Source organism: Somniosus microcephalus, chromosome 28 (genome assembly GCF_052327205.1).
Source record: "Somniosus microcephalus isolate GS21.2 chromosome 28, FLI_Smic_1.0, whole genome shotgun sequence".
In the NCBI taxonomy this organism is placed as follows: domain Eukaryota; kingdom Metazoa; phylum Chordata; class Chondrichthyes; order Squaliformes; family Somniosidae; genus Somniosus; species Somniosus microcephalus.
The window spans coordinates 44,621,420-44,834,456 of record NC_141014.1 but is presented as its reverse complement, the minus strand read 5'-3'; the positions used below and the strand labels follow the sequence as shown (position 1 = coordinate 44,834,456).

Here is a 213,037-nt window from a genome sequence, read left to right as displayed (position 1 = left end):
CCCTAACCCCAACCCCAAACCTAACACTAACCCTAACCCTAGCCCTAACTCTAGCCCTAGCCCCTAAACCCTAACCCTAAATGCACCCTAACCCTAAATGCACCCTAACCCTAACCCTACTAACCCTACCCCTAACCCCAGCCCTTAACCCAACCCCTAACCCTAACCTACTAACCCACTAATCCTCCCCCTCCCCTCTCCCCCCTCCCCTCCCCCCACCCCGCCCCTGCATTCAGAATCGGGGGAATTTATAATGGGGAACAAAGAAATGGCAGACCAACGAAATACATATTTTGGTTCTGTCTTCACAAAGGAGGACACAAATAACATCCCAGAGATGCCGGGGAACATAGGGCCTGATGAAAGGGTGGAACTGAAAGAAATCAGTATTTGTAGGGAAATGGTGTTAGGAAAACTGATGGGACTGAAGGCCGATAAACCCCAGGGCCTGATAATCTACATCCCAGGGTACTTAAGGAAGTGGCCCTAGAAATAGTAGATGCATTGCTGGTCATCTTCCAGAACTCGATAGACTCTGGAACGGTACCCATGGATTGGAGGGTAGCTAATGTTACCCCACTATTCAAAAAAGGTGGTAGAGAAAAGGCGGGGAATTATACACCGGTAAGCTTGACATCGGTAGTGGGGATAATGCTAGAGTCCATTATAAAAGATGTAATAGCAGAGCACTTGGAAAGCAGTGACTGGATCGGACAAAGTCAACATGGATTTACAAAAGGTAAATCATGCTTGACTAATCGACTGGAATTTTTTGAGGATGTAACTGGTAAAATAGATAAGGGAGAACCAGTGGATGTGGTGTATTTGGACTTTCAGAAGGCTTTCGATAAGGTCCCGCATAGGAGATCAGCGTGCAAAATTAAGGCACATGGGATTGGGGGCAAGGTATTGACTTGGATAGAGAACTGGTTGGTGGACAGAAAGCAAAGAGTTGGAATAAATGGGTCATTTTCCGAGTGGCAGGCAGTGACTAGTGGAGTACCGCAAGGATCGGTCCTAGGACCCCAGCTGTTCACAATATATATTAATGATCTGGACGAGGGAATTGGATGTAATATCTCCAAATTTGCGGACGACACAAAGCTGGGGGGGAGGGTATGCTGTGAGGAGGATGTCGTGAAACTCCAGCACAATTTGGACAGGTTGCGTGATTGGGCAGAAACATGGCAAATGCACTATAATGTGGATAAATGTGAGGTTATCCACTTTGGTGGCAAAAACAGGAAGGCAGATTATTATTTGAATGGTAAAATTGGGAGAAGGGGGAGTGCAAAGAGACCTGGGTGTTCCTGTACACCAGTCGCTGAAGGTAAGCATGCAGGTGCAGCAGGCGGTTAAGAAGGCAAATGGTATGTTGGCCTTTGTAGCAAGAGGGTTCGAGTACAAGAACAAGGATGTCTTGCTGCAGTTGTACAGGGCCTTGGTGAGACCACACCTTGAGTATTGTGTGCAGTTTTGGTCGCCTTACCTGAGGAAGGACGTTCTTGCCATGGAAGGAGTGCAGCGAAGATTCACCAGGCTGATACCTGGGATGGCAGGAATGACGTATGAGGAGAGATTGTGTCGATTGGGCTTATACTCACTGGAGTTTAGAAGATTGAGGGGGGATCTCATCGAAACCTATAAAATTCTGTCAGGCCTGGACAGACTAGATGCAGGAAGGATGCTTCTGATGGCCGGGGAGTCCAGAACCAGGGGTCATAGTCTAAGGATAAGGGGTAAGCCATTTAGGACTGAAATGAGGAGGAATTTCTTCACCCAGAGAGTGGTGAACCTGTGGAATTCTCTGCCACAGAGGGGGGTGGAGGCCAGTTCATTAAGTATATTCAAGAAAGAGTTGGATATATTTCTTAAGGCTAAAGGGATCAAGGGATATGGGGAGAAGGCAGGGACCAGGTACTGAATTTGGATGATCAGCCATCATCTCATTGAATGGCGGAGCAGGCTCGAAGGGCCGAATGGCCTACTCCTGCTCCTATCTTTTATGTATCTATGTAACAGGGAGTGAGGGGAGGGGTCAAACTAATGGAGGGGAGGGTCAAACTAACAGGGAGTGAGGGGAGGGTCAAATTAACAGGGAGTGAGGGGAGGGTCAAACTAACGGAGTGAGGGGAGGGTCAAACTAAGAGGGAGTGAGGGGAGAGTCAAACTAACAGGGAGTGAGGGGAGGGGTCAAACTAACAGAGCGAGGGGAGGGGTCAAACTAACAGAGTGAGGGTAAAGTGGGATGTGGAGGAGGAGGTTGACAATGCAGAGTGCTGGTGATGAGAGAAGGGGAGCAGAAGGAGGGTCAAGCGGAAGGTATACTCACTTTGCCTGATCTTACAAGGTTATTGAGCCTTTTACCGCACTGCATCCATGTTCTGCTGCACATCGATCTGGAGGTGATCTCCCTTGCCAGCTGTAGCCAGACAGCCTTGGTTTCTTTGGGAGGCCTCTTTCTCCCAGATGAGGGGAAGAGCACCTCCCTGCTGGCTCTCGCCCCCTCAACCAGCATTCCCAGCACCTCATCGGAGAACCTCGAGGAGGCCCTTGCCTTGGAGTTGGCCATTGTTGAAGCAGAAAAAATGTTGGAGGTGGTGCACCATCGACCAAAAACCAGTGGAATGAGCCAAGGCAGCAAGCAGCCCTTAAATTAAGCTGGGTAAGTGATGTCAGCAGAGGCTTCAGTCCCAAAACACTAATTGGCCCAGGGGAACCCACACCTCTGAAATCAACTGGCCAATTAGGTGAAAATTGCAATTTTTTTCCCACACAAACTGAAACCCGCCTCCAATGGGAAAATCGCCCCCTTGTCTTTAATGAAAGGGGGTTGGAGCCGGCTGTTGGGCCGAGCGTGTGGGAGGAACTCCCAGCTGTTGCTCTACAATTGTGAACTTTATAAAGAAAATTTACAGTTATATTAAAATGTACAAAACTACATATTTATTCAGAAATCTCTTCAAATAGGAACAAGACAGTCACCATGGTTACCAGAATATCACAGATCAACACTCTGAACTTATCCAGGTCCCACTGTTCAGTGAAAGAAAGACTTGCATTTCTGTAGCCCCTTTCACGACCTCAGGGCGTCCCAAAGAACTTTACAGCCAATGAAGTACTTTTTGAACTGTAGTCACGTTGTAATGTAGAAAACACTGCAGCCAATTTGCACAAAGAAAGATCCCACAAACAGCAATCAGATAATGACCAGATGTTTTAGTGATGTTAGTTGAGGGATAAATATTGGCCAGTATACTGGGGTGAACTCCCCATCTCTTCTTCGAATAGTGCCGTGGGATCTTTTACGTCCACCTGAGAGAGCAGACAGGGCCTCAGTTTAACGTCTCATCTGAAAGACAGCACTTCCGACAGTGCAGCACTGGAGTGTTAGCCTAGATCTTGTGCTTAAGTCTCCAGAGGCGAGAGTGCGACACACTACTCCATGGCTGAAAGTGAAGCTTCATCAATACTGTTGTATCCATGTGTTAATGGAGACACGGAATGCAGGAGTTGGTTTAACAGGTGTTTACTGAACAAAGTCTGGAAGTGAACTAAAAGATACAAGACGCTATACAGGCTTATATACCCGAGTGGTCACTACCGGTATTACAGTACACAGGGGCTCATAAAGGTACATACACTACAAATACCACTGTGAGACAGCAACTTAGGACAGTGTCCACTATTAAAGCAACACAGCAACACAGGCAGGGAGACAAAGTCCTATTAGAGGTGTATGATAAACTTAGCACTAATACATTTAGAATAATAACATCCTAGTGCCCATTGCTTAGGTATAAATATATTTCAGGGGTTATAAAGGTATTACTTGTATTACATTCATAATTTTGCAAACACTACCATCTGATCTCCATGGATAAGAAGTGAGCGAAAGAGAAAGGATGAGATAAAGGGAAATGGGATACTCACTACAGTAAAGAATAAAAAAGAAAAGGGAGAGATAAGGAGAAGATGTAGAGCAGATCAGTCACCGTAATATCTCCAGAACTCTACCTGAGGTTATATTTGTAACATTGGCTATATGATTTGTTGCAATAAATTCTGAACTATAAAACTCAAACTAAATGCCGAGGCTCAGAAAGGTAATAATTTAGTGGTTTCTGGGCTAAACACAATCTGTAGACCTGTTATGAAACGTTGCTGTTCTTAGTAAGGTTTGTTTCATACCAAAAGGAAATTTCAATAATTAAAGTTCACCCCAAACTCTTAGGGGTCGATTTTCATTAAGCTGTCGGGAAGGAGGCGGGACTACAACTTTCGGGTTTTAGTCCCGCCTACATCGACGTCCGGCCAATCCACGCGATTTTCCCTTGATTGACCTTGTTGAGCCCGCCCAGCGGGCTCAGCAGGCCAATTAAGGGCCACCCGGCAACAGGTGACGTCACAGACTGAAATTTCATCTGTCAAGAGGTCTTGACAGATGAAATATCAGTGTTTCACAGCTGTTTGAAGCTGTCAAACACTGACAGTCTGACTTCTAACCTGAGTCCTTCTACACAGACTCAGTTAGAACTCTCACCGGCAATGAAAGCTGAAGGCTGTCACTTTTGACAGCTCGCAGCCATTTTGCTTTCAGTGCCGGCTGAGTGATGGACTCCCGAAACCTCGAGGAAGAAAGGCTGTTAAGGTAAGTACAGGTAATTTAAACTTCTTTACACACTTTAGACACACCAAACACACTTACCTTTGCACTCATGCACCCATAACTCACCTGAACACTGACATCACGACCCCTCCAAGTCCTTCAACCCGACGGCCCACCTGCTCTAACCTGGCGTGGTTTGGAGCCGTCGGGAATCCCACATGACACCCCTCAAAATAGGGATTAGGCTAAAAACTGCCTGTTAACTACCTGTTAACAGGCAGTTAATTGGCACTAATCCCTTCCCGCCTCGGGTCGGCGGGTCCTAGTGCGGGGCGGGTACCCGCCTCCTGTGAAACTTACGTGGAGGCGGGTTTTGGGCGGGATGGTGTCGGGACCCCCGAATTCGGGATTTCCCGCCCCCCCCCCCACACGCCTGAAACCCCGCCTAACGGCTCCAGGAAAATCGACCCCTTAGACTTTACGATGAGGCTTGTGTTGTGCTTACATGTTTGAGGGCTTTCTGGGGCAATATTTTACTACTGCGCAAACATTCCATACCAAAGACAAGACCAATTTGCATTTAAATAACATCTTTTCATATCTCTCAGAAATGCTCCAGTACAATTAATTACTTTACTACAGTCATTGTTATGTAACCAATGCATGAGCCATTTCTGCACAGCATGATCCCACAAGCAGCAATGAATAGCCAATCAGTTTTTGGTGGTGATAATTGAGGGAAAAACGCTGGTCTTGACACCAGGAGAACTCCCTGCTTTTTGAACAGTGCCATGGAATCGTTAATTGAACAGGCAGGCAGGTCTCAGTTTTATGTTGCATCAAAAGGATGGCATCTGACAATGCAGCACTCCTGCAGTACTGCACTGGATTGTCAGCATATATATGACCTCAAGTCCTTCTGAGTCAGGAGTTCGACCAACTGAGCCAAGCTGACACTTCTGGTTAGAATTTCCATGTTGGTTTTCCTGGTCTCCCACCATAACTTTGATGGATGATTTGCAGAAACCACAGAAAAGTGGCTGAATGGAAGTTTACACCATTTTTCTATCAATTCCACCAATTGGGAGATCAGGAGAAAAATGGAAATTTGCTTGAATTTTATGGATACTGATTCAGCCAATTAGCAGTCACCTCTTTATAACATCTAATAGTGCATTATATTTTTAAACTTTATTTTCAGCATGTGGTAAGGCCGGCATTTATTGCCCTTCCCTAGCTGGTGGTTTTTCTTCTTGAACCGTTGCAGCCCCTGTGCTTTAAAAGTTTCCAGAAAGAGGGAGCCAGTGCCCCAAGACAGCATCAGGCTGATTTGCCTGTGGCTATCACAGTGCCACCATGAACTTTGGTTTCTTGAACATTTTTTTCTTTGCGTTCTTCAGCCGAAAAATCACATTGGCGATGTCATCTGTGAAAGACTGAGGACACAACAAAAAGGTGCACATTATCAATACAATGCTTGAGCACTTGGATTACACATTTAGTAGCATAGTGGTAATGTTACTGGACTAGTAATCCAGATGCCTGGACTAATGATCTGATAGACGCGAGTTCAAATCCTACCACGGCAGTTGGAGAATTTAAATTCAGTTAACTAAATAAATCTGGAATAAAAAGCTAGTATCAGTAATGGTGAACATGAAACTACCAGATTGTCAAAAAAAAACATCTGGTTCACTAATGTCCTTTAGGGAAGGAAACATAGAAGATAGGGGCAGGAGTAGGCCATTCGGCCCCTCGAGCCTGCTCTGCCATTCAATGAGATCATGGCTGATCATCCAAATTCAGTACCCTGTCCCTGCCTTCTCTCCATACCCCTTGATCCCTTTAGCTTTAAGAAATATATCCAACTCCTTCTTGAATATAATTAATGAATTGGCCTCCACTGCCTTCTGTGGTAGAGAATTCCACAGGTTCACCACTCTCTGGGTGAAGAAATTCCTCCTCATCTCTGTCCTAAATGGCCTGCCCCTTATCCTTAGACTGTGACCCCTGGTTCTGGACTCGCCAGCCATCAGGAACATCCAGTCTGTTCAGTCCTGTTAGAATTTTATAAGTTTCAATGAGAGCCCCTCTCATTCTTCTAAACTCCAGCGAGTACAAGCCCAATCAACCCAATCTCTGCTCATATGTCATTCCTGCCATCCCAGGTATCAGTCTGGTGAATCTTCGCTGCACTCCCTCCATGACAAGAACATCCTTCCTCAGATAAGGCGACCAAAACTGCACACAATACTCAAGGTGTGGTCTCACCAAGGCCCTGTACAACTGCAGCAAGACATCCTTGTTCTTGTACTCGAACCCTCGAAATCTGCTGTCCTTACCTGGTTTGGCCTATATGTGACTCCAGACCCACAGCAATGTGGTTGATTCTTAACTGCCCTCTGAAATGGTCTAGCAAGCCACTCAGTTGTAACAAACCACTACAAAACACAATAATACGAATGAAACCGGACGGACCAACTACGGACACGGCAACGGCACACCCACTCGACCCTGCAAAGTCCTCCTCACCAACTTCTGGGGGCGTGTGCCAAAATTGGGAGAGTTGTCCTCCAGACTAGTCAAGTAACAGCCTGACAAAGTCATACTTACAGAATCAAACCTTTCAGCCAATGTCCCGAACTCCTCCATCACCATCCATGGGTATGACCTGTCCCACTGGCAGCACAGTGGTATACAGTCGGGAAGGAACGGCCCTGGGAGTCCTCAACATTGACTTTGGACCCCATGTCTCATGGCTTCAGGTCAAGCATGGGCAAGGAAACCTCCTGCTGATTACCAACTACCGCCCTCCCTCAGCTGATGAATCAGTACTCCTCCATGTTGAACACTACTTGGAAGTAGCACTAAGAGTAGCAAGGGCACAGAATGTACTCTGGGTGGGGGACTTCTATGTCCATCACCAAGAGTGGCTCGGTAGCACCACTACTGACCGAGCTCTGAAGGACATAGCTGCCAGTCTGGGTCTGCGACAAGTGGTGAGAACCAACACGAGGGAAAAACCTACTTGACCTCGTCCTCACCAATCTACCTGTCGCAGATGCATCTGTTCATGACAGCATTGGTAGCAGTGACCACCACACAGTCATTGTGGAGACAAAGTCCCATCTTCACACTGAGGTCACCCTCCATCTTGTTGTGTGACACTACCACCGTGCTAAATGGGATAGATTCAGAACAGATCTAGCAGCTCAAAACTGGGCATCCATGAGGCACTATGGGCCATCAGCAGCAGAATTGTATTCCAGCACAACATGTAGCCTCATGGCCCGGCATATCCCTCACTCTACCATTACCATCAAGCCAGGGGACCAACCCTGGTGCAATAAGGAGTGTAGAAGATCATGACAGGAGCAGCACCAGGCGTACCTAATAATGTAGTGCCAACCTGGGGAAGCTGCAACACAGGACTACATGTATGTTAAAATGCGGAAGCAGCATGCTATAGACAGAGCTAAGTGATTCCACAATCAATGGATCAGATCAAAGCTCTGCAGTCCTGCCACATCCAGTCGTGAATGGTGGTGGACCATTAAACAACTAACGGGAGGAGGAGGCTCCATGAATATCCCCATCCTCAATGATGGTGGAGCCCAGCACGTGAGTGCAAAAGACAAAGCTGAAGCGTTTGCAACCATCTTCAGCCAGAAGTGCCAAGTGGATGATCCATATCGGTCTCCACCACCACAGAAGCCAGTCTTCAGCCAATTCGATTCACTCCATGTGATATCAAGAAGCGGCTGAGCACACTGGATACCGACTGCAAAGGCTGTGGGCCCAGACAACATCCCGGCTGTTGTGCTGAAGACTTGCGCCTCTAGCCAAGCTGTTCCAGTACAGCTATAACACTGGCATCTATCTGACAATGTGGAAAACTGCCTAGATATATCCAGTCCACAAAAAGCAGGACAAATCCAATCCGCCAATTACCGCCCCATCAGTCTACTCTCAATCATCCGCAAAGTGATGGAAGGTGTTGTCGACACTGCTATCAAGCAGCCCTTACTAATAAGCTGCTCATTGATGCCCAGTTTGGGTTCTGCCAAGACCACTCGGCTCCAGACTGTAGTGTCCGCGTATCAATAACACACGGACTGCAGGAGAACGGTAATAAGAGGTGTTTACTGAACAGAGGGTATGCTGGAACTGAAAGTACAGAAGCCTGCTACTGCTTTATATACAGGTGTGGTCACTGCCGGTACTACAGTATAAAGCAATTCTCTCTTAAAGGTACATACACAACAATTCCTCCCCTTTTAGATAAACAGTACATAACATTCATTTAACAACTGAATAATAACTAATTACAATTACAATTTTCTTTGTACTATATACATCAGCTGAAAGTAATCATTTATAAATTCAGTCTTTGAGGAGGCTTCCTGATCCTGTCTGGATAGCGCCTTTCTCGAGTATCCTGTTCTTGCGGCGGAGTCGATTCTGGCTCATTGTCATTGGTTGGTTCGTCAGCTTCCAATACCACTGATTCTGAGGTAGACGCAATCTGTACTTCGGGTTCATCACCAGGTGCGCATGCTCGTGGTATGGGTTTGACTTGTTCCTGTGACTCTAGAATCTGGTCAGCATGGCGTCTCACGATGCCCTCTTCAACGTCCACTGTGTACATTAGTGGTCCCTGCCGTGTGCATATCGTTCCTGGCTGCCATTTTTCTGTTCGGTAGTCACGGGCCAAGACTGGTTGCCCTATCTTGAAGCTCCTGGTTGGCTTTTCGTTGATGTGCTGGAATTGCTTATTCTCAACATCTCATCTTATGTTTGGTTTGATCAAGTCCAGGCGACATCTTAACCCGCGGTTAAAGAACACCATGGCTGGAGCTTGGTTGGTGACTGCATATGTCGCATTTCGGTAAGCGAACAAGAAATTATCCACCTTGTGTTGCAGTGGTATGTTGTCGTTATACATCGCCTTTATTGCTTTTTTAAAGGTTTGAACAAACCTCTCAGCCAATCCATTTGTGGCTGGATGATATGGGGCGGATATGTAATGCTTTACCCCATTATTCCTCAAAAACCTCTGGAAATCCTCGGACACAAACTGTGGTCCATTGTCGGAGCAAATCTGTTCTGGCAAGCCATTCCTGGCGAAGATAGTCCGTAGGACTGCAATAGTTTTCTCCGTGGTGGTGCAGGACATTTTGATGACCTCTGGCCATTTCGAATGTGCATCCACGGCGAATAAAAACTTTGGCCTAGAAATTCAGTCGCATTTGCGCCCACTTATGGGCTATAGAGTGGTTTGCGCCGGAAGTTTATTCGCGCCCAAAATTCAGTTGGTCCGTAACATCGACGTTAGCCGGTAGCGCTGCGCCGGCACCGATGACGTCATCGGTGTGCGCAGCGCCCCGGTTCCAATGCAATTCCGGTCCGACCGCCAAATTCAGTTGCGGCCGCCTCTCCCGTGGCGGCCGCAAACAGCGTTTGCAAAATGGTGCCTTGCAGCTCCGAGAGGCCGGCGCATAAAGATGGAGGGGCGGCCGGCCGCTTTCCCGGTGGCCGCCTGGCCGCACCTCCCCGGACTCCTGCACCACCCCCCCGCGACATTGGTGTGTCACTCCCGCGAGCCCGGCACTTCTCCGTGGTGCCGGGCTCATTTGCCGGGGGAATCCAGCGGCGATCTCACGGCTGCAGGCAGCTCCTCCTTAAGAGAAGGAGGAGGCCTGCAGTACCCCAGCCTGCCGCACCGCATCGGGTGCCGCAGCGGCAGCTGGACGCCTGAAACTGACATTCTTCACCCCAAACGAGGCGGCCAAACCCTCCAATAGCGCCCGCCTCCGTGTTGGGGCGGCGCAACTGCATTTCAGGCGGGCGCTACGGGAATCCGGCCGAGCGCTAAATTTCGGGCGCTAAAGACCTGGCGGGGCTATACCTAATTTCTAGGCCATTGAGTCCATAAATGGACCAGCAAAATCAATGTGTACCCGTTGCCATGGAGATGAGGGCCACTCCCATGGGTGTAGCGCGGCCTGTGGTGGAGCGTTTTGGACTTTCTGGCATCCTGTGCATCTCTTGGTCATTTCCTCGATTTCTTTATCGATTCCCAGCCACCACACAAACGCCCTGGCTAGGCTCTTCATTTTTACCCCTCCCAGATGACCCTCATGAAGCTCATTGAGCACTCTTTCTCTCAACTTGGGTGGAATTACCACTCGGGATCCACACATCAAGGTCCCCCGGCACACTGACAGCTGTTCTCTCCTTGACGAGAATGCTGGCAACAGTGAGTCGCCATGTGCTGGCCATCCCTTCACCGTCAAATCATAGACCCGAGAGAGTGTCGGGTCATTTCGGGTTTCCTTCTCTATACTTGAGTTTGTAACAGGTAGACATTCGACTATGGTTGAATAGAATATCTCAACAGGGTCCACTGCAGGTGCTTCCCCCACCGTAGGCAGCGGCAGGCACGACAGCCCATCAGCGTTTCCATGCTGTTTCGTGCCCTTATACTCTATGTCGTATTGATGTGCCCCTAGAAAAAGGGACCATCTTTGCAGCCGTTGCGCCGTCATCACCGGAACGCCCTTCTTTGGGTTAAAAATGGAGACAAGAGGCCGGTGATCAGTCAGTAAGGTGAATTTCTGCCCGTGCAGATAGTGATTGAACTTCTTCACCCCCCACACCAGGCTGAGGGCCTCCCTGTCAATCTGGGCGTAGTTACGCTCGGCTGATGTTAACGAGCGTGACGCAAAGGCTATTGGCCTCTCTGAACCGTCAAGGAATTTGTGCAACAGCACCGCTCCAATGCCGTAGGGAGACGCATCACATGCCAACCGAATCGGTAGTGATGGATTGCAGTGAGCCAATACTTCTTTTGAAGTGATTAGGCATTTACATTTCTGAAAGGCACGCTTACACTCATCACTCCATTTCCATGCTACTCCAGTTTGCAGCAGGGCGTTCAGCGGGTGCAGAATTGTAGACAAATTTGGCAAGAACTTATGGTAGTAGTTCACCAACCCGAGGGACGACCTCAGTTGTGACACATTTTCCGGTGCTGGAGCCTTGACTACTGCCTCAATCTTGTCTGGGGACTTATGTAACCCCTCTTCAGCAATCACGTGGCCACAATACGAGATTTGTTGCCTGAAAAACTCGCATTTGGGGCGGTTGGCTCGTAGTCCATATTCTTGTAATCTAGTGAGCACCTGCTCCAGGTTGGCAAGGTGTTCACTGTCATTTCTGCCCGTAACCAGGATGTCGTCCAAGTAACACTGGGTCCCCGAGATCCCTTGCAGGACTTGTTCCATCGCCCTCTGCCAAATAGCCAGAGCTGATGCTACCCCGAATACCAGTCGGTTGTACTGGTAAAGACCTTTGCGAGTGTTTATCGTGAGGTATTTTCTAGATGATTCATCTACCTCCATTTGTAGATACGCTTGGGCCAGATCAATCTTCGTAAAGCATTTCCCTCCAGATAGTGAGGCGAAAATATCTTCTCTCCGCGGAAGTGGATATTGTACTGTGTGAAGGACTGGGTTCACAGTTACCTTAAAGTCCCCACAGATGCGAACCTTCTTCGGTTCCCCAGGCGTGCTGCTCAATGATTTCTTCATTACAGGAACGATGGGTGTGGCCCACTCGCTCCAGTCCACCTTGGACAGCACACCCAAATGCTCCAGACTCTCCAGCTCTGCTTCGACGGCTGGGCGGATCGCATACGGTACCGGTCTGGCCTTAAAAAATTTTGGGTTTGAGTTATCTTCAATTTTTATCATTGCCATTTCTCCTTTTAGAGTCCCAAGTCCTTGCTGGAACACCTCTTTCGCGTCAGTTAGAATTTTTGACAGTCGTCCAGGTGTGGCGTCGTCATCTTTTTTGTCAGCCACAGTTAGCGCCTGAATGGAATGCCAATCTAATTGTATTTTTCAGATCCATTCATGTCCCAATAATGGTGGTCCTCCATCTTGTAGTATATATAGATACAGTTCCTGTGTTTCCTTGCCGTTGTATTTAACGGGCACCCTTATTTTTCCTCTGGGGTAGACTTTTTGCCCCGTATATGTCTTCAAGACAATGGACGTATCCTTCAAGGGAATGTGTGAGAATAGCCGCTCGTAGTCTCGTCGATTCATGACTGTTAGGGCTGATCCTGTGTCCGATTCCATCTTTACTTGGGACCCTGCTATCATGAGGGTGACCCAAATGGTTCGGTGATCCTCCTTTGCGATCACGTTGTGTAGCTTTAGACAACTTAGTCCCCTGCTCCCGGAGTCATTATCATTCTTCTGGTCTTCTGAACTACTGTCCGTCATCTTTTGTACTTTCTTGTACTTTTCCTTAATAGTTCTTTTAGTGTTGGTTTTCTTTCCCGACCTGCAGACTCGTGCTATGTGTCCCATTTTTCCACATTGCCTGCATACTTTGTCCTTAGCCCAGCAATCCTTCTGGTCATGGGTTGTTCTGCCGCAGCGATAGCACTTTTCTGCTCCATATGCCATTTCATTGGTGCTATATTCTTGCGGTTTCTGTTGTATTTCCGCAGCTCCCCGTGCTGCTGCTTCGTAGGATACTGCAACGCTGAAAGCCTTTTCTAGCGTAAGGTCCTTTTCCGAAAGTAGTCGTTTCTGGGTTCCTTCACTCTGGAGCCCGCAGACAAACTTATCCCTTAAGGTATCTGCCAGTCCTGCTCTGAACTGGCAGTGTGTTGATAACTTGCGTAGTTCCGTAAGATAGTCAGCATTACTCACGTCTTTGTGCTGCTTTCGTTTATGGAACTTGAATCTTTCTGCTATCAGCAGCGGTGTAGGGTTTAGATGTTCCTGTAAGATATTGACAATCTCTTCAAAACTTTTCTCCATTGGTTTAGCTGGGGTAATTAAATTTCGCAATAGGCCGTACGTTCTCGCGCCCATCAAATTTAATAATACCGACGCCTTCTTTTCAGCGGCCATCTCATTTGCCCTGCAGTGCACTTCAATTCTTTCCACATACGTGGTCCAGTCTTCTATTTCATTATCGAAAACAGTGATGCTGCCACTCTTCGGCATCTTGGGTGGTTTAAAATGGCGCCTCCCGTGCTTTTCCTTCTTCCCCAATGGATTAAAATGGCGCCTCCCGCGCTTTTCCTTCTTCCCCCTGCTGCCAATGCTGCTCCTCGCGTTCTAACAGGTAATGGCGGCGCCCCGCGGCTTTCTGCGCGTCTCTTTCCTTCCCCTTTTTTCTTTTGTTTTTCCAATGCTGCCCGACTCTTGAGCACCGGCCGCGCCCTGTGCGCTCCACCCTCTCTCTCTCTTTTTCTTCCCGACGACGCTGCTCGGCCCCCTTACAGAGCCGCTCGCTCGAGCTCTAGCCCGCCGCAGTCCGGGAAGGGTCAGCGCACTACCTGCTACCAGCCCGATTTGCTGGGACACCTTGACTGGAGAACCAGGCCCAGCTCTCCACAGCTTCCCCTGCGATTCTCTGGACTCCGATGGATCACTGGGCGGTTGCCCACGGTCGACGCCCGTTGCTATGGCTTTGACCTCCAAGAAGCTTCTTCCCAGGGGTGGATCCCCTTGAGGTGATGCAGTACTGCAGGTGAGTTCAAACCTGCTCGTCGCCACTGTAGAGTCCACGTATCAATAACACACGGACTGCAGGAGAACGGTAATAAGAGGTGTTTACTGAACAGAGGGTATGCTGGAACTGAAAGTACAGAAGCCTGCTACTGCTTTATATACAGGTGTGGTCACTGCCGGTACAACAGTATAAAGCAGTTCTCTCTTAAAGGTACATACACAACACAGACCTCATTACAGCCTTGGTCCAAACATGGACAAAAGAGCTGAATTCCAGAGGTGAGGTGAGAGTGACTGTCCTTGACATCAAGGCAGCATTTGACCGAGTGTGGCATCAAGGAGCCCTAGTAAAAATGGGAATCGGGGGGAGGGTTCTAAAAGAGGTGGTTGAAGAGATAGTGGATGCATTGGTTTTGATCTTACAAACTTCCCTAGATTCTAGAACGGGCCCAGTGGATTGGAAGGTCACAAATGTAACACCGCCATTCAAGAAAGGAGGGAGAGAGAACACAGGGAACTACAGGCCAGTGAGCCTGACATTAGTCGTCGGGAAAATGCTGGAATCCATTGTTAAGGAAGTGGTATCAGGGCACTTAGGAAATCATAACATGATTAGGCAGAGTCAACATGGTTTTATGAAAGGGAATAATGTTTGACAAATTTATTAGAGTTTTTTGAGGATGTAACTAGCAGGGTAGATAAAGGGGAACCAGTGGATGTAATATATTTGGATTTCCAAAAGGCATTCGATAAGGTGCCACATAAAAGGCTATTACACAAGATCATGTGATTGGGGGTAATATAGTAGCATGGACGGAGGATTGGTTAACGGACAGAGAACAGAGAGTAGGGATAAACGGATCTTTTTCAGATTGGCAGGCTGTAACTAGTGGGGTGCCGCAAGGATCAGTGTTGGGGCCTCAGCTATTTACAATCTACATCAATGACCGAGCTGAAGGGACCAAGTGTAATGTATCCAAGTTCGCTGATGATACAAAGCTAGGTGGGACAGTAAACAGTGAGGAGAACACAAAGAGTCTCCAAAGGGATATAGATAGACTAAGTGAGTGGGCAGTAAGGTGGCAGATGGAGTATAATGTAGGGAAATGTGAGGTTACTCACTTTGGTAGGAAGAAGAGAAAAACAGAATATTTTTTAAATGGTGAGAATCTTTCAAATGTTGGTGTTCAGAGAGATTTGGGTGTCCTCGTGCAAGAAACACAGAGTTAGCATGCAGGTACAGCAAGCAATAAGGTAGGCAAATGGCATGTTGTCCTTTATTGTAAGGGGGTTGGAGTATAAGAGTAAGGAAGTCTTGCTACAATTGTACAGGGCCTTGGTGAGACCACACCTGGAGTACTGGGCACAGTTTTGGTCTCCTTATCTAAGGAAGGATATACTTGCCTTGGAGGCGGTGCAACGAAGGTTCACTAGATTGATCCCCGAGATGAGAGGGCTGTCCTATGAGGAGAGTTTGAGTGGATTGGGCCTATACTCTCTGGAGTTTAGAAGAATGAGAGGTGATCTCATTGAAACATACAAGATTCTGAAGGGGATTGACAGGGTAGATGCTGAGAGGTTGTTTCCCCTGGCTGGAGTGTCTAGAACTAGGGAGTCACAGTCTCAGGATAAGGGGTAGGCCATTTAAGACTGAGATGAAGAGGAATTTCTTCACTCAGAGGGTTGTGAATCTTTGGAATTCTCTGCCCCAGAGGGCTGTGAATGCTAAATCTTTGAGTATATTCAAGGCTGAGATAGATTTTTGGACTCTAGGGGAATCAAGCGATCTGGAGATCGGGCGGGAAAGTGGGGTTGAGGCTGATAATAAGAACATAAGAACATAAGAAATAGGAGCAGGAGTAGGCCAATCGACCCCTCGAGCCTGCTCCGCCATTCAATAAGATCATGGCTGATCTGATCCTAACCGCCAATCCACTATCACAGAACCATCTCCTGAATCTAACAGAATTAGACACACGAAATAGGAGCAGGATCAGGCTACACGGCCCCTGGGCCCGCTCCGCTACCCACAGGGCCATGACCGATCCGAACCTAGACTCATGTCCAAATTCCTGCCCGCTCCCCGTAACCCTTAATTCCCTTTACTTCTAGGAAACTGTCTATTTCTGTTTTAAATTTATGTAATGATGTAGCTTCTACAGCTTTTTGGGGCAGCATATTCCATGGACCTACCACCCTCTGAGTGAAGTAGTTCCTCCTCATCTCAGTTTTGAAAGAGCAGCCCCTTATTCTAAGACTATGCCCCCTAGTTCTAGTTTCACCCATCATCGGGAACATCCTCCGCACATCCACCCGATCCAAACCCTTCACAATCTTATATGTTCAATAAGATCGCCTCTCATTCTTCTGAACTCCAATGAGTAGAGTCCCAATCTACTCAACCTCTCCTCATATGTCCATCCCCTCATCCCCGGGATTAACCGAGTGAACCTTCTTTGTACTGACTCGAGAGCAAGTATGTCTTTTCTTAAGAATGGTACCAAAACTGTATGCAGTATTCCAGGTGCGGTCTCACCAATACCTTGTACAACTGAAGCAATACCTCCCTATTTTTATATTCTATCCCCCTAGCAATGAAAGCCAACATTCCATTGGCCTTCTTAATCACTTGCTGCACCTGCATACTAACCTTTTGAGTTTCGTGCACCAGGACCCCCAGTTCCCTTTGTACTTCAGTACTTTCCAGTTTCTTGCCATTAAGATAATAACTTGCTCTACGATTTTTCCTGCCAAAGTGCATAACCTCACACTTTCCAGTATTGTATTCCATCTGCCAAATCTCTGCCCACTTACTTAGCCTGTCTATGTCCCCTTGCAGGTTTTTTATGTCCTCCTCACTCACTACTTTCCCTCCCATCTTAGTATCATCTGCAAACTTTGATATGTTACACTCGGTCCCCTCCTCCAAATCGTTAATATATATTGTAAAGAGTTGGGGACCCAGCACTGACCCCTGCAGAACACCACTAGTTACTGATTGCCAGTCTGAGAATGAACCATTTATCCCAACTCTCTGCCTTCTGTTAGATAACCAATCCTCTATCCATGCCAGAATATTACCCCCAATCCCGTGATTTTTTATCTTAAGCAATAATCTTTTGTGTGGCACCTTGTCAAATGCCTTTTGGAAGTCTAAATACACTACGTCCACTGGTTCCCCTTTATCCACCCTATATGTTACTTCCTCAAAGAACTCCAGCAAATTTGTCAAACATGACTTCCCCTTCATAAAACCATGCTGACTTTGTCCTATTAAATTATGATTATCCAAATGTCCTGTTACTGTCTCCTTAATAATGGACTCCAATATTTTACCTACCATAGATGTTAGGCTAACCGGTCTATAGTTTCCAGCCTTCTGTCTACTGCCCTTTTTAAATAAGGGCGTTACATTAGCAGTTTTCCAGTCTGCCGGGACCTTTGCTGAGTCCAGGGAGTTTTGGAAAATTATTACCAATGCATCCACAATCCCTACCGCCACTTCCCTCAAGACCCTAGGATGTAAGCCATCAGGTCCAGGTGATTTATCCACCTTGAGTCCCATTATTTTACCGAGTACCACTTCCTTAGTGATTTCAACCACTTTCAAATATGTTTTGTGACACTTAGTTCCTGCTTTTGCCCTTTTTATTACTTTACCTTTTACTCCATACCTTCTGCCCCTTCCCGACACGCTCTGGTTTTTAATTTCCCCACTGCTACCTAAGTCTATCACCTTCTCTGTTGTCATTTTTATTATTTGCTCTCTAGGAACCTCCCCCCGACTAGTTAGTTTAAAGCCCTCTCTACAGCCCTAGTTATATGATCCGCCAGGACTCTAGTCCCAGCACTGGCCAAGTGAAGCCCGTCCCAATGGAACAGCTCCCTCCTGCCCCAGTACTGGTGCCAGTGTCCCAGGAAGCAAAACCCATTTCTCCCACACCAGTCTTTGAGCCACGCATTTAACACTCTAATTTTATTTGTCCTAGCCAAATTCGCTCGTGGCTCAGGTAATGATCCAGAGATTATTACCCTTGAGGTTCTGTTTTTTTAATTTGACCCCTAGCTGCTCATACTCCTTTAACAGAACCGGCTTCCTAGTCCTATCTACGTCGTTTGTACCAACATGGACCACGACAACTGGATCCACCCCCTCCCACTGCAAGTTTCTTTCCAGCCCAGAGGAGATGTCCTTAACCCTGGCACCGGGTAGGCAACACAGCCTTCGGGACTCTCGCTCTCGGCTGCAGAGAACTCTATCTATCCCCCTAATAATACTATCCCCTACCACTATAACATTTCTATTTACTCCCCCCTCTTGAATGGCCCCCTGTTCCATGGTGCTGTGGCCAGGTTGCTCATCCTCCCTGCAGTCCCTGCTCCTGTCCCCACAAGGAGTAAGAACCTCGAACCTGTTGGACAAGAGCAAGGGCTGCGGCTCCTCCAGCTCTACCTCCTGGATCCCCGTACCTGCCTCACTCATAGTCACACCGTCCTGTCCCTGACCATGGGCTACATCTGAATTAATTAACTTCATAGGTGTGACCACCTCCTGATACACAGAGTCCAGGTACTTCTCCCCCTCCCTGATGTGTTGCAGTGCCTGAAGCTCAGACTCCAGCTCATCAACACGGAGCTGGAGTTCCTGTAGCAGCAGACACTTGTCACAGACGTAATCACCGTGAGCCTCAATGGGGTTCACCGGCTCCCACGTCTCGCAACAGTAACACATCACCTGCTCCATTCTATGTAATTAATTAAATTTTTTATTGTTAGTTATGGACACCCTCTGCCCGATTTTAGATGCTAGTATCCCCTTTAATTAATTGGATTTAAATTAAATCAATCCCTCTAGTTACACCAGTTAAATGGTTTACCAACAGTCACTCTGCACCAGAAAGGCCTTATTAACTACAACCCACAGAGTTAAAGTTTGAAAAGAGCACCTAACACCCCACTTACCCTAACTCACAGCACTCTTTGATGACTCGCACTCTGTCTGCACCTGACTGGGCAGCAATATAAATTACATGTAAATATTTGTTAGCTGACTCCGCAGATTTCCTCTGATCCTGTACTGAATGCAGATCAGAAGCAGACACACCCCATAAAAGTGCTGCTACTTCCTGATTAACTGCTTTCAGAGTTAAAGTGACAGGCTTGTATTCTTGGGAATGGGCATTACCTTCGGCTGTTTGATTAAAAATGGTTGAGAGTTTGCTGCTGAATGCTACTAGTCTAGTACGCTTTGTGATGGAGGCAGTTAAAGAGAAATAACCACCAGCCCCCTCCACAGCCTGGCCCCCCTCTTGAGCCACTAACAATGTTTCTCGACCCCAAACCAAAGTTCCTCACTCCCCCTGACCATACACCTGCTCCATGCAAAGCACGCTCTCCTCCTAGTGCTGCACCCTCATTCTTCACACCCACACTGTCCCTGTCCTCCATCTACTGCCATGGTGCTGCCCTTTTATTAACTTCCCACAGGGAGAGCCCAGGCCTGGCTGCCTTCCTGGGATTGTCACAGCAACATGTGTTACTTTCACAGGGGCGATACATTTAAATAAATGATAAGCTGCAGATATGCAAATACCACCTGCTAGACATTGCTCTATATCCATTCAAAGCCACAACAATCAATGATACTTTGATGGGGCTTCTATTGTGCCTGCCCCGCTATCTTTAAGCCCCAGGAAGTACCAGACTTTCTGTTACCTTCCTATCTGTGGCCAGTAGTTGGCTCTCACTACGTGCGCCTCCATTGTTCCAATTAGGCCCCGGAGTAAGTTATGAAGTCATGGAGGGGATGTGATCAGTATAGAGGAGTGGCGAGCAGGAGAGGGGGGCAGAGCGGGAGAGGGGGCAGAGCAGGAGAGCAGCAGCAATCAGACAGCTAAAATTGTTGGGGAGGTCTGTGAATTGGCAAGTTGGTTCTGGGTCATTCACTTATCAGGTGAAAACACTAAATTGGGGTTAAAACACCTGATAAACAGGAAGAAAGTATCTGAGAATCAGGGAAAATAAAATGGCATCTGGTGTTGGGAGCCACATTGAGAGGCTCACAACATATTGTCCACTAGTGGCCGAAACTGGCAACTGCAATGTGACATATAAGTGTTTACATGCAGGATTCCCATTATAAAATGTTTAGATAGCAAAATACTGCAGATGCTGGAAATCCAAAATAACAACAGAAAATGCTGGAAAAACTCAGCAGGCCAGGCAACATCCGTGGAGAGAAATTAGAGTCAACGTTTCGGGTCAAAACCCTTTATCAAGTCTTGATAAAGGGTTTTGACCCGAAATATTGACTCTAATTTCTCTCCACGGATGTTGTCTGGCCTGCTGAGTTTTTCCAGCATTTTCTGTTATTATAAAATGTTTAGATGTGGATTTGTATTGTGGGGGACTATGGTCTCCCGCGTAAAGAAATAGGCAACACAGCGAGCTACAAGAAATAGGTCTTTACTCCAACTCTCACAATACGGTACTGAATTCGTGAAGCCCGCGAACCTGTGATGACTCACGGATTGGTCACCTGCTGGAACCTGATTGGTTTTCCTTCTAACAGCAGCAGGCAAGTCTGAACGTGCCTTATTCCTCTCAGCTTGCAACTGTCTTGCGGGGGGAGGGGAATACAGCAGTTAAAAGGGGATTATACAGGTTTATCTACAAACACACAGTGTTTCCCCAATGTGGCAATGCCACAGTGTTATAAATATTTACATAAGAGGTTGTCATTCTAAAAAGCATTACAGGAAGTAATGATATAGACCCAAAGCGCATGCCATACTCAAGGCTTTTAATATTATGCAGATAGGCCAAAAAAAAGACCAGGGGGCATAAATTAAAATTAGCAAAACTTAAATTTATAAAGATTTTTTGCAAAAACAAGTTTAATTGAACAATGAGAAACATTGGAATAATCTGCCTTACTGTGCAGTAGAAACAAAAATCATTAGGAACATTTAAAATGCAGTTTGATTTTGGCGTGAGAGAGTTGAGGTACTACAGAGTTGAATTGCAACTGGACAAATAACATCTCTCTGTAATAATTGCCTTGAAAGAATTACACCAAAAACTGCTGCAGCAATGCTGCTTCTGCTCTAACTCTGGCTTTTAAACAAGCCAGTGCAGTGAGCAGTCTGTAACAATGCAGCATTACATAGACATATCCCTACTGTCAGCACATGCATGAATTGGTCCTTACCTTAGCATCTCTCTTGGTGCCCAGTGCCTCATACACAGGCTGTGCTGTTGCTGCATCCTGAAAGAGAAGTCAGGACACTTTTGAAACATGTTTTGTTTATTATCTTTATATTATAATTTATTTCCTACTCTTCACTCCTCTTCGGTGCCAAACCCACAGCTGAAAAGAAGAGCAGACAGCTGCTCCCAGCGGGTGTGCAAGGGCAGACAGCTGCTCCCAGCGGGTGTGCAAGGGCAGACAGCTGCTCCCAGCGGGTGTGCAAGGGCAGACAGCTGCTCCCAGCGGGTGTGCAAGGGCAGACAGCTGCTCCCAGCGGGTATGCAAGGGCAGACAGCTGCTCCCAGCGGGTGTGCAAGGGCAGACAGCTGCTCCCCCTTGTTTCTGCTGCCATGTTCTGAACTTTTGCTGAGTTATGTCTTGCCTTCCGGAACATCAAACAAGTTTCATGTGTGGGCCCAGAAAGTAACCGTTGGCTGGCTATTTGACTGTAGAAAGCCTCACCCATGATCCCAGCATGCACCTCACAGCAGAGGTCATTGGATAGTGATCAGCAACAAGAACTCTGGCTGATTTACTCCATCTCAGATTATAGCACCATTGACTTAGTATGCTCCGGGTGTACATGGTCCAGTACTCTGGCTCTGGACATCACATGGGAGGAGCTGTAGAATATGATTTGTCTCCTTTCATCTGGGATTCAATTCACTGATCATTCTTATTTTGGTTGAACAGGTTAGTAATTTTCAGTTAGCCGTAAATATTCATTTTAAAGGTAGTTGCACAGTGGCTCCCGTGACCTCACCATGAAACATAAAAAATAAACCCACAGTGAGTTTTCATCGTAGTGTATGGGAAACGTGAGTGTGATTGCAACATGAATCAAACTCCAGTCTCTTCACTCATTTAAGTTCAAGTGTGAATGCTGATTACTGGCATGGGTCAGAGACACTGAGTGACACAAAGCTCCCCATCCTCCCAAGGTCCCACCTGCTCACAGACTTCTGCAAAGAGGGCAGATCAATAAGTTGTGAATGCACTGGTTGCCTGGACAGATGCTGTCCTGTCTGCATGAGCTGTCCAGACTGATCCAGGATTAGTGAAAGATGCTCATAGATCTGAGCTGCTGTGGTCGCACTGCGGGAAAACTGAGGAAATGTAAAGAAAGAAATGGTTTGGTTACCTGTGTTTTGTTACTGAGACCTCTGCAAATAGGGGACATGGATTGGACCCAACTCTCGTAAATCGCTTCCTGCTCCACATCTTTCTTTCTGGCTCTGTGGAAAAGAGACATTTCAATGCTTCTTGGGCTGAATCGCTTCCTCATTACTTTCTATCTGTATTCTGCTCCACTCCTGCACCTCTCCAAAAAGCTTTGCTAAGGTTATTTTCTTAACAGTTTCTTTTTGATCAACAGATATAGCTGAAGAAGCTGGGTCTTCACACCAAGGGGGAGAAATTCGGTATCACCCCGTTTGGGACACAATTATCGGCCGCGCGCAAAGTTTAGCGCCTGGTGCTAATTATCGCCTCCGACTGCAAACTTGGCTTCTATCGTCCCTGGAGGTGATTGGAGCGCTAAATCAGGCGCTACACACCTCTCTTAAGTGCTGCTCAGTACCCAAAACTCCTTCACATAGCGTTAAATCGCTCCAGAAGTCTCTCTCTCTCTCTCTCAAAATGCATGGTGCAAAAATGTCGCCGACAAAAAAGGGCAGGAAGCGGTCGCCTTTAAGTAGCGCTCCCCCAGTCCCTTCCTGACTGCAAAACGCTCCCCTCAACCTGTCGTTGCTAGCAGCAGGCGGTAAGGCAGGGGGCGCCACTCAATATTCGGTCCGGGGCGTTGCACGCTTGACTGATGTCACGATCTGCCGGCACAGGAGATCGTGGCGGTAGTGTTTAGCACCGTCACAAAATGTCTGGTCAATTTTGCGAGCGGTGCAAACATTGCCGCGCCTGGGCGCTAGTTGCTTTGCGCCCCATTAGTGCCCTCTTAGGGCACTAACGGGAGACGCAAAGCAACCAAATTCTCCCCCCCGCCCCCCAAGTCTCCTAGCACTTCATCCGGAACGCACTTCATCCGGAACGCGTCATTGCAGCTTGAGCACAGTCACCTAATGTGGTAAACCACTTTTATCGTTCACTACCGTTACACTATGGTTATCACTGTTATATCGTTACACTATGGTTATCACTGTTTACACTGTTGTATCACTACACGAGGTCGCCTCTTGCCACGCTGTTATACCTGGGCTGACCAATGCTGACTCCGCCCATAGCTCCGCCTACTTGCCCAGGTATAAAGGTGGTCGACTGGCTGGTATTCCTCCTTGTTGGATCCGATCACCCACGAGGGTGGGCTCTGTTATTTAGCCAATAAAAACCTATAGTTACTTTCTTAACTCATCACTTTTCATTGGATGAATTGATAGGTATATCAATTTTATTGGCTAAATAACAGGGCCCCGGAGAAGTCAGCCAAGTTGGCAGTGTGGTTCCCGTAGTCGATTTCCTGGGGAAAACAAACATTCGTTCATGGGGGGTCGCTTTTATGTTTAATAACAAGCTGAGGGGCAAAATCAAGAACGACAAGATCTTGAGGTGGAGAATCGAGCTCTCCACCTATGATTATGATATCTTGTACCGGCCTGGTAAACTGAACGAACCCCCAGATGCTCTATCACGAAGTACATGCGCCAACGTGCAAACTGATAGACTGCAGACCCTCCACAACGACCTCTGCCACCCCGGGGTCACCAGACTTTACCACTTCATTAAGGCCCGCAACCTGCCATACTCCATCGAGGAGGTCAGGACCATGACCAGGAACTGCCAAACCTGTGCCGAATGCAAACCGCATTTCTTTAGGCCGGACAGAGCAAGCCTGATCAAGGCCACCCGCCCCTTCGAGCGCTTGAGCATCGATTTTAAGGGGCCCCTCCCGTCCTCTGACCGTAATGTGTATTTCCTCAACATCATTGATGAGTACTCCCGTTTCCCCTTTGCCTTCCCCTGCCCAGACATGACCAGTACCACGGTCATTAAATGCCTGAACGACCTCTTCGCCTTGTTCGGGTTCCCGAACTATATACATAGCGACCGGGGCTCCTCCTTCATGAGCGAGGAACTTCGCCAGTTCCTATTAGCGAGAGGTATCGCTGCAAGCAGGACCACCAGCTACAACCCCCGAGGGAACGGCCAGGTGGAAAGAGAGAACGCGACTGTCTGGAAGGCCGTTCTCTTAGCCTTAAAGTCTAAGGGCCTCCCAACCTCTCACTGGCAGGAAGTCCTCCCGGCAGCGCTGCATTCCATCCGGTCACTGCTTTGCACTGCCATTAACGCCACCCCCCATGAACGAATGTTTGTTTTCCCCAGGAAATCGACTACGGGAACCACGCTGCCAACTTGGCTGACTTCTCCGGGGCCCGTCTTACTGCGAAAGCATGTGAGGGCCCATAAAACGGACCCCCTGGTCGAGAGGGTGGTCCTCCTGCACGCCAGCCCCCAGTACGCCTACGTGGCATACCCAGACGGGCGGGAGGACACAGTCTCCTTACGAGACCTTGCACCCTCGGGCACCCCTGAGACACCACCGTTACCCCCCACCACCCCCCCAAATCCAGCCCAGGTAGACGGCATGCCGGAACCCCACGAGCCTTCGTCAACCACGCAGACACCAGCATTAACACCGGAGACTGGAACACCGCCGCCGCTGCTGCGCCGATCAGAAAGACTTACGAGGCCTCTGGACAGACTGACATACCCGAACTGGTAGTACACTTCACCCCGCCGGACTCAAATCTAAACAAGGGGTGAATGTGGTAAACCACTTTTATCGTTCACTACCGTTACACTATGGTTATCACTGTTTACACTGTTGTATCACTACACGAGGTCGCCTCTTGCCACGCTGTTATACCTGGGCTGACCGCTGCTGACTCCGCCCATAGCTCCGCCTACTTGCCCAGGTATAAAGGTGGTCGACTGGCTGGTATTCCTCCTTGTTGGATCCGATCACCCACGAGGGTGGGCTCTGTTATTTAGCCAATAAAAACCTATAGTTACTTTCTTAACTCGTCGCTTTTCATTGGATGAATTGATAGGTATATCACCTAGCTCAGTGATTTCAATAGTGAGGTGGAGCGCAGTCTATTGGGTGACGCACAGATGAGGGACAAGGAGCAGGGAGCACTGTAGCAGAAGACTGAGACCACCCATTCTCATCTCTCCCACCCAGCCAGTAAAATGATGATTACTGAGCAGAAAGATTGGTTGGAATCATTGGGAAACATATATAGAAATATAGAAGATAGGAGCAGAAGTAGGCCATTCGGCCCCTCGAGCCTGTTCCGCCATTTAATGAGATCATGGCTGATCATCCAAATTCAGTACCCTGTCCCTGCTTTCTCCCCATATCCCTTGATCCCTTTAGCCTTAAGAAATATATCTAACTCCTTCTTGAATATATTTAATGAATTGGCCTCAACTGCCTGGTGTGGTAGAGAATTCCACAGGTTCACCACTCTCTGGGTGAAGAAATTCCTCCTCATCTCAGTCCTAAATGGCTTACCCCTTATCCTTAGACTGTGACCCCTGGTTCTGGACTCCCCCGCCATTGGGAACATCCTTCCTGCATGTAGTCTGTCTAGTCCTGTTAGAATTTTGTAAGTTTCAATGAGATCCCCTCTCATTCTTCTAAACTCTAGCGAATATAAACCTAATCGACCCAATCTCTCCTCATACGTCATTCCTGCCATCCCAGGTATCAGTCTGGTGAATCTTCGCTGCACTCCCTCCATGGCAAGAACATCCTTCCTCAGATAAGGTGACCAAAACTGCACACATTACTCAAGGTATGGTCTCACTAAAGAACGTGCTTAGCAGCTGCTGACACAACAACAACTTGCATTTATAGAGCGCCTTTAACATAGCAAGTCAACACATGCAACTAATGTGAAGGAGTCAATGATCTGCATGTGGGGCACTCATAAAAGTCATCAAATGCTGGCAGGCAGCCTTAGGATGAGTGACAGCAGAGACCATTCCCTCAAGCTCAAACTGCTGCCACATAAAGCTGAAATATTGGTCCAGAAATTCCATTTCACTGAAAGTGATGCACATGTGGGTGAAGGGACCTCATTATCAAGGGTCATGCTGCTGCATTAGGAAAGTTCATTGTTGTCGAAACGCCGAGCTAGAACCACACGTCCTGCCTTTTTCTACAAGTCCCAGCCCTCAGGGCCCAGGCTCTCCGATGCTGCTTTGGAGGCCCTGGTCTAGGCAGTCGGCAGAAGGAAGATCCTGTTCCCCCCCCCTCCACCCCATGGTTGGGCAGGAGGGAGATCCCGTTCCTCCCTGGGTTGGACAGGAGGGAGATCCCATTCCCCTGGGTTGGGTAGGAGGGAGATCCCATTCCCCCCAGGGGAGAGCAGGAGGGAGATCCCGTTCCTCCCTGGGTAGAGCAGGAGGGAGATCCTGTTCCCCCCCGGGGGAGAGCAGGAGGGAGATCCCGTTCCTCCCTGGGTTGGACAGGAGGGAGATCCCATTCCCCCTGGGTTGGGCAGGAGGGAGATCCCGTTATCCCCGGGGGAGAGCAGGAGGGAGAACCCGTTCCTCCCTGGGTTGGACAGGAGGGAGATCCCGTTCCCCCGGGGTAGAGCAGGAGGGAGATCCCATTCCTCCCTGGGTTGGACAGGAGGGAGATCCTGTTCCCCCTGGGTTGGGCAGGAAGGAGATCCCGTTCCCCCTGGGTTGGGCAGGAAGGAGATCCCGTTCCCCCCGGGGGAGAGCAGGAGGGAGATCCCGTTCCCCCCGGGGGAGAGCAGGAGGGAGATCCCATTCCTCCCTGGGTTGGACAGGAGGGAGATCCTGTTCCCCCTGGGTTGGGCAGGAAGGAGATCCCGTTCCCCCTGGGTTGGGCAGGAAGGAGATCCCGTTCCCCCGGGGTGGACAGGAGGGAGATCCCATTCCCCTGGGTTGGGCAGGAGGGAGATCACATTCCCCTGGGGTTGGGCAGGAGGGAGATCACATTCCCCTGGGGTTGGGCAGGAGGGACATCCCGTTCCCCCGGGGGAGAGCAGGAGGGAGATCCCATTCCCCCGGGGGTGGACAGGAGGGAGATCCCGTTCCCCCGGGGGTGGACAGGAGGGAGATCCCGTTCCCCTGGGTTGGGCAGGAGGGAGATCCCGTTCCCCCGGGGGTGGACAGGAGGGAGATCCCGTTCCCCCGGGGGTGGACAGGACGGAGATCCCGTTCCCCCGGGGGTGGACAGGAGGGAGATCCCGTTCCCCTGGGTTGGGCAGGAGGGAGATCCCGTTCCCTGGGGTAGAGCAGGAGGGAGATCCCGGTCCCCCGGGGGTGGACAGGAGGGAGATCCCGTTCCCCCGGGGGTGGACAGGAGGGAGATCCCGTTCCCCCGGGGTTGGGCAGGAGGGACATCCCGTTCCCCCGGGGGAGAGCAGGAGGGAGATCCCGTTCCCCCGGGGGTGGACAGGACGGAGATCCCGTTCCCCCGGGGTTGGGCAGGAGGGACATCCCGTTCCCCCGGGGGAGAGCAGGAGGGAGATCCCGTTCCCCCGGGGGTGGACAGGACGGAGATCCCGTTCCCCCGGGGGTGGACAGGAGGGAGATCCCGTTCCCCTGGGGTAGAGCAGGAGGGAGATCCCGGTCCCCCCAGGGTAGAGCAGGACGGAGATCCCGTTCCCCCGGGGGTGGACAGGACGGAGATCCCGTTCCCCCGGGGTTGGGCAGGAGGGACATCCCGTTCCCCCGGGGGAGAGCAGGAGGGAGATCCCATTCCTCCCTGGGTTGGGCAGGAGGGAGATCCCGTCCCCCCTGGGTCGGGCAGGAGGGAGATCCCATTCCCCTGGGGTGGACAGGACGGAGATCCCGTTCCCCCGGGGGTGGACAGGACGGAGATCCCGTTCCCCCGGGGGTGGACAGGAGGGAGATCCCGTTCCCCTGGGTTGGGCAGGAGGGAGATCCCGTTCCCCTGGGGTGGACAGGATGGAGATCCCGTTCCCCCGGGGGTGGACAGGATGGAGATCCCGTCCCCTGGGGTGGACAGGAGGGAGATCCCATCCCCCGGGGTGGACAGGAGGGAGATCCCATTCCCCGGGGGTGGACAGGAGGGAGATCCCATCCCCTGGGGTGGACAGGAGGGAGATCCCATCCCCCGGGGTGGACAGGAGGGAGATCCCATTCCCCGGGGGTGGACAGGAGGGAGATCCAGTTCCCCCAGGGTAGAGCAGGAGGGAGATCCCGTCCCCCGGGGTAGAGCAGGAGGGAGATCCCGTTCCCCCGGGGTGGACAGGAGGGAGATCCCATTCCCCGGGGTGGACAGGAGGGAGATCCCATTCCCCGGGGGTGGACAGGAGGGAGATCCCGTTCCCCCAGGGTAGAGCAGGAGGGAGATCCCGTCCCCCGGGGTAGAGCAGGAGGGAGATCCCGTTCCCCCGGGGTGGACAGGAGGGAGATCCCATTCCCCGGGGGTGGACAGGAGGGAGATCCCGGTCCCCCGGGGTGGACAGGAGGGAGATCCCATTCCCCGGGGGTGGACAGGACGGAGATCCCGTTCCCCCGGGGGTGGACAGGAGGGAGATCCCGTTCCCCTGGGTTGGGCAGGAGGGAGATCCCGTTCCCCTGGGGTGGACAGGACGGAGATCCCGTTCCCCCGGGGGTGGACAGGACGGAGATCCCGTTCCCCCGGGGGTGGACAGGACGGAGATCCCGTTCCCCCGGGGGTGGACAGGACGGAGATCCCGTTCCCCCGGGGGTGGACAGGACGGAGATCCCGTTCCCCCGGGGGTGGACAGGACGGAGATCCCGTTCCCCCGGGGGTGGACAGGAGGGAGATCCCATCCCCCGGGGTGGACAGGAGGGAGATCCCATTCCCCGGGGGTGGACAGGAGGGAGATCCCGTTCCCCCAGGGTAGAGCAGGAGGGAGATCCCGTCCCCCGGGGTAGAGCAGGAGGGAGATCCCGTTCCCCCGGGGTGGACAGGAGGGAGATCCCATTCCCCGGGGGTGGACAGGAGGGAGATCCCGTCCCCCGGGGTGGACAGGAGGGAGATCCCATTCCCCGGGGTGGACAGGAGGGAGATCCCGTCCCCCGGGGTGGACAGGAGGGAGATCCCATTCCCCGGGGGTGGACAGGACGGAGATCCCGTTCCCCCGGGGGTGGACAGGAGGGAGATCCCATTCCCCGGGGGTGGACAGGACGGAGATCCCGTTCCCCCGGGGTGGACAGGAGGGAGATCCCGTCCCCCGGGGTGGACAGGAGGGAGATCCCATTCCCCGGGGGTGGACAGGACGGAGATCCCGTTCCCCCGGGGGTGGACAGGACGGAGATCCCATTCCCCCAGGGTAGAGCAGGAGGGAGATCCCGTCCCCCGGGGTAGAGCAGGAGGGAGATCCCGTCCCCCGGGGTAGAGCAGGAGGGAGATCCCGTTCCCCCGGGGTGGACAGGAGGGAGATCCCATTCCCCGGGGGTGGACAGGAGGGAGATCCCGGTCCCCCGGGGTGGACAGGAGGGAGATCCCATTCCCCGGGGGTGGACAGGAGGGAGATCCCGTCCCCCGGGGTGGACAGGAGGGAGATCCCGTCCCCCGGGGTAGACAGGAGGGAGATCCCGTCCCCCGGGGTGGACAGGAGGGAGATCCCATTCCCCGGGGGTGGACAGGAGGGAGATCCCATTCCCCGGGGGTGGACAGGAGGGAGATCCCATTCCCCGGGGGTGGACAGGAGGGAGATCCCGTCCCCCGGGGTGGACAGGAGGGAGATCCCGTCCCCCGGGGTGGACAGGAGGGAGATCCCATTCCCCGGGGGTGGACAGGAGGGAGATCCCGTCCCCCGGGGTGGACAGGAGGGAGATCCCATTCCCCGGGGGTGGACAGGAGGGAGATCCCGGTCCCTCTGGGGGTGAACCGGCAGGCATCACTGCCCTGCTGGTGGGAACCGGTCGCACAGGTGGACAATGCCAGGAGCATAACTGTCAGGACAAGTCAAGGTAAGAATCTTTCCCATCACCTCAATTACTCTCTCCTCACACCTGCACCAACTGTAGCCTCACTACTCACCCCTTCCCCACTTACCTTCGCTCTCCTACACGTCCCCCCATCTCTTCTACTCACATACTCTGCACTTCCTGCTCTCACCACTACTGCAACCTTCACTTCCCCACAACTGACAAGCTATTCATCCATGAATATCTCAAGAGTGTCACTAACACAGTCCCAGAGGGGGTACAACATGAGGAAGGAGGCAGTGAATGGAGGAGACCGACACCCTCTCCCTCCGACCCTCCCCATCTCTCTCCTCCATCCCCCACCCCCACAATACAGCAGGAGGGTTGTAGTTGTTCTACTCACAGTATTTCTTCTATGAGTTCCTTCTGAGCCAGGGCCTCCTTCCGAGCATCGTGCATCCTGCCCTCCATTGCTAAGCGAGCACTGATCTGTGCAGTGTGAATCTGTAGAACGCTGAGGTTTATATGGCTCTTAACAATGGCACTAGAAATAAAAAAACAAACTCATCATCTCACTCAGCTACATTGGCAGGAGTAATGCAGGAACAGGACCACGCAGGAACACTGACAGGTACAGGAACACGCGGGTACACGGACAGGAACACGCGGGTACACGGACAGGAACACGCGAGTACACGGACAGGAACACGCGGGTACACGGACAGGAACACGCGAGTACACGGACAGGAACACGCAGGTACACGGACAGGAACACGCGGGTACACGGACAGGAACACGCGGGTACACGGACAGGAACACGCGGGTACACGGACAGGAACACGCGGGTACACGGACAGGAACACGCGGGTACACGGACAGGAACACGCGGGTACACGGACAGGAACACGCGGGTACACGGACAGGAACACGCGGGTGCACGGACAGGAACACTGACAAGAGCCTGGTGCTATTTCATTGTTGTATTGGGGTACCGTTTCCGCCTTGGACACAATTGGCAATCCGAGCGCAAACTGTGCTGAAAATTGCACTCGTTTTTGCAAATGAATTTTTTGTTCAAGTTTCCGCTCAAATTCATTTGCCTATCGCCAAACGTAAACTCGCCGGTGAACCAGTGAATCAGGCATTAAAAATATTCCTTGATATATTTAAGAGTGGTAGCTTGGTACAGTTTTAATGCAGCTGAAAATGGGTTTATCACAAAAACTAAGCATTTTAATCAGTGTCTCGTCCACTACCTGTGAGTAGCTAGATTTTAAAACTTTACAGAACCATTTAATAGCTTCATTGCATACAGTGGTCAGTTTCTTAGTAAATTCAGTATTTTTTAATATTTAAAAGTTTATAAAATCTGCCTATTAGTGTCCTTGCACCTAATAAACCAGCTTAATTTTAAGAACCTCCTCAAAAGCCCGCAAACGGGCGCAATTAGCGGAAACCCGCTAGGGTAATTAATTCAATCTGGGCCAGTTTTGTGGGTGGGGCTGGCTTCTAGCGCGATGTTTTTAAGCAAGTACAAAAGATCACAGGAACTTGATTTGCATTGGATGTAACTTGCGCTTGAAATTCTGCGATGTTTTCTGCTGGTTTGGCTCATTTCGGGCAAGTTGTGCTGGAGTGGAAACTCCAGGCCCTAGTCTGCAGCCAGCTTATCCAATGGAATACAGTGTTATCATCCCATTTATGAAGCATGCACAGAGCATTCAGGCGTCTAGCTAATGGCTACCATGGCAGTTATGAGTCTCAAAGTAAATGAGCAGCAGCATTGATGGCGCGGGACAAGCAACAGTACAAGAAGAGGTTAGCAAAACAGCAAGTTCTGTTTCCAAAGTCGTCTTCTTAGGCAGTCCCTCTGAACCGAGGATGACTTGCTTCCACATTAAAAATGAGTTCGCAGGTGACTGAGAGTCCAATGCGGGACCTACAGTCTCTGTCACAGGTGGGGCAGACGGTGGTTGAAGGGGCAGGTGGGTGGGGTGCTTCGGTTGACGTGCGCTCCCTGCGCTGCCTGCGCTTGGCTTCCGCTTGCTCCCAGTGAAGAGACTCGAGGGGCTGGATTTTAATTCAGGGGCGGGTTGGGGTCGTGTAATCCGCATTTTGTGTTATCCACACGAATCTAATTCGATGTGGGAGATTGATGCCAATTTAACTTGGCCAATTGAGTTCCAGCGTGTGGGAATCCATGGCAAATGAGTTTTTCCAGTCTGAAAGTCGCCTCCGATGACGTCATCATTGCTGCTGCATTTAAGGTCTGCAACAAGCCTTGCTTCTCCTGCAGACTGCCACCCTTTTGGCCTTTGCTGCTACAGGGACCGGGAGTCATATTGGCCAATGAATGACCGAGGTCTGCTCCAAGATTTGACGACGTTGCCCTGTAGGCTTTAGTGGAGGGAGCAAGAGCTTATAAGGTGCTCTTCCCTTCTTCCGGGAGGAAGAAGCCTCCCCAGCAGACCAAGGCTGTGTGGCTGCAAGTGGCAGAGGAGGTCAACTCCTTATCGGTAACCCGCAGCACTGGAAAAGTGAGTATGAATTTCCCATCACCCTCAATCTGATCCCCATTGCCTCTCCTCACCAGCACTCAGCTTTAGTAATCTCTTCCTCCACATCCCACTTGACACTGATATCCATGCACCCTTACCCATTCCCTCTCTCTCTATGGTCACATTCACCTAACTATTCGACTATGCAGCCCTCACACTCCCTATCACTGTGATGCTATGAAAACAACTGACAACACACAGGAAGGGCCCTTGGTCTTGCCACCTCACTCCATCTTTGTCTCCTTCTAAGTATCTATGCTATGGAATCTCTACACTTACCCCTTCATTCTCACTCAATCTCCACTTGTCTCCCTCATTGCAGGAAAAGAGAGCTCACAATACGAGAGAAAGAGTGTGGACAGGAGGAGGGCCACCCTCACTAGCCCACCTCACCCCCTGGAAGGAGGCGGTCCTGGAGATCGTAAGAGTGGAGGAAGATGCGCAAGTGGGGGACGGACAGAGGGGTGCATCACAGCAAGCTGGTGACAGAATAGTTTTCCATCTCTCTCATTGACATTGCATGAGTCGCTGATAATGATTCTGAAGCTCTAACAGATGTACTAATGATCATCTGCAATATGCAATGTGCATGTAACCTTGGCATCACAGCTCTGATTCTTTCCTTTACTCCCCCACAGGACCATCGCAAGCACCCATCCCCACTAGCCAGGAGGCTGAACATCAAGACTCCTCAGAGGAAGCTGCAACCTCTGAGGGCGCAGCGTCAGCAGAATTAAGCACACCCAGCACCAGCGCAGACACTCACACCTCGGTGGGACCTTCGGGACATAGCGTAGTGTTGTCACCTGGTGTATCACAGCTCACAAGTGAGCATCAGCAGATTGTGGAGACAGGGACAGCAGTGGAGAGTCCTAGTCGGAGGGCGCAGGACATTGCCAGCTCGGCTCAGCTGCATGTCGACTCTCTGCCTCTGGGTCCATCCACAAGATCAGCGGTGCTGGAACTCCAGGAACAGATGCAGGAGTCTCTGGCAGGTTTTGTCTCCAGGATCGCTGCGAGTGTGGAGCGAATGGAGGAGTCCATAGCGAACACGAGCAGAGGCTTTGTGGAGTCATTGGCGCATGAACGCATCACCATGGAAAGGATGGCAACCTCCATGGAGGTGATAAGTCGCCAGAGTGCAGAAAACATGGTAAGTGTTCTGAATAGAATGACATCTCTGGAGGAGCGATGGTCATCTATTGAACAGAGAAACCAGACCTTCATGGAAGTCCTTCTGAGTAGGACTGCCAGTGCAGATATGGGTCCCCATGGCCCCCCTGATGTGCAGCAAGGTGCTCTCAAGCCACTTGCAAGTGCTGAGGGGGACCTGACCCATGAGAGGGAAGTTGGTGGCAGACATCAAGGAAGTGGGGGCTCCTCTCCAAGCGCTCACACTTCCATGCCACTGCAGAGCCCTCGGTCAGAGCCCCACCAGAGTCCACACCCAACTGAGATCGGCATCTCAACCCCTGCACAGCCGCAGGATCAGCAGACTGTTGACGTGCCCTCACAGGTTCGCCACTCCAGAGGACACCCGCCAAATGTGTCGAGACAGGAGCAGCAGGAAAGTGAGCAAGGGGCCTCCACATCTGCAGAAGCCACAGGGGAAGCACCACGTAGGAGCAGGCGTAAGAGAAAGATACTGCACAAATAGTCACAAGGGTAGTCACTTGGGTGAAGTTTTATGTTTTATGTGGAAAAGCCATCAGATGAATAATGTAAATAAAAAATCTGATGGCTACTGCTGTAGTTGTGGCATGTGTCATTTCGCGAATGGGACTTCCACATTGAGGGCTTAGGATTACTTGCAATTGTCAGTATGGTGGTCAAATTGCTAGGAATCAGCTGGTACTTGGCCATTGTCGATGCTCAGGTAAGAAGCTGCGAGGCAAAAGTGCTTGAGTGGCTAGGCTAAGCGAATCTGGCCAAGAGGCGTGCGTTCCTTGCATCCTGGGCAGCTATGTTCTCGTGTACTGCTGCCGCTGGTTGATGGGCCTCTGCAAGATGTTCGTTTTCGCTCTCCTCCTCCTCCTCATCTGAGGAGGATATGTGAAGAGCCACTTGGTCCTCAGGAATCTGCAAGCCACGACGTGTGCCATGTTGTGCAGTGCACAGCAAACCACGACGATTCTGGAGACCCTGGCTGCTGAGTACTGCAGGGCTCCACCTGATCTATCCAGGCATCTGAAGCGCATCTTCAGCAAACCGATGGTTTGCTTGATTATGGTTCTGGTGGACATGTGGCTGGAGTTGTAGCTCTCCTCAGCTTCGTTGGATGGCCTCCTCAACAGCATCATTAGCCACGTCCTCAGGGGATAGCCCTTGTCTCCAAGTAGCCATCCTTTAAGTTGGTCTGGAGGACTGAATAGCGGAGGCACACTAGACTGGTGCAGTATGAAGGAGTCATGGCAATTGCCAGGGTACTTGGCACAAACATGCAAAATTTCCTTCCTGTGGTCACACACCAGCTGAACGTTGAGGGAGTGGAAGCCCTTGCGGTTGACAAAAATACCTGGATTGCGATGGGGTGCCCTAAGGGCCACATGTGCGCAGTCAACGACGCCCTGCACCCTTGGAAAGCCTGCCTGATTAGCAAATCCAATCGCACGCGCCGTGACACTTGCTTGATCCTTGGTGAAATGGATGTGATTGTGCGCGATGGCAAAGAGGGCATCGGTTACCTGCGTAATGCATTTGTGTGCGGCCGCCTGGGAGATGCCGCTGATGTCTGCTGCTGATCCCTGGGAAGGAGCCAGAGGCAAAAAAGTTGAGTGTGGTGGTGACTTTGACGGCCACTGGTAAGGGGTGTCCACCTGGTCCTCTGGGCTGCAGGTATTGTTGTAGCATTGCGCAGATGTCACCCACTACCACTCGCGAAAGTCGGAGCCGCCATTGGCACTGCTGCTCAGACATGTTGAGGTAACTGACATGTCTGTAGACCCTGTTTGGGGGGGTATCTCCTGCGCCGACGGGCTTCCAGGCGCTGGCCCCTTCTGGCCTGTGCATCTTTAGGTGGGTGAGCAGCAGCTTGGCGCTCTTGCTGGTGCTGCTGTTGTTGGTGCTGCTGTTGTTCATGGTTCTGCTGGTGCCGCAGCTGGTCTTCGTCCTCATCTAATGCCCAGAAGGGAAGGAAATAAATGGCTCCCATGCTTCTGGTATATGCCTCAGTTGAGGAAGCGCTCAGTGAAGGTGGTGAGAAGGGTTTCCCAGGAGGTCACACTGGAGATGGGTGTCAGGCTCCAAACTTCCACAGCTGTGGTTATGCCTGCTAAAAGTTCCCCCGACCTGAGACTACAAAGTCCTGCCACCTGCAAATGATGGCTGATCAAATCTACTATTTAATGGTTGACCTGCAGCTGAGAGTCAGCAATCCAATTGTGCTCCTGCCAGGTTTCACCGTCATGTTTCAAAACAGGCGTGTTTCATGTGGGAAACGGGTTAAAATCGCAAAGGCATATCAAATTGGCATTATAGAGGCAATTTAGTGCTTGTTAAGGGCCTTAACGGCCTATCCTGCCTCTTGGAGACGGGACCACTAGACACGAATTATTTAAAATTGCTTGGAGGCGGGATGGAGGTGGGGTTGGGCCCGCCCACCAGTTTAACCCCCCACACGCCTCCAATCCCGCCTCCATGGCCCAATGAAAATCCTGTCTGGGGTGTTCGGCGCCTTCCCGGATGCTTCTCCTCCACTTTATGCAGTCTTGGGCTAGGGATTCCCAGGTGTCGATGGGGATGTTACACTTTTTCAAGGAGACTTTGAGGGTGTCCTTGAAGCATTTCCTCTGCCCACCTGGGGCTCTCTTGCCGTGCCGGAGCTCCGAGTAGAGCGCTTGTTTTGGGAGTCTCGTATCGGGCATGCGGACAATGTGACCCGTTTATCGGAGCTGATTGAGCGTGGTCAAAGCGTCGATGCTGGGGATGTTGGCCTGAGCAAGAACACTGATGTTGGTGTGCCTATCCTGCCAATGAATTTGCAGGATTCTGCGGAGGCACCGTTGGTGGTACCTCTCCAGTGCTTTGAGGTGCCTGCTGTACATGTTTGTATCAGCTTCTTGAGTGTTATTGGAGTTGCACTCATCCAGGTAAGTGGAGAGTATTCCATCACACTCCTGACTTGTGCCTTGTAGATAGTGGAAAGGCTTTGGGGAATCAGGAGGTGAGACACTCGCCGCAGAATACCTAGCCTCTGACCTGCTCTTGTTGCCACTGTATTTATGTGGCTGGTTCAGTTAAGTTTCTGGTCAATGGTGACCCCCTAGGATGTTGATGGTGGGGGATTCGGCGATGGTAATGCCATTGAATATCAAGCGGAGGGGGTTAGACTCTCGCTTGTTGGAGATAGTCATTGCCTGGCACTTCTGTGGCACGAATGTTACCTGCCACTTATCAGCCCAAGCCTGAACGTCGTCCAGGTCTTGTTGCATGCGGGCATGGACTGCTTCATTATCTGAGGAGTTGTGAATGGCGCTGAACACTGTGCAGTGATCAGCGAACATCCCCATTTCTGACCGTATGTTGGAGGGAAGATCATTGATGAAGCAGCTAAAGATGGTTGGGCCTAGGACACTGCCCTGAGGAACTCCTGCAGCGATGTCCTGGGGCTGTGCTAATTGACCTTCAACCACCACAACCATCTTCCTTTGTGCTAGGTATGACTCCAGCCTGTGGAGCATTCCCCCCCCACCCGATTCCCATTGACTTCAGTTTTACTAGGGCTCCATGTTTGGACCAAGGCTGTAATGAGGTCGGGAGCCGAGTGGTCTTGGCGGAACCCAAACTAGGCATCAGTGAGCAGGTTATTGGTGAGTAAGTGCCGCTTGATAGCACTGTCGATGACACCTTTCTTCACTTTGTTGATGATTGAGAGTAGACTGATGGGGCAGTAATTGGCCGGGTTGGATTTGTCCTGCTTTTTGTGGACAGGACATACCTGGGCAGTTTTCCACATTGTCAGGTAGATGCCAGTGTTGTAGCTGTACTGGAACAGCTTGGCTAGAGGCACGGCTAGTTCTGGAGCACAAGTCATCAGCACGATAGCCAGGATGTTGTCGGGGCCCATTGCCTTTACTGTATCCAGTGCGCTCAGCCGTTTCTTGATATCACATGGAGTGAATTGAATTGGCTAAAGACTAGCTTCTTTGATGGTGGGTCCTCGGGAGGAAGCTGAGATGGATCATCCACTCGGCACTTCTGGCTGAAGATGGTTGCAAACGCTTCAGCCTTGTCTTTTGCACTCACATGCTGGGCTCCACCATCATTGAGGATGGGGATATTCATGAAGCCTCCTCTTTCCGTTAGTTGTTTAATGGTGCACCACCATTCATGACTGGATGTGGCAGGACTGCAGAGCTTTGATCTGATCTGTTGATTGTGGGATCGCTTAGCCCAGTCTATAACATGCTGCTTCTGCTTTTTAGCATGCATGTGGTCGTGGGTTGCAGCTTCCCCAGGTTGGCACCTCATTTTTAGGTACGCCTGGTGCTGCTCCCGGCATGCTCTTCTACACTCCTTATTGAACCAGCGTTGGTCCCCTGGCTTGACAGTAATAGTAGAGTGAGGGATATGCTGGGCCATGAGGTTACAGATTGTGGTAGAATACAATTCTGCTGCTGCTGATGGCCCACAGTGCCTCATGGATGCCCAGTATTGAGGTGCTAGATCTGTTCTAAATCTATCCCATTTAGCATGGTGGTAGTGCCACACAACACGATGGAGGGTGTCCTCAGTATGAAGACGGTCACTGCGACCAATACTGTCATGGACAGATGCATCTGCGACAGGTAGATTGGTGAGGATGAGGTCAAGTAGGTTTTTCCCTCGTGTTGGTTCACTTACCACCTGTCGCAGGCCCAGACTGGCAGTTCTGTCCTTCAGTCAGTAGTGGTGCTACCGAGCCACTCTTGGTGATGGACATTGAAGTCCTCCATCCAGAGTACATTCTGTGCCCTTGCTACTCTCAGTGCTTCTTCCAAGTGGTGTTCAACATGGAGGAGTACTGATTCATCAGCTGAGGGAGGGCGTAATCAGCAGGAGGTTTCGTTGCCCATGCTTGACCTGAAACATAGAAACAATGAAGATAGGAGCAGGAGTAGGCCATTCGGTCCCTCGAGCCTGCTCCACCATTCAATGAGATCATGGCTGATCATCCAAATTCAGTACCCTGTCCCTGCCTTCTCACCATACCCCTTGATCCCTTTAGCCTTAAGAAATATATCCAACTCCTTCTTGAATATATTTAATGAACTGGCCTCCACCGCCCTCTGTGGCAGAGAATTCCACAGGTTCACCACTCTCTGGGTGAAGAAATTACTCCTCATTTCAGTCCTAAATGGCTTACCCTGAAGCCATGAGACTTCATGGAGTCAATGTTGAGGATTCCAAGGGCCACTCCTTCCCAACTGTATACCACTGTGCTGCCACCCCTGGTGGGTCTGTCCTGCCGGTGGGACAAGATATACCCAGGGATGGTGATGGAGGAGTTTGGGACATTGGCTGAAAGGTATGATTCTGTGAGTATGACTATGTCAGGCTGTTGGCACAAGTCCCCAGATGTTGGTGAGGAGGACTTTGCAGGGTCGACTGGGCTGGGTGTGCCATTGCCGTGTCCATAGCCATTGCCGAGGTCGATGCCAGGTGGTCCGTCTGGTTTTATTCTTATTATTGTGTTTCTTGTAGCGGTTTGTTACAACTGAGTGGCTTGCTGGGCCATTTCAGAGGGTAGTTAAGAGTCAACCACATTGCTGTGGGTCTGGAATCACATTATAGGCCAGACCAGGTAAGGACGGCAGATTTCCTTCCCTAAAGGCTATTAGTGAACTAGATGGGTTTTTACGACAATCCGATAGTTTCATGGTTACCATTACTGATACTGATCCAGAATTTAAATTCCCCAGTTGCCGTGGTGGGATTTGAACTCTCGTCTCTGGATCATTAGTCTAGGCCTCTGGATTACAAGCCCAGTTACATTACCACTACACTACCGTTCTACCTGCTCCAGGACAACCAGCACCTCTCCAGTAAGGGTTTCTCTTCCTGCCACAATATGGATTCATCAAATATGCCTAAGCTCCATCAATAGCCCCTGACATTTCCTTGTCTACATGCTGTCCTGGTGATATCATTCATAGGCATCGGATCACTGTCCAGGTATAATCTGACAGCACCGAGCTTTTACATCTCTGCCACCACTCTGGACTCCTCAATCAGCACTGTGCTGTCTGACTGCACACCCAATATTAAGCTCCAGATCGTAGAATCATACCATGGAAGGAGGCCATTCAGCCCATCGTGCCTGTGCTGGCTCTTTGGTAGAGCTATCCAATGAATCCCACTCCCCTGCTCTTTCCCCACAGCCCTGCAAATTATTCCTTTTCAAATATTTATCCAATTCTCTTTTGAAGGTTACTATTGAATCTGCTTCCACCACCCTTTCAGGCAGCGCATTCCAGATCATAACAACTCGCTGTGTAAAAAAATTCTCCTCATCTCCCCTCTGGTTCTTTAGTCAATCATCTTAAATCGGTGTCCTCTGGTTACCGATTCTCCTGCCAGTGGAAATTACTGCCTTTGCCATTAATCATCTTTATCACATTTGACACTTTGGCCTGCATTGTGATTTAATAGCAGCTTCTGAGGCTACATTCTCATTGATATAGAAGCTGTCTGAATGGTTTGAATGTTCTTTAATCCAGGATGAAGGGAATGGAGAAGGATGTAACAAGGGCTGTTAAGCAGAGGAGCGCTGTGTACACTGAGGTCAGGGGAATGAGCAGGTCACTGGAATCGCTGAGCAATTAACTGATACCTCACTATATGTTGATACTGCAGGACGTTGAGATGGCTCTCCTGCTGCTTCCTTGCCTTCCTTATTGTCTTCCTCGACTGATGAGGACTCCTGCTCCTCTGCCTCCTCCAAATGCAGGTCTCTCTGTATGGCAAGGTTGCGCAGTATGGGAGACTCTGTGGGCAATATTGTAGGGAGCCCCCAGACCTGCCGATACACCTGAACCTCCGCTTCAGCATCCCTATGATGTGCTCAGTAATGATCTTGGTGGTTCCCTGGCTTTGATATACCCATGTTGCTAAGGCTTTGTGGGGTTGCGCAAGAGTATCCTGAGCCACATCTGTAGCAGATATCCCTTGATCCCCAGAGGCCATCCTGCCATGCTCCTGGTAGGGCTGAATTTTGTAGACTGCTGCAGGATATCTGTGGCTGCTGTAGGCCAATGGCATAGAAGTTAAGGGCTGTAGTGATTTTCACAGCCATTGGCAAAGCATGACCCCCTGGTCCATTAAGCAGCAGATCCTGTTCCAGAGGCTGCAGAGGTCTACGACAGAATGCCAAGAGAAGCGCAGATCCTGAGCCACTCCTCTTCAGATAGATCCAAAAAAATGACTCTTGGCCTCTACACTGTGTGCTGGGTATGACCTCCTACGAGCAGACCCCCTCACCTGCTGTCTTCTGATACACCCAGCTGCCGCTATTCCTCCAATTGTTCCTCCATCCAGATGAAACCAGCAGTAATAGCACCCATTATAAGCAGATAAAGCTTCCTCAGGGTGATAAGGCAAAAAAAGAAATGATCTAGAAGCCAGAAACTCCCCTGGAACTTGAAATAGCAGAACAATGCTGTGATCCAAATAGTTGCATGTGAGTACCCCTCTAGTTACTGCTCCAGTGGCTCTGAAACACCACTGCTGCCAGGGTTTACTGGTGGGTTCAGCACTGGACGGGACTGCTGCGATTTATGGTTAAAATTGTGTAAGGGTCCTAATTGCGCCTCTGAAAAGTGCGCGGTTAAAATGGCGGTGGGCAGGAGTGTCGGGTTCACAGCAGTATGTTGCTATCACTATTTTAATCACCCATTCCTGTCAGCCGGGCAGGTTTAAAACTGGTCTTATATTTCAGCGCTGTGTTGAGTGTGTCTGAAGACTGAAGAGTGGGCAATGCAACAAATTTAAAAAAGGGAGACCCAAAGATTTCTTGTGTGGCCCTGGAAAGCATTCCTGGCCCTCAAGGAATCCTCAGAAAAGGTCAATAAAAATATTTCCTGTGGTCTCTTCTGGGCACTCTGCTGACTGCCGAGTCCATCAGGGTTAAAATCCACGCTGTAGAAATACATAGAAACTGCATTTGCTCCAATCAGTTCCAACTGATGGAATTCAGTGTCAGTGAGGGCGAGGTGATATATATTGATGAAGACCAGCAGCAATTATACACTGAATGGAGGTATACTCAGTCTGTGAAAGAGCAGAGGGATTTGGAGGGGTGGGGGGGCAGGTTCACAGGATATTAAAAGCAGTCGTTGATAAGGCCGTCACAAAAAAACGAATGCAAATTTAATCACAAGAGGTACAAAATATAAATGGCAAGAGGTAATGATGAGTGTACATAAAACCTCAATAAAGATTCAATTAGAGCACTGCATGCAGCTTTGGGCTCTGCACTAAAGGAAGGATATTGATGCTTCAGGGGCAGTCAGTGCAGATTCACAGTGGTGTCACTGGTTTGAGCAAATACAGATACAAAGAAAGACTTGAAAAATTGTGGCTTATTTTGTTAGAACAAAGCATATTATGGGTGGTGTGATAGAAGTGTTTTAAATTAAGGAAGGATGGGGCAGGGTAGAGAGAAGCAGGTTGTTTCCAGTAGTTGAGGAGCCACGGATACAAGATTAAATGTGAGAGACTTAGAACAGAGAGCAGGAGAAACTTCTTCACACAGCTGTGAGGCTGTGGGATTCACTCCAGGGTTAGTGGTTGGGGCAGAAACTGTCAACATTCAAGGTTAGATTGGAGAGGGAGATGAAGGAAAATGGGATAAAGCGATATGGAATTGGGCGGGTAAATATGACTAGGACTATTTGTTCACATGGAGGATAAAAGCTAACATGGACTGGTTGGGCCGAATGGCCTGTTTCTGTATTTGAGCTGTGTCACAATAGCAACTGCTTGAGCCTGCTGTCAATCAGCATTATGGCTGTCTATGTCCAGCCTTCTGTTTAAGGTGAACTATTGACGGTCAGCCTCTGTGCTCAGCTCCAGTTACCTGTGGTTGGTTGTAGGCTTCTCCTGGGTGAGGATTCTGTAGCCACATCTACCATCTGGCAACCTGAAGCCAATTTGAAGTTGAAACGGAAGTGCTGTCTTCTTCTGAATTTCTGCAGAAGAGGAAAGATGATTGAAGAACTTCAAATTAGAGCGTTCTAGAATTGTCACACTGGCTGGAATTTGCTGCTTTTATTTCAGTTGAAGTTCAGACAATGGCTGCTGATTGGTTTATTGGTTCAATTGGCTGAAGACTGTTTCTGTGTAAATGGCAGGATTTACTAGTTCTAAACAAGCTAAGTGTTCTTACATTGTGTCTTGTATATTAAGTAACTTCACATCAGAAATAGATGTTCCCAAGGGGTAAGAGGAAGGGGAGGAGGAGATGGGGCAGAGGGGTAAGAGGAGTGTGAATTCTATCCCGCGCCCTATTTATATACGGAACCTGAGCAAGCCTGTTCCTCCTAGAGGCAGATTTAACTTTTCATTACAGTTCAATGCCTTTTCTGCATATAGCTTTATAATCTTAATTCCTAAATATCTATCGATATTCCTTTAAACACTACAGTTAGCTTTGTACCTTTGGCTTGAGTGCGTGTTTCATGCTCTCAAGAACTTTTCCCCAAATTGATCTTTAGCCGACTTCATTCAAATTCTAAGATTATGGCCATAAAGTTTCTGGGATTGGAAAGGGTGCAAAGCCACAACCATCTCCCCACTCCTCTTACCCCTCCCTCCATCCCTCCCTCCCTCCTTTTACTCCTCCCTCCGTCCGTCCCCCCTCCTCCTCTTACCCCTCCCTCTGTCCGTCCCTCCCTCCTCTTACCCCTTCCTCCGTCTCTCCCTCCCTCCTCTTACCCCTCCTTCTGTCCCTCCCTCCCTCCTCCTCCTCTTACCCCTCCCTCCGTCCCTCCTTCTCCTCTTACCCCTCCCTCCGTCCCTCCCTCCCCTCCTCTTACCCCTCCCTCCATCCCTCCCTCCCCTCCTCCTCCTCTTACCCCTCCCCTCCATCTTCTCCCCACCTTACCCCCTCCTCCCACTGATCTCCTCTTCACTCCAATAGAGAGCAGCTAAAGCTTTTTTATAAAGATTCTCCAATACAGAATCACCGCCCACACTGCAGTGATAGAGGATCTTTCCATTCAGCACACTGAGCCGCCACGATCCAATCCTGCCAGGGTCCCCGAGCAATGTTGCTGACCTCTGGAAAGCAGTCGTTAAAATTGCTTCGGGGCCAGATTGTATCACAGCACCCCGGATTGCGTCACATTATCACTTTGGTGAAGCGCACTCTTTTTAAACATATCTCCTCACAAAACCCTCATATGATCTATGTTGCTTGTATATTCTATGGGAGGGAGTAATATCTGGTGGGGTGCACCCTACGGAAATAATGCTTGATTGTTCTTTGCTCCATCCTGTGGGATTGGGCCCTGAAGGGTGTGTAAATGTGTGGGTTCGGGTGTATAAATGTGTGGGTTCGGGTGTGTAAATGTGTGGGTTCGGGTGTGTAAATGTGCGGGTTCGGGTGTGTAAATGTGTGGGTTCGAAGCACCAGCTTCAGATGCTATAGCGAGCAACATTGTAACATACACAAAATGGCTGCTTGACCCTTTCAGCTGCTCCTGCTCAGAGGCCGGACTTGCAGGTGGGGGTAATAGTACCACCATAAATACATAGAGGGTGCAATAAGAAAAACTGGGCTGGTTTTCAGAGGAGTGACACCGATAGGCAGAAGTGCAGTTTTGGTGCAATTGATGCAGTAAGTACACCGCTGAGGATAACCTGTCCCAATAGCTTTACTGCAGTGCAGACCCAGCAACCCACCATCCCATCATTCCAACTGATAGAGGTAGATAACAAGATCTTCCACAAAGAACATTGCAACTCTTGCTGGTAAAGGCCCCAACACTGCTGAACCCATAATGACTCCACATATCTGTTGAACAACAGATTAACATGAGTACTTACGCTCTAGCTTTGATTCTTTTATTCCAAATTCAAAGGTGATCTCCATGTCTTTGACCACGTTTCCAACGTGTTTCACATATTTGCTGCTGATGTCATCTTCATATTTAAAGTACCTTCAAGGAAAGGATAGTTAAGGTCAGGATAGGGTCAATTAGAAATGAAAAAGGCAATCTTATGCAGAAATGAAGGAATGAGGTAGATAATAAATTAACAATTGAATAGGATATCTGTAGGTAATGAATTGCTACAAAAAAATGATGGAAATAAAAGTGGAAAAGACCCGAATAGCATTACATCCAGGAATGCTGAAGGCAGTCACAAGGTCTGACCACAATCTTACATTGATAGGGAGAAAAAGATAAACTAGGTAATTTAGACTAATCATCCTAACATGGCTAGTGAATACGCTTCTAGAGGCCATAATACAGGATAAAGTCAGTACTCACCTAGGAAGACATGGATTAATTAAAGACAACCAGCACGGATTTGTAAAAGGTAAGTTCTGTCTGTCAGACACAGTGTATTGATGAAGGAAATGCAGTGGATGTTGTTTACATGGAATTTCAAAAGGAATTTGATAAGGCTTGTTGATAAAATTAAAACGCACTGTAATAAATGGATAGGAAGTTGGTTCAAGGACAGAAGTACTGGTTAATAGATGGCCCTTGGACTGCAGGGATTTAAACAGTGATGTCCTACAGGGGTCGGTGTTGAAACCCTTGCTCTACTATATATATAGGTCCAAAGCGGATGACCCACTTGCCCAGATTAAACTCCATCTGCCACAGTTTTGTCTACTCATTAATCGGTCATCTGAAGTCGAAAGGCTGCCTCCAATTCCATGCCCTTCTCATTTTTGCCAATAATCTTTTGTGTGCAGCTTTATCGAATGCCTTCTGGAAGTCCATATGGACAACATCCAGACACTCTCTTGTGACCTCTATTACTATTAGTGACCTCCTCAAAAAATTCAACTAGATTAGTCAGACATGATTTACCTTTAACAAAGCCAAGCTGGCTCTTTCTGATCATATGTTTTCAAGTGCTTAGTCACCCTGTCCTTAATGACAGATTCTAGTACTGTAACTTGCCTACAATTTACATTCTCCTCCTCTTTACTGACCATACCCACATGGTGAAGGTAGATCGCAATGTTGCTGAGTCACAAAAGCTCAATTTCTAGCAACGGAATTCATGGCATTCAGCAAACTGATTGAGAATTCAATCTTGGTTTCGTATGCAGAGAGTATTTTTCTAGCCACAGTGACCCTTGAAAAGCTTGATAACTACAGCGCCCACGGCTGAACCTTAGAAGATTGACAAGTTCCACATTCAATAGGCCAGACATTTCAGGATGTACAGGGCAGTTATCCATAATGATTAACACACCTACCCTCTGCTCGAAACCTCTGTCCAGAGATTGAATGTACTTCTCAAAAATCGTAGAAGTAATTCAAGATCTTCACTGAAACAGTAAGAAATAAAAGAAATGGCTCTGGGTAGGTGTTGAACATTTTTGAATAGAAACATAGAAGATAGGAGCAGGAGTAGGCCATTCAGCCCTTCGAGCCTGCTCCGCCATTCAATGAGATGATGGCTGATCATCCAAATTCAGTACCCTGTCCCTGCCTTCTCCCCATATCCCTTGATCCCTTTAGCCTTAAGAAATATATCCAACTCTTTTTTGAATATATTTAATGAACTGGCCTCCACCGCCCTCTGTGGCAGAGAATTCCACAGGTTCACCACTCTCTGGGTGAAGAAATTCCTCCTCATTTCAGTCCTAAATGGCTTACCCCTTATCCTTAGACTATGACCCCTGGTTCTGGACACCCCGGCCATCAGAAACATCCTTCCTGCATCTAGTCTGTCCAGGCCTGACAGAATTTTATAAGTTTCGATGAGATCCCCTCTCAATCTTCTAAACTCCAGTGAGTATAAGCCCAATCGACACAATCTCTCCTCATACGTCATTCCTGCCATCCCAGGTATCAGCCTGGTGAACCTTCGCTGCACTCCTTCCATGGCAAGAACGTCCTTCCTCGGGTAAGGCGACCAAAACTGCACACAATACTCAAGGTGCGGTCTCACCAAGGCCCTGTACAACTGCAGCAAGACATCCTTGTTCCTGTACTCGAACCCTCTTGCTACAAAGGCCAACATACCATTTGCCTTCTTAACCGCCTGCTGCACCTGCATGCTTACCTTCAGCGACTGGTGCACAAGAACACCCAGGTCTCTTTGCACTTCCCCTCTTCCCCTTCTCCCAATCTATTGCCATTCAAATAATAATCTGCCTTCCTGTTTTTGCCACCAAAGTGGATAACCTCACATTTATCCACATTATAGTGCATTTGCCATGTTTCTGCCCAATCACCCAACCTGTCCAAATCGTACTGGAGTTTCACGACATCCTCCTCACAGCTTACCCTCCTTTGCCACTTGCTTTTACTGATGAACAGAATAGTCACATGCTCCTTGTTCCGTTTCCCACCAATGCACTCCCTGCCGCAAAAGGTGTGAGCCCCTGGTAGAAGCTATGAGAAAACCTGCTTCATCAAGGCTGACCATCACCAGGCTGGCACTTTTGAAGTAATGCAGGCAGGTTTCAGGAAATCCATTTGCATTTCATTTCATTTCATTGGCTTCTCCCACCAGTTTCTTGAATTATGGCATCAACGTTTCCCATCCATTGATTCATCCCAAGTTGACTTTAGAGAGATGCTAAACCAGATTTCTTCTGCATGTAGTCCTGTGTTGTAGCTTCACCAGGTTGGCACTTCATTTTCAGGCATGCCTGGTGCTGCTCCTGACATGTGGCTTTAAACAACCACTGCTGCTGCTACTGGTCTCTACAGCTGGGACCAGCAGTTGGATTTCTACCCCACTCCCAGGCACAAGGCCCTGCCAAAAGGATGTCCTGACTAATTCGGCTCACAGTTAATGACCTGAACTCGCAAATATGGGCCAGTTCAGGTCAGGTGTACCACACTTCAAGTCTGCTCCATCTGACTTGTGCAAAAGAGGGGAAATTTCCCTATAGATTATCAATAAAAACATGACTGAAACATCCCATTTATTACTAAAACTTACAGGCCATCATCAACAATGAAGGTGGCGGTGACATTCGTAGCAATGATGTCATCTTCCAAAATTAGCTGAAATTCATTGTATAAACTGGCTGGGTTGGTGATGTTCACCTGTGAGGAAATAGTGAAAAGGGAAACAATTAAATTATGTCTCAATTTTCAAACATCCTTTCTCATTTTATCCTTCCCATTATAATACCTCAAACATCTCCTTCCTCCAGCACCAGACTGAGGACCAGGCTACTGTCGCTTGATTTCCCCTCTCTCCTTTGTGAGGTCACCTAGAAACTTGAAACTTGGGGGTAATCATAGATGCAAAACCACCTTCCTCTGTGCACAGCACCACTCTTGGATCATCTCACTGCCCCAAGTTACCTTCAGTCCCTATCCCTGAACTGCAGTCCCCAGTGCCAATTCCCATCCCTAGGGCCCCACCCCAGCCTCCAGTCCTTAGCTTCTACTTTCAAGCCTTGTCTCATCTCTCGCCCCCAGTTAATCTCACCTTTCCTCCGGTTTTATCTGCTAGCTGTCCCAGTTCTGGTAATCCGCAGTCAGTGCCTTCGATAGTCAACACAGAGACGACCACCCTACAAGGGAAGATTAAACTGAGTTATTGTTAACGTCTCCTCAGGATTGTGAGACATTGCATCGTACAGTCCAGGAACAAGCTCTCCAGAAACTACCACATCAGTTGTTTGACTGCCCCAGGATTCTATCATGTTTTATTTTGGGCAGGGTGGGGGTGGGGAGGAGACCTAGCTCATTATTTTTCGATCCTGGGACCATTCCCTGATAGAGAGGGAGCACAGGTTGAATACTATTTCAAATCCTGCTAGAAGCTGGACCTGATATTAGTAGGAACCCTCATTGATTCCCCTCTCCTAACTCGGACATTATGGTCCATTTTGGCATTCCCCATCACCACCAGGAATCTGGGCACTCCTGGTCGAGTGGACTCAGCTACTGAGTCATAGAGTCATAGAGTTATACAGCACAGAAAGAGGCCCTTCGGCCCATCGTGTCTGCGCCGACCATCAATCCCTGTCCAGTCTAATCCCATTTTCCAGCATTTGGTCCATAGCCTTGTATGCAATGGCATTTCAAGTGCTCATCCAAATGCTTCTTGAATGTTATGAGGGTTCCTGCCTCTACCACCCTTTCAGGCAGTGAGTTCCAGATTCCAACCACCCTCTGGGTGAAAAAGTTCCTCCTCAAATCCCCTCCAAACCTCCTGCCCCTTACCTTGAATCTATGCCCCCTTGTTATTGACCCCCCTACTAAGGGGAAAAGTTCCTCTTTATCTACCCTATCTATGCCCCTCATCATTTTGTACACCTCAATCAGGTCCCCCCTCAGCCTTCTTTGCTCCAAGGAAAACAACCCCAGCCTGTTTAGTCTTTCTTCATAGCTGAGGCACTCCATCCCAGGTAACATCCTGGTGAATCTTCTCTGCACCCTCTCCAAAGCAATCACATCCTTCCTATAGTGAGGCGACCAGAACTGCACACAGTACTCCAGCTGTGGCCTCACCAGCGTTTTGTACAGCTCCATCATAACCTCCCTGCTCTTATATTCTATGCCTCGGCTAATGAAGGCAAGTATCCCATATGCCTTTTTAACCACCTTATCTACCTGTTCCGCTGCCTTCAGGGATCTATGTACATGTACACCAAGGTCCCTCTGACCCTCTGTACTTCCTAGGGTCCTACCACTCATTGTGTATTCCCTTGCCTTATTTGTCCGTCCAAAATGCATCACCTCGCGCATTTCAGGGTTAAATTCCATTTGCCACTTTTCCGCCCATCTGACCAACCCGTTTATATCGTCCTGTAGCCTGAGGCTTTCCTCCTCGCAATTTACCACCCCACCAATTTTCGTGTCATCTGCAAACTTACTGATCATACCTTTTACATTCTCATCCAAATCATTTATGTAGATCACAAACAGCAAGGGTCCCAGCACCGATCCCTGAGGTACCCGACTGGACACAGGCTTCCAGTCACAAAAACAACCTTCGACCATCACCCTCTGCCTCCTGCCACTCAGCCAGTTTAGGATCCAACGCGCCAAGGCACCCTGGAACCCATGGGCTCTTACCTTCTTGACCAGTCTCCTATGCGGGACTTTGTCAAAAGCTTTACTGAAATCCATGTAAACCACATCCACAGCATTTCCCTCATCCACACACCTAGTCACCCCCTCGAAAAATTCAATCAGATTGGTCAGACATGATTTACCCTTGACAAAGCTATGCTGACTATCCCCGATTAATCCTTGCCTCTCCAAGTGGAGACTAATTTTGTCCCTCAGAATTTTTTCCAATAATTTCCCTACCACAGATGTTAGCCTCACTGGCCTGTAATTTCCTGGTTTATCCCTGCTACCCTTCTTGAATAATGGTACTACGTTAGCTGTTCTCCAGTCCACTGGTACATCCCCTGTGGCCAGAGAGGTTCTGAAAATTTGTGTCAGAGCCCCTGCAATCTCCTCCTTTGCCTCACACAACAGCCTGGGATACATCTCGTCCGGGCCTGGGGATTTATCCACTTTTTGGCCTGCTAAAACCGCTAGTACCTCCTCCCTCTCGATGCTAATATGTTCAAGTATGTCACAGTCCCCTTGCCCGATTTCTATGTCTGCATCGTCTTTCTCCATAGTGAACACAGATGCAAAAAATTCATTTAAAACCCTGCCTACATCATCTGGCTCTACACACAGATTGCCACTTTGGTCCCTAATGGGCCCTACCCTTTCCCTGGTTATCCTCTTGCCCTTAATATACTTATAAAACATCTTAGGATTTTCCTTTATTTTGCTCGCCAGTGTTATTTCATGACCCCTCCTCGCCCTCCTAATTTCTTTTTTAAGTATGCCCCTGCACTTTTTATACTCCTCTAGGGCTTCCTCCGTCTTTAGTCTTTTGTAACTGCCAAAAGCCCCCCTTTTTTTCCTAATGCATTTTTGTATATCCCTTGTCATCCAAGGTTCCCTTTGCTTGTTGGTCCCACCCTTGACCTTTACAGGAACATGTTGGCGTTGTACTCTCTCTATTTCCCTTCTGAAAGTCTCCCACTGCTTTGATGTGGATTTTCCTATAAGTAGCTGCTCCCAGTCCACTTTGGCCAGATCCTGCCTTATCATATTAAAATCGTCCTTTCCCCAATTTAGAACCCTTATTTCCGGGCCATCTTTGTCTTTTTCCATGACCACCTTAAATCTTACCGAATTATGGTCACTGTCGCCAAAATGCTCTCCGACTGACACTTCCACCACTTGCCCGGCTACATTCCCTAGAATTAGGTCCAGTACCGCCCCCTCTCTTGTCGGACTTTCTACATGTTGGCTCAAAAAGCTCTCCTGGATGCACTTTAAGAATTCTGCACCCTCTAAGCCTTTCACACTCTGACTATCCCAATTAATATTGGGGAAGTTGAAATCCCCCACTATTATTACCCTATTATTTTCGCACTTCTCTGAGATTTGCCTACATATCTGTTCCTCTATCTCCCCCTGACTGTTTGGGGGCCTATAGTACACTCCCAGCAAAGTGCTTGCCCCCTTTTTGTTTTTAAGTTCTACCCATATGGCCTCATTAGAGGAACCCGCTAATATATCATCCCTCCTTACAGCAGTAATTGATTCCTTAATTAATATTGCAACACCCCCTCCCCTTTTACACCCCCCTCTGTCTCGCCTGAAGATTCTATACCCCGGAATATTGAGCTGCCAGTCCTGACCCTCCCTCAACCATGTCTCCGTGATAGCAACAATATCGTACTCCCATGTGTTCAGCAACAACTTCAGTTCATCCACCTTATTTGCAAGACTCCTTGCATTAAAATAAATGCCTTCCAGCCTTGCCATATTCCCTTTTGCCTTCATGTATTTGCTCTGCCTTCCCAGCTGACTTGTTTTTTCCTCCGTATTTGGCTGTAAATCACCCCCTACTATAGTTCCACTCTGTATCCCATCCCCCTGCCAAGTTAGTTTAAACCCCCCCCAACAGTGCTAGCAAACCTTCCCGCAAGGATATTGGTCCCCCTCTGGTTCAGGTGTAAACCGTCCGACTTGTACAAGTCCCACCTTTCCCAGAAGCAGACCCAGTGATCCAGGAAACTAAAGCCCTCCCTCCTGCACCATCCCTTTAGCCACGCATTCATCTGTTCTATCTTCCTATTCCTATACTCACTAGCACGTGGCACCGGGAGTAATCCAGAGATTGCAACCTTTGAGGTCCTGCTCTTTAATCTTCCACCTAGCTCCTTAAATTCTTGCTGCAGGAACTCATCCCTCTTTTTACCTATGTCGTTGGTACCAATGTGGACCACGACCTCTGGCTGTTCACCCTCCCCCTCCAGAATGCCCTGCAGCCGCTCAGTGACATCCTTGACCCTGGCACCAGGGAGGCAACAAACCATCCTGGATTCACGTCTACGGCCACAGAAACGCCTATCTGTTCCCCTTACTATAGAATCCCCTACCACTATTGCTCTCCCACTCTTTTTCCTCCCTTCCTGGGCAGCAGGAGCACCCCCAGTGCCAGGAAGTTGGCTGCTGCTGCCTTCCCCTGGTGAGTCATCCCCCTCAACAGTATCCAAAGCGGTATACTTGTTTGAGAGGGGAATGGTCACAGGGGTCTCCTGCACTACCTGCCTGCTTCTATTGCTCCACCTGGTGGTCACCCATTTCCTTTCTTCCTGTGCAGCCCTACCCTGCGGTGTGACCAATTCACTAAACGTGTTATCCACGACCCTCTCAGCATCGTGAATGCTCAACAACCCATCCACCCGCAGCTCCAGTGCCTCAATGCGGTCTGCTAGTAGCTGCAGATGGATGCATCTCTGGCACACGTGGTCATCAGGGGCACCGGCAGTGTCCCTGAATTCCCACATAGAGCAAGAGGAGCATATCACGGGGCTGGGCTCTCCTGGCATGACCTTCCCTTTAATTACTTTAAATTAATTTACTATCACCAATTAAAGATATCTCTAAGGCACTTGTATAGTCTACCAACAGTCCCTGCTATACCAGAAAATACCCTAGTAACTATAAACTACAGAGTTAAAGTTTAAAAAAGAGAAATACTCACCAACCAATCACTTACTGGATAAACCTACCGAGTCATCAATTACTTTCTAACTTTCAACTCCCCCATTGGTTAGTTTCTTACCAGTGTTTAGTGACTCTCCGTGACAGCAGCTGAGGTGAAGATTTCATCAGGAGTGCATGAACCTGAAGTCCGCCACACTCTGATGAGGTCCATTGCTGCAGTATGTTATCAGGCATACTGTGACTGGCACTTACCCCTGCATCACTGCATATTCAGCAAGGTGACTGTAGAAAAGCTTTGAGGACTGATACATCTCTTCTTCCTTAATGCCCTCCAGATTTCCCAGGATGGTGTTAGCTCGCCCATCTGTACAGATTATAACCTGAAAAATGCACAAAGTCACTAAAACTGTTGTTGAATTTCTCTGTAAATCACTTTAAAATGAGTTGCTAATACCACATAAAACCAATATCAGGGAAGCTCCACATCACTGCAAAGGGAGCAGAAAATCTCACACATTAGTTTCCTCATCTTTCCCCATAGGAAAGACACAGGCGATACTCCTACAATTCCTTGGGGGCTAAATTCGATAACCCTCAAAAACTGACGCAGGAATCGTGATGCGCGATTAACCCGCGCTCGTTCAATGTGATGTAGGCAGCACACACCAACTGATTAACATGATTGCAGCCAGTGCTAACCGTGCCATTGATTGGCTGCATGCATCAGCAGGGGGCCCAAAATCATGCTGTGCTAGCACTACTTAAAGCTGCGGAGGAAGAGGCGCTGGAGATCAGTAGAGTTTCGGCGTCCCTGGCCGTCGGAGATGGGGAGGCAGGGACCTCCTAGCCGCCTGGTGACACAATTAAATATCAGCGATCCACATGTCATACAATACTCAGTCATGTTGACTTGATTCTAGCAACGAATGAAATATGATCACCTTAATAATGCTAAGTTATAACATACTTACCTTGCCAGTACTAATTCACATCTTTACTCTCTGCCAGGGCCTTCACGTGTTTAGTAGCAGTCGGTGGACCTCCCGAATGCCGAATCCTCAGCGGAGCTGATTCCTTCTGAGGGTGAATCATTGCAGGACTCATGCTTACCATGCACCAGCTCAGATACTCGTACTTCAGTGGATCAATGAAAAGGATAATAGTTGAGGGGCAGCAGAGAATGTGCAATGTACTGACAGGCCTTCCAAGCACACTGTCCACGATTGTATATACAGTGGAGGGGTCCCCCTCAAGCAGGAGTGGGTTAATGTCGCAGGGCATTGCAAGGATGTCTTCTTCCATGGATAGATTGGCCAACTCCGTGGAACAACAATCGTGGCAATCAAGTGAGTCCATGTACACCTTGACTGCGGCTGTGCAGACTCTGGATGCCAACATGTCTGGTGCCTTAAATAGGATGACAGACACCTAATCTGTGGCCTTAGAGCGGGTCACTGATCTGCACCAAAGTGCTCTCCAGCAGAATGCTAGCAGTGACGTGCGGCTGGGCCATGAGAGAGATGATGGCAAAAGGCAAAATGGAAGTGGGGACTCCACTCAAAGTGCTTCCACTTCTCACCTGTTGCCTCCCCCTCAGTCAGTGTCCCACATGCTGCCTCGTTTCCCAATGGGTGAGTTTGCCCCTGCACAGGTTCAGGTGGAGCAGTCTTTGGCGGGATCCTCACGGGCTCCAAAACTCAAAGGACGTCGGCCAAGAGCATCTCAGCAGTCAGAGCAGCGTTCGAGCAACCTGCCTCTACCTTTGCGGAAGTCACGCAGGTTGCACCAGGTAGGAGTTGTGCAGAGCGAAGCACACCACGATCATGCTGGAGACCTTGGCTGGGGAGTTCTGAAGGGCGTATCCAGACCTGTCTAGACACCTGAAGTGCATCTTGAGCATGCTGATGGCTTGTTCTGGTGGTCATATGGCTGTTGTTTTACCGCTCAATGGTCAGGTTTCTCACAGTGTCATTGGCTAAGTTTGAACTGGGTATCCCTTGTCTCCTAGCAGCCATCTCTTAAGTCTGTTTGCAGGTCCAGATAGGTCACGGAGTTTGGACTGCCCTAGGACAAAAGCATCATGACAGCTCCCTGGGAATCTGGCGCACACCTGCAGAAATATCTTTTTGTTGTTGCACACCAGCTGAATATTGATAAAGTGGATGCTTTCTCTTTCTGGAAGGAGGAGAGCATGCCAGGGGATCTCAGCGACACCGTAATTGTGACCATCTTCAAGAAAGGTGACAAGTCCGGTTGCGGTAATTACAGAGGAGTTTCCCTACTGTCTGCCACAGGGAAAGTCATCACAAGAATCCTCCTCAATCGCCTTCTCCCAGTAGGCGAAGAGCTCCTCCCAGAGTCACAATGCGGATTCCGCCCACTAAGGGGCACAATGGACATGATCTTCACCGCACGTCAATTACAAGAGAAATGCAGGGAACAACACCAACCGCTGTACATGACCTTCTTTGACCTCACAAAGGCCTTCGACACTGTCAACCGTGAGGGATTATGGAGTGTCCTCCTCAAATTCGGCTGCCCTCAAAAGTTTGTCACTATCCTCCGCCTGCTTCACGATGACATGCAAGCCGTGATCCTGACCAACAGTTCCACCACAGACCCAATTCACGTACGAACCGGGGTCAAGCAAGGCACCAACGCTCTTCTCGATCTTCCTTGCTGCAATGCTCCATCTTACCCTCAGTAAGCTCCCCACTGGAGTGAAGCTAATTTACAGAACAAACGGGAAATTGTTCTACCTCCATCATCTCCAGTCCAGATCCAAGGTTGTCCCATCCTCTGCCGTCGAATTACAGTATGCAGACGACGCTTGCGTCTGCGTTCACTCGGAGGTCGAACTCCAAACCATCGCCAAACCTCAGGAAGCGTACGAGAGCATGGGCCTTACACTAAACATCCATAAGACAAAGGTCCTCTACCAACCTGCCCCCGCCACACAGTACTGCCCGATTATCAAAATCCACGACAAGGCCTTGGACAACGTGGACCACTTTTCATACCTCGGGAGCCTACTGTCAACAAATGCAGACGTCGATGACGAAGTCCAACACCGCCTTCAGTGTGCCAGTGCAGCCTTCAGTTGCCTGAGGAAGAGAGTGTTTGAAGACCAGGACCTCAAACCCGGCACTAAGCTCATGGTCTACAGAGCAGCAGTGATACCCGCCCTGCTGTATGCCTCAGAGACATGGACCACGTACAGCAGGCACCTCAAAGCACTGGAGAAGTACCACCAACGCTGCCTCCGCAAGATCCTGCAAATCCATTGGCAGGATAGGCACACCAACATCAGTGTTCTCACTCAGGCCAACATCCCCAGCATCGAAGCTTTGACCATGCTCGATCAGCTCCGATGGACGGGTCGCATTGTCTGCATGCCCAATACGAGACTCCCAAAACAAGCACTCTACTCGGAGCTCCGACACGGCAAGAGAGCCCCAGGTGGGCAGAGGAAACGCTTCAAGGACACCCTCAAAGCCTCCTTGAAAAAGTGCAACATCCCCGCCGACACCTGGGAATCCCTGGCCCAAGACCGCACAAAGTGGAGGAGAAGCATCCAGGAAGGCGCTGAACACCTCGAGTCTCTTTGCCGGGAGCAAGCGGAAGCCAAGCGCAGGCAGCGTACGTCAACCCAAACACCCCACCCACCCGCCCCTTCAACCACCGTCTGCCCCACCTGTGACAGAGACTGTGGGTCCCGCATTGGACTCATCAGTCACCTGTGAACTCATTTTTAATGTGGAAGCAAGTCATCCTCGGCTCCAAGGGACTGCCAAAGAAGAAAAAGATTGATAGAGTGGAAGCCCTTGCGGTTTACGAATACTCCTGGTTAATCTGGGGGTGCCCGGCTTGCCATGTGTGTGCAGTCGACGATGCCCTGCACCTGTGGGAAGCCAGAGACGCAAACCCGAATGCCTGCTCATTCTGACTGGCGTCATCACAAGCGAAGTTCACGTAACTGCCAGCCTTGACAAACAACCCATCATTGACCTGCCTTTTGCATTTGTGGGCCACCGACTGGGAGATCCTGGATATGTGTCTGGTAACGACCAGTAAGGATCTGGAGGTGAAAAGTTGAGGGCGGTGGTGACTCTGACTGGCAATAGTAATGTGTAGCCACCAGGTCCAGCAGGGGGCAGGTCTTCTTCTGCCACCACCTGATGTGACAATCACAGCCTCTGGAAGCATTACTTTTCCAAGAGGTCAAGGAAAATCAGCCTCTGCCTGTCGACCCTGTGTCTCGGGCAGTGCCTCCTACGAGCGCGACCTCTCTGCCGCTCCCCACAGCAGGCTGTTGCTGCTGCTAATGGTCACCTTGCTCCTCGTCTGTGGTCCAATCTAAGGCAGCCACAATACCATTCCTGATCTTGAATCTCAATACCTCCAAAGTGCACAGATTATCCTCTCAATCGAAGTTGTCTAAACGTAATAACAACAGAAAATGCTGGAAAAACTCAGCAGGCCAGGCAACATCCGTGGAGAGAGAAATAGTCAACGTTTCAGGTCGAAACCCTTTGTCAAGACTGAAAAAGCACAGGAAATGAAACAAATTAAAAGGCCAGTTTGGGGGCTGGGAGAGAACAAAAGAGAAGTGAAGAGACATTAAGAGGTATTGAAAACGAGGCGAGATGGTGATAGGACGAGTGGAGACAAAAGGCGGCTCTAGATTGGGTGTGAAATGCGCTGGTAGAGTGGGAGGGAGGAAATGAGTGGAGTTAAAGGAGAAGTTGTTCAATGTGAGAACAAGTTGACTCTGTTTCTCTCTCCACCGATGTTGCCTGGCCTGCTGAGTTTTTCCAGCATTTTCTGTTGTTATTTCAGATTTCCAGCATCTGCAGTATTTTGCTATTGGCTAAACGTACCCTTTCCAAGTGGGAGGTACGAAAGCTGCTGTGAGCACTGAGTATTTGTTGATGACTTTGAGTGAGCCCCATGAACTGCTGTTTAATCCTCTCACCTTGGTTTCGATGGCAGCTTTCGGGAACTCGTGCACTAAGTGGCAGTCAAAATCTCATCAAAAGTGGCTCATTTCATTATTAGAAGCCGCAACCTGCCCTTCCGGTGGGGGTTACGCACACACATTGAAACGCGCCCGAGTTAAACCTGGACATCTGTGCGTTGGAGCCGGCTTCTGGATGTATTGACATTTTCGCGCGCTTTACTATTAAAATTCCCCAGTGTCTGTAAAACCTCCCCACCATTAGGCTGACTGGCCTGTAGGTGCCGGGTTAGTCCCTCTGCCCTATTTTGAAGTCTTGGTTGCACTGTGAGGAGGTTCTGGACTCGTGTCCGGGAGCTTTGCTCAAATGCCCTTAGGAATCAGAGAGGAATTTCCTCTTGCATTTTGCTTTCCCTAGGATTATGTGGTGGGGAGGAGTCAATGGTGAGTTTGGTTCCATTCCACTTATCTTTCCTCCTCTATTCCTCTTATAGCACACTAACCCTATCGGCTCATTTTGCATTACATTTCTTCAATCTATTTTCATGATGATTTCTATTTGCTCCGAATTCATCACGACTTACAACTCACCTATATTTTCGTAATTCGGTACTGCCTCAGTTCTTATATATTTAGACCATTCATCATACTCCTTAGTTAACGTTCCCTATTTTTTTTCCAGACCTGCCCCCTACATTACCAGTTTAAAGCCTTTCCCACTGTCCTAATCTATAGGCTGGTGTAGAGTGAAAGTCTTCCCATCATTCATCCTTCCCGTCCCCTGGAAGTAGCCCCAATGCTTGAGGAATATGAAACCCTTCTTCTGACATCAAGCTGTATGTTGATCTGCCTTACCTCTCCTTCCCTAACTGTTCCAGCTTCTGTAGCTTTAGAAAGCACTGACAGGGCAATCAGGCAGCGGCCCAAGGAGATCAAAAAATCACTCTTTTCAACAGTGCGAACAAAACCAAATGTTTGCATGGAGCAGGAAAGGTGGATTAAAAGTAGAGAAATGCAAAAGATGGCATAGGCCAGGAATACGTTTGGGGAACAGTTTAACAACTAGGAGAGGGATACCATCAGGGTCAGAGGTCAGATTCCAGAGACATGGCGGGGATAAAATGTGACGTTAACTGAAGATATTACAGATTGATTAAGATGCCAGGTATAACGGGCAGCGAGAGACAGAATGTTGGACTGAGGTGTGGTACCAGATTTAACACAGGGTGCAAATTGAGGAAGGAAACCTCTTGTGCAACAAGAATAAAATCCCTGACACAGGCTCAAACGTGAAAGCAGCAGTTGAATCAGAGAATGGTAACAAAAAATTTGCAACAATTTTGCCAGACTTTAGATGATAATATGACAAGAACAAAAGAAATAGGACCAGGAGTAGGCCATTTGGCCCTTCCAGCCTGCTCCAGCAATTGATAAAATCATGAAAGCCAGAAGGAAAAATTTAATGAGTCAATCAATTTGAAATCGGAGAATCCGACCGCTAAGTTGTCTTCTGGGTTTCATGCACGCAATTCTGCCCCCGCTTGAAATACACCTTCACATTGATAGTGGGGCCTCTGTATTTATAACTCACAGCCCATGTCGCTTTCTCATTCCATGTCTCTTTAGCAGCTTTTATTCCAGAGTTCATTTTGTTCAGAATCCCAGATATCCGTGATCTCGCTCGCACATGTTCAATATAATATCTGACCCTATTACCCAGTGGCAGCATTGTAGACCCAGATTCCGTGGAGTTAGATTTCACGCTAGAATGGTTTTTCTCAAGTTGTGCGTTATTTGATGGAAAGAGGAAAAACATAAGAACATAAGAATTAGGAGCATGAGTCGGCCATTCGAGCCTGCTCCGCCATTCAACAAGATCATGGTTGATCTTCTACCTCACCTCCACTTTCCTGCACTATCCCCATATCCCTTGATTCCCTTAATATCTAAAAATCTATCGATCTCTGTCTTAAATATACTCAACGACTGAGCCTCCACAGCCCTCTGGGGTAGAGAATTCCAAAGATTCACCACCCTTTGAGTGAAGAAATTTCTCCTCATCTCAGTCCTAAATGGCCGACCCCTTATTCGGAGACTGTGACCCCTGGTTCTAGACTCCCCAGCCAGGGGAAACATCCTCCCTGCATTTATCCTGTCAAGCCCTGTATGAATTTTGTATGTTTCAATGAGATCACCTCTCATTCTTCTAAACTCTAGAGAATATAGGCCAAGTCTACTCAATCTCTCCTCATAGGACAATCCCCCCATCCCAGGAACCAGTCTAGTGAACATTTGTTGCACTCCCTCTATGGCAAGTATATCCTTCCTTAGGTAAGGAGACCAAAACTGTACACAATACTCCAGGTGTGGTCTCACCAGGGCCCTATATAATTGCAGTAAGACATCTTTACTCTTATACTCAAATCCTCTTGTAATAAAGGCCAACATACTATTTGATTTCCTAATTACTTGCTGTACCTGCATGTTAACTTTCAGTGAGTCATGTACAAGGACATCCAGGTCCCTCTGAACACCAACATTTCCCAATCTCTCACTATTTAAAAAATACTCAGATTTTCCATTTTTCCTACCAAAGTGGATAACTTCACATTTCTCCACATTATATTCCATTTGCCATGTTCTTACCCATTCACTTAGCCTGTCTATATCCCCTTGAAGCCTCTTTGCATCCTCCCCACAACTTACATTCCCACCCAGCTTTGTATCATCAGCAAACTTGGATATGTTACATTTGGTCCCCTCATCCAAATCATTGATGTAGATTGTGAATAGCTGAGGCCCAAGCACTGATCCTTGCGGTACCCCACTAGTTACAGCCTGCCAACCTGAAAATGACCCGTTTATTCCTACTCTCTGTTTTCTGTCCATTAACCAATCCTCAATCCATGCTAGTATATTAACCCCCAATCCCATGAGCCCTAATTTTGTTTAATAATCTTTTGTGTGGCATCTTATCAAATACCTTCTGAAAATCCAAATACACCACATCCACTGGTTCCCCCTTATCTATTCTGCGAGTTACAACCTCAAAAAACTTTAACAGATTCATCAAACACGATTTCCCTTTCATAAATCCGCGTTGACTCTGCCCAATCCTATTATTATTTTCTAAGTGCCCTGTTACCACGTGCTTAATAATAGATTCTAGCATTTTCCCTACTACTGATGTCAGGCTAACTGGTCTGGAGTTCCCAGTTTGCTCTCTCCCTCCTTTCTTAAATAGTGGGGGTACATTTGTTACCTTTCAATCCGCAGGAACCATTCTAGAATCTATGGAATTTTGGAAAATGACAACCAATGCATTCATTATCTCCATAGCCACCTCTTTCAAAACCCTAGGATGTAGGCCATCAGATCCAGGGGATTTATCGGCTTTCAGTCCCATTAATTTCTCCAGTATTATTTTTTTACCAATACTAATTTCTTTCAGTTCCTCATTCTCACTAGACCCTTGGTTCTCCACTATTTCCAGGAAGTTTATTGCGACTTCTTCCGTGAAGACAGACACAAAGGACTCGATTTTCAGTGTGCCGTGGAGTCGGGTTTGGAGGTATGCGGGGGGTTAAATTCCCGAAATCGGGGGTCCCAACCCCATCCCGCCCCCAACCCGCCTCCACGCCAATTTCAAAGGAGGCGGGTACCCGCCCCGCACTGGGACCCGCCTACCCGAGGCGGGAAGGGATTAGTGCCAATTAACTGCCTGTTAACAGGTAGTTAACGGGCAGTTTTTAGCCTAATCCCTATTTTTAAGCTTGAACTGTGGGAATCCCGACGGCTCCAAACCACGCCAAGTTGGAGGAGTCGGGTCGTTGGGTTGAAGGGCTTGGAGGGGCGAGATGTCGGTGTTCAGGTGATGTGTGCATGAGTGCAAAGGTAAGTGTGTTTGGTGTGTCTAAAGTGATTAAATAAGTTTTACATACCTTTTCTTACTTTTTCAGCCTTCCTTCCTTTAGGTTCGAGGAGTCCCTCATCTCGCCGGCACAGAAAGCAGAATGGCTGCGATCTGTCAAAAGTGACAGCCTGCAGCTTTCTGTGCAGGAGAGATTTCTAATTGAGTCTGTGGAGAAGGACTCAGGTTAGAAGTAAGACTGTCAGTGTTTGTGAAACGCTGATATTTCATCTGTCAAAACGTCTTGACAGATGAAATTTCAGTCTGTGATGTCACCTGTTGCCAGGTGGCCCTTCATTGGCCTGCTGAGCCCACTGGGCGGGCTCAACAAGGTCAATCAAGTTAAAATTGCGTGGATTGGCCGCATCTCGATGGAGGCGGGACTACAACCCCGAAAGTTGTAGTCCCGCCTCCAACCCGACTTCTGAATGAAAATCCAGCCCAAAGTATTTGTTTAATTTCTCTGCCGTTTCCTTATTCCCCGTTACAATAACGCGCTGTGCCAGTACAGGATTATTGTGCCAAATAAGGTAGGACTGATTTACAGAGTGATTTATTGGAAAGTATTCTGTCAAAGACAGTGCACACGCAAAAAACAAATCATCACTTCCAACTGACCTTGGAGCCTGGTTTCTGGGAGGCCATCGCTATGGATACTAGTGCTGCTGGACCCAGTGCTGTAGCACCACACTCTTGCAACCTGAAGATACATGGGAGGGCATGAACAATGCATGCACAAGTCATATATTTCCCAATACTACAAAGAAATACATTATTAAGTTCTTGTTAAAGTAAAGCACTGTTTGTTTTCACCAATTCTCCCTGTTTCCCTCCGCAGACACGGACTCTCAATGGGCTACAGGTTCCACAGGCACTGACTCTCACTGGGGAACAGGTTCCACAGGCACTGACTCTCACTGGGGAACAGGTTCCACAGGCACTGACTCTCACTGGGGAACAGGTTCCACAGGCACTGACCCTCACTGGGGAACAGGTTCCACAGGCACTGACCCTCACTGGGGTACAGGTTCCACAGGCACTGACCCTCACTGGGTTACAGGTTCCACAGGCACTGACCCTCACTGGGGAACAGGTTCCACAGGCACTGACCCTCACTGGGGAACAGGTTCCACAGGCACTGACTCTCACTGGGGTACAGGTTCCACAGACACGGACTCTCAATGGGCTACAGGTTCCACAGGCACTGACTCTCACTGGGGAACAGGTTCCACAGGCACTGACTCTCACTGGGGAACAGGTTCCACAGGCACTGACTCTCACTGGGGAACAGGTTCCACAGGCACTGACCCTCACTGGGGAACAGGTTCCACAGGCACTGACCCTCACTGGGGTACAGGTTCCACAGGCACTGACCCTCACTGGGTTACAGGTTCCACAGGCACTGACCCTCACTGGGGAACAGGTTCCACAGGCACTGACCCTCACTGGGGAACAGGTTCCACAGGCACTGACTCTCACTGGGGTACAGGTTCCACAGACACGGACTCTCAATGGGCTACAGGTTCCACAGGCACTGACTCTCACTGGGGAACAGGTTCCACAGGCACTGACTCTCACTGGGGAACAGGTTCCACAGGCACTGACTCTCACTGGGGAACAGGTTCCACAGGCACTGACCCTCACTGGGGAACAGGTTCCACAGGCACTGACCCTCACTGGGGTACAGGTTCCACAGGCACTGACCCTCACTGGGTTACAGGTTCCACAGGCACTGACCCTCACTGGGGAACAGGTTCCACAGGCACTGACCCTCACTGGGGAACAGGTTCCACAGGCACTGACTCTCACTGGGGTACAGGTTCCACAGGCACTGACTCTCAATGGGCTACAGGTTCCACAGGCACTGACCCTCACTGGGTTACAGGTTCCACAGGCACTGACTCTCAATGGGCTACAGGTTCCACAGGCACTGACTCTCACTGGGGTACAGGTTCCACAGGCACTGACTCTCAATGGGCTACAGGTTCCACAGGCACTGACTCTCACTGGGGTACAGGTTCCACAGGCACTGACTCTCAATGGGCTACAGGTTCCACAGGCACTGACCCTCACTGGGTTACAGGTTCCACAGGCACTGACCCTCACTGGGGAACAGGTTCCACAGGCACTGACTCTCACTGGGCTACAGGTTCCACAGGCACTGACCCTCACTGGGCTACAGGTTCCACAGGCACTGACTCTCACTGGGTTACAGGTTCCACAGGCACTGACCCTCACTGGGTTACAGGTTCCACAGGCACTAACTCTCACTGGGTTACAGGTTCCACAGGCACTGACTCTCACTGGGGTACAGGTTCCACAGGCACTGACCCTCACTGGGTTACAGGTTCCACAGGCACTAACTCTCACTGGGGTACAGGTTCCACAGGCACTGACCCTCACTGGGGAACAGGTTCCACAGGCACTAACTCTCACTGGGTTACAGGTTCCACAGGCACTGACCCTCACTGGGTTACAGGTTCCACAGGCACTGACCCTCACTGGGGAACAGGTTCCACAGGCACTAACTCTCACTGGGTTACAGGTTCCACAGGCACTGACCCTCACTGGGTTACAGGTTCCACAGGCACTGACCCTCACTGGGGAACAGGTTCCACAGGCACTGACCCTCACTGGGGAACAGGTTCCACAGGCACTAACTCTCACTGGGTTACAGGTTCCACAGGCACTGACTCTCACTGGGTTACAGGTTCCACAGGCACTGACCCTCACTGGGTTACAGGTTCCACAGGCACTGACCCTCACTGGGTTACAGGTTCCACAGGTACTGACTCTCAATGGGCTACAGGTTCCGCAGACACGGACTCTCAATGGGCTACAGGTTCCACAGGCACTGACTCTCACTGGGGTACAGGTTCCACAGGCACTGACCCTCACTGGGGAACAGGTTCCACAGGCACTAACTCTCACTGGGTTACAGGTTCCACAGGCACTGACCCTCACTGGGTTACAGGTTCCACAGGCACTGACCCTCACTGGGGTATGGGTCCCACAGACACTGATCCTCATGGGGTATGGGTCCCACAGACACTGACCCTTATGGGGTACAGTTCCACAGACGCTGACTCTCACTGGGGTACAGTTCCACAGACGCTGACTCTCACTGGGGTACAGTTCCACAGACACTGACTCTCGCTGGGGTACAATTCCACAGGCACTGACTCTCAATGGGGAACAGTTCCAAAGTCTCTGACTTTTGCTGGTGTACTGATGAAAGCTGGACTATGCCAAAAACTACAAAGAGGTCGAGGAGGACAATGAGGGTTAGTGCACGATGGTCACGGCCACAGAGGATGTAATTTGTAACTCATTAGAATCGTTTCAGTGATGTAGCAGGGATGGAAACTCGATCAGAGGAATTCAAACATGGAGTCATGGGAAAGCTGGACATGAATTTAGTAAGGAACAACACATTCGAAGACTTTGGAGAAGAAGGGGAGATTGGAGATAGGGCAGTAGTTTGCAAGGACCAGTCGAGGATGATAGTGGCGGTTTTGAAAGGGAGGGGGACATTTACTGAGGAGAGGGAACCATTGATTCTATCACCTAGCATGGAGACCAGGATGAGAAGTTAGAATGGGAATCACGGGAGCAGGAGCTGGGTCCCAAGGATGAGGTGAGCTTGGAGGGCATGAGGGACAGAAGAGAAAAACGAGAGAAATATATGGGTTCAGGACTAGGATGAGGAGAGCTGGTGGGCAGTACATTTCATTAGAGTGTTATCTGTGAAACCAATCCAATTTTTAAAATAAACAAATACAAATTTGAGAGAATTCAGATATAATTTAACATTGCAATTTTGTTGATGCTTCCAGTCTACATTCATCAACTTCCTTCACATCATCATTTTAAGATTGAGCTGCAGCAGAATAACTTTGTAACTGCTTCCTTGGTGAAGAGTCGGCAGTGAAGGTAGATTTTCTGCCTCGGTCTGTTCCTGGGGCAAGTGTGGGTAGGGGTAGATTACCTCAGGTGTAAAGCACATCTGCCTCCCATCCTTCCTTAGATTCTCTTTTTCCTCATCCAACTCGCCAAATGCCAGATGGATACACTAAGGAAATCCCAGTCTGCAGTGGTTGCTGCAGAAAACCAGTAGGCTGAGAAAAGGAGGGTATCAAAAGAACAAAAACATGCAAAAAGGTCTGATCAAAAGCAAAAAACAATGAAAATGTAGCAAAATTACTTCAAAAGGTTGTAATAAATGAACTGCTAATGGAACAGTAAAAGTAGTGCAACTGGGTCAGATTTTCCAGAGGTCCTCCCAATCTCTGCCGTACATGTGGTGGAGGTTTGGCAGATACCTCAGAGAAACATCATGACAATTTCTCTAGAAATTTCACTGATTTTCTGCTGAAGTTCTGGCAGGAGAGCAGGAGCAAGCCCATGGAAATTCCAGGCACTCATCTTTAGGAATCCAACTGTCAAAGACCTGGCCATTGCTGCCTCCAGCAGCTGTTCTATATGAATCCACAATGCTGTCAGTGCACTCTGGTGGAAAGCACAGGAATTAATTTATGACAGCTGTCGAAATAAATTGATGAGATTCTCCCTTTTAGTTTGCCTCGCACACATTCAGCAAGCAAGATTCAACCCCAAGTCCTACTAATCCAATTTCCTGCACTCTGTTTATTGTGCACCTGCGTAAAGGGTGTTTCTCATTGGAATGTTTACCCGGTAGAGACAGTGAAAAATATACAAGTAGCGAGAGAACGAGGCAGTTGGAGAGAAAGGTTAACATTTTGGTTTAAACCCTTCATCAGAGTTGGGTTCCACCTGAAACATTAACTTGTCTCTTTCAGATGTTGACGGACGCAAAGCAGATTTCAGGCATTTTCTGTCATTATTTCCAACATTTCTGGTTTTTCTTTTTACTTCTACCAGAACACAGACGTAACTCACAGGTTTATGTGGCAACGTAGTGCGTCCCTGCTCTCCAAAATACAATGTGGCAGCGCCGCCTGGGCACCCTGCGTCTTCAGGTAATTTTGATCAATTAACTCAAAGTCTTGCAGAGTCCGCGGGGAGGTCAGTCCATCTCCATAGATTGTTACCTGTGAAATCAATCAAATTCACGAGAGTTCTAATATAGTTTAACATTGTAATTTTGCTAATGATTAAATTTAAAGTACGGCAAACTTCAACGAGATGAGAAATGAATTGACTGCAGTAAACTGAGCTGAGATATCAATGGGTGAACACGCAAACTGTGGGATGCATTCGAATTACTTAGTACAAACCAATACATAACCCTAAAAAGCAATGTCCTGGAGATTCGGTACAGCCCTTGCACCTGAATGGTGAGACCCAAGGGGTCCCCAATATTAGCCCTCAGGCCTCAGTTATAATGGAGCCGGCAAACCCGAACAGCCCACCGGTAAATGGCTCGGGGTTCAGGCCAGGGATCGTGGGATAGGATAGGGAGAGGAGGCCAGTGTCAGGAGAGCCATAATCTAACTGAATGCCCTCTTCCCTAATTAGTTAAGTTTAATCTTTTACTACAGGGACAGCAGTTTCCAGAATCTCCTTATGAGTGGCAGGTGATCAGCACACTTCACCACAATGTGGGAACGCATGAACACTCGTATCCTGACCACTGCATGACTGCACACCAGAGGACATAGCAAGTCTTTGCAACCAATCACGGTGAAGAGTTTGGCCATTCAGCTCCTCCTCATCTACCTCATCGTTGAAGGTAACCAAGGCGACTCTTGTCCGAGGTGACGTTTGAAAAAGATAGTCGAGCGACTGGATCACAGCCTCTTGTACAGCCTGTAACAAAGCAACACAACAGACCAGGTTAGGAGCGACTGACTCATTTCAGATTTAGCCTGCCCATTTAAGGGAAGGTCATCCATTTTTTTTTTGTTTCAGGCACTTTCTGTCAGTTGTGCTATTCATCTATGAGGTTGCCCAACACGGAGTGCCTTGTGCATTGAGTGGTGCTGGAGTTTTGCTAAGTGGGAGAGTTCGGATAAGTGGGAGGTGAGGGTGTGTTTTTTGCTCTGTTTTGTTCCCCACTCCCAGGCTTGGACAACACTGTGGAGGCGGAGCAGTGAGACGAGTCAACCAAACAGGCCCCACAGACAGTATTCAAGGAGGAGGTTGGTGATCAGCTGGTTGGTTGGTTTTCTTCCTTCTCTTCTCTTTTATACCTTTAAGTTGGTAAGTCCTTTGAATAGTGGTGTGACATTATCATCTATATCCGGGCAGGATCTTCATAACTAATAATAACAAATTTAATTAATTATATAGAATGGAGCAGGTGATGTGTTACTGTTGCGAGATGTGGGAGCCGGTGGTCCCCATTGAGGCTCATGGTGATTACATCTGCGACAAGTGTTTGCTGCTAGAGGAACTCAAGTTCCATGTTATGGAGCTTGAGACCGAGCTTCAGACACTGCGACACATCAGGGAGGGGGAGAAGTTCCTGGACTCTATGTTTCAGGAGATGATCACACCTATGAAGTTAATTACTGCAGATGTAGTCCGTGGTCAGGGACAGGACAGTGTGACTACGAGTGAGGAAGGTACAGGGATCCAGGATATAGTGTTGAAGGAGACGCAGCCCTTGTTCTTGTCCAGCAGGATCGAGGTTCTTACTCCCTGTGAGGGCGGGAGCGGGGACTGCAGGGAGGATGAGCAACCTGGCCACAGCACCGTGGTACAGGGGGCCATTCAAGTGGAGGGAGTAAAAAGAAATGTTGTAGTGGTAGGGGATAGTATCATTAGGGGGATAGATAGGGTTCTCTGCAGTCAAGAGCGGGAGTCCCGAAGGCTGTGTTGCCTGCCCGGTGCAAGGGTTAAGGACATCTCTTCTGGGCTGGAAAGAAACTTGGAGTGGGAGGGGGAGGATCCAGTTGTCGTGGTCCATGTTGGTACAAACGACGTAGATAGGACAAGGAAGACGGTTCTGTTAAAGGAGTATGAGCAGCTAGGGGTCAAATTAAAAAACAGAACCTCAAGGGTAATAATCTCTGGGTTATTACCTGAGCCACGAGCGAATATGGCTAGGATAAATAAAATTAAAGAGTTAAATGCGTGGCTCAAAGACTGGTGTGGGAGAAATGGGCTTTGCTTCTTGGGACACTGGCACCAATACTGGGACAGGAGGGAGCTGTTCCATTGGGACGGACTCCACTTGGACAGTGCTGGGACTAGAGTCCTGGCGAATCATATAACTAGGGCTGTAGAGAGGGCTTTAAACTAATTAGTGGGGGGGAGGTTTCTAGAGAGCAAATAATAGAAATGACAACAGAGAAGGTCATAGACTTAGGTAGCAGTGGGGGAATTAAAAAACAGAATGTGTCAGGAAGAGACAGAAGGTATGGAGCAAAAAGTAAAGTACTAAAAAGGGAAAAAACAGGAACTAAGTGTTACAAAACATATTTGAAAGTTCTTTATCTGAATGCACGTAGCATTCGTAACAAAATGAATGAGTTAACGGCACAAATAACGACATATGTGTATGATCTTGTGGCCATTACAGAAACATGGCTGCAGGGTGACCATGACTGGGAATTAAACATACCAGGTTATTTAACAATCAGGAAGGACAGGCAGGAAGGGAGAGGAGGTGGGGTGGCTATGTTAATAAAGGAAGGAATCACTATAATACAGAGAAATGATATTGGGTCAAAGGAGCAGGATAGTGAAACAGTTTGTGTGGAGATAAGGAATAATAATGAGAAAAAAACACTAGTGGGTGTAGTCTATAGGCCTCCGAACAGTTGCAACTCTGTTGGACGGAGTATTAATCAAGAAATAGTTGAGGCTTGTAATAAGGGAACAGCTATAATTATGGGGGATTTTAATTATCATATTAACTGGACAAATCAAATTGGGCAGAGCAGCCTTGAGGATGAGTTCATTGAGTGTATTAGGGATGGGTTTCTTGAGCAGTATGTAACTGAACCGACCAGGGGGCAAGCAACCTTAGATTTGGTCCTGTGTAATGAGACAGGATTAATTAAAAATGTCCCGGTGAAGGATCCCCTTGGAATGAGTGACCATGGCATGGTTGAGTTCCATATTCAATTGGAGGGTGAGAGGGTTGGATCTCAAACAAGCGTGCTGAGCTTGAATAAAGGAGACTATGAAGGTATGAGAGCGGAATTGATTAGAGTGGACTGGGAAAATAGATTAAAGGGTAAGACGGTACATGATCAGTGGTGTACATTTAAGGAGTTATTTTACAACTTCCAAAAAATATATATTCCACTGAGGAAAAAAGGCTGTAAAAGAAAAGATAGCCATCCGTGGCTAAGTAAAGTAATTAAGGATAGTATCCAACTAAAAACAAGGGCATATAAGGTAGCCAAATCTAGTGGCAGGATGGAAGATTGGGAAGTCTTTAAAAGACAGCAAAAAATAACTAAAAGATTGATTAAGAAAGGGAAGATAGATTATGAAAGTAAATTAGCAAAAAATATAAAAACAGACAGTAAAAGTTTCTATAGTTATATAAAAAGAAAAAGGGTGGCTAAAGTGAATGTTGGTCCCTTAGAGGATGGGACCGGGAAATTAATGGTGGGAAACATGGAGATGGCAAAAACACTGAACAATTATTTTGTATCAGTCTTTACAGTAGAGGACACTAAGAATATCCCAACACTGGACAAACAGGGGGCTCTGGGGGGGGAGGAACTAAATACGATTAAAATCACTAAGGAAGTGGTACTTGGTAAAATAATGGGACTCAAGGCGGATAAATCCCCTGGACCTGATGGCTTGCATCCTAGGGTCTTGAGGGAAGTAGCGGTAGGGATTGTGGATGCATTGGTAATAATTTTCCAAAACTCCCTGGACTCAGCAAAGGTCCCGGCAGATTGGAAAACTGCTAATGTAACACCCTTATTTAAAAAGGGTAGTAGGCAGAAGGCTGGAAACTATAGGCCTGTTAGCCTAACATCTGTGGTTGGTAAAATGTTAGAGTCCATTATTAAGGAGACAGTAACGGGACATTTGGATAAACATAATTTAGTAGGACAAACTCAGCATGGTTTCTGTGGTGTATGTGCCTTTAAGAGCCCCAGGTGTGCGTAATGCCGGTAATTGCCACTTGGGCTATATAAGCCTGTGTATTGTGTATATCCTTTAGAAACCCCCCCCCCCAGACTTGCTTAGTAAATACCTATGAACCAACTCCTGTCTTCAGTGTCTTTATCTACACACGGACACTACAGTGGCGACGAAGTGGAAACGGACTTACCTGCAATTCGGCAGCACCTCAAGGACATCGATTCCTCCAGCGTCCAGAAGACTCAAGGAAGTAAGAGAAACTGTGGTTTCACCAGCTGGCCAAGCTGGTGACAGGTACTGCGCTAATCCTTCCTGGGCGTCAGGCTGGAGCTCCAGCGGCGGGCTCTACAGCTGAGACAGGCAGCGAAATCGGAGGCAAGCAATAACGGACTGGGAGGGTGCACTCGAGAGACGGCCGGCGCGGCAAGCAGGTCAGCGTTTAGACCTCCGTCGGGAACGAGTCTCCAACAGTGAATAAACGGAAACCACAGTAAAACAGCGTTGTTATCGGTAGCAGCGGCGGGAAAGCGCGGGAAGCGCCATATCGTTGCTACAGAGAGAAAAAAAAAAGCACGGGAAGCGCCATATCTTTTCTGAAATGCCTAAATCTGGTAATATTGAGGCTTTTGATGGCGAAATAGAAGATTGGACCACATACGTGGAAAGAGTAGAGGTTTATTGCACTGCAAATGGAATAACAGATGAAAAAAAAGCTTCAGTACTTCTGAACTTAATGGGCGCGAAGACATACGGGCTGTTACGAAATTTAATCACTCCAGCCAAACCAAAGGACAAGACTTTTAAAGAAATTGTTGATACCCTGCAGGAGCATTTAAACCCAACACCGCTGCTGATAGCAGAACGATTCAAGTTCTTCAAGAGAAATCAACACAAGAATGAAAGTAACGCTGATTACCTAACCGAATTAAGAAAGCTATCAAAGTACTGCCAATTCGGAGCAGGACTATCAGATTATCTTCGAGACAAATTTGTTTGCGGTCTCTTAAGTGAAGGAACACAAAAAAGACTGCTTTCTGAAAAAGATTTAACATTGGACAAAGCTTTCAGTATGTCTGTATCATACGAAGCAGCAACAAAAGGAGCTGCAGAGATACAACAAGAGACACAGGACTTCGGCACCCATAAAATGACACAGGAGTTCGGAAGATGTTATCGCTGCGGCAGATCCACCCATAACCAGAGGGACTGCTGGTTCAAGGGCAAAGCATGCAGGCAATGTGGTAAGATTGGACACATTGCACGGGTATGCCAATCTGGACAAAATAAATCCACTGACAGAAAACAAAAAATCAATAAAGAAAAGTACAGGAAGGTACAAATGATGACGGACAATAGCTCCGAAGACCAGAATAGCGATAGCGACTCCGGAAACAAGAGACTAAGCTGTCTCAAATTACATAATGTACTTGCCAAAGAGGATTACCAAACCATTTGGGTTACCCTCACAATAGCAGGGTCCCCAGTTAAAATGGAGCTAGATACAGGATCAGCTCTAACCGTAATAAATCGACGAGATTACGAGAGGCTATTTTCGCATATACCTCTAAAAGACACATCCATTATCTCACAAACATATACGGGACAGAAAGTCTACCCCAAAGGAAAAATAAGGGTGCCTGTGGTATACAACGGCAAAGAAATACAAAAGTTGTATTTATACATTCTACAAGATGGTGGTCCACCGTTGTTGGGACGTGAATGGATAAGGAAGATACGTTTAGACTGGCACTCCATTCAGGCACTGACGGTGACCAGTAAGGAAAAAAACAATGATGACATCATACCTGAACGATTAAAAGACATCTTGGCCAACGCCAAAGAAGTGTTTCAAGAGAAACTAGGAACCTTGAAAGGCATCACCGCCTCAATAAAAGTGGAAGATACAGCAATTCCAAAAAATTTTAAGGCAAGACCGGTGCCATACGCAATACGTCCAGCAGTCGAGGCAGAGCTGAAGAATTTGGAAAAGGCAGGCGTATTATCCAAAATAGATTGGAGCGAATGGGCAACACCCATCGTTCCAGTCATGAAAAAAACATTGAAAAATAACTCTGAGGAACAGAAAAAAATTCGCATCTGTGGGGACTTTAAGGTGACTGTAAACCCGGTCCTTCACACGGTACAGTATCCTCTTCCGAGGATAGAAGATATTTTCGCCTCACTATCCGGAGGGAAACATTTCACAAAAATTGACTTGGCACAGGCATATCTACAGATGGAGGTTGAGGAGACCTCTAAAAAGTATCTCACAATAAACACACACAAAGGCCTGTACCAGTACAATCGACTGGTTTTTGGAATAGCATCAGCTCCAGCTATCTGGCAAAGAGCTATGGAGCAAGTCCTGCAAGGGATTCTGGGGACTCAATGCTACCTAGACGACATCCTTATAACAGGAGAAAACGACAACGAGCACCTTGCCAATTTGGAGCAGGTGCTCACTAGGCTGAAAGAACGGGGCCTACGAGCAAATCGCCCCAAGTGCGAATTTTTCCAAAATCAGATATCATATTGTGGCCACATAATTAATAAGGAAGGGTTGCATAATGTGGTAAACCACTTTTATCGTTCACTATCGTTACACTATAGTTATCACTGTTATATCATTATCACTGTTCACACTGTTGTATCACTATACGAGGTCGCCTCTTGTCACGCTGTTATACCTGGGCTGACCACTGCTGACTCCGCCCATGGCTCCACCTACCTGCCCAGGTATAAAGGTGGTCGACTGGCTGGTATTCCTCCTTGTTGGATCCGATCACCCACGAGGGTGGGCTCTGTTATTTAGCCAATAAAAACCTATAGTTACTTTCTTAACTCGTCGCTTTTCATTGGATGAATTGATAGGTATATCAATTTTATTGGCTAAATTTTAAAATGTCGACACCTGGACAGTCAAACGACCAGCCAAGCGACCAGCCAGACGCCCAGCTACAACAGCCACAGCAGCCTGCCTGGCTGCGAGCCCTCAGACCACCGTACCTGGATCTAAATCCACAGGCAGCAAACTCAGCCCTCGACTTTGAACACTGGCTGAGCTGCTTCGAAGCCTACCTGGGAGAATCCGGCGTGCCTCAGAAATCCATGCTAAGAGTTCTGAACGCCCAAGTGAGCCCTAAAGTATTCGCACTCATCCGGGACCTCAAAACATACGAGGACGCCATCAACCGGCTGAAAAGACAGTACCAAACCCTGGTAAATTCCATGTATGCCAGACACCTCCTAAGATCCCGCCCGCAACAGCCAGGAGAGCCCGTGGAGGAATTTTTACGGGTGCTACAAGCACTCGGCAGAGACTGTAACTTTAAAGCGGTAACGGCGGCAGAAAATACTGAAGACAATGTCCGCGATGCCTTCGTGAAAGGCCTGCGGTCCGACTACTCACGGCAAAGACTACTGGAAGCAAGGGACCTCGACCTGGACAAAGCTGCAGCCCTCGCTCTCTCTCTACAAGTGGCCCATCGGGACCTCGAGGCCTACTCAAGGTACTGTAACTCGCGACCCTGGGACTTGGGACCGACCCCGACCGCGATACCCCCCGCAGCACCCCCCCTGGGACCTACCTCAGCGTCGGCGTCCCGGACCCGATCGAGACCGCCACCCCCGGTACCAGCTCCGACATCGGACCCCCGCGATCGGGCCGCCGGCTGCTTCTTCTGTGGCCAGGCGAAACACCCGAGGTCGCGCTGCCCAGCCAGGAACTCTACCTGCTCAAACTGTACGAAGAAAGGCCACTTCGCTAAGACCTGCAGAGGTGGATCATCAGAGGCCAGCAGTGCCTCATGCGAGCTGTGGGGGCGGCCATCTTCCTTCAAGGCAACAGAGGCCAGCATCCCCACATGTGACTCATGGGGGTGGCCATCTTTGATACAGGCAACCGACACCAGCAGTGCCTCATGTGAGTTACGGGGGCTGCCATCTTCTCCGCCATTTTGTCCAACCTCTTGGGAGACGCCATTTTACCCACCACGCTCGACCGCCACCGTGCCTCTAGACCCGACTACCGCCTCACCCGCAGACTACAACGACTCGCTCAGCTATACACTAGCCTCCGTCTCACTGGACCAAGCCCGCCCGCATCACCTGTCCAAGTCAATGATGGACATCAGAGTAAACGGCCACGCCACGACCTGCCTGTTCGACAGCGGAAGCACGGAGAGTTTCATCCACCCAGACACGGTGAGCCACTACTCCCTCCCTGTCCTGCCAACGCACAACCGGATCTCGATGGCATCGAGATCCCACGCCACAGACATCAGCGGCTACTGTGTTGTGACCCTACCGGTTAAGGGTACGGAGTATAAAAATGTTAAACTCCTCATCCTTCCCCAGCTATGCACCGCCGTCCTACTAGGGCTAGACTTCCAATCCCACCTCCAAAACGTCACGCTAGCATACGGCGGACCCCTCCCCCCACTCACAGTCGACAACCAACAGATTTTAAACCGCCCACCGCGTAACACCTGCGGCCTATCCACCCTCAAGGTCCCGCCACCTTCCCTGTTTGCTAACCTCACCCCCAACTGCAAACCCGTCGCGACCAAGAGCAGGCGGTACAGCGCCGGGGACAGAGCTTTCATTAGCTCTGAGGTGCAGCGTCTCCTGAAGGAGGGCATCATCGAGGGGAGCACCAGCCCCTGGCGTGCCCAGGTCGTGGTCGTTAAGACTGGCAATAAAAACCGCCTGGTCATCGACTACAGCCAGACCATAAACAGATACACCCAGCTGGACGCATACCCCCTTCCCCGCATATCTGATATGGTCAATCAGATTGCGCAGTACCGGGTATTCTCCACCATCGACCTTAAGTCAGCCTATCACCAACTCCCCATCCGCCCTGAGGACCGCCAGTATACAGCCTTCGAGGTGAACGGCCGCCTCTACCACTTCCTTAGGGTTCCCTTCGGCGTCACCAACGGGGTTTCGGTCTTCCAAAGGGAGATGGACCGAATGGTTGACCAGAACGGGCTGCATGCCACGTTCCCCTACCTAGATAACGTCACCATCTGCGGCCGCGACCGGCAGGACCATGACGTTAATCTGGAGAGATTCCTCCGTACGGCCCAACGGCTGAACCTCACCTACAATAAGGAGAAATGTGTGTTTAACACCTCGCGCCTTGCCATCCTCGGCTGTGTAGTAGAGAACGGAGTCATCGGCCCCGACCCCGAAAGAATGCGCCCCCTCATGGAGCTACCCCTCCCCCACTGTCCAAAGGCACTGAAGAGAACCCTGGGGCTCTTCGCCTACTATGCCCAATGGGTGCCCAATTATGCAGACAAAGCCAGACCCCTCATGAAGTCCACATCCTTCCCCCTTACGGAGGAAGCGTGCGCAGCCTTCTCCCTCATTAAGGGAGACATCGCCAAGGCCACAATGCACGCAGTGGACGAGTCCATCCCCTTCCAAGTGGAGAGCGATGCATTCGACTTCGCCCTAGCCGCTACCCTTAACCAGGAGGGGAGACCAGTGGCCTTCTTCTCAAGGACCCTACAGGGCCCCGAGATCCGACACTCGTCGGTCGAGAAGGAGGCCCAAGCGATTGTGGAGGCGGTACGACGCTGGAGGCATTACCTGGCAGGCAAACGATTTACCCTCCTCAGCGACCAGCCTTCGGTCGCTTTTATGTTTAATAACAAGCTGAGGGGCAAAATCAAGAATGACAAGATATTGAGGTGGAGAATCGAACTATCCACCTATGATTATGATATCTTGTACCGGCCAGGTAAGCTGAACGATCCCCCTGATGCTCTGTCATGAATTACATGCGCCAGCGCGCAAAGTGATAGACTTCAGACCCTCCACAACGACCTCTGCCACCCCGGGGTCACCAGACTTTACCACTTCATTAAGGCCCGCAACCTGCCATACTCCATCGAGGAGGTCAGGACCATGACCAGGAACTGCCAGACCTGTGCCGAGTGCAAACCGCACTTCTTTAGGCCGGACAGAGCAAGCCTGATCAAGGCCACCCGCCCCTTCGAGCGCCTGAGCATTGACTTTAAGGGGCCCCTCCCGTCCTCTGACCGTAATGTGTACTTCCTCAACATCGTTGATGAGTACTCCCGTTTCCCCTTTGCCTTCCCCTGCCCAGACATGACCAGTACCACGGTCATCAAATGCCTGAACGACCTCTTCGCCTTGTTCGGGTTCCCAAACTATATACATAGTGACCGGGGCTCCTCCTTCATGAGCGAGGAACTCCGTCAGTTCCTACTAGCGAGAGGTATTGCTGCAAGCAGGACCACCAACTACAACCCCCGAGCGAACGGCCAGGTAGAAACAGAGAACGCGACGGTATGGAAGGCCGTCCTCTTAGCCTTAAAGTCTAAGGGCCTCCCAACCTCCCGCTGGCAGGAAGTCCTCCCGGCAGCCCTGCACTCCATCCGGTCACTACTTTGCACTGCCATTAACGCCACCCCCCATGAACGAATGTTTGTTTTCCCCAGGAAGTCGACTACGGGGACCACACTACCAACCTGGCTGACCTCCCCGGGGCCCGTCCTGCTGCGAAAGCACGTGAGGACCCATAAAACAGACCCCCTGGTCGAGAAGGTGAACCTCCTGCACGCCAACCCCCAGTACGCCTATGTGGCTTACCCGGACGGGCGGGAGGACACAGTTTCCTTGCGAGACCTCGCACCCTCGGGCATTCCGGAGACACCACCTTTACCCCCCGCCACCACCCCCCCCAATTCCAGCTCAGGTAGACGGCATGCCGGAACCCCACGAGCCTTCGCCGACCACGCAGACACCAGCATCAGCACCGGAGAATGCAACACCGCCGCTGCGACGATCAGAAAGGCTTACGAGGCCCCCGGACAGACTGACTTACCAGAACTGGTAGTACACTTCACCCCGCCGGACTCAAATCTAAACAAGGGGTGAATGTGGTAAACCACTTTTATCGTTCACTATCGTTACACTATAGTTATCACTGTTATATCGTTATCACTGTTCACACTGTTGTATCACTATACGAGGTCGCCTCTTGTCACGCTGTTATACCTGGGCTGACCACTGACTCCGCCCATGGCTCCACCTACCTGCCCAGGTATAAAGGTGGTCGACTGGCTGGTATTCCTCCTTGTTGGATCCGATCACCCACGAGGGTGGGCTCTGTTATTTAGCCAATAAAAACCTATAGTTACTTTCTTAACTCGTCGCTTTTCATTGGATGAATTGATAGGTATATCACATAAGTCACCTGAAAAAATTGAAGCAGTTATAAAAGCCCCAGCACCTGAAAATGTTTCACAATTAAGGTCATTCCTGGGATTAATAAATTACTATCATAAATTTTTACCGAACTTATCAACTATTCTACACCCTCTTAATGATCTTCTACAGACAGGAGTGATTTGGAAATGGAACGAAGACTGTAAACGTGCCTTCCATAAATGTAAAGACTTAATCACATCCGAGAAAATTTTGGCTCATTACAACCCATCACTACCAATCAGACTGGCGTGCGAGGCATCCCCTTATGGCATAGGAGCGGTATTGTCCCATAGATTCCCTGATGGCTCGGAACGGCCGATAGCTTTTGCGTCACGCTCATTGAACTCAGCTGAGCGTAACTATGCCCAGATAGACAGGGAAGCACTCAGCCTGGTATGGGGAGTGCAGAAATTCAACCATTACCTACACGGACAAAAATTTACCTTGCTGACTGACCATCAACCCCTCATCTCCATATTCAACCCTAAAAAAGATGTCCCCATTATGACGGCACAAAGACTACAGAGGTGGTCCCTTTTTCTAGGGGCACACCAATACAACATTGAATACAAAGGGTCAAAACAGCATGGGAATGCTGACAGTTTATCACGCCTACCGTTGCCAATGATAGAAGAGGCACCTACAGTGGACCCAGTAGAGATATTCCACTCTACCATAGTGGAATGTCTACCGGTGACAAATTCTGCCATTGAAAGGGAGACAATAAATGACCCTACTCTCTCACGGGTCTACGATTTAACAGTGAAGGGATGGCCAGCACATGGCGAACCACTGTTGCCAGCATTCTCGCAAAGAAGAGAACAGCTGTCAGTGTGCCGAGGAACCTTGATGTGTGGATCCAGAGTGGTGATTCCACCCAAACTCCAGGATAAAGTGCTAAAGGAGCTTCACGAGGGGCATCTGGGTGGAGTGAAAATGAAGAACCTAGCTAGGGCATTTGTATGGTGGCCAGGTATCGATGGAGACATCGAAGACATGACCAAGAGCTGCCTAGGATGCCAGAAGGTCCAAAATGCTCCGCCACAGGCCCCTCTACATCCATGGGAGTGGCCCTCATCTCCCTGGCAAAGGGTGCACATCGACTTTGCTGGTCCATTTATGGACTCAATGTTCTTAATCGCAGTTGATGCACACTCCAAGTGGCCGGAGGTAATAAAGATGTCCTCCACCACCACGGAAAAAACCATCACAGTATTAAGGACCATATTTGCCAGGAATGGGCTGCCGGAGCAGATATGTTCTGATAATGGACCGCAATTTGTGTCCGAAGAATTCAGAAAGTTCTTAAGGAACAATGGGGTAAAGCACTACACGTCCGCTCCATACCATCCCGCCACCAATGGATTGGCTGAAAGGTTTGTCCAGACCTTCAAGAAGGCCATCAAGGCCATGGGTAATGAAGACATAAAACTTCAGCACAAGGTGGATAACTTCTTATTTGCATATAGGAATGCAACGCATATGATTACTAACCAAACTCCCGCCATGATGTTCTACAATAGAAACCTAAGATGCCGGCTGGATTTGGGCAAGCCCAACATCCGAAGGGACGTGGAGAACTGGCAGTTTCAGGGCATGAATGAAAGGCCAACTAGGGCCTTCCAGATAGGCCAACCGGTTTTGGCCCGGGACTACCGTACCGAGAAATGGCAGCCTGGAACTATCTGCACACGATTAGGACCACTGATGTATACCGTGGACATCGGAGACAGCATAATAAGGCGCCATGCTGACCAAATCATCAAGTCATCCGAAAAGGGACAACCTACACCACCACTCTATACATCTAACGATGAAGTAGAGATACCCATATCTACCTCCGATCCGGTGATACTGGAGCCCGATGAACCCGACACTGGCCTTCAAGCCGAATCAGCCTTGCCAGAAGAACCTACTACACCACCAGAAACTGCTACACCCCCGAGGCGTTATCCGGACCGAGTCATGAAGCCTCCTGAGAGACTAACTTATAATTAATTAATACAGCAATGTATATTATTTTGCATATAACATGTAATTAATAATTACTTAAAATATGATGTACTAGTTAGCTAGAAGGGGAGGAATTGTGGTGTATGTGCCTTTAAGAGCCCCAGGTGTGCGTAATGCCGGTAATTGCCACTTGGGCTATATAAGCCTGTGTATTGTGTATATCCTTTAGAAACCCCCCCCCAGACTTGCTTAGTAAATACCTATGAACCAACTCCTGTCTTCAGTGTCTTTATCTACACACGGACACTACAGTTTCATGAAGGGGAAGTCATGTTTGACAAATTTGCTGGAGTTTTTTGAGGAAGTAACATACAGGGTGGATAAAGGGGAACCAGTGGACGTAGTGTATTTAGACTTCCAAAAGGCATTTGACAAGGTGCCACACAAAAGATTATTGCTCAAGGTAAAAAATCACGGGATTGGGGGTAATATTCTGGCATGGGTGGAGGATTGGCTCTCTAACAGAAAGCAGAGAGTTGGGATAAATGGTTCGTTCTCAGATTGGCAGCCAGTAACTAGTGGTGTTCCGCAGGGGTCAGTGCTGGGTCCCCAACTCTTTACAATCTATATTAACGATTTGGAGGAGGGGACCAAGTGTAACATATCAAAGTTTGCAGATGATACAAAGATGGGACGGAAAGTAGTGAGTGAAGAGGACATAAAAAACCTGCAAAGGGACATAGACAGGCTAAGTAAGTGGGCAGAGATTTGGCAGATGGAATACAATACTGGAAAGTGTGAGGTTATGCACTTTGGCAGGAAAAATCATAGAGCAAGTTATTATCTTAATGGCAAGAAACTGGAAAGTACTGTCGTACAAAGGGATCTGGGGATCCTGGTGCACGAAACTCAAAAAGTTAGTATGCAGGTGCAGCAAGTGATCAAGAAGGCCAATGGAATGTTGGCTTTTATTGCTAGGGGGATAGAATATAAAAACAGGGAGGTATTGCTGCAGTTGTACAAGGTATTGGTGAGACCGCACCTGGAATACTGCATACAGTTTTGGTGTCCATACTTAAGAAAAGACATGCTTGCTCTCGAGTCAGTACAAAGAAGGTTCACTCGGTTAATCCCGGGGATGAGGGGGTGGTCATATGAGGAGAGGTTGAGTAGATTGGGACTCTACTCATTGGAGTTCAGAAGAATGAGAGGCGATCTTATTGAAACATATAAGATTGTGAAGGGGCTTGATCAGGTGGATGTGGTGAGCATGTTCCCAATGATGGGTGAAACTAGAACTAGGGGGCATAATCTTAAAATAAGGGGCTGCTCTTTCAAAACTGAGATGAGGAGAAATTTCTTCACTCAGAGGGTGGTAGGTTTGCGGAATTTGCTGCCCCAGAAAGCTGTGGAAGCTACATCATTAAATAAACTTAAAACAGAAATAGATAGTTTCCTAGAAGTAAAGGGAATTAAGGGTTACGGGGAGCGGGCAGGAAATTGGACAGGAGTCTAGGTTCGGAATGGTCATGGCCCTGTGGGTAGTGGAGTGGGCCCAGGGGCTGTGTAGCCTGGTTCTGCTCCTACTGTGTTCTAATTCTGTGTTAGATTTCAGGAGATGGTTTTATTCCTGTTCCTGGCTGGGGTGGAGATCGCCTTTACAGAAGGTAAGTACTGTAGAAAATATAGGGACAGCGTGATCTCCTGGAAGAATTTCGATCGCCTAGATGGGTCGGAGAGGAATTTCCCAGATTTTTTTCTCCCAAATTGGCCATTGGGTCTTTATCTGGTTTTTCGCCTCTCCCGGGAGATCAGATGGGTTCGGGTGGATGCACAGTGATAGAAGATTTGAGGTTAGGATCAGATCAGCCATGATCTTATTGAATGGTGGAGCAGGCTCGAGGGGCCGATTGGCCTACTCCTGCTCCTATTTCTTATGTTCTTATGTTCTTATGTTTATTCCTACCCAACTGGCCAGTGCCACATCTGGCCAGGATCCACCAATCCACACATCCGGCCAGTACCACCATCCCTGCACATCCGGCAAGGGTCCACCATCCTGCACATCTGGCCAGGGTCCACCATCCTCGCACATCTGGCCAGGATCCACCATCCCTCACATCTGGCCAGGGTCCACCATCCCGCACATCTGGCCAGGGTCCACCATCCTCGCACAACTGGCCAGGGTCCATCATCCCCGCACATCCGGCCAGGATCCACCATCCCCGCACAGCTGGCCAGGATCCACCATCCTGCACATCTGGCCAGGGTCCACCATCCTCACACATCTGGCCAGGATCCACCATCCCTGCACATCTGGCCAGGGTCCACCATCCTCGCACATCTGGCCAGGGTCCACCATCCTCGCACATCTGGCCAGGGTCCACCATCCTCGCATATCTGGCCAGGATCCACCATCCCTCACATCTGGCCAGGGTCCACCATCCTCGCACATCTGGCCAGGATCCACCTTCCCCGCACATCCGGCCAGGGTCCACCATCCTCGCACATCCGGCCAGGGTCCACCATCCTCGCACATCTGGCCAGGGTCCACCATCCCTCACATCTGGCCAGGATTCACCATCCCTCTCATCTGGCCAGGATCCACCATCCCTCACATCTGACCAGGGTCCACCATCCCACACATCTGGCCAGGGTCCATCATCCTCGCACATCTGGCCAGGGTTCACAACCTGCACATCTGGCCAGGGTCCCCCAGCCTCGCACATCTGGCCAGGGTCCACCATCCCCGCACATCTGGCCAGGGTCCACCAACCCGCACATCTGGCCAGGGTCCACCATCCCGCACATCTGACCAGGGTCCATCATCCCCGCACATCTGGCCAGGATCCACCATCCGCACATCTAGCCAGGGTCCACTATCCCACACATCTGGCCAGGGTCCATCATCCCCGCACATCTGGCCAGGATCCACCATCCCGCACATCTGACCAGTGCCGCCATCCCCGCACATCCGGTCAGGGTCCACAACCCGCACATCTGGCCAGGGTCCCCCAACCTCGCACATCTGGCCAGGGTCCACCATCCCCGCACATCTGGCCAGGATCCACCATCCCGCACATCTGGCCAGGGTCCACCATCCCGCACATCTGGCCAAGGTCCATCATCCCCGCACATCTGGCCAGGGTCCACCATCCCGCACATCTGACCAGTGCCACCATCCCGCACATCTGGTCAGGGTCCACAACCCGCACATCTGGCCAGGGTCCCCCAGCCTCGCACATCTGGCCAGGGTCCACCATCCCCGCACATCTGGCCAGGGTCCACCAACCCGCATATCTGGTCAGGGTCCACCATCCTCGCACATCTGGCCAGGGTCCATCATCCCCGCACATCTGGCCAGAGTCCACCTTACATAGGATTACATAGGATATACAGCACAGAAACAGGCCATTCAGCCAAACCAGTCTATACTCGTGTTTATGCTCCCTTCGAGCCTCCTCCTGTCTTTCCTCATCTAACCCTATCAGCATAACCTTCTATTCCTTTCTTCCTCATATGCGTTTCTAACCGCCCCTTAAATGCATCTATACTATTCACTTCAACCACTTCCTGTGGTAGCGAGTTCCACATGCTCACCATTCCCTGGGTAAAGCAGTTTCTTCTGAATTCCCTATTTGATTTCTTGGTGACTATCTTATATTGATAGCCTCTAGTTTTTCTCTTCCCCACAAGTGGAAACACTCTCTGTATCTACTCTATCAAAACCTTTCATGATTTTAAAGACCTCTATTAGGTCACCCCTCAGCCTTCTCTTTTCAAGAGAAAAGAGACCCAGCCCGTTCATCCTTTCCTGATAGGTGTACCCTCGCATTTCTGGTATCATCCCTGTAAATCTTCTCTGCACCCTCTCCAGTGCCTCCATATCCTTTTTATAATATGGTGACCAAAACTGCACACAATACTCAAGGTGTGGTCTCACCAAGGCCCTGTGCAACTCCTTGCTCCTGTACTTGAATCCTCTCGCTATGAAGGCCAACATACCATTTGCCTTCTTAACCACCTGCTGCACCTGCATGCTTACCTTCAGCGACTGGTGCACAAGGACACCCAGGTCTCGTTGCACTTCCCCTTCTCCCAATCTATTGCCGTTCAGATAATAATCTGTCTCCCTGTTTTTGCCACCAAAGTGGATAACCTCGCATTTATCCACATTATACTGCATCTGCCATGCATCTGCCCAATCACCCAACCTGTCCAAATCATACTGGAGTTTCTCTGCATCCTCCTCACGGCACACACGCCCACCCAGCTTTGTGTCGTCTGCAAACTTGGAGATATTACATCTAGTTCCCTCGTCTAGATCATTAATATATATTGTGAATAGCTGGGGTCCTAGCACCGATCCCTGCGGTACCCCACTAGTCACTGCCTGCCACTCAGAAAAAGACCCGTTTATTCCAACTCTTTGCTTCCTGTCTGCCAACCAGTTCTCTATCCAAGTCAGTACCTTACCCCCAATCCCATGTGCTTTAACTTTGCACGCTAGTCTCTTATGCGGGACCTTATCGAAAGCCTTCTGAAAGTCCAAATACACCACATCCACTGGTTCTCCCTTATCTATTCTACCAGTTACATCCTCAAAAAATTCCAGTCAATTAGTCAAGCATGATTTACCTTTTGTAAATCCATGTTGACTTTGTCTGATCCTGTCACTGTTTTCCAAATGCTCTGCTATTACATCTTTTATAATGGACTCTAGCATTTTCCCCACTACCAATGTCAGGCTTACCGGTCTATAATTCCCCGTTTTTTCTCGACCACCTTTTTAAAATAGTGGGGTTACATTAGCTACCCTCCAATCCATGGGAACTGTTCCAGAGTCTATAGAATTTTGGAAGATGACCAGCAATGCATCTACTATTTCTAGGGCCACTTCCTTAAGTACCCTAGGATGTAGATTATCAGGCCCTGGGGATTTGTCAGCCTTCAATCCCATCAATTTCCCTAACACCATTTCCCTACAAATACTGATTTCATTCAGTTCCTCCCTCTCATTAGACCCTATGTTCCCTGACATCTCTGGGAGGTTATTTGTGTCCTCCTTTGTGAAGACAGAACCAAAGTATAATTTAATATACTGTATTCGCTGCTCACAATGCGGTCTCCTCTACATTGGGGAGACCAAACGCAGATTGGGCGACCGCTTTGCGGAACACCTCCGTTCAGTCCGTACGGGTGATCCTGAGCTTCCGGTCGCCTGTCACTTTAATTCACCGCTTCACTCCCACTCTGATCTCTCTGTCCTCGGGCTATTGCATTGTTCCAATGAAGCTCAACGTAAGCTCGAGGAACAGCACCTCATCTTTCGATTGGGCACTTTGCAGCCTGCCGGACTCAACATTGAGTTCAACAATTTCAGATAATTATCCCCGCCCCCATTTTTCATGCAGTATGATTTTTGCCATTCCCATTTGCAACATTTTATCTTTCCTGCCTCTTACAAAAGTACAGGATGTTCTTTCTATTTCTTCCTCCCCTCCTAACCCCCCAGGGGTAAGTATCTGTTACATCTCCAGTTTTTTCCAGTTCTGATGAAGGGTCCCAGACCTGTTGTGTATGTACCTTTAAGAGAGAACTGTTTTACAGCTCCTGTACGGTGTAGTACCGGCAGTGACCACACCTGTATATAAAGCCGGAGCAGGCTTCTGTACTTCAGTCTTGAGGCTACTCTACCCCAGTAAATACCTGTTGATTGTTAAGTTACAGCATCCGTGTAGTTCTTGGGGAAACATCCTATTTAAAGAATCACGGATCTAACAGTGGCGACAAGTGTCAATTCGAATCTACCTGCAACTCTGCATTTCCCTTCGAGGATTCGCTCCGGGAGGGCGGTGGAAGAAAGTCGAGGCCAGAAACACGGGCGTCGACCACGAGCAACCGCCCAGTCGTCCGGCAGAGAGTGAACATCGCAGGGGAGGCTGTGGAGAGCCGGGCTTGGTTCCCCAGCCACGACGATCAGCAACAGACTGATGACAGGTACAGCGCAGACCCTTCCCGGACAGCGGCGGCTGGAGCCGACTGATGGCAGAGAAGAAGCCGAGCAGCATCGACGGGGTAAGATAGAGGGTGAAGCACACAGGGCACAGCCGGGGGTTGAAAACCGAGCGGCGTCGAGGAAAAACAAAATGGAGAGAGAGAGAGAGGGTAAAGCAGCAGCCGAGTTCAGGACCGAGCGGCGGAAACGGGAAAGGCGCAGCAGAAAAAAAAAACACGCAGAGCACAGCCAGGGCTCAAGGGCTGAACAGTGTCTGCGGGGAGAAGAAGGGAGAGCACGGGAGACGCCATTGAGCCGCGGAGAAGAAGGAAGAGCGCGGGAGATGCCATTTTTAGAAGCCGCAGCGGAGAAGAAGGGCAAGCGCAGGAAGAAAGGAAAGCGCAGGAGACGCCATTTTGTGCCAGCGGAGAAGAAGGGAAAGCGAGGGAGACGCCATTTTTGACAGTTAAATCACACCCAGGGATGCCGAAGAGTGGCAGTATCTCTACGTTCGACAATGAAGTCAAAGATTGGGCGACATATGTGGAACGTATTGAGGTGTACTGCAGGGCGAATGAAGTGCCAGATGCTAGGAAAGCACTGGTTTTGTTAAATTCCATGGGTGCAAAAACTTATGGGTTACTGTGAAACCTAATAACCCCAGGTAAGCCTGTGAATAAGAATTTCGAAAGCATAGTAGAAATCCTACATGGCCACTTAAACCCCACACCGCTGCTGATAGCAGAATGATTTAAGTTCCATAAAAGGAACCAACACAAAGACGAAAGCAATGCTAAGTACTTAACGGAACTGCACAAGCTATCGAAACACTGCTAGTTTGGAGTGGGACTAGCAGATACGTTAAGGGACAAGTTTGTGTGTGGGCTTCAAAGTGAAGGAACCCAGAAACGGCTTCTATCAGAAAAGGATCTTACGCTGGACAAGGCTTTCAGTATGGCAGTATCACACGAAGCAGCCGCAAGGGGCGCTGCAGAGATACAATGGAGACCGCAAGAATATGGCACCAATGAAATGTCCTATGGAACAGGGAAGTGTTATCGCTGCGGCAGAACACACGACCAGAAGGATTGTTGGTTCAAGGACCAAGTGTGCAAACAGTGTGGAAAAGCAGAACACATAGCAAGAGTCTGCAGGTCTGGGAAGAAAACAAACAGCAAGAAATCTCCACAGGAGAAGTACAAAAAGGTACACAAGGTGATGGACAGTAGTTCAGACGAACAGAAAAGTGACACAGACTCCGGAAGCAAGGAGCTGGGTTTTCTGAAACTACATAAGGTAACCAAAATGGAGGATCACCAGACTATCTGGGTCACACTCAAGATAGACGGAGTTCAAGTGAAAATGTAATTGGACACAGGATCAGCCCTAACAGTCATAAACCAAAGGGACTACAAGCGGCTATTTTCACATATACCCTTGAAAGCTACAGAGATTGTCTTGAAGACGTACACGGGGCAAAAAGTCTACCCCAAAGGAAAAATAAGGGTGAAAGTGATATACAAAGGCCAGGAAATACCTAAAATGGATATATATGTGTTGCCAGATGGAGGACCACCACTGCTAGGACGTGAATGGATCCGGAAGATACAATTAGATTGGCATTCCATACAGGCACTGAAGGTTGAGGCCAAAAAGGATGACGACGTCACACCTGGACAACTGTCAAAAATGCTAACTGACGCAAAAGAAGTGTTCCAGGAGGGACTCGGAACACTAAAAGGCATAACAGCAACAATTAAAATAGAGGAAAATGCAAGCCCAAAGTTTCTTAAGGCCAGACCAGTGCCTTATGCGATCAGACCAGCCGTCGAAGCAGAGCTGGAAGGATTGGAACGTTCAGGAGTACTGTCCAAAGTAGACTGGAGCGAGTGGGCTACACCCATCGTTCCTGTAATGAAGAGGTCGTTGAGTAATACGCCTGGGGAACCAAAGAAGGTCCACATCTGTGGGGATTTTAAGGTGACAGTGAACCCAATCCTTCACACGGTACAATATCCGCTTCCACGAATTGAGGATATTTTCACCTCGCTATCTGGAGGTAAGCGCTTCACCAAAATTGATCTAGCCCAGGCGTACTTGCAAATGGAGGTAGAAGAAGCTTCGAAACAATACCTTACGATCAACACTCATAAAGGTCTCTATCAATACAACCGGCTGGCGTTCGGGGTAGCATCGGCTGCGGCTATTTGGCAAAGGGCAATGGATCAAGTCCTGCAAGGGATTCCAGGGACCCAGTGTTATTTGGACGACATCCTGGTCACGGGCGAAAATGACAGTGATCACCTCGTCAACTTGGAGAAGGTGCTCACCTGATTAAAGGAATATGGGCTACGAGCTAATCGCCACAAGTGCGAGTTTTTCCAGAAGCAGATCTCGTATTATGGCCACGTCATCGATGAAGAGGGGTTACATAAGTCCCCTGAAAAGATTGAGACATTAGTCAAGGCTCCAGCACCAGAAAATCTGTCACAACTGAGGTCGTTCCTCGGGCTGGTAAACTACTACCATAAGTTCTTACCAAATTTGTCCACGGTATTACACCCACTGAACACCCTACTGCAAACAGGGGTGCCATGGAAGTGGAATGACGAACGTAGACGAGCTTTCCAGAAGTGTAAAGAATTGATCACATCAAAAGAGGTGTTGGCCCATTTCAACCCAGCACTACCAATTTGTTTGGCATGTGATGCATCACCCTATGGTATTGGAGCGGTGCTGTTGCACAAATTCCCGGATGGCTCGGAGAGGCCAGTAGCCTTTGCGTCTCGGTCACTAACCTCAGCCGAGCGCAGCTACGCCCAGATTGACAGGGAGGCCCTCAGCCTCGTATGGGGAGTAAAAAAATTCAACCACTATCTGCATGGCCAGAAGTTCACCTTGCTGACTGACCACCAACCACTTGTCTCCATCTCTAATCCTAAGAAGGGCGTTCCAGTGATGACTGCACAACGGTTACAAAGATGGTCCCTGTTTCCAGGGGCCAATCAATATGAAATAGAATATAAAGGCACGAAACAGCATGGAAACGCTGATGGGCTATCACGCCTGCCACTGCCTACTGTGGAGGAAGCACCAGCAGTGGACCCTATCGAGATATTTTATTCATCAATAATTGAACGATTGCCAGTAACAAACGCGGATATAGAGCAGACCCGCAATGATCCGACACTGTCTCGGGTATATTTGACGGTGAGGGGATGGCCAACACATGGCGACTCACTGTTGCCAGCATTCTCATCCAGAAGAGAACAGCTGTCAGTATGCCAGGGGACAGTGATGCGTGGATCCCGAGTGGTGATTCCACCCAAGTTAAGGGAGAGAGTGCTAAATGAGCTTCATGAAGGTCATCTGGGAGGGGTGAAAATGAAAAGCCTTGCTAGGGCTTATGTGTGGTGGCCGGGAATCGATCAACAAATCGAAGACCTAACTAAGAGCTGCTTAGGATGCCAGAAGGTCCAAAATGCACCACCACATGCCCCTCTACACCCATGGGAGTGGCCCTCCTCGCCATGGCAACGGGTGCATATTGATTTTGCTGGTCCATTCATGGACTCAATGGGCTAGATTTTCAGTATAGACAGTTTTGGGGCGCTAACCTTAGCGCCCGCCCGAAGTTAGCGCCCGCCCCAAAGTAGCGCCCCGTTGCCGGAAATTCAGTGGCTTCGCCCTAAGAGGTTGGTGGAGCGCTAAAAGAGGCGTTCCACTACTATCTTTAGGCGCTAAGCCGGCGGTGCAGAGCGCAACACCCGAGCTCGGGCGCAGCGCACGGCAGACACTCTGGTGCCAGTGAGCTCTTAAAGGGGAAAGGTGCATGTGTGTTTTTCAAAGGCAGAGTCTGGGGGGGAAACCAGGAGGAGGAGGATGATGAGGATGAGGATGAGGATGAGGATGAGGAGGAGGAGGTGGTGGTGGTGGTGGTGGTGCTGGTGGCCGGAAACAGAAATACACCGTTCACAACAACACACTGGAGCCTTCCACACAACACATGCAGAGTGCCTTTTATAGTGCAGGAGGAGTGCCCTTTAATTTGCGCTCCCCAGGGTGTGTTGCGTTCCATTTTACAAACGCTCTGGACGCCAGCCGCACAATGGGGCGGTCCGACTGAAGTTTGGATTCGGGGCGGCCAAAGGGCGTTGCACGAGGATGTGACGTCATTTTCTGCGCGCGCATCCAGGCGGCCGCTAAACTTTGCGCCGGCGCTAACGGGCAACTTAATTTGGGGCGGGGCGCAAACTGCGCTGCGCCCGGGCGCTACACGCATAGCGCCCGAAAATCACTTCTCTTAAGGCGCTAACTGCTGGCGCAAGCAGCTGAAAATCTAGCCCAATGTTCTTAATAGCAGTGGATGCTCACTCGAAATGGCCTGAGGTGATAAAAATGTCCTCAACCACTACAGAGAAAACGATTGCAGTCCTATGGACCATATTTGCCAGGAACGGCTTGCCAGAGCAGATTTGCTCTGATAATGGACCACAGCTTGTGTCCGAAGAGTTTCGAAAATTTATGAGAAGGAATGGGGTAAGGCATTACACATCCGCCCCGTATCATCCAGCCACAAATGGATTGGCTGAAAGGTTCATACAAACCTTTAAAAAGGCGATAAAGGCCATGTGAGACGATGAAATTCCACTACAGCATAAGGTGGACAATTTCCTATTAGCCTACAGAAATGCGACACATGCAGTTACCAACCAGACCCTGGCCATGATGTTCTTTAACCGAAGGTTGAGATCTCGTCTGGATTTGCTCAGACCCAATGTGCAAAGAAATGTTGAGGATAAACAATTCCAGCACATCAATGAGAAGCCGACAAGGAGCTTGGCCCGTGACTACCGAACAGAGAAATGGCAACCCGGAATGATATGCACAAGGCAGGGGCCATTAATGTACACAGTGGATGTCGGGGAGAACATTGTGAGACGCCACATCGATCAGATCTTACCGTCACACAGGAACGAGTCAACCCCATGTCTCGAGTACCTGGGGATGAACCCGACATACCGGTAGCATGTACCTCCAAACCAGTAGCAGTGGAAACCGATGAACTAACCAACGAAAAGGGGCCAGAATCGCCTCCGCACCAAGAACAAGAACCTCAGGAAAAGCGCTATCCCGAAAGGATCAGGAAGCCGCCCCAAAGACTGAATCTATAAATGGACTATTTTCAGTTAATGTTGCATGTTAAAAATGTTAATTGTTAAATGAATGTTATGGTACTGTTAATCTAAAAGGGGAGGAATTGTTGTGTATGTACCTTTAAGAGAGAACTGTTTTACAGCTCCTGTACAGTGTAGTACCGGCAGTGACCACACCTGTATATAAAGCCGGAGCAGGCTTCTGTACTTCAGTCTTGAGACTACTCTACCCCAGTAAACACCTGTTGATTGTTAAGTTACAGCATCCGTGGAGTTCTTGGGGAAACATCCTATTTAAAGAATCACGGATCTAACAAGACCTGAAATGTTAACTCTGTTTCTCTCTCCACGGATGCTGCCTGGCCTGCCGAGTATTTGCAGCATTTTCTGTTGTTATTTCAGATTTCCAGCATCCGCAGTATTTTGCAATTATACAAAGTATATATTTAATTGGTCCGCCATTTCTTTGTTCCCCATTATAAATTCCCCTATTCCCATCCCGACCTTCCTTTTTTTATTTACGTGCCTGTAAAATATTTTACTATTTTGTTTTATGTTCCTTGATAATTTAATTAATTGTTCCTCTTTGCCTTCCTAATTGTTTTTTTGACTTTTCTCCTAATCTTTTTATTATTATTTTTGTTGTTTCTAGATGTTCTTCTAGTTTCTCCTTTAGTAGGGATTCCATTATTTTTCCTACCACCGATGTTAAGCTGACTGGCCTAGAGTTCCCTGGACATGTTCTATCTCTCCCTTCTTAAATACAGGTATTATGTTAGCTATCCGCCAGTCCTCTGGCAATACACCTTTTTCTAACAAATTACTAAATATGTGTTGTAATGCCTCTGCTGTCTCTTCCCTAGATTCTTTTAAAATGCGTGTTAACTCATTACTAATCTCAACATCCGATGTCATGTCCACCTGTTCTATATCCCTGGTAAATACTGAAGCAAAGTAATTAGTTAATATTTCTGCCATCTCTCTATTGCTGCCTGTGGTATTAACCTCTCCATCCCTTAGTGGCCCTATTCCCATCCCAACCTTCCTTTTTTTATTTATGTGCCTGTAAAATATTTTACTATTTTGTTTTATGTTCCTTGATAATTGAATTAATTGTTCCTCTTTGCCTTCCTAATTGTTTTTTTGACTTTTCTCCTAATCCCTTCATATTCTCCTTTATCATGCTCTCCCCTGTTGTCCGTGTACTTAATGTATGCCTCTTTCCTTAGCCTCAATTTTTCCCTTATGGCTTTATTCATCCATGGTATCTCATTAGTGTTTAGCTTGTTCTTATTTATTAGCAGAATATATTTTTCCTGGACTCTGTTGAACATCGTTTTAAATGTTTCCCATTGCTGTTCTACATCATTGTTTGCCAATACTGTTGTCCATTTTATTTTCCCAAGTGTTATTCTTAGCCCCTCAAAATCAGCTTTTCTCCAATCTACTACCCTGGTCTTTGTCATACCTACATCCTTCTCAATTATTATCTTAATGTGTATATTATGGTCACTATTGCCTAGGTGTTCCCCTACTTTCACTTCTCTTATCTGCTCTGCTTCGTTCCCCATGACTAGATCTAATAGCAAATCCTCCCTTGTTGGGCTTTTTACATACTGGGTTAGAAAGGAATTCTGTACTCCCTTATCCCCCTTGCAAACTACTGCCCCATCTCCAACCTCCCTTTTGTAGTGTATGTGCCTTTAAGTCAGAACTACTTTTACAGCTCCTGTATACTGTAGTACCGACAGTGACCACACCGGTATATAAGCTTTGCGCATGCCTCTGTACCCCCAGTCTTGAGACTACCCTCCTCCAGTAAAGACCTGTTTATTGTTAATGTACAGCATCCGTGTGATTATTTAATAACAGCATATCCTCTGAATCACGGATCCAACAGTGGCGACGAGTGTCGATTCGAATCTACCTGCAACATAAAAAAAAGTCGAGGCCAGGAACACGGGCGTCGACCACGAGCAACCGCCCAGCCGTCAGGCAGAGATTGAACTTTGCAGGGGAGGCCACGACGAGCAGCAAGAGACTGACGACAGGTCCAGCGCAGACCCTTCCCGAGCAGCTGGAGCCGACCGACGGCGGAGAGAAAGCCGAGCAGCGTCGACGAGGTAAGACAGAGGGTGAAGAGCGCAGGGCGCAGCCGGGGGTTGAACACCGAGCGGCGTCAAGAAAAAGAAAACAAACTGGAGAGAGAGAGGGTAAAGAAACAGCCGGGTTCTAGAATGAGCGGCGTCGAAAAATATAAAAAGAAGAACGCGCAGAGCACAGCCAGGGCTCACGGGCTGAACAGGGTCCGCGGGGCGAAGAAAGGGGAGCGCGGGAGACGCCATTGAGCCGCGGAGAAGAAGGAAGAGCGCGGGAGACGCCATTTTTAGAAGCCGCAGCGGAGAAGAAGGGCAAGCGCGGGAAGGAAGGAAAGCGCGGGAGACGCCATTTTGTGCCAGCGGAGAAGAAGGGGAAGCGCGGGAGGTGCCATTTTTGACAGTTAACTCACACCCAAGGATGCCGAAGAGTGGCAGTATCTCTACGTTTGACAATGAAGGCGAAGATTGGGCGACATATGTGGAACGTATTGAGGTGTACTGCAGGGTGAATGAAGTGCCAGATGCTAATAAAGCACTGGTTCTGTTAAATTCCATGGGTGCAAAAACTTATGGGTTACTGTGAAATCTAATAACCCCAGAGAAGCCGGTAAACAAGAATTCTGAAAGCATAGTAGAAATCCTACAGGGCCACTTAAACCCCACACCGCTGCTGATAGCAGAACGATTTAAGTTCCATAAAAGGAACCAACACAAAGACGAAAGCAATGCTGAGTACCTAACGGAACTGCGCAAGCTATCAAAACACTGCCAGTTTGGAGCGGGACTAGCAGATACGTTAAGGGACAAGTTTGTGTGTGGGCTACAGAGTGAAGGAACACAGAAACGGCTTCTATCGGAAAAGGATCTTACGCTGGACAAAGCTTTCAGTATGGCAGTATCACATGAAGCAGCCGCAAGGGGCGCTGCAGAGATACAACGGAGACCGCAAGAATATGGCACCAATGAAATGTCCTATGGAACAGGGAAGTGCTATCGCTACGGCAGAACAACACATGACCAGAAAGATTGTTGGTTCAAGGACCAAGTGTGCAGACAGTGTAGGAAAGCAGGACACATAGCAAGAGTCTGCAGGTCTGGGAAGAAAACCAACAGTAAGAAATCTCCACAGGAGAAGTACAAAAAGGTACACCAGGTGATGGACAGTGGTTCAGATGAACAGAAAAGTGACACAGACTCCGGAAGCAAGGAGCTGGGTTGTCTGAAACTACATAAGGTAACCGAAATGGAGGGTCACCAGACTATCTGAGTTACACTCAAGATAGACGGAGTCCAAGTGAAAATGGAATTGAACACAGGGTCAGCTCTAACAGTCATAAATCAAAGAGACTACAAGCGGCTATTTTCACACATACCCTTGAAAGCTACAGAGATTGTCTTGAAGACGTATACGGGGCAAAAAGTCTACCCCAAAGGAAAAATAAGGGTGAAAGTGACATATAAAGGCCAGGAAATACCTAAAATGGATATATATGTATTGCCAGATGGAGGACCACCACTGCTAGGACGTGAATGGATCCGGAAGATACAATTAGATTGGCATTCCATACAGGCACTGAAGGTTGAGGCCAAAAAGGATGACGACATCACACCTGGACAACTGTCAAAAATGCTAACTGACGCAAAAGAAGTGTTCCAGGAGGGAGTAGGAACACTAAAAGGAATAACAGCAACGATTAAAATAGAGGAAAATGCAAGCCCAAAGTTTCTGAAGGCCAGACCAGTGCCTTATGCGATCAGACCAGCTGTTGAAGCAGAGCTGGAAGGGTTGGAACGTTCAGGAGTACTGTCCAAAGTGGACTGGAGCAAGTGGGCTACACCCATCGTTCCTGTAATGAAGAGGTCGTTGAGTAATACGCCTGGGGAACCAAAGAAGGTCCGCATCTGTGGGGATTTTAAGGTGACAGTGAACCCAGTCCTTCACACGGTACAATATCCGCTTCCACGAATTGAGGATATTTTCGCCTCGCTATCTGGAGGTAAACGCTTCACCAAAATTGATCTAGCCCAGGCGTACTTGCAAATGGAGGTAGAAGAAGCTTCGAAACAATACCTTACGATCAACACTCATAAAGGTCTCTATCAATACAACCGGCTGGTGTTTGGAGTAGCATCAGCTCCGGCTATTTGGCAAAGGGCAATGGATCAAGTCCTGCAAGGGATTACAGGGACCCAGTGTTATTTGGACGACATCTTGGTCATGGGCGAAAAAAACGGTGATCACCTCGCCAACTTGGAGAAGGTGCTCACCAGATTAAAGGAGTATGGGCTACGAGCTAATCGCCACAAGTGCGAGTTTTTCCAGAAACAGATCTCATATTGTGGCCACGTCATCGATGAAGTGGGGTTACATAAGTCCCCGGACAAGATTGAGGCAGTAATCAAGGCTCCAGCGCCGGAAAATGTGTCACAACTGAGGTCGTTCCTCAGGCTGGTAAACTACTACCACATGTTCTTACCAAATTTGTCTACAGTATTACACCCACTGAACACCCTACTGCAAACAGGGGTACCATGGAAGTGGGATGACGAACGTAGATGAGCTTTCCAGAAGTGTAAAGAATTGATTACATCAAAAGAGGTGTTGGCCCATTTCAACCCAGCACTACCAATTCGTTTGGCATGTGATGCATCACCCTATGGTATTGGAGCAGTGCTGTCGCACAAATTCCCAGACGGGTTGGAGAGGCCAGTAGCCTTTGCGTCTCGGTCACTAACCTCAGCCGAGCGCAACTACGCCCAGATTGACAGGGAGGCCCTCAGCCTAGTATGGGGATGATGCGCTATCAATTACTCATAAAAGACGGAGAGTTAGGAGAGTAACTAAAAGGCTTTTATTAGCAAAGAACAGAGCATGCCTCTCGTGGTTGACTGGGTTCCAAGAAGGCAGGGGGCTGCAGAGCAATCACCTTTATACCTGGGCCTGTGGGTGGAACCAGGGGCGGAGCATGCTGAGGCATGCATAGGTACAACAGTGTGCAACAACAACAACAACGGTGAACAACAATAACAGTGGTTTACCACAGGGGAGTAAAAAAATTCAACCACTATCTGCATGGGCAGAAGTTCACCTTGCTGACTGACCACCAACCACTTGTCTCCATCTTTAATCCTAAGAAGGGCGTTCCAGTGATGACTGCACAGCGGTTACAAAGATGGTCCCTGTGTCTAGGGGCGAATCAATATGAAATAGAATATAAAGGCACGAAACAGCATGGGAACGCTGATGGGCTATCGCACCTGCCACTGCCTACTGTGGAGGAAGCACCAGCAGTGGACCCTATCGAGATATTTTATTCGTCAATAATTGAACGATTGCCAGTAACAAACGCGGATATAGAGGAGACCCGCAATGATCCGACGCTGTCTCGGGTATATGAATTGACGGTGAGGGGATGGCCAACACATGGCGACTCACTGTTGCCAGCATTCTCATCCAGAAGAGAACAGCTGTCAGTATGCCAGGGGACAGTGATGTGTGGATCCAGAGTGGTGATTCCACCCAAGTTAAGGGAGAGAGTGCTAAATGAGCTACATGAAGGTCATCTGGGGGGAGTGAAAATGAAAAGCCTTGCTGGGGCTTATGTGTGGTGGCCGGGAATCGATCAACAAATCGAAGACCTAACTAAGAGCTGCTTAGGATGCCAGAAGGTCCAAAATGCACCACCACATGCCCCTCTACACCCATGGGAGTGGCCCTCCTCTCCATGGCAACGGGTGCATATTGATTTTGCTGGTCCATTCATGGACTCAATGTTCTTAATAGCAGTGGATGCTCATTCAAAGTGGACTGAGGTGATAAAAATGTCTTCAACCACTACAGAGAAAACGATTGCAGTCCTACGGGCCATATTTGCCAGAAACGGGTTGCCAGAGCAGATTTGCTCTGATAATGGACCACAGTTTGTGTCCGACGAGTTCCAAAAATTTATGAGGAGGAATGGGGTAAGGCATTACACATCCGCCCCGTATCATCCAGCCACAAATGGATTGGCTGAGAGGTTCGTACAAACCTTTAAGAAGGCGATAAAGGCCATGTGCGACGATGAAATTCCACTAGAGCATAAGATGGACAATTTCTTATTAGCCTACCGAAACACGACACATGCAGTTACCAACCAGACCCCGGCCATGATGTTCTTTAACCGAAGGTTGAGATCTCGTCTGGACTTGCTCAGACCAAATGTGCGAAGAAATGTTGAGGACAAACAATTCCAGCACATCAATGAGAAGCCGACAAGGAGCTTCAATGTAGGGCAACCAGTCTTGGCCCATGACTATCGAACGGAGAAATGGCAACCCGGAACGATATGTACAAGGCAGGGGCCATTAATGTACACAGTGGATGTCGGGGAGAACATTGTGAGACGCCACGTCGATCAAATCTTAGCGTCGCAGGAACGCGTCAACCCCATGTCTCGAGTACCTGGGGATGAACCCGACATACCGGTAGCATCTACTTCAGACCCAGTAGCAGTGGAACCCGATGAACTACCCGATGAAAAGGGGTCAGAATCGCCTCTGCACCAAGAACAAGAACCTCCGGAAAGGCACTATCCCGAAAGGGTCAGGAAGCCGCCCCAAAGACTGAATCTATAAATGGACTTTTGTTGTTTAAGGTACATGTTGAAATGTTAATTGTTATTTGAATATTAGGGGTACTACTAATCTAAAAGGGGAGGAATTGTAGTGTATGTACCTTTAAGTCAGAACTACTTTTACAGCTCCTGTACACTTGTAGTGATTATTCTTTATGTTTAGTAAGAAGTATTGCGATTGGTTGTTTGTTTCCTGCCTTGGGATATATGCTGTAATCTCATTGGTAGTTGATGTCATGTGATTTGTGGTGGCCATCTTAAATTCAGTTCTTTCCAGCCTTTAGTTGGGACTGGGTGTTGAAGATGTGCTACCGGATTTTTAAGTTAATAAAGCCTAGATTAGAAAGGCAAATCTATTCTTTATTTCAATTTATTAACTTTATATCAGAATGGAGCGATATCTTCAACCAGAACGATTCAATGCTGACCCTAATTCTGCAGGAGTGGATGATAAATGGAAACATTGGTATTGTACATTTAAAAACTTTTTGGGCGTGTTGGATCAAGAGTCTCTAAATAAGCTGAATATGCTGATCAACTACATTGCTCCGGATGTGTATAAGTATATTTTGGACTATAAAACTTACGAAGTGGCTATTTCTACATTGGAAAAGATTTTTGTTAAACCAAAGAATGAGGTATTTGCACGTCACCTTCTATCTGCCCATAGGCAGCAAGTGGGAGAATCTTTGGATACTTATTTACAAGCACTTCGGTGCCTTAGTGTTAACTGTAATTATAAGGCCGTGACGGCTGAAGAATATAAGGAAGAATCGGTACGGGATGCTTTTATTAATGGATTACTGTCTAGATCAATTCATCAGCGGTTGTTAGAAAATAAGACTTTGGATCTTAAGAGTGCTTTTGAGCAAGCTTCTACATTGGATGTGGCTCAGAGAAGTTCGGATTCTTATGTTCTTTTTAATCAGCCTGTGACTGTGGTTTTGGCAGTTCCGGATGAAAAGGAATTATGTGGACTTAATAGGAGTGGTTTGCTAGATTCTGAAACAGTTTCTACTTCAGCGGCTGTTGCCTCTAGGATTCAGAAGTGTTATTTTTGTGGGAACGTCCGGCACCCTCGTCTGAAGTGTCCTGCTCGGGAGGCTGTGTGTAGTAAATGCGGCAAGAGAGGTCATTACGCGCGTGTGTAAATCATCAGGTTCAATTACCTCCTCTGTGACTATTCAGCCTTTAGATAGGGTGTTTATTGCATCAATTTCTGCCGCATTTGCTCATGGCCTAAACAAAGCTATAGTTACGGCCCAAGTTAATGGGTTGGAAGTGAAGGCCCTTATAGATACGGGCAGTACCGAGAGTTTTATAAGTCTTCAGTTTGCAAAGGAGAAGCATTTGAAAATTTCGCCTGTTTCCTATCAGGTGTGTATGGCTCAGACGACTCTCACTTCACAAGTAGCTGGTTGTTGCCTTGTGAAATTGATTCTTCTAGGTAATACGTATACTGATATACGCCTATCTGTTTTGCCTAATCTCTGTGCGGATATTTTGATTGGTCATGATGTGCTTCAGTTCCACGAGAGTCTCAGTCTTTCATTTGGAGGGACTAAGCCACCTTTATCTATTTGTGGATTAACCTCTTTATCCATTTCTCCATTATCACTTTTTTCCAATTTGATGCCGGATTGTAAGCCAATTGCTACCAAGTCAAGGAGGTATAGCAGTCAGGATAGAGAATTTATTAATTCTGAAGTTCAACGTCTCTTATTGGAAGGAATCATTGAACCTAGTTGTTCGCCTTGGCGGGCACAGGTAGTTGTCACGACTAACGAGAGACATAAAAAACGAATGGTGATAGACTATTCCCAAACTATTAATAGGTATACTCAATTAGATGCGTACCCTTTGCCTAAGGTTGATGAGCTTATCAATAAATTATCTCAGTATAAGGTTTTTAGCACTATTGACCTAAAGAGTGCTTATCATCAGATTCCTATTGTTAAGAAGGATCAACCATATACGGCCTTTGAGGCTGGTGGAAAGCTGTATCAGTTTTGCCAAATACCATTTGGTGTTACTAATGGTGTTGCTTGTTTTCAACGAGCAATGGATGCTTTTATAAGTGATAACTCTCTCTCTGACACCTTTTCATATTTAGATGACATCACGGTGTGTGGCAAATCAAGGGTGGAGCATGATTCTAATTTAGAAAGATTCCTTCAAGCTGCGGAAAAAGTTGGTTTAACTTTCAATAAAGAGAAGTGTACCTTTTCGACCACTGAGGTAAATCTACTGGGGTACATTATCTCGGGAAACAAGATTAAACCAGACCCAGAATGTCTGCGACCATTGATTGATTTACCTTGTCCTACTAATTCTAAGGCTTTGCAACGAGTTGTTGGACTGTTTTCTTACTATTCTAATTGGATTGCAAATTTTTCACAGAAGATCCGGCCTCTTATTCGGGTTACGACATATCCTCTATCATGGGAGGCCAGGACGTGTTTTGATAATTTTAAAAAGGATATCCTTGGAGCAGTTGTGCATTCTATTGATGAGCAGGTTCCTTTTGTGATTGAGACGGATGCTTCTGATTTTGCAATTGGGGCTACTCTGAACCAAAATGGAAGACCTGTGGCCTGTTTCTCACGTACCTTGAACAATAGTGAAAAAAGGCATTCTTCAATAGAGAAAGAGGCGTATGCAATAGTAGAAGCACTGCGTAAATGGAGACATTATTTATCGGGGCGACATTTTACGTTGATAACTGATCAAAAGTCTGTGTCCTTTATGTTTGATGTCAAACATTTTGGAAAGATTAAGAATGATAAAATAATGAGGTGGAGGATTGAGTTGGCATGTTACCATTTTGATATAGTTTATCGTCCGGGGAAGGATAATGTTGCTGCTGATGCGCTGTCGAGGGCTTATTGTTCTGTGATTCACGGAGATACGCTTATTAATCTTCACAATGCCTTATGCCATCCTGGGGTTACGAGGATGATACACTTCGTACGCAGTAAGAATTTGCCCTTTTCAGTTGAAGACGTCAAGCGGATGACTTCATCATGTTCTATCTGTGCTCGGTGTAAACCGAATTTCTTTAAGCCTCAACGAGCTCATCTTATAAAGGCTACTTCTCCTTTTGAACGTTTGAGCGTCGATTTCAAGGGGCCTCTTCCTTCAACTACTCAAAACCGATATATATTTACTGTTGTGGATGAGTTTTCAAGGTTCCCTTTTGCTTTTCCTTGCGCAGATGTATCAGCTGCTACAGTTATCAAATGTCTGACTCAACTTTTTGTCATCTTTGGGATGCCTGCGTATATCCATTCGGATCAGGGAAGTTCTTTTATGTCTTCCCAGTTGAAGGAATACCTTCAGAGTCGGGGAATTTCTACTAGCAGAACTACCCTGTATAATCCCCAGGGTAATGGACAGTGCGAACGATACAATGGGGTGATCTGGAAGGCAGTTATGTTGGCTTTGACATCCCGGAACCTTAAGAATACACAGTGGGAAATGGTACCGCCTGATGCCCTGCATTCCATTAGATCATTGCTTTCAACGGCTACTAATGTGACCCCCCATGAAAGGTTCTTTAACTATCCGCGGAGATCTACTACGGGATATTCGGTACCTTCATGGCTTACTATGCAGGGACCTGTGCTGCTTCGACGCCATGTTAGATTGTCAAAATATGATCCTTTAGTGGAGGAGGTGGAGCTGTTGGAGGCAAATTCCCAATATGCTCATATTCGATTCCAAGATGGGAAAGAAAGTACTGTTTCAATTAAAGACTTGGCTCCTTGTGGTGGCCAGCCCTCTTCTGAGGATATTAACAATAGTCATGATTCAGATAATGTGGATGCTGTTACAGATACTACGAATATTTCCAATCCGACTGCAGATAATTATACTTCTATTAGTCAGCCCTCGATGGGTGTTCATGACCATCCCAGTTTACCTCCTGTTGGGATTTCTAATCCGGAAACCGTTGAAAATCGGGATATGGATAGCCTTCCTGCAGAAGATACTTCTGTGTCTCCTGGTGTGGGAGGGCAAGGAATTTCACCAAGGTTAAGAAGGTCGACACGAACAAGATATCCGGTCGACCGATTGAAAATGGACTTTTAAATTGATAGTAATGTTTTTAAATTGTTGAAATATTATATTATATTGTTTTAGTTGAGAGATACTTAATACTTATGTGCAATGTTACTATTTGTTGTTGCTCACTTAGTATTGTGTCATGTTGAATAGTTTTAATTTGTCTGTGCATAGTTTTAGTTGTAAATAATTAATTATAAATTGTAAAGGTTATTTAGGTTGGAGTATATTTTAAAAGGAGGGGTGAATGTGGTGATTATTCTTTATGTTTAGTAAGAAGTATTGCGATTGGCTGTTTGTTTCCTGCCTTGGGATATATGCTGTAATCTCATTGGTAGTTGATGTCATGTGATTTGTGGTGGCCATCTTAAATTCAGTTCTTTCCAGCCTTTAGTTGGGACTGGGTGTTGAAGATGTGCTACCGGATTTTTAAGTTAATAAAGCCTAGATTAGAAAGGCAAATCTATTCTTTATTTCAATACTGTAGTACCGGCAGTGACCACACCGGTATATAAGCTTTGCACATGCCTCTGTACCCCCAGTCTTGAGACTACCCTCCTCCAGTAAAGACCTGTTTATTGTTAATGTACAGCATCCATGTGATTATTTAATAACAGCATATCCTCTGAATCACAGATCCAACACCTTTCCTCTCCAAAGTCCTTGAACATGTTGTTGCCTCCCAAATCCGTGCCCATCTTTCCCGCAATTCCATGTTTGAATCCCCCAATCAGGTTTCCGCCCTTGCCACAGTACCGAAATGGCTCTCATCAAAGTCACAAATGACATCCTTTGTGACTGTGACAAAGGTAAACTATCCCTCCTCGTCCTTCTTGACTTGTCTGCAGCCTTTGACACGGTTGATCACTCCATCCTTCGCCAACGCCTCTCCACCGTCGTAGAGCTGGGTGGGACTGCACTCGCCTGGTTCCATTCTTATCTACCTAATCGTAACCAGAGAATCACCTGTAACAGCTTCTCTTCCCGCTCCCGCATCGTTACCTCTGATGTCCCCCAAGGATCTATCCTTTGCCCCCTCCTATTTCTCAGCTACATGTTGCCCCTTGGCGACATCATCCGAAAATACAGCGTCAGTTTCCACATGTACGCTGACGACACCCAGCTCTACCTCACTACTTCTTCTTGCGATCCCTCCACGGTGTCTAAATTGTCAGACTGCTTGTCCGACATACAGTTCTGGATGAGCAAAAATTTTCTCCACTTAAATATTGGGAAAACCGAAGCCATTGTTTTCGGTCCCCGCCACAGACTCCGTTCCCTAGCCACTGACTCCATCCCTCTCCTTAACATCTGTCTGAGGCTGAACCACACTGTTCACAACCTTGGTGTCATATTTGACCCTGAAATGAACTTCCGACCACATATCCGCAGTATAACAAAGACCACCTACTTCCACCTCCATAATATTGCCCGTCTCCGCCCTTGCCTCAGCTCATCCACTGTTGAAACCCTCATCCATGCCTTTGTTACCTCTAAACTTGACTATTCCAACACACTCCTGGCTGACCTCCCATATTCCACCCTACGTAAACTTGAGGTCATCCAAAACTCGGCTGCCCGGGTCCTAACTTACACCAAGTCACGTTCGCCCATCACCCCTGTGCTCGCTGACCTACATTGGCTCCCAGTTAAGCAGCACCTCGATTTCAAAATTCTCATCCTTGTTTTCAAATCCCTCCATGACCTCGCCCCTTCCTATCTCTGTAATCTCCTTCAGCCCCACAACCCTCCATGAGATATCTGCGCTCCTCTAATTCTGCCCTCGAGGATCCCTGATTATAATCGCTCAATCTTTGGTGGCCGTGCCTTCTGTTGCCTAGGCCCCAAGCTCTGGAATTCCCTGCCTAAACCTCTCCGCCTCGCTACCTCTCTTTCCTCCTTTAAGACAGTTTCCTAGAAGTAAAGGGAATTAAGGGTTACGGGGAGCGGGCAGGAATTTGGACATGAGTCTAGGTTCGGATCGGTCATGGCCCTGTGGGTAGCGGAGCGGGCCCAGGGGCCGTGTACCCTGATCCTGCTCCTATTTCGTGTGTCTAATTCTGTTAGATTCAGGAGATGGTTCTGTGATAGTGGATTGGCGGTTAGGATCAGATCAGCATGATCTTATTGAATGGCGGAGCAGGCTCGAGGGGCCGATTGGCCTACTCCTGCTCCTATTTCTTATGTTCTTATGCTCCTTAAAACCTACCTCGTTGACCAAGCTTTTGGTCACCTGCCCTAATTTATTCTTATGTGGATCGGTGTCAAATTTTTTGTCTTAAAATACTGTGCAGCGCCTTGGGACGTTTTACTACGTTAAAGGCACTATATAAATACAAGTTGTTGTTGTTTACTGACCTCTTCTGTCCAATTAATATCTGGGTAGTTGAAATCCCCCATGATTATTATTCTGTGTTTTTTTACTTATTTCCCTTCCCCGTACATCTGGCCAGGGTCCACCTTCCCAGCACATCTTGCCAGGCAAGAAGTGCAAAATTATTTTTAAATATTTAATTAGATTGTGTGTGTATTTTGGGGTTATTAGTGGATTTCCCATGGTTACGGTCGCAACAAAGGGGTTGTTAGTCTGGCACCAATAACCTCCGCGTGATTCAGGCCTGAGTGGCTTTAAACAACAAGCTTTCATATACAATGACTAATAACAATGTTGGTTTTATGCAACCATCCCACAGTGTTACATTAATTGGCGAGCAATGAATACAATCTGTTTTCTTCATGAAGTCTTGTTCAAGTTAATCAGACTTGTAAGCTTCGCGGGTTACCGTTACAGCGAAGGGGCTTCCAATGGGCCCAAGAGCTCTCACTTTAAGAGGAAAATTGTCCCATTCTTATACTATTTGGCTGCCTTGGGCTGCATCTACACACAACAGCATGTGTAGGTGCATACTTAATGAGGAGTTTACCCTACTTCGAATCTTTTGACCTTTCTCTGTTCTACAAGCTTTGTTTATACAACCTGATATGTGTAGGCCAAGTGACCTTGCAGGCTCCCATAGTTCTGACTGCCTTGGCAGTGCCTCAGTGCTGACTCTTGCTGTGATAATTGGTGTCTTAGTATCTGTCCCCTTGTCTCGGTTGCCCGATTCTCTTGGCTCAGCTCACTTTGTTCACACAGAAATAAAAAGCTTCCCCTTTTCTCCACATTTGCTTTCTGGCTAAAATGCTAAAGCAAAGCATACTGAGATACTTTGGCTATTACATAAGAACATAAGAAATAGGAGTAGGAGCAGGCCATTCGGCCCCTGGAGCCTGCTCCGCCATTTAATAAGATCATGGCTGATTCGATTTTGGCCTCAACTCCACTTTCCTGCCCGCTCCCCATAACCCTTGACTCATCTGTTGCTCAAAAATCTGTCTACCTCAACCTTGAATATATTCAATGATGATGCCGCTTCCACAGCTCTCTGGGGTAAAGAATTCCACAGATTCACGACCCTCGGAGAAGAAATTCCTCCTCATCTCAGTCTTAAATGAGCGACCCCTTATCCTGAAACTATGCCCCCTCGTTCTAGATTCCCCCACGAGGGGAAACATCCTCTCAGCATCTACCCTGTCCAACCCCCTCAGAATTTTATATGTTTCAATAAGATCACCTCTCATTCTTCTAAACTCCAATGAGTGTAGGCCCAACCTGCTCAACCTTTCTTCATAAGACAACCCCTTCATCTCCGGAATCAACCTCGTGAACCTTCTCTGAACTGCCTCCAATGCAAGTATATCCCTTCTTAAATAAGGGGACCAAAACTGTACGCAGTACTCTAGGTGTGGTCTCACCAACACCCTGTAGTTGTAGCAAGACTTCCCTACTTTTATACTCCATTCCCCTTGAAACAAAGGCCAACATTTCATTTGCCTTCCTAATTACTTGCTGCACCTGCATGCTAACTTTTTGTGTTTCATGTACGAGGACACCCAAATCCCTCTGTACCACCACATTCTGTAGTCTTTCTCCATTTAAATAATATTTTTCTTTTCTACTCTTCCTACCAAAATGGATAACTTCACATTCTCCCACATTATACTCCATCTGTCAAATTCTTGCCCACTCACTTAACTTGTCTATATTCCTTTGCAGACTCTGTGGGTTGGATTTTGATACTGGGACAGGCTGGGGTCGTGTAATCTGCATATCGTGTTAGCCACCCGATTCTAAATCGATGTGAGAGAATGATGTGATTTTAACTTAATTGGCCAATTGAGTTCCAACGTGTGGGAACCCATGGCCAATGAGTTTTTCCAGTCTGAAAGTCGCCTCCGATGACGTCATCATTGCTGCTGCATTTAAGGTCTGCAACAAGCCTTGCTTCTTCTGCAGACTGCCAAGCTTTTGCCCTTGCTTGTTAGAGGCAACTGCAGGAAAAATGTCCAGCCAGAGACATAGGTCTGCACCCCACTTCGATGACATTGCCCTGCAGGCTTTAGTGGAGGGAGCAAGAGCAAATAAAGAGGTGCTCTTCCCTTCTTCAGGGAGGAAGAAGTCTCCCCAGCAAACCAAGGCTGTGTGGATCCAGGTGGCAGAGGAGGTCAACTCTTTGTCAGTAACCCGCAGAACCTGGCTTCAGTGCAGGAAAAGATTTCATGACCTTCTGCGCACTGGAAAAGTGAGTATGAATTTCCCATCACCCTCAATCTGATCCCCATTGCCTCTCCTCACCAGCACTCAGCTTTAGCAATCTCTTCCTCCACATCCCACTTGACACTGACATCCATGCACCCTTACCCATTCCCTTTCTCTCTATGGTCACATTCACCTAACTATTCGACTATGCAGCCCTCACACTCCCTATCACTGTGATGCCATGAAAACAACTGACAACACACAGGGAGGGCCCTTGGTCTTGCCACCTCACTCCATCTTTGTCTCCTTCTAAGCATCTATGCTATGCAATCTCTACACTCACTCCTTCAGACTCACTCAACCTCCACTTGTCTCCCTCATTGCAGGAAAAGAGAGCTCACAATAAGAGAGAAAGAGCGAGGACAGGAGGAGGGCCACCCTCAGTAGCCCACCTCACCCCCTGGGAGGAGGTGGTCCTGGAGATCGTAGGACTCGAGGACGATGCGCAAGTGGGGGACGGACAGACGGGTGCATCACAGCAAGCTGGTGACAGAATAGTTTTCCATCTCTCTCAATAACATTGCATGAATCACTGATAATGATTCTGAAGCTCTAACAGATGGACTTATGATCATCTGCAATATGCAATGTGCATGTAACCTTGGCATCACATCTCTGACTCTTTCCTTTACTCCCCCACAGGACCATCGCAAGCACCCGTCCCCACTAGCCAGAAGGAAGAGCCTGAGCATCCAGACTCCTCAGAGGAAGCTGCAACCTCTGAGGGTGCAACGTCAGCAGAATTAAGCACACCCAGCACCAGCACAGACACTCACACCTCAGTGGGACCATCGCGAGATAGAGTAGTGTTGTCACCTGGTGTATCACAGCTCACAAGTGAGCATCAGCAGATTGTGGAGACAGGGACAGCAGTGGAGAGTCCTAGTCGGAGGGCACAGGACTCTGCCAGCTCGGCTCAGCTGCATGTCAACCCTCTGCCTCTGGGTCCATCCATAAGATCAGCGGTGCTAGAACTCCAGGAACAGATGCAGGAGTCTCTGGCAGGTTTTGTCTCCAGGGTCGCTGCGAGTGTGGAGCGAATGGAGGAGTCCATTGCGAACATGAGCAGAGCCTTTGTGGAGTCATTGGCGCATGAACGCATCACCATGGAAAGGATGGCAACCTCCATAGAGGTGATAAGTAACCAGAGTGCAGAAAACATGGTGAGTGTTCTGAATAGAATGACATCTCTGGAGGAGCGATAGTCATCTATTGAACAGAGAAACCAGACCTTCATGGAAGTCCTTCTGAGTAGGACTGCCAGTGCAGATACAGGTCCCCATGGCCCCTCTGATGTGCAGCAAGGTGCTCTCGAGCCACTTGCAAGCGCTGAGGGGGACCTGACCCATGAGAGGGAAGTTGGTGGCAGATATCAAGGAAGTGGGGGCTCCTCTCCAAGCGCTCACACTTCCATGCCACTGCAGAGCTCTCAGTCAAAGCCCCACCAGAGTCCACACCCATCTGAGATCGGCGTCTCAACCCCTGCACAACCGCAGGAGCAGCAGACTGTTGGCGAGCCCTCACAGGTTCGCAACCCCAGAGGACGCCCGCCAAGTGTCAAGACAGGAGCAGCAAGAAAGTGAGCAAGGGGCCTCCGCATCTACTGAAGCCACAGGGGAAGCACCACTTAGGAGCACGCTTAAGAGAAAGATATTGCACAAATAGTCACAAGGGTAGTCACTTGGGTGAAATTTGATGTTTTATGTTAAAAAGCCATCAGATGATTACTGTAAATAAAAAATCTGATGGCTACTACTGTAGTTGTGGCGTGTGTCATTTCGCTAATGAGACTTCCACATTGAGGGCTTAGGATTACTTGGTACATGCCTCAGTTGAGGAAGCGCTCAGTGAAGGTGGCGAGAAGGGTATCCCAGGAGGTCACACTGGAGATGGGTGTCAGGCTCCAAACTTCCACTGCTGTGGTTATGCCTTCTAAAAGTTCCCCCAGACCTGAGACAACAAAGTCCTGCCACCTGCAAATGATGGCTATTCAAATATCCTTTTTAATGGTTGACCTGCAGCTGATAGTCAGCAATCCAATTGTGCTCCCGCCAGGTTTCACCGTCGTGTTTCAGAGCAGGCGTGCTTCACGTCGGAAAAAGGTTAAAATCACCAAGGCCTATCAAAATGGCATTATAGAGGCAATTTAGTGCTTGTTAAGGGCCTTAACGGCCTATCCCACCTCTTGGAGGCGGGACGGAGACGGGACCAGTAGGCACGATTTAATGAAAATTGCTTGGAGGCGGGATGGAGGCAGGGTTGGGCCCACCTGCCAGTTTTGCAATTTTAACCCCCCCACACGCCTCCAATCCCACCTCAACGGCCCGATGAAAATCGAGCCCTTTGTGTCCTCCTCACAACTTGCTTTCCCACCTATCTTTGTATTGCCCACAAATTTCGCTACAATACACTCGCTTCCTTCATCCAAGTCATTAATATAGATTGAAAATAGTTGAGGCCCCAGCAGTGATCCCTGCGGCACCCCACTAGTTAGATTGTCATCCTGAAAATGACCCATTTATCATGACTCTCTGTTTTCTGTTAGTTAGCCAATCCTCTATCATCAATGGCCTTCCCTCCAACATTAGGTCAGAAATGGGGATGTTTGCTGATGATTGCAGTGTTCAGTTCCATTCACAGCTCCTCAGATAATGAAGCAGTCCGTGCCCGCATGCAGCAACATTCAGGCTTGGGCTGATAAGTGGCAGGTAACATTTGTGCCACACAAGTGCCAATGACCAATTTCCAACAATAGAGAGTCTAACCACCTCCCCTTGACATTCAAAGGCATTACCATTGTTGAATCCCCCACCATCAACATCCTGGGGGTTACCACTGACCAGCCACATAAATACTGTGGCTACAAGAGCAGGTCAGACGCTGGGTGTTCTGTGGCAAGTGGCTCACCTCCTGACTCCCCAAAGAATTTCCACCATCTACAGGGCACAAGTCAGGAATGTGATGGAATACTCTCCACTTGCCTGGATGAGTGCAGCTCCAATAACACTCAAGAAGCTCAACACCATTCAGGACAGAGCAGCCCACTTAATTGGCACCAAAACCACCACCTTAAACATTCACTCCCTCCACCACCAGCGTACCGTGGCTGCAGTGTGTACCATCTACAAGATGCACTGCAGCAACTTGCCAAAGCTTCTTCAACAGCACCTCCCAAACCCGTGATCGCTACCACCTAGAAGGACAAGAGCAGCTGACGCATGGGAACAACATCACCTCCAAGTTCCCCTCCAAGTCACACACCATCCTGACTTGGATTTATATCGTCGTTCCTTCATCGTTGCTGGGTCAAAATCCTGGCACTCCCTACCTAACAGGTGTGAGTAGTGACGTAAGAAAACTACTGGGCACTTGGTCAGATTATTAAACAAGGCTTTAATCGACTGTTTCACAACATGGAAGTCTAGTTATCCGGTTTACAAAATGTCCCTGAGCAAGCTGGGCCCGTGCCCGAGTATTTATACTCTCCCTGGACAGCGCCACCAGCAGGCCGCCCAGTATATTTCATAAGTCCTTTCTACATAAATGGCACGATTTCTGTCAAGTAGCGTCACCTCACGAACTGCGGCTGTTCAAGAAGGCGGCTCACCACCACCTTCTCAAGAGCAATTAGGGATGGGCAATAAATGCTGGCCTTGCCAGCCACGCCCACGAATGATTAAAAAAAATACAATCTGCATTTATATAGCGCCTTCAAAGTAGCAAAATGTCCCAAGGCACTTCACAGAAGCGATTATCAAATAAAATTTGACACTGAGCCACATAAGGAGATATTAGAACAGACGACCAAAAGCTTGGCCAAAGAGATAAGTTTTAAGAAGCATCTTAAAGTTGGAGAGAGAGGCAGAAAGGTTTAGGGAGGGAATTCGAGATTAGGGCCCAGGCAGCTGAAGGCATGGCCGCCAATGGTGGAGCGATTAAAATCGGGGATGCGCAAGTGGCCAGAATTGGAGGAGCGCAGATAACTTGGAGGGTTGTAGGGCTGCAGGAGATTACAGAGATAGGGAGGGGGCAAGGCCATGGAGGGATTTGAAAACAAGGATGAGAATTTAAAAATCGAGGCGTTGCCAGACCAGGTGCCAATATAGGTCAGCGAGCACAGGGGTGATGGGTGAACGGGACTTGGTGCGAGTTAGGGCACGGGCAGCAGAGTTTTGGATGACCTCAAGTTTACAGAGGGTGGACGATGGGAGGCCGGCCAGGAGAGTGTTGGAATAATCAAGTCTAGGATAACAAAGGCATGGATGAGAGGTTCAGCGGCAGATGAGCTGAGGCTCGGACGGAGTTGAGTCAGATTAATTAAAGGCAACACAGCGATCTGATTCAGATTGAGAGCTTCACTGGATCTCAGCACCATGCCAGCAGATACAGGGGGGATGGGGGGGTAAATTACATCACTCAACCTGTGGCAGAATCAAATTTGTAACACCGGCAGAAAGAGGAATGCAGAGTGGAAGGACCACCACAGTTACCATGTGGATTGGGAGGCACAAGCAGGGACAATGAACTGTAAGCTATCTGCCTACACATTGTCGGCATGTTGCAAGTAGAACCTATCAGGACAGCATCATCAACTGGCAAAGAAGCTACACTCAGCATAACTACCTCCACCAGCAGCACTCGGACAGGGGCGTGGGAGCTGTGCCCATCTCTCACTTGCCTGCAAGCTCCTGCCAGCACCTTGGGTTACCTTTCACTGCATCTTCCTGTAACTTCTCTTCCCATTCAGCCTTGGCAAAGCCTGCCAGTTGGTTAAAATGCCTTATAAGCTGTTCCAATGATTGTGATGATTTTGTCTGCCGATTTTGACACTGCATTCCTTTAAATTTCCTCTACACCAAATTTTTACTTCCCCACCAGTGTCCGAATCTACAGGGGAGGTTCTGTATAATTGTTTAATATGTTGACCACGGAGAATTGGAAGCAAACAGCAAACTTCATTTCAGGTGACAACCATCAGAAACCCTTTGTGCACAAACAGCAGAGTATCAAATCTGGTGTCTCTGCAACCTCCCTGACATCCCGTTGAGAGACTTTGATGACAATGACAGCATCATGTGTTATATTCTGCATTCTTTTCTAGTTTAAAGGTATTTAATTGTTTTGTACCTGTAAGCGGGACACGTAGAGCAATTTGCAGTTGCTGCTTCTGTTCACCTGCAACCCAAACAGTTCCAGTTATTGAAAATATATTTCAAGTAAGAATTAGCTTGCTTGCCGAAAAAAATTAAAACAAAGAAACAAGAATCAGCATTTTTACAGTGCATTCACAAACTCAGTACACCCCAAAGTGTTTCACAGGCAATTAAATACTTTTAATATGTAGTTACACTAACCATGGTCAGACCAACCTGGGTCACAGGGCAATACTCTCCCGGGTCACAGGGCAATACTCTCCCGGGTCACAGGGCAATACTCTCCCGGGTCACAGGGCAATACTCTCCCGGGTCACAGGCCAATACTCTCCCGGGTCACAGGCCAATACTCTCCCGGGTCACAGGGCAATACTCTCCCGGGTCACAGGACAATACTCTCCCGGGTCACAGGACAATACTCTCCCGGGTCACAGGCCAATACTCTCCCGGGTCACAGGGCAATACTCTCCCGGGTCACAGGGCAATACTCTCCCGGGTCACAGGGCAATACTCTCCCGGGTCACAGGGCAATACTCTCCCGGGTCACAGGGCAATATTCTCCCGGGTCACAGGGCAATACTCTCCCGGGTCACAGGGCAATACTCTCCCGGGTCACAGGGCAATACTCTCCCGGGTCACAGGGCAATACTCTCCCGGGTCACAGGGCAATACTCTCCCGGGTCACAGGGCAATACTCTCCCGGGTCACAGGGCAATACTCTCCCGAGTCACAGGGCAATACTCTCCCGGGTCACAGGGCAATACTCTCCCGAGTCACAGGGCAATACTCTCCCGAGTCACAGGGCAATACTCTCCCGGGTCACAGGGCAATACTCTCCCGGGTCACAGATCTTGGGTTGAAGGATACATAAAATAATTTAAAAAGTGAGTTGGACAGGTAATTGAGGGTGAAGAAGTTACAGGGTTACAGACACAAAGTGAGGATGTGGGACTAAGCACGACTGCTCTTTCAAAGAGCCAGCACAGGCATGAATGGCCCCCTTCTGTACTTTAACTTGCTATGATTCTAAGGTTTAAGGTGGAAGATGGGCAAGAAAACATTGAAATAGTCAACTCTGGAGGTAACAAAGGCATGGATTTTTTTTTATTCGTTCATGGGATGTGGGCATCGCTGGCAAGGCCGGCAATTATTGTCCATCCCTAATTGTCCTCGAGAAGGTGGTGGTGTTCTTGAACCGCTGCAGTCCGTGTGGTGAAGGTGCTTCCACAGTGCTGTTAGGGAGGGAGTTCCAGGATTTTGACCCAGCGATGATGAAGGAATGGCGACATATTTCCATGTCAGGATGGTGTGTAACTTGGAGGGGAACTTGCAGGTGATGGTGTTCTCTTGCACCTGCTGCCCTTGTCCTTCTAGGTGGTAGAGGTCGTGGGTTTGGGAGGTGCTGCCGAATCAGCCTTGGTGAGTTACTGCAGTGCATCTTGTAGATGGTAAACACTGCAGACATGGTGCGCCAGTGGTGGAGGGAGTGAATGTTTAAGGTGGTGGATGGGGTGCCAATTAAGCGGGCTGCTTTGTCCTGGATAGTGTTGCGCTTCTTGAGTGTTGTTGGAGCTGCACTCATCCAGGCAAATGGAAAGTATTCCATCACACTCCTGATATGTGCCTTGTAGATGGTGGAAAGGCTTTGGGGAGTCAGGAGGTGAGACACTCGCCGCAGAATACCTAGCCTGTGACCTACTCTTGTAGACACAGTACTTATGTGGCTGGTCCAGTTAAGTTTCTGGTCCATGGTGACCCCCCAGGATGTTGATGGTGGAGGATTCGGCGATGGCAATGCCGTTGAATGTCAATGGGCAGTGGTTAGACACTCTCTTGTTGGAGATAGTTATTTCCTGGCACTTGTGTGGTGCGAATGTTACTTGCCACTTATCAGCCCAAGCCTGAACGTCATCCAGGTCTTGCTGCATGCGGGCATAGACTGTTTCATTATCTGAGGAGTTGCGAATGGAACTGAACATCATCAGCGAACATCCCTACTTCTGACCTTATGATGGAGGGAAGGTCTTTGATGAAGCAGCTGAAGATGGTTGGGCCTAGAACACGGCCCTGAGGAACTCCTGCAACGATGTCCTGGGGCTGAGATGATTTGCCTCCAACAACCACAACCATCTTCCTTTGTGCTAGCTATGACTCCAGCCAGTGGAGAGTTTTTCCCCTGATTCCCATTGACTTCAATTTTACTAGGGCTCCTTGATGCCACACTCAGTCAAATGCTGCCTAGTTTTAGGGAATGAAGCTGGGCAGGTGGAAAGAGCATCAGTGGGAGAGCATATTGGTGGTAGTCATCATAATTCAGTTAGATTTAGGGTAGTTATGGAAAAGGACAAGGACAGACCAGGAATAAAAGTTCTCAATTGGGGAAAAGCTAATTTTACTAAGCTGAGAGGTGATTTAGCCAAAGTGGACTGGAGACAGAAACCTGAAGGTAAATCAGTGTCAGAGCAGTGGGAGGCATTCAAGGAGGAGATAGTGAGGGTTCAGAGCAAGTATGTTCCTTAAAGAAAAAGGGTGGGATTAACAAATCTAGAGCTCCCTGGAAGCCAAGGGGCATACAGGGTAGGATAAAGAAAAAAAGGGAAGCTTATGACAGATACCGAGGGCTCAATACTGCAGAAAGCTTAGAGGAGTATAGAAAGTGCAGGGGTGAAATCAAAAAGGAAATTAGGAAAGCAAAGAGAGGGCATGGAAATATATTGGCAAGTAAAATCAAGGAAAACACAAAGATGTTTTATAAATATATCCGGAGCAACAGGATAACTAAAGTAAGAGTACGGCCTTTTAGGAACCATAAAGGTAACCTGTGTGTGGAAGCGGGTATGGTTCTTAATGAATGCTTTGCGTCTGTTTTCACAAAAGAGAGGGACGATGCAGACATTGCAATCAGGGAGGAGGAGTGTGAAATATTAGATGAAATAAATATAGTGAAAGAGGAAGTATTAAGGGGTTTAGCATCTTTGAAAGTGGTTAAATCCCCAGGCCCGGATGAAATGTATCCCACAGTGTTAAGAAAAGTAAGAGAGGAAATAGCAGAGGCTCTGACCATCATTTTCCAATCCTCTCTGGCTACAGGTGTGGTGCCAGAGGACTGGAGGACTGCTAACATTGTACCTTTGTTTAAATGCATCTACTATTTCTAGGGCCACTTCCTTAAGTACCCTAGGATGTAGATTATCAGGCTCTGGGGATTTATCGGCCTTCAATGCCGTCAATTTCCCGAACACCATTTCCCTACAAATACTGATTTCATTCAATTCCTCCCTCTCATTAGACCCTATGTTCCCCGACATCTCTGAGAGGTTATTTGTGTCCTCCCTTGTGAAGACAGAACCAAAGTATGTATTTAATTGGTCTGCCATTTCTTTGTTCCTCATTATAAATTCCCCTGATTCTGACTGCAAGGGACCTGCGCTTGACTTCACCAATCTTTTTCTCTTCACATATCTATAGAAGCTTTTACAGTCAGTTTTTATGTTCCCTGCAAGCTTACTCTCATATTCTATTTTCCCCCTCTTAATTAAGTAACGTTCCCCAATCCATCCCAGCCAACTCGTGCCGCATACCATCGTAGTTTCCTTTATTTAAATTCAGGACCCTAGTCTCTGAGTGAACTACTTCATTCTCCATCTTAATGAAGAATTCTATCATATTATGATCGCTCCTCCCCAAGGGGCCTCACACAACAAGATTGCTAATTAATCCTTTCTCATTACATAATACCCAGTCTAAGATGGCCTGATCTCTAGTTGGTTCGTCGACATATTGGTCCAGGAGAACCTTTTTCACCCAGAGGGTGGTGGGGGTCTGGAACTCACTACCTGAAAGGGTGGTAGAGGCAGAGATCCTCATCAAGTGCATATCCAACTTTTTAAATTTGAAATGCCATAACCTACAAGGCTATGGACCAAGTGCTGGAAAGTGGGATTAGGGTGGATAACTCGTCGGCCGGCACGGACAAGATGGGCCGAATAGCCTCTTTCTGTGCTGTAAATTTCTATGAATCTATGATTCTTCTATGGTGTCAAGGGCAGTCACTCTCACCTCACCTCTGGAATTCAGCTCTTGTCCATGTTTCGACCAAGGCTGTAATGAGGTCTGGAGCCGAGTGTTCCTGGCGGAGCCCAAACTGAGCATCAGTGAGCAGGTGATTGGTGAGTAAGGACTGCTTGATAGCACTGTCGACAACACTTCCATCACTTTGCTGATGATTGAGAGTAGACTGATGGGGCAGTAATTGGCCGGATTGGATTTGTCCTGCTTTTTGTGGGCAAGACATACCTGGGCAGTTTTCCACATTGTCAGGTAGATGCCAGAGTTGTAGCTGTACTGGAACAGCTTGGCTAGAGGAGCAGCTAGTTCTGGAGCACAAGTCTTCAGCACGATAGCTGGGATGTTGTTGGGGCCCATAGCCTTTGCTGTATCCAGTACGCTCAGCCGTTTCGTGATGTCACGTGGAGTGAATCGAATTGGCTGAAGATTTGCTTCTGTGATGGTGGGGACCTCAGGAGGAGGCCGAGATGGATCATCCACTTGGCACTTCTGGCTGAAGGTGGTTGCAAATGCTTCAGCCTTGTCTTTTGCATTCACGTGCTGGGCGCCGCCATCATTGAGGATGGGGATGTTCATGGAGCCTCCTCCTCCCGTTAGTTGTTTAATGGCCCACAACCATTCACAACTGGATGTGGCAGGACTGCAGAGCTTTGACCTGATCCGTTGGTTGTGGGATCGCTTAGCTCTGTCTATAGCATACATGTAGTCCTGTGTTGTAGCTTCCCCAGGTTGGCACCTCATTTTTAAGTATGCTTGGTCCTGGCATGCTCTTCTACACTCCTTATTGAACCAGGATTGGTCACCTGGCTCAATGTTAATGATAGAGTGAGGGATATGCCAGGCCATGAGGTTACAGATTGTGGTGGAACACAATTCTGCTGCTGCTGATGGCCCACAGCGTCTCATGGATGCCCTGTTTTGAGCTGCTAGATCTGTCCTGAATCTATCCCATTTAGCACGGTGGTAGTGCCACACAACACAATGGAGGGGGTCCTCATTGTGAAGACGGGACTTCGTCACCACAGGACTGAGCAGTGATCACTGCTACTAATACTGTCACAGACAGATGCATCTGCGACAGGTAGATTGGTGAGGATGAGGTCAAGAAGGTTTTTCCCTCGTGTTGGTTCTCTCACCACCTGTCGCAGGCACAGACTGCAGCTATGTCCTTCAGGACTTGGCCAGCTCGGTCAGTAGTGGTGCTATCAAGCCACTCTTGATGATGGACATTGAAGTCTCCCACCCAGAGTACATTCTGTGCCCTTGCTACTCTCAGTGCTTCTTCTAAGTGGTGTTCAACATGGAGGAGTCCTGATTATCACCTACTGCCCTCCCTCAGCTGGTGAATCAGCAAGAGGTATCCTTGCCCATGTTTGATGTGATGCCATTAGACTTATTGGGGTCCGGAGTCAATGTTGAGGACTCCCAGGGCCACTCCTTCCCGACTGTATACCACTGTGCCACCAGCCCTGGTGGGTCTGTCCTGCCAGTGGAACATGACATACCCAGGGATGGTGATGGATGAGTCTGGGACATTGGCTGAAAGGTATGATTCTGTGAGTATGACTATGTCAGGCTGTTGCTTGACTAGTCTGTGGGACAGCTCTCCCAATTTTGGCACAAGTCCCCAGATGTTGGTGAGGAGGACTTTGCAGGGTGGACTGGGCTGGGTGTGCCATTGTGCTGTCCGTAGCCGGTGCGGAGGTCGATGCCGGGTAGTTCGTCCAGTTTTATTCTTATTGTTTCTTGTAGCGGATTGTTATAACCGAGTGGCTTGCTAGGCCATTTCAGAGGGTAGTTAAGAGTCAGCCACATTGCTGTGGGTCTGGAGTCACATATAGGCCAGACCGGGTAAGGACGGCAGATTTCCTTCCCTAAAGAACATTAGTGAACCAGATGGGTTTTTATGACAATCTGGTAGTTTCATGGTCACCATTACTGATGCTAGCTTTTCATTCCAGATTTATTTAATTAACTGAATTTAAATTCCCCAGCTGCCATCGTGGGATTTGAACTCATGTCTCCGGATTATTAGTCGAGGCCTCTGGATTACTCGTCCAGTAACATAACCATTATGCTACCATTCCCATGGATGAGGGTTTCAGCAGCAGGTGAGCTGAGAAAGGAGCAGAGTCAGGTGATGTTACGGAGGTGGAAGTGGGCGGTATTAGTGATGACGCGGATATGGAGTCGGAAGCTCCTCTCAGGGTCAAAAAAGACACCAAGGTTGCGAACGGACTGGTTCAGCCTCAGACAGTGGCCAGGGAGAAGGATGGAGTCAATGGCTAGAAAATGTATTTTGTGGCAGGGACCGAATATTTAGTTGGAGGATATTTCTACGCATCCAGTACTGGATGTCAGACAAGCAATTTGACAATTTAGAAGCAGGTTGGGGGTCGAGAGATGTGGTGGTGAGGCAGAGCTGGGTGTCCTCAGCCTACATGCGGAATCTGAGAGGCCAGGGACATGGGAACTCCCAACACATCCAGGTCCTGGCTTAATTTACAGCCTTCTGGAGCACTCTACTGTTACAAGAGTGTGCCAGAAGGCCCACAAATTTTTCCCATCCCTGATCTCTAAGGGTGTCAGCCTTGGCTCAATGGTAGCTCTCTCACCTCAGAGTCTGACGGTTGTGGGCTCAAGCCACACTCCAGAGACTTGAGCATATAATCTAGGCTGATGGTCCCAATGTAGTACTGAGGGAGCGTTGCACTGTCGGAGGTGCTGTCTTTCGGATGAGACGTTAAACCGAGGCCCCACCTACCCTCTCAGGTGGACGTAAAAGATCTCATGGCCACTATTGGAAGAAGAGCAGGGGAATCCTGGGCAATAGTTAACCCTCAACCAACATCACCAAAACAGCTTATCTCATTATGTTTACTTTGCAAAAATTGTGCTATCATTTAACTAGTTTATGGGCAGTAAAGGTATTCTGTAGATCATCTTATGGGAGTGAAAGGGTGATAACAAGTCCAAGAGAATATCTCCTGTAAGCCTGAAATTTGTAACAGCTTGGTCATAGTGGCGGGATACAGAATAATATTGATGAAAGCTGAAGCCTCTATTCCAGGCACTGCAGTATGTCGCAGCGAGGCTGTAAAAGGGTCGACAGCCATCAGTCTCATACACTACTTCTATGTTAAGATATGAGCCTTGAATTCTCTCCTGGCTCTTTGGATTACACTGGGATCCAGTGCCCCTAACATTGGACAAATGTGAGAAGTCACACAACACCAGGTTATAGTCCAACAGCTTTATTTGAGATCACAAGCTTTCGGAGCACTGCTCCTTCATCAGGTGAAGTGAAGAGATGCATATAGGCACAGCATATATAGTCAGAGAACACTGCCAGATGATTACAGGTAATCTTTCTAACTGCCCTTTATCACACCTCGGCAGAGAGATAATCACAGCAATCAAAGGTCTGAAAGGTGCCCAAACAGGTCAGTCAGGAAAACATTACATCAAAGAACAATGAGGTGGGGTCACAAGGGGTCAAATGTTGCAGATGCTGGGGTCTGTATGAGAAACAAAAAACAAATGGAAAAAAAAATGGTTTTTGCTGGAAATCACAGCAGGTCCGGCCGCATCTGTGTAGAGAGAACAAGCCAACGACGGCTCGAGTCTGGATGACTCTACGTCAGGTGGGGTTACATGTAGCGTGACATCGTCGAGCAGAAACTGATAGCCAAGTTCCGCACTCATGAGGACGGCCTCAACTGGGATCTTGGGTTCATGTCACACTACATGTAACCCCACCTGACATAGAGTCATCCAGACTCGAGTCATCATTGGCTTGTTCTCTCTACACAGATGCGATGCGGCCGGACCTGCTGTGATTTCCAGCAAAAAAAAATTTTTTTTTTTATTATTTGTTTTTTGTTTGTTTTTTGTTTTTCATACAGACCCCAGCATCTGCAACATTTGACCCCTTGTGACCCCACCTCATTGTTCTTTGATGTAATGTTTTCCTGACTGACCTGTTTGGACACCTTTCATACCTTTGATTGCTGTGATTATCTCTCTGCCGAGGTGTGATAAAGGGCAGTTAGAAAGATTACCTGTAATCGTCTGGCAGTGTTCTCTGGCTATATATGCTGTGCCTATATGCATCTCTTCACTTCACCTGACGAAGGAGCAGCGCTCCGAAAGCTTGTGATCTCAAATAAAGCTGTTGGACTATAACCTGGTGTTGTGTGACTTCTCACATTTGTCCACCCCAGTCCAACACCGGCATCTCCACATCATGCCTAACATTGGAAGCTGGGCTGTAATGGAAAGGAAGAAGAATATTGCCATGGAAGGAAATATAACAATTTTGATGAAAAGATTGTCCTTTAAGCTCACATTGCACCATCCCCACAGTGTAAGAGTAGCAACCATGCCAATGTGCCACATCATCCTCCAGTATTACCAAAATAAAGGTTGCATCTCTCCTCTCACTGCACACTCAGACTCTCAGTCTATTTACCTCGAATGTCACACTCATACTGCCGGAGATATCAACACAGAACACGACCAGCGAATCGTCGATATGCTCAGAGGTCATAGGATTAGGGAGATGGATGTAAAGCTGATCATCTCCGAGTCCCGCTTTGTTGGACCGATAATCCAGAGCATTATTTTTGTTGCAGAATTCACATGTCCACATCTGAGGGCAAACAGAATCCTTTTCGTCAACTGATACTGAGGAGGATGAGGTACGTGGCTTAAAAAGAAAGTGTTTGGATAAATGAAGCAAGATTAATGATTAAAACCATAGAAGCTTAAAGCAAAGATAAAGATCTCTTATGCCATCAGGTCTGTGCTGGCTCTTTACTCGAGTGATCCGTAACTAATCCCACTGCCCCACGCTCTTCCAATAGTCTTGTATCTTTCTCGGTGTCAAAAATTTTGCTAATATTTCCTTACAAGACGAAATTGCCTCAACTATTCCCTGTGGCAAAGCACTCCGTGCCCCATAACCCTCTCTCAAACCACTGAGTTTAGCAGATTATGGGGAGTGTGGTGTATGTAACTTGTTCCACCTTAAGAGAACTTAAACCTGTTCCACCTTAAGAGATGTACTAATTTCTCTGGCTGCTGTATACGGTAATAGCGGTGGTGACCACACCGGTATATAAGTGCTGTGTAGTAATTTGCTGGGTAGTACAGCCCTAACCTCCGAATAGTAAAGACCTATTGAAAAGTTATTCTTGTAGTCTGTGTCAGTAATTGACCTTAAATATAACTGGAACACACAGACTTAACAGTGGTGACGCGTCCGATCTTACCCTGCGGCAGTTTACATCCACGGCAGCTTCGTCCTCAGAACGGGCGTCGAGAAGAGGCATCCACCCTCATCATCCTGCTGAACAGCACGTCGCGCGGGAGGCATCGAGGACCCGGAGTGAAGAAGAGAAATTCTGAACTCGAAGCCCCCATCAGCGGCAGACAGCTATCTTCCTTCTACCACGGTGGTGGGTAAGCCAATCAGCGAAAGTCGGCCGCGTTGGCTGTAGCGAAGGGGAGGGAAGACGGAGGAAAGAGGGCGGTGAAATCGACCGCGGCCGGTGAAAAGGGCCGGGCCGCATTCAGGCCGAAAGGCGCAGCGACTGGGGTAGCTGAAGGCGCAAGAGCCGCGGTGAATTCGAACGCAGCGGGTGCACATAACCGGGCTGCAAGAAGGGCTGCGAGGCGCGACGGCAGGGAAGCGCGAATGCCCACGGGAACCGCGGTGGAGTAGAAGCAGCGTCGGGGGAGTTGTTAACCACTGGGGAGGCGAGACCGGCAGCAGCACAGCAATCACCATTGCAGCCAGCGGGTGAAGAAGACGAGCGCGGGAAAGACCGCCAAGCACGGGAAGCCGCCATTTTGGAAATAAATAAATAAATAAATAAAATAAAAAAATTGCAAAGATGCCTAAACATGGGAATATTAATACCTTTGATAGCGACATCGAAGATTGGACCACGTATGTAGAACGCATAGAAGTTTATTGTAGAGCAAATAAGATACCAGATGGGGAGAAAGCAATAACCTTATTAAACTTAATGGGTGCGAAGACATACGGGCAATTGAAACACCTTCTATCACCAGAGAAACCGGCGGATAAGACTTTCGCGGATATTGTTACCATCCTGAAAAATCATTTAAGCCCCACGCCGCTGATGCTAGCGGAACGATTTAAATTTTACAGCAGAAAGCAGCTGAAAGATGAAAGCAATGCTGAATTTTTAATTGAATTGCGTAAGCTAGCAAAGTACTGTCAGTTTGGAACAGGACTAACAGATGCGCTAAGAGATAAATTTGTGCGTGGATTGTTAAAAGAAGAGACACAAAAGCGACTGCTTGAGGAGAATGAGCTGACACTTGATAAAGCTGTCGCTATGGCAGCATCGCACGAAGCCGCAGCGAGAGGCACGGCAGTAATGCAGCTACGGTCACTGGAACTCAGCACAAATCAAATGGTCTTGGGTACAGTAAAATGTTATCGTTGTGGAAAGACAACGCACGATCAGAACCAGTGCTGGTTCAAAAATAAGGAATGCAGAAAATGTGGCAGGCTTGGCCACATAGCTAAAGTATGCCGGTCAGGAGAGAAGACCAGCAACAAAAAGTCACCGCAGGGAAAGTACAGAAAGGTACACAAGGTGACAGAGAACAGTTCAAACGAACAGAAGTCAGATTCAGATGCCAGCAGTAATGAACTGGGTAGCTTAAGAGTACACAACGTTGGTAAGGAAGCAGACCTCCAGACAATTTGGGTCACACTTCAGATAGCAGGAGTCCAAGTGAAGATGGAATTGGACACTGGATCGGCATTGGCGGTCATGAATAAGAAAGATTACAAAAGGTTATTCCAACATATTCCCCTACGGGATACGGAGATTGTATTGAAAACATACACGGGGCAAAGAGTATACCCCATCGGAAAGATAGAGGTAAAGGTGGTCCACAAGGGCAAAGAAAGCCGAGAAATGGACTTATATGTGCTACCTGAAGGAGGTCCACCACTACTGGGACGGGAGTGGATTAGAAAAATGAATATGGACTGGCATTCCTTAAAAGCACTAACGGTAGATGCCAGGGAAACAGATGTCAAACCTAAACGATTGTCCAGAATATTGGACGATGCTAAAGAGGTGTTCCAGCAGGGACTGGGAACACTGAGAGGAATTACGGCAAACATCAAGATTGAAGAACATGCACAACCAAAATTTTTCAAAGCCAGACCGGTACCCTATGCGATACGACCTGCTGTGAAAGCGGAGCTGGAAGCGCTAGAACGTTCAGGAGTACTGTCTAAGGTAGACTGGAGTGAGTGGGCTATGCCCATTGTTCCCGTGATGAAACGTCCTTCGCGCAACAAGCCGGGAGAACCAAGGAAGGTTCGCATCTGTGGAGATTTCAAGATCACTGTTAATCCGGTGCTTCACACGGTGCAGTATCCGCTTCCGCGGATTGAGGATATCTTCGCTTCATTGTCGGGCGGGAAACACTTCACCAAGATAGACCTGGCGCAGGCGTACTTACAGATGGAAGTTGAGGAAGAGTCACGCCAGTACCTCACGATCAACACGCATAGAGGCTTGTACCGGTATAATAGACTGGTTTTTGGAGTGGCATCGGCTCCAGCAATTTGGCAGAGGGCCATGGAGCAGGTATTACAGGGAATTCCAGGCACACAATGTTATCTGGACGATATTCTGATTACAGGAGATGGTGACGAGGAACACCTCGCAAATTTGGAACTGGTGCTCATCAGATTGAAAGAATATGGACTTCGAGTTAATCGGCAGAAATGTGAGTTCTTTCAGAAGTGGATCTCGTACTGTGGCCATGTCATTGACCAGGAGGGACTTCATAAGTCTCCTGACAAGATCGAAGCGGTTGTGAAGGCTCCCGCTCCGGTTAATGTATCTCAGTTGAGGTCGTTCCTAGGATTGATTAACTATTACCATAAGTTTCTGCCAAATTTATCCACGGTACTGCACCCGCTGAACGCTCTTTTGCAGAAGGGAGTACCATGGGAGTGGAGCGAGGACTGTAAGAAGGCCTTTCGCAAAAGCAAGGAATTGATAACCTCAGAGGAAGTGTTGGCTCACTTCAACCCAACACTGCCTATTCGTTTGGCTTGTGATGCTTCTCCATATGGTATTGGGGCAGTACTCTCACACAAGTTGCCAAATGGCACGGAGAGGCCAGTCGCATTCGCATCCAGATCATTGACCTCCGCTGAGCGCAACTATGCTCAGATAGATAGGGAGGCTCTCAGCCTTGTGTGGGGAGTAAAGAAGTTTAATCATTACCTACAGGGCCAAAAGTTTACGCTTCTGACAGACCATCAGCCGTTGGTATCCATTTTTAACCCTAAGAAGGGTGTGTCGGTGATGACAGCACAGAGACTCCAGAGATGGTCCCTTTTCCTAGGGGCACATCAATGTCAGATAGAATTCAAAGGTACAAAGCAGCATGGTAATGCTGATGGGCTGTCGCGCCTGCCACTACCTGAAGACGAGGAGACAACGAAGGTTGATCCTGTTGAGTTATTTCACTCGACCATCATCGAGTGTTTACCAGTCACCAATGCAAGTATTGAAAGAGAAACCAGGAACGACCCGACACTGTCCCGAGTCTACGAGGTGACATTGAAGGGATGGCCAGCACATGGTGATTCTCTGTTACCGGCATTCTCGGCAAGACGAGACCAGCTGTCCGTCTGTCAAGGAACATTGATGTATGGAACGAGAGTGATTATTCCTCCTAAGTTAAGGGAAAGAGTTCTAAAGGAACTGCATGAAGGTCATCTGGGGGGAGTCAAGATGAAAAGCCTTGCTAGGGCTTATGTGTGGTGGCCGGGTATCGACCAACAGATAGAGGAGCTGACGAAAAGCTGCTCAGGGTGCCAAAAAGTGCAAAATGCACCTCCGATTGCACCGCTGCATCCATGGGAATGGCCTTCAGCCCCATGGCAACGCGTACATATTGACTTTGCTGGTCCATTCATGGACTCCATGTTTCTAATTGCGGTGGACGCACATTCTAAATGGCCAAAAGTGATCAAGATGACTACCACTACTTCAGAAAAGACAATTGCGGTGTTAAGAACGATATTCGCAAGGAACGGATTGCCAGAACAAATATGTTCCGACAACGGACCACAGTTCGTGTCAGAAGAATTCCAAAAATTCTTAAAGAAGAATGGGGTGAAACATTATACCTCTGCCCCATATCATCCGGCTACAAATGGGTTGGCTGAGAGATTTGTACAAACATTCAAAAAGGCAATAAAGGCCATGAGCGAAGATCAGATTCCACTACAACATAAGGTGGACAAGTTTCTACTGGCATATCGAAACGCCGCTCATGCAGTGACAAACCAAAGTCCTGCCATGATGTTTTATAACAGGAGGTTGCGGTCCAGGTTGGACTTGTTAAAACCAAATGTGCGGAGGGAAGTTGAAAACAAACAGTTCCAGCATATAAATAACAAGACCACTCGGAGTTTCGAGGTAGGACAACCAGTGTTGGCCAGGGACTATGGAAACGAGAAATGGCAATCCGGAACAATTCAGGCCAGACAAGGACCCCTGATGTACACGGTAGATGTTGGTAAAAATGTAATACGGCGTCATGCTGACCAACTGGTAGAATCGAGAACAAGGGTCGAACCCATGGTTACGACAGAGACAACCGTGGAAGAAGTTAGTGAACCTGAAGCATCTACCTCGGCAGTGAATGTACCTGATGATGTCCAAGACATAAGAGACCAACTAGAGGAGTCACCTCAGCAACAAGAATCAGAGACCCCTGAAAGGCGTTATCCAACTCGAATCAGGAGGCCTCCTGAGAGACTGAACCTTTGAACTGTTTCTACATGAAGTTGTATATGTATATATGTTATTATGTTATGTTAAATGGGGATATAACTGTTAAGCTAAAAAGGGAGGATTGTGGTGTATGTAACTTGTTCCACCTTAAGAGAACTTAAACCTGTTCCACCTTAAGAGATGTACTACTTTCTCTGGCTGCTGTATATGGTAATACCGGTGGTGACCACACCGGTATATAAGTGCTGTGTAGTAATTTGCTGGGTAGTACAGCCCTAACCTCCGAATAGTAAAGACCTATTGAAAAGTTATTCTTGTAGTGTGTGTCAGTAATTGACCTTAAATATAACTGGAACACACAGACTTAACAGGGAGATCTGATCGAGGTGTTTAAAATGTTAAAAGGATTTGATAGGGCCAATAAGGAGTAACTATTTCCTCCTGGGGGAATCATGAACAAGGGGGTATAATTTTCAAATTAGAGCCATTCCGTTCAGGAGCAAAATCAGGAAACATTTTTCACACAAAGGGTAGTGGAAATGTGAAACTCCCTGCCCAAAAGGCTGTGGATGCTGGGGGTCATTTGGAGCTTTCAAGACTGAGATCGATACTTTTTTGTTAGGAAAGGGCATCAGGGGATATGGCACAAATGCGGGTAAATGGAGTTCAAGTCCAGATCAGCCATGATCTAATTGAATAGTGAAGCAGGCCCGAAGGGTTGAATGGCTTCCTGCTGTTCCGAGTGATAATTTCAAATTGATGACTCCTAGTCACTGACTATCTTTCTAGAGAAAATATTTTTGCTCTATTCAACCTAATCAAAGTTATTAATAACTTTAAAAACTGCTACTAAATCATATCTGACTAACTTGATTGAATTCTTTGATAAGGTAACAGAGAAGGTTGATCAAGGAAGTTGTATATTTGGACTTTCGGAAGGCATTTGCAAAGTGCCACACAGCAGGTTTATTAAGAAGATGGAAGCCCATGGAATTAAGGGGAAAGTGGCGGTATGGATACAAAATTGGCTCGGTGACGAGAAGCAAAGGGTGGTGGTGGATGAATGTGTTTCAGACTGGGAGGTGGTTTGCAGTGGTGTTCCCCAAGGGTCAGTTTTGGGTCCATTACTCTTTTCAATTTTTTTTACAAACAACCTAGACTCGGGTGTAGGAAGCAGCATTATAAAGTTTGCAGATGATCTGAAACTTGGCAAAGTAGTAGATCATGATGAGGATAATTATAGACTTCAGGATGGCAAAGACAAGATGGTGAAATGGGCAGAAGCATGACAGATGGAGTTCAATGCGGAGAAGTGTGAAGTAATGCACTTTTGGAGGACTAATATGGAAAGACAGTATACATACTATAAATGGCACGATTCTGAAAAGTGTAGATAAGCAGAGAGACCTCGGTGTGCATATAATCCTTAAAGGCAGCGGGCAAGTTGATCAGGTGGTTAAAAAAGCATTCGAGTTACTTGGGTTTATAAATAGAAGAATAGAATATAAAAGCAAAGAGATCGTGCTGGAACGTTATAAATTACTGGTTAGGCCACAGCTGGAGTATTGTGGACAATTCTGGTCACCACACTTCAGGAAAGATGTAAAAGCCTTAGAAAGGGGACAGATGAGGTTTACCAGCATGTTACCAGGAATGAGGGACTTCAGTTATGAGGAGAGGTTGGAAAAGTTAGGACTGTTCTCCTTGGAACAGAAAAGGTTAAGAGGTGACCTGATAGAGGCTTTTAAGATGATGAAAGATTTTGTTACAGTAGAGAAAGAAAAATTATTCCCTCTGGCAAGTGGATCAATAACTAGTGGTCATCGATTCAAAATCATTGGCAAAAGATCTAGAGGGGAGATGAGGAGAATTTTTTCACTCGGGAGAGTTGTCGGGATCTGGAACGCTTGACCTGAAAAGGTGGTGGAAGCTGATTCCATAAATAATTTTAAAAGGGAGTTGTCCGATACTAGAGGATGAGGAAGTTACACGGTCACGGACAAAAAGCGAAGATGCGGGACTAAGCACGACTGCTCTTTCAAAGATGGATCAAATGATGGACCAAATGGCCTCCTTCTGTGCTGTAAAGCTTCTATGATTCTGTGAAATCTTCTCTTAACCTTCTCTGCTCCAGTGGGAATACTCCCAGCCTCTCCTCTCTCCTCATAACTAGTTTCCTATCCCTGGGATCATCCTGGTAAATCAATGCTGTACACACCCTATAGCATTAATGTATTTTCTATATTGACCGCTTGAAACTGCAGACAGTCTCTAACTGCAGCCTAGCTTATGTTTTATACAAACTCGTCGTGGGGTAGAAATTGGAATACATTTCGACCGTTTTCCAATTTAGGTGGTGGATGGCTTGGGCCCATCTGTGCAGGCATTGGTCCTGCTGCTAAACTCATAGCTACTCTCCTTCCCGAACTGATCATCGGGAACTCCCATCCCCCGTCCTCACAGTTACCTTGGCCCGGTAGGCAGTCTCTGCGGGCCAACTATCTACCGCTTTGATGGGGAATTCAGCCAGTAGGATATTAAAGGAAATAGTAATAGCGTTTTTATAAGCATTTAAAAAGTAAAAGACAAGTTAGAGCAGATAGAACCACACACATGAAGGACTGGGGTCTAGTTGTGGAGGATGAAGGTATGGGTGAGATATTAAATAAATATTTTGCATCAGTTTTTACAAATGATGCTGTGAGTGAGACTGCAGGTGAACGAGCGGAGAATATGGAAGACCTGCTCCAATCCCATCACGTTCTTGCCTGGGAGTTAAAATTCCCACCCAAGAGTTAGCTCACTGAACTCCGACTAAATGGTCCAATGTTACCCAGTTTATCCGTCCCTTACTTCTTGAATAAAAGTATTGAAGCAGCATTATTCTCCTCTAGTTCACCTACATTCTCACTAATCTTTTACTTTTTAAATGCTTACAGGTGCACTTATATATTATGTCGTAAATTGCAACTTCTACAAAAAGTAACTCAGGAAGTACTACTGAACGGCCAGCTGAGGGCGCCGTCCGAGGAGTATAAATACTCGGGCGTGGGCCCAACTTGGCCAGAGACAATCTGGAAACAGGAAGCTAGTGACTACTAACTAGACCTCCATGTTTTATTACAAGTCGATTAAAGCCTTGCTTTATGTACAACCAAGTGCGTAGTGAGTCTTTATTATGTCAATTTAATCGACTTGTTATCGTCTCCATGCCTTGGGTGATTCGGAACAACCAGCTGCAACTCGAACCACAGAAAGGGACTTGGGCAAGAAACTAATCCATCACGGAAAAACTCCTTAGACCCGCTCGTCTCGACCTGGACCTGAATGCACCTGCGGCAGCGAAGGTATGGGAGCATTGGTTTCGTACCTTTAGCAACTTTCTTGAAGAATGTGGGGCGGGTGCCTCTAATAAGTTACTATGGTAAACCACTGTCGTTCACTGTGTTCACTATTGTTGTTGTTGTTGTTGTCGTCGTTCACTCTTGTTTCACTGTTATGCCTGACTATGCCTCAGCTGACTCCGCCCTTGGCTACCTGGTATAAGGACGGCCGCATGGCAGCTCTCTGGCATTCGGTCGTCCACTAGAGGCATAGTCCTGATCTGTTTGAAGTGCAATTCAGTAGTTAATAAAAGCCTGTCGTTCTGAACTCTGCCCAGCCTTTTATTAGAATTGATAGCGCATCAGTTACGAATGCTTATTAACTACGTATCCCCTCATGTGTATGATTATATTGAGGTCTGTATAGACTACGACGCTGCTATCCAAATTTTACAGCAGCTATATGTCAAATCCCCGAATGAAATCTTCGCTCGACACCTACTGGCCACAACTCGGCAGCAGCCTGGGGAATCACTTGATGAATTCCTCCAGAAACTTCGCAGGCTCAGCAAAGATTGTAACCTTAAAGCGGTTACAGCTGAACAGTATCAAGAGGAACTAATCCACGATTCCTTTATCAATGGGATTGCATCCCCTTTTATACGTCAGCGCCTGCTGGAAAATAAAACCCTCAATTTGCGGACTGCTTATGACCAGGCGTGTTCCCTGGACTTGGCCAAGAAGAATGCAGACACTTATCTCCCACCACGTGCACGGGCGGCGGCTATCACCTATAATGAGTCTTTCGATAGGTCTCGGGCGGATGCCCCCGCTGATGACTCTACTCTAACGGGCGACGACCCTACCCTAGAGGCCTTCGCTGATGACGACCCCGCCTTAGCAGCATCCTGGCAATCAGGAAGAAAGTGTTTCTTTTGTGGAGGTACGTTCCATTACAGAAAATTTTGCCCGGCTCGTAATGCGACCTGCAATCATTGCAGCAAGAAAGGACACTTTTCCAAGGTATGCCAGTCACGGGCCTCTGCTAACAAGAAAGGCCGCTCCTCTAAAGTATACCGGTCGAGAGCTCCTGCTAGTTTCACAGCTGCTATCTATGGAGCTGCTCCTCCCACAAGAACCACTGCTAAGGCTACAGCTGCCAAAGGAAAAATTACCCCTCCTCCCATCACAGCTGTTTTTCCCCAAAGTTTGTCCCATGCAGCCACGAAGGTTTCAGTAAATGGGCATGCTCTAAGCGTGCTAATCGACTCCTGCAGCTCTGACAGCTTCATTAGTAAGCGGGCTGTCAGCAGGTTAAAACTGCGCATTTATCCCTCGGACAGGGAGATTGCAATGGCTCTGACGACTCTGACCACCAATTCTTCTGGCTTCTGTCTTGTCAACCTCATCCTCAATGGTCGCACATATCCCTCCACCCGGCTCGGAGTACTCGAAAACTTATGTAGTGATGTGCTTCTGGGACAGGATTTCCAGAAGCAGCACAAAAGACTCACTTTTGAGTTTGGAGGGTTGAAGCCGGAGCTTACCATTTCTAAGGTGCCATTTTGTGCACTCTCGGCGGCCTTATTCGGTTAGCCCTCCCTGTTTGCCAATCTCTCCCCCCGCTGTAAACCCATAGCCACCAAATCGCAGCGCTTTAGCCAAGACGACCGAGCATTTATCGAGGCAGAAATCTCTCGCCTTTTAGCTGACGGTATTATCGAGCCGTGTTCATCTCCCTGGCGGGCTCAAGTCGTCGTTGTGAAAAACCCTTTAAAACAACATAAGAAACGTCTATGTGTTGATTATTCGCAGACTATTAATCAATATACCGATCTGGATGCCTACCCGCTACCACGCATAGATGACATGGTCAACAACCTTGCCAAATACAAGGTATTTTCAACCTTCGATTTAAAGAGCACGTACCATCAGGTACCGCTGAAAGACTCTGACAAAAAGTATACGGCCTTTGAGGCCAATGGTCGGCTTTATCAGTTTCGTCGCCTTCCATTTGGGGTTACCAATGGGGTGGCCGTCTTCCAACGGGCAATGGATGGCCTAGTCCGGCAAGAGAGCGTGACGGATACCTTTCCGTATTTAGACAATATCACTATTGCCGGCCATGATCAAAAGGAGCATGGCGCCAATCTTCAGAGATTTTTTGACGTTCTCCGTCGTCGCCACTTAACGTTAAACGAATCCAAATTGGTGAAATCGGTGCCATCAGTGAACATTCTCAGCTGCTGGGTGGGCAACGGCGTTATTAAACCGGACCCAGAGCGACTTCGTCCACTTCAGGAGCTCCCTCCCCCCTACAAATCTCAGCTCTCTTCGTCGGGCACTTGGCATGTTTGCTTATTACGCAAAGTGGATACCTCACTTCTCCGATAAAATACAGCCCCTGCTTCATGCGAAGTCTTTTCCATTGGAAGCAATGGCTATTTCTGCCTTCAACCTCCTCAAACGACAGCTGGAGAAAGCCACGCTTCGCTCCATTGACGAAAACCTTCCTTTTGTGGTCGAATGCGATGCATCGGAGGTGGCGATCTCGGCTACCTTGAATCAAGGTGGTCGACCCGTGGCATTCCTATCCAGAACCTTACAGGGTAGCGAGCTCCATTACCCCCCTGTCGAGAAGGAGGCTACAGCTATCATCGAGGCTGTACACCAATGGAGTCATTTTCTTGCTCGGCGTCATTTCACGCTCATAACTGACCAGCGCTCCGTGGCCTTCATGTTGGATAACCGGAAGCGCACAAAAATCAAAAATAATAAAGTTCAACTCTGAAGGATGGAGCCAGCCGCCTTTGGATATTCTATCCGTTACCAACCCGGCAAACAGAATGTGGCCCCAGATACCTTCACACGAGCATTTTGCTCTTCAATGTCAACGTCGACTCTGGCGGATCTGCATATGGACTTATGCCATCCTGGCGTTACCCGTATGTTGCACTTTGTGCGCTCCAAAAATCTACCATTCTCAAAGGAGGATGTAAAGAAAACATGTTCCTCCTGTAGGATTTGTGCAGAATTGAAACCACAATTCTTCCGCCCATCAGATGACTTACTCATACATGCAATGCAGCCTATGCAGAGGCTCAGCATAGACTTTAAAGGGCCATTGCCTTCGTCGACGCGGAACACCTACCTACTTACGATGGTAGGCGAGTATTCACACTTTCCCTTTGCCTTCCCCTGTCCTAATATGCTTACCTCTACGGTAATTAAATGCCTCAATCAGGTATTTTCCCTTTGCGGGACGGCCAATTTTATCCACATGGATCGGGGTCCCTCCTTTATGTCGAGTGAACTTAAAAGTTCTCTCTCCCAACGGGGAATCGCCTTGAGTAAGACGACACCATATCACCCAATCGGCAATGGACAGGTTGAACGATACAATGCCATCATCTGGAACGCTGTCCGTCTGGCACTGAGGTCACGCAACCTACCAGACCAGCAGTGGGAAACTGTGCTCCCCGACGTGTTACACTCTATCAGGTCTCTTCTCTCCACGTCCACTAATGTCACACCTCATGAGCGATTCTTCAAGTTCCGGCGTCGCTCTACACATGGGACATCTCTACCGTCATGGTTGGTGGCTCCAGGCCCTGTGCTACTCCGGAGGTTCGTCCGGTCTGCCAAGAACGACCCGCTCGTTGACGAGGTGGAGTTAACGGAGGTAAACCCCACGTATGCGCACGTGCGGTACCCCGATGGCCGGGAGTCCACCGTCTCGCTCAGAGATCTGGCTCCCTGCCCAACTGGTCACACGGGCCTGAATGATGAAGGATCCCACGACGATGAGATCAACACTCCGCACCCCTATGAAGATGACACCCTACCTGGGACATCGAGGGATTTGCCGGCAGTGCTACCGGATCAACACAGGGAGCCGAACGCTCCCCATAGGATGGCCACCCGAAATCAGGACGCCGGACAATCTCCAGCTACGACCCAGGATGAGGCCAGCTCTGCGCCTGTGGGGACCTGCACCCGGAGTCATGATATTCCCAGGCCTCCACAGGACGATCAAGACGATGCGGACTGTACCGACTTACCGGTATGGGCCAAGCGACCCAGGGACCAGGACACGGTCCGGGGAGACGTGCCTTCCGGTCACAAGCAGAAAGCTAAACGACTACGGCTATTTTTGGTCCACCTAGTCCGTTAAAGGAAGACTGGACTTCCAAACCTTTTAGGGAGGAAGAATGTCATAAATCGCAACTTCTACAAGAAGTAACTCAGGAAGTACTACTGAACAGCCAGCTGAGGGCGCCGTCCGAGGAGTATAAATACTCGGGCGTGGGCCCAACTTGGCCAGAGACAATCTGGAAACAGGAAGCTAGTGACTACTAACTAGACCTCCATGTTTTGTTACAAGTCGATTAAAGCTTTGCTTTATGTACAACCAAGTGCGTAGTGAGTCTTTATTACATCATATTATCTGCTTATTATATCCTTTTATATTATCTGCTAGTATGTTTTCATATTCCCATGTAATCCCTTCTAATCTCTCTTTTCACCTCCCTACTACACTACCTATACTCTGCGCAATATCCCTTAGTATTGTTAGCCCTAACATTAGCACATGCCTCCCTTTTAAGTTTCACTTTAGTTATAAACTCTCTATTTGTCCATGGAACTCTATACTTTGATGTACCTCTTTTTGCCATACAGGAATATATATTTTAAACTGTATCCAGCTCATAATTGCAGATTCCCAAACTGTTGAATCATCAGTGTGTTTGGCTAACTTTTCTGGCCAGTTATTTGGGCAGAGCCTACTTTATATCTTTGACTCAGTTTTATTTTCTTCTATTGACCCCGACAATGCTGTGGTTACTATTTTCCAATTGTTCTCCTATTTTCACATCTGTTATTTGCCCAAGTTGATTCCCCAGAACTTGGAGAAACATACTGATCTAGGAAGCAGTTCTGGATGCATTTTAAAACACATTCTCCACTTGGACCACAAGCATTAACTTTATTCCAGTCTATCTTGGAACATAGGAACAGGAGTAGGCCATTCAGCCCCTCGAGCCTGTTCCACCATTCAATGAGATCATGGCTGATCTGCGACCTAACTCCATATACCCGCCTTTGGCCCATATCCCTTAATACCTTTGATTTACAAAAACCTATCAATCTCAGATTCAATATTCAACATGTCCACCATTTCCCCATTGTCATTGACAATATCACCACTTTCAGTTTTTAAGGGGCCAACATTGCTCCTGACCACCCTCTTTTTCCTAATATAACTGTAAAAATTCTTACTGATTTTGATATCCCTTGCAAGTTTCTTTTCATACTCCCTTTTTGTAGCTCTTACTATCTGTTTTGTGACCCTTTGCTGTTCTTTGTATCTTTCCCATTCGCCAGGATCTGTGCTATTTTTTGCTTTTTTGTATGCCCTTTCCTTTAGTGTTATGCTGTCCCTCACCTCTTTAATTATCTTGGGATAGTTAAAATCACTCAATATTATTCCGTGTTGTTCCTACATATCTCTCTGAACTGTCTCTTCTGTCTCCTCTCCACGGTTTGGTGATCTGTAATGCTCTCTTAGAACTAAACCTTGCCTCTTCTAATTTCTTAACTCTAACCATATGGATTCTGTCTTAATGCCACCGCCAGGACATCCTCACATCCCAGCACTGTGACAGAATCCTTCACCAACACTGCCACCCACACCGTTTTTTCCATCCCTTTCTCCAGGGAACCAGGAATAATGGGGGAGTAATTGGATAGCGGGAGCCTGTCTGGGTGCGAACTGCACGCAGGGAATGATCCCTCCGCCGGAACAGGTAGCCCCAAGGCCGAAAGAACCTGGACCTCTAGCCTCATTAAATGAGACCGGCGAGCTGTGGTCATCAGTTTCGGGCCAATGTGAAGCTGGCAATGGCCTGCAGGTAAATCCTGGGAAGATGGGCAGCATCCGGCACTTGGATGGGATACCAGAGAGTGACTTGTGCACATGGAATCTGTACCCCAACAATAATCAATGCCTTCAGGAGACTGGGAAGAAAACTGGAGGGAAAGTTAGGAATAGAGTCGTGGTGATGTCAGCACACACTGCAGTAGGAGATAGATGTGTCTGTGCCCATTCACCCAGACAAGTGACTTCCCAGCCTGGGATATGCTGTCAGGAGAGGCTGTGAATAGATATTACCCATGATATAAAGGTTGGGAGCTTACTATGTGTGGAATTGAAGCCCGTGACTGCCCAGGCAGTGATAATGTTGTGTGAAAAGCAGTACCACAATAAATAAATTGCATGATTTCTTAACCCGTGAGTCAATGTATAGATCTCAAGTCATAGAATGGTTACAGCACAGAGGAGACCATTCGGCCCGTCGAAACCATGCCAGCTCTCTGCAAGAGCACTTCAGCTAGTCCCACTCTCCCGCCCTTTCCCTGTAGCCCTGCAAATTTTTTCCCTTCAGGTACTTATCCAATTCCCTTTTGAAAGCCACGATTGAGTCTGGCTCCACCACCCTTTCAGGCAGTGCATTCCAGATCATAACCACTCGCTGCGTAAAAAAGTTTTTCCTCATGTTGCCTTTGGTTCTTCTGCCAATCACCTTAAATCTGTGTCCTCTGGTTCTTGACCCTTCTGCCAATGGATCAGTTTCCCTCTATCTACTCTGCCCAGACCCCTCATGATTTTGAACACCTCTATCAAATCTCCTCTCAACCTTCTCTGCTCCAAGGAGAACAACCCCAGTTTCTCCCGTCTATCCATGTAACTGAAGTCCCTCATCCCTAGAACCATTCTTGTAAATCTTTTCTGCACCCGCTCTAAGGCCTTCACATCCTTCCTAAAGTGCGGTGCCCAGAATTGGACACCGTACTCCAGTTGAGGCCAAACCAGTGTTTTATAAAACTATTAGTAGAAAATTGAATATTTCAAACCTTGAACACCTAATTAGTTAAACAAAATACAACAGAGATGGCAGGCGAGGTGATGTGTTGCAGTTGCAGCATATGGGAGCTGGTGGATCCCATTGTGATCGACAGCAACCACATCTGCAGTAAGTGTCTGCAGCTTGAGGAACTTCGGCTCAGAGTTGATGAGCTGGAGTCCGAGCTTCGGACACTGCGACACGTCAGGGAGGGAGAAAGTTACCTGGACACTTTGTTCCAGGAGGCAGTCACACCCCTTAGGTTAAATACTTCAGATTTGGTCCATGGTCAGGGACAGGAGGGTGTGACTACGAGTGAGGCCTTGCACTTGTCCAACAGGTACGAGGTTCTTGCAGCATGTGTGGACGAGAGCAGGGACTGCAGGGAGGATGAGCAAACTGACCACAGCACCATGGTACAGGGGGCCATTCAAGTTGGGGGAGTAAAAAGGAATGTAGTAGTGGTAGGGGACAGTTAGGGGGATAGTTACTGTTCTCTGCAGCTGGGAGTGAGAGTCCCGAAGGCTGTGTTGCCTGCCCAGTGCCAGGGTTAAGGACATCTCCTCGGGGCTGGAGAGGAACTTGGCATGGGAGGGGAAGGAGCCAGTTGTCGTGGTCCACGTAGGTACCAACGACATAGGTAGGACTAAGAAAGTGGTTCTGCTGAGGGAATATGAGCAGCTAGGGACTAAATTAAAAAGCAGAACAATAATCTCTGGATTACTACCTGAACCACGAGCGAATTGTCATAGGGTCAATAAGATCAGAGAGTTGAATGTGTGGCTCAAAGATTGGTGTGGGAGAAATGGGTTTCAATTCATGGGGCACTGGCACCAGTACTAGGGTAAGAGGGAGCTGTTCCATTGGGACGGGCTTCACTTGAACCATGCTGGGACCAGTGTCCTGGCGAATCGAATAACTAGGGCTGTAGATAGGGCTTTAAACTAAATAGTGGGGTGGGGGTGGGGGGAGGGTTCAGGTGAGGGGAAACTTAGAAAGTTAAAGAGAAAGGACAAGCCAATACTGCAGGGTAGTAATAGGGGTAATGATAACAGGAAAGGACAGAGTGTACAAGCATAAGAGTGCACCAGCAAATAGGGTCAGAGTAGGAAAAAATGGTAAAAAGACAATATTAAAGGCTCTTTATCTGAATGCATGCAGCATTCGTAACAAGATAGATGAATTGACAGCACAAATAGAAATAAATGGGTATGATCTGATAGCCTTTAGAGAGACGTGGCTGCAAGTTGACCAAGGCTGGGAACTGAATATTATGGGGTATTTGACATTTCAGAAGGATAGGCAGAAAGGAAAAGGAGGTGGGGTAGCTCTGTTAATAAAGGATGAGATCAGTACAGTGGTGAGAAATGATCTTGGCTCAGAAGATCAAGATGTAGAATCAGTTTGGGCGGCGATACGAAATAATAAGGGAAAGATGTCACTGGTGGGAGTAGTCTATAGGCCCCCTAACAGTAACTATACTGTAGGACAGAGTATAAATCAAGAAATAATGGAGGCTTGTAAGCAAGGTACCGCAATAATCATGGGCGATTTTAATCTTCATATAGATTGGACAAATCAAATTGGCAAAGGTAGCCTTGAGGACCAGTTCATAGAATGTATTCAGGACAGTTTGTAAGAACAATACGTTGTGGAACCAACCAGGGAACAGGCCATTTTAGATCTGGCAATGTGTAATGAGACAGGATTAATTAATGATCTCATAGTAAAGGATCCTCTAGGGAAGGGTGATCATAACATGATAGAATTTCACATTCAGTTTGAGGGTAAGAAACTTGGGTCTCAAACTAGTGTCCTAAACTTAAATAAAGGCAATTACAAGGGTATGAAGACAGAGTTGGCTGAAGTGGACTGGTAAAATAGATTAAAAGGTAAGATGGTAGATCAGCAGTGGCAGACTTTTAAGGAGATATTTTATAACTCTCAACAAAGATATATTCCAATGAGAAAGATAGACTCGACGAGAAGGATGAATCATCCGTGGCTAACCAAGGAAGTTAAGGAGGGTATCAAATTGAAAGAAAAGGCATACAATGTTGAGAAGATTAGTGGGAGGCCAGAGGATTGGGAAATTTTTAGAAACCAGCAAAGGATGACTAAAAAAATAAGAGGGAGAAAATAGATTATGAGAGCTTCTACAAGTATATAAAAAAGAAGAGAGCGGCTAAAGTAAATGTTGGTCCCTGAGAATATGAGACTGGGAAATTAATAATAGGAAACAAAGAAATGGCAGAGACTTTGAACAAATATTTTGCCTCTGTCTTCATAGTAGAAGACACTAAAAGCATCCCAATAAAAGTGGAAAATCAAGGGGCAAAAGGGAGGGAGGAACTTAAAACAATCACTATCACTAGAGAAAAAGTACTAGGCAAACTAATGGGACTAAAGGTGGACAAGTCCCCTAGACCTGAAGTCCTGCATCCTAGGGTCTTCAAAGAAGTGGCTGCAGAGATAGTGAATGCATTGGTTGTAATCTTCCAAAATTCCCTAGATTCTGGAAAGGTCTCAGCGGATTGGAAAACTGCAAATGTAACGCCCCTATTCAAGAAAGGAGGGAGACAGAAAGCAGGAAACTATAGGCCAGTTAGCCTAACATCTGTCATTGGGAAAATGCTGGAATCATTATTAAGGAAGTAGTAGCAGGACATTTAGAAAATCATAATACAGGAAACTTTGTGATATCCGGCACCGACGGGACCGAGCTGTTGCCGATCTATCAAAACTGCCGGACATACCAGCGTTAATGTTGAAGCATACGGAGATTTGCAGCTCCGTATCTGGCAACAAACACTGTTGCTTAGCAACAGCTTCTAAACAGTCGGCCGTACCTTGGAAGCATCTCTGTAGCTTAGCAACAGCTTCAGAGAGACTTTGCAGAGCCTGACTGTTGAAAAAAAAGCCACGAGAAGAAAAAAAACCTAACAAAACGGCTCCTGAGTTCTGCCGGTAGATCGAGGTTTCCGGACATACAACCTCCGGATAAACCAAAGTTTCCTGTACAATCAAGCAGAGTCAACATGATTTTATGAAAGGGAAGTCGCGTTGGACAAATTTATTTGAGTTCTTTGAGAATGTAACGAGCAGGGTAGATAAAGGGGAACCAGTAAATGTAGTGTATTTGGATTTCCAAAAGGTATTCGATAAGGTGCCACATAAGAGCTCACTGCACAAGATAAGAGCTCATGGTGTTGGGGGTAATATATTAGCATGGATAGAGGATTGGCTAACTAACAGAAGACAGAGAGTCAGGACAAATGGGTCATTATCAGGTTGGCAAACTGTAACTAGTGGGGTGCCACAGGGATCAGTGCTGGGGCCTCAACTATTTACAATCTATATTAATGACTTGGATGAAGGGACCGAGTGTACTGTAGCCAAATTTACTGATGATACAAAGATAGGTGGGAAAGCAAGTTGTGAGGAGGACACAAAGAAGCTGCAAAGGTTAAGTGAGTGGGCAAAAATTTGGCAGGTGGAGTATAATGTGGGGAAATGTGAGGTTATCCACTTTGGTAGGAAGAATAGAAAAGCAAAATATTATTTAAATGGAGAGAGACTACAGAATGCTGCGGTCCAGAGGGACCTGGGTGTCCTCGTACATGAAACACAAAAAATTAGCATGCAGGTACAGCAAGCAATTAGGAAGGCAAATGGAATGTTGCCTTTATTGCAAGGGGGATGGAGTATAAAAGTAGGGAAGTCTTGCTACAACTACAGGGTGTTGGTGAGACCACACCTGGAGTACTGCATACAGTTTTGGTCTCCTTATTTAAGGAGGGATATACTTGCATTGGAGGCAGTTCAGAGAAGGTTCACGAGGTTGATTCCTGGGATGAAGGGGTTGTCTTATGAGGAAAGGTTGAGCAGGTTGGGCCTATACTCATTGGAGTTTAGAAGAATGAGAGGGGATCTTATTGAAACATGTAAGTTTCTGAGGGGGCTTGACAGGGTAGATGCTGAGAGGATGTTTCCCCTCATGGGGGAATCTAGAACTAGGGGGGATAGTTTCAGAATAAGGGGTCGCTCATTTAAGACTGAGATGAGGAGGAATTTATTCTCTCAGAAGGTCGCGAATCTTTGGAATTTTCTACCCCAGAGAGCTGTGGAGGCTGGGTCAGTGAATATATTCAAGGCTGAGACAGACACAATTTTGAACTACAGGGGAGTCAAGGGTTATGGAGAACAGGCAGAAAAGTGGAGTTGAGGCAAAGATCAGATCAGCCATGATCTTATTGAATGGCAGAGCAGGCTCGAGGGGCCAAATGGTCTACTCCTACTCCTATTTCTTATGTTTCGATCATAACTTCCTTGCTTTTGTACTCTATGCCTCTATTTATGAAGCCCAGGATCCCGTAAGCTTTTTTAACCACTTCCTCAACCTGCCCTGCCAGCTTCAATGATTTGTGCACATATACCCCGAGGTCTCTCTGTTCCTGCACATCCTTTAGAATTATACCCTTTCATTTATATCGCCTCTCCTCATTCTTCCTGCCAAAATGTATCACTTCGCAATTTTCTGCGTTAAATTTCATCTGCCACGTGTCTGCCCATTCTACCAGCCTGTCTATGTCCTCTTGAAGTCTATCACTATACTTCCAAGTTTTGTGTCATCTGCAAATTTTGAAATAGTGCCCTGTACACCCAAGTTCAAGTCATTAATATAGATCAAGAAAAACAATGGTCCTAGTACCGACCCCTGGGGAACACCACTGTGTACCTTCTTCCAATCCGAAAAACAACCGTTCACCACTACTCTGTTTCCTGTCACTTAGCCAATTTTGGATCCATGCTGCCACTGTCCCTTTTATTCCATGGGCTTGGGCTTCAATTTTGCTGGCAAGACTATTATGTGGCACTTTATCAAATGCCTTTTGGAAGTCCAGGTACACCACGTCAACCGCATTTCCCTCATCAACCCTCTGTTACCTCATCAAAAAACTCAATTAAGTTATTTAAACACAATTTGCCTTAAATAAATCCGTGCTGGCTTTCCTTAATTAATCCACACTTGTCCAAGTGACTGTTAATTTTGTCCCAGATTATGGTTTCTATACCAGATGATCACTTGTACTAACTACAGACCCAAACATTACAAATTGAGTTGCTTGTTCCCATCTCCTAAACCTTACAAGAGCCTGAGATTAGGAATTCTCTATTCCCTTTACTATGAACTACGAAGTTGTGTTTACACAATATTTCGAAGGGAATCTCCACTCAGATTCCAGATGGTGACAGCTGAAGGGAAGCAGCACATTCCTTTTCTTACACAATGACTACATTCAACCAGCCCATGCAGGGTGGCTCCTACTCACCATGGCATGCGAGTCCTGTACTTTGCTGAAAGTGGACATGGCTGCTGAGCAATTCTGGCAGTACATTGGAGCACACGTCTGTGGCTTCACTGCAAATCAAAACATTAAATGCTAGAACATTGCAGTGAACAAGGAGCAAGGCCCGAGTGTGTTCCACACCAGCCTTGGACTGAAAATACACACATATTTCATGCTCGGTTTCCTTTACAGCGCAAAGGTTAACAAGAGAACTATACTCTGCAACAGCTTAACCCAACAGTGGAGAACCTCCAGCATCTAATCAGCTAACTGGAAGTTTGGTGCTTTAATATGAAATTTGGATTTTTACATAGTTAAGATAAAAATGTGGGGTAGATTTTTCTCTTTGTTGGTCTTGATGAAGGTTCAGTTCCCAGGTGTATTGAAAAGGAAATGGGGCAGAGGCCCTCTTGTGATAGGTGGCCTGGAGTGCCCTGGCATGTGCCTGGGCCGTTGCCTGGGTCTGTACCTGGGGCCTGTATAAATAAAACGGGCCATTTTCGGGTTGGCAAGCTGTAACTAGTGGAGTGCTGCAAGGATCAGTGCTTGGGCCTCAGCTATTTACAATCTATATCAATGACTTAGATGAAGGACCAAGTGTAATGTATCCAAGTTTGCTGATGATACAAAGCTAGGTGGGAAATTAAGCTGTGAGGAGAACACATTGGGGGGAACTTTCCCAGCCCTGGGGAGGTGGGTATGGAGGCGGGACTGCCGGGAAAATAGCAGAAACTGGGAGCGGGTACCGACCCCGCTCCCAACCCGCCTCCGTGCTATCTTCCCGGGAGGCAGGGACCCATCTCCTCCAGGTGGGAAGGGGATTAGAGCCAATTACAGGAAACTTTGTGTTATCCGGAGGCTAAATGTCCGGCAAGCTCGAGCCACCGGCAAAAATCAGGAGCCGTTTCGTTAGGTTTTTTTTCTTTTCGTAGGTTTTTTTTCTTTTCGTAGGTTTTTTTTCTTTTCGTAGGTTTTTTCTCAACAGTCAAGCTCTGCAAGGTCTGTAGCTAAGCAACAGCTTCAGCTACAGACGCGCTTGCCGACTGTTTAGAAGCTGTTGCTAAGCAACAGGGTTTGTTGATTCACATGGAGCTGAAAATCTCCGTATGTTTCAACATTCACGCTGGTTTGTCCGGCAGTTTTGAGGGAACGGCAACAGCTCGGTCCCGTCAGTGCCGGATAGCACAAAGTTTCCTGTAACTGCCTGTTAACAGGTAGGTAACAGGCAGTTTTGAGGCTTTTCCCCATTTTACACCTGCAATTGCGGGCTTTCCGATGGCTGCGAACTTTGCCAGGGTCAGCAAGGTGAGCAGTGGGTCTGCGGGGGTGAGAGGGGTCGAAATGTCAGCTGTAGAGGTGAGTGATGGGTGCAAGTGTGGACAGGTAAGTATGAGAGGCGAGTGTAAAGTGTTGGAAAAAGTTTCCTTACCTTTGCTGCTTTCTGCAGGCTTCAACCTTTGAGGATCCAGAGGTGCCTCATCTCAACGGCAGAGATGACAGAGTGGCTGCTGCATTCTCAGATGCAGCAGCCATCTGCTTTCTGCTGCGGAGAGAGGTCTTGGTGAGCCTTCTGTGCAAGGGCTCACCTTAGAACAGAGATCGTCAGTGTTTGACAGCTTCTCAAAGCTGTCAAATGCTGACAATTCATCTGTCAAAAAATTTTCAACAGATGAAGCATCACACGCTGACGTCATCGGTCACTGGCTTTCCCTTAATTGGCCAGGGCTTAACAAGGCCAATCAAGGGGAAAATAGCGTGGGTTGGTCAGACATCGCTGGGGGCGGGACTGAAGCCTGGAAACCAGCAGTCCCGCCCCCAGCACGTCTCCATTGCGAAAATCCAGCCCAAAGAGCCTGCAAAGGGATATAATTAGGCTGTGAGTGGGCAGTAAGGTGGCAGCTGAAGTATAATGTGGGGAAATATTAAATTATTCACTTTAGTAGGAAGAATGGAAAAGCAGAATATTTTTTTAATGGTGAAAGACTCATAAATGTTGTATTCAGAGGGATTTGTGTGTCCTTGTACACAAATTACAGGAAGTTAACATGCAGGTACAGCAAGCAATTAGGAAGGCAAATGGTTTAGAGTACAAGAGTAAGGAAGTCTTGCTGCAATTATATAGGGCCTTGGTGAGACCACACCTGGAGTACTGTGTACAATTTTGGTCTCCTACCTAAGGAAGGATATACTTGCCTTAAAGATTCACTAGATTGATTCCTGGGATGGGGGGATTGTCCTATGAGGAGAGATTGAGTAGAATGGGCCTATATTCACTGGAGTTTAGAAGAATGAGAGGTGGTCTCATTGAAATGTATAACATTCTTAGGGGGATTGACAGGGTAGATGCTGAGGGGCTGTTTCCCCTGGCTGGAGAGTCTAGAACTAGGGGGGCATAGTCTCAGAATAAGGGGTCGGCCATTTAGGACTGAGATGAGGAGGAATTTCTTCACTCAGAGGGTGGTGAATCTTCAGAATTCTCTACCCCAGAGGGCTGTGGAGGTTCAGTCGTTGAGTATATTCAAGACTGAGATCGATGTTTGGACACAAAGGTAATCAAGGGATATGGGGATAGTTCAGGAAAATAGAGTTGAGGTAGAAGATCAGCCATGATCTTACTGAATGGCAGAGCAGGCTCGAGAGGCCACATGGCCGACTCCTGCTCCTATTTCTTATGTTCTTATGTTCTTAGACTGACTGGGTAGGTAGATTTGCGGTCTAGACTGACTGGGTAGGTAGATTTGCGGTCTAGACTGACTGGGTAGGTAGATTTGCAGTCTAGACTGACTGGGCCCAATTTTCCTAAGGGGGCCTAAAGCAGGTATTTGGCCTGTTGCATATGCAAATGAGGCGCCTAATAGAAACATAGAACGAATGCCCATTTTTAAGCAACTGCCCGAACATCTGTGAAATTGCCAACCCAATTTCAGGTCAGGTGTTTTTCAGGCGTCCTTGCAGCGCTCATCCCTGAAATTGGGCCCCGCAAAACAGGTGCAATGAAATCTCATTTATACCCATTAACTGTGGACCCTTGTCATTATGAATTTTATTTCCTAGAATTAATAAATAACTTTCAGGAAGGATTCGAAGGATGGACTAACCAGTGTGTAAAGATTCAGGCTCAGGCCTGATGCCCCTCCAAATGTCCAATAGCTTTCTGACATTTACTGACATGAGCATCTGGCTGAGGTATGGAGACTTCCCACTGCCTTTAAAAAGGAACTCCAGTGAGAAATCAATGGGATGATTTTTAACTTCTGCCCAAATTGTTGCTGACGTTGGCAGAGCAGCAGAGTGTTGGGAGGCCCAAACATCTTCAGATTCAGGCCTCACTGAATGCTCAATCAGCCGTTCACCTCACCCCAGACGGCGGGAAATACTCTGGGGCCTTGGGGAGGTGAGCTGTTGGAGCAGGAATTGGGACGAGTTCCCCAGAGGCTGCAGTAGGGACAGGAGCAGCTTCTCAGGCTGCTCACTGCCCATGGAAGCAACCTTCTGCCCCCATTTACAACTGCCCTAAAAATTGCATCAGGTCTGCCGTGGGCTTCCCAAAAAAATTTCACTGTCGGCAGCTCGTTTCTCAAGCGAAAAATGGGGGATCGAAAGTTGAAAAATCCGCCAGCCCCCCCAAGGACGGGGGAATATTAATATTGCATCATGTGACTGTGCACTCTGGTCCCGTGACTATAGGATCAGTGACTCTTAATTAATTTTAATCTTTACCATTCTTGATGTCGACAAGCTTCCCCAAGTTCACCAACACCATGTTGACGTTCCCCTTTAACTCTTCCTTTTCATGTTTCAGAAATGCTGGGGAAAAAGAAAAGAAAGATGTTGATGATGCAGCAGCTCAGATAACACACCGCAGTGTGTAAGGAACCATCAACTCAAATCCTGGAGCCCAGTAAACACACCACAGTGTGTGAGGAAGCATCAACTCCAGTCCTGGAGCCCAGTAAACACACTGCAGTGTGTGAGGAACCATCAACTCCAATCCTGGAGCCCAGTAAACACACTGCAGTATGTGAGGAACCATCAACTCCAATCCTGGAACCCAGTAAACACACTGCAGTGTGTGAGGAAGCATCAACTCCAATCCTGGAGCCCAGTAAACACACTGCAGTATGTGAGGAACCATTAACTCCAATCCTGGAACCCAGTAAACACACTGCAGTATGTGAGGAACCATCAACTCCAATCCTGGAACCCAGTAAACACACTGCAGTGTGTGAGGAACCATCAACTCCAATCCTGGAGCCCAGTAAACACACTCACTTTCAGAAGAAACAAGTACAATAGTGAACTGGTAATGTTCTGGAACAGCCCACAGGTGGTGATTCAAATCACGATGGCAACTTGTAGAAGTGAATGCAATTCAACAGGTCAAATTGCTGTAAAAACACCATTAATTCACCGATGTCCTTTAGGAATGGGATCCCGTCACCTTACGGAGTCTAGTCTCTGATCCAAAGGTGAAGCAATCAGCAACAACTCAGCACATGAGGAAAAGAACGAGACATTTTCAGGTCAGGCCCACCAGAGGGGGTGTCACAGTAGCACGGGAAGGGGTGGGGGAGAGGGGCTCTCGCCAACAAGGACAAGTAGACCTCTTGCTGATCACTGCTCCATCCCTGTGATGAATCAATAGTCCTCCTTGTTGAATATCACTTGGTGGAAACATTGAAGGAAGCAAGAGCATCGAATGCTCTGGCTGGAGAGCTCCACTGCCTGCATGAGACAGGACTGAAGTGTTTGCAAACAACTTCAGCCATAACTGCCGAGTGCACAACGCTACTCAGCCTCCTCCCCAGGTCCCCACCATCATAAATACCAGAGTCTAGCCAATTTGATTTACTCCACTTGACATTTAGTGGCGTGAATCAAATTGGCTGGACTCTGGCATCGATGAGTGCACTGGACATTCCCCCGACTTTTCCCCGACCTCCTTAAATGTTTCTCATTCAAATATTTATCTACTTTCCATAACAAAGTGATTAGGGATTCTGCATCGACCCACTGTTTCTGGAAGTTTCATTCCATGTCCTAACAGCCCTTTGTGAAAAATGTATCTCTTAATCTCTCCTTTTGATTTGTGGATGATGTTTATTCCTTGCTAACTAAAAACTTATCATGCAGTGAAAACAGTTTTTCCTAAATACCTCATCGAAACCCTGATAGTTTTTAGATTTCCTTTTCACTTTCTCTGGTCCCACTCACAACTAAAGCCTCTCATCCCTGGCATAACCTTAATCAATTTTTTCTGTACCTGCTTCATAACATCCTTCTAAAGTAGAGCATACAAAGCTGGATTCTAATTATGACAGCCAATTCCTTGTGTAGGTTTAGCATTGGCCCAGAATTTCTTGCAGGTTTGAGCCATTGGACTGATGCATCTAATGTGTTGGGTTTGTTTTCACAAAAAAAGACCCAGGAAATTATGATCTAAGTGAGTTACGCCATTATCCACACCACACCATCATTTCCTGGGACTTTACACCACTCTGCCAATACTCTCACCAAACCATGCTAATTGATCATAGCTCCACTGCCAGGGTTGTCACTAAGTGAGGCACTGAGCACAATGGAACTGGACAGGTCCTTTCCACCATGGAGAGGGGAGAATCGACTGCCCGCATTAGATGCATCAGTCCAACCGATTAACCGGGAGATTGTCGCATCAACCGGGAGATTGCCGCTTCAACCGGGAGATGGCCCACATAAGAGATTAGCGTGCAAAATTAAGGCACATGGGATTGGGGGCAAGGTATTGACTTGGATAGAGAACTGGTTGGCGGACAGAAAGCAAAGAGTTGGAATAAACGTGTCGTTTTCCGAGTGGCAGGCAGTGACTAGTGGGGTACCGCAAGGATCGGTCCTAGGACCCCAGCTGTTCACAATATATATTAATGATCTGGACAAGGGAATTGGATGTAATATCTCCAAATTTGCAGACGACACAAAGCTGGGTGGGAGGGTAAGCTGTGAGGAGGATGTCGTGAAACTCCAGTACAATTTGGACAGGTTGGGTGATTGGGCAGAAACATGGCAAATGCACTATAATGTGGATAAATGTGAGGTTATCCACTTTGGTGGCAAAAACAGGAAGGCAGATTATTATTTGAATGGCAATAGATTGGGAGAAGGGGAAGTGCAAAGAGACCTGGGTGTTATTGTGCACCAGTCGCTGAAGGTAAGCATGCAGGTGCAGCAGGCGGTTAAGAAGGCAAATGGTATGTTGGCCTTCGTAGCAAGAGGGTTCGAGTACAAGAACAAGGATGTCTTGCTGCAGTTGTACAGGGCCTTGGTGAGACCACACCTTGAGTATTGTGTGCAGTTTTGGTCACCTTACCTGAGGAAGGACGTGCTTGCCATGGAGGGAGTGCAGCGAAGATTCACCAGGCTGATACCTGGGATGGCAGGAATGACATACGAGGAGAGATTGTGTCGATTGGGCTTATACTCACTGGAGTTTAGAAGATTGAGAGGGGTTCTCATCGAAACCTATAAAATTCTGTCAGGTCTGGACAGACTAGATGCAGAAAGGATGTTTCTGATGGCCGGGGAGTCCAGAACCAGGGGTCATAGTCGAAGGATAAGGGGTAAGCCATTTAGAACAGAAATGAGGAGGAATTTCTTCACCCAGAGAGTGGTGAACCTGTGGAATTCTCTGCCACAGAGGGCGGTGGAGGCCAGTTCATTAAATATATTCAAGAAAGAGTTGGATATGTTTCTTGAGGCTAAAGGGATCAAGGGATATGGGGAGAAGGCAGGGACAGGGTACTGAATTTGGATGATCAGCCATGATCTCATTGAATGGTGGAGCAGGCTCGAAGGGCCGAATGGCCTACTCCTGCTCCTATCTTTCTATGTTTCAACCGGGAGATGGCCACTTCAACCGGGAGATGGCCGCATTATCAAGATGCCCAAAAGAGTTTCTAAAGGGCATTGGAGGCTCCTGGAGTGGTAGCTAACAGTGCTGCCATAGATGCTTTGAACAGGACACTTCACAAGGCTTCCAAGGACCTGATTGACCACTGACTAGTAGCACCACAGAAACTGTGCGCAGCAACCAGGGCTGCAAGGAATGGGCGCAGATGTCGCTGCCTCTCTGGAGAATGGCAATGAACCCACTTTCATAAAACCCCCTTCACATGAGGGAACTTCAGATGTGGTCCGGCTCTACCTTGCTCCAACATCTGGGACAGCAGCTACCCTCAGACTAGACTCCCCTCAGGTCTCTCCAGCTCATGGGGAACCTTGCTGGCCTCCCAGCGCTTAACCTCACCTCACTCAGACCTCCTCATAGGATTAGGAACTCAAGTAAGTAAATTAACTGGGACAAAGGATAGACACTATAATGGAAATTAATTGAAGAAAGAGAATATATTTGGTTACCACTTCCTTTTTAAACTATAGATAGCTGGATCACATGGAGTTATGAGTCAATTTCTTTATACTTTCAACTTTTGGGAATTGGATGGTGGAAGGGGAAATGTAGCTTTCTGTCTAATGCAGGGCCTTGGCAGAAGTCTTGGAAAGTGAGGGACTTAGTGAGGGTGTGAATTGATTATATTTTGGTGAATCAACCTTTATTCATTGAACGTTCTGGGAAAGTTATCCTCTCCTTGCTCTGGTTTCTGACTCTCCTGTTCCACTTCCTCTCCATGCACACCTTCCTCATGTTGTGGAGGGCCTCAGAGACCTACTTGGTCTGTGCACCCTGAGTGAGTATTTATGTGTAGGGAATATATACCATCAATCTAGCCTCTTCCATGTTACACTCTGTCCAAAAAAAACTACAGGCCAGTCAGCCTAACGTTGGTGGTGGGGAATGTTCTAGAGGCAATAATCCAGGACAAAATTAATTGGCTCTTGCAAAAATATGGGTTAATAAATGAAAGCCAGCACAGATTTGTTAAAGGCAAATCATGTTTAACTAACCTGATTGAGTTCTTTAATGAAGTAACAGAGAGGGTTTACATAGGATATATGGCACAGAAACAGGCCATTCGGCCCAACCAGTCCATGCCGGCGTTTATGCTCCACTCGAGCCTCCTCCTGTCTTTCCTCATCTAAATCTATCAGCATAACCCTCTATTTCCTTCTCCCTCATATGCTTGTCCAGCCTCCCCTTAAATACATCTGTACTATTCGCTTCAACCACTCCCTGTGGTAGCGAGTTCCACATTCTCACCACTCTCTGGGTAAAGAAGTTTCTTCTGAATTCCCTATTGGATTTCTTGGTGACTATCTTATATTGATGGCCTCTAGTTATGCTCTTCCCCACAAGTGGAAACACTCTCTCTGTATCCACTCGATCAAAACCTTTCATAATTTTATAGACCTCTATTAGGTCACCCCTCAGCCTTCTTTTTACAAGAGAAAAGAGACCCAGCCTGTTCATCCTTTCCTGATATGTATACCCTCGCATTTCTGGTATCATCCTTGTAAATCTTCTCTGCACCCCCTCCAATGCTTCTATATCTTTTATAATATGGCGACCAGAAATGTACGCAGTACTCCAAGTGTGATCTAACCAAGGTTCGATACAGGTTTAGCATAACTTCCCTACTTTTCAATTCTGTCCCTCTAGAAATAAACCCTAGTACTTGGTTTGCTTTTTTTATGGCCTTGCTAACCTGAGTCACTACTTTTAGTGATTTGTGTATTTGTACTCTGAGATCCCTTTGTTCCTTCACCCCACCTAGACTCGCACCCTCCAAGTGATGTGACCTCCCTATTCTTCCTACCAAAATGTAATACCTCACATTTATCTGTGTTGAACGTCATTTGCCAATTATTTGCCCATTCTGCAAGTTTATTAATGTCCTCCTGTAATTTGTTGCAGTCCTTCTCAGTATTGACTATCCCCCCCAATTTGGTATCATCCGCAAATTTAGACATTGTGTTTTTGATTCCAAAGTCTAAATCGTTAATGTAAATTGTGAACAGCAGTGGTCCCAGCACTGATCCTTGTGGAACACTACTACCCACCTACTGCCACTGTGAATAGCTACCCTTTACTCCCACTCTCTGCTTTCTGTCTTGAAGCCAGCCAGCAATTCATTCTTGTAAAGTCCTCTGACTCTGCATTCTCTGACCTTGTTCATCAGTCTATTATGGGGTACCTTATCGAAGATCTTTTGAAAATCTAGATAAATTACATCTACTACATTACCATTGTCTTCTCTCTTTGTTGCCTCTTCAAAAATTCAATGAGGTTGGTCAAGCAAGACTTTCCCTTTTGAAATCCATGCTGACTATTCATTATTATACTTTTCATTTCTAGATGTTCTTTTATTCGCGCCTTTAGTGGGGATTCCATTATTTTTCCTAACACCAATGTTAAGCTGACTGATCTATAATTCCCTGGACATCTTCTATCCACCTTCTTAAATATCGGTATTACGTTAGCTATCCGCCAGTCCTCTGACACTACACCTTTTCTAACAAATTATTAAATATGCGTAGTAATGCCTCTGCTATCTCTTCTCTAGATTATTTTAAAATGCGTGGATGCAATCCATCCGGACCAGGGCTTATATCCTGAGTTTGATTAGTTTTTTTTAATATATCCCCTTTTTTATTTTAAATGCACTTATCTCATCTCATCATCCAATGTCATATTCACCTGTTCTATCTCCCTGGTAAATACCGAAGTGAAATAAAGATTTAATATTTCTGCCATCTTTCTATTGTTACTTGTGGTATTGTCCTGTCCATCCCTTAATGGCCCTTGATAAGGGCAATGCGATTGATGTTGTGTGTATTGCTATTCAAAAGGTGTTTGATAATGTATCACATAATTGACTTGTTATCAAAATTGAAGCTCATGGGATTAAAGGGGCAGTGGCAGCATGGATACAAAATTGGCTCAGGGACAGAAAGCAGAGAGTGGTGGTGAACGGTTGTTTTTCAGACTGGAGGAAGTATACAGTGATGTCCCTCAGGGGTCAGCATTAGGACCACTGCTCTTTTTGATATATATTAATGGCCTGGACTTGAGTATACAGGGCATCATTTCAAAGATTGCAGATGACACAAAACTCGGAAATGTAGTAAACAGCGAGGAGGAGAGTAACAGACTTCAGGAGGACAGAGACAGACTGGTGAAATGGGCAGACACATGGCAGATGAAGTTTAATGCAGGGAAGTGCAAATTGATGCATTTTGGTAGAAAGATTGAGGAAAAGCAATATAAACTAAATGGTACAATTTTAAAGGGGGTGTAGGAACAGAGAGATCTGGGGGTGTATCTACACAAATCTTTGAAGACGGCAGGACAAGTTGAGAAGGCTGTTAAAAAAGCACATGGGATCCTTGGCTTTATTAATAGAGGAATAGAGTACAAAGCAAGTAACTTATGCCGAACCTTTATAAAACACTGGTTAGGCCCCAGCTAGAGTATTGTGTTCAATTCTGGGAACCACACTTTAGGAAGGATGTCAAGGCCTTGGAGAGGGTGCAGTAGAGATTTACTGGAATGGTTCCAGGGATGGGGGACTTCAGTTATGTGGAGAGACTGGAAAAGCTGGGGTTGTTCTCCTTAGAGCAGAGAAGGTTAAGGGGAGATTTGATAGAGGTGTTCAAAATCATGAAGGGTTTTGATAGAGTAAATAAGGAGAAACTGTTTCAAGTGGCAGAAGAGTTGGTACCCAGAGGACAGAGATTTAAGTTAATTGGCAGTTGTTGCAACAACTCGCTGCGTTAAAAAAAATGTTTCCTCATGTCGCCTCTGGTTCTTTTGCCAATCACCTTAAATCTGTGTCCTCTGGTTACCGACCCTTCCGCCATTGGAAACAGTTTTTCCTTATTTACTCTATCCAAACCTTTCATGATTTTGAACACCTCTATAAGAACACAAGAACATAAGAATTAGGAGCAGGAGTAGACCATACAGCCCTTCGAGCCTGCTCCACCATTCAATATGATCATGGCTGATCATCGACCTCAACTCCACTTTCCCACCCAATCCCCATATCTCTCGATTCCCCTAGAACCCAAAAATCTATTGATCTCAGCCTTGAATATACTCAAAGACTCAGCGTCCACAACCCTTTTGGGGTGGGGAATTCCAAAGGTTCACAACCCTCTGAGTGAAGAAATTCCCCCTCATCTTGGTCTTAAATGGCCGACCCCTTATCCTGAGACTATGCCCCCTCGTTCTAGACTCTCCAGCCAGGGGAAACAGCCTCTCAGCATCTACCCTGTCAATCCCCCTCATGTGCTGCCTGAAAGGGCAGTGGAAACAGATGCAATAATAACTTTCAAAAGGGAATTGGATAAATACTTGAAGGGGAGAAATTTGCAGGGCTATGGGGAAAGAGCAGGAGAGTGGAACTAATTGGAGAGCTTTTTCAAAGAGCTGGCACAGACATGATGGGCCGAATGGCCTCCTTCTGTGCTGCATCATTCTATGATTATATGTCTGCATTCTACTGCTCTTCATGTCAAAACAAATGGATTGCCATTGATAAATCCAGGTGCAGAGTACAAAGCAGTACTTTCCTCCCTTTATTCGTACCTTTTGTCCTTCAACCACACTCTACCCGCGTGTCCACATTCCCCTTAATTCTATCTGTGTCATAAGTCTTTGATGTGGTACATTATCAAATATGTTTTGAAAATCCATGAGACATGTGATGCGCCATCAATTACTCAAAAGACTGAGGTTAAGCGAGTAACAACCAGGCTTTTATTAACTAAAGAATGAAGGTCTAGTCTTGAGTGGTCGACCCGTCCAGAATACTAAGGGACTGGGAGGTAGTCACTTATATACCTGGAATAGTGGGAGGAGTCAGCCGAGGCATGTCCAGACCTGTACCTAGTGGAATACACATACACATACAGACAGGTATAACAGTGGTTTACCATATTCACCCCTTGTTTAAAAATGAGTCCGGCGGGGTGAAGTGTATTTAAAAGTTCGTGTATTGGAGTCTCTCCGGAGGTCTTGTCTGCCGCTGTGATCGACGTGGCGACGGCAGGGGTGGTGGAGCTTCCGGCGTCGCGTCCCGTGTAGGCTGGGGCACTGGGGTGTAGTCCTCGTGGGTGACGGTCCAAGGCGAGCCGGCTGCTGGGGTTGGATATCGGGTCGTGGGGGGGGGGGGGCGGTGGTAATGGGTAGTGGGTTACAGCGGTCCCCGAGGGTGTCGTTGGGGGGGGGGGGTGGTAATGGGTAGTGGGTTACAGTGGTCCCCGAGGGTGCGAGATCTCGTATGGAGACTGTGTCCTCCCGCCCATCCGGGTACGCAATGTAAGCGTACTGGGGGTTGGCGTGGAGGAGGTCGACCCTCTCGACCAGGGGGTCCGTTTTATTGGTCCTCACGTGTCTTCTCAGTAGTACCGGCCCTGGGGACGTCAGCCATGGCGGTAACGCTGTCCCCGATGTGGACTTCCTTGGGAAGACAAACATTTTCTCGTGAGGGGTGGCATTGGTGGCAGTGCAGAGCAGTGACCGAATCGAGTGGAGCGCATCGGGGAGCACCTCCTGCCAGCGGGAGGCCGGAAGGCCCCTAGACTTTAAGGCTAGTAGGGCGGCCTTCCAAACTGTTGCATTCTCTCTTTCCACCTGTCCGTTCCCCCGGGGGTTGTAACTGGTGGTCCTGCTTGTGGCTATACCCCTAGCGAGCAGGTACTGGCGGAGTTCGTCGCTCATAAACGATGACCCCCGGTCGCTATGGATATAGCTGGGGAAACCGAACAGGGTGAAGAGGCTGTTCAGACATTTAATGACCGTGGCAGTGGTCATGTCCGGGCAGGGGATAGCGAACGGGAAACGGGAGTACTCATCAATGATGTTGAGGAAGTACACATTGCGGTCGGAGGAGGGGAGAGGCCCTTTAAAATCGACGCTCAGGCGTTCGAAAGGGCGAGTGGCTTTTATCAGGTGGGCTCTGTCTGGTCTATAAAAGTGCGGTTTGCACTCAGCGCAGACTTGGCAGTTCTTGGTCATGGTCCTGACCTCCTCAATGGAGTAAGGCAGGTTGCGGGCCTTGATGAAGTGGAAGAACCTGGTGACCCCCGGGTGGCAGAGGTCATTGTGGAGGGCCCTCAGCCTATCGATCTGCGCGCTGGCGCAGGTGCCACGTGATAATGAACCCCCAGGTGCCCTGAGCTTCCCAGGCCGGTACAAGATCTCATAATTGTAGGTGGAAAGTTCGATTCTCCACCTCAAGATCTTGTCATTTTTGATTTTGCCCCTCTGCTTGTTGTTGAACATAAAAGCAACTGAACGCTGGTCAGTGAGCAGGGTAACTCGTTTTCCGGCCAGGTAGTGCCTCCAATGACGCACAGCCTCCACAATAGCCTGGGCCTCCTTCTCAACCGCGGAGTGTCTGGTCTCCGGGCCCTGGAGGGTTCGTGAGAAGAATGCCACAGGTCTCCCCGCCTGATTAAGGGTGGCGGCCAGAGCGAAGTCGGACGCATCGCTTTCCACCTGGAAGGGGATGGATTCGTCCACTGCGTGCATGGTGGCTTTGGCAATGTCCTCCTTGATACGGTGGAAGGCCGAGCGGGCCTCTGCCATCAGGGGAAAAGAGGTGGATTTGATCAGCGGACGGGCTTTGTCTGCATAGTAGGGGACCCACTGGGCGTAGTAGGAAAAAAACCCTAGGCACCTCTTCAGAGCTTTTAGGCAGTGGGGGTTCCATAAGGGGACGCATCCGGTCCGGGTCGGGACCGATGACCCCGTGTTCCACAACACAGCCAAGGATGGCAAGGCGGTCTGTGCGGAATATGCACTTCTCCTTGTTATATGTCAGGTTCAGGAGTTGGGCGGTGCAGAGGAATTTCTCGAGGTTTGCGTCATGGTCCTGCAAGTCATGGCCGCAGATGGTCACATTGTCTAGGTAAGGGAAAGTGGCCTGCAGCGCGTTTTGATCAACCATCTCCCTTTGGAAGACGGAGACCCCGTTGGTAACGCCAAAGGGAACCCTAAGGAAGTGATAGAGGCGGCCGTTTGCCTCAAAAGCAGTATACTGGCGGTCTTCGGGGCGGATGGGGGGCTGGTGGTACGCTGATTTCAGGTCAATGGTCGAAAAGACGCGGTACTGCGCGATCTGGTTGACCATGTCAGCTATGCGGGGGAGTGGGTAGGCGTCCAGCAGGGTGTAGCGGTTTATTGTTTGGCTGTAGTCGATGACCAGGCGTTGTTTCTCGCCGGTCTTAATGACCACAACCTAGGCTCGCCAGGGGCTGGAGCTGCCCTCAATAATCCCCTCCTTCAAGAGCCGCTCCACTTCGGTTTTGATGAAAACCCTGTCCCCGGCACTGTGTCGCCTGCTCTTTGTGGCGATGGGCTTACAGTCGGGGGTGAGGTTAGCAAACAGTGGGGGGGGGTGGGACTCTGAGTGTGGAGAGGCTGCATCTGGTGCGCAGCAGGCAATTTGGAGGCTGCTGGCTGCGGACTGTGAGTGGGGGGAGGGGGCCACCGTACGCCATCGTAACGCTTTTGAGGTGGCACTGGAAATCCAACCCCAGTAGAACGGCAGCGCAAAGTTGGGGCAGGACCAGGAGTTTAAAATTATTGAACACAGTCCCGTCTACTACTAGTGTCACCACGCAGTAGCCGCCAATGTCCGCTGACTGGGACTCGGCGGCCATAGAAATCCGCTGGTGCGCAGGCAGGACTGGGAGAGAGCAACGCCACACCGTGTCGGGGTGGATGAAGCTCTCTGTGCTCCCGGAGTCAAAAAGGCAGTTTATTGCATGGCCGTTTACCTTAACGTCCATTTTGGACCGAGCTAGTTGGTGCGGTCTCGTTTGGTCCAGCGTAACAGAGGCCAGCGTAGGGGTCGGTGTGTCGCTGCGGGTATCAGATTGGGGGGGGGGGTTGGCGGCCTGCTGCGTCCCGGCTGGTATCCAAGATGGCGGCGTCCATGATTCCCATGTGGCTGGAGTCGTCCAAGATGGCTGCTGCTGCGGTGGTTCGCCCATGGCTGGGGAGGCCCAAGATGGCGGCCCGCACGGCCCACACGCGGCGCTGTTGGGGGCCCAAGATAGCGTCTCGCACGGCCCACACGCGGCGCTGCTGGCGTTCGGGGTGGCTTTGGCCTTGCAGACGCTAGCGTAGTGTCCCTTTATCCCGCAGCCCGAGCAGGTCGCATTCTTCGCCGGGCAGCGCACTCTGGGGTGTTTGGCCTGGCCACAGAAGTAGTATTTCTGGCCTTGGGATACTGCTGTCTGGCTTTGGGACACTGCTGCGGTGGTTGGGCCGTTGTTGGGCTGTGGCTGGGGTGGCACGGTGCTATGGGGCTGTCCTACCGTGTCCCAGGTTGTCGTTCCCCGCGGCGTCCACGGTGCAGAGTAGGCGGCATCCATGCCCCGGTAGGCTGCGTCCAGCGTTAGTGCGATTTCGGAGGCTTTGTCGAGGGTGAGGTCACTCTGCTCCAGCAGTCGCTGTCGGGTGTAGTTGGACCTGTGGCCCGCTACGAAGGCATCCCGGATCAGTTCCTCCGTGTACTTAGTGGGCGTTACCGCCTTACACCCACAGGCCCGGCCAAGCACGGACAGTGCTTGGAGGTATTCCTCAGTCGATTCCCCAGGTTGTTGCTTGCGACTCCCCAGGAGGTGCCTGGCGTAAACTTCGTTCACAGGGCGCGTGTACTGGGTCTTGAGGAGCTGGAGGGCGGCTGTGTACGAGGTCGCGTCCCGGATGACTGAGTACACTCGGTGGTTCACCTTGGAGATCAGGACAGACAGTTTGTTCGCATCCGTTACGACCGCAGTGGAGGCAGTCAGGAATACCTCGAAGCACATGAGCCAGTGAGCAAACTTGGTGGAAGCGTCCGCTTCCCGACTGTCCAGGTCCAGGCATGCTGGTGTGAGGATCTTCTCCATTATAAAAAATTTAGTTAATAAAATTGATGCGCCATCAATTACTCAAAAGACTGAGGTTAAGCGAGTAACAACCAGGCTTTTATTAACTAAAGAATGAAGGTCTAGTCTCAAGTGGTCGACCCGTCCAGAATACTAAGGGACTGGGAGGTAGTCACTTATATACCTGGAATAGTGGGAGGAGTCAGCCAAGGCATGTCCAGACCTGTACCTAGTGGAATACACATACACATACAGACAGGTATAACAGTGGTTTACCACAACATGTTCACTGTGTTTCTTCAAAAAATTGCTAAGAGTAGTCCAGCATGACTTGCGTTTTAGAAATCTGAGCCTACTGACTCAGATTAACTCATTTCTCCAAATGCTTTGACAGGGAGACAAATTGGTCCCTGTCGTGCCCAATTTTGGGGGGACCAATTTCAGCACAATGTCCCCCGTCTGATCCCACTGACAATTTCAAGTCGCTGATTTCTGAGTATTCAGATGCCTGATACTAGAGGCCATATTGAGCAAACACAAAGTCTACCCTTGCCGTTTCTCGGTGACTTTGCCATAGACTCAAGTGTTTCTGTGCATGTCACACATCCAACTGACCCCCTTCCTTCTGCTTAGAATGGAAACTTATCACCCAGATCGCTAGTTTGTGAAGTTGTCTGCATCTCTCAATAGTGCTGGCACATTTACTCGTTTGATTGAGTTTCTTGTCTTCCTGATACTTAAAAAACTTTGTTGTTACAACTCTCCTATTCCTACATTGAATGCCTCAATCATTAAATTCACTTACTTCTATCAGGCAAGGGAGGGGGCTGAGAGTCTGGAGGGGCCTGGGGCTGAAGGTGGGCTGTTGGCAATGCCTGATGTCTAGGCCCTCGAGTGGGGGACAAATCAACCAGTTCCAAATAATGAGGCACACGCTTCAAGTCCTTTGGCCTGGGTGGAAGTGGAGGGGGTTGGCCTGCAACAGATCAATAACACAATCAGCACAAAGATAAATATTACATGCATAGAATCTACAGCACAGACACAGGCCATTCTGCTCAACTGGCCTATGCCACTATTAATATAGGAGAGTGAGGCCATTCAGTCCACTTAGTTCATCCTATAATCCTCAACACTGTCTCTGTGCTTCCAGTGCCTGCCCCACAGAACACTCCAGGTATTAATCACTTTTGAATTCCTGCCTCAGTCCCGAGCTTGTCTTTTACTCAGTTATATTTATGCCCTTTTGTCCTGCAGTCCTGGCTTAATTTGAAAATGTGCTCCGCATTAACCTTTCGTGTTCACTTGCTGTCCTAATACCGCTAAGATGTGCTTTCATTTGCCTCTATTCAAGGCTAAAGGGGTGATTTTAACCCGCCCTGCCATTATAACCGTCTCTGAAAAATGACTGCCCCATTCCCATTCGATCCCCAGCCACCACCGCTTTAAATAGCTCCATAATCAGGGCCCAGGCCTCAGGCCCAAGGCGCCTGCGGACTCAGGCCACCCGGCTCCATGAAACATATCAGGGAGGAAGAGGTAACTGTGAATCTTATCTTTGTGGGGCTAGGGGGAGCAGCCTGTTATTCTGGGCCTCAGCCTCTGCTGCCCCAGGCTCCCTCCCACAGGATTCCACTGAAACCCTCACAACGTGCCCAAGTGATGGTGTGTCGCCTCTGGGCCTTGAGCCTCCCAAGCTTGGCCAGCCGGCACGACACCTGCCTCTTCCCCCGTTTTGGGCAGATGCCAGTGAGATCTAAATGAGGCCCAGGAGTTGAAATAGCATCGGGGTGGAGTGGGGGTGGAGTGAAGATTGTCTCTTATACCACCCCTGCCCGCCCAAAATCTGCTCCTCTCCCAGCTAAATCGCCCCAAAGAGCCTGAGCTTTGCTAAGCGGTCTCATTGCTCAGCCTCTCCCTGCAGCATTTCCAGGCTTCCAGTTGTTTCCACGGTGGAGAAGGTTCCAGCATGCTCCACACGGAGACTAAATAATTAACATTACCGATATATCCTTAAACAAGCAGCAGGACACGGGTCTCGCGGATATCAGGAATCAAGGCTGAAAGTCACGCATTGCGCACTCACACACACACTCACAGACACACACACACACAAATACACATTCACACACTCACTCACATACAGTGCCATCAGCCAGAACCAGGACACTGGGCAGAGTCAACAGGCGAACTGGATGCTCACAGGGGCAATGCCAGAGACAAGGAAAAAATGAGGAAAGGTAAAATGTAAACAATTGATCTTAAAAAGCACTGGGCAGTGAATGGAGCGAGTGGACACACTGCGCTCGCTGGGAGAGGGAAACCGTCATTCAAGAGAAAGCACCAAACAGACCCCGAGAGAGGTCCCGAGACCCTGAGACCAAGCCAGAGAGAGCCCGAGATCCCCAGAGAGCGAGGCCCCGAGACCGAGGATGCTCATGGCGAGGCGAAGAACACTGGTTATGAGGAAATAACAAGAACAGAAATGATTATTTGTAAAAATGTTATTTTGAAGGAGCTCACCGCGTGTGCTGTTGCCAAGGCGATGTCTGGGGGGCGGGTTGGCCGAGTGCTGCCCAGTCTGGGGGCCTGAGGCCCTCCTGTTGTCATAATAACTGCCGGAACCTTCTGCCACATCGTACAGTGGCTGCGCTGCTGTGGTGTCACCAGGACTGGGGGGACCGCTGAGCGGCTGGGCTTGGAGCAGAGTGCCCGAGCTAAAGCCGGGCCTATTGTCATAGACAGGGGCAACTTTCGGAGGGACAATAGCTGTTGCTGAGCTCCAATTGCCGTACACCGGGTCATAGAGAGGGCTGTTGACAGGCTTCCTTTCTTCAGACGCTAGGCCGCAGGCCTCCACCGGGTCGTAGACATGGGCCGCTGGACTTTCACCTGTCAACACAGTGAGGAAAGCGTTGGTTGTGGTCATGGTGAGTCATGTGGTACATTCGAAAAATAATCATTACTTACAGGCACTCACCAATAGTGGCTTTCCTCAGAGTCTCTGTTAGGTGAGTTTTGTAGAAACTAACTTGCTCTGTCTGGTTTGAGTTGGCTGGGCAACTGATGTAAATATGACTACTGGCAAACTCCATCTCGCTGACCCAGATTTAGACCTCACAACAGCTGACACAATCGAATCTGTAAAGTTAAATAACGATTTAGAAACAGTGACCATTTGATGTCTACGTCCACTCTTCTCATTCCCGTTAAGTCACCTCTTCACAGCCTAATGGTCCAATCCAGTGGCTTAAATCTACTTCAGGGAGGCTTTGCATATTGCACAAAACAGTATCTTCATTGAAAGAGAGATGGCTCAGTGGTTTAAAGCACAGCCACAGGAACGTAATGGCAGGAGTAAGCCTCTGCTGGGGGAGTCCAGAACAAGGGGACATAATCTTAAAATTAGAGATAGGTCGTTCAGGAGAAAAATCAGGAGTCACTTTTTCACACAAAGGGTAGTGAAAATCTGGAACTCTCTCCCAAAAAGCTGTGGATGCTGAGGGTCAATTCAAAATTTTCAAGACTGAGATCAATAGATTTTTGTTAGATAAGGGTATCAAGGGATATGGAGAAATGGCAGGTAAATGGAGTTGAGGTACAGATCAGGCATGATCAAATAGAATGGCAAACAGCTAGAGGTGCTGAATGCCCTACTCCTGTTCCTATGTAAACACCTCGATGAGATCACCCCTCAACCTTCTAAACTCAAGGGAATACAAGCCAAAGTTCTGCAACCTATCTTCATAATTGAACCCTTTAAGCCCCAGTATCATCCCGGTGAATCTGCGGTGTACCACCTCCAAGGTTCCTCCTGAGGTGCGGAGCACAGAACTGAACGTAGTTACTCCAGATGGGATCTGACCAAGGCTCTAGAGCTGAAGCATCACTTCCTCCCCTTTGTATTCCAGCCCCCGCGATAAAGGCCAACATTCCATCAGACTTTTTGATTATTTTGTGTACCCATGTATGTTTTAGTGACTTGTGTACATGGACACCCAAGTCCCTTTGCTCCTTCACAGTTCCCAGTCTCTCGTCAAAATTTGACTTCTCTTTCCTGGATCCAAAGTGGATGACCTCACAGTTCCCCATATTGAACTCCATCTGCCACAGTTTTGTCCACTCACTTAATCTGTCAATGTCGTTTTGTAACTTCCTGCTCCCATCTACACAACTTGCTGTCCCTCCTAATTTAGTGTCATCTGTAAACTTAAATATACGGCTCTCTGTTCCTTCACCCATAGATAAATATGGTGAAAAGCTGAGGCCCCAGAACAGATCCCTGGGGAACACCACTTGTCACATCCCACCAATCAGAGAAAGTTCCCTCTATCCCTATGGTGTGTCTCCTATCTCCCAAACAATTGCCAACTAAGAAACTGCACCAGTCATAAGAACATAAGAATTAGGAGCAGGAGTAGGCCATATGGCTGGCCCTCCGTGCCTGCTCTGCTATTCATCAAGATCATGGCTGATCATCTACCTCAGCTCCACTTTCCCGCCCGATCCCTATATCCCTTGATTCCCCTAGATCCAAAAATCTATCTAGCTCAGCCTTGAATATACTCAACAACTGAGTATCCACAGCCCTTTGGGGTAAAGAATTCCAAAGATTCACAACCCTCTGAGTGATGAAATTCCTCATCTCAGTCTTAAATGGCCGACCCCTTATCCTGAGATGATACCTCCTCGTTCTAGACTCTCCAGCCAAGGGAAACAACCTTTCAACACCTAACCTGTCAATCCCCCTCAGAATCTTATATGTTTCAATGAGATCACCTCATTCTTCTAAACTCGAGTATAGGCCCAATCTACTCAATCTCCTCTCATAGGACAACCTTCTCATCCCAGGACAACCTTCTCATCCCAGGGACCAATCTAGTGAACCTTTGTTGCACCATGTCTAAGGCATGTATGTCCTTTCTCAGATAAGGAGACCAGAACTGTGCCCAGTACTCCAGGTGTGGTCTCACCAAAGCCCTGTACAATTGTAGCAAGACTTCCTTACTCTTGTACTCCAATCATGCTAGCTTTCTGTGTTTCCTGTACGAGGACACCCAAATCTCTCTGAACACCAACATTTAATAGTTTCTCACCATTTAAAAAATATTCTGTTTTTCTATTTTTCCCACCAAAGTGAATAATTTCACATTATACTCCATCTGCCACCTTACTGCCCACTCACTTAGTCTATCTATATCCCTTTGCAGGCTCTTTGTGTTCTCATCACAGCTTACTGTCCCACCTAGCTTTGTATCATCAGCAAACTTGGATACATTGCACTCGGTCCCTTCATCTAAGTCATTATCATAGAATCATACAGTGCAATTGGAGGCCATTCAGCCCATCGTGCCTGTGCTGGCTCTTTGAAAAAGCTGTCCAATTAGCCCCAACCCCCAGCCCTTTTCCCATAGCCCTGCAAATGTTTCCTTTTCCAGTATGTAGACTATTTTCATCATAAAGGCTTGGTATATTCCCAGTTCGTTCCCGGTCTGCTGGGTTAGCTGCATTCAGCTTGGGCCAGGGTAGGAGTGCAACAATCAGCCGATGTGTTTGTGGAGACTCCAGCCAAGTCTGTAACCTCATGGCCCGGCATATCCCTCACTCTACCATTACCATCAAGCCAGAGGACAAACCCTGTTTCAATAAGGAGTGTAGAAGAGCATGCTAGGAGCAGCACCAGGCGTACCTAAAAATGAGGTGCCAGCCTGGGGAAGCTGCAACACAGGACTACATGTATGCTAAAACGCAAAATCAGCAGGCTATAGACAGAGCTAAGCAATCCCACAATCAACGGATCAGATCAAAGGTCTGCAGTCCTGCCACATCCAGCCATTAAACAACTAACGGGAGGAGGAGGCTCCATGAATATCCCCATCCTCAATGATGGTGGAGCCCAGCACGTGAGTGCAAAAGACAAGGCTGAAGCGTTTGCAACCCATATCGGCCTACCCCGAGGTCCCCACCATCACAGAAGCCAGTCTTCAGCCTTTCAGTGACTTTTGCTGTGTATGTGTCGACATCAGGCATAGACAGGATCAGTAAGGAAATGGAACAAAGGCAAGTAAATGGAGTTGAGGTACAGATCACCCATGATCTCACTGAATGGCAGAACAGGCTTGAAGGGCTGAATAGACTACTTCTGTTCCTATGTGAGGCTTTGATGCTCCTTTGTTGAATAGTCACCGAGTGTTCACTGTCTTGGCTCACTTGTGAAGAATCGTACACAGAGGGCAGTCAGTGCCTGTGTAATCGTACACAGAGGGCAGCCAGTGCATCTGTAATTGTACCGTTCAAGAATCAGAAATTTAAGCAAGGGGAAAAAAATTGCATCAAATTTAAACATGCAATTCTAGAAATTGAGTCTATATCCACGAGAAAGAAATTGCAGCAGTGGGCAGATCGATTAATGCAGGGTATTCCTGCAGGAAGATTAAGAACATAGGAAATAAGAGCAGGAGCAGGCCATTCAGCTCCTCGAGCCTGCTCCGCCATTTAATAAGATTATGGCTGATCCAATTTTGGCCTCAACTCCACTTTCCTACCTGCTCTCCATAACCTTTGACTCCCCTATTGCTCAAAAATCTGTCTATCTCAGCCTTGAATATATTCAATGACTCAGCTTCCACAGCTCTCTGGAGTAGAGAATTCCAAAGATTCATGACCCTCAGAAGAAATTCCTCCTCATCTCCCTCTTAAATGGACGGCCCCTTATTCTGAGACTAACATAGAAACATAGAAGATAGGAGCAGGAGTAGGCCATTCGGCCCCTCGAGCCTGCTCCGCCATTCAATGAGATCATGACTGATCATCGAAATTCAGTACCCTGTTCCTGCCTTCTCTCCATATCCCTTGATCCCTTTAGCCTTAAGAAATATATCCAACTCCTTCTTGAATATATTTAATGAATTGGCCTCTACTGCCTTCTTTGGTAGAGAATTCCACAGGTTCACCACTCTCTGGGTGAAGAAATTCCTCCTCATCTCTGTCCTAAATGGCTTACCCCTTATCGTTAGACTGTGACCCCTGGTTCTGGACTCCCCGACCATCGGAAACATCCTTGCTGCATCTAGTCTGTCCAGTCCTGTCAGAATTTTATAAGTTTCGATGAGATCCCCTCTCATTCATCTAAACTCCAGCAAGTACAAGCCCAATCGACCCAATCTCTCCTCATACGTCATTCCTGCCATCCCAGGTATCAGCCTGGTGAATCTTCGCTGCACTCCTTCCATGGCAAGAACATCCTTCCTCAGATAAGGTGACCAAAACTGCACACAATACTCAAGATGTGGTCTCACCAAGGCCCTGTACAACTGGAGCAAGACATCCTTGTTCCTGTACTCAAATCCTCTCGCTACGAAGGCCAACATACCATTTGCCTTCTTAATCACCTGCTGCACCTGCATGCTTACCTTCAGCGACTGGTGCACCAGGACGCCCAGGTCTCGTTGCACTTCCCCTTCTCCCAATCTATTGCCATTCCTGTTTTTGACACCAAAGTGGATTTATCCACATTATACTGCATCTGCCATGCATCTGCCCAATCACCCAACCTGTCCAAATCATACTGGAGTTTCTCAGCATCCTCCTCACAGCACACACGCCCACCCAGCTTTATGTCGTCTGCATTCTAGATTCCCCCATGAGGGGAAACATCCTCTCAGCACCTACCCGGTCAAGCCCCCTTAGAATCTTAAATGTTTCAATAAGATCATGAATACAGGGTTATTCCTGCAGGAAGATTAATGCAGGGTTATTCCTGCAGGAAGATTAATGCAGGGAGTATTTGTTGATGACTTTTAGTGAGCCCCATGAACTGTTGTTCAATCCTCGCGCCTTGGTTTCGATGGGAGGTTTTGGGAAGCCCGGGAGCCTGTGCACATGAAGTTAACTTTAAATGGCAGTCAAAATCTCATCAAAAGTGGCTCATTAAATATTATAAGCAGCAACCTGCCCCTCTAGAGGGGGTTATGCTCACACATGAAAACGCGTCCCAGTTAAACCCGGACATCTGCACGTTGGAACCCGCCTCCGGACGCACTGACATTTTCGCCAATTTTAACAACCATTCCAGACTCTCAACTATGTGCGCTTTACTATTAAAATTCCACCGTGCCTCTGTTCCTCACCTTAGAATCATAGAATGGTTACAGCTCGGAAGGAGGCCATTCAGCCTGTCAAGCCCGTGTCGGCTCTCTGCAAGATCACTTCAGCTAGTCCCACACCCCCTGCCCTTTCCCCGTAACCCTGCAAATTTCTTTCCTTCAGATACTTATCCGACTCCCTTTTGAAAGCCGTAATTGAGTCTGCCTCCACCACCCTTTCAGGCAGTGCATTCCAGATCATAACCACTTGCTGCATAAAAAAAACATTTTCTTACGTCGCCTTTGGTTCTTTAGCCAATCACCTTAAATCTGTGTCCTCTGGTTCTCGACCCTTCTGCCAATGGGAACAGTTTCTCTCTATCTACTCTGTCCAGACCCCTCATGATTTTGAACACCTCTATCAAATCTCCTCTCGACCCTCTCTGCTCCAAGGAGAACAACCCCAGTTTCTCCCGTCTATCCATGTAACTGAAGTCCCTCATTCCTGGAATCATTCTCGTAAATCTTTTCTGCACCCTCTCTAAGGCCTCCACATCCTTCCTAAAGTGTGGTGCCCAGAATTGGACACAATACTCCAGTTGGGGCCGAACCAGTGTTTTATACAGGTTCATCATAATTTCCACACTTTTGCACTCTATACCTCTATTCCTGAAGCCCAGGATCCCTTAAGCCTTTTTAACTGCTTTCTCAACCTGCCCTGCCACCTTCAATGATTTGTGCACACATACCCCCAGGTCTCTCAGTTCGTGCACCCCCTACAGGATTGTACCATTTAATTTATATGTCCTCTCCTCATTCTTTCTAGTAGCCATTCTTTACATGCAAGTGTTGACAAGCGATTAGAGTATGAATAGCATCACAATTGAACTGGCTGACGTTAGCTAACACTGCACAGGTCAAAGACAGAACTTGGCACTTCCTGTTATCATTCAGTTCTGTATCTGGGAGTGAATACCAATATTCCCTTTAAGCTGCGTGGCCGCCCAACCGATGCGCCGGCTTTTAAATAGAAAAACTGCGCCCGGCGGAATTTTGAATGGGCTATGCAGCCTGTTAAAGGTACCACACAACCCAAAGAATTACAGGGAACAATATCTCAAGCTCATTCTGGAACAATATCTCAAGCTCATTCTGTCTCAGTACCTCAAAACAATGGAACTCCTCAACTCCCCTGTTCAACCCTTACCTCGACAATCTACAGGCTTCCAACATACTGACTTACCTAATCTCTTTTATTCCTTTCAGCCTTGCTACCTCCAGCACTTTGAGCCCTTCACCTGGACATCTGGTGCAAGGACATAAAAAATAGGAGCAGGAGTCAGCCATACGGCCCCTCGAGCCTGCTCCGTCATTCAAGAAGATCATGGCTGATCTTCGACCTCATCTCCACTTTCCTGTCCAATCCCCATATCCCTTGATTCTCCTAGAGTACAAAAATCTATCACTCACAACCTTGAATATACTCAACGACTGAGCATCCACAGCACTATGGGGTAGAGAGTTCCAAAGGTGAGCATATAAAAAAAAATTCTGATGGAACAAGTCACGTAGAGTAGGGTTACCCAAAAACATGCCAGTCTGTAGCCTAAGAATGAGGTGTAGCATTGTGTAGGTAGTAGAGGGTGAAGCACCAGACAATAATGTAAACAAATTAGATCTTGATTATAAACAAAACTGTAAAGTAACCATTTCAACACTGAACACTTTGCTATCCAGTGCACGAACTATTAATGGGCAGCAACTTTAATGAAAAGTGCTTTGCAAACCTAAACCTTTATATGTGAAAGGAAGAGCCAGAAAGCTACAGATTATTGTGTGTATAATTATGTCCTGCACAAGTGCTGGAATTGTACATTTAAACGCTGCAATGCACTGTGTATAAATACATTTTTAAAACAGTTTACCAAATTTGTTTTCCTGAAGATACTACACCTTTAAGGAGTTGGTTGGATTTCTTCAAAGTTGAACTTTAGGATCCACATCTTGCTGAACCTGTTATACATGTCAGACGTTACCATGACAACCAGGTTTCTAAGCAATTAGCAAACCAAAAGTAATCACCCAGGGTGCTGAAATCAGAAGGGAATCTATTAAATTATATGGTATCAGATAGTTACTCTCTGATTATTTCTGGAACAAAGTACTGGAGCACCATAATTACAGATTTTTACAATAAATTCGCAGCATGTGGCAGCCCATTCAGTTTAAACAGAATCACAACCATCTATCAAGTCTGAAACGCAAGCATGATGTGGGCAGTTGCCTCCACATCAGAAGACAACAAAATAAATGGAACAAATGTGTGTGTGTGTTTTACAATTAGACAATCAGTGGTGTCTTGTTCACATTTTTTAAATAATCTGAGCGGAGATAAAATCAGACACACTGAAAGTGGAAAAAAAATACCTTTAAACACATAGCCTTAACTCCTCACAAAGCAACAACAACAACAACTTGTATTTATATAGCACCTTTAATACAGTAAAATGACCCAAGGCACTTCACAGGAGCGTTTTCAAACAAAATTTGACACCGAGCCACATGAGATCTTAGGGCAGATGACCAATAGCTTGGTCAAAGTTGTAAGGAGCGTCTTAAAAGAGGAGAGAGAGCTGGAGAGGTTTAGGGAGGGAATTCCAGAGCCTAGGGCCTCAGCAGCTGAAGGCACAGCCACCAATGGTTGAGTGATTAAAATCGGGGATGCACAAGAGGCCAGAATTGGAGGAGCGCAGAGATAACGCAGTTGCCAGGGAGAGGGTTGGAGTTGGTGGCTAGGGAACAGAGTTTGTGGCAGGGACTGAAGACAATGACTTCAGTCTTCCCAATATTTAGTTGGAGGAAATTTCTGCTCATCTAGTAGGGCTGGAGGAGGTTACAGAGATAGGGAGGGACGAGACTCTGGAGGGATTGGAAAACAAGGATGAGAATTTTGAAATCAAGGCATTGCTTAATCGGGAGCCAATGTAGGTCAGTAGGCACAGGGGTGATGGGTGAACGGGACTTGGTGAGAGTTAGGACACGGACAGCAGAGTTTTGGATGCCCTCAGGTTTATGGATGGTGGAAGATGGGAGGCCAGGAGTGCGTTGGAATAGTCGAGTCTGGAGGTAACAAAGGCATGGAGGAGGATTTCAGCAGCAGATGAGCTGAGGCAGAGGCGGAGTCGGGCGATGTTACAAAGGTGGTCTTGGTGATGGCGCGAACTCGAAGTAAAATATGACACCATGGTTCCAAACAGTCTGGTTCAGCCTCACACAGTTGCCAGGGAGAGGGATGGAGTCGGTGGCTAGAGAATGAAGTTGGCGGGGACCGGAAACAATGACTTCGGTCTTCCCAATATTTAGTTGAAGGACATTTCTGCTCATCCAGAACTGGATGTCGGTCGGACAAGCAATGTGACAATTTAAAGACAACAAGCTGATGTATTAACTGGATGAGGCAGAAATGTTGTTCATTTTCAGTCATTTTGCCAGAGTTTTTATGTTTGCCTTCACATCCAATCCTGATTCTGTCCTCATGCAATTTGCAGCAGAGGGCACTGGATAGAAATCAGGAACAGCAACCCTGACTCCAGGTATTGATTGTAGCAGCTAGATCATCCAACTTCACAAAGAGCGGTGATGGAAACGCGACCCTTCTCTTTGTCACCCAGCTGAATTAATTACATTATCTGCCAGTTTCAGCCTGAAGAAGTAATTTTGCCAGTTTCATATCCATTGCAAACCTTCAGATCTTCCAGTTTACAGCATGAGGCAATGCCACAAACACAATATTGGCAGTCTGACATTTCGCCTATGAAATGGGAGCTATTGTCTCAGTGTGTGTTAGCTCTATTCTTTAAACAGTCACCAGTGACCTTTCTCAACTAACAAAGACAACTTGAATTTATAGAATGTTTTTAATGTAGAACAATGTCCCAAGGCATTTCACATGAGCGTAATAGACAAAAATGGACACAAAGCCAAAGAAGCAGATTTTAGGAGGGGCGACCTAAAGCTTGGTCAAAGAGGTGAGTTTTAACAAGGGTCTTGAAGGAGGAGAGGGAGGTGGAGAGGTTTATGGAGGGAATTCAGAGCGAGGGGTCTAGATAACTGAAGGCATGACTGCCAATGGTGGGGTGAAGAGGGCGGAGTAAGGGGAACTAGAGTTCTGTGGGTTGTAGGACTGGGGGAGGTTAGAGAGATAAGGGAGGGTGAGACCATGGAGGGATTTAAACACAATATTGAGAATCTTAAATTGGAGTCATTGGGAAATCAGGAGCCAATGCAGGTCAACAAGGACAGGGGTGATAGGGGAGCGGGAGCCAGTGCCGCACTCTGCTGCACCGTGTTGTGCCGCACCGTGTCGCACCGCAACCGTGTTGTGCCAGGAGCTGGTGATCAAGGTTAGACACTGGAGAAATGCCACTCAACCTGGAAACCTCCACAATGACTGAATGAATATAACTGGTGGTGGAGGCAGACTCAATCGTGACTTTCAAAAGGGAGTTGGATAAGTATCTGAAGGAAATACATTTACAGGGCTCTGGGGAAAGGGGGGCAGTGGGACTAGTTGAAGTGCTCTTGCAGAGAGCGGGCCGAATAGCCTCCTTCCGTGCTGTAACCATTCTCGGATTCTAACTGCGGTTATTGGTCTTTACATTATAACATTAACCTGCTCTAGGTTACAGCCCATTACAGAAATGTAATTAGAAGGATGATCCTTAAACACGTAATATTAAAAATGTTATATTGTGGCTGGATAGAAATTCGATTACATCCTTATTCCACTTCCTGCCAAATAATCAGAATTGAACTCAACACGGCCTGAAACCCAGAGAGTTTGTCTGCTGTTTGCTGGGAGTTTGTACTTACTGTTTGTAAACCGAAACGGAAAGAATTTGGGCGAGTTTGGAGAGAATGTCTCAGTCGGGAACCCACAGGCCTGTCGTACACCAGCAGTCGTTCCGGCTCTTCTTCGAGTTTCGTTTTCCTGGCTGGTGGGAGGATCTGAAACTTGGCACCTGTCCAGGTGAGACACACCTGGTGCCCAGGTAGACCTCTAGGCTGCCCCCTGCCCGACAGGCGCAGGACTGCAACACACGCGCATTGTTTCACGGCTTTAAACACGAGAAGGTTTTGTGGAGTTATTGTCCGCTTTTGTTACTTGGTATTTGAGGCAGAGACGAGTCTAGGACTTCAAGGCATTTGGTTGTGGCTGTTGAAATTCAGCCAGGCTGATAGATACAAGGATTCCGCCTATATCGAGTCATGGGTGAGGGTTCAGGCGTGACACCATTGTTAGAATCTTGCTCTTAAAGAAAGATAAAACGCCGCAGGCGGATACACAGATTAACCTTTACTATCTTAAATATTAATTGCAGTGCACGATATTAACATTTGTTAGTCTTTTTTCTTCCTGTCTATATCTGTTGATGTTGGAGGGGAATGGGGTACTGAGCACAGTTCAGTACCTAAACCCCTCGCTGTCTGTTCAACTTCTTAAAATTACTGACATAAATCAGCCTCCATCACTTCCGAGACATTAATTCCAAATATTCACTAATCTCTGTGTGAAAGTTATATCTGATATGTCCATTCACCTTCCCTCTTCTGAAATAGTTTCCTCATTTCAGCCAATGTCCCAAACTCCTCCATCACCATCCCTGGGTACGTCCTGTCCCACCAGCAGGGCGGGGTGGTGGCACAGTGCTATACAGTCGGGAAGGAGTGGCCCTGGGAGTCCTCAACATTGTAAGATTCGAAATTTTCATTAATAACCACGCAGTAAATTAGGGTTAATAAGACAGTTTTATTGACCAAAAGATGCTTGTACAGAGAAACCTTTGATAAAAGGGCACACAAAATGGCCACCGGACCTCGTGACCAGTTTCTGGGACCATTTTGAATTTCTGTTACTGCAAGTCAGACAGGCTTGTGGATTGAGGACATTAAGCCTGCGAAAACCAGTTTCGGGAAACCGAAACTCAGGGAACTCAGCATACATATTAATTAGATTATAAGTACAGGACAGTTTTGGGTAGCAGGATGAGGCCCATCAAGAAATGGGCGGACAATTGAACGAACACTTAAACCCATTTACTGTACAAAGAAAAGCCGTTTAACAGCCATCCAGGGCAATCTCCAGACCGATCAATATACAAACCGAGTTACGGTGACAAAGCAAAGACATTATCGGCCCAGGAAGGCCAGTTCAGCTGTCACCGACTCCCGTTATGAAGACAAAACACCCCTGCAGAGGATTCTGCCCGCCAAAAATATTACAAAGACAGGACTATGATCTGGCGGGAGATAAGAATGTTCCAAAAGGTATAACTGTGGATTGAAAAGGTCCATCAGTACGCTTCGTAGCTTGGCTTCACTTCACGCTTCGGAACTTCTACAGTAGCTTCACTTCGGTTTTCATTTCTTCAACGCTTCGGAGTAGCTTCGGAACTTCTACGGTACTTTTCGTGAGTTCTCCATCGGAACGCTTCGGGACAGACTCCATCGGAACCAAGCAGCACTTCGGTTTCGGAACGTGTTCGGTGCTCGGGCAGGCAAGGCCCGGCCACGAAGAGAAGACGACGAGGGTGGCCTGGGTACTTTTGTCGGGAGATCATCGACGACCCAGGCCGAAGAAGAAGACACCCTCAGAAGGACAATCATTATGACTGTATAAGAGGACACTCAGGGCCCGGCACTCCAGCGTCTCAACATCACATCGGTAATGGATTCACCCATGTGCATCCAGTTCTTAAAGTCACGTCGGTAACGGATTCATCCGTGGCGAGCGCTCACCAAGGCTGTATCGACAGCCTCATCGCGGGAGAACCAAGAGGAAAACAAGCTGCGCCAGAAGTTTCCAAATCCACGTGACGACGGAAAGCTGTGCCAAAAAGGCTGCGAACCCCTTTTTCGCAATTCTGAAAGTGGTGAGCATGATCCCGAGTTCCTCAAGTCGAAACTTAGTTAGGTCTAGGGGAGGGGGTTAAGGGTAGTTGTAATGTGTTACCCCTTTTACGATGTGCCGTGTGTTCCCCATTTCCATAGAGTTAAGTTCATAGATGTGTGCATGCTTGTAGTAGCTTTAATCTGTGCTTATGACATATATTTTATAATGCTGCAAACTGTTTAATAAAAGCATCCATTTCGTGCTATTCAACCTGGTCTATTGAGTTTTTCTCTGCATTACAGTTCCCTGCACCTAAGTCCAAGGTCTAGAACCGTAGGGAAGAGTGGGTCGAACCACTCAAGGGTAATTATTGCAAGAAGCCTGGCAGGAGACCAGAGCAAGCAAGAGAAACCCCCTACAACATGACTCCAGACCCCATGAAGTCTCATGGCTTCAGGTCAAGCATGAGCAAGGAAACCTCCTGGGATATGTGTCGGTGGTGCAGGCTCGATGGGCCGAAATGGCCTCTATCTGCATTGTGGGGTTTCTGTGATTTCTGTGATTTCTGTGATTACCACCTACTGCCCTCCCTCAGCTGATGAATCAGTACTCCTCCATGTTAAACACCACTTGGAAGAAGCACTGAGAGTAGCAAGGGCACAGAATGTACTCTGGGTGGGGGACTTCAATGTCCATCACCAAGAGTGGCTCGGTAGTACCACTACTGACCGAGCTGGCTAAATCCTGAAGGACATAACTGCCAGTCTGGGCCTGAGACAGGTGGTAAGAGAACCAACACAAGGGAAAAACCTACTTGACCTTATCCTCACCAACCTACCTGTCGCAGATGCATCTGTCCATGACAATATTGGGAACAGTGACCACCACCATTGTGGAGACGAAGTCCTGTCTTCACACTGAGGACAGCCTCCATCGTGTTGTGTGGCACTACCACTGTACTAGATGGGATAGATTCAGAACAGATCTAGCAGCTCAAAACTGGGCATCCATGAAGCACTATGGGCCATCAGCAGCAGCAGAATTGTATTCCACCCAGCATATCCCTGTGGTAAACCACTGTTATTGTATCCTACCGTTATCGTTATTGCATATTGTTACCTCTGGTTGGCGCTGTGTACCAATGCATGCCTCAGCTGGCTCCGCCCACATGACCAGGTATAAAGGTGGGTGTTTCGGCAACCCACTTCCTTCTTGGAACCAGTTGGCCACGAGAGGCATGCTCTGTTCTTTAGTTAATAAAAACCTCTTCATTACTTTCCTAATTCATCGCCTTTTATGGAGTAATTGATAAGCGTATCAATCCCTCACTCTACCATTACCATCAAGCCAGGGGACCAACCTTGCTTCAATAAGGAGTGTATAAGAGCATGCCAGGAGCAGCACCAGGCGTAACTAAAAATGAGGTGCCAACCTGGGGAAGCTGCAACACAGGACTACATGCGTGCTAAAAAGCGGAAGCAGCATGCTATAGACAGAGCTAAGTGATCCCACAATCAAAGGGTCCGATCACAGCTCTGCAGTCTTGCCACATCCAGTCGTGAATGGTGGTGGACCATTAAACAACTAACAGGAGGAGAAGGCTCCATGAATATCCCCATCCTCATTGATGGTGGAGCCCAGCATGTGAGTGCAAAAGACAAGGCAGAAGCATTTGCAACCATCTTCAGCCAGAAGTGCCAATTGGATGATCCATATCGGCCTCCTCCTGAGGTCCCCACCATCATAGAAGATAGTCTTCAGCCAATTCGATTCACTCCATGTGATATCAAGAAATGACTGAGCGCACTGGATACAGCAAAGGCTATGGGCTCCGACAGCATTCCAGCTATCGTGCTGAAGACTTATGCTCCAGAACTAGTTGCATCTCTAGCCAAGCTGTTCCAGTACAGCTACAACACTGGCATCTATCCAACAATGTGGAAAACTGCCCAAGTATGTCCTGTCCACAAAAAGCAGGACAAATCCAATCCGGCCAATTACTGCCCCATCAGTCTACTCTCAATCAGCAGCAAAATGATGGAAGGTGTCGTTAACAGTGCTATCAAGTGGTACTTACTCACCAATAACCTGCTCACTGATGCCCAGTTTGGGTTCCGCCAGAACCACTCGGCTCCAGACCCCATTACAGCCTTGATCCAAACATGGACAAAGGAGCTGAATTCTAGAGGTGAGGTGAGAGTGACTGACCTTATACTTGAACATATTAGCATCGAGAGGGAGGAGGTGCTAGCGGTTTTAGCAGGCCAAAAAGTGGATAAATCCCCAGGCCCGGACGAGATGTATCCCAGGCTGCTGTGGGAGGCAAAGGAGGAGATTGCAGGGGCTCTGACACAAATTTTCAGAACCTCTCTGGCCACAGGGGATGTACCAGAGGACTGGAGAACAGCTAATGTAGTACCATTATACAAGAAGGGTAGCAGGGATAAACCAGGGAATTACAGGCCAGTGAGCCTAACATCTGTGGTAGGGAAATTATTGGAAAAAGTTCTGAGGGACAAAATTAGTCTCCACTTGGAGAGGCAAGGATTAATCGGGGATAGTCAGCATGGCTTTGTCAAGGGTAAATCATGTCTGACAAACCTGATTGAATTTTGAGAGGGGGTGACTAGGGGGGTGGATGAGGGAAATGCTGTGGATGTGGTTTACATGGACTTCAGTAAAGCTTTTGACAAAGTCCCGCATAGGAGACTGGTCAAGAAGGTAAGAGCCCATGGGATCCAGGGTGCCTTGGCGCGTTGGATCCTAAACTGGCTGAGTGGCAGGAGGCAGAGGGTGATGGTCGAAGGTTGCTTTTGTGACTGGAAGCCTGTGTCCAGTGGGGTACCTCAGGGATCAGTGCTGGGTCCCTTGTTGTTTGTGATCTACATAAATGATTTGGATGAGAATGTAAAAGGTATGATCAGTAAGTTCGCAGATGACACGAAAATTGGTGGGGTGGTAAATTGCGAGGAGGAAAGCCTCAGGCTACAGGACGATATAAACGGGTTGGTCAGATGGGCGGAAAAGTGGCAAATGGAATTTAACCCTGAAAAGTGCGAGGTGATGCATTTTGGACGGACAAATAAGGCAAGGGAATACACAATGAGTAGTAGGACCCGAGGAAGTACAGAGGGTCAGAGGGACCTTGGTGTACATGTACATAGATCCCTGAAGGCAGCAGAACAGGTAGATAAGGTGGTTAAAAAGGCATATGGGATACTTGCCTTCATTAGCCGAGGCATAGAATATAAGAGCAGGGAGGTTATGATGGAACTGTACAAAACGCTGGTGAGGCCACAGCTGGAGTACTGTGTGCAGTTCTGGTCACCTGACTATAGGAAGGATGTGATTGCTTTGGAGAGGGTGCAGAGAAGATTCACCAGGATGTTACCTGGGATGGAGCACCTCAGCTATGAAGAAAGACTAAACAGGCTGGGGTTGTTTTCCTTGGAGCAAAGAAGGCTGAGGGGGGACCTGATTGAGGTGTACAAAATGATGAGGGGCATAGATAGGGTAGACAAAGAGGAACTTTTCCCCTTAGTAGGGGGGTCAATAACAAGGGGGCATAGATTCAGGGTAAGGGGCAGGAGATTTAGAGGGGATTTGAGGAGGAACTTTTTCACCCAGAGGGTGGTTGGAATGTGGAACTCAATGCCTAAAAGGGTGGTAGAGGCAGGAACCCTCACAACATTCAAGAAGCATTTGGATGAGCACTTGAAATGCCATTGCATACAAGGCTATGGACCAAATGCTGGAAAATGGGATTAGACTGGACAGGGATGGATGGGCGGTGCAGACACGATGGGCCGAAGGGCCTCTTTCTGTGCTGTAAAACTCTATGACTATGACTCTATGACTCTATGACCTTGACATCAAGGCAGCATTTGACCAATTGTGGCATCAAGGAGCCCTAGTAAAACTGAAGTCAATGGGAATCGGGGGGGAAACTCTCCACTGGCTGAAATCATACCTAGCACAAAAGAAGATGGCTGTGGTGGTTGGAGGTCAATCATCACAGCCCCAGGACATCGCTACAGGAGTTCCTCAGGGCAGTGTCCTAGGCCCAACCATCTTCAACTGCTTCTTCAATGACCTTCCCTCCAACATAAGGTCAGAAATGGGGATGTTCACCAACGACTGCACAGTGTTCAGTGCCATTCGCAGCTTCTCAGATAATAAAGCAGTCCATGCCCGCACGCAACAAGACCTGGACAACATTCAGGCTTGGGCTGATAAGTGGCAGGTAACATTCGCACCACAGAAATGCCAGGCAATGACAAGCTCCAACAAGCAAAAATCTAACCACCGCCCTTTGACATGCAACAGCATTACCATCACCGAATCCCCCACCATCAACATCCTGGGGGTCACTATTGACCGGAAACTTAACTGGACCAGCCACATAAATACTGTGGCAACAAGAGCGGGTCAGAGACTAGGTATTCTGCAGCGAGTGTCTCACCTCCTGACTCCCCAAAGCCTTTCCATCATTTACAAGGCACAAGTAATGAGTGTGATGGAATACTCTCCACTTGCCTGGATGAGTGCAGCTCCAACAACACTCAAGAAGCTCAACACCATCCAGGACAAAGCTCCCGCTTGATTGGCACCCCATCCACCACTTTAAACATTCACTCCCTCCATCATCAGCGCACCGTGGCTGCAGTGTGTACCATCTACAAGATGCATTGCAGCAACTCACCAACGTTTCTTCGGCAGCACCTCCCAAACCTGTGACCTCTACCACCTAGAAGGACAGAGCAGCAGGCGCATGGGAACACCACCACCTCTGTTATAAATCTCATCATTCATCAAGAAACTACTCGTGAAATAATGCTGGACGGCCAGCTGGTGGCGCCGCCCAAGGAGTATAAATACTCGGGCGTTGGCTCCAGCTTGACAAGGACATTTTGTAAGACAAGGAACTAGTGAAGTACAACTAGACCTCCATGTTCTGAAACAAGTTGATTAAAGCCTTGCTTTATGTTCAAACCAAGTGCATAGTGAGTTTTATTACGTCAATTTAATCAACTTGATATCAACTCCACGGTTTGGGTGATTCGGGAACAGCCAGCTACGACTCGAACCGTAGAAGGGAACTGAGACAAGTAATCAATCCATCATGGAGAAACTACACAGACCCGCCTGTCTCGACCTGGACCCGAATTCACTTACAGCCGCTAAGGTATGGAAACACTGGTATCATACCTTCAGCAACCTCCTTGAGGAGTGTGGTGAGAATGTTCCTAACGTGTTATGAATGCTTGCTAATTATGTATCCCCTCATGTGTTTGATTATATCGAAGACTGTGTAGACTATGACGCCGCTATCCAAATATTACAGCAGCTATATGTCAAGTCCCCAAATGAAATTTTTGCTTGGCATCTACTCAAATCAAATCAAATCAAATCAACTTTTATTGCCATTGTTAGTGCACAAGTGCAGTACAACGAAATGTAGACTTGCGGCTCCCGAGAGTGTACATTTGGATTAAGACATTTAAACATTCAACATACATTTGGCTTGTAGTATATTAACATAAATATGACCATAATAAAGTGCATTGGCAGATGTGCAGGCTTTAGAGTTTATTTGTGGAGTTCAGTAGGATGACAGCCCTGGGAAAGAAGCTGTTCCTAAATCTGGTCGTACGGGTGCGAATGCATCTGTAGCGTCTCCCAGATGGTAGGAGGGCGAACAGACTGTGGCTGGGGTGGGTAGGGTCTTTGATGATGGACCGTGACCTCCGTAGACAGCGTTTCTGGTATATGTGCTCTATGGTCGGTAGCCGGGTGCCGGTAATGCGTTGGGCAGTTTTGACTACCCGCTGCAGGGCTTTCCGGTCATAGTAGCTACAGCTGCCATACCATACTGTGATACAGTTTGTCAACAACTCGACAACAACCCGGGGAATCACTTGATGAATTCCTTCAGAAACTTCGCAGGCTCAGCAAGGATTGTAATCTTAAAACTGTTACAGCTGAGCAGTACCAGGAGGAGTTAATTCGTGATTCCTTTATTAATGGGATTGCGTCTCCCTTCATACGTCAGCATCTGTTGGAGAATAAAACCCTCAAGTTACAGGCTGCCTATGACCAAGCATGTTCTCTGGACTTAGCAAAGAGGAATGCAGACACCTATCTTTCACCACATGCACGGGCTGCTGCTATCACTTTTAGTGACTCTTTCGATAGGCCTCGGGCGGAAGCCCTCACAGATGATGACTTCAACCCGGCTGATGATAACCCTACCCTAAAAACCTACACTGATGACGACCCCGCCCTAGCGGCATCTTGGCAATCTGGAAGGAAGTGTTTCTTCTGTGGAGGTGCGTTCCATTATAGGAAATTTTGTCCTGCTCATAACACGACCTGCAATCATTGCAGCAAGGTCATTTTTCTAAGGTATGCCAGTCAAGAGCCGCTGTTAGTTTTGCAGCTACTAGCTATAAAACTGCTCCTCCCCCAAGAGCCACTACTAAGGTTACAGCTGCTATCTATAAAACTGCTCCTCCACCAAGAACCACTACTAAGGTTACAGCTGTCAAAGGTAAAACTGCCCCTCCTCCCATCACAGCTGTTTTTCCCCAAAGTCTGTCCCATGCAACCACAAAAGTTTTGGTAAATGGACACATTTTGAGTGCATTAATCGACTCATGCAGCTCTGACAGCTTCATTAGTGAGCGGGCTGTCAGTAAGTTAAAACTGCGTATTTACCCCTCGGACAGGGAAATTGCAATGGCTCTGACGACACTGACCACCAATTCTTCCGGCTTTTGTCTTGTCAACCTTATTCTCAATGGCCGTACTTATTTCTCCACCCGGCTCGGGGTGCTCAAGAACCTATGCAGTGATGTGCTCCTGGGATAGGATTTCCAGAAACAACACAAAAGACTCACTTTCGAGTTTGGAGGGTCAAAGCCGGAGCTTACTATTTCCAAAGTACCGTTTTGTGCGCTTTTGGTGGCTTCGCTTGACGAGCCCTCCTTGTTTGCCAATCTTTCCCCCTGATGTAAGCCCATAGTCACTAAATCACGACGTTTCAGCCAAGATGATCGATCCTTTATCGAGACAGAAATCTCTCGCCTTCTAGCTGATGGTATCATTGAGCCATGTTCATCTTCCTGGCGGGCTCAAGTCGTCATTGTTAAAAATCCTCTGAAGCAACACAAGAAACGTCTTTGCATCGATTACTCGCAAACTATTAACCAGTATACCTACCTGGATGCCTACCCACTACCATGCATCGATGACATGGTCAATAACCTTGCCAACTACAAGGTATTTTCAACTTTTGATTTAAAGAGCGCATATCATCAAGTGCCATTAAAGGACTCTGACAAAAAGTATACGGCCTTTGAGGCCAATGGTCGGCTTTACCAGTTTTGTCGCCTTCCATTTGGGGTCACCAATGGGGTGGCCGTCTTTCAACGGGCAATGGATAGCCTAGTCAAACAGGAGAACTTAACGGACACTTTTCCATATCTGGATAATATCATCATTGCTGGTCATGACCAGAAGGAGCATGATGCCAACCTCCAGAAATTTTTTGACGTTCTCCGTTGTCGCAACTTAATCTTAAATGAGTCCAAATCTGTGAAATCAGTACCATTAGTCAACATCCTTGGCTACTGGGTGGGCAACGGTGTCATCAAACCGGATCCAGAGCGACTTCATCCGCTTCAGGAGCTCCCTCCCCCTACGAATCTTGGCTCTCTTTGTCGGGCACTCGGCATGTTCGCCTATTATGCTAAATGGATACCCCACTTCTCCGACAAGATCCAGCCCCTGCTTCACGGAAAGTCATTTCCATTAGAGGCAACGGCTATTTCAGCTTTCAACCTCCTCAAGCGACAACTGGAAAAGCCACGCTTCGTTCCATTGATGAAAATCTTCCTTTCGTGGTCGAGTGCGATGCATCGGATGTAGCGATCTCTGCTACCTTGAATCAAGGTGGTCAACCCATTGCATTTATGTCTGGAACTTTGCAGGGTAGCGAGCTCCATTATCCTCCTGTCGAGAAGGAGGCTACGGCCATCATCGAAGCGGTACGTAAATGGAGTCATTTTCTCGCTCATCGCCATTTCACACTTATAACCGATCAGCGCTCCGTGGCCTTTATGCTGGATAACCGGAAACGCACTAAGATCAAGAATAACAAAATACAACTCTGGAGGATGGAATTGGCTGCCTTTGGATACACCATACATTATCGACCCGGCAAAGAGAATGTGGCCCCGGATACCCTCACGCGGGCATTCTGCTCTTCTATGTCAACTTCGACTCTGGCGGGTCTTCATACTGACTTATGCCATCCTGGCATTACCCGTATGTTACACTTTTGTGCGATCTAAAAATCTCCCATTTTCTACAGAAGATGTGAAAAGAATGTGCTCCTCCTGTAGAATTTGTGCGGCATTAAAACTGCAATTCTTCCGTCCATCGGATGGCTCGCTCATACATGCTATGCAGCCTATGCAGCGACTCAGCATTGACTTTAAAGGGCCAATGCCTTCCTCAACGCGAAACACCTACTTACTGACTATGGTGGACGAATATTCACGCTTTCCCTTTGCTTTCCTCTGTCCCAATATGCTTACTTCCACAGTGATCAAATGCCTTGATCAAGTCTTTTCCCTTTGCGGTACGGCCAATTTCATCCACTCTGATCGGGGTCCCTCCTTCATGTCAAGTGAACTCAAAAGTTCTCTCTCCCAACGGGGAATCTCCACAAGTAAAACGACACCGTACCATCCCATCGGTAATGGACAGGTTGAGAGACAACGCTATCATTTGGAACGCTGTTCGTCTTCCGCTGAGGTCACGCAACCTACCAGACCAGCAGTGGGAAACTATGCTCCCTGACGTGTTGCATTCCATCAGGTCTCTCCTTTCTACATCTACCAATGTCACACCTCACGAGCGATTCTTCAGCTTCCAGCGTCGCTCCACCTATGGGACGTCTCTACCGTCATGGTTGGCAGCTCCCGGCCCCGTGCTGCTCCGAAGATTTGACCGATCATCTAAAACCGATCCTCTCGTCGATGAGGTAGAGCTCACGAACGTCAACCCCACGTACGCGCACATGCGGTACCCTGATGGCCGGGAGTCCACCGTTTCGCTCTGGGACCTGGCTCCCTGTCCGGCCGGTTCCACGGACCCAACTGATAGAGGGACCCACGGGATGATGCCGACACTCTGCGCTCCCCCGAAGATGATGCCCTACCTGGGGCTTCGAGAGATCTGCCAGCTGCCCCACCGGATCCACTCGGAGAGCCGAGTGCTCCCCGTGGGATGGCTACCCGAGGCCAGGGTGCCGGTCAATCCCCGGCTATCCAACAGGATGAAGCCAGTTCTGCGCCTGTGGGGGCCCACACCCGGAGTCACGATCTCCCCAGCCTCCCTCGGGTCGATCAGAGCAACACGGGCCCTGTCGATCCACCGGTACGGATCAAGCGGCCCAGGAACCAAGACACGGTCCTGGAAGACGTGCCTTCTAGCCATAAACAAAAATCTAAAAGACTGCGGCTATTCGTGGTCCGTCTAATCCGCTAAAAGGAAGTCGTCGGACTTCCAAATCTTTTAGGCAGGAAGAATGTTATAAATCTCATCATTCATCAAGAAACTACTTGTGAAATAACGCTGGACGGCCAGCTGGTGGGGCCATCCAAGGAGTATAAATACTCGGGTGTCGGCCCCAGCTTACCGGGGACATTTTGTAAGACAAGGAACTAGTGAAATACAACTAGACCTCCATGTTCTGAAACAAGTTGATTAAAGCCTTGCTTTATGCTCAAACCAAGTGCGTAGTGAGTTTTATTACGTCAACCTCCAAGTTACCCTCTGTGGTGTATGTAACCTGTACCACCTTAAGAGAACTACCTTAAGAAGATGGACTACTTTCTCTTGCTACTGTATATTGTAGTACCGGTGGTGACCACGCCGGTATATAAGCTCTGTGTAGTAATTTGTAAAGCAGTTCAGCCCTGACCTTCAAGTAGTAAAGACCTGTTTAAGTTTTTCCTGTTGTCTGTGCCCAGTTATTTAAAATAAGTATATCTGGAACACACAGACTCAACAGTGGCGACGAGTCGATCTTACCCAGCGGCAATTGCATCCAAGGCAGCTTCGTCCCCAGAACGGGCATCGAGAAGAGGCATCCGCCCTCATCATCCTGCTGAGCACCGCATTCGCACGGGAGGCATCGAGAACCCGGGTTGGAATTGCTGACCACGAAGTCCACCATCAGCGACAGGCAGTGATCATCCTTCTTCCACGGCGGTGGGTAAGCCGATCTAGCGACACGGGCAGAAAGTCGGCCGCGTTGTCAGTGGAGAAAGGGGGCAAGACCGGAGGAAAAAGGGCGGAGAACTCGACCGCAGCCGGTGTAAAGGGCCGGGCTGCAATCGGAATAGACGCGCAGCAAGAAAGGAAGCGCTAATACCCACGAGGACAGCGGGGAGTAAAAGCAGCAGCGTCGGGGGAAATTAAGGACCGCTGGGAGGCGAGAACGGCAACAGCGTGGTAATCGCCATTGTAGCCAGCGGGGGAAGCCGCCATTTTGGAAAAAAAATAATAAAATACTTAAAGAAACTTACAAGGATGCCTAAAAACGGTAACATCACTGCTTTTGATAGCGATGTCAAAGATTGGGCCACTTATGTGGAGCGTATTGAAGTTTATTGTACAGCAAATGAGATACCGGCTGAAAAGAAAGCACTAACCCTATTAAACTCGATGGGTGCGAAGACGTACGGGTTATTAAGGCACCTTGTAACACCAGATAAACCGGCGGATAAGACTTTCGCGAATATTGTTACTATCCTGCAAGAGCATTTAAACCCCACGCCGCTGCTGATAGCAGAACGATTTAAATTTTACAGAAGAACACAGCTGAAAGAGGAAAGCAACGCTGAATTCTTAATTGAACTGTGCAAGCTATCAAAGTACTGTCAGTTTGGTACAGGACTAGCAGATGCTCTGAGAGATAAGTTCGTGTGTGGACTATTAAAAGAAGGAACTCAGAAGCGACTGCTAGAGGAAAAGGACCTTACGCTAGATAAAGCTGTCACCATTGCAGCATCGCACGAGGCGGCAGCACGAGGCACCGCGGAAATGCAGCTAAGGCCATCGGAACTCAGCACCAATCAAATGGCATTGGGTGCAGTAAAGTGCTATCGTTGCGGAAGGACAACGCACGATCAGAACCAGTGCTGGTTCAAAGATCAAGAATGCAGAAAATGTGGCAGACTCGGTCACATAGCGAAAGTATGCCGGTCAGGAAAGAAGACCAGCAACAAAAAGTCACCACAGAAGAAGTACAAAAACGTACACAAGGTGACAGAGAACAGTTCGGATGAACAGAAGACGGATTCAGACTCCAGCAGTAAGGAACTGGGTTGTCTAAGAATACATAATGTGGGTAACACAGCAGACCACCAAACTAAACTAGGAGGGGGGGTGGGCTCAGAGGAAGAGACCAGGAAGCTCCAGAGCGATTTGGACAGACTGGGCGATTGGGCGGATAAATGGCAGATGCACTATAATGTGGACAAGTGCGAAGTTATCCACCTTGGGTGCAGGAACGGGAGGGCAAATTATTATTTAAATGGCAATAGATTGGGAGAGGGGGAAGTACAGAGAGACCTGGGTGTTCTTGTACACCAGTCACTGAAGGCGAGCATGCAGGTGCAACAGGCGGTCAAGAAGGCAAACGGTATGCTGGCCTTCATAGCAAAAGGGTTAGAATACAGGAACAGGGATACCTTGCTGCAGCTGTACAGGGCACTGGTGAGACCACACCTCGAGTACTGTGTACAGTTTTGGTCGCCTCATCTGAGGAAGGATGTTCTTGCCATGGAGGGGGTGCAGCGGCGATTCACCAGGCTGATACCAGGAATGGCGGGAATGACCTATGAGGAGAGACTATGTAGTTTAGGGATGTACACACTGGAGTTTAGAAGATTGAGAGGGGACCTCATAGAAGTGTATAAAATTCTGACAGGTCTAGACAGACTGGATGCAGAAGGAATGTTTCCCTTGGCGGGTGAGAACAGAACTAGAGGACATAATTTAAGGATAAGGGCTAAACCATTTAGGACAGAGATGAGGGGGAATTTCTTCACTCAGAGAGTGGTGAACCTGTGGAACTCATTGCCACAGAGGGCAGTGTACGCCAGCTCATTAAATATATTTAAGAGGGAATTAGATATATTTCTACGGGCAAAAGGGGTTAAGGGTTACGGAGAGAAGGCGGGGACGGGATACTGAATTAAAGGATCAGCCATGATCTCATCGAATGGCGGAGCAGGCACGAAGGGCCGAATGGCCTACTCCTGCTCCTATCTTCTATGTATCTATGTATCTATGTATTTGGGTTACACTCCAGATAGCAGGAGTCCAAGTGAAGATGGAATTGGACACGGGATCGGCATTGACGGTCATGACTAAGCAAGATTACAAAAGGTTATTCTCACACATTCCCCTAAGGGATACGGAGATTGTATTGAAAACATACACGGGGCAAAGAGTGTACCCCATCGGAAAGATAAAAGTAAAGGTGGTCCACAAGGGTAAAGAAAGCAAAGGAATGGACTTGTATGTGTTACCTGAGGGAGGTCCACCACTACTGGGGCGGGAATGGATCAGGAGAATAAATATGGACTGGCATTCCTTAAAAGCACTAACTGTAGATTCCGGTAAAAAGGACGATGTCAAACCTAAACGACTGTCCAGAATATTGGACGATGCTGAGGAGGTGTTCCAACAGGGACTGGGAACACTGAAAGGAATTACGGCAAACATCAAGGTTGAAGAACATGCAAACCCGAAATTTTTCAAAGCCAGACGACCTGCGATACGACCTGCTGTGGAAGCTGAGCTGGAAGGGCTAGAACGTTCAGGAGTACTGTCAAAGGTGGACTGGAGCGAATGGGCCACGCCCATTGTTCCCGTCATGAAGCGTTCATTGAGCAACAAGCCGGGGGAACCGGGGAAGGTTCGCATCTGTGGTGATTTCAAGATCACTGTTAATCCGGTTCTTCACACGGTGCAATGTCCGCTTCCGCGGATTGAGGGTATCTTCGCTTCATTGTCTGGCGGGAAAAACTTCACCAAGATAGACCTGGCGCAGGTGTACTTACAGATGGAAGTTGATGAAGCGTCATGCCAGTATCTCACGATCAACACGCATAAGGGCTTATATCGGTATAATAGACTGGTTTTTGGAGTGGCATCGGCTCCAGCGATTTGGCAAAGGGCCATGGAGCAGGTATTACAGGGAATTCCTGGCACACAATGCTATCTGGACGACATTCTTATTACAGGAGATGATGATGAGGAACACCTTGCTAATTTGGAACAGGTGCTCACCAGATTGAAAGAGTATGGACTTCGAGTTAATCGCCAGAAATGTGAGTTCTTTCAGAAGCGAATCTCGTACGTGGTCACGTCATTGACCAGGAGGGGCTTCACAAGTCACCTGACAAGATCAAAGCTGTTGTGAAGGCTCCCGCTCCGGAAAATGTATCCCAGTTGAGGTCGTTCCTAGGGTTGATTAACTATTACCATAAGTTTCTGCCAAATTTATCCACGGTGCTACACCCGCTGAACGCTCTTTTACAAAAGGGAGTGCCATGGAAGTGGAGCAAGGACTGTAAGCGGGCTTTTCACAAAAGCAAGGCATTGATCACCTCTAAGGAAGTGTTGGCTCACTTTAACCCAACACTGCCTATTCGTTTAGCTTGTGATGCTTCTCCATATGGTATTGGGGCAGTGCTATCACATAAGTTGCCAAATGGCTTGGAAAGACCAGTCGCGTTCGCATCCAGATCATTGACCTCCGCTGAGCGCAACTATGCTCAGATAGATAGGGAGGCTCTCAGCCTCGTGTGGGGAGTAAAAAAATGTAATCATTACCTGCAAGGCCAAAGGTTTACGCTGCTGACAGACCACCAGCCGTTGGTTTCCATTTTTAACCCTAAGAAGGGTGTTTCGGTGATGACAGCGCAGAGGCTCCAGAGATGGTCCCTTTTCCTAGGGGCACATCAATATGAGATCGAATTCAAAGGTACAAAGCAACATGGTAATGCTGATGGGCTGTCGCGCCTGCCACTACCTACAGCGGAAGAGGCACCGACAGTTGACCCTGTTGAGTTATTTCACTCGACCATCATCGAATGTTTGCCAGTCACCAATGTGAGTATTGAGAGAGAGACCAGGAACGACCCGACACTGTCTCGGGTCTACGAATTGACAGTGAAGGTGAGAATATAGAATGCAAAAATAAGGTAACAACTCGCTCCGCATGGCCAAGGACCCTGCCAACCTAAAATGGAGGACCCTGTTAGCCTAAAATGGTGGTGCAATGTCGACATCGCTGAGTCACTTGCATATTGTGAGAGATGATCATGTTAATTCAAGAAACTGAAGGCAGCAGGAAGTAAAATGCTAATATGGCTGGCACCCACGATGTCACACCTTGCTGGTGGAACAATGTAGGGTGGAGTGCAAAGGGTATACTGACAATAGGCGATCCGAAAACACATTACCATGCATTACCATAATGATTAGGTGATCGTGAAACCATTACCTGCATATTTTCTATATTATAAACCATTCAGTGAACTGTGACTTCTTTATTTCAAACTGCCAGGCCAGGACATCACTTTAAACTGTGTACGTGCCTCGCTCGGGATTGGTGTAGAATGTACGATGTGTTAATGTCTTTTCAAAAGTAAAGTATAATAATGTGACCCACTGTATGAAAGATTGCTTGCTCTGGTGGAACCTGTCGAGACTCTGCTGGAGTCAGAACGGTGCTGTATCAGAGTAAGTCTCCCGGGACAACAGAATAAAACAACTGTTGAACTAAACCAGTATTCGACTCAGTGTTTGTACTGAACCAGATTGAGGACCAAAAAAATCCGTTTCAACATTTGGTGTCAGAAGTGGGATCTCAACGGACGATCACCGAGAATTCGCGAAATTAAGAGCCGAACTAGTTTTGGACGTGAGAGGAGGAAATGGGCCCCCGGAGTGAGTATGTTTAAATTTACCACTTCGGTTTTCCTCTGATCCGTAAGTCCGATAAACGTTTTGCCACTCGCTAATTCTTGTGTGGTGTCCCGACGAGATCTGGGTCAATCTGGCGAATACTGTGTAAACTTAGGAAATAAGTATCCAAGTCGGGTAAAGCGCCGGCCTCGTATTTCACTTGGCCCGCTCAGGCCCGCTCAGATTGGACTAAAAAGTAGATAAGTGATTTTAAAGAAAGAGAAAAGGAATACTTGAAAGAAAGTAAAAAGAGAGAGTCGGGGACTCTAGAGCTATAGCAACTTGTACTCGTGGAGTGCAAGATAAGGGTCGTATAAGTAGAATAACTAGGCTAAGAATACCTGTACCAGGTGGTGACAGAGGCTAAGAATACCTGTACCAGGCGGTGACAGAGGCTAAATTTACGATTTGAATAATTAGGCTAAGAATACCTGTACCAGGTGGTGACAGAGGCTAAGAATACCTGTACCAGGCGGTGACAGAGGCTAAAATTACTATTTGACTATAGACGACTCACTGTGTTTTTGTTAAGTCTAAGTGTTGTACTGTGTTTTTGTTAAGTCTAAGTATTGTAAGTATTGTAGTGTTGCGTTTCATTTTGTGTGCCGGTATCCGTGAAATATATGAGACACGTGTAAAACGTAACTCGAATCCTGAAAAAGAACCCTTAGTGTAAGAGAACCATGGGTAATTACCTAGATACCACAAGTGATGAGGGCAGTGCCTTACAAACCTTATGTGACCAATACCCGGACAAAGCCCAACAATTGAGACAACTCTCAGGGGGTTTAAATAAAAAGTTAGGCAGCGAACAATGGCCACTAGGGGGTCCCAAAAGCTTAGAAACGGTTAAACAAGCTCAAGAAGTGATTTGGAAAAAGAATATGGGAAGTAAGACTAAGAAACTAATTGGACTCTGGCGACAGTATTGCCAAGAAATTAAAGACAGTTCCCTATTAGCCAGCTGGCAAGAGAACGCTGTTAAGTTAGGAATAAAGCTAACTGAAGGAGGGAATCCTAAACCCATTGAAATACTGAAGAAAGAATGTGCACGAGAAAAGGTCAAAATCTGAAATGGCGCCAGATAAAAAGGATAAAAATGAACTACGTAGTTCAATGGTTGGCCTTAGGTTGACGGAGGGAGACGGAACGGATGAGGACTTAAACAATTGGACAATTAGAACTCCTACCGCGCCACCTCCTCAGCCACCCCAATATAATAACATTTATCCCGACCTACCTCTTACAAATCAGACTGGCTTGATCCCTATTACGTCCGTTACCAGTCCACCGACACCCTCCCTTACTGTCCCAAGTCACTCCCCAATCACGCCGATTTCTGATGTTTATATAGACCCTGTTGCTTGTCGAACCCGATCGAAAGATCCAACAAATCCCAAGAAAGACGTGAAACCGGGGAATACCCCTAGTCTGAATTGGCAGAAGAAACGTAGACCCAGACAATTAGTACAACATAAACCAGCAAAAGCAGATGACACTGACTCATGTAGTGACCTTACTGATTCTGAAGACAACCTTTCACCCTTAAACAGTTCCGACTCAGAACCCGAAATTAGCCTTACTAAACCAAAACGAACGCCCAGAAATCTGCCGGTAAGAACAATGCCAAACCCGAATGCAGCGGCTGCCGCAGCCAACCCCACCATAGATGTATTTTTCCCTTGGAAACCTAATGAGATAATGGCTATACTAACCGGTATGCCAGACAGGAAAAAGGCACCCGCTAGGTTTGTGGACTTTCTTCGAACCACGATACAGGTGTACAATGCAGACTCCCGAGATCTATGGGCTTTGATTCAACAAGTTTTAACTCCTTCCGAACACACTAGATTTTTGGAACGCCTGACTCACCCTAATCATGCCGCTTTAGAGGCCGCCCACGCCCTCACAGCTGATAGGGAGCGACGCATGTTTGCAGCACTCAATGCTACACTCCAAAAACCTATCAATATATCTAATGTCCTAGATACTAAGCCAAAGAAAGATGAGGGACCTGAGGAATTTTTGGAAAGATTCTGTGAGGTTTATCAGGGACAGTCAGGGGACACCAATTACCAAGCAGGAGCCAATTCACCCCAATTCTGCGCCATTCTGATGAACTGTCTCCCGGCTGCTGTGGCGACAGCCGTTAAAACCAATAATATGAACTGGGCAGAAAATACTCCAACTCAAATGGCTCGAGCCGTAAAGTATCATTGGAAAGAGGGTAAAGGAGGGGGGAACCAACCCCAGAAGACAGTAAAAACAGAATATGTCGTGAAGGAAGTCCCAATTCAACCACACACGATAGACAAGACAGGGTATCAGATGGAACCTCAATACTGTAACCCTGGAGGGGTAGACTCTCAGAATTATGGATATTACCCTCATCCAAACGGCTTCAATGCTACTGCATACGGCCAACCCTACGCCACTCCACAACAGAATTACGGAGGTAGAGGAAGGGGTAGAGGACAAGGACGGGGATACCAAGGTCAAAGACAAGGGCAGTGTTATAACTGTGGAAAGGATGGACATTGGGTCAGAGACTGCCCATCCTTAGCCTCTGGAGACCCACCTAGGAGAGGCAGGGGAGGATGGAGAAGAAACGGAGGAGGACCTAGAGGCAGGGGAGGATATACCAATTTCTCCCAGAATAATCCATTCCCACAGAATTGACTAGCTAATCTAGTGACCAGCAGTTCACAGTCGGCCCAAGAACCCTTATTAATGTTGCAAATCCAGGATCAATGGTACCCCTTTTTAGTAGACACTGGAGCCGCCATGTCCTCTGTCCAATCGGACCTTAAACTTCCCCGATCCAACAAGACCCAGGAATTATCAGGCTTCCAAGGTCAAAGGACCAAGTATGCTATGTCAGAACCAGTTCAGGTGACCTACAAAAATCAATCTGCAACCCACCAATTTGTAATAACTACTGGCTTGGACTGCAATTTAATGGCCAGAGACTTACTATGTGCATTCCAACTCAAACTTGATTGTGGTGATGAAGGAATAGCAATAGGACATTGGGCAAATAAAAGGCAATGTTATGTTTCGACTACACCTCAATGGTGGTCACTCAACCTCAATGCATCCTCCTATCATGTGACACTGGCATATGATCGAAGTGGAAAGGATAGGACCCTTGAGGAGTATTTTAAAAATCAGGAAGGTACGGAATGGACAATCTACCTCAAGGCTGTAGTAACTGGACCGGAGGGAAAAGCAGAGTTTGTGCAGGTCCCCTTACACTTGTGGAAGCAGCCTTCGACAGTGGCCCCTCATATCACGCGGGAAGTTAACCAGTCTTTCCACGCCAAAGATTTGGGGCCCATGGTAAAACGAGCGATCGATCAGGCAAACCCTGAATGCCACCAGCCGCAACAGTTACCCGGAGGTCTGATGGTCCAATTTTACCAAAACCCTGAGCCTAGCCTGACAGTGGTGCACCGTCATGTAGGGAAAGATATACTGGAGTATGTGAATCCCCAGGTATGGGCCGAAGACCCAACGCATGTAGGTCTAACCGGCATACAACCCATTGAGATCCCAGTGAAGGAAAATGTGACCTTGCCAACGGTACGACAATACCCTTTGAAGCAGCAAGCTATTCCGAGTATAGATAGACTCATTAAGGGATTGTTGGAGCAGGGAATTTTGGTAACATGCCAATCCAGTTGTAATACACCCATCCTAGCTGTTCCGAAAACTGGTAAGCCTGACCAGTATCGCCTAGTGCAGGATTTACGAACAATAAATGCAATTGTTCAGCCACTTCATGCACTGGTACCTAATCCAGCACACATCTTGGCCTCGATACCTGCTGATGCTAAAGTTTTTGCGGTAGTCGACCTCCAGCATGCCTTTTTCTCCCTGCCACTGGCCGCTACTAGCCAATACCTTTTTGCCTTCACGTACAATGGCCAGCAGTATACGTGGACTCGATTACCCCAGGGCTTTGTGAATTCACCCACCCTGTTTTCGCGGTGCCTTCAACAGCAATTACAGACACTGACATTAAATCGTGGCTCTAATCTGATCCAGTATGTGGATGACCTTCTCATTGCCAGCCCTGATGAGCTAAGTAACAGAGAGGACACTATTCAGTTGTTGAACTATCTCTCAGAATTGGGATATGTGGTATCTCCAGCTAAAGTACTAGTGGCTAAGAAGACAGTTAAATTTCTTGGAGTTATGTTATCAGCAGAGAACCGCAGTCTGGAAACCAGTAGAATACAGCCAATATGCGAGACACCAGCCCCTAAAACGGCCAAACAAGTCAGACAGTGGCTGGGAATGGTTAATTATTGTCGACAGTGGATACCTAATATTGCAGTATTAACCAAACATCTGACTCCCTACACGGCTAAAGAGGGAGAGTTTGAGCTGGAACTAGAGGCACAGCAGGCATTTGAGGAATTAAAACAGGATCTGGTCCAAGCACCAGCCCTGGGACGACCCCTGCACGATAGACCATTCCAGTTATACTGCACAGTAATGAACGATTGCTCAACAGCAGTCCTGACCCAGAAGCATGGAGATAAGCATCGACCGGTAGCTTATTATTCATCAAAAATGGATCCGGTAGCTTTAGGACATCCCTATTGCACCCAGATCCTTACAGCCGTCTACAACAGTCTACAGTCAGCCGCTAACATGACACTTCAGCAGGATATTACTGTGTATAGCTGTCACTCAGTCACTGCGTTACTGGGGCAATTGCAGACCCAACACCTGACTACCGCCAGGCAAAATAAGTATGAAATATACTTACTGAACAATCCTAGGCTTACATTTAAACACTGTAGCACTATCAACCCTGCCAGTTTCATTGCAAACCCGCCTTCCGAGAGTGATGAACCAAGCCATGATTGCTTACACCTCATTAAGGATGATACCTCAGTCCGACCGGATTTGTTTGACACTCCTATTACGGATCCCGGTATTACCATGTATACGGATGGCAGTTCTTCAATTGATGACATGGGAAAACGAATTTCTGGTTATGCAATTGTAAATCAGGACGGTGTCACCTTAGAATCAGCAGCCTTTGAATCCCCTTTTTCTGCCCAGCAAGCCGAACTGTTTGCACTCATACGAGCTTGTACTTTGGGAGAAGGATTACGAATCAATGTATATACAGACTCTAGATATGCCTTTGGAGTAGTTCACGACTTTGGACAATTGTGGAAAAATAGAGGATTTCTAACCTCCTCGGGCAGTCTGATCTCACACCGTCAGTTAGTTTCAGACCTCCTGCAAGCCCTTTTACTCCCCAAACAGATAGCTGTGATTAAATGCTCTGCCCATACCACTGGCCAAAACCCGGTAGATATAGGAAACCGCCGCGCTGATGAGGCGGCCAAAATTGCTTCTAGGAGTCACCAAATGATTGTGCCCCGAATGATGAGGCAGACTAAAAATTCCAACAAGAATCAGTCTACCTCGGAAAAACTAATGCCAACCATCCAAGAGGTGATTAAGTTGCAGGAGGACGCTCCCGATAGTGATAAGCATTTGTGGGGAGAATCGGGATGTGTATATAACCCTTTATCAAAACTCTGGACTACTCCCGCGGAACAGACTTGCATGTCTGATGAGCTAGCTGTTTGGGTTATTGAATGTGTACACTTTGCAACTCATTGTGGTGCCAGGGCAGTGAGTGATGTGCTTCTAAGTACTTGGTGGCATCCAAGGCTTCAAGCAATAGCACAGAACATTAGCGATCGATGCCTGACTTGTCAACAACACAACCCTGGAAAGGGAGTGTCTTGCGAATGGGGAAAAACCCCTTTACCGGAGGGTCCCTTTGAGACCCTGCAAATGGACTACATTGAGTTGGAAAGATGTCAGTGTTACAAATACGTACTTGTCATTGTAGATGTATTTAGTAAATGGATCGAGGCATATCCAACCACAGACAATAAAGCCTCTACTGTTGTTAAGGTATTGCTGAGAGAGATCATACCTCGGTATGGTATTCCAACTCGGTTAAGTTCTGACAACGGTCCTCACTTCACTGCCGAAGTGAACAAGGAACTTTGTAGCCAGTTGAACATTCATCAGCAATTGCATTGTGCTTATCGACCACAGGCTGCAGGACTTGTCGAAAGAACCAATCAGACTCTGAAGAACAAACTTGCTAAACTGGTAGCCGAAACCGGCTTAACCTGGTTGAAATTGCTTCCTGTGGCTCTCTTTCAGATCCGCACCACACCCACGGGTAAAGCACGACTTACCCCTGCTGAGATTATCTATGGTAAACCACTCAAGACTCCCTGGAACCAAAATGCTGCTACAACGGTGCATTTTCACCATATGACTGAAGAAATGACGACCTATGTCTTGGCTCTTACTAAGGTTTTACGTGGGCTGCATTCACAAGTCCGTGCTGCATATGGTGAACTTCCTGACTTATCTGGTTCTCTAAAAATTGAACCAGGTTCGTATGTGATGGTTAAGAACTGGACTCGTAAAAGTCTAGATCCAAGGTGGGAAGGTCCATATCAGGTCTTACTAACAACCCCGACTGCAGCTAAGGTCGAGGGAAGAAGCGCATGGGTGCACTTCCACCATTGTAAATTGATTGGAGAAACCAATCAAAAGGGGGGGAGATAATCAGTAGATTTCAGTACAGTATAGAGTAGATTTTACGAACAATCATTAATTTTATTTTAATTGATAAGAGACTACAGAACTCATGCTCGGCCTTGATAAAGGTGACTGCAGTTTTACGAGGTCTGGTGTTGTGTTTGGATTGTTTTGGCCTGCCAAAATCCTACTTTTATTATACTTATTATATGATTTTTAATTTTTAATTTTTAAAATTTTAGCTTTAAGTTTTTAACTTTGGATCTTGTGTAAGCAGTTTGTTTTCCAGATTAATAACTAATAAGTCGCATTGATTGATCACGGAGGATCAAGATGAGGACCTTATTACTGCTTCTGAGCGTTATCCTGCTCGCGGGCGGGGCGTTCAATCGACTGAAGAAATGTGCCGAAGAGATATTCTCCAGTGCAAAGACAAGAATCTTAAAGCTTTCGGATCCTGGAACGTGACTAAATGGGACTTCTGTAATGGACTATTAAAAAAGGAAATCATCAGAAGAAGAAATTGAATTACTAAATATAGAGGGTGAAGCGAGTGAGATGGTAAAGGAGCAAGTTGAGAAGGAATTAATGGAGGAGGAGTATAATAGACTCAATAAAGTAGAGATGAACCAGTAGGATGAAGCCCAGAATCACAGGGTACCTTAGATGGTTATCATGGAATGATAAAAGGGGGGAATGAGAATATAGAATGCAAAAATAAGGTAACAACTCGCTCCGCATGGCCAAGGACCCTGCCAACCTAAAATGGAGGACCCTGTTAGCCTAAAATGGTGGTGCAATGTCGACATCGCTGAGTCACTTGCATATTGTGAGAGATGATCATGTTAATTCAAGAAACTGAAGGCAGCAGGAAGTAAAATGCTAATATGGCTGGCACCCACGATGTCACACCTTGCTGGTGGAACAATGTAGGGTGGAGTGCAAAGGGTATACTGACAATAGGCGATCCGAAAACACATTACCATGCATTACCATAATGATTAGGTGATCGTGAAACCATTACCTGCATATTTTCTATATTATAAACCATTCAGTGAACTGTGACTTCTTTATTTCAAACTGCCAGGCCAGGACATCACTTTAAACTGTGTACGTGCCTCGCTCGGGATTGGTGTAGAATGTACGATGTGTTAATGTCTTTTCAAAAGTAAAGTATAATAATGTGACCCACTGTATGAAAGATTGCTTGCTCTGGTGGAACCTGTCGAGACTCTGCTGGAGTCAGAACGGTGCTGTATCAGAGTAAGTCTCCCGGGACAACAGAATAAAACAACTGTTGAACTAAACCAGTATTCGACTCAGTGTTTGTACTGAACCAGATTGAGGACCAAAAAAATCCGTTTCAACAAAGGGATGGCCAGCACATGGCGAACCACTGTTACCGGCATTCTCAGCCAGACGAGAACAGCTGTCCGTTTGTCAAGGAACATTGATGTATGGAACAAGGGTGATTATTCCTCCTAAATTAAGGGAGAGAGTTCTAAAGGAACTGCATGAAGGTCATCTGGGGGGAGTCAAGATGAAAAGCCTTGCTAGGGCTTATGTGTGGTGGCCAGGTATCGACAAACAAATAGAGGATCTGACTAAAAGCTGCTCAGGGTGCCAAAAAGTTCAAAATGCACCTCCAATTGCACCGCTGCATCCATGGGAATGGCCTTCAACCCCATGGCAGCGTGTACATATCGACTTTGCAGGTCCATTCATGGATTCCATGTTTTTGATAGCGGTAGACGCACATTCTAAATGGCCAGAAGTGATTAAGATGGCGACCACTACCTCGGAAAAGACGATCGCAGTTCTAAGAACCATATTTGCAAGAAATGGATTGCCAGAACAGATATGTTCAGACAACGGACCGCAGTTCGTGTCAGAAGAATTCCAGAAATTCATGAAGAAGAATGGGGTAAAACACTATACATCTGCCCCATATCATCCGGCTACAAATGGGTTGGCCGAGAGATTTGTACAAATGTTCAAAAAGGCGATAAAGGCCATGAGCGAAGACCATATTCCACTACAACACAAGGTGGACAATTTCCTAATGGCATATCGAAACGCCACACATGCAGTGACAAATCAAAGTCCTGCCATGATGTTTTATAACAGGAGGTTGCGGTCCAGGTTGGATTTGTTAAAACCAAATGTGCGAAGGGAAGTCGAAAACAAATAGTTCCAGCATGTAAATAACAAGACCACTCGGAGTTTCGAAATAGGACAACCAGTGTTAGCCCGGGACTATAAGAATGAGAAATGGCAATCTGGAACAATTCGTGCCAGACAAGGACCCCTGATGTACACGGTAGAGATTGGTGAAAACGTAATACGACGTCATGCTGACCAACTTGTAGAATCGAGAACAAGGGTCGAACCCATGGCTACGGCAGAGACACCAGTGGAAGAAATTATTGAACCTGTAACATCTACCTCAAACGCGAACGTACATGAGGATGTTCAATCCATAAGAGATCAATTAGAGGAGTCACCCCAGCAACCAGAATCAGAGACCCCTGAAAGGCGTTATCCAACTCGGATCAGGAGGCCTCCTCAGAGACTGAATCTTTGAACAGTTGCATGAAAGTTGTATATATGTTATCCATGTTATGTTTAAATTGGGGTGTACACTGTTAAGCTAAAAAGGGAGGAATTGTGGTGTATGTAACCTGTACCACCTTAAGAGAACTACCTTAAGAAGATGGACTACTTTCTCTTGCTACTGTATATTGTAGTACCGGTGGTGACCACGCCGGTATATAAGCTCTGTGTAGTAATTTGTAAAGCAGTTCAGCCCTGACCTTCAAGTAGTAAAGACCTGTTTAAGTTTTTCCTGTTGTCTGTGCCCAGTTATTTAAAATAAGTATATCTGGAACACAGACTCAACACCCTCCAAGTCACACACCATCCTGACTTAGAAATATATCACCATTCCTTCATCGTCACTGGGTCAAAATCCTGGAACGCCCTACCTAACAGCACTGTGGGAGTACCTTCACCACACGAACTGCAGCGGTTCAAGGCAGCGGCTCACCACCACCTTCTCAAGGGCAACTAGGGATGGGCAATAAATGCTGGCCTTGCCAGCAACACCCACATCCCATGAATTAATTTTTTTTTAATGTATTGCTGGCGCACTGCGGTTTCCAATTACCCAGATCCCTTGTCCTGTAGGTTACACCATTTCATTCCATCGGCAATCTCACTTTGTTCTCGTTCATGCTATCTTTAATTTGCCATCTCTAGCCCAACTGATTCTAAGGGCACCACACTAGTCACTTCCTGTCACTCAACTCCTTTAATGCAACTAGTTGCCATTCTACTTCAATAATTGCTCACCCATTCTGTGCTTTTTTTACTTTATGGACTTGTCTCCTACACAGAACTGTATCAAATGTCTTGCTGAGGTCGCGATGCGCAATAGCTGGAGCTTAGTTCACTCACAGCTTTGACACCAGCTCAATGAATTTTAAGATTTTAAGATTTCAGATTGATCTTTCTCCCCATAAAGCATTACTGACTCGCCTGGATAAGTTCATAGTCCACTAAGTGTTTCCCGATATCCTTCAGTAAATATTAGTCTCTATATTTACCCTGTTTCTATGCTGTATATTCTTTGTAATTCTACGTAACAGATGTTGCTATGCCAGCCTGTAATTTCCAGGCTTTTTTATCCCTTATAGTGGTTATTTTTCCCTTTCCTCCAATCCGTTGGTACAATTCCTCATTCTAATGATTCCCGAATAGTCCCCACCAGAACGTAACCAATTTTGTTAGCCACTCCCTTAAGTCATTTGTATGCAGGCCATCAGGACCACAATTTTATTCTCTTCAAGTGCCTTCACTGTTTGTGTGACTTTGTGTCAGTAATTACTGTTATCCTTAAAATATCCTCATTCCCCCTCCCCCCCAAAATAACCCTTATTCCTGGGTGACAGTAGCTTCTTCCATGAAAAGTGACAGTGCAGCACTCCCTCAGTACTGCACTCAAGTATGTGATCAGAGCTCTGCAATGGGACTATGAATCCACAAGTATGTGATCAGAGCTCTGCAATGGGACTATGAATCCACAAGTATGTGATCAGAGCTCTGCAATGGGACTATGAATCCACAAGTATGTGATCAGAGCTCTGCAATGGGACTATGAATCCACAAGTATGTGATCAGAGCTCTGCAATGGGACTATGAATCCACAAGTATGTGATCAGAGCTCTGCAATGGGACTATGAATCCACAAGTATGTGATCAGAGCTCTGCAATGGGACTATGAATCCACAAGTATGTGATCAGAGCTCTGCAATGGGACTATGAATCCACAAGTATGTGATCAGAGCTCTGCAATGGGACTATGAATCCACAAGTATGTGATCAGAGCTCTGCAATGGGACTATGAATCCACAAGTATGTGATCAGAGCTCTGCAATGGGACTATGAATCCACAAGTATGTGATCAGAGCTCTGCAATGGGACGATGAATCCACAAGTATGTGATCAGAGCTCTGCAATGGGATGATGAATCCACAAGTATATGATCAGAGCTCTGCAATGGGACGATGAATCCACAACCTTCTAACTGACTGAGCCACGGCTGACACACAAAATTAAATTCCTCTTATAATGAAACGCCATTGTGAAGCTCTACTTGAAATGCAGACATGGACAGTAATCATAGCATGATTCAGCACAGAAGGAGGCCATTGGACCATTGTGCCTGTGCCACGTAATCATTAGTTTTACAAAGGGCTTCATCCCAACTATGAGAAACCTTAATTTCAGACTCCTTGTTCTCCCAAATGGCTAGTGGTTTTCCCTAGGGATCTGTATTGGGGCCTCAGCATATCACCATATTTATCAATGGATGAAGGAATAGGGAGCCGTATATCTAAGTTTGCAGATGACACTAAATTAGGAGGGACAGTAAACTGTGTAGATGGGAGCAGGAAGTTACAAAGCGACATTGACAGATTAAGTGAGTGGGCAAAGCTGTGGCAGATGGAGTTCAATGTGAGGAAGTGTGAGGTCATCACTTTGGACCCAAGACAAGTTGGAATAGTCTGGCGAGAGACTGGGAACTGTGGGGGAGCGAAGGGATTTGGGTGTTCATGTACACAAATCACTAAAAGATGGTGCATGGGTACACAAAATAATCAAAAAGTCTGATGGAATGTTGGCCTTTATTGCAGAGGCTGGAATACAAAGGGGAGGAAGTGATGCTTCAGGTGTATGGAGCCTGGGTCAGACCCCATCTGGAGTGACTGTGTTCAGTTCTGGGCCCCATACCTCAGGAAGGATAGATTGGCCTTGGAGGGGAAGCAGTGCAGATTCACCAGATTGATACCAAGGCTTGAAAGGTACAATTATGAGAACTGGTTGCATAAACTTGGGTTGTATTCTCTTGAGTTTAGAGGGTTGGGGTGATCTGATTGAGGTGTTTAAAATGATAAAAGGATTCAATAGAATAGATACAGAGAAACTTTCCCCTGGTGGGGGAGTCCAGAACCAGGGGTCACAATCGTAAAATTAGAGCCCGGCCATTCAGGGGTGAAATCAGAATCACTTTTCCACACAAAGGGTGGTGGAAATCTGGAACGTTCTCCCCCAAAATGCTGTGGATGCTGAGGGTCAATTGAAATGTTCAAGACTGAGATCGACAGATTTTTGTTAGGTAATGTATCCAAGTTTGCTGACAATACAAAGCTAGGTGGGAAAGTAAGCTGTGAGGAGGACACAAAGAGCCTGCAAAGGGAATAATAGACAGTTTAAGGTGGTAGATGGAGTACAATGTGGGGAAATATGGAAGTTTTGCTACAATTGTACAGGGCTTTGGTGAGCCCACACCTGGCTGGAGTACTGTGCACAGTTTTGGTCTCCTTACTAGAGACGGTGCCACTAAGGTTCACTAGATTGATTCCTGGGATAAGGAGAGATTGAGCCTATACTCTCTGCAGTTTAGAAGAATGAGAGGTGATCTCCTTGAAATATATAAGATTCTGAGGGGGATTGACAGGGTAGATGCCGAGAGGTTGTTCCCCTGGCTGGAGATTCTATAACTGGGGGGCATAGTCTCAGGATAAGGGGTCGACCATTTAAGACTGAGATGAGGAGGAATTTCTTCACTCAGAGGGTTGTGAATCTTTGGAATTCTCTGCCCCAGAGGGCTGTGGATGCTGAATCATTGAGTATATTCAAGGCGGAGATAGATAGATTTTTGGACTCTAGGGGAATCAAGGGATATGGAGATCAGGTGGGAAAGTGGAGTTGAGGTCGAAGATCAGCCATGATCTTATTGAATGGTGGAGCAGGCTCAAGGGGCTGAACGGCCTCCTCCTGTTCCTAAGTACCCAATCTGACTTCACCCCAGTTAGTATTCCTTCTTTAAGATTGTCATCTGGAAACTGAATCTTACAGTTTTTTTGAGTCATGAGTTTATAATTTCTCAATCAGTTCGAGAGTTTATGCTACAAACCATGAGTTAACACTCATTCTGAATCTAATTTATGCATTTCATTAACTGGAGATAAATGAAATCAGTGGCAAGGGTAGGGAGTTTGTGGCAGGGGCTGAGACAATATTTAAGTGAAGGAAATTGCAGCTCATCCAAGTCTGGATGTCTGATAAACAGTTTGACAACACAGAGACAGTGGAGAGGACAAGACAGGTGGTGGAGAGGAAAGGCCGACTGTCATCAGCCTACGTGTGGAGTCTGATCCCATGTCTTCAGATGATGTAGCTAAGGGGCAGCATGTAGATGAGGAAGATGAGACAGCCAAGGATAGATCCTTGGGGGATTCCAGAGGTAAATGGTGTTGGGACAGGAAGTCATTGCTGGATATGCTCTGGCTGCAGTTAGATAGGCAAGATAGATAAGGTGGCCATCAGCTCACCCATACGGAAACCCCCCAGCGCAGCATCCAACTGGGTCTTAAATGATTCCGGGGGTTATGCCTCCACTATTCTACCTGGAATTTCATTTCATGTGTTTGTCACTCTATATGTAAAGAGCAACTTCCTAACATCAATCCTGAAGTTGCCTGTCCCAAGTTTGAACCAGCATCCTCTTGTTCTATTGTCGTAATTTTGTTTGAAGTAGTATTCCAAATTCCTTTCCTATATAGGAACAGGAGGAGGCTATTTGGCCCCTCGAACCTGTTCCACCATTCAATGAGATCATGGCTGATCTGTATCCTAACTCCATCCACCCACCTTGGCTCCATATTCCTTAATACTCTTGGCTAGCAAAAATCTATTGATCTCAGATTTATAATTATTAATTGAGCAAGCATCTGCTGCTTTTTGTGGGAGAGAGTTCCACACTTCTACCATCCTTTGCGTGAAGAAGTGTTTCCTAACTTGTCTCCTGAATGGCCTGGCTCTGATTTTAAAGTTATGTCCCCTTGTCCTCGACACCCCACCAGCGGAAGAAGTTTCTCCCTATCTGCTGCTTAACCTTCTATATTCCCAGGAATACAAGCCTAGTCTATGTGAGCTCTCCTCATAATCGAACCCTAGGAGCCCTAGTAACATTCTGGTGAATCTGCGCTGCACTCCTTCCAAGGGCAATATATCCTAAGGTGCGGGGCCCAGAACTGTACACAGTACTCCAGATGTGGTCTAACCAGGGCTTTATACAGTTGTAGCAAAACTTCTTACCCATTACATTCTAGCCCTCCAATTTAAAAGGCTAACATTCCATTAGCATTTTTGATTATTTTTTGTAGCTACTATATTTTAATGATCTATGTACATGGACCCCGAAATCTCTTTGGACCACCAATGTTCCTAGCTTTTCATCATTTAACAAATATATCGGCTCTATCCTTTTTTGGTCCAAAATGGATGACCTCACACTTGTAGCAAAAAGTATTTTGCTGATTAAGATTGGCTGTCATTATGCTTGACCGAAGGCCGTGTTCCTCGGCAAATTCCGTAATCAACAATCGAACTTTTGCGGCTACAAACTATTTACAGGTAAGGAAGTAGACAATGAGGTGTTACAAAGCTACAATCAAGACATCCTGAAAGGAGGCCTGCAAGACAGAACACAGGTTAACGACCTTTACACAATGCATATTGTGTTGCTGATTGTGGTAAACCACTGTTTGTATTCCACTGTGTACATGCCTGGACATGCCTCGGCTGACTCCTCCCACAAGTCCTAGTATAAAGGTGACTGCTCCCCAGCCCTTTGTATTTCTGGACCGGTCGACCACTCGAGGCAGACCTCCATTCTTTTGTTAATAAAAGCCTTTAGTTACACTCTTAACTCTCAGTCTTTTATGAGTAATTGATAGCGCATCAATTTTATTAACAAAATTTTTATAATGGAGAAGATCCTCACACCAGCATGCCTGGACTTAGATCATCGGGAGGCGGACTCATCCACCAAGTTTACTCACTGGCTTAAGTGTTTCGAAAAATTCCTGACCGCCTCCGCAGCAATCAAATCGGACAAGGACAAACTGGATGTCCTGACCTCCAAAGTGAACCACCGAGTGTACTCGGTCATCCAAGACGCGACCTCGTACGCGGACGCTATCAAGCTCCTCAAGGACCAGTACACGCGCCCAGTGAACGAAGTGTAGGCTAGGCACCTTCTGGGGAGTCGTAAACAACAACCTGGGGAATCGACCGTGGAATACCTTCAGGCACTGTCTGTGCTTGGCCGGGCCTGTGGTTGTAAGGATGTAAAGGCCGCCGTGTACACAGAGGAACTTATCCGGGACGCTTTTGTAGCGGGCCACAGATCCAATTACACCCGACAGCGACTGTTGGAGCAGAGTGACCTCGACCTCAACAAGGCCTCTGAACTCGCACTATCATTGGATGCAGCCTACCGGGGCATGGATGCCTACTCCTCTGCACCGTGGACGCCACGGGGAATGACAGCCTGGGACACGGTAGGACCGCCTCATAGCGCCGTGCCACCCCAGCCACACCCCAGCAACGGCCCAACTACCACAGCAGTGTCCCAAGGCCAGACAGCAGCGCCCCAAGGCCAGAAATGCTACTTCTGTGGCCAGGCAAAACACCCCAGAGCGCTGCCCGGCGAAAAACGCGATCTGCTCGGGCTGCGGGAAGAAGGGACACTACGCTAATGTCTGCAGGGCCAAAGCCACTTCGAACCCCAGCAGCGCCGCGTGTGGGCCATGCGGGCCGCCATCTTGGGCCTCCCCGGCCATGTGCGAACCACCGGTACAGCAGCCATTTTGGACGCCTCCAGCCACATGGGGATCATGGACGCCGCCATCTTGGACGACAGCCGGAACGCAGCAGGCCCCCAACACCGCCTCATCTGATACCCGCAGCGACACACCGACCCCTACGCTGGCATCCGTTACACTGGACCAAGCGAGACCGCACCAGCTGGCCAGTTCCACAATGGACATTAAGGTAAATGGCCACGATACAATCTGCCTTTTTGACTCTGGGAGCACGGAGAGCTTCATCCACCCCGACACGGTGCGGCGTTGCTCTCTCCCAGTCCTGCCTGCGCACCAGCGGATTTCTATGGCCTCCGAGTCCCAGTCGGCGGACATCGGCGGCTACTGCGTAGTGACACTCGTAGTAGACAGGACCGTGTACGATCATTTTAAACTTCTGGTCCTGCCCGACCTCTGCGCTGCCGTCCTGCTGGGGTTAGATTTTCAGTGCCACCTTAAAAGTGTTACGATGGCGTACGGTGGACCCCTACCCCCACTCACAGTCCGCAGCCAGCCGCTCCCAAATTGCCCGCCGCGCACCAGGTGCAACCTCGCCACACTCAGAGTCACCCCCCCCCCCACTGTTTGCTAACCCCACCCCCGACTGTAAGCCCATCGCCACAAAGAGCAGGCGATACAGTGCCGGGGACAGGGTTTTCATTAAAACCGAAGTGGAGTGGCTCCTGAAGGAAGGGATTATTGAGGGCAGCACCAGCCCCTGGCGAGCCCAGGTTGTGGTCGTTAAGACCGGCGAGAAGCAGCGCCTGGTCATCGACTACAGCCAGACAATAAATCACTACACCCTGCTGGACGCCTACCCACTCCCCCGCATAGCTGATATGGTCAACCAGATCGCGCAGTACCGTGTCTTCTCGACCATTGACCTGAAATCAGCGTACCACCAGCTCCCTATCCGCCCTGAGGACCACCAGTATACTGCCTTTGAGGCAAACGGCCACCTCTACCACTTCCTTAGGGTTCCCTTTGGCGTCACCAACGGGGTCTCCATCTTCCAAAGGGAGATGGACCGGATGGTAGATCAAAATGCGTTGCAGGCCACTTTCCCATATCTGGACAATGTGACCATCTGCGGCCGTGACTTGCAGGACCATGACACAAACCTCGAAAAGTTCCTCCGCACCGCCCAACTCCTGAACCTGACATATAACAAGGAGAAGTGCATATTCCGCACAAACCGCCTCGCCATCCTTGGCTGTGTTGTGGAACACGGAGTCATCGGCCCCGACCCCGACCGGATGCGTCCCCTTATGGAACTCCCACTGCCCCACTGCCTCAAGGCCCTGAAGAGGTGCCTAGGGTTTTTCTCCTATTATGCCCAGTGGGTCCCCTACTATGCGGACAAGGCCCATCCGCTGATCAAGTCCACCTCTTTTCCCTTGACGGCAGAGGCCCGCTTAGCCTTCCACCGTATCAAGGAAGACATTGCCAAAGCCACCATGCACGCAGTGGACGAATCCATCCCCTTCCAGGTGGAAAGCGACGCGTCCGACTTTGCCCTGGCCGCTACCCTCAATCAGGCGGGGAGACCCGTGGCCTTCTTTTCACGAACCCTCCAAGGCCCGGAGACCAGACACTCCACTGTTGAGAAGGAGGCCCAGGCTATTGTGGAGGCTGTGCGTCATTGGAGGCACTACCTGGCCGGAAAACGATTTACCCTGCTCACTGACCAACGTTCAGTTGCTTTCATGTTTAACAACAAGCAGAGGGGCAAAATCAAAAATGACAAGATCTTGAGGTGGAGAATCGAACTATCCACCTACAATTACGAGATCTTGTACCGGCCCGGGAAGCTCAATGAACCCCCGGATGCACTATCGCGTGGCACCTGCGCCAGCGCGCAGATCGATAGACTGCGGGCCCTCCACAATGACCTCTGCCACCCGGGGGTCACCAGGTTCTTCCACTTCATCAAGGCCCGCAACCTGCCTTACTCTATTGAGGAGGTCAGGACCATGACCAGGAACTGCCAAGTCTGCGCTGAGTGCAAACCGCACTTTTATAGACCAGACAAGGCCCACCTGATAAAAGCCACTCGCCCCTTCGAGCGCCTGAGCGTTGATTTTAAAGGGCCTCTCCCCTCCTCCGACCGCAATGTGTACTTCCTCAATATTATTGATGAGTACTCCCGTTTCCCGTTCGCCATCCCCTGCCCGGACATGACCAGTGCCACGGTCATTAAATGTCTGAACGACCTCTTCACCCTGTTCGGTTTCCCCAGCTATATCCATAGCGACCGGGGCTCATCATTTATGAGCGACAAACTCCGTCAGTACCTGCTAACTAGGGGTATTGCCACAAGCAGGACCACCAGTTACAACCCCCGGGGGAACGGACAGGTGGAAAGAGAAAATGCGACAGTTGGAAGGCCGCCCTGCTAGCCTTAAAGTCTAGGGGCCTTCCAACCTCCCGCTGGCAGGATGTGCTCCCCGATGCACTCCACTCTATTCGGTCACTGCTCTGCACTGCCACTAACGCCACCCATGAGAAAATGTTTGTCTTCCCAAGGAAGTCCACATCGGGGACATCGCTACCGCCATGGCTGACGTCCCCAGGGCCGGTCCTACTGAGAAGGCACGTGAGGACCCATAAAACGGATCCCCTGGTCAAGAGGGTCGACCTCCTCCACGCCAACCCCCAGTATGCTTACATTGCATACCCGGACGGGCAGGAAGACACAGTCTCCATAAGAGACCTTGCACCCTCGGGGGCCGCAGTAACCCACTACTCACTACCACCCCCCCCCACGATCCGATATCCAGCCCCAGCAGATGGCAGGCCTGGGCCCCGCAACCCGCTCGACATCTACGAGGACGACACGCCTGTGCCACAGCCCACGCAGGACTCGACGCCGGAAGCTCCACTACCCCTGCCGTCGCCACGCCGATCACAGCGGCAGACAAGACCTCCGGAGAGACTCCAATAGACTAACTTTTAATACACTTCACCCCGCCGGACTCAATTTTAAACAAGGGGTGAATGTGGTAAACCACTGTTTGTATTCCACTGTGTACATGCCTGGACATGCCTCGGCTGACTCCTCCCACAAGTCCTAGTATAAAGGTGACTGCTCCCCAGCCCTTTGTATTTCTGGACCGGTCGACCACTCGAGGCAGACCTTCATTCTTTTGTTAATAAAAGCCTTTAGTTACTCTCTTAACTCTCAGGCCTAGAAATTCGGTTGTGGGTCCGCCAGAGCTTTGGCGCCCGAAATTTTGCGCCGGCGTTAATGCCACAGCGCCCGACGAAAATTCGGTTGCCCCGGGCCCAGACGGCGGCGGGCACTAATGGAGGGTTTTTGCGCCTCACTATGGGTGTTCAGTGCAGTTTTCAGGCGCTAATCCCCCGCTGCGGCACCCGAGGCGGTGCGGCAGGCTGGGGTACTGCAGGCCTCCTCCTTCTGTTAAGGAGAAGCTGCCTGCAGCCGACCGCTGGCCGGTCGATTCGCCTGACAAATGAGCCCGGCACCTCGGGGAAGAGCCGGGCTCGCGGGCCACACACATCAGTGCCGCGGGGGGGTGGTGGAGGAGTCCGGGGAGGGAGGTGCGGGCAGGCGGCCGCCGCTCCACTTTTATGCGCCGGCGCAAAGGTGTGTAACATCCCTTTCAACAATCGTTGGTTGCGGCTGCCACGGGCGAGGCGGCCGCAACTGAATTTGGGCTTGGGGCCGGGTTACCACGGCAACCGGGACGCTGCGCACACCGATGACGTCATCGGTGCCGGCGCAGCGCTACCGGCTAACGCCGATGGTAGGGCCCAACGCAATTTCGTTACCAGCTATAATTCCGGCGCAAGACCCTCTAACGCCTCTAATTGGGCGCTAACCCCACTGAATTTCTAGGCCTCAGTCTTTTATGAGTAATTGATAGCGCATCACTGATCACCTCTGAAAACACTGCAACCCTCTCAGACATTCTTTAAGTGACCTCGAGTCTGATAAGGATAAAAAGACGTTAATAGCTGACAATAGTCAGTGGACTCAGGACACAATGGAAGAATGCCAACTTGACCAACTCCTCCCACATACCGGAGAAAGGAGGGAATGCCCCTTTGCAGCAGAGTGGGTTACTGAGAAGAATAAAAGATGACAAAAAAATATATTTTCACTGCAGTCAGAAGGAGGTGGTTTGGCCAGTCATACAAGAATAGGGCTGCAGTTGGAAGAGGGGTGTGACTTGGTCGGTCGGCCCAAAGAACCTACAATCAACACAAACTGACCATCCGCGGGTGATCGTATGTATATCCAATCTGCAACATAGGTTAGTGGTGACGGGCTTTGTATTGCAACAAGTTTAGTTTTGACATTGTGTTGTACCCTTTGATCTCTGATGTCTCAATAAAGTTGAGTTAAGTCGGAATCAGTGTTTGTGTCAATTACTCACTTATAATTCTCGGGTCAGAATCTTAAACCTGTGATGTCCCAAAAGGAAACGTCTTGCACACTTGCCTGCATTGCAATCCATCTGCCACAGTTTTGCCCACTCACTTAATCAATCAATGTTTCTTTGTAATGTTATGCTCCCGTCTGCACCACTTACTATGCCACCAGTCTTTGCGTCAGTGGCGAACTAGGATATATGGCTCTCTATTGTGTTTCCCCTGGACCTGATGGCCTACATCCTAGGGTTTTGAAAGAGGTGGCTATAGAAATAGTGAATGCATTGGTTGTCATTTCCCAAAATTCCATAGATTCTAGAACAGTTGAGGATTGAGGATTGGTTAATGGACAGAAAACAGAGAGTAGGAATAAACAGCTCATTTTCAGGCTGGCAGGCTGTAACTAGTGGGGTACTGCAAGGATCAGTGTTGGGCCTCAGCAATTCACAATCTATATGAATGCTTTGGATGAGGGGACCAAATGTAATATATCCAATGTTGCTGATGATACAAAGCTGGGTGGGAATGTAAGTTGTGAGGAGGATACAAAGAGGCTTCAAGGGGATATAGACAAGCTAAGTGAATGGAATATAATGGAGAAATGTGAAGTTATCCACTTTGGTAGGAAAAATAGAAAAGCAGAGTCGTTTTAAATGGTGAGAGATTCGGAAATGTTGGTGTTCAGAGGGACCTGGGTATCCTTGTACACAAATCACTGAAAGTTAACATGCAGGTACAGCAAGCAATTAGGAAAGCAAATGGTATGTTGGCCTTTATTACAAGAGGATTTGAGTATAAGAGAAAAGATGTCTTACTGCAATTATATAGGGCCCTGGTGACACTACACCTACATCCTAGGGTTTTGAAAGAGGTGGCTATAGAGGTGTACAGTTTTGGTCTCCTTACCTAAGGAAGGATATACTCGGCATAGAGGGAGTACAGTGAAGGTTCACCAGATTGATTCCTGGGATGGGGGGATTGTCCTACGAGGAGATATTGAGTAGACTCGGCCTATATTCTCTAGAGTTTAGAAGAATGAGAGGGGATCTCGTTGAAACATACAAAATTCTTACAGGGCTTGACAGGGTAGATGCTGGGAGGATGTTGCCCCTGGCTGGGGAGTCTAGAACCAGGGGGTCACAGTCTCAGAATAAGGGTCAGTCATTTAGGACTGAGATGAGGAGAAATTTCTTCACTCAGAGGGTGGTGAGTCTTTGGAATTCTCTACCCCAGAGGGCTGTGAAGTCTGAGTCGTTGAGTATATTCAAGACAGAGATCGATAGATTTTTGGATATTAAGGGAATCGAGGGCTATGGGGATAGTGCAGGAAAGTGGAGTTGAGGTAGAAGATCAGCCATGATCTTATTGAATGGCAGAGCAGGCTTGAGGGGCCAAATGGCCTACTCCTGCTCCTATTTCTTATTATCTAAGGCATTAATAAATATAGTGAATAGTTGAGGCCCCAACACAGATCCTTGTGGGACACCACTAGTCACTTCCTTCAAAGTTGAGTACATACCCATTATCCCTTCTCTCTGTCTTCTACCATCTAATCAATCTCCTAAAAAGGTCAATAATAATTTTTTTTTTATTTAAAAAAAGGTCAATAATTTGTCTTCAATTCCATGAGATTTAATTTTACTTAACCGTTTCTTCTGTGGAACCCTATCTAATGCCTTCTGGAAGTCCATATAAACTACATCCACAGACATTCCCCTGTCTACAACTTTAGCTACTTCCTCACAAAATTCAAATAGGTTTGTTAGACATGACCTACCCTTTACAAATCCATGTTGGCTCTCTCTAATTAACACAAATTTCTCTTAAGTGCTCAGTCACCCTGTGCTTAATTATAGATTCCAATAACTTCCGCAGAATAGATGTTAGACTAACAGGTCTATAATTTCCTGGTTTCTCTCTCTCACCTTTCTTAAATAATGGAGTACATTTGTAATTTTCCCTCAGGAACAGTCACACTGGTGTCAGTAGCCCCCGGGCATTGTGGGAGGAAGAATGAGGAGAGGCAATATAAACTAAATGGTGCAATTTTAAAGGGGGTGCAGGAACAGAGAGACCTGGGGGTGTACCTACACAAATCTTTGAAGGTGGCAGGACAAGTGAGAAGGCTGTTAAAAATGTATACGGGGTCCTTGGCTTTATTAATAGAGGCATAGTGAGTACAAAAGGAAGTTATGTTAAACCTTTATAAAACACCGGCCTTGCCCCAGTTGGAGTATTGTGTCCAATTTTGGGCACCACACTTTAGGAAGGATTTTAAGGCCTTGGAGAGGGTGCAGAAGAGATTTACTAGAATACTACCTGGGATGAAAGACTTCAGTTATGTAGAGAGACTGGAGAAGCTGGGGTTGTTCTCCTTAGAGCAGAGAAGGTAAAGGGAGATTTGATGGAGGTGTTCAAAATCATGAAGGGTTTTGATAGAGTAAATAAGGAGAAACTGTTTCCAATGGCAGAAGGGTTGGTAACCAAAGAACACAATTTAAGGGAATTGGCAAAGGAACCAGAGGCGAGATGAGAATTTATTTTACGCAGTGAGTTGTTGTGATCTGGAGTGCACTGACTGAAAGGTCGGTGGAAACAGATTCAATAGTAACTTTCAAAAGGGAATTGGATAAATACTTGAATTGGGAAATTTGCAGGGCTATGGGGAAAGAGCAGGGGGAGTGGGACTAATTCGATAGCTCTTTCAAAGAGCCAGCACAGGCACAATGGGCCGAATGGCCTCCTTCTGTGCTGTATCATTCTATGATTCTATGATTGTCCCGGAGATCTCAGGGCACTATTGCAAGCGAACCAGGAGAAAAATCATAGGAGCAATAAAAAGTTGTGTTCTGCCATCTTTTGGATGAGACGTTAAACCGAGGCCCCGTCTGCTCTCTCAGGTAGATGTAAAAGATCCCATGGCACTATTTCAAAGAAAAGCAGGAGAGTTCTCCCCGGTGTCTTGGCCACTATTTATCCCTCAATCAACATCACTAAAAAAAATTAATTACCTGGTCATTATCACATTGCTGTTTGTGGGAGCTTGCTGTGTGTGAATTGGCTGCCGCGTTTCCTACATTACAACAGTAACTACACTTCAAAAGTACTTCATTGGCTTTAAAGCACTTTGAGACATCCTGAGGTGGTGAAAGGCAAGTCTGGCTCAAAAAAGTGGCAGGATTGGGTATTAAATATTCCTGGATATAAGGTGTTCTGGAAAGAGAGAGAGGAAAGAAAGTGTTGTGTATGTAACCGTTTACCTTTAAGGGAACTATAGAATGTAACCGTTCGCCTTTAAGAGCACTACTTTAGGGTGGCACTATCTATTGGCTCATGTATACTGTAATACCGATAGTGACCACACCAGTATATAAGGGTTGTGATACGTTAACTAGGGCAGAATCGCCCGAGCCTCTGAATAGTAAAGACGTGTTTTATTTTGTTAACAGTGGAGTCTGTGATTATTTATAATACAACCCACAGACTTAACATTGGCGACGAGTCAGGATTCGAACCCTGCGGCAGTTGTTCCACGGCGGCTTCGTCCGAAGACAGGACGTTGAAGAGAGGTTTCAATCCTCACCAGTCTGGAACTGACAGGCTGGAAGCGACAGGCATTAGGACCCTGGAGCCTCCATAACCTCGTGGGTAAGCCGCAGCGTTGGCTGCAAAGACAGTGCCACCGATCGGGAGATAAGGGCGATCGCAATCCCTGATAAGAGCCGCGGTGAAACGCGCGAGCGGGTAAGCCAGAGCCCGGGAGGGAGCGAGCAAGATCCGCGCGAGCGGGTGAGCCAGAGGCCGGGGCCCGCTTTCAAGTGCGAGGCGCAGCCGGGCCATCGATCGCATCCGCTGATAAGAGCCGCACTCGGGCTGAAAGTCAGCGTCGGGGAACGGGTGATAACCGCCATTGAAGTGGGCGGAGAGCGCCGAGAAGCGCGGGAAAACCGCCATCGAAGTGGGCGGGGAGAGCGAGAAGCGCGGGAAAGCCGCCATTTTTCGCGGGGAAACCGCTGAAGAAGAAGGAAGAAGCGGGAAACCGCCATCTTGGAAATTATTAAGAATTTCAGGAAAGTAATAAGATTTTTCAGAAAGGCTGGTGTGTTCTCAAGAAGAGAGGGAAAATAAGTATAAGTACAGCAATACTTGTGGTGTTCTCAAGAAGAGAGAAGAAAATTAATAATAAGTAAAGTAATACTTGTACTGTACTCGAAAAGAGAAGATGCCTAAGCGAGGAAATATTAATGACTTTAATGCTGAAATAGAAGACTGGGCCACGTATGTGGAACGCATAGAAATATATTGCGTAGCCAACGACATTGAGGATGACGACAAGGCAATAACTTTGTTAAATTCGATGGGAGCAAAAACATACGGGCTTTTGAAACATCTAATAGCACCAGTTAAACCAGTGGACCAGACCTTCGAAGAGATCGTAGCAGTGCTGAAGGATCACTTGAACCCCACACCGTTGATGCTGGCTGAACGATTTAAATTTTACGCCAGAACCCAGAGGCAAGATGAAAGCAATGCGGGATACTTAGTCGAACTGCGTAAGCTAGCGAAATACTGCCAGTTTGGAGGGAATTTGACAGAGGCGCTGCGGGACAAGTTCGTATGCGGCTTGGCCAAAGAAGGAACGCAGAAGCGACTCCTGGAGGAAAACGACCTCACACTGGACAGGGCTGTCCTCATAGCTTCATCGCACGAAGCCGCAGTGAAAGGAACGGCGGAAATGCAGCTAAAGGCGGCGGCACTCGGGGTGGACCAAATGACTGCAAGCATTTCCAAATGCTACCGTTGTGGAAAGACAACGCACGACCAGAATCAGTGCTGGTTTAAGAATCAAGAGTGCAGGAAATGTGGCAAACTGGGTCACATCGCGAAGGTATGCAGGTCCAGAAAGAAGACCAACAAACAAAGGAAGCCACCACCACAAGAAAAGTACAACAAGGTGCATCAGGTGGCTGAAAAGAGTTCAGACGAACAAAATTCAGACTCAGACCCAAACAGCCAGGAGTTGGATGGTCTGAGAATCCACAATGTGGGTAAAGTAACTGATCTACAGACGATCTGGGTCACACTAAAAATAGCTGGAGTCCAAGTACGAATGGAGCTGGACACGGGATCAGCTGTATCAGTCATCAACCAAAAGGACTACCACCGACTATTCTCTCACATACCCTTAAGAAATACCAAGTTCGTATTACAGACATACACGGGGCATCGCGTATACCCCATGGGGAAAATAAGAGTCAAGGTGAGAGATAGGGGTAAAGTACACCCAAGAATGAATTTGTACGTACTACCTGAGGGAGGACCACCACTTCTAGGACGGGAGTGGATCAAGAAAATAGACATGGAATGGCACTACCGACAAGCAATGACGAGTGAGGACTCGGTGCAGACAAGCAGCTCAGACTCTGAGCCGGAAGACGATAAGTCCAGCTTATGTATGAAAAACAAGGTTAACATTAACTCACAGACTAAGGTTGGAAAATCGATGGCGTGCATAAAGACAGAGAATTCTGAGTCTGTTCAAGCTACAGACATATGCATTACGGAGGAACACCGGGCTCGAACTCAACGCTATTTCAAAGTACAACAACAATTAGAACAATTAAGTTACCGCCTCGTACAAGAGATGAAAACAATGAAAAAG

At 47.8% G+C, this 213,037-nt stretch overlaps 1 protein-coding gene across 2 annotated transcripts; it reads right to left on the bottom strand.

Annotated features, from left to right (window-relative positions):
* Nucleotides 1-3,513: 3,513 nt before the first annotated feature.
* On the bottom strand, nucleotides 3,514-170,245 carry LOC147099711 (circularly permutated Ras protein 1-like). Of its 2 annotated transcripts, none has more exons than XM_085969104.1 (21): nucleotides 170,101-170,245; nucleotides 167,182-167,318; nucleotides 160,125-160,285; nucleotides 159,668-160,036; nucleotides 157,950-158,120; nucleotides 145,049-145,135; nucleotides 141,311-141,399; nucleotides 120,409-120,645; nucleotides 111,844-111,891; nucleotides 67,607-67,696; nucleotides 66,827-66,978; nucleotides 62,525-62,606; nucleotides 53,292-53,419; nucleotides 48,490-48,574; nucleotides 47,992-48,098; nucleotides 44,899-45,011; nucleotides 42,929-43,040; nucleotides 30,720-30,860; nucleotides 22,536-22,629; nucleotides 21,356-21,412; nucleotides 3,514-6,045 (listed from the first exon to the last, which is right to left on the bottom strand). In XM_085969104.1, the coding sequence occupies exons 3-21, from the start codon at nucleotides 160,237-160,239 to the stop codon at nucleotides 5,953-5,955; spliced, it is 2,370 nt and encodes a 789-aa protein (XP_085825230.1). In that variant the 5' UTR covers nucleotides 160,240-160,285; nucleotides 167,182-167,318; nucleotides 170,101-170,245; the 3' UTR covers nucleotides 3,514-5,952. The 2 variants fall into 2 exon arrangements, with proteins under 2 accessions (XP_085825230.1, XP_085825231.1); XM_085969105.1 differs by having other exon boundaries at nucleotides 120,409-120,588; nucleotides 170,101-170,244.
* Between the last annotated feature and the right edge of the window lie 42,792 nt (nucleotides 170,246-213,037).

Excerpts from the sequence above, each read along its gene's own strand:
- LOC147099711 (XM_085969104.1), bottom strand. The coding sequence starts at position 160,239 with ATGGAGTTTGCCAGTAGTCATATTTACATCAGTTGCCCAGCCAACTCA. Across the intron at positions 160,037-160,124 it reads TCTGAGGAAAGCCACTATTG|GTGAAAGTCCAGCGGCCCAT; the intron begins GTGAGTGCCTGT and ends CTGTGTTGACAG. Across the intron at positions 62,607-66,826 it reads CTACGTTGCCACATAAACCT|GTTGCAAGAGTGTGGTGCTA; the intron begins GTGAGTTACGTC and ends ATGTATCTTCAG.